This window comes from Bos taurus, chromosome 2 (assembly GCF_002263795.3).
Source record: "Bos taurus isolate L1 Dominette 01449 registration number 42190680 breed Hereford chromosome 2, ARS-UCD2.0, whole genome shotgun sequence".
Lineage (NCBI taxonomy): Eukaryota > Metazoa > Chordata > Mammalia > Artiodactyla > Bovidae > Bos > Bos taurus.
The window spans coordinates 129,888,464-130,173,857 of NC_037329.1; the positions used below are offsets into that span (position 1 = coordinate 129,888,464).

The 285,394-nt window shown below is 52.4% G+C and overlaps 2 protein-coding genes across 4 annotated transcripts; both read right to left on the reverse strand.

The window, feature by feature from the left end:
- Nucleotides 1-9,560: 9,560 nt before the first annotated feature.
- EPHB2 (EPH receptor B2) lies at nt 9,561-229,389 on the reverse strand. 3 transcript variants are annotated; one of them, XM_024975897.2, is made up of 16 exons: nt 229,223-229,389; nt 149,768-149,832; nt 145,694-146,378; nt 65,791-65,946; nt 64,183-64,518; nt 47,026-47,150; nt 37,059-37,221; nt 34,236-34,344; nt 33,153-33,217; nt 21,267-21,389; nt 20,468-20,715; nt 18,332-18,547; nt 16,823-16,972; nt 15,356-15,549; nt 13,396-13,551; nt 9,561-10,636 (listed from the first exon to the last, which is right to left on the reverse strand). In XM_024975897.2, exons 1-16 carry the CDS (start codon nt 229,281-229,283, stop codon nt 10,528-10,530), a joined length of 2,961 nt encoding a protein of 986 aa, XP_024831665.1. In that variant the 5' UTR covers nt 229,284-229,389; the 3' UTR covers nt 9,561-10,527. The 3 variants fall into 3 exon arrangements, with proteins under 3 accessions (XP_024831665.1, NP_001178427.1, XP_024831663.1); NM_001191498.2 differs by lacking the exon at nt 229,223-229,389 and adding an exon at nt 35,234-35,241 and having other exon boundaries at nt 34,236-34,328; nt 37,042-37,218; nt 149,768-149,846; XM_024975895.2 differs by having other exon boundaries at nt 10,193-10,636; nt 33,153-33,220.
- Nucleotides 229,390-278,051: 48,662 nt separating this feature from the next.
- Nucleotides 278,052-284,793, reverse strand: C1QB (complement C1q B chain). Its single transcript, NM_001046599.2, has 3 exons — nt 284,752-284,793; nt 279,991-280,182; nt 278,052-278,767 (listed from the first exon to the last, which is right to left on the reverse strand). Exons 2-3 carry the CDS (start codon nt 280,157-280,159, stop codon nt 278,193-278,195), a joined length of 744 nt encoding a protein of 247 aa, NP_001040064.1. The 5' UTR covers nt 280,160-280,182; nt 284,752-284,793; the 3' UTR covers nt 278,052-278,192.
- Between the last annotated feature and the right edge of the window lie 601 nt (nt 284,794-285,394).

The window sequence follows — 285,394 nt, forward strand, 5'->3', positions numbered from 1 at the left end:
TCAGACAGCATCACCGACTCAACCGACCTGAATTTGAGCAAACTCCGGGAGATAGCGGAGGACAGAGGAGCCTGGTGGGCTGCACTCTGTGAGGTCGCAAACAGTCAGGCGGTATTTGGTGACCGCCACCACCACCAGTCTTCTTTGTTTTACCCCGGCGGTTCGTGCCTCTTCATCTGCTTCTGCTGTCTGTCCCCCTGCCCCGCTGTCCTGTCGTCTCACTCTTGTCTCACCTGTGGACTCAAATGGAAGTGTCAGCCAGCATTTGTGAAGTATGCTTGGCAAGTTGGTTGGCACACACTAAATAGCGCACCCCTGGTAATGAGCATCTCTGATGGTGGTGGGCATTCGGGGATAAAATGTGGGTGGTGGTGCCAAGGGGTAGCAGTCTCCATCAGCTGCCTCCTCCCTGAGCCATTCCCAGTACACTTGAAAGCTACAGATAAACAGCAAGGTGGTTGGGTAATTACAGCCTCCAGAAAAATTTCCTAGTTCCTCATCTCAGCCAGATTGACTGCTCCTGGGTCCTTACTGTAGAGACATTCTTAGGTCAGCAGCCTGGACCTGAGACACAGTATTATCATTAAGTCAGGAGTAGGGAGTTGGGAGCTCAACATTCAGAAAACTAAGATCGTGGTATCTGGTCCCGCCACTTTATGGCAAATAGATGGGGAAACAATGAAAACAGTGACAGACTTTATTTTGGTGGGTTCCGAAATCACGGCAGATGGTGACTGTAGCCATGAAACTAAAAGATGCTTGCTCCTTGGAAGAAAAGCTATGACCAACCTAGATAGCATATTAAAAAGCAGAGACATTACTTTGCCAACAAAGGTCTGTCTAGTCAAAGCTACGGTTTTTCCAGTAGTCATGTATGGATGTGAGAATTGGACTATAAAGAAAGCTGAGCGCCGAAGAATTAATGCTTTTGAACTGTAGTGTTGGAGAAGACTCTTAAGAGTCCCTTGGGCAGCAACCAGTCCATCCTAAAGGAAATCAGTCCTGAATATTCATTGGAAGGACTGATGCTGAAGCTGAAACTCCAATAGTTTGGCCACTTGATGAAGAACTGACTCATTGGAAAAGACCCTGATGCTGGGAAAGATTGAAGGCAGGAGGAGAAGGGGATGACAACAGGATGAGATGGTTGGATGGCATCACTGACTCAATGGACATGAGTTTGAGTAAGCTCCAGGAGTTGGTGATAGACAGGGATGCCTGGCATGCTGCAGTCCATAGGGTCACAAAGATCGGGAACTGAGTGACTAAACTGAACTGAGGGAGTTGAGAAGGGGCACCTAGGTAAGGCAGCTGGTAAAGGGATAACCTTTGGTTCAGCTTCTCTGCCTCCTGCCCTGTCGCTGTGCTTCTGGGTCCGCACCCACTGGCCTGGACCTTCCCCAGGGTGGGGAGCAGAGGGCTCATCACCCCCCGCCTTCCAGCCCAGAATGCCAAGCTTGCTCTGGGGCTGTCTGACCTGTTACTAACCTCAGCCCCCAGGGGGCAGCGTGGCTCCATGGAGGGAAGGCCTGGCTCAGTCTTCAGTTCCTCCTCCTGGCCTCATCCCACGAGGTCTGGCACGGCTGCTCCCGGGGGCAGTAAGGGGAGGAACTACTTACTGAGCCTCTGCTGTGTGCCAGGCTCTCTGCCTGGGCACTCTGGCGCCTGGTAACTACTTAACCCTCACAAAGGTCTTGCAAGGTGGAGTCTGTTAGGCTCTCCCTGCCTGAATGTCATGCCATCGAGGAGACCTCCCCCCATCCAACCCTCTGATGTCTGTCCCCTCGTGTTTACAGCCCCGTTTCAGCCTCAGCCCTGCTCTCCCTCTAAACACCAGGTTGTTACCCAGATGCTGGTGAACTTCTCCAAGTGTGCTCCCAGGGACGCTGGTCCCATGAGATGCTCCTGCCGCAGTGGGAAACCCTGCAGATGATAACAGCTTCTTAGAGATTCGCCCCTGGGTCAGGACGATCCCCTGGAGCAGGAAATGGCAACCCACTCCAGTATTCTTGCCTGGAGAATCCCATGGACTGGGGAGCCTGGTGGGCTACAGTCCCTGGGATCGCAAAGAGTCAGACACGAGTGAGCACATGCACACACATTGTGCTTTTGGCACATTTAAGGCTCTACAATGTCCCCAAGTAAAGAGGTCTGATCAGCCTGCCCAAACCCAAATTTGCCTAGTGTATTTGACCATGGAGTCCTCCCCAAATACCCTGTTTTGAATGGACAAACATTCATCGAGAGCCTCCTGTGAGTCAGGCTCTGTCCTGGTTGCAGAGAACACAGCTCAGTGTGTGGCAGTTTTGGGCTCTACTTCCTCCCGGCAGAAGACTTAAGAGCTAACACTTGTGACTCTGAGTGCTTGACAGGCTTCGTTTCATCTTCACATCTACTCCAGGAGCTCGGTGTTACTGTCCCATCTTAAAGACATGAAAATGAGGCTCCAAGCAATGATGTGTCCTCTCCAAGGATGTATAGTTGACAAATGGCCGAGTTGGGACTTGAATCCTTAGGACTTCTCACAGCAGAGCTCAAACTCTTAAACATGAATGAGTGTTCTTAGAACACTTAGGAATTACTGCTCGAGTTCAACATCCAGGCCAAATCTGCCCCCCAGCCTCAACCCAATCCTAGCCCCAACCCTGACTCCATCCTTAGCCTTGGAAAACTCCTAGTCACGCTTCAGAACCCAGCTGAAGACCTCCCAGGACTCCTCTTTGTTCCCTGGGGGAACACTGGGGGGAAATACACTGCAAGTCCAAGTGATAATTTTTGCAATTCACATTTATTTTGGAAAAAAAAGGATCTGCTAAAAATACTCCTACAAAGGCATTGGAGAAACAGGGTCAGGGTTGCTCACGGACACAGCTGGTGAGATTTCCTCTGTCATGATGGGGTGGGGGAGCCGTTCAGGGAGCCAGGTCTGACCCACAACCATCAGAACCCCAGCTGCATCCCTCCCTGACTCCCCAGCATTGTTGGGAAAAACCCATGTCCTTGACCAGAAGAAACAGGTTGCGTGAGACCACACCAGACCCTAGGGGCCCCTGCTGGGAGCTCTGGCCTTTGTGGCCAGAGGTAAGAGTGAAACTCCAGGGGGGCAGTCCAAGGGCCCGTCCCCACCGCCTGTGGCTCAGACAGCAGTTCCAGGAGGTCAGGGTCGGCGGGGGCGTCCAAGTGCCCGCAGACAGGGTGCCCCTCAGGGATCTGGGTTTGATTGGCACAGGTTCTGACAGTGGACAGGGGCTGAGTGGGAACCACAGGCTGCAGCTTAGCATAGTGACTGCGAGGGCAGGCGCTGGGTCAGAGACCACTGGCCAACCTGGGAAGGCCACCATGCACGTCTCTTGAGTTCCCTAGTCTGTGGAGGGATTGGCCCCGTCTCACAGAGCTGCGCAAGGGTTAAGCAAGACATTGGGTATAAAAAGTGAAGCGCGGCACCCAGCACATTGTTGGCACTCAAGAAATAGCAGCGATGATGAGCGTTGGGGGCTGGGCACGGCCAACCAGGAATCGCTCTTTCCTGGGCTCCAAAGAGGCTGGCTGTGAGTGAGTGTCCCTGCCCATGCTTCTCCGGGCCAGCCTCAGGGGCTCAGCTTCGTGCCCCCTGCTCGCCCAAGTCCCTGTCCACCGAGGGGAAAGCAGCCAGACCGATGACTGGGCTCCAGAGACACCTCTTCCAGCTGGTCTCCCAGATTCCCTAGGCTTAGCGGTCTCAACTGGGACGTGAGGGGGCTGGGGCTGCGTGGCCATGGAAATTGCATCCTGAGTGTCCGAGGGAGGTCCCCTGACTCCGGGGTTTGCAGCAGGACCCGCCTTTCTGGTTGCCTGGGGTTAAGACTCTTGCTCTGAACAGGGAGGCGGCAAGCTTGGGGGGGATCCCTCAGTGCATCCTTGGCCAGCAGCTTCCTCTCTCGGGCTGGAGAGTGTCCACCCCAGAGGAGTCCCTCCCTGAACAGAGCGCCTGGGGCCCCTACCAGCCTCCTAACCTGAGCTCTCCAGCCCCCCAGCCCCTGGGCCCTGTGGCCTGCTTGGGGCTTTGCTGCAGCCTGGGGAAGTCAGCCCCCTCGCTGCCAGGAGGGCCAGGGGTGGGCAATTCTACCCCTCTACCAGGGAGAGAAACTCAGCATCCCAGTCAGAACGACTCAGGTTCGAAGGATGGTGGTGGTGCTCGTGTTGTTTTTAGCTGTCTCGCCACTCTGTCTGTCTGTCTGTCTTTGTGCTTTCTCACTGCCGGGACCCTCAGGGGTGGGGAGCAGGGATGGACAGTGGGGCTTGAAGATGCATGGTGGTGGAGTCTTAAAAACATGGAGTCCTTCTGTTGGAATCTTAGAATTTTGAGGTTCTGCAACCCTAGAATCTTGGCATCTTTTGCCCAGGGAACTCTTGCAGGGTCAGCAGGGCCCCCAGAGTGTATGTGGTCCTGGCTCTGACCTCCCACCTCCCTTGTGTCTCCTTCCCCTCCTCCAGCCGGGGGCGTTAGACCAGGAGTAGAGACAAGAACCTTCACTCCCTCATCTTCCTCCAGGGAAAGCCCTAGTCTGGGGAGCAAGGGCTGGTGGAGGGGAGTTATAGGAAGCCCCAGGTCCAGCTGGAAGCCCCACCCTGCATTTGCCTGGCCCACCTGGCCAGGTGTTGAGTGACCAGGCCTGGATCATAGCTTCCAGGTCTGTGCAGTCTGCATGGGGTGGCCCTGGGTGGGCTCCTGGGCCCCTCTGAAGTATTAAGTTCCTGCTGCTGCTTTGCTGTATCAGCTTTCCTGAAGCAGCCTTCATGCTGTGGGGCTAAACTCAGACAGACTCGGGGTCTGGGGCGGGGGTGGAGGGGTTGGGGGGGTGCGGTCTTTCTAATTTTCCTGAAAGCTTAGCTCAGAATACATTCCTGAGGACCAGCCCTGCCCCCACCTCAGGGGTCCTAATCCCTGTCTGAGTTTGGGCATCTTATCTGCTGATGTCCTGCTTTTTTCCTAATCCCTGTCTACGCCAGACCCTCTCTCTGTAGACATCAGGGCACAGTTCACCGTGAGGGAAGCGAAGAGAGGGTTTCCATGTCTGGACCAATCTCCCGGAGGAGCTTGTTAAAAACATAGGCTCCTGAGCCCAACCTTGGCTCTTGTGATTTAGAAGGTCAGGGAGGAGCAGGCAGACAGCCTGGCTGGACTCCTCTGGGAATCATCTCTGAGACTCTGGTTCCTCCCTTGTTGCTTGGGGGGGTGTGACACCCGTAGGGTCCCACCCACGGGCCTGGCCCAGGGGGAGCATTTAGCGATCAGTCGCTGTGGCGTCAGCCTCCTGAGGCTAGCCCCCTATGGGCTGTCCCCTGAGCCCTGCAGTGTCAGAACAAAGGCCGAGTCACTTCCTTTGGTTTCCCTGAAGGGGAGTGCAGCCAGCTTCGAGGGCACAGTTGGTGCTTTTTATGGCAGGAGCCATTTCATGGGACCCGGAGTCAAGGCTGGCGGGTGGAGGCGCGTGGGTGGCATGGCTCCCCTCGCCCGCCCCTGGGTTCCCCAGCATAACGCACTGTTGATAAAGGTGGGACCCCCACCCCCTCCCAACAGTGTGTCTGGGTCATCTCTCCCAGGGCCAGGGCGAGGGGGCGGGGTGCAGAGATGGGCTTCCTGAGCAGTTTGCATGCCACTTACCCAGCCCCCAACCCTGTCCACTTCCATCACTCCGCTCCATCCCCCCCAGGGGAATGCCCACCCACCTGCCTGCCTTCCAGTGCCCTTACCACCTCCTGCATACACTCAGCTCTGGCCGTGAGTGGCGGCTCTCTCAGTGGCTGCCCTGGAGGTGGTGTGGGCCTCTCAGCTGGATGCAGCTGAATTAAGAATCAGGTAGCACAGAATCCAACCCTGCTGTCCCAAGCAGCTGGAACGACTCTTTGGATTTTCTGCATCAGTGAACGAGGACGGGAAGGGAACCGGCGGGGCCTGGATTCTCTAGGAATAAATGAGGGCTTCTCCAGGGGGCTCTTTTCCCCCCGGGGGAGTGGAGGGGGAGCTGTGAAGCAGCCTGCTCCCATCTAATGGCTGAACCAACTCCTCCTTCTAGAACCTGATGCTCATGCTGCTACTCTTCTGCTCAAAAACCTGCTGTGGCTGGACTGTCCCACCTGTCCAAGCGGCCTCAACCTTCCCTAACCAGCCCTCCACCTTCCAGCACTGCTCTGGCCCATCCAGACATGACTCCTCACTGTTAACCAGTATGGCCTTTGCATCTTTGGGTACACTGCGCCTCCCACTTGGAGTGACCTTTCTCCGAACCTCTGTTACTGTCAAGACAGCCTCCTACACGAAGCCCTCCCTGACCACTCCAGCCCCTTTGACCTTTCCCTTCTCTTACCAACCAGCGTTCAGACCGCCAGGTGCTTCATGCTGTCTTAACTGAGCCTGGTGGGGTGGGTATTGGAAGCAGGTAGCCACAGCCTGGTCTGCCCCTTCCTGAGCAAGTTACTTCCTCTCTGTCAGCCCATTCTCTCCCAGTCCATCCCCATTTGTGGAAGGAAATAGCCCCTCCTCACAGGACTGGGGTGTGTAAAGTGTTTTGCACCCTTGGCACACCCAATCCAGGCCTCTTGTTTTACAAACGAGAGCCTGAGACTCAGGAGGGGAGCTGGCTTGCCCAGATCCGTGTCTTAATGACAGAGACAGAGCTGCCACTCAGGTGGCAGCGTGCATCTCTGCCAGCATCATGCCTCATCCTGACCTTCGAATGCATGTACATTATGTCCTCTGACAAGTCTTCCAGCCTTTGGTACCACTGGGGACTTCAGGGATGCAGGGGGGAGCCAGGCGCGGCTGAGGGCCCAGCACCGGAGTGGGCAGTGGTCTAGGGGGTGAGGATTCTGGAGATGAGCCCCTGATGTGAGAGGGCTGTCAAACTAGTGACTGCATACAAGAGGGTGGCACAGGGCTCCCTGAGAGGGACCGGCCAGAAACGATGGGGAAATTCACACTGATGCCATTTGGGCAGGAGGCACCCCGGGCTGCAGTAAATAGCCCCTGCCCCAAACCCTAAGTATCTCCCCGGGTGCTACCCCAGCCCCTCCTCTGGGGCCTTTGGGTCGAGCCCTGAGGCTGTCATCTCTTCTGATCGGTCTGTCCACATCTTAAACCAGTTTATCGATATTTGGAATATCATCCCCCAGGAGGAGACCTGCTGATCATCAACAGTAACTCATCTGGGGGTGGGGGACTTCCAGGGCAGTTAGGAGTCGGGGTGATGGCACGATTGCTCTATTATCCTGCCTGGCCCTGTGCAGATCTGCTGGTCACCCTCTTAGAGCAGCTGGTCCCCATTTCCATGGTGCCCCAGCCCCTGTTTACAAGGCAGCTTGCTTTCCTCACGTACCAACTGCATGCAGGACAGCCGGAAAGGCCTCTCCCACTGCTGGGCAGGTGGGGGCTGGCACTTGGGAGGCTGAGCCAGGCAAGGATTAGTAACCAGGCAGCGGGTGGCTCCGGGCGGTGTGTCTGGGTGAGCGGGCAGCATTGTGGAAGGCGCTTGGCAGCGTGGCCCACCCTCCCCACTGAGAAGCAAGCTAGAGGTGGTGGGCAAGCTGCCCCAGCCGCGGGGAGAGGTAAGCATCTGCCTGCACCCGGGACAGTCACGGAGGCGTCCGTCTGTTACCCTGAAGTGGGAACAGAGGGTCTGGGTAGCACCCTCGCTCTTGAGAAGCAGGCACATGGACCCGAGGACTCTGGCCCTGAAGGGTGGATGGGCAGATGAGCTGGCTAGCAGACATCAGCCTAGCGGCTTAGGACAGGAAGCCATCTGACAGGAAGCACTGAATGCCAGCCCCCTATGGGGCCCCCAGCAGCGGGGCTGGGGGTGGGGGTGGGGGCGGGCTGGGAAGACAGGAGTTAATCTAAAGAGCATCGGGGCAGCTCCCTCCAGAAGGTGACCTTGTGTTCTGGGACAGCTGCCACCCGTGCTGGGCATCTTTGGGGCACAGAGGGCAGCTGGCTGGGCCAAGGCTGGCCGGTTCGTGGGAAGCCAGCCAACACCTTCCCTGTGGCTCACTCTGCTGTTCCCCCTGGGGGTCTGTGCTCCCCTCTAAATCCCTTCCTTCCCCTTGCGTCTTGGGCTCTGAGAACAGGTGAGTGACAGACGACAGGCCAGTCCGTGTTGGATGCTTGCTCAACCCCAGGGGTGTTTGGTTGACCACCTGCGGCCTGAGTCTTTCTCAGCTGGTCAGTCTCCTAGACAAAGGGAATGGTCCTGAGATGCGGTGTCCCTGCTTTCCCCTCCCCAGCTGCCTCCTCGCACGGTCAGAATTCTGATTGTGAGTAGAAGCCCGTCTGCTCAGAGGCTGTCAGAGTTGACCAGCATAAGATGATAATAGGTGTGGCTTTGACTAGGGGTCCACGGGTCCTTCAGGACCCTCACGCTCTCATCACAGCTCACTCAATTCCCCGGGCCCCCTTCCTCTGGCCCAGAAATGCTGAGGGCACGGTGGTCAAACTCCCTGCTCCTGATGTATCCTGCAGTGGCTCACTGATTCATAGGACATCAGACTGCCAAGTTCTAGCCGCTTCCAACTCAACTTTCATCGCCTGTGCTTTTGACAAGCCAGAGAAGGCCAAGTGGGCCACTGGCGTCCTCATGCGTCTTCTCAGCCCCGGGCCTCCTTGAACCCGGAGGAAGGAACGGTCCCTTAGAAGAGCATCATGGGTCACTTGACGTGTCCCAAGGGTGCCAGGATCTCTCGTTGCTTACAGAAAACGGGTCATTTTCTAACTAAAGCCTTTATTTCCATTCAATCCACTAACCGATTGTTCCGCTCAGGTACCTGCATTTGCTCCCAGCAGAGAGTCTGTGGCCAGACCCCTTGACGGATGGGTTTTCTCCCGGCCAAGGCCCTCAGGCCTGGGCAAGGGTCCGGTGGAGGGTAGGGGGTGGGGGAGAGAATCACGGGTTGTCCCACCAGCGGAGGAGAGGAGCCTGGTCTGAGGGTGACCCGCTCGAGGGCTGGGGTATCACAGTGAACGATCCGGGTCCTGGCCTCTGGTGCAGCCCGACTGAGGCTTTCCAGAGACAAAAGTGGGTTCTGGCCTTCTGAGGGCACTCGGGAACCTCAGAGGGGCCGATTTACCTGCCAAGTACTGGACAGACTGGGCCAGAAGGAGCGCTGAGATGCGGGCAGAGACTTCTGACCCCGCGGCCGCCTCTCCCTTCCCAATCTCTTGCTCTCAGAGACAGTCCTGGGGTGGGATTGGTCCTCCACCTTGGCCCCCTACCCTCCGCCCAAACCTCAGTCTCTGAATAGCCCAGATGGCCCCTAGGCAGTTGGCTTTGGTGAGGCCTGTCAGCAGGTGGGAAACTCTCTGTGGGGTTGGGGAGGGGTGGGGAGGAGGGAAGGATGTCAATGAAAACCATATAAAAAATCCAGAAATGTGCATATAAAATCTCGCCCTTGGTGTATTGCCTAAGTCAGTAAGCAGAAAGCACCTTCTTCCTGGAGAAGGATCAAGTCCTCAAAAGGTAGGAAATGTCAAAGTGTCACTTCATTGTCATAAAAAAAAAAAAAAAAACAACCAACAAGTCCCGCCCCCACCCCCCCCCACCCAAACCAAATCCACCCCTGACCAAAAATACCCCCGAGTCCACGAATTGCTGTAAACAAACCCAGATGCAGGAGCAGTCCTTGGTGGCAGTCGTAGCTAGTCCTCCGGATGGGGGCTGGTGGGAGCGGGTTCCCCGCTGGGCCGGGGCCGCCGCGCCGCGCCCGTGATCTGGGCGTGGAGCTTCAGATCGAGGCGGCGGCGGGTGCTGTGCCCAGCCTCAGGAAGGCTGACCTTTCAGGTGTCCCCATGTTCTCCCTGACCCAGGGGGACAGAAGTCCCTTCGCAGCCCCGGGAGTTGACTGGGGAAACAAGTCTCTTTCATTGGAGTTACTAAAATATTCTCCAAAGACAGAAAAATTCTGAGCGCCCAGTAGCAGCGGGATTGGATGTTCCCAGGCTGGTTCCAGGGGTGGCTGCCTGTCCGCCTGTCCATCCGCTTGGCACGTGGCTGTTGAGCGAGACCTGGAAGAGCAGCGCTAGGGACAGGAGAGAAGGGCGGCCCCTGTCTCTCCCCTTCACATTTGTTTTCCTGAACGTGTTTCTTGGCGCCCGCCAGGTCACCTTCCCAGAGGGAGTTGGAGAGAAACTGCTTTTGATCTCCGATGGGACAAACTGCATGGATCTCCCAAGCCCTTTTTTTTTTTTTTTCTTTTTTTTTTCCTCCAAGAACGATGATCGCTTTCCTTATGAGAATCCTCTTTAAAAAATGTTCCTCGGTATTTCCCGCCCCCTCCCAGGATCTATTTTCTTTTGTTCCCATTCCCTTTTTTCCATCATCAGAGTTGCACATATTCTTGGTGACGTCTCCTGGCTGGAGCGCTGCTTGGTTCTTCCTGTCGCCGATGGCCTCCTGGCAGGTGGCTGCTGACCCTGCGGTGGACCGAGAACCGGGGGCCGGCTTGGGGGCGCGGAGGGGGCGGGGCCTGGAGGAAGCGGTGAGCCGAGGCAGGTGAACGTCAAACCTCCACCGACTGGATCTGGTTCATCTGTGCCCGCATCACCTGGATACTGTTGAGGATTTTTTTCTGGTGACCAGCCAGGGTGACCCCAACCCGGAGAATGTCCCTTTGGGGAGAGAAGCACATGTGTTAGGGACATGCGAGGGTGGAGGGACTCCATCCAGGTAGAACCACCTGGGCTATTTCAGGGGTTTCCCACTGGAGAGAGCAAGGGAAGGGGAAAGGGAGCGGGAGTGACTGAGTGTTAAGATGGGGGAGAGGGGGCTGGGAGTGGGGGCACCTAGGTGCCCGTGTCTCCTTTGCTGCGGGAGAGGAGAGGGGACCCTGCATGACCCTGCAAGAACCAAGTACCCATGTGTTCACTTTTTATCTCTGTTGATCTTCCTACCACACCCCAGTTCACAGAAGAGAAAACTGAGGCCAAGGGGAGTCCTGTCATTTGCTCAAAGTCACTCAGATGGTCAACACCAAAAGCAGATTGATTATATTCTTTGCAGCCAAAGATGCAGAAGCTCTATACAGTCAGCAAAAACAAGACTGGGAGATGACTGTGGCTCAGATCATGAACTCCTTATTGCCACATTCAGACTTAAATTGAAGAAAGTAGGGAAAACCACTAGACCATTCAGGTATGACCTAAATCAAATCCCTTATGATTTGGAAGTGGAAGTGAGAAATAGATTTAAGGGATTAGATCTGATAAACAGACAGCCTGAAGAACTTTGGATGGACGTTTGTGACATTGTACAGGAGGAAGTGATCAAGACTATCCCCAAGAAAAAGAAATGCAAAAAGGCAAAATGGTTGTCTGAGAAGCCTGTACAGACAGTTATGAAAAGAAGAGAAGCGAAAGGCAAAGGAGAAAAGGAAAGATATACCCATTTGAATGCAGGGTTCCAAAGAATAGCAAGGAGAGATAAGAAAGCCTTTCTCAGTGATCAATGCAAAGAAATAGAGGAAAATAATAGAATGGGAAAGACTAGATATCTCTTCAAGAAAATTAGAGATACCAAGGGAACTCTTCATGCAAAGATGGGCACAATAAAGGACAGAAATGGTAGGGACCTAACAGAAGCAGAAGATAGTAAGAAGAGGTGGCAAGAATACACAGAAGAACTGTACAAAAAAGATCTTCACGACCCAGATAATCACGATGGTGTGATCACTGACCTAGAGCCAGACATCCTGGAATGTGAAGTCAAGTGGGCCTTAGGAAGTATCACTATGAACAAAGCTAGTGGAGGTGATGGAATTCCAGTTGAGCTATTTCAAATCCGAAAAGATGATGCTGTGAAAGTGCTGCACTCAATATGCCAGCAAATTTGGAAAACTCAGCAGTGGCCACAGGACTGGAAAAGGTCAGTTTTCATTCCAATCCCAAAGGCAATGCCAAAGAATGCTGAAACTACCACACAACTTTACTCATCTCACACACTAGCAAAGTAATGCTCAAAATTCTCCAAGCCAGGCTTCAACAGTATGTGAACCATAAACTTCCAGATGTTCAAGCTGGATTTAGAAAAGGCAGAGGAAACCAAAGACCAAATTGCCAACATCCACTGCATCATCGAAAAAGCAAGAGAGTTCCAGAAAAAATCTGCTTTATTGACTATGCCAAAGCCTTTGACTGTGTGGATAACAATAAACTGTGGAAAATTCTGAAAGAGATGGGAATACCAGACCACCTGACCTGCCTCCTGAGAAATCTGTATGCAGGTCAAAAAGCAACAGAAGTAGACATGGAACAACAGACTGGTTCCAAATTGGGAAAGGAGTATGTCAAGGCTGTATATTGTCAACCTGCTTATTTAACATATGCAGAATACATCGTGAGAAACCCTGGGCTGGAAGAAGCACAAGCTAGAATCAAGATTGCCGGGAGAAATATCAATAACCTCAGATATGCAGATGATACCACCCTTATGGCAGAAAGTGAAGAAGAACTAAATAGCCTCTTGATGAAAGTGAAAGAGGAGAGTAAAAAAGTTGGCTTAAAGCTCAACATTCAGAAAACTAAGATCATGGCATCTGGTCCCATGACTTCATGGCAAATAGATGAGTAAACAATGGAAACAGTGACAGACTATTTTTTTGGGCTCCAAAATCACTGCTGATGGTGACTTCAGCCGTAAAATTAAAAGATGCTTGCTTCTTGGAAGAAAAGTTATGACCAACCTAGAAAGCTTATTAAAAAGCAGAGATATTACTTTGCCAACAAAGGTCCATCTAGTCAAGGCTATGGTTTTTCCAGTAGTCATGTATGGATGTCAGAGTTGGGCTATAAAGAAAGCTGAGTGCCGAAGAACTGATGCTTTTGAACTATGGTGTTGGAGAAGACTTTTGAGAGTCCCTTGGTCTGCAAGGAGATCCAACCAGTCCATCCTAAAGGAAATCAGTCCTGAATATTCATTGGAAGGACTGATGCTGAAGCTGAAACTCCAATATTTTGGCCATCTGAGAAGAACAGACTCATTGGAAAAGACTCAGATGCTGGGAAAGATTGAAGGCAGGAGGAAAAGGGGATGACAGAGGATGAGATGGTTGGATGGCATCACTGACTTGATGGATATGAGTCTGAGTAAACTCCAGGAGATGGTGATGGACAGGGAGGCCTGGTGTGCTGCAGTCCATGGGCTTGCAAAGAGTCAGACATGACTGAGCGACTGAACTGAATTGAAAAGCCAGTGGGTGGCAGGAGACCCGGGTGTTGATAAGAATGTGATTTCTGCATTGGCCATCTTGCTCTTTGGTCCCCCATATCCCTGCTGGGACACTGTCTATTCCTCACTCTCCAGAGCCCCCTGCTTGGCGGGATGGGTGGGGAGGGGGGCTCACGGCGGTGGGTGGAGGCGGCTGGGCACTTACTCCATCATCATCTGTGACACGACATCGAAGGAGGTGAAGCCGGCATTGGCGAAGCTCTCCTTGTACTGCCCCATCTTGATGGCCTCCAGCCACTCGTCCACCGTGTTAAAGCTGGTGTAGTCAGGGATCGTGCGGTCCAGCAATGGCAGGTTGATTCTAGGGGTGGGGTGGGTGACAGGTAGGGTCAGTGCACGTGCTGACCTGGTGTGAGGGTAGGCGTGGGCGTGGGCACAGGTGCAGGCTGCGTGTCCCTGCCCATGTGCATCCGTGTGTGTGAGCACAGTGTGTATGCATGTGACCACTTCTGTGCGAGAGCAGGCGTGAGTCTGAACCCACAGAAATGTGCACATGTGTATGTGTGAGTAGGTGAGAGTGAGTATGTATGCAGGTCTCAAAGCTGAGGCCATCTGGACAGTCTAGGGAAGCCTCTAGGGGACCGCTGAGAGGCTGGACCACAGCGGTGAGGCGGGGACATGTCTCCATGCTGCTGCTTTGGGGGAGGGGTTTCAGTTGGACTAATTGTGCTGATTTTATCTATCTATCATCTATTTCTGCCTGGTCTTAGTTGTGGCATGCCAACTCTTAGCTGTGACATGTGGGATCTAGTTCCCTGACCAGAGATCAAACCCAGACCCCCTGCATTTGGGAGTGCAGAGTCTTAGCCACTGGACTGCCAGGAAAGTCCCATCACTGTGCTGACTACTTGTCATTTCCTCTCCCAATGCCCTTCTCTGTCCTCCCCTACCCTGGCTATGCTACAGGAAGCCGATCTTGGGGACCACATCTCCAAAGTCCAGACACAGCTGGTGGGGCTGGTGGGAATGACTTCTGGGCAGGCAAGGTGTGAAGTGACCATCATGAGGCTAAAAGCTCAGAATGATTTTTATCCAGAGAATCAGGAGTGGCTGAGGCAGGGTTGTGGTGAGGAGGGATGGGCAGGGGCAAACACGGACATCTCCTGGCAGGTGAAGGACTTGGGCCCAGGGAGTCTCTGGACACAGCCAGCCCTGGACCCTGAAGACATCCAGCCAGACACCCCTCAGACAGCCCGTGTGGTCAAGGGTCCTGAAGAGTAAGGATGTGCAGGGCTGGGACTGGCCTGTGGAAGCTGCTCAGGGAGAGCGAGGGTTGGCTGCAGGTCTGATGCAGGGTGCTCTGGGACCACTGGGCAAAGGGAAGCACCCGGATCATTGAAGCTAACGCCTGTGCACCTGAGCCAGTCCCTGCTATGAGGATGGCAGCTCCAGTGTGGGGGCATGCGTGCCTGTGTGTTCTGTGGTATATGAGTACTTCTGAATGTGCGTGCTCAGTTATGTATGGTTGTGTGTATGTGTGAGAACTTGGGAATGAGTGTATCTATGTGTGTGAGATTGTGAGCATAAGCATGAGCATTTGTGCCCAAATGTGCATTCATGTATGTGTGTAGGACTGTGTGTGTGTGTGTGTGTGAGCATGGCTGTGTCGAGGAGGATGCAAATGCAAGTTAGAGGGTCCAGATTTAAGTGTGAAGTAGGAACCTGAGTGAGGAGTAAATCTATTCACCAAGATTCTGAGAACTGGGACTTCCCTGGTGGTCCAGTGGCTAGGACTCCAAACTCCTGATGCAGGGGGTCCCCTGGTTCCACCCCTGGTCAGGGAACAAGATCTCCCACATGCTACAACTAAAGATCTTGCGAGCCACATCCAAGATCCAGCACAGCCAAATAAATATTTTACAAAAAGATACCGATCATTTCTTTTAAACCTTGTCCTCTCTGAACACGTTTTAAAAGATGCTTTCTCTACCACCCATCTTGGGCTTCCTTCTCCTCCTCAGGATAGCCTGTGCCCTGCACCCTGCACGGCAAGGCAGGCAGCCTCCCAAAAAACCCTAGCACTGTCCTTCCCATCCCAATTCAGCTATCCAGGAGTGGGCGGGGCCAGGCGGCGCTGGGAAAAGGGGCGGGGCTGGGGGGCGTACCCGGAAGAGAGCGGCGCCATGGCTTTGAGGCTGTTGGGGTTGCGGATCATCTTGTCCAGCGTGTTGACGATCTGGCCGAACTTGGGCCGGTGGTTGCGGTCCTTCTGCCAGCAGTCCAGCATGAGCTGGTGCAGCGCGCTCGGGCAGTCCATGGGCGGTGGTAGCCGGTAGTCCTGTTCTATGGCGTTGATTACCTGGGGAGGGGCAGGGAGGGGTTGCGGGGGTGAGGTAAGAGCATCTGTTCTCTGGTCTTGCCCCCAGTGCGTTGCAGGACAGGCTTATTTGGTTGCCCCGGCAACCATCTCCACTTCCTGGAGGCAGCCCCAGTATGCGCCTCTCCTGGGTTCCCACCATCTCTGACTTCAGTCTGGCCTGGAAGCTGGGCGTCTGGCTCCCCTTCCACTCAGCACCCCAAGATACCCTCTGCCTCAGGGTCCACCAGGCCCACCCTCCTGTGAGCAACCCCCTTCGGCTGCTCTGTTAGGGGAAAGGAGCCCAAACACCTCTCCAAGCTGTCCTGCCCATAGGGCCAAATTTGTCTTCCCCAGCTTGACTGTGGATATCTTCCCTGATCAAGTATTTATTCCCTGTTCTGCATTGTTGCAAATCAGAATTCCTAGAGGGGGACTTTCAAACACCCCATTACTGAACCTCAGCAACCGTTCTGACCAACTTCCCACTGCTCTCCAACATGACCCCTCGTCATCCCACTTCTGGGCCTTGGCACAGGCTGTTCTTTCCACTGGAAGTCCTCACGTCTTCAAGTCTCACTACTCTTTGAGTCCCAGCTGTCCGTGTAGACCTCAAGGCTAATTGTGCCCATGTTTCCTTTCCTGAGCACCTGCAGGGTTTGATGCCTGCCTTCTTCACTTTACCACCTGACCATACATAGCACCTGATAACTCCATCTGGTTCTCTGAATGACTGTCCTGTCCCTCATATGGGTGGTGAACCCCTGAGGGGCAGACATGGTCGCTTAGGGTTGGCCACAGGTGGCTGCATCCTGAAGATTTGCTTATTTGTGGATGGGTGGGCCTTTTCTGGGCTTCCCAGGTGGCGCTAGCGGTAATGAACCTGCCTGCCAATATAAGAGACGCAGGTTTGATCCTTGGCTCGGGAAGATCCCCTGGAGAAGAGAATGGCAGCCCCTCTCCAGTATTCTTGCCTGGAGAATCCCACGGACAGAGGAGCTGGCTGGCTGCAGTCCACAGGTCGCAAAGAGCTGGACACGAATGAAGCGACTTAGCATGCATGCATGGGCCTTTTCTATTCCTGACCCCCCTGGAGAGTCCAGGGTCCTGTGCAGATGTTTGAATCAACCAACACTGTGCTGGGAGCTGCCCGGACCCAGGATCTCAGAGACCTCGGTCCTACCTGCTGAAAGTCGAGCAAAAGCCCAAGAGTTCTAGGTCTTCCCCGCCCGCCTGGCTGGCCAGAGAGGCCGCACCCACCTCCTTGCAGACTTACGTCTTGGTTGGTCATGTCCCAGTAGGGCCGTTCCCCGTAGGACATCACCTCCCACATGACGATGCCGTAGCTCCAGACGTCACTGGCCGAGGTGAACTTCCGGTACTGGATGGCCTCTGGGGCCGTCCAGCGGATGGGGATCTTCCCACCCTGGGGAGCAGAACGGGGACTGTCAGTGGATGGGAGGCTGAGCCGAATGGCCTCTGCTGGCGAAGCTCCCGACCCCCCGCCCCGTGCTGTACGGTCACAAAGTGCCTGACTGCTCCCCTAGATTCGCCCCGCTGGTCCGGGCCTACGGGCACGCGCCTGGGACCTTCTCTCTGCACGAAGCGCCTTTTCCCACCCTGCCATCTGGTAACCTCCTCCTCATCCTTGAAGTCCCTCTGCACACCTTTCCCTAAGTCCACAAAGGGTGGCTCATGCTCCTACTCCTATGACTGAGGTCATCAGGACGCACTCGTCTCCCGGAGAGCGGTACTCATCTCATTTGCCTGCTTGCCTGCCTCCACTTCCCTGGTGGCTCAGATGGTAAAGGATCCACCTGCAATGCTGGAGACCTGGGTTTGATCCTGGGTCAGGAAGATTCCCCTGGAGAAGGGGATGGCAACCCACTCCAGTATTCTTGCCTGGAGAATCCCACAGACAGAGGAGCCTGACGGGCTACAGTCCATGGGTTTGCAAAGAGGCAGACACGACTGAGCGACTAACACTTTCATTTCACTTTTTCACTGCTTCCACTTGAACTACCTCTGAGATCTTTGAGGGCAGGTACTATCTGATTCCTTTCTGTTTAAAATTCTTCAACAGGGCCTTCCCTGGTGGTCTAGTGGTTAAGAATTCATCTTTCCAATGCAGGGGACATGGGTTTGATCTCTGGCTGGGGAACTAGGATCCCACATGCCGTGAGGCAACGAAGCCCGTCAGCGGCAACTACTGAGCCCATGCTCTGGAGCTGCCGCTAGAGAAGCCACGATTGCGTGCCTCAGTGAAGACCCAGCACAGCCAAAATCAAAACAGCCACCCCCACCCTGCCCCGCCTCCCTGCAACTCTTCAACAACCCCAACAGCTTTCAGGAGACAGTCCTGAGCTTGGGCAACCAAGGGTCTCCGAGATGTGGCCCTGCCTACCTCTCCAGCATGGTTGCCCACCACTTTCCCCGACAGCCTGTGTGCCAGTCATACCCACCCGTGAGAATACAGCATCTGGCAAACTTTTACTGGCACTTGGCTTTCAGCTCAGCTATCAATTCCCTCTTAGCAAGCCTTCCTCTGCCTCCTAAGTCTGGTGTCTGACTCTTAGCCCCATTGCTCGGTAGTGCTCTGCACATCTGTGCCCACCAGCCTGTGAGCTCCAAGAGGGCAGAAGTCGGGGTTTATGTCTCTACTTCTCCAGGGCTCAGAACAGCGCTTGGCATGAGCAAGTGTCGGTGAGAACGTGTTGTGGGGAGAGACGGATGTCCGCCCTCTTTCCCGGCCCCACGGCTCCACTGTTCCCTGCCTCTGTCTTACCAGGGCGCTGGTGTACGTGGGATCTGAGGTATCGTCCTCCAGAAAGCGTGAGAGCCCGAAGTCAGACACCTTGCAGACCAGGTTGCTGTTGACAAGGATGTTGCGGGCGGCCAGGTCGCGGTGGACGTAGTTCATGTCGGCCAGGTACTTCATGCCAGCCGCGATGCCCCGCAGCATGCCCACCAGCTGGATGACTGTGAACTGCCCGTCATTTTGCTTTGGGAGAAGTGGAGGAAACACAGAGTGAATGGAAGAGTGTGCGTCAGATCTCTGGAGCATTCTCACAGTGGGACACCAGACTGGGCCCCTGTCGCCCTGCCCTGGGCTCCCTGTGGCTCAGGGGCCTTACAGAGGCCCAGGAGAGGCTGGTTTCAGGGTGGTGGAGAGAATATGGACTCTGGGGCTGGCTGGATTCTGGCTTTTTCCCTTGCTGGCTGTGCAACTTTGGACATGTGACCTAGCTCTCAGAAAGTCACTCAGTCATGTCCGACTCTTTGCAACCCCATGGACTATACAGTCCATGGAATTCTCCAGGCCAGAATACCAGGCCTTTCCCTTCTCCAGGGGCTCTTCCCAACCCACTGATCGAACCCAGGTCTCCTGCATTGCAAGTGGATTCTTTACCAGCTGAGCCACCAGGGAAGCCCAAGAATACTGGAGTGGGTAGTCTATCCCTTCTCCAGCAGATCTTTCCAACCTAGGAATTGAACTGGGGTCTCCTGCATTGCAGGCAGATTCTTTACCAGCTGAGCTACCAGGGAAGCCCCTGTTTCCTCAACTGTGTGTTAAATGGGAATAAGTCATGCCCACCTTCTAGGGTACTCAGTGTTCAACAAGAAGGTGCATGAAAGGCTCCTGGCACATACTAGGTGCTTAATAAATATTCGTTAAACAGCAAGTAGTTCAATGGCATACTTCTTTAAAGACATTTTTTTTTATTGCGTAATAACTGATTTACAATGCGGTGTTAGTTTGAGGTGTACACCAAAGTGAATCAGTTACACGTGTACCCACTCTTTTTTTAGACTCTTTTGCCATATAGGTCATTACAAAGTACTGAGTAGAATTCCCTGTGCTGTACAGTAGGTCCCTATTAGTTACCTTATAGGTGTGTGTGTGTATATATATATATGTTGTTGTTCATTGCTAAGTCCTTTCTGACTCTTTCTGATTCCATGGACTGCAGCATGCCAGGCCTCCCTGTCCCTCACTATCTTCCAGAGTTTACCCAAGTTCATGTGTATTGAGTCAGTGATGCCATCTAACAATCTCATCTTCTTGTGCCCTCTTCTCCTTTTGCCTTCAATCTTTCCCAGCATCTGACTCACTGGAGAAGACCTTGATGATGGGAAAGATTTTATTTATAGTAGTATGTATGTGTAATTCCAATCTTCCAGTTCATCCCTCCCCTTCTAATGGCATACTTCTGATTCCTAGTCAGTGCTCTTTGTCTAGCTGGTTGACTGTGACTTCTCGGGGCGCCTGGAAGCTTTCCCCTGTTGCCTTGTGCTCCAAACTCTCTCCCTGTATAGCTTTGGGGAAATCCAAACCTGGTGAAAACCCTGGACTAAGGGTCAGGAGACCTGGATCCAGTCCTGGCTCTCATCTCGAGCCTCCGGGTAACCTTGGGCACACTCTACTTCTCTGAGAGCCTCAGTTTTTCTCTCGGGCGTCATGAGAAGACTGGCTAAGTGCTTGGAGGGAAGAGATTTCAGGTTGTATGCCAACGCTGATCAACTGGCTGTGGTTTCCCTGATAGAGAAAGATTCTGAGATTGCTTCTGGGTATAGTGGGAGAGAGTCTGGGATTTATTAGCAATGCCTGTCATGAATTCAATCCCTCTATCCCTGGGTCAGGAAGGTTCCCTGGAGGAGGGCATGGCAACCCACTCCAGTATTCTTGCCTGGAGAATCCCATGGACAGAGGAGCCTGGACAGCCACAGTCCATAGCGTGGCAAGGAGTCAAGACACAACTGAAGTGACTTAGCACGCATGCACGCCGTGGATAAAGGAATAGAATGTGGCAGCGAGCAAGCCATTCTTGACCATGATCTTTCCAAGACCTTTCAGGCTTTGACAGCATAAAGCTATGCTCACCACTGCTCTTCCTGCCCCACCACTCTTGGCTTTCCCTACCCGGAGGAAGGAGTCCAGGGAGCCGTTTTCCATGAACTCAGTGATGATCATTACAGGTGTGCTCTTGGTGACCACGCCCTCCAGGTGGATGACGTTGGGATGGTCGAACTGGCCCATGATGGAGGCCTCGCTCAGAAAGTCCCGGCGCTGCTTCTCGGTATAGCCCGACTTGAGGGTCTTGATGGCCACGAAGATCTCTCTTTTGCCCGGCAGCTTCAGGTGGCCGCTGCATACCTCACCAAACTCCCCTGGGACAGGCACACGGAAGAGGCAGGATGTCACTCAGCAGGTGGAAGCGCCGCCTCCCTCTTCCCTTTCACCTCTGCCCCTGGGGCCAGTTAATCCTTGCAGACACAGAATCCCTTTAGAGAATGCAAGGGCCTCAAAGAGTCTCAGCCACCTTCAGGAGGAAGGGTAAACCCTTTGTGGCCAACCCGTGGTGTTTGGCTGGGCGTGGGGTGAGGAAGTAGGGGGACCTGGGGAGATGGAGCGAGGGACCTGGGATGAATGGCAGGAAGGACAAAGCATTAGACAGAGTCCAGAGTACCGGGTCCCAGAACTAGCTCAGTCTCTGATGTGAGCAAGCTCTTTCCCTGGGCCTGTTTCCTCAGGTGATGATGAGGTAGTTTTTCTGGACATCTTTGGGAGCCCTTGCACCTTGGATAATCTGAGTCTTCAGGCCTTGGAGGGTTCTCTGAGGCATTCTACCCTCCACCCTAGGAGTACACATTGGGGTGGTCCCCGCCCCCCCACACCCAAGGCTGAGGTCATGGTACTTGGGAGGGTACCAGTCACCTACCTGCTCCAATCACCTGCTCAATTTTGACACAGGAGATGTCAATTTCCTTGGCAAACTCCCGCACTGCCTCATTGGGGTCTTCGTAGGTGAAGGGGTCAATGTAGATCTTCATGCCTGGGGTCACTGGGAGAGAAGGTCAGGCTCAGTCACATGCACAGACTCAAGAGGTGGACAGATGGAAAAGTGTGAACCAGTCCTTCTGCAGAGGGAAGGACTCTCCCACAGGGCCCCAGGAAGAGCTGGGCAACCCCCTGCATTTTCACTTGACCTCTCTGGGTCTCAGTGAGCAGGTGGGCACTGAGCTAAGTAGGGGGTGAGGGGAACAGAAAGTCAGCAGGGATAGCAAATAGGTTCTAGTTTTTGTTCCAACTGTAATTGATCAATAAGGGCTTCCTCCAGCAGCTAAAAGACTGTGGGGATTGATTAACAACGTCTGTTCGAGCGTGGGCATGAAAGGATAGATAGGCTTGTCACGCTTGTGATAGAGAATCAGGGGGTGCAAAGTAAAGGAAGAGGAAGACAAGAAAGGAGCAGAGGGAACTGGAACAAAAATACAGAAAGAGCAGGCAACAGACCATGTTCTTGGTCTTTTGCTAAGGCGATCTCCCTGCTTTTCAAGGCCTAATTCAGGCCTGCTCTCTGCTCAGGAGACTTTTTGGCTGCCTCAGGCATCCCAGGCACTGGAGGGGCTGCCTCACAAGCATCTGAGTACCCACAGCTCCTAGGCCCACCTCCTGGGTCCCTCTGCTAGCCAGGTCTCAAACTTTTCTGGATCTCATATTCCTTGGTGATCAGCAGGAGGCTGGACACGGGGCATATGAATTTAATTCCTGATCTGATCTGGTTTTTTTTTTTTTGATGCAGAGAGGAAGATGGTAACTTGGATACTAAAGACCCAATTCTGACCTCAGCAGTGAGTCAGCAACGTGCTTTGAAGGAAGGGAAAGACGAGCCCTCCTTCCTCCTCCCAGATGACTAGTCTTCCACTTCCCAGACCATCTGGCTCTCACCCAGCTGGGGCCTTCCTCTGGGTCCCCAGCCCGCATTCTCCCCCTGCTCCAGGAGCTATGAGTTTGGGAGCAGCAGCTCTAGGAGTTGGGTGCTGGAGTCCCTGGACCGTAGCAAGGTTGGCTGGTTGGTGAGTGGGGCCACAACCCTGCTCAGCTCCGTGACCTTGGACTTGTTAGTTGACCACTCTCAGCCTCTAGTTCAGACATTCCCGTCATCTAAGAGCCGGAACCTCTAACACAGGGGTTGGCAAAGTGGCCCACTGCCTGTTTTGTAATAAAGTGTCATAAATAAAGTTTTATTGGCACACAGCCACACACATTCCTTTGTCTGTGACCGCTTTCCCGCTCCAGTGGCTGAGTTGATCAGTTACAACAGAGACCATAAGGCCTGCAAAGCCTAAAATATTTACTGTCTGACCCTTTACAGAAAAGCTTGCCAACCACTGCTCTAACACATTAGTTTTATTTTGTATTATTTATGTGGGTGTCTGCCTAGCCCTTTAGGTCAGAGTTTTCTTAATTTGGGTCTGTGAACCACTTGGCAGACCCAGGATGGGATGAGTGGGGCTCCTGAAATGGAATACATTATTATTGTCTTTCTGGATTAGAAAAACAATTTATGCTCTTTATAGTTTAAAATTATGGAAATAAATATGGTTGAAAATAAAAGTCCTCCAAAAATCTATCTCTGAATATAGAATTTTTTTCTGGATTTCCCTTATAATTTTATACACATACGTATGTATATTTGTGTTTCTCTGGGCATAGGATCCAAAACTTTTAGAGACTTAGAGGAGCCTCTGACCTCAAAAGAGGCTAAGAACCACCGTCTTGCAACTTTCCTGGTGGTCAAGTGGTTAAGAATCTGCCTTCCAACCCCTGATTGGGGAACTAAGATCCCACATACCATGGGGTAGCTAAGCCTGTGTGCTGCAACTGTAGAGCCCATGTGCCACAACGATAAACCCAGCACAACCTAAATAATAAAAAATAAAACTATAGTACTTAAGTGAGAGGATTTGAAAACCCCACCATGGTGGGAGCCTGGGAAGGGGGGATGGGTGCCCATTTTTTTCTCATCCCTCCCTCCCTGGCGCACTGCACACGCTTGATGCTCGGTGTCTGTAGACTGACAGAATCTGGATGATAGACGTGGAAGAATACCAACACCAGTTTCCACCTTCTGAGCCCTTTGTCTCTGTCCAGCACTGGGCCATGCTCTTTATGTGTATTCTCCCATCTCCTCCACCCAGCAGCTCCTAGAGGTTGTTGTTTAGCTGCTAAGTCCTGTCCAACTCTTCGAGACCCCAAGGACTTCAGCACGTCAGGCTTCCCTGTCCTTCACCATGTCCCTGAGTTTGCTAAACTCATGTCTATTGATTGAATGGGTGATTCCATCTGGTCCTCTGTCGCCCCCTTCTCCTCCTGCCCTCAGTCTTTCCCAGCATCAGGGGCTGGGTCTTGGCAATTTGCATCAGGTGACCAAAGTATTGGAGCTTCAGCTATAGCATCAGCCTTTCCAATGAATATTCAGGACTGATTTCCTTTAGGATTGACTGGTTTGATCTCCTTGCAGTCCAAGGGACTCTCAAGAGTCTTCTCCAACACCAGAATTTGAAAGGATCAATTCTTCTGCGCTCAGCCTTCTTTATGGTCCAACTCTCACATCAATAGAAATAGTCATTTATGATAGGAAATGACTATTGGAAAAACCATAGCTTTGACTAGACGGACCTTTGTTGGCAAAGTGATGTCTCTGCTTTTTAATATGCTGTCTACATTTGTCATAGATTTTCTTCCAAAGAGGAAGGATCTTTTAATTTCGTGGCTGAAGTCACTGTTTGCAGTGATTCTGGAGCCCAAGATAATAAAATCAGTCACTGATTCCACTTCCTCCCCGCCATCTATTTGTCATGAAGTGATGGGACTGGATGCCATGATCTTAGTTTTTTGAATGATATCATTATTCTCATTTCATATGAGAGAAAACTTTAGCTCAGAGGGGCTAAGTAATTTGTCCAAGGCCACACGGCTAGCAAATGGCACAGCCAGCATTTGAATCCAGGTCTGTCAGAATTGAGTCAAGGGCCACTGCTCTGAATCACCAAGCTCACTGCTTCCTGAAGGAAACCCACCCAGATCTGGTCCATGCTTCCTCCTCCTGGATTCATCTGTGATTCCTCCTCCCCTAAGTCAGCCCTCCCCAGAGCGGGGGCATCAGCTCCTGCAGAGAGGCTCTCTTTTTTCGCCCAGACTCAGCGTCTGGGCTGTGGCCCTTGGTGACTAACTTTTCACTTCCTTGCCAACAGAACTAGGGGAGATTCTTCCTCCTGGGCCAGCTGGGGAGGGAGGAGACGAATGGGTCAGTTCAGGGAGCTCAAAGCATGCTTGGATGCTGCCAACCAATCAGATGCTGTCTCTAAGCCTTGGACAGGAGTGCTAGTCAGGAGGGCTCCATCACTTACAGCAGGGGTCCCCAACCCCCTCGGGCCACTTGGACTGGTACCGGTTAGGAACCAGGCCACACAGTAGGAGGTGAGCGGCAAGCAAGTGAGCAAAGCTTCATCTGTATCTATAGCTGCTCTCTATCACTCTCCCCAGAGCAGGGAGGAGAAGGGGACGACAGAGGATGAGATGGTGGGATAGCATCACCGACTCGATGGACATGAGTTTGAGTAAGTTCTGGGTGGTAAGTTTGAGTAAGTTGGTGATGGACAAGGAGGGCTGGCATGCTGCAGTCCATGGGATCACAAAGAATCGGACACGACTGAGCGACTGAACTGATCACTCTCCCATCACCCCAAAATGGGACCGTCTAGTTGCAGGAAAACAAGCTCAGGGCTCCCACTCATTCTGCATTATAGTGAATTGTAGAATTATTTCATTACGTATCACAATGTAATAATAACAGAGGGCTTCCCTGGTGACTCAGATGGTAAAGAATCTGCCTGCAATTCAGGAGGCCTGAGTTTGATCCCCAGGTTGGGAAGATCCCCTGAAGGAGGGCAACCCACTCCAGTATTCTTGCCTAGAGAATTCCATGGACAGGGTTGCAAAGAGTTGGACATGACCGAGTGATTAACACGCACTAATAATCATAATAGAAATAAAAATCATAATAGAAATCACAGTAAATGTGATGCACTTGAATCTTCCCTCCACCCCTGCCACTGGTCTGTGGAAAAATTCTCTTCCACGAAACTGTCCTGGGGACCTCTGGCTTAAAGCAGGTCCTTGAAGGCGAGTGCCTCCATCTGGCCTCCCTGTAATGGCCTCCACTGACAGCTCCCTGCTACTTGCATAAGGAATTACTTACCCAGAGGCCCCAGACACGCCTCGCAGTTTCTGGCCTCTCTGCTTCTGTTCGTGTGGTTCCCTCCACCTGGAGCACCCTCTTCTACCTTTGTGTCCAGGTCGAATGCCACCTCCTCTGTGCAGCCTGCCTGGGTCCCTCCAGAGGGGACCAAGGCCTTCTCAGGCTGCCACTGCTCTGTCCCCACACCCACTCCCACAGATGTCTGTATGACTTTCCTACCTCGTGCCAGGGCTCCCGGATTCACAGGCCCACAGTCCCCACCACCCCTTTCTGGAACACTCTTCTGCCTGTGAAGGCTTTGCCCCTCTCTCCCCCAGGGGCACAGAGGCCATGTCTGTCTTGTTCTTGCTAAATCCCAGGGCCTGGCACATAGACGGTGCTCAATAAATGCTCACTGGAAGAACACTAGCCTTACTCATTGACATGCCCTTGTTTTCTCTCTCTACCTGTTTGGGGTCACAAATACCTTTGGGAATTTTATGAAAGCTATGAATTCTGCTTCCTGGCCAAGAATTCACATGTGTGTGCATGTGCCCATGGTCAGCATGCAATTTTGGAATGTTTATAGGCCCTGGAAGCTCTAGGAGTTATGAACTCTCAAGTTATGAGCCCTTGCTCTAAAATGTTTTCTCTAGAGTATATTTGAGGGTGGTATACAGTAGGTACTTTAATAAACACTTTTTGACTATATGGCTCTGAGTGCTGCAGTTCCTGCTTCGGTGACCTCTGGTTTCGCCTCACCATTGATAACATGATTGGCTCACAGTTTAGCATCGTTTCACCACAGAGCAGACCCTGTTCTAGGCGCTAATAGGTATCGACCCAATTAATCTTCCCTGACAATCTTTCTGGGTAAATACTACTATTAGACTGAGCCCTACAAAACTGTCAATATTTGACTCCTCCTGATCTACATGGAACAACAGACTGGTTCCAAATAGGAAAAGGAGTACGTCAAGGCTGTATATTGTCACCCTGCTTATTTAACTTATATGCAGAGTACATCAGGAGAAACGCTGGGCTGGAAGAAGCACAAGCTGGAATCAAGATTGCCGGGAGAAATATCAATAACCTCAGATATGCAGATGACACCACCCTTATGGCAGAAAGTGAAGAGGAACTAAAAACCCTCTTGATGAAAGTGGAGAGTGAAAAAGTTGGCTTAAAGCTCAACATTCAGAAAACAAAGATCATGGCATCCAGTCCCATCACTTCATGGCAAATAAATGGAGAAACAGTGGAAACAGTGTCAGACTTTATTTTTTTGGGCTCCAACATGACTGCAGATGGTGATTGCAGGGATGAAATTAAAAGACGCTTACTCCTTGGAAGGAAAGTTATGACTAACCTAGATAGCATATAAAAAGCAGAGACTTGACTTTGCCAACAAAGGTCCGTCTAGTCAAGGCTATGGTTTTTCCAGTGGTCATGTATGGATGTGAGAGTTGGACTATGAAGAAAGATGAGCACCGAAGAATTGATGCTTTTGAACTATGGTGTTGGAGAAGACTCTTGAGAGTCCCTTGGACTGCAAGGAGATCCAACCAGTCCATCCTAAAGGAGATCAGTCCTGGCTGTTCATTGGAAGGACTGATGCCGAAGCTGAAACTCCAATACTTTGGCCACCTCATGGGAAGAGTTGACTCATTGGAAAAGACCCTGATGCTGGGAGGGATTGGGGGCAGGCGGAGAAGGGGACGACAGAGGATGAGATGGCTGGATGGCATCACTGACTCGATGGACATGAGTTTGGGTAAACTCCGGGAGTTGGTGATGGACTGGGAGGCCTGGCGCACTGAGATTCATGCGGTCACAAAGAGTCAGACACGACTGAGTGACTGAACTGAACTGAACTGATCTACAAAAATGGCCATTTCATTTGGTTTCAACCTAACAGTCCCCCTCTTTTTTGATGAAGAAACTGGTATGAGAAAGGCTAAATGGGACTTCCCTGGTGGTCCAGTGGTTAAGAATCTGCCTGACAATGCAGGGGACACAGTTTCGATTCCTGGTCCGGGAAGGTCCCACCTGCTGCAGAGCAACTAAGCCCGTGTGCTGCAACTACTGGGCTTGTGCCCCGAGACAAGAGAAGTCACTGCAGTGAGAAGCCTGGGCACCACCACGAAGAGTAGCCCGCACTCACCAAAACTAGAGAAAGCCTGTGCACAGCAGTGAAGACCCAGTGCAGCCATAAATGAATGAATAAGGTGAAACAACTTGCCTAAGGGGACATGGGCATAGCTAGTTAGTGGCAGAAGTGTTGATTGAATCCAGGTTGTCTGCCTTGAAAGTCTACACTTACAACTGCCAAGCTACTGGTTTATTTTGGGTGCTTCCCCCCCTGTGTCTTGGGATAGAATGTGAGCTCCTTGTGGCCAGAGCTTTGCACAAGGAGGGACATTTGGCTCCCAGGAAGGACATTTTCTGAACTGCAGTTGGATGAGAACCTTGGCAGGCAAGAGTCTTCAGAAAATATTGGGCTACTGTTTGGATGATTTATGACTGTCAGGGTCACCAACAGGGTCACATGCCATCCTGAACCCATGTGGAAAATTCAAGATGAGGGAAGGAGGAACCAGGCATCCAGAGACCTGGATTTGCATTCCGGATCTGCCAGCAATAATGGTCACAAATAAGTTGCTTTATGAGTTTGAATTCAGGATCAATCACTGTATTGATCTGGCCGTGTGCCCTTGGGCAAGTTACTTTTTTCCATCTGCAAAATGGAGATAATAAACAAATCCCCTATCTCGTAAGGGGGTTGCAGAGATTAAATGAGAATCTTTTGAAAAGGTTTTGTTCAGTCTTTGGCAACCAGAAAGCACTGAATAATTGTTAATTGTTATCATGAGGAGTTGGTTATTATTAAATATTATTATTACAAAGCACTTCAACATCCATTAATTCATTTACTCCTCAAAACTCTGTGAAAGAAGCATCATTCCTGCTACTTCCCACATAAGGATGCCAAGGATCAGAGTGGTTTTTCCTGAGCTTCCAGTGACTTCCCCAAGGTCACACTGAGCTGACCGGTAGCAAAGTAGGGTTGAGAAACCTGGTGCATCCCTCTGGCTCCACGTCCAGGCACCATAGACGTCAGCACTCATTCAGCATTTGCTGGACAATGGAAAACACGAGCCCATGAGGGTGACCTTGGGTTGGTCACACACATAGCCAGGCCTCAGCTTCCTCCTCTGTTCCAGCGGTTGCTGGTGGATATGTGATCACGGGGCTGGCCGTGTTTTGAGAAAAAAACAAAACAACAAAATCCTGCTCAGATGCAGAGAGTAGGAGCATGAGCTTGAGAATGTGTTGATTTATGAACAACACGTTCTATTCTGGAGTCTATTTTTAAAATAAATCCCCGCTGTCACCTGTTTTCCTTGCTACCGACTTGCTGCTCTAAACAGTGATGCTCCTGAATGCTCCAGGTGATGGAGCATGTGAGCCTGTCTTACTCAGAAGGCTGTAGGGAGCACAGCGTGGCCAAGACTGTGTTTGTACCCCAGCGTTTGCCCCGCACAACTGTGGGACCTCTCTGTGCCCTGGTTTCCTCAAAGTGGGAAATGACCAGGGCTAAATGAGGAATACGTGTTGAGCATTAAAGTAGCTCTTGGCCCATAGAACACAATATGTTTAGCTATATCTACCATCATGATTTTATTACTTGGGGAACAGGCTGGGCCGATGGAATTTATGAGTTTTATTTTTAACATACAGGTGGATTTTCATTTCTGTGTAGTTAAATTTGTCCACTTCTGTCTTATGATCCTTTCATTGCTTTTGTGCTTAGAAAGTGCTTTTCCCTCCACGTATCAATTAAATAGTTACCTAAATTGTCTTCTGGAAATTTTAATGGTTTAATCATTTTTACAGTGATGTCTAAAAATGATTTTTAAGCTCGGCAAAGTTTACTTCAAATTAAGTCTTACCCAGAGGGGCCTCCCAGATGGCGCAGTGGTAAAGAATCTGCTACCAGTGCAGGAGACGGAAGAGACACAGGTTTGATCCCCAGGTCGGGAAGATCCCCTAGAGCAGGAAACGGCTATCCACTCCAAAATTCTTGCTTGGAAAATTCCATGGACAGAGGAGCCTGGTGGGCTACAGTTCATGGGGTTGCAGAGTTGGACACGACTGAGCAAAGCGTGTGTGCGCCTGCACACACACACACACACACACACACACACTCACACAGAGGCTTAATACCAAGAACTCCTTGACACTGCTCTTCATCGCACACTCCGTATCTAGTGCTGCAGAGAATCCATTGGTCTACTTTCAAAGTGTGTCAGAACCCACCGCCTTCCCACCACTTCCCTTGCTGCCACCCTGGTCCAGCCACCATCCTATCTTCCCTGGATTATCCCAACAGCCACCTCCCGGCCCCTGCTCCATCCCTGCCTGGCACCGCCCAGTCCATGTTCCACAGGGCAGTCAGAGAAGTCCTGTGAAAACTGTAACTCCGACCCTTCCAGAGGCGTCTCATTTCACTCAGAATAAAAACCAAGGCCCAGACTTCCCTGGTGGTCCAGTGACTAAGAATCCGCCTGCCACTGCAGGGGACATGAATTCGATCCCTGGCCCAGGAAGATTCCACACGCCCCGGGGCAAGTAAGCCCATGTGCCACAACTACTGAGCCGACCTGCTGCAACTCCTGAAGCCCTCGAGACCTAGAGCCCACACACCACAGCTGGGGAGTATCCCCCTCTCTTGGCAACTAAAGAAAGCCTGTGCACAGCAACAAAGACCCAGCACAGCATTCCCAAATTAACATTAAAAACACTGCTCTAACCCCTGCTTGGAGAATTCTGAGCATTACTTTGCTGGGGTGTGAGGTGAGTACAATTGTGCGGTAGTTTGAACATTCTCTGGCATTGCAAAATGAAGAAGCGAAGAAGAACTAAAGAGCCTCCTGATGAAAGTGAAAGAGGAGAGAGAAAAAGTCGGCTTAAAACTCAACATTCAGAAAACAAGATCATGGCATCTGGTCCCATCATTTCATGGCAAATAGATGGGGAAAAAATGGAAATGGTGAGAGACTTTACTTTTTTGGGCTCCAAAATCACTGCAGATGGTGACTGCAGCCATGAAATTAAAAGATGCTTGCTCCTTGGAAGAAAAGCTATGACCAACCTAGATAGCATATTAAAAGCAGACATTACTTTGTCAACAAAGGTCTGGCTAGTCAAGGCTATGGTTTTTCCAGTAGTCATGTATGGATGTGAGAGTTGGACTATAAAGAAAGCTGAGCAATGAAGAGACTTTTGAACTGTGGTGTTGGAGAAGACTCTTGAGAGTCCCTTGGACTGTAAGGAGATCCAACCAGTCCATCCTAAAGGAAATCAGTCCTGAATATTCATTGGAAGGACTGATGCTGAAGCTGAAACTCCACTACTTTGGCCACCTGATGTGAAGAACTGATTCACTGGAAAAGACTCAGACGCTTGGAAAGATTGAAGGCAGGAGGAGAAGGGGACGACAGAGGATGAGATGGTTGGATGGCATCACCAACTCGACGGAGCAAGCTCTGAGAGTTGGTGATGGACAGGGAAGCCTGGCGTGCTGCAGTCCATGGAACTGCAAAGGGTCGGACACAACTGAGCGACTGAAATGAAACTGAACCCCTGCAGCTCTGAATCACCCTTTCCTATCTTGCCTTTTTCCCACAGCACTTTCATCTTCTGATATACCATACACTTTGCTCATTTATTGCATGTATTTAAAAAATTTCCTAGGATTTTTTATTATATTCTTTTTAAAAATTGTGGTAAAATACGCGTAATATAAACTACACAATTTTAACCATTTCAAAACATGCAGTTCAGTATTATTAAGTACAGTCATACTGATGTACAACCAATCTTCAAAATTCTTTTAATCTTGCAGAAAATGTAAGCCCTATTTTCTAAAGTTTATCAATATTTTGCACTTATTTTTAAAATACCTGTCACTTTTTAAAAATTGAAGTATAGTTGATTTACCATGCTGTGCCAATCTCTGCTGTACAGCCAAGTGACTCAGTTATACACATATATACATTCTTTGCCTGGCGTGCTGCGATTCATGGGGTCGCAAAGAGTTGGACACGACTGAGCGACTGATCTGATCTGATCTGATACGTTCTTTTTTTATATTCTTTTCCACTATGGTGTATCACAGCATATTGAGTATGGTTCCCTGCCCGATCCATGCTGCTGCTGCTGCTGCTAAGTCGCTTCAGTCGTGTCCAACTCTGTGCGACCCCATAGACGGCAGCCCACCAGGCTCCCCCGTCCCTGGGATTCTCCAGGCAAGAACACTGGAGTGGGTTGCCATTTCCTTCTCCAATGCATGAAAGTGAAAAGTGAAAGGGAAGTCGCTCAGTCGTGTCCGACTCATTGCGACCCCATGGACTGCAGCCTACCAGGCTCCTCCATCCATGGGATTTTCCAGGCAAGAGTACTGGAGTGGGGTGCCATTGCCTTCTCCACCCGATCCATGAGGACCTTGTTTATCCATTCTAAATGTAATAGTTTTACTGTCCCTCCCACTAGAATGTAAGTTCCACCAGGGCAGGAATATGGGGTTTGTTTACTTGTGTGTCCCTAGCACCTGGAGCAGAGCCTGATGTACATAATGGGCCACAACAAATATGTGACAACTGAAGGGATGCGCGGATGACCCCCTCACTTGGGGACCATCTGAGAAGCTCTAGGGTACCCCACTGAGTACAGTTTGAGAGCCTATAGGGGACCCACTTGGAATTCCCATTTGCCAAGTGAGCCAAAGTGAGGATCCATATCTCCTCTCCCCCACACAGATTGTTGGTTCTGCCAAGATCAGACAGAGAGGAATCTACACTCTGTTGTTCTCTTTACTTGGTGCCCCCGGGAGGAGACATCTGCTCTGGGTGTGTCTGGCACATGTGCCCCCAGCCCTGGCCGAAGGTGGCATGGGACAGTGAAGGAAATGGGGGCATGGTGCAGGGGTTGGGAAGAGGCAGCCAAGGAGTCACTGAGCGGTACAAGAATGGGCCTCCCGGCTCCCTTCTCTCCCCTCCGTGGTCAGAGCCTGGGGTCCTCATCGTCTCACTCAGATCATGTACTGGGTTGGCCCAAAATTTCGTTTCCCATACCATCTTATGGAAAAACCCGAACGAACATTTTGGCATACCCGATATTTATTCTGCCAATCTGTCTGGTGCCTGCTGTGTGCTGGGCAGCCACCTGACACTGGGGAGGTGGTGGTGACTGTCAGACACGATTTCAGGTCCCCAAGTGCCCCCACTATAATGATGGAGGGACAGGGAGACGACCATCACCATGCAGCCAGGTGGGGGCGCTGTGCATCCAGGATAGAGTGGGGATAAAGGAAGGCTTCTCAGAGGGGTTTGTATATGATGAAGCCTGAGGGAGTGAGCTAGCCAGGGCAAGAGAGGGGAGAGTGCTCCAGGCAGAAGGAACAGCATGTTCATGTCTGACTGCAGCAAGGGAGGAGGAAGACAAAGGAGGCTGGAGAGGTTGCTGCGGAGCTGACAAGTGAAGGATCCCAGGGTGCCGGCCCCGCCGAGGTATACGTACTGTGGCCGCTGGTGTAGTGTTGCAGCTTATCTGTGTACTCCGAGTCAGCACGTTCAAACCCCCGTCTTCTGGAACAAGAGCAAAGGGCTGGAGCCACCTGGAGGCGCCCGGGGAGATGGGAGCCACAGCAGGTGATAGGCAGAGGGTGGGCAGGCCCTGGAAACCACCTCCTTGCCAGAGAATTCCCTGCCGGACCCTTGCCTAGCAGCCTCACCTTCCCTGGTTCCCTCTGCCCCAGCCCTTCCCACTTCTCCAACTTCAAGTCCAGGCTCACTGTTTCCCCTGTCCCCTCTCCAGCCAAGCCCCTTTCAAAGAGCAAAGGCATCTCCGGCTGTGGCCCCTGGTCCCAGAAACCCAGAGGCTTCTGTCCATCTGACCTTAAGACCTAGTCTATTCTAAAGTGGGAAGCTCTTGGGACTTCCCTGGTGGTCCAGTGGTTAGAACTCTGCCCTTCCACCTGCAGGGGGCACAAGTTCCATCCCTGGTTGGGGAAATAAGATCCTGCAGGCCGTGCAGTATGGCCAAAAATAACGTAGAAAGCTCTAAGGAAGAAGGGACAGTCTCTGCATTAAGTCCAGCAGAAGTCCAGGAGCCAGTCCCACTGCTTGCCTTCTCACGTGCTGTGCCAGTCCCTTGGATGCCAGACACCTGGCCCTGTCTGTGTCCCCTCTCTTTCCAGCTACCTCAGCCAGCTGAGCTCCTCAGCTTGCTTCTGGCCCTGTTCACGGAGGGGCTTTTGCTAGAGCAGAAAGTGGGGCGATCTGTATTCCCCTTCACTGTCCTCTGGCTTCCTGCATCATGCAGTCTTTCCTCCCCACTGTTCAGAGCTGTCCCTTTGCGCTGAAGTATTAGCGTCTCAGTAAGCCACCTCTGTGGAGCGCGGACTTGTCCAGGGCAACACCTGACCAAAGGGATGGACTGCCAACTGTGGCCGTTTAGGCGGTGGGAGGCCACTTGGGGGTCTCCGGGCCTCCCCGAGCCCCTCCTGCCCTCTCTGATCATAGACCCTGTTCAGGGATGGCAGAATGGATGGGCAGCCCTCTCGGAACCCAGGCCTGGTCCAGGCAGGGGGACACCACCCACCTGTTACACACAATGGCGATGACAACCACGGCGATGAGGAAGACCAGGCCGGCTGCCGAAGAGCCAATGATGAGTGGCAGCTTCTCCTGGATGCTTGTCTGGTACTCGGCTGGAGAGGAAGCACAGCGCACTGTTCTCAGCCTGGCTCGGGGGTCACAACCCCCTGCATCCCCACTGCCCTGGGTCTCCTGGGATCCCTAGACTCTCTGCCACTCCAGACAGAGCCTCAGGTGGAGAACTGGCTGTTACTCCCTCACAAGTAACCTCGGACAAATCCATGAACTGCTCTGGCACTCAGCTTCTCATCTATAAAATGGGCATAATAATGCCTACATCTCAATGTAGATATGAAAATCAATAAGGAGATCCAACCAGTCCATCCTAAAGGAAATCAGTCCTGAATATTCATTGGAAGGACTGATGCTGAAGCTGAAACTCCAATACTTTGGCCACTTGATGCGAAGAGCTCACTCACTGGAAAAGATCCTGATGCTGGGAAAGATTGAAGGTGGGAGAAGGGGACGACAGAGGATGAGATGGTTGGATGGCATCACCAACTCGATGGATATAAGTTTGAGCGAACTCCAGGAGTTGGTGATGGACAGGGAGGCCTGGCATGCTGCAGCCTATGGGGTTGCAGAGTCAGACACAACTGAGCGACTGAACTGAACTGAATAATAATAAGCTGACACATATACAGAGGCAGGTCAAAACACAGACTCTCAAGCCAAACTCCTTGGGTTTCAGTCCCAGTGGTGCTATTTACTGTCTGTGTGATCTCTGGTAAAGTGACTTATTTCTGTGGCTCAGTTTCCTCATTTGTAAAGTGGGGAGGATAATAGTTCCCATATAGGATTTTTGCGTAAAACACTTAGAGTGGGACTTCCCTGGTGGTCCAGTGGTTAACAATGTGCCTGCCAATGCAGGGGACATGGGTTTGATCCCTGGTGTGGGAAGATCCCACATGCCACGGGGCAGCTAAGCCCGTGCACCACCACTGCTGAGCCTGCACACTCTAGAGATGGTGCTCCGCAACTAGAGAAGCCGCTGCAGTGAGAAGCCCACACACAGCAATAAAGAGTAGCCATCAGCTCGCTGCAACTAGAGAAATCCCGAATGTACCAACAAAGACCCAGCCCCAAATAAATAAATACATTAAAAAAAAAGCCCACTTAGAGTAACTTGTAGCACATAGTAAGTACTCAGTACATATTAACTATTATTGTTTTTAAGTGTTTTAAGAGCCTACCATGGGTAGGTATGTACCTTGTGTGATTCTCAGAACAGTTCTATGCTGTACTACGTGTAATTATCCCATTTATCAGATCAGAAAACTGAGGCTCAGCAAAATCATGTCTTGCCTAAGTTTACACAGTTAGACAGTGGCCAGTGCCAACATTTGAACCCAGGTCTGTTCAACCCAAGGCCATGGGCTTAAGCGAGATAATGTGTAAAATGCACTCAGCATTGGTCCCGGCTCTTGGAAACCCCTCAGTGCATTGTCAATGGCATCAAGATCTTCATTATTTAACACTTTATTTTTATTACTCCTCATTGCCTCCCAGGCAGGAGCTTGCTGAAGTCAAGGACTAGGTCATTTCTGCATCCTTAGCACAAGCACATATTTGTTGAGTTAATAAGGATCTTGGGACAGTCCCCCAGTCCCCAGGTCAGCGACCTTCAACCAACATACAAGAGGACCTAGAGAGGTGAAAAACTCTGGCCATGAGGAAGGGGGATTGCACAGAGGAGCTGAGTACTAGAAGTGATGGTGGAGCCATAAGGGAGGACTTTTGTGGTAAGACAAGAATTCAGGGGTCCAGGAGGCCCCTGAAATGTTTAACTCGGCACAGGCTGAGGCCTATGTCCAGGGGTTGAAGCAGATGCTAAGGAGGGATGCTGCAGTCTGCTCATAAATATTCTGCTCTGGAGTTTGGCTGGTGGGGAAAAGACCCCCAGACTCACAGCAATGACAACTATGACCTTAACTCTATTTTGGTGAGCACTAACCATGTGAGGCCTAATGCCAACCCTGTGCTAGAACCTGTACATTTACCCTTTTCCTGACACTAGTTTCATGATGATGCTGATAATGAGTTAGCTCTTATCATCCCCATTTATAAATGGGAAAACTGAGGCTCAGAGAGGTCAGATGAGTCACTCAGGACCACACAGCTAGAGCTCAGTCAGCACTGTAACTTCCATCTGTCAGGCATTAGAGCCTGCATTCTTTAACTATGCGGCTTCTCAAAGATTACTGGAGCAGGAAGGGTGTTTAGAGACCATGTGGTCCCAGACTCGGAGACACAAAGCACATGGGCTGCAACTTCCCGCTCTCTTGCCCAAGGAAGACATTACTAATGCATCCCAGCACTTCTCCCTGTTGAGTGCAGATGTCGCTTCAGAATGCTTCTCAATCCGACTGCATGTCATTGGAGTGATGTATGGATAAGATATGTTTGCTCCCTCAGATGGAATATAACACTTTGATTTTTATAGATGAGAAGAAACTGGACCAGGGAATGGAAGTGGCTTGCTCAGAGTAGCTTTGCAAGTTGAGGCTGGGCTCCCAAGGGTCCTGGGAAAGGACATGATGGTCACAGAGGAGTCCATATCCTTTCGGGGCCACAGAAACAATGCCTGCATATGTGGCTGTGCAGTTGGTATACTGCATGAGGGTTCTCACCCAGGTTGGAGGGAGAATGACATCTAGAAGGGGGGAGGGAGCCTCTGCTAATTCGCACAAAGGCACTTTATAGACACGGCGGCCCTTGTTCTGTCTGTAGAGTCAAGGCCGTCCTCCTGCGCTCTGGCCCCGCTTACCTTCGGTCATGGTCTGGAAATACATCTTGCCACTGTAGCGCCCGTAGCCTGCCACGGTGCGTGCCCGCACCTGGAAGACATAGATGGCGCCGGCTTTGAGGCCCTGCACAGTGACCGTGTTGGTGGGGCTTTTTATGGCTGTGGCGTTGTACTCACTCAGCTCCTGCCGAGGAACAGAGGAAACAGTTAGTGAGGCTGTGCCCAGAGTCCACCACCTCCTCCTGCCACTTGGGGGCAGGTCTGGCTACTGGACAAATTCTGTGGTTCCATAGTCTTCGCTCCTTCCCTATAACAGAATGACATACCCACATCTTCGGCATATGGTTTGCAACACTTCCCCCAAAAGAAGGCAGAAGGTATTTCTTTGCCTCACAGATGGCGAGTTTGCTCCTGTGACTTGGTTTGGCTGCTGGAATATGCTAGAGGACGTAATGTAAGTAGAGGCTTTACAGGCACTTGTTGATTTGACTCGGTTTCCTGGACTTCTGCCATCTGTCATGGTGAGGCTTAACTTGGGTAACCGCTGCTTCCAGAAGGGGAAATGTGTGAAGAAATCCTTGACCTAACTCCTAGGCTGAAACAGCACCACCTCACTTGACCCAAAGACAAAAACTTATGAGCAGGAAAAACAGCCACTTCTCATAAGCCTCTGGGTTGTTGGAACTGTTTGTTCCGCAGCATCATACCAATAATAGCTGACTAATACACACAGACTGAGTGACCACTGTGTGCAGACCCTGAAGACGAGGCTGTGAGTTCTTAGAGACAGCAGGGAGAGGGTCCACCTTATTCACGTCTGCATCCCCCTCTTTGCCCCATGCCTCAATGGATTAAGTGGAAGGACCCCCATTCAGCCTCAGCATATTTGAGTAAGGCAAGAATTAAGACCCAGAAAGGGGAAATGATGCTCAAGGTCACATATATCAGTTGGTGGCTGCCTTAGGAGTTAAAACCAGGTTCCTGCATGGAACCACCTCACATACGCATGCCTTTGGATACCCAGGACCTGATGTTCCCTCCTTTGAGAGATGCAGAATGCCAATTCTGATCTGAGCACTGCCCAGGGTGACCCGAGGAGTCTGAGACTAGACAAAGACCTGGCTGGCGCACTGAGAATGGAGGAGTGCTTGAGTTGAGGCAGATGTTTACCAGCCTCCATGGTGCTTGTTCAGGTATCTGTCAGCTACCCAGAAAACCCTCCCCACATACCCTCTTTGCACTAGACCCTGAGTTGAGCACTAGGGGCCCCCAGTGGGTAAAACACAAGCCCTGGCCTCCTTGGGGAGCTCAGTTTAGTAAAACAAATGGTGTGGAGGTCTTAACACTTGGAGGATCATGAGCCTCTTTGAGAAACTAATGAAAAGCTATGAACCTTTATGTAGAAAAATGTGTGCCTGAGTGTACATGTCAGGCATGTATATGTCTGGGTACACAGAGCCCTTGAAAACTCTCATGCAACAAATTCAGTGTGGGCAATGTTATTATAGATAATAATTGTAACTACTATCCTATTATGTAATTATACAACTACACTGTAATTACAGCGTTATTATCGTATAGAGGTTAAAACAATAAACTGGAGCCAGACTTTCTGGGTTCAAATCCTGACTCTATGACTTTTGTGATCTTGGGCAAGTTTCTCAACTTCTCTCTGCCTCCTTTACTTCATCTGTACTATGGGGAGGATAATAATAATAGCTACCTCAAAGGATTGTTTAGAGAAAAAAATGAATTGATATGTATGAAAGGCTTACACGGGTGGGGTAAGCACAGTGAGCCCAAGGGCATATGACCTGGCCTGGATTGGGGATAGCAGATGAAGCCATGGAAAGTGTCTTGACGAGTGGAGGGAACTGAAATGGAATCTTAATACATACAAGTCACCCAGGCAAAGAAGGGGAGGGTGGTCCTGGAAAGGAGCAGTAGGTACAAAGGCAAGGAGGTACGAAAAAGCTTGGGATGTGGGGGCAGCAGCAGATAGGAAGTCTCTTTACCCGTGCCAGATTGCCTGCACCCCCCTCCAGGAAGCCTCCTTGATTTCCCAGCCAGATGTATCTCCCTCCTCTGAGCCCTGGAACACTTGCTATTGGTACCATAGGAGGGGGTTTCTGCCATGTTCCGTTGCCCTGGGCCCAGGCTTATGTCTCTCCCTCGACAGTAAGCTCCAGAGGGAAGGGGCTGTATTTTGTTCCCCTGGACCAGGCACAGGGGCCTGAATTCAGAGTCCTTCCCCAATTCTAGACTTTCCATGACTCGGCTTTTGCTGGTCTCTCCTGCCACATCCCCTGGGTCCTCTAGGCTCCAGACATATGTAGCTGCTTCCCCTTTCCCTGCTGGGGTTGCCAGATTTAGAAAAACAAAACAAAATAGAATGCTCAGCTAAATCTGGATTTCAGCTGAACAATGACTAATTTTTAGTAAAGCATGTCCTGTGCATTCTTTGAGGTATACTGAAACGTTAAAAGAAAATTCAAATGTAACCTGGTGTCCTGTATTTTATTTGCCAATCTGACCTTCCCTGGACACTCTGAGCCTTTGCAAGTGCTGTTGCCCATCTGAACTATGCTTTCCTCATTTGTCTGGCAGTTCTTTTACTTATCATTCAAGACTCAACACAGTTACTACCTTGGCTGGGGAAAGTGGAAGTGAAAGTCGCTCAGTCTTGTCTGACTCTTTGCTACCCCATGGACTGTGTCCACGGAATTCTCCAGGCCAGAATACTGGAGTAGGTAGCCTTTTCCTTCTCCAGGGGATCGTCCCAACCCAGAGATTGAACCCAGGTCTCCTGCATCGTGGGCAGATTCTTTACCAGCTGAGCCATAAGGGAAGCCCAAGAATACCGGAGTGGGTAGCCTATTTCTTCTCCAGGGGATCTTTCTGACGCAGGAATTGAACCGGGGTCTCCTGCATTGCAGGTGGATTCTTTACCAACTGAGCTATCAAGGAAACCTGGGAGCCCTCCCAAATGTCCCAGTCAGAGACTGCAGGTCCATTGTCTCCTCTCCTACCCATCGTTCTGATATAAACGTGTCTTCTCTAAAGCCTGTGGGATCTCTGGGGCAGAGAGCTTGTCTGGCTTATCTCTGGGACCCTTAGGCTGGGCACACAGTAGGTGCTCACTAACTACTGACATAATGAATGAATGAATATTAATTAAACTGTTAAGACTATTCATTTGTGAAATCTAGGGAGCAGTACCAGATTTGGCCAGTAGGTGCCGTTGTCCAACATGGGATGGGCTCAGGCTAGGAAAAGGGGCTTGGATTCTGCATACTAGGTGGGTCCCCCACTTAAGAGAGGCTAGAAGTTTTTGATTATATGAGGTAGATGGGAGGGAACTGCTAGAGGCACAGTTGCCTTGGGAAGCTGAGGCCCTAACCTGAGTGGATCCCTTCTCTAAAACCAGACACAGGACTGAGCAGGGGATTGGTATGTTTGTTAGTTGCTCATTTGTGTCTGACTCTTTGCAACTCCATGGACTGTAGCCCACTAGGCTCCTCTGTCCCTGGAATTTCACAGCAAGAATATTGGAGTGGGTTGCCATTCCCCCCTCCAGAGGATCTTCCCGACCTAGGGATCCATCCCGGGTCTCCTGCATTGCAGACAGATTCTTTACTGTCTGAGCCATGCAGGGGACTGGAAGTCATTTCAGATGCCAGTTCTTCCACTGCTTTGCATTATAATCTTGGGAAAAACCCTTCACTTCTCTGAACCCCTGTTTGCTATTCCGGAAAATGGAGCAATAAATGCCAATTTTTCAGGGTTGTTGTGAAGATAAAATTTGATCAGGCAGTGCTTGGCACACTGGAGATACTGTCTAGAGCCATCAATTTCCTCCCCTCTCCCCACTCTCTTTTCTCTCTCTCTTTGAAGTTCCATTATCTGAATAAAGATTAAGCAACGATGGATTATGGGAAGAAATTTAGTATGAAATTCACTAGCACGTAGTTTGAGGCCTTACACAGTGGACCAATGAGGCACGGGTACATTTATTAAGCCCTCCCAGTCTCAGCGTTCTCACCTCTAAAGTGGAATAACACCACCATATACTATACAGAGTGGCTGTGGAAGTTTAATAGGAAAAAATGGGCAAAGCTTTTAGCATAGACAAGCCTATGGTCTTTCCGGTAGTCATGTACGGATGCAAGAGTTAGATCATAAAGAATGCGGAGTGCCGAAGAATCGATGCTTTCTAACTGTGGTGCTGGAGAAGACTCTTGAGAGTCACTTGGACAGAAAGGAGATCAAAACAGTCAGTCTTAAAGGAAATCAACCCTGAATACTCATTGGAAGGACTGATGCTGAAGCTGAAGTTCCAATACTTTGCCCACCTGATGCAAAGAACCGACTCATTGGAAAAGACCCTGATTGCTGGCAAAGATTGAGGGCGGGAGGAGAAGAGGGTGACAGAGGATGAGACGGTTGGATGACATCACTGATTCAGCGGACATGAACTTGGGACAGAGAAGCCTGGCATGCTGTAGTCGACGGGGTCGGAAAGAGTTGGCCACAACTTGGCAACGGAACAACAACCACGAACACACGAAAGAGTGAACGGAGGCTGCCGCCATCATGGTTATCATCGACACGTTAAAGAATAAGCCTTCACCAATGTTCATTAAATGAATGAGTGCATGCAAAGGTGAGTGAGTGAACAAGCGTCTCCATGCCGCTACTGCTCCACGTGCACTCGGCAACAACCTGAGAGCATCCTGGCCTTTCATGCTTCACCCCCTCCTCCCCCCACCTTTGCTCGCTCTCTCTGGAATATCCTTCCCTTCCACTTCTGCCAAGTAGAAGTTTCTGTTGAATAAACACATAAATTGATGTGGCCTACCAGGGCCCATCCGCCTCACAAATGAGTCTTCTTGAGCTCTTGGGGGAGCCGAGGGGAGTGTGAACCTGTGTGCTTTGGGGCGGCTGCCAAAGGAGGCCACCTCCCCTGGGACGCCGGAGCCAATGGGAGCGGCCCGCCCCGGTCTGGCTAACGCCATTCGTCAGCGGCATCCAGAAGCCTTCCCGCGAAGCGGTTGTCAGCTCCGGGCTCCGGGCAGGCTGGGAAATCCCCGTGGAGCTGGGGAAAGGCCAAGCGAGAACCCGCTCCAACAGAGCCCTTTCTGAAGAAGGCCGGGGGGAGGGGGAAGGCTAGGGGGTGGGGCCCACACGGGACGGCAGGGCTCGGTTCGGACTTCCGTACTTGGGAGGAAGAAATCGATGGCAGGCACCAGGAGGACTCTGAAGTGCTGGTGAGAGCCGGCTTACCTAGAAATAAATCCCGAACCACCCCCGCCCCTCCCGCCCCCAGCAGCCTGGCCGCGCCTCCCCTAGTGGGGCTGATTCGAGAAGGCAGAGGTGGTGCGGGGATGTCACAGCCCTACCTGAGGGCTCAGGGGCAGAAACCCCTCTTGATTCTCCTTCTATCCCTCTGCTGGTGTCTCCTCTGAGACGTTCATCTACAACTTTTTCTTTCTCTCCTTAAACCCTGCCATTCTCCTGGATCCTAACCTTTCACTTCTTTGTGTCCTCTGCACACTTGGCTGCACACTTGTGTGTCCTTGACTACACCTCCCTACCCCTGGCAAAGAATTCTCCTGCCAATGCAGGAGACGCAAGAGATGCGGGTTCAACCCCTGGGTTGGGAAGATCCCTGGAGGAGGAAATGGCAACTAGCTTCAGTATTCTTGCCTGGAGAATCCCATGGACAGAGGAGCCTGGCAGGCTACAGTTCATGGAGTCGTAAAGGGTCAGACAAGACTGAGCAACCAAGCACATATACCCCTGGCAAGTACCGAACCTATACCTGCAAATCACAAACCCTGCATCTGTCCCCAGGAAAAGGCACCACCGTCCACCAGGAGTCCTCCTTCACGCTTCCCTGGTCCTCTGAGCTCCGAAACACTGGTTGAATTGGTCAGCTCCTCACATCTCTGCTGCCAGCCCTCCAACTCCACAGCACGCTCATCTCCCACTTGGTATCCCATGAGAGGCCTGTGCTGGGTCTACCTGTGTCCCTGGGACCCCCTTGCAGTCTATTCTCCATGTGGCAAGTTATAGGAATCTTTAAAGCAATATGAATCAGATCACATCATTCCAAAATCTCCTGATGGCTTCCTATCAGACTCTATCAAATTGAATCCAGACCCTAAAGGCCTGGAAGACCCACCACAACCCAACCCGCCTCCGTCCCCAAGCTCCTCCCCTCCTGATCTCTCCCTTGTTCCCGTGGCTCTTTCACTCTCTTCTTTGTTCCCTGAATGCAGCTAGCACATTCCTGCCCTCGGGCCTTTGCACAAGCTGTTCTTGCTGCCCAGAAAAACCCCACCCTCATCACTTGTCTGGTGAACTCCTAGCATTTTTCAAGGTTCTGCTCAACTGTCACTTAAATGAAGACTTCCTCTCATCCACGCCAGAATTTTGGGTATTTCCTTGGTGTCCCCCCGAAAACTTTGCTGGCTTTTCTATGGCTTGTATCACATCTTGTCTAATGGCTGTGTCTGGACCTGTCTTTCCCCCTGGACTGTGAAGTCTTCCATCTCCAGTCACATCCACAACTCAGTTAGAACTGGACACGGAACAACAGACTGGTTCTAAGTAGGAAAAGGAGTACATCAAGGCTGTATATTGTCACCCTGCTTATTTAACTTATATGCAGAGTACATCATGAGAAATGCTGGACTGGATGAAGCACAAGCTGGAATCAAGATTGCCGGAAGAAATATCAATAACAGATATGCAGATAACACCACCCTCATGGCAGAAAGTGAAGAGGAACTAAAGAGCCTCTTGATGAAAGTGAAAGAGGAGAGTGAAAAAGTTGGCTTAAAGCTCAACATTCAGAAAACTAAGATCATGGCATCTGGTGCCATCACTTCATGGCAAATAGATGGGGAAACAGTGGAAACAGCAGCTGACTTTATTTTTTTGGGCTCCAAAATCACTGCTGATGGTGACTGCAGCCATGAAATTAAAAGATGCTTGGAAGGAAACTTATGACCAACCGAGATAACATATTAAAAAGCAGAGACATTATTTTGCCAATAAAGGTCCATCTAGTCAAGGCTATGGTTTTTCCAGTAGTCATGTATGGATGTAGAGTTGGACTATAAAGAAAGCTGAGCACCGAAGAATTGATGCTTTTAAACTGTGGTGTTAGAGAAGACTCTTGAGAGTCCTTTGGACTGTGAGGAGATCCAACCAGTCAATCCTAAAGGAGATCAGTCCTGGGTGTTCATGGAAGGACTGATGCTGAAGCTGAAACTCCAATACTTTGGCCACCTGATACGAATGACTCACTGGAAAAGACCCTGATGCTGGGAAAGATTGAAGGCAGGCGGAGAAGGGGACGACAGAGGATGAGATGGTTGGATGGCATCACTGACTCAGTGGGCATGAGTTTGGGTAAACTCCAGGAGTTGGTGATGTACAGGGAGGCCTGGCATGCTGCGGTCCATGGGGGTGCAAAGAGTCGGACGTGACTGAGCCACTAAACTGAACTGAACTGTGAAGTCTTCAGGTCTCCAGGCAAGCTTAGTTACTCTGAGTGAACCCGGCATCCAGCTCAGGGCCCAGTCCAAGGCTGATGACAGTGAATGCTGAGTGAACCAACGTCTGTCTCCCCATTGGCAGAGCCAAGCTGCCTCTTTCTGCACCCAGGCCCTGGGAGGAGGGGCTGACAGCTGTACCTCAGGTCTGCCCCGCCCTCATCACTTGTGCCTAGAATTCTCCATCAGAGTCTGGTCCTATCCACCTCTTAACAGTCATCCTAGAACATCTCTGGGAGAAAACTGGGAGGCAGGAAGGCCAGGTGAATAGTAAGAGCAGAGCGTTAACTCCTTGCTCCGCCACTTAGTAGCTGGGTGCTCTTGGACAGGTCACACAACTCCTTGCCTCAGTTTTCCCTCCTGTCTAATGGGATGAATCGCACTGCTGCGAGGAGGAATGGGGTTACCAGAAGTGGTATGCTCAGCACATACTGAGTGCGCAGGGAAGGTGAGCGGGTGATAACTGCGGCGGCTGCGGGGCCTGCTGGTCCTGCCACCTCTGGCAGGGGCCGGGGGATGCCTGGGCAGCAGCAGAAAGTAGGGCAGAGCTGCCTCGGGTTCATACCTCCGTCAGCCTCCCCAGCCCCTCCCGTCTTGGTAGGAAATGGGTCGTAGGCAGGACCTGCACTGGGATTTCTCATTTCCGCTCCCGTCTTTGGGGACAAACACTTTCAGTTTCATTTAATCATAAAGCTTCTTAATTAGGTTTTTTTTTTTTTTTTTTTTAATTCTGGGCTGTTAAGCTATCCCTGCCAGAGGGTGTGGGAAGTCTGGCTTCTGTAAAGCCAGGGGCTTCCTGGGCCTGAGAGCAGTTGGTCCAGCCACCCTGGGAGCTGGGTGCCCAGCTCCTTTAAGCCTCTCCATGGTCCAGCGAGGGAGAAGCTGATTGCCTCCCGTCATCTGGGCTCAGGCCATCCAATAACACCTGGAGTGCCTACTGTGTGCCAGGCGGGGGACATGGCAGAGACAAGGCAAGGACTCCACCCTCCACCAAGACTGCAGGAAGGAATTCACTCACTTGTTCATTTGCCCAACAGTTATCAAGTGTCTCCTTGGAGGCAGCCCCAGGGCCCCGGGAGAATGCTGTGAACAGGACAGTTGTGGCCCCTGGTCTCTTGGAATGCAGTGCTGAGAGGAGGGGATGAGCAGGGTAATGATCACAAGCCAGCTGGGTGAGGCTGGACAGATGTTTGCTGAACCTCCGAGACTCACCAGAGTTCAGCTGAGCCAGGAGTTAACAGAGTGGAAAGGCTGGGCTCCAGCCCGGCTGGCTGGAACTGCCTCTATCTCTCTTCCTTTCAGTCAGGGAAAGCCTTTCCATCCTTTTCTGTTTCCCAGTGGGCTTACTCTTAACTAATGTACTTCCTATAGTCATTTACACCTTAGTCTGAATGAGGGCCCAGTGACCCCTTTCTCAGGCGCAGTCTCTGTGGCTCCCTGGGATGGCCTCAGGGGGCAGGTAAGAAAGCCATCAGTCAAGAGTTCCCTGGGCCTCTGATGTTCAGCTGCCCTCTCCCCCGCCGCCTCTGCACTGGGCGGCCTCCACATTCAGATGTGCTGAGCTCACCTGGTCTTATATAGCCCTTGCTCACCGAGAGGCAGGCAGGGCAGGAAAGGGAGGAAGGGAAAGCATACTCAGTACTCATCTCTGCTGAGGGCCAGACCGTGCTGGGCACCACACCTGCCTTTTCTCCTTCACCTGCACAGCGACCCCCCTACCCGAGAAAGGTGGTCTCATTTGTATCTGACACGAGAGGGGACTGAGGCTCAGAGAAAGATGCCTGCACAAGGTCACACACAGCTGCTTAGGGATGGAGCTGTGGTTTGAACCTACAGTTCCTCATTCCTTGTCCAGAGCTCTTTCTTCGACACCAGTGGCTTCCAACCCTGGGTCCCTGAGGGAGTCATGGGGGTCTGATTTAAAAGCTCAGAGAGAGATCCCTGTCCTCCTACAAAGGGCATGCAGGCAAACGCACACAGGTGTGTTAGCTGGAATGAGAGCCTCGTGGGCATGAGGCCCCATGCTCTCCCCCTGATGGAAGCTCTCTTGAGCAGTTCCAAACCTTTGCTTCAGAATGGATACATAACTAACTGAACTTCAGAAATGCAGCTTTTGGGAAAACCAGTTTTCAGAACATCAGGCCCTTCAGGGTCCAGATGAAAGGGGTCTCAGTGGGGAAAGGGCCGTGACCACTGCATTTAACTGATTGTGCCCTGATGCCCAAGACCAGAAAAGCAAGACTCAGAGAAGTCAAGGCACCCGCCTGAGGTCTCACAGCCGGGGAGGAGTGGAGCTGAGGCCAGGGCTCTTTCTGCTTCACCGGCCTGCCTCATCTGGCTGGATGGTAGAAGCCCAGAGAACAGCCTGGGGGAGGGGGGCCCTGCGTGAGGTGGGGGGTGGGGGCAGCACCCAGGAACACAGGTACCTTCTCATAGTACTGCAGCTCATAATCCAGGATGACGCCGTTGGGCTGGTCGGGCTGGGACCACGAGAGGGTGATGCTGTCCACGGTGCGGCTCACCTGGTGCATGATGGACACGGCCGAAGGAGCTGAAAGAGAGGTCAGAGGTCAGGGGTCGGGGCAGGCATGAGAAGGTACAGCTTCTGACCCAACCTCAAAGGTGCCCGGACAATAGACAGTTTTGGGACCAGAGAGGGAAAGGCATCCAGCCTAAGTCACACAGCCAATCTGTAGGAGATAACAGAGTACAGGGCCACAGGTGCTGCCCTCACGGGCACCTTTCGGTTACAGACGCCGGCAACTCCAGCCACACCTGTGGATGTTCAGCCACATCAGCTCAAGACAGAGGCGCTGGGCCCCTTCTCTGATCTGGCTCCAAGTGGGTTGGACTAAATGTCATTCATTCTCTCTCGAAGCTCACAGTCTATGGAGTCCCTAGACATGGTGATGGGGCTCCGGAACAGGGAAGCAGAGAAGGTGGGAGATTCACTCATTCCTTCAACAAATTTGCATCGAGTGCCTGCTGGGTGGCGGGATATATCGAGGAATAAAACTGACCGCCAAAAATAAATATATGAAAATAAATTCATTCACGTCAATGTATAGCAAAAACCACCACAGTATTGTAAAGTAATTAGCCTCCAATGAAAATAAATAAATTAATTTTAAAAATAAAAAAGTTAAAACCAACCAATCAATCAATTCATAGCTACTCTGGAAAAGTTTGGTGGTTCCTTAAAAAGCTAGACATAGAATTACCCTATGATCCAGCTATTCCAGTCTTAATCACATACCCCAAAGAACTGAAAGCAGCTATTCAAGCGAATATTTGTATATGAATGTTTACAGCAGTACTATTCACAACAGCCAAAAGGTGTGCTGTGCTCAGTCTATCAACAGATGAATGTCTATCAACAGAGGAATGAATAAACAGATTGTGGCGTTCACATAGAACAGAATATTACTTAGGCATAAACGAGAATGAAGCACTGTCATATGCTATGATGAAGGTGGACCTCAAATCTGTGCTAAGGGCGGATGCTGATTGTATGGAGTCGATAAGGTGACAGACACTAAGTAGATTGTGGTTGCCAAGGGTTGGTGAGGGGGCATGGGCAGTCTGGGTACGGGGTCTTCTTCTGGGGTGATGAGAATGTTTTGGCACCAGGTAGAGGTAATGGCACCCCACTCCAGCACTCTTGCCTGGAAAATCCCATGGACGGAGGAGCCTGTTAGGCTGCAATCCATGGGGTCGCTAAGAGTCGGACACGACTGAGCGACTTCACTTTCACTTTTCACTTTCATGCATTGGAGAGGAAATGGCAACCCACTCCAGTGTTCTTGCCTGGAGAATCCCAGGGATAGGGGAGCCTGGTGGGCTGCCATCTATGGGGTCGCACAGAGTCAGACACGATTGAAGTGACTTAGCAGCAGCAGCAGCAGCAGCAGAGGTGCTAAGCGCCCACATTGTGACTGTACTACGATGTCACTGAGCCATGCACATTAACATCTTAATTGCATGTTACGGGAACTTCACCCATCCCTCCCTGCAGCGCTGCTAGTGCCCTCATGGAGGGAACTTAGATCAAGGAGACAAGAAGTCACAGGAGGTTGTGTTCGGCGCTAGAAGGACCCTTAGAAATAATTTAGTCCCATTCCTTCATTTTACAGATGTGGAAACTGAGGTCTGGAGAGGGTTGTAAGCTGCCCTGGGGTCACAGTGAAGTCAAGCTCGCAGCCCTTTCCTTGATTCCTTCTCTCACAGAGCATGCCCCCCACCCGTGCTTGTCGCCTTCTTCTTAAATGGAACGAACCTGCACAGAGCGCCTACGTCGTGATGGCCATGGCCCTGGAGCCTTCACACGCGTGTGTCCTGAGCTGACTGTCGGCGAGGGGGCTGCATGAGCCCCACCGACAGGTGCAGCTCCCGAAGCTCAGAGCCACACAAGGCTTCCTGAGGTCACACAGCCCGTCTGTGGGGGAGCTGGGGTCTGAGCCCAGGCCTGCTGCTCCCAGAGCAGGGTTCATCCAGAAGTCCTGGCCTGGTTCTTCCCTATGGCGTGGCTGGAGTGGGGAGCCCCCTCGGCTCTCTGGGCCTGAGGTTTTCATGGTCTTGGGAGGGGCTGAGGTCTTGCCAGGGGTTGGGGAGCACCTCCTGTAGTCTCTCCTGGCTCCTGGGCAGGTCCACGTCAAGCGGATGCTGTCTCCACCATCTTGGCAATTCCTACAGGAGGCTGAGGCTGACTCTTCTCCCACCCAAATCCTGCTTTGCAGGGTGGCCACACCGAAGGAGCATAGACCAGGGAGGGGTAGGGGCTCCTGGAGGATGAGCATCACCTGTTTCCTGCCCTGTCTCTGCCCTTTTGTCCCCTGGGTGGAGGGAACAGTCTCTGAGTCAGAAGACTCAGGGCCTGCTCTCTGGCTGGCTGCTAACTGACTGCCCTATGAGCTGCAGGCTATTAACATCCCCAGTTTATAGATGGAGAAACTGAGGCTTGGAGCTATTCAGTGATCTGCTCATGCGTGGCTCATGCAGCCAGGCAGTGGAGGGCTGACTCTTGAAACTGGTGGCTCAGGCTCCTCACCAGCACAGCTCTGGTTACCATGAGATCAGCCTGGTTCCAACCAGGCTGGGGCAACCTTGGCAGGCGGCCCTCCTCTCTGGATCTGGTTCTTTCTCTGCAGCGTGGGCACAGCTGGAAGATCCCAGAGAGCTTGCAGCTCAAATGCTCCCTGCCTGTCCTTCCTGGTTGACCCTGGTCTTGGAGTTGCATCAGCCCAGGAGGGGCCAGCGTGGGCCTGAGCAGGTCCAGGCTTCCCTCCAGCACCTCAAGGAGCTGCGAAAAATGGGCCCGAGACATGCTAGAAGGGGCAGCACCACTCACAGGACTTGGACCCTGGTCCAGGTGTCCCTGTAGTCCTCTGTTCTTTCTGCATCCGCCCTACCCCCAAGGGAGGGCCATCTGTCCCTCCGCTCAGCTTCTTGTCCCGCCAGGGGGCAGCAGGCCTCTTGGGAAGATTAGAGACCTGGCTCCCTGCAAGGAGATCCAACCTGTCAATCCTAAAGGAAATCAGTCTTGAATATTCATTGGAAGGACTGGTGCTGAAGCTGAAACTCCAATACTTTGGCCACCTGATGTGAAGAGCTGACTCACTGGAAAAGACCCTGATGCTGGGAAAGATTGAAGGCGGGAGGAGAAGGGGACGACAGAGGATGAGATGGTTGGATGGCATTACGACTGGATGGACATGAGTTTGAGCAAGCTCCGGGAGTTGGTGATGGACAGGGAGGCCTGGCGTGCTGCAGTCCACGGGGTCGCAAAGAGTTGGACACGACTGAGCGACTGAACTGAACTCCCTACAGTTTCCTCCTTAGTCAAACAAGGAGACTCTGTCTTCCTTGTTCCTGCCTCACTAACCAGTGTTTATTAAGCACCTGGCAACCCACTCCAGTGTTCTTGCCTGGAGAATCCCAGGGACGGGGGAGACTGGTGGGCTGCTGTCTATGGGGTCGCACAGAGTCGGACACGACTGAAGTGACTTAGCAGCAGCAAGCTGGGCACTGTGTTAAGCCCTTGACATTCACGAACCCATTTAATCCTCACAGCTACCTGTGAAGCAGATCTCCTTCAGCCCATTTGAAAGTAAACTGAATTTGAAAGTAAAGTGAAAGTGAAGTTGCTCAGTTGTGTCCAACTCTTTGTGACCCCGTGGACTGCAGCCTAACCAGCTTCTCCGTCCATGGGATTTTCCAGGCAAGAATACTGGAGTGGGTTACCATTTCCTTCTCCAGGGGATCTTCCCGACCCAGGGATCGAACCCAAGTCTTCCGCATTGGAGGCAGATGCTTTAACCTCTGAGCCACCAGGGAATCACAGTAAAGTGACTTGCCTGAAGCTACATAGATAGTAAGCGGCCAGACAAAGCAACATACAGTCATGCTCCATGAAGTCACTTGAAGGGTTTTCAGGGCTGTGTGCATGTGTATAATCATAACAAGGATAAAGCCGCTGACCTAACTCTTTCTGAGAGCTCATTCTGTGCCACGCCCTATTCCAGGCACTCAACACCTATTAACACAGGCCTGGAAAATCCCATGGATGGAGGAGCCTGGTGCACTGCAGTCCCTGGGGTTGCAGAGTCAGACATGACTGAGCGATTTCACTTTCACTTTTCACTTTCATGCATTGGAGAAGGAAATGGCAACCCACTCCAGTGTTCTTGCCTGGAGAATCCCAGGGATGGCAGGGCCTGGTGGGCTGCCGTCTACGGGGTCGCAGAGTCGGACACGACTGAAGCAACTTAGCAGCAGCAGCAGCAGAGACTTCCCTGGTGGTCCAGTGGTCAAGACTCTGTGCTCCCAAGGTAGGGGACATGGATTCAATTCCTGGTTGGGGAACTAAAATCCCACATGACAAAACAAACAACTCCCTCCCACCCCCCAAAGAACCAGACACAAGTGTAACACAGAATTCTTACAACTGCCCCATGAGCTGGGGGCTATTAACATCCCTAGTTTACAGATGGAGAAACTGAGGCTTGGAACTTTTTGGTGACCTGCTCAAGGCTCATGCAGCCAGGCAGTGGAGGACTAGCCCTTGAACTAGCCTTCAGGCTCTTCACCAGTGGCCTCTGGTTACCATGAGATAGCTTGATTCCAAGCAAATGCTCAAGGGAAATTAACAAGGGAATTGATAGACCCCTGGGGAGGTGGGTGTGATCAGAGCTCTCAGTGTCTGGGTTTCCTCATCTGCAAAGTGAGCCTAATGGTTACATGTTTGGGGGCTGTTATGAGGAGGAATGAGTGGAAACACTTCAGGTGCTTAGCCTGGTGCCCGGCACATGGTCAGCGCTGTGAGTGTTTGGGGGGTGTCACTGGGCACTGGCCACTGAGCAGCTGACCTGCGTTTTGTTTGAGCCTCTCAATAACAGTGCGGGATGAGGGTTAATAGCTGCAATTTGCGGAAGAGGAAACTGAGGCAGGAGACGTGGGTTTGATCCCTGGGTTGGGAAGATTCCCTGGAGAAGGAAATGGCAACCCACTCCAGAATTCTTGCCTGGAGAATCCCATGGACAGAGGATCCTGGCAGGCTACAATCCATGGGGTTGCAAAGAGTCACACACAACTGAGTGCGTGTGTACACACACACACACAGGCTCAGAAAGGCACAATGACTTCAAGATCACACAGCTAGTGAGGAGCTGAGCTGTGTCTGGAGACTTGTTCCCAAGACTGCCCTCTCATTTGCCCAGGCCAGAGTCTTCTGGGGCCTGCAGGCTTGGAGAGTCCAGATGCAGTGGGACAAATAGTTTCAGGCCAGGCAGAGGGATGGGACTGCAGAGGCAGGTGGGGGCCAGACCTCCAGACTTAGGAGCGGCTTTATCCCCAAGGCACTGGGAAGCCATAGGACTGCAGCAGGGGGCAACACATACAAAAAGGCAGGCCCACAGCTAACGCCTGACACTGCCTTATTGACTCCACGCCAGGCACTTCGGCAAATGCTTTACATCAGTTAATTCATTCAACATTCACAGCAACCTGATGAGGCTGGTAGCTATCCCCATTTCACAGATGAGAAAGCAGAGGCACTGAGGTATGAGGTAAACTGGCCCAAAGTTACCAAGCCGTGGAGCTGGGATATGAACCCAGGCCCACGCACGTCCAACATCTCCTGCCCTCTCTGCTGGCTGTGGCCGAGGCAGGCTGACCACAGAGGTCTGGAGGCCAGGGGGTCTCAGTGGGCCTCTGAGGACAGCGTGGCCCACTGCCTACCTGGCTGCCCTGGCTCTGGGCGCTCAGCTGTTAGTGGAGGCAGGTCGCCCACGGCCAGGGGGGTCTGGGTTTGGTGGGCTTAGCTGGTAGGCTTGGGTTACAGGCAGCGAACCCGGGCTCTGATCCCATAAGCCCAGTCACCCTGGGTGTGGCAGGGAGGAGGCATTCGCCGGGAAGATGATCAAGGCGGGCCAGCGAGGGCTGGCCTTTCTCCTGGAATCTGGGGGGATTAACGGCGGAGAAAAGGGAACAGCTGGAAGATTCCCCGTCCCTCCTGGCTGCCCGCCGCCCACCCTGAGGTGTCAGGTTGCCCTGTGAGTCGCTCTTTAGGGAATTCTGGTATTTTCAATTACCAGCCGGGCACACCGGCAGGGGGGTCGGGTCAGGGGCACCCCGTGACCCCTGCAAGAAGATGGAGCCCCAGGGAGCAAGCACAAAAGAGGCTTGCGGGGTCGAGAGGGGATGGGGGAGGCCGGCCAGGCAGGGCCTTGCTCAGTGGGAGCAGGTGGTCAGGGGCCCCGCTGTCTCCAGCGAGCCCTGGGGGAAGCTTCCAGTCTCTTCCTCAGCCGAAACCTGGAGAAGGAGCCTTTCCTTCTGCGAGCCTCTTTCTCCCCCAGGGCATGAAGGAATACGAGGAGAGGGTTTCTGGGGTCTTCTGGGACTAGCGTCCTTTGACAGGCAGGAGGTCAGGAGGCCTGTGGGTCTGGCTACCGCAAGAGGGTGTGGGTTTGGGTCTCATTCAGCGCTGAGCTCTAAGGAAGGAGACCCCTACTTGGACTTTGCCCTTTCACCAGAAGACCCCATGAGCTTAGAGGGGCGGGGGAAGAGTCGCTGGCACTGGGGGGTCAGAGACGCCACCCCAAACCCCAGACTCTCAGACCCCACTGCCTCCCTGACATCTTCACACGCCCTCCGTGGATTCCACCGGGAATAAAACCCACGGGCTCCCAAGCGCCACCCACACTGGCTGCCTCTCTGTCCCTGATCACACTGAGGTCATTCTTGCCTCGGGGCCTTGGCCTCACAGTGTTTCTGCCCGGAAACCTCCTCCCCCAGCTCTTCCATGACCAGCGCCTCCTAGTCATTCAGGTCTCAGCTAAACCATCACCTTCTCAGAGCGGCCCTGCCTGACCATCAGCCCGGCCTCAGTCACCGACCAGGCCCATGCTCTTTTCTTTATAGCGTGAACACCGTCGTCTCTGCAGACAGGGGCCTTGTGGCTCTTTTTCAGTTTATCCCTAGCGCGTGGAACAGTATGTAGCTCAGAGCAGGCACTCGGTCGATACTTGGTGGAGGAAGAAAGGAAGGAAGAGGAGAGGAGGAAGGATGGGAGGCTGGCTCTCATTTTTTAGCCCTTCAGCAGCCTGGGTGAGTCCACTGACCTTGGGGTACAAGGTCAGCATCCAGGAGAAGGCAATATGGCTTGTGTGAGGTGTGCATGCTTAAGTGGCTCAGTTGTGTCTGACTCTTTGCGACCCTATGGACTGTATCCTGCCGGTTCCTCTGTCCATAGGATTCTCCAGGCAAGAATACTGGAGCGGGTTGCCATGCCGTCCTCCAGGGGATCTTCCCAACCCACGGATCGAATCTGCATCTCTTAGTCTCCTGCATTGGCAGGTGGGTTCTTTACCACTAGCGCCGCCCAGGAAGCCCTTTTCACATAATAGCTATTGTGTTTTGGAACCGGTAATCTGAGGAACATATTTTGGAGGGGAAAAAAAGTTGGTCCAGGAGATACTATTATTCTTTTTCTTAAAGCTGAGAAAAACCTCCTGTCTGGGGCGGCAGCTGGCAGTTCACCTGCTTGTTCACTCTTCCCTTGACTCACTGTCGATTTAGCTGTGTCCACCTGGTGCCACACGATCAGACAGAGCCCATCTTACAGATGAGGAAAGAGACTCAGATCAGTGTCTCCTGCCTGGTGTCTCCTCCTCGGCTCCCAAGCAGTGGGGCTGGGATCAGGACCCAGGTCTGTCTGACTTGGAAACCCAGGTTGTTTTTTCCTCCTGGTTGTCTGGCCCTCTCCACAAGTGTGATCTGAGCAGGCTGAGGTCCAGCTCTGGGCTTCATGTTGTGGAAATATCCAATGGTCCACCCCCTAGTGGGCTGCTCAAGCACCCTGATCTCATCTGAGGCCACTCAGTGGGAACCGGTCCCATGCCAGCATCTGGACTAGCAAGGTGGGAAGAGCCTGGACCTCGAATCAGGGGACCTAACTCAGCCTGCTGTGGGGACAGTGGCAAGGATGCTGGCAAGGTTAATAAAGATCTGTATCTAAAGTGTTTAGCATAGGACATGGCCCAGAGTAAAGGATCAGGGGACATCAGCCATGTGTCACTGTCTGGGCCGCTCAGACTCTCAAACAGCACTGTGAGTGGCTGAGTGCTTAGCAAAGGATCGTGAATGGTGGTGGCGATGCTGGAAGAGGGGAGAAGGAGCAAGAGCCAGGGTTCAGGTCCCATCGCTTATGCTCAGCTGACACTATTACTTCAGCTACCCCTTTCTCTGAGTCCCAGTATCTCACCTGTAAAATGGGTTGTGGCAGACAGTATCCACTGCCTACCAAATATCCATTCTTCCTTTCTCAAATTAACAGAATCCTGGTTCTTCACTGGGCACATTCTTCCTTAATAAACGCTTACACTTTCTCAAGCTTTTCGGCAGCTAGAAGTGGCCATGTAACAATGTGCTTGCCAATGAGCGATAAGCTAAAGTGTGGGACTTCTAGGGAGTCTCTCTAAAAAGAAGGGGCCCTACCCTTGTCACTTTTCTTCTTCCATCTTGCTGCCTGGCGTATGGATGTGAGAGCTGGAGCTCTTGCAGCCACTTTGGGCTATAAGGACAAGAACCTGTGTGCTGAGGAGTCTGAATCTCTAATGATTCCACCCAGTTGCCCTAACTCCTATTTTCTGACCTCCTTTACACATAAGAAAAATAAATCTCCATTTGGTCTAAGCTACTATGTAGACTGGTTGTATTAATTGTCTCTCTGTATCTACAACCTTTGTCCTAGAATTTGTATAATCCCCCTCTGGCTACGGCTTTGGGCTTGGCTGTGTGACTTGCTCTGGCCAGTGGAATTTAAGTAAATATGATATAAGCAGAGGCTTGAAAAAGCCCTCCCATGTATCTGATGGCCGTAAGAACAGACCCAGGCTGACCTGTTAGAGGCTGAGACATGTGGAGCAGACTTGTTGCCCCAGCGGTCCCCGCCAGGGCCATTTTTGACTAGCTTACAGTGCTCCACCCCAAACATGCAATAGAACCCTGACAAAATCCAAAGAGCTGCTGAGAGACCCGGAGTAGCTGGAGCACGAACATATGAAAGCTCCCCGCGGAGACCCATCCAGCCAGGGGACTCACGAGCTAGATAAGTGCTTCTTGCCTTTACAGTTGATTGTTAAACAGCCTTACTGTGGCAGCGGCTATCTGTTCTTTTTCTTGCTCTCATAGGCAACCAAACCAATCTTAGCCGAGAGTCTGGGCGGGCAAGGCCTCCCCCTGCAGAACGCTTGAGAGGATGAAAGAGGTTTATGCGTGCAGAGGGCTCGGCCCGGGGAGGGAAGTGCCCTCTCCCTCTCTCTTCCTTTCCCCAGGCATGGGCCTCGCTGGGGGTTCTCTTGTCCTGTCTCTTTCTGATCCTCTCCACCCCTAGAGAGAGAAGTAGGTGAGCACTTGCTCATGCCAGTTCTGGAGACCAGCCACTCTGTGCCCGCTCTGCAGGAGGGTGAAAGGATCAGAGGCGAACACGGCTGGTAGAAAGGGCTTCGGAAAGTTGAAAGTTTTTCCCTGAGAAAGCTGCGTGGAGTGATGTCACGGACAGAGGTTGTGACACCCGGCCAGGGGGTGGGAGACCAGCTCTGCCAAGGACCTGCTGCTCTATGGTCTTGGGCAGGCACTTAGGAAGCTCCCAGGGCCTCAGTTTTCCTCCCTATAAAAGGAGGTGTTTGCACTGGATGGATACTAATGTGTTTTTTAATTTGATCTGTTACCTCCTGGGTATGATAGGCATGACCTAATCCCAGAATCGGTGAATCCGTTATCTTACATGGCAAAAGACACTTTGCAGATGTGATTAAGGTTATGGCCCTTGAGATGGGAGATTATCCTGGATCATCCATGTAGACCCAGTCTAATCACTTGAGTCCTTAAAAGAGGAGGGAATCTTTCCCAGATGAGAGTCAGGCCAGAGAGTGAGAGTTTGAGGAAGACTTGACGCCCTGTTGCTGCTTCTGAGATGAGGCGGGGGTAGGGTGGGGTGGGGTGGGGTCTCTGAAAGGACCAGAGTGAGTCCCCTGGGAGCTAGGGAATCTCCTAGATGACAGTCAGCAAGGAAACAGAGATGTCTCTGCTACAAACACAGGGAGCTTCATTCTGCTAACACGCGAATGAGTGAAGCCACCAGCAAGCAACACAGTCCTGCGAACGCTTGAGTTTAGCCTGATGAGATTCCGGCTAGATTTCTGACCCATGGAACAGTAAGATAAGAACTACGTCTCTTTCTCCATTGCTAAGTTCGCGGCATCTTGTTGCAGCAGCAACAGGAACCTAACTCCTTCTGATTTCATTTGAAGCTGAGCTACCACGTACTGCGCCCAGGGCTTCCACCACATTATTACTAACCTAGCGCCCATTTCGGAAAGCTGGGATGATGAAAACATGCCCATTTGGAAGGCGAAGACTCTGAGGCTCGAGGAAGTAAGGGTCCCTAGACAGCCTGATCCCATAGCTTGGAAAGGGGGCGTGCTAGGTGAGGATGGAGTTTGTCAAGCCCAGCACTGATGCCTTTCCCGCCCCCCACCATGACTCCCTAGGACATGACAATGGGGAAATCTTCCTAATGGGTCATTCAGTATGGGTGGCCCCAAAGGCCGCGCTGGCTCGGCCAAGCTGTGGTGTGGCAGGTCCCGGCACACGGCTTGCCCCACCTCTGCAGAAGGTTTGGCTCCAGTTTCAACACTGAGCCTTGAGTATGCAGTGATGTCACTATTCAGGTTCTGCCAGTGACTTGAGTGGTGGGCAAGTCATTTAACTCTTACCTTTCCTTATCTGTAAGATAAAAGAATAACAGGATCCACTGAGGTTGGGGAGATTCATCATCCAGGGCTTAGTATCTGGCAAATAATAAACACTTGCCAGGTGTGACCCATTATGATTAGAGTGAATATAGGATGCTTTGTGTGTGTGTGGTTTTTTTTGGCCATGGGATCTCAGTTCCTTGACCAGGGATCAAACCCACGTCTCCTGCATTTTAAGTGTGGCGTCCCAACCACCGGGCAACCAGGGAAGTCCCAATCCCTGCTTTTTGAGTGCTGACCCTCCCAGGCAGCCTCTGAGGCACCTTGAGTGCCTGAGCTCACAGCACCCCACAGGAGAGGGTGGTGACGCCCAGGAGGAAGATGTGGTCGGATGCTGGCGAAGTGACTTGTCTGGGCCTATGGGCCGGTGAGCAGCTAGGCTCATTCAAAACCAGGTTTGTTTGGCTGATTGCAAAGCCCAGACCCTTCTCTTCACCCCCAGGGCCAGGCAGAGATGCAGCCTGTCGGGGCTTGCTTGGGGTGACAGTGAGTCCGCTGCAGCCTGGAGGGCCGCCCGGAGTACTGAGGTAGCCTAGAGACCAGCCCCACGTGGCTGCATGCACCTAGGTCTGTATGGCTGTCTCCGCCCTGTCATCTGGATCTCGGCTCACATGCCACCTCCTGGGAGAGGCTCTCCTCCCATCCTCTGACGCCCTCGCCAAGGCTCCCCCTCCCTCTCCCCCTCTTTCCCTGTATTGTCTTGTATTTTTGTGTTGAGAACCATGGACTCTGTACAGCCAGAGTGAACCCTGCATTCTCCTCTGTCCCAGCTGAGTGAGCCCAGGCACGTGTCTCACCCAATGCTGTTTCCTAAACCTTCAAGTGGGGATATGCAGCCAAGCCTAGTCTCCTACCTCTGGGCCCCCCACTCCCCACCAAGAGGACTTGTGAACACAGGCAGAAAGGTGTTCTGGAATGGCCGAGTGTGGTTCGAAGTCAGTGTGATCGCTTTATGAAGTCAGACGACAGCTCTGGCCCCCGTGAATGCCAAGGGAGTGCAAGCCAGGCCCAATCACTTGCCCCAAAGAAATACTTTTTCCTTTTAAGGCCATGAACTAGCTATTTATATATTGAATTTTAGGGTCTGATTAAAACCGAGCACTGAATGCATTTGTCTGGAAATCCAGTCTCCGGCCTTATTTTCCAGCATCATTGGAATTCTCCACGCCTCTCCTCACTCCACGCTTTTCTAGACCCCTTGGCTGCTCACCAAGCACACACTGTGGTGTGCCCCCATCTAGGTACCAGGAAAAGCATGGTGAGGGAAAGGAGACCCATAGTGTACTGCTGAGTGCCGACTGGGGAGACAGACAGGAACGGGACGATCACAGACACGAAGCTAAAATCCCAGCCACAGGAAGCTGAGGGCTGTGGTGCTGGGGGAATGTGCCCGAGTCAGGATGGTCAATGAGGATGAGCTAAGGTCAAAGGGAAGGGGGAAAGGGGCAAAGCACTCCAAGCAGTGGGAACAGCATGTGCAAAGATCCTGTGGCAGAGGAGCTTAGGCCCTCAGAGGAAGACAAAGTATTCCCCTCCAGTTTGCCTCCTGTACTTTTTGCTCCTGGGATACCTGCCTGAGTCCATCTCTGTCTGTTAGAAGCCTCTCCATTCTTCAACAAAAGGAAAAGTGTTAGCAGCTCAGTCATGTCCGACTCTGTGTGACCCCATGGACTGTAGCCCAGCAGACTCCTCCATCCATGGGATTCTCCAGGTGAGAATACTGGAATGGGTTCCAGGTGATCTTCCCAACCCAGGGACCGAACCTGGGTTTCTTGTATTGCAGGCAGATTCTTTACCCGTCTGAGCCACCAGGGAAGACCCCTCATTCTCCAAAGATAACCTCAAACGCCTCCTCTTTCAGGAAGCCTTTCATGGCATGCCTTTCTCCCATTACCTAGGAGGAAAGGATTTCTCCCTCACCCCCCAGATCCCTCCTTGCGTCCTCACTCATGCCATATTGTGCATAAGCTCTGTCCAGGTCTCATCTTCCCAACCACGGCAGAAATCTTCAATGGCAGGAGCCATGTCTTCTCCAGTGTAGACGTGGAGCCACACGGTTCTGGGTTCAAACCCTAGCTGAGGCCACTTAGTAGCGGGACTTTGCATAAATGGCTCCACTTCTCCGGGCCTCTGTTTCCTCCTCTGGCACAAGGGGAGGATGTGGTGAGGATGTGTGTGCTTGCACAGACCCCAGTTGGGTTTTGGATGCCTGAGAGAGAATGGGGCTTGTCACGGGGCCTGGAACAAAAAGGATGGGAAAAGAGTGGTTATGGCCCAGAGAGCCCCAGGGCTGCAGGGGCTCACGGGGCTTTGCTGTTGCTGTTCAGTTGCTGTCATGTAACTCTTTGCGACCCCATGGACTGCAGCACACCAGGCTTCCCTGTCCTTCACTGTCTCCCGGAGTTTGCTCAAACTCATGTCCATTGGCTTGGTGATGCCATCCAACCATCTCATCCTCTGTTACCCTCCTCTCCTCCTGCCCTCAATCTTCCGCAGCATCAGAGTCTTTTCTAAGGAATCAGTTCTTCACATCAGGTGGCCAAAGGATTGGAGTTTCAGCTTCAGCATCAGTCCTTCCAATGAATATTCAGGACTGATTTCCTTTAGGATGGACTAGTTGGATCTCTTTGCAGTCCAAGGGACTCTCAAGAGTCTTCTCCAACACCACAGTTCGAAAGCATCACTTCTTCGGCACTCAGCCTTCCTGATGGTCCAGCTCTCACATCCACAAATGACTACTGGAAAAACCATAGCTTTGACTATACAGAACTTAATCAGCAGGGGTTTGGATTCACTTAAACTTGACTCTCCCAAATCTGTCTAATGGTAAGAAACACCTGAGCCACTTGTGAAAAGTCCTGATTCCCAGGGCTTATTCCTGGGGTTTGATCCAGCAGGTCTGGGGTGGGGTCAGGGGACCTGTGTTCTGAAAAAGCTTTCATAGATTAAAAAATATTATTTATTTATTGGCTGAGCTGGGTCTTCGTTGCTGTGTGTGGGCTTTCTCCAGTTGTGACCGGTGGGGGCCACTCTTCATGCAGCGTTGGGGCTCTCACTGCACTGGCTTCTCTTGTGGAGCACGGGCCCTAGGGCACGCAGGTTCTGTGGCTCACAGGCCTAGCAGCTCCATGGCACGTGGGATCTTAGCTCCCGGACCAGGGATGGAACCTGTGTCCCCTGAATTGGCAGGCAGATTCTTAACCCTTGGACCCCCAGAGAAGTCCCTCTCATGGACTTTTGAGACACAGTTTGGTGGGGAAACGGAGGTCCAAAGGAGGAAGTGATTTTCCCGAGTGCGGTAGGTTAGACGGCCGATCTCAGCTCTGCCTCCCTTGTAACAGGGTCTCACACCCACGCTCTTTCCAAGGAGCCCTGCAGGCTGCGTTCACTGTGGACCACTGTGCCACAGGTGGTGGCATGCGTTTATGTGGCCTGATATCGCTGTGGCCACCATCACCACAAGAGAAACAAGCCCAGGGAGTTGCTAATCCAAGGAGAATGGGGACACAATTCAGCCACATTCTGGAGCTCTGCCCTGTTCAGAGGACTTGGTGCACATTAGATAAACCCTAGCTGATGCACAGACTAGTAAGTGAGGAAATAAATGTTATTATGGTAAAATTCTGGGTTTGGGGGTGGGTTTGTTATACAGCATTATCGCAGTAATAACTGACCAATATAGTAAAGTCACAAAGCAAAGGAATGACAAAACTGGGATTCAAACTCAGGTCCCCCTGCGACTAACCCAGGGCTTGTTACTGCTCCTGCCTTTCAATCCTGAGGGCTTCCCCAGCATCCTCCTCTCTGCCCTCATTTCCACTCTGCCCTGCCTCTATTCTCTGGGAATGTCCCACTCCAGACAGGAGGGGTCCACTCCAGCAGCCCTTGCTGCTAGCAAGCTGAGCCTTGTTAAGTAGGCAGGTTGACTCTTGGGGATCCTGAATGGTTGCAGGGGAGGCCTGCACACCTAGGGAAAGAACTCCAGGGACTCTGGGGAATTTCTAGCTTCTCCCAGTTGAAAAGAGTTCCCTTGTCTCCACCCTGCACTGGGAGCCTGGGCTTCCCTACCTCAAGGGCTTTGTCAAGCTGGAGAGACTCAGAACCAAGGCTTCATAATCTGCCATGTGTCTTTGCTGACAGCTGCTGGCATTGGAGGGGTTTCTCAGATTGCCCACCTTGAGTCAGCTCCATCCGGAACCCCATCCGAGGCGGGCTTAAATGCACCCACAAGCCTACAAGGGCTGCAGCATACGCTCATAAACGTGCCCTCTCGGCCCAGCAACACCACGAGCACTCACAAACAAGACCACGTGCCTTCTACGACACAAACACATGGATGGGCTGAGCCACCCTCAGGCATACGAACTCAAGCTCAGATGTGGCAGAAGCATGCATGCTCACACATGGACACTCATCAGACCCCCGCCATCCACCGTTCCTTGGAGGCGCCCTAGACGGTGCTGAGCCCTGGAGTCTGTTGCTGCTGCTGCTGCTAAGTCGCTTCAGTTGTGTCCGACTCTGTGCGACCCCATAGATGGCAGCCCACCAGGCTCCCCCGCCCCTGGGATTCTCCAGGCAAGAACACTGGAGTGGGTTGCCATTTCCTTCTCCAATGCATGAAAGTGAAAAGTGAAAAGGAAGTCACTCAGTCGTGTCTGACTCTTAGCGACCCCATGGACTACAGCCTACCAGGCTCCTCCATCCATGGGATTTTCCAGGCAAGAGTGCTGGAGTGGGGTGCCATTGCCTTCTCCGCTGGAGTCTGTTAGACCTAGTCAATTTCTGCCTCACATCCTGCCTAGCTTTGTGACTCAACTTTTCGGAGCACCATCTGTGAAATGGGGACACAGATGCCTCCTACTCCTGGAGGCCGGGGGGTGGGTGGCAGTGAGGTCACGTATGAAAACACCCCTCAACCAGGTGGAGCTGGCTGCTGCCTCTCCTTCCATGTGCTTGTGCATGCCCTTCCTCCTTCTCAAAATCCCATCTGTTTCCATCTCGCCCTTCAGAATTCTGTGAGTCTTTCAAACCGCAGGTCAAATTCTGCCCCCTCCTCGAAGGCTTCCTGGACCTCCATCTCTGGATGCCCAGCCCACTCCCTCTGGAGCCTGGTCTCCCTTTGCCCCACTTAGATGGGCCCCAGACCACACTCACAGAAGGGCCTTGCAAAGGCTGCTGAGTAAATTACTAAGGCGCACACTCAGAGGGCCAACCACGGTCTTCTAAAGGAACTGCAGGAACCATGAGACCCTGAAAAATCTCACGTGTCCCTTGGATGGGGATGAGACTGGGAAGTGTCTCCTGGACCTGGCCATGTGGAGATCCCAGGTGACCCTGAGGACAACGACCTTGGTGGAGAGGTGGGGCCGGAAGCTTGAGTGCCATGGAGTGAAGGGGGATGAGGGAAGGTGAGGGAAGGTGACGGGATGCATCCTTTGCATCTATTTTTTTGTTGTAAAGGAAACCAGGGCAGAAGATGGGGGTGGGCACATGGGGGTCACAGAGGGATCATTAAAGGTAAGCCTGGGGAGAAGAGTTTTGCTGGAATTAGACTGGAGGGGGCTGAAGGTTCAGAAAAAGCACCTGTGGAAACTGCTAGATGGCCACTGAAGTCTGTCTCCTCGCCTGCTGTTGTGATGGAGGGTTAAGTTAGGCTGGGAGAGATGATGTTTCCCGACCTCCTTTGCAGCTTGGGGAGGCCATGAGACCACATTCCTTCCAGTGGAACATGCACAGGAGTGGTAGGCGCCACTTCTGCCTACCTTGCTTAAAATATACTGCTGCCCTGGTCTTCTGTCTCTCCTGTTTGTACAGGTTAGAGAGCAGACAAACCCATGACTCAGCTTCGAACGGGCCGATGAGGAGCATGGAGGCTCGTGAGACAAGAGATAAGGAGGCCAGGTCCCTGAGTCTCCAGGTGGATCAGAGCTGCCCCGCTGACCTGGCCTGCTCACCCCTGGACTCTTACACGAAAGAGAAAGGTTCTTCTGTTGTTCTTGAAGCCACTGAACACCGGGCCCTTTTGTTATAGCAGCTTTACTTTCGGCTTCAAGAACACACGCTCAACAAATGCCAGCGATTATGATAAATGCCACTATAGCCGAGAGTTAACACTGACTCTCCCAGGTGGCTGGATCACACAAACAGCCTTGGAAAAGAGAAAAGCGCTCTGCAGATGTGAGGGAGTCTTTAACGACGGCTGGCAGGATACCTGTTTGGCACGGCATGGCACAGCGCCGCCCCGGGGAGCCTGCATCTGAAGCTGCTTACCTGCCTGGTTGGTGGTGATGTTCACGGAGGCAAACTGCGGTGAGAAGGGGCTCTGGTCCGTGACGCCGTTCACAGCCTGGATCTCGAAGGTGTACTGCGTGTGGGCCAGGAGGTCGCTGATGTAAATGCGAGGCTCGGTGAGGCCCAGCTGGCGGGGGGCGTACTGCACGTTGTCCCCGCATCGGGTGCAGGCGCCCCGGCCTGAGCCGCAGCTCTTGCAGATGATGTTGTAAACGAGGTCCTCGCGGCCTCCCGAGTCCCGGGGCGGGGTCCACTCGAGCATGAGTGAGGTCTCGTTGACGCTGGAGATCACGGCCTGGGGTGCGGAGGGGATCGCTGGGGACGGGGAGAGGTGTCTGTCAGTGGGGGTGGGGGTGCATTCCCCAAGAGACTGCTCTGTGCCCACTGCCCTGGCTCCAGCCTAGGCTTCCCCAAAGCTTTCCCCTAAATCCTTTCTCCTCTGCACCCAAGAGCCATGCTTCTAGCTTCTAATGCTCCATTCTACTGCACACATCTGCTCAAACCTTTCTCCCTGGACTCCACCCTCCTCGGTGTTCCTTACTAGGGACAGTCTTTTTGTGTTGGAATTATATCCACCCAATATCTATTTCCTGGAGAAGGAAATGGCAGCCCACTCCAATATTCTTGCCTGGAAAATCCCATAAACAGAGGAGCCTGGCAGGTTACAGTCCATGGGGTCGCAAAAGAGTCAGACACGACTGAGTGACCAAACAACAAATATCTATTTCTCCCTTTTTCCTTATAACAGGACCCACTTTTATTCAAGGTGGCTATATGTCCAACTAAAGACTCTATTTCATAGCTTCCTGGGATTAAGTGCTGGCCACTGATATACAGAAGTTGACACTTAGGACTTTTTCTTAAAAGGAGATGGCTATTGTAGGTCCCTTTATCCCTTCCCCTCTTTCCACGACTGAGAGTGTGTGTGATGGCTGGAGCTTCAGCAGCAATGTTGGGCCATGATGTGACCCCAAGGGTGGAAACCACATGCTGTGGCTGGAAGAGCACAAGAAAATGCTGGGTCTCGGGGAGCTTCATGGATTTACCACATTACCCAGGGGTTGCCTATTTTGGGTTTCCAAGAATAAATTCTTCGGGTTTAAGTTACAGGGGTCCGTTCTCTGCTTCTGGCAGCTGACTGCCTTTCCTGTCTTATACAGGGTTGTAACATGGCCCTCGCAGTCACCCTGTTCTTGGAGAACCTTGGCCTGTGATTCAGGCAACTGCGGCCAGAAAAGAACACCGGGAAGCCTTTTCTACCACAGACACCACCTGTGTTGGTTGTTCTTCTGCCAAGCTTTCCATTCTCTGTCCCTCTGTGAATCAAAACCTTGACTTCATCCTGCGTGTGACTTAGCAGAAGGGGGTAAGGAGCCAGATGCCAGCTCTGCGGTGTCTGCCTGTTGGCAGCACGACCACCCCAGGATGGTCCTTTCTAGCCAGTTTTCCATTTCCCCTCCCCCCAGGTACCTGGCTGCCCCTCAGTTAGGAGAGGTTACCGGGCTGGACAGCCACCCCACCCTCTGAGAGTTCCCGCAGGTGGACTCGGACTCGGCCGGGCGTCCCCCCCGGGGGCCCTGGACGTACTTGTGCAGGGCATGTCCACGGGGTCCAGGTCTGCTCTGTAGTAGCCGTTGCGGCAGACGCAGTTGGTGGCCCCTTCTGAAGTGGTCCGGCTGTTGATGGGGCAGTGGGTACAGGCCTCGTCCCCTTGGTTGGCCTTGAAGGTTCCAGATGGGCAACCTGGGGAGAAGAGAAGGAGAGTCACTGGGGGAACCAAACGAGAACTCAGGCCACAAACCACAGAAAGGCTGTGCAACGTCCCAGAGGGGCCACACAGTGGGGCGGATGGGGAGCCGCACCTCTGAAAGCTCTTGAGGATCTCCAGGCCCCAACATGGCAGTGCCAGCTGTGCCCAGAAGGTTCCCCTGAAGCTGAAGTTTGTCTCTGAAGCTGTCTATGAGTTCAGCTGGGGCCCCTAGCAACCATCCCTTCCTACTGCAGGTGGGCTGCCCCACAGCTTCTAGGACCAGTCCTGACTTAGTCTGAAGACTGTGAACGAAGCCTAGGGCAGTGCCCATGGTCCAGGCTTGTTGACTAATGGCTGGCTGGGCTCTGATTCTTGTACCTAGATTCCTGGGTTCTAGATGGTTGTGAGGATAAGATTGCAGTAGAAAAATCCTAGCCCAGCACAGGGCATGCAGAGAGGTGATGTGGGAGAACAGGAAAGAGGGCTGGCTTGGGAAACTAACTCAGGCTGAGTCTGAGTTCCGGTGTGGGCCTTTTTCTAGCTGTGTGGCCCAGCAAATAGTTTAACCATTCTGAGACTTGTTTTCTTTTTTAGTAAAATTATGAAATATGTATGCATGCTTGCTGCTGCTGCTAAGTCACTTCAGTCGTGTCCGACTCTGTGCGACCCCATAGATGGCAGCCCACAAGGCTCCCCCGTCCCTGGGATTCTCCAGGCAAGAACACTGGAGTGGGTTGCCATTTCCTTCTCCAAGTCATACCCAACTCTTTGTGACCCAATGGGCTGCAGCCCGTCAGGCCTATGAGATTTTCCTAGCAAGAATACTGGAGTGGTTTGCATTTCCTTCTCCAGGGGATCTTTCCAACCCAGGAATTGAACCCACGACTCCTGAATCTCCTGCAATGTACGTGGATTCTTTACCACTGAGCCACTGAGGAAGAAAAATTATGCCAAGGCCCATTTCTGAAGGCCACTGTGAGCGTTTGGCATAAATATGCGAGGCACATGGCCTGAGGCCTTGCACAGTATAGATGTCCAATGAATAGTAGCTGTTACAGCAGGTGTTTGATCCATTGAATAAAGAGGACACGCAGTACCAGAGACAGCCTGAAGAGGGCAGTGTTTGCACTTGGTGGGCATTCAACAAGCTGGATTTTCCATTGGGCTTTGGTATTCTTCCCTGCTCTGGGGGCATGATTAGGATCTGGATTCAGGGCCTAATGCTCAGAGCTTAGATTCTTCAAGAGGTGTCCACTCTTGTGTGTTCCTATGTGCGAACTCATCCCCCCACCCTCCTCCTGGCCCTGGACTGGAAATCAGGAGGTCTGGGGTCTAGGTCCTGCCCATTTCTTGGCTTCACTTCCTTCTGCATTCTGGGGTTCATAATCTCAGCTCTCCTATGGTGCCTCAGGTCGGGGGGGTAAGTGAGTGGTGGACCAGGAAGAGCTTTGCAAGGGGCAAGCTCTTCCTGGGGATGAAATGTGGCTGAACTGCCCACAGGCCAGGGGCTCTCACCTGGATTGCATTCCATGCCCATGTGCTGTGTGACCTTTCGCAAGTAACTCTCCCTCTCTGAGCATTAATTTCCTCATATGTTATAAATGGCTCACATAGATTTCCCTGAATCACTTTTTCCAGTCCAGTTTAAGTCTTAGCAATTGCCTTACTCCCAAACCCCTCAGAGATACTGCTCTCCTTAGTCTTACATCAGGGGTCCCCTAACCTCCATGCCATGGGCTGGGACCAGTCTGTGGCCTGTTAGGAAGTAGGCCGCACAGCAGGAGGCGAGCAGCGGGTGAGGGAGCAAAGCTTTGTATGTACAGCGGCTCCCCTTTGCTTGCATTACCACATGGGATTGCAAATGACTGGCTTTAAAAGTATGTTTGAGACAATTTCCACTCTCCACACATTCTGGATTGAAGTCAAGGTGGAATATCCTGAGATGGCCAAAAAAGCACTGACAAGCCTGCTTCCGTTTCCAACATCCTATCTATGTGAAGCAGGATTTTCTGCAGTGACCGCAACCAAACAAGACGATGCCCTAGACTGGACATCAGCAACACACTGAGGGTGTCACTGTCTCCCATCACCCCAGATGGAACCATCTAGTTGCAGGGAAAAAAGCTCAGGGCTCCCACTGATTCTGCATTACGGTGAGTTGTATAATTATTTCAGGGGCTTCCCTGGTGGTTCAGCAGTAAAGAATCTGCCTGCAATGCAGGAGATGAGGGTTCAATCCCTGGGTCAGGAAGATCCCCTGGAGGAGGGCATGGCAATCCACTCCAACATTCTTGCCTGGGAAATCCCATGGACAGGGGAGCCTGGCTTGCTACAGTCCATGGGGTCCAAGAGTCAAACACACACACATAATTATTTCATTATATATCAAAATGTATATGATAGAAATAAAGTGCACAATAAATGTAATGAAATTGAATCACCCCAAAACCATCACCCCCTCCTTCGGTCTGTGGAAAATTTGTCCTCCACAAAACTGGTCCCTGGTGCCAAAAACGTTGGGGATCACCACCTTATTCGACTTGAGTTTAGGGTGCTTTACTCCTCTGTCATAATTACTCATCAAGGGGAATCTCTTGGACTTGTTCTTGGCTCCCCCGGGACTGCAGCCACGTCTGATCCACGGCTCCTTCTCCTGTGCCTAGCACAGAGCCTGGCGCTGAGCAGCTGCTCCATAAACTCCCTGAAGCTGTCTGCTGAAGCGGAAAGGGCCTGGGCTTTGGGGATCATATAGGCTGAAAGGCAGGGAGGAACGGTGCTTACCGCGCAGGCTGCCGAGTGAACCCCGGCTCCGCCTGTGCCCGCCACCTGGCCTGGAGCCAGTTGCTTGTCTCCTTGTCTGTAAAATGGGGGCAATAGCATCTACCTCCTGCAGTTGTTGTGAGGATTACATGGGTCAGTTCAGGCAAAACTGCCTAACCAGTTCCTGGTATTAGTAAGCTGTGTCTGGTTCAAGTACCAACCTGCTGGGTGACCTCAGAGAGGTGGTTCAACCTCTCTGAGCTAGTTTTCTCCTTGGTAAGAGAGCGTCTACCTTGGAAAGTAGCCATGAAGGATTGCATGTGATGAACAGTGCCTGGCCCAGGGTCAGAGAGGCATTGCAGTTCCAATCTCAGGGAAGTCTCCGTGATGAAGCAAAGGGCGCTTCCCCTGGGGGTGCTGAAACACAGCACCCTCCCTATGCCTGGGGCCCTACTTTGCCTGCCTTTTGTGGGGGAGCTTCCAGAAGGTGGCATCCCCCCTAATCCTGAAGCCCTGGCTGGTGCCACCCTGACCAGGCCCTGCCAGGATCTCAGAGAAGAACCAGGTTCAGCCCAGTCCTTAAGGAGCTGCCAGACAAGGGAGAGACAGTACCTCGAAGCAACCAACCAGGCCACAGCGACACCAGCGAGGAAGGTGGCAGGAAGTGCCTCATCCATCATACAGAGGGGAAATCCAGGGCTCCGGAGCGTAAATATGAAACGCACAGCATTTATTGAGTACTTATTCAGTGCTGGCCCTGTTCAAAGGACTTAACCCATAGGAACTCATCCAAACCTCACCCAGCCCTACGTCAGAGATAGTATTTCCCGATGAGGGAAAGAAAGCATAGAGGTGAAGTAGTTTTCCGAGGCTTACGGGGGGCAGTGCTGGGATCTGATCTCGGGTGGTCTGCCTGCAGAGGTCACATCCCTAACCGCCACACTGTCCTGCCTGTAAGAGACTCGCACTGCACCAGTAGTCTACGCGTGCTGGGCAGGGGCTGGCAGCTTCTGCTCTGGGGGCCTGTCCAGGGCTCACTGCACTTTGCTGCGCTGGTCCTAGAGCTCCTGTCCACCCTCCCTCTCAGGCACCAACCTTCCCCTGCTGGGTGGATGAAGGGACAGCCTTGCCATCTTGGCCTCTCAGTACCGTCCCATCCAGACACGCGGGCTGCAGCCCTGGTTCTATCTGCTCTGCAGTAGAATGGGGACACGGGGATCCTGTGAGGGCCACCTGATAGAGGCCAAAGGTTTGGGTCCCAAGACTGGGATCCTCCTGGCTCCCTCCCAGGCAAGAGCCCGCCCAGCTTTAGCACACCTCTCCCATCTGCTGGTGGTTCTGTGGGCCTGGCCAGTGGGTGGCTGCCCACTCTCTGCTCCAGGCTGTGCCAGCCCCTCCATCTGGACCACCTTCCTGGCTGGCCTCCCCGCATCGCCATGTCCCAGGCCCCCTCTCTGACTCCCCAGTCTGCCTCCATCAGAAGGCTTACTGCCTGGCCACCCCTCAGCCCTCCTATGGAACATTCTCTACTTTCTGTATCTTTGGGCTTCATGAAAACCGCCCTTTGGTCTTGAGAAATGGCATTGCTCTCCACCTGGTCACCAGGAGCCCTGGGGGCCTCCTCCTCTCCCCCACCCCCTGCAGCCAATCAATGACTAGGTCTTTCCTCCTCAGCAGGGCCTGGCTCTGGCTCCCCTCAGCTGCCCCCACCCCTGCGGGGATCCGGAAAGCCCTCCTGCCCACTCCTTAGCCTCTCATGGCCATCTGGCCTCCTCCAGCCCACCCTCCAGAGCCAGCTCTCCAAAGCCGACTTTTTTTGCGTCCTTGGAAAATCCACAATGGCATGGCATAGACAATGGAATATTATTCAGCCAGAAAAAGGAATAAAGTATTGATACACGCTACAACATGGATGAACCTGGAAAGCATCGTGCTTGGTGAAAGAAGCCAGATACAAAGGCCACCAGTGCATGCTTCCATTTGTATGAAAATGGGTAGACAGGGCGCATCTAGAGAGACAGAGAGTAGCTGAGGGGTTGCCAGGGGCTGGGGAGAGCAGCAAATGGAGAGTGACTGCTAATGGCTATGGGGCTTCTTTCTGAGGTGATGAGCATGTTCTAAAGCCGACTGTGGTGAGGGTTACACAATTCTGCGAAAATATTAAAAAGAAAAAAGTCACTAACTCATACAATTTAAAGAGGTGAATTTTATGGTGATGTGAATAGGATCAAAATAAAATTCCTATGTAAGAAAAATCCATGATCGCTCCCTAAACTCCTCAGGGTGCCCGGGACCCCAGGGCTGGCACCTGCCCCCTCTCAGCACCCACCGGCCCAAGCCTGATGCTCCACGGTCAACCACGTGTGGCACCCCCCTCCCCCAGCCCGCCCCCATGTCTTGCCCCCTCCTGCCCTCATTACCTGGAACGCCCTCCCTTTGTCATCAGGCAAACTCTTACACCCCTTTAGGACAGCACACGTATCCCCCTTCCGGGATGTCTTCCCCAAGCCCCCCAAAAAGGGTTGAGGGGCCTATCTGAATTACTTACACATCTGTAAGTCCGCTGCAAACTCTCAGTGTGATGTTGGGCGCCTAGCGAGTGATGGATAGAGGGAGTGAGGGCCTGAGAGTATCTGCCCAGCTACTGTGCTTGACACTGGAGTCAACAGGTCCACAGAGGGGCAGACAGCACGTGGCTCTCTAGCAGCAGAGGCAGAGTCTGATCCCAGGTGTACTGTGTGATGGGGGTGTGGGGGGTTCTTAGCCCCCTACCAGCCACCTGTTCTCATACAGAGAAGGGGTTGGAGGCAGCCCCCAGTCCATGGTGCCCAGGGGCCCAGGGCCCACGCTGCTCCTAGCATCTCAGCTGGAAAGGCACCCTCCTGCCAACACCTGAGTCTCGGGTACAGAAGTGGGAAGAAAACAGAGACAGCTGAGGTCACAAGCGTGGGCGGCTGCACCCCGGACAGGTGTGGGTTCAGACAGGCCTCCTGCCCTCTCTGAGACTCGGTCTCCTCCCTGGAAAGGGAACTGACGCCTGTTTAGATGCAGCAAGAAGCCTCTGAATGTGTCTCTTGCTCCACCTCAGCCTCCCTGCCAATCATCCACAGTAGCTGGAGTGATCTCATGAGAAGGAATCAGAGCTCAAACTCACCAGGGGCGCCCCACGTGCTTAGAATGAATGTACGCACCTAGGCTGGAAGGGCGGGTCTGGGGCCTTCCTGCCCCTTCCTGATACTCTCCCCTTCGTCTCTATTTCCTTCACTGACCCCCATCACAATTTGCAATCATATTAGCAAATAGCTTATCAACTTGTGTGCCGTCTGTCCTTTGCCTGCATTTGGAAGTACCCGAAGAGGAAAAGAACCCGGTTGGTCTGGTGCTCCTTGGTTGCCTAGCAACTGGCAGAGTGGTGGGAACATAGTAGGTGCTCAACATACATTTCTTGAGGGAACAGATATGCCCCTTACAAGGTGTTGTGAGAATCACATGAGAAAGTGGGAGAGAAAAGACTTAGTAAATTCCAGGATGGGTACCCCGGTTATCGCGTCAATTTCACCAGAACTGCCTCAAGGCTCAGATCTCTCTCCACATCTCACTTTTCCCCATGGGTCCTCCCATGGGCCTGTCCACCAGGGAGACCAAGTCATCCCTGGTTTTCAGACCGGAAGTTTTGCATCCCAGAAATAGCCGCCGTCCCAGACAAGCCCTCCTGGATGCTTCCCAGCCCCATCTGTCTGTCACTTCTCTCTTTTGTTTGCTGTGCTCTGGATGCCCCGGGTGTGCACGCACTGGGCCCTGTACCTGCATGCCCTCCTGCCCCATCCTCCTATCCCGCTGGATCGGTGCGTCTGACATGTGTTCCTCCGGGAGGCCTGCCTTCCACTGTCTACAGCAGATGACTCAGACTCCACCGCAGCAGATCAGGTACAGGTTACACAGTGGTGTGCCGGTGAACAGCTATTTGGTGGTGGTGGAGGGAAGCCCTGATTTGTTGTGTTTGCCAACTGCTATGGTGAAAATGCCCCCATCGGGGCAAATTTCAAGCTACCAATCTGAGACAACTAAACACCGAGTTAGGAAGAAATGCCCCCAGTCAGCTCTCGTGAGCCAAGCCAGGAAAACCAGCCCATCCAACCTGTATGTCACCACCCACCGGCTGGTGAGCCCTGGTTCAGGTAGGGGCTGGGGCTCTAATCTCTACCTCTTGAGCACTTAATACAGGGTACGGTACATAGAAGGTGCTCAGTTAATTCAGTTTGCCAAATGAAGGCAGGTCTGTCTGTCTAACTGGACTGCTTAGGGGCTGTGGTTTTGATAGGTTAACACACATAAGGTGCTTAGGACATACAGCAAGTGCTATATAAACCTTAGCTGTTATTACTCATTCAGCATGTAGGGACAATAATAATCACCCTTTATTATGTGCTTTTGGGGTGACAAGTCCGGTGCAAGTGATTTACATGGGTTCTCTCACTGAATCCACGTAACCATTCATTGAAGTAGGTTATCATTATCACCCCCATTTTACAGATGATGAAACTGAGGCTTGGAGAGGGTAAGTGAACGTCACAAGGTCACACAGCTACTCAGTGGCAGAACTGAGGTTTGACTCTAGGTCTTTGTGGTTCCAGGTACTACCAGATACAGGAATTATCAAGTGGCGGAGTGTCAGGGCCGGAGACCATTTTTCAGGCCAACAGAGGGGACAGGTCTTGCTGGGGTCACTCAGCAAGGTAGAAAGGCATAGCCTGGGCCCCAAACCCAGGACCTGGAGCCAAAGTGGGCAGCCAGCACCTGCCTTCTGCAGACGCCCAGAGCCCTCAGCCAGGCAACCCGAGGCGGGGATGGCAGTCAGCCGGGAGGAGGAGAGAGGATTACGGGGAAACAGATTTTCTCCCCGCCTGCCCCCTGGGCTCCGGGGATAGGTGATAATTGACCGAGTGAGCCCTGAGTCAGGCTGAGGCAGGGCTCCATCTGGGCCTGGCACAGTGGGGCTGCTAATTGGCACAGAGTGATCCTCGAAGCCTCCCTGGCTGGCCCGTCGCTCGGCTCCCCCTTCTCCACCCAGAGACTCCGTATTAATCCCCGATCGACTCATGGGCAGGGGACTCAAATGCTGTCAGGTCCTGTGTGCCAGGCCTCAGGGGAAGCCGTGTCTCTATCTTTCCGGGGGTGTCCTGCAGACCAGGAGGCTCTGTGTTCTGAGTAGAGGCAGGCTTACCACAGTCTAACTCCCACTCCTAAGAAATGGATGGAATTGAACCAGGGCCTCAACCATGGAGCTGGCTGCTGGGGTGGAATCCCAGGCCTGCCTCTGGCTAACAGTGTAATTGTGGGTAAGTTCCCTAACTCTCTGTGCCTCAGTTTCCATGTTTATCTAATGCGGGGCTGGAATGGTGACACCGTCTTATATTTGCCGGGCAGATGACATGAGCTAAGGAAAAGAAGGCACTTGCCATAGCGCCTGCCTGGTTCCTATGAAGGGCTATACAAGCGTTTACTTTTATTATATACGTTCATTCTTGGCCTGCCACTTGCTATGTGATAAGACCTGGGGATACAGAGACAAAGAAGATGAAGTCTCTGCACTCAGGAGTGTGGGTCCAGTTGGGGAGATGGTGTGTTATGAATTTATTCAATAGGCACTTATTAAGCCCTTGTTATTTCATGGCTGGTGACTGCAGCTTGCTCCTTGGAAGAAAAGCTATGACCAACCTAGACAGCATGTTAAAAAGCAGAGACATTATTTTGCGACAAACGTCCATCTAGTCAAAGCTATGGTTTTTCCAGTAGTCATGTATGGCTGTGAGAGTTGGACTATAAAGAAAGCTGAGCGCTGAAGAATTGATGCTTTTGCACTGTGGTGTTGGAGAAGACTCTTGAGAGTCCTTTGGACTACAAGGAGATCCAACCAGTCCATTCTAAAGGAGATCAGTCCTGGGTATTCATTGGAAGGACTGATGCTGAAGCTGAAACTCCAACACTTTGGCCACCTGATGCGAAGAGTTGACTCATTAGAAAAGACCCTGATGCTGGGAAAGATTCAGGGCAGGAGCAGAAGGGGACAACAGAGGATGAGATGGTTGGATGGCATCACCAGCTCGATGAACATGAGTTTGAGCAAGCTCTGGGAGTTGGTGATGGATAGGGAGGCCTGGTGTGCTGCAGCCCATGGGCTCACAAAGAGTTGGACACGACTGAGCAACTGAACTGAACTGAAGCCCTTGTTTTGTACCAGGCACTGGGTCATGGAGACAAAAGGCCCAAGTCCTGCCTATGAGAGGCCACAACTGAGCAGAAGGCTGGCACATCTTCCTTTAACCAGGGCTAACTGCTGGCTGCTGTGGGCAGAGGGGCCCGGGAGTGGTGCTGGGCTCAGTAGTGCCTGGTTTGAAGGGCAGCTGGCCTACCTTCCTGCCTTGAGATCTCCAGGAAGTTCTGGGTTTGGGTAGTGGAAGGGAGTTTGGACCGAGAAAAGAGTCCCAGGCACAGAGGAGGGAGGGAGGGAGGGAGGCCAGGCCTCAGCTATGCTCCGGGCCCGTTGCTCTGTGAACCCAGGCCACTTCTGGCCTGCTTCAGTGTGGTTGGGACCATCGCTGTGGCCTCTTCCAGCCACGGGACTCTGGCTGTGGACACACTCAGGCACCCGACCCTGGGCTTACACTCTCCCTGAACTGTGAAAGAACTGATTTGTGTATTTTCAGGGGCTTATGCTGAGCGTATGTTGGGGCTGAGCTGGCGGTGTTCTTGTGGCTGAGTGGGTGGGGTTCTGGGGTCTCTCTCATGCAATGTGGCTTTAGCATTTTGCACGCTTTCCGTTTTGGCTGCTGAAGTTCAGCCAGTGGAGCCAGTGCCCCTGCACTGGGCTGGGCGGGGCGCTGATCCTCTGTGCCAGGGGCAAAGTCACATGGGACGGCAGGCAAGCTCCCAGGCTGGAAGGAGGAGCTTCCGATCTCTGTGTGTCTACAGGCACCACCTGGTGCTGGGCCAGGGGCTTCCGGAGCCTCTAACCTCATCCATCCTCATGGTGGCCCTGTGCGGCAGGAGGTGTTATCCCCATTTTAGAGATTAGGAAGCTGAGGCTCACAGGAAGGAAGTGTCTGTCCCAAAGTCACTCAGAGACATAGCAGCAGAGTCTGTACCCCCGGAGTCCACACTCTCACATGGCGTCCAAGACCCTCAGTGCTCCAATCTGATGAAGGGGGCCCCTTCTGGCCCTTCTAGCTCTTCCCCTCTCAAGGGTGGCAGGGCGGGGGGGAGGGCCCTGCCCTTCCAGGTTAAATCCAAGAAATGACTCAGGGTCAACCCCCTGCTGCGGTGGTTCCTACTGGGACCACCCAGGGGATGTCAGTCATCCCGCAACACCCCCGCCCCCCGCACCCCCATATGCCCAGGCTCCCCCTGCTTGCCCCTGCTGGGACCCTGGCTCTCTGGATCTCTGCCAACAGCTGGCAGGACTACAGAAGTCAGAAGGCAGCGGCGGGAGTTGTGTTAACAGCTTCCTCTCTGCCTGAGGGGGGAACCCAGGGTCTCCCCAGGCTAGCCTCCCACACAGCCATGTGCAGCGTCCTCTCCCAGCTTGAGACCCATCCGGGGCTCCCTTGTGCCTGTGGCAAGTGGTGCCCGCTTCAGCCTCCCCTGCACGGTCTATGCCGCCATCTTCAGCTCCCACGGCCTCCCAGCGGCGCCCTGGGCTCCACGCACAGGAGGCCGCTCCCCAGCGGGTGTGCTCGGGGTCACCTCTGCCTGATACATGGGTCCCAGCTCCAGCCTGGCTTAATTCCTCTTCATCCTTCACGTCTCGACTCCAGTTCTTTGTGGGTTCTTCTCCTGGAGTGCCACCCCCCACCAGGGCTGCGTTTGGGGCCTCTCTTCTGTGTTCCTGAACCACCAATCCCTCGCTATGGTCCCTGCACGATTACACGGGTGTGACCGTCTGCCTCCCTCCCAAGGCCTCAAGCCCAGTGGTGGCAGGAACTCACAGTGACCAGCAGCTCTCAGCCCCACGGTCTGGCTGAGAGGTGATGAACAGGTCTCAGCAAGTATTTGTTGATTGACCGACTGATGGAGGCTTAGAAAGGTGGAATCTTGCGCTTAAGGTCACTCAGCTTGTGCGTGGACTGGAGGTTTGGTTCTAAGGCCTCTGGGTCATGGTGGCCCCAGGGCTCATCTGGGGCCTGGGCAGTGGGCTCTCAAAGCACCCTACCTTTCTCCTTCTTGGCATTTGGGTGACATCCGTCTCTCTGCCTCCCCCAGGCTGTGGGCTCCCCCACGCCTTCCCTGTTCAGGGCCAGCCCTCCGTAACACCTCCCTGAATGACAGGCCCCAAGCGGGGGAAGGGGCGAGCTCACAGCCTCCTGGAGAAGGCAGACCCTGAACCCCGTGGCCGCAGAGGTGGATGAGAGCGTTTCAGTGCCAGCTCTCTGGCCCTGGGATCCTCTGTCAGGGGCCCCCAGCCCGGCTCTGGCCTGCCTCCTTTCATGCCATCCCCACGGTGGGGGCCCAAGAGCTCCCGCCCGCCCAGCAGGGAGCCCCATTCCTCCAATTTCCTCCCAATTAATCAAGCTCTGAACTTTTTAATTATCTGCCTGCAGGGTGACTCCCCACTCTGGTGAAGCAATTAAGGACATTTCCAAGTGTTGTGTGGCTGCCGGCAGGCAGCTTTGACCAGACCCTCATGGAGGAGGTGAGCAGAGGGAGGGGCTGGGGGAGGGAGGGGTGGATAGGAAACCCCTGGGGTCATGGGCTACTGGGAGGCTGTCCTGGGGTCCTGACCAGGGCTATTCCAGGGGTCTGCGGCTACATTATCCTGGAGTGTCACCCCCTACCACCGACACATTCATGCAATGGTCCTTTCTCTTCAGCTAGAATCTGGCTTCACAGATTCCCGACAGTTACCACGTGCCAGGCGCTGGGTTAAGGCGCTTGACAATTTTACTGTATCCCCACATTGACCCTGAGAGTAGGAAGTGTAATGATCAGAGGACGCAGAAGCTTAGACAACTCCAGAGATGCAGCCGGGATTTGAAGCCAGTTCTGAGTCCACAGCCGTCTCTTACAGAACAGCAAGCATGGCCTGTCAAAGCGCCCCAGAACAAGGCTGGCGGCAGGAGGTGCCAGCCAGCTTGAGAGCCGCTGAAGAACACGGGCTTTCCCTGGGCAGGGCGGCTGTGGGGAGGGGGCCCTGCAGGCAGAGTGGACAGGCTGTGCCAGGGCACAGAGGCCTGAGGCCACGGGGTGTGTGCATGCACGCGTGCAGCTACGCATAGGTCAGGGTCGCTGAGGCATGGAGTTCGAGTCTGGGAGGGTGGGAGGTAAGGCTGGAGAGGTGGCTGGGGTCTGGGTCACCGGAAGTCAGGAGGATCTTCAGCATCTTCTGTCCAAGCTCTTCGTTTTACGACTACAGAATACATGACCCAGACAGGCACAGTGACGTGCCTGAGCTCACATAGCAAGTTAGTGGCTGATGGAGCTGGGGAGGCAGCCAGGAGTCCTGATGCCCGGAATGGAAGGGATGAGAGAGGGGCAAAGGAGCTGCAGCTGTAGGCTCACGGTGGCTGCCTCCAGACCGGTCTCCTGGCCTTTGCCCTTGCCTCCTGCCCCCACCTCCCTACTTTCCGCTGGCTGCACGCGGCCCTCAACACGCCAGCCAGAGGGATCCTGCTGAATGGGAATCTGTGATGTGTCGCTTCTCTGCTCCAACTACTGCCTCACTTGGAATGAAAACCAATAGTCTACGAAGCCCCCTTTACCTCTCTGGTTACATTTGCCCCCTGGTATTTTATTTTTCTTGGTGCATTTGTGTCCTCTTTTACTTCTCTGAACACACTTCCGACAACCTTCCCTCTCGTCCACCCTGCTCCAGCCACACTAGTTTCCTGGCTGACCTGGAGTCTGTTGGGTTTCTTCTAGCCTCAGGGCCTTTGCATGCGCTGTCTCCCTTGCCTGGCTCAAGCCCTCGTTCAGCTACTCCTTCACTCCGCCCCTGAGCCTCACATCCCTCATCTATAATTGAGGTTAATGTTGTACTCCCTGCCTTCCTCCCCAGGCTAACATGGGATCCTGATGAGAAAATGGGGAACAAATAGAGCTCTCCAAAAGGCCCCCCTCCATCTCAAGGCTACCACTGCAACAGGGCTTGTAAAGATCTTCACTGGGTCCTTGAGAAAACAGTGCCTCTGACGAGCCGTGGGCTCCAGGCTCCCCCAGAGCTGAAGCTGGAGCAACACGGTGGAGCTCCCTAACCTGTAAGCCTCAGGACTCACAGATGCTGGAGAAGCGAGTGTTAAATAATAATCACGATGTGCCCCGGGGGGAAGCCGGATGTGTGGGGAGAGCTTGACACATCTGGCAGGGCAGGCCCGAGTCCCCCGGCACATCTGGCTGCTGTATTGACAGGTGGTGTGGCGGGTCACTGAGGAAGGGCCTGTCAGGTCCGGTCTGCGTATCACGAGGTGGGTGAGGGCCGGATGGAGCTGGGAGCATCTCCCAAGGGTCCGAGGGCCATCGCCCCCTGAGGGTCGCCGCTTCAGACCCCACTTCAGGCCATCCACTGGACTTTACAGTGTGCTCTGAGAGGCTGAATTAGGACCCAGAACCTGGGCCACCAGATTCCAAAATCCCTACCTCATCTTGTCTGCGCCAGCCGCCCCTGCTGGGGCTTGGGGAGCCTGGGAAAGCCCCCTCTCCTCTCCAGCTGGGCGGTGGGTGTTTTCGGGGTCACCTCATGGAGCACTTCCCCTTTTATGGGATCCAGAAACGTGGTCATCAGCTCCACCTGAGACAGCCCCCTTGGGCTCCTCCCCTCCTCCCACCTGCCCCAAGAAAGCCATGGTCATTAATAAAGGACACAATTAGCTGTCAGCACAGAACATGTCTGGAATTTTTTTACCTGCTCTGTGAGTTCGGTTAAGGCAACAAAGCCCCAGACCCCCACCCCCACCCCCGCCCCGGGGAAGCAGCTGCCATACACCTTTCAGGGGCCCCCCTTGCCCGGGCCCAGGGCAGGAGGGGGCCTATGACTTCTGCAGTGTGGGTTCCGCAGGTCTGGGCCTGCGCAGGGAGGTGTTTTCCAGGCCAGTGGAGAAAGTGACAGAGTAAGAGAGATTTCCTGGCAGAAGTTGTTTTTTTCAACCCAACAGGCAATACAATTCAATACAATTTCCTCCTCCTTCCTGTGCGGACTTAAGGGTCTTTTAGAGCTCGAAGGACTTGAGAGAAAGGAATTAGTTCAGCCTCTCATTTTATACCTCATTTTACAGGTGGGGAAACCGAGGCCCCGGGAGGGGAAGTGACCTTGTTCGTGGAAGAAACATCTATGTGCTGCTCTTTTGGGTTCTGTACGGATCCCTGAGGTCTTTGACCACAATCAGAACTTGCAGTCAGCATCTTTGAAGTCCGCAATGGTCGCTGTCCAGGCTCTGCTGAGTCTCGACTATGTGTTGGGGGGCGAGGGACAGTGGGGTCCGAGGAAAATGTGGTTCCTGCCCTTGCAGAGCTGAGGGTCCCGTGAGAGGGACAGAGGGAAAGGGACAGTGGATAAGCATGAATACTCTATACGCGATGGCCACAGAGGAGACAAGGGAGGCCGAGGCAGGGGACAGGGGTCACTTTGTGGTCAGGAGAGACTTCTCTGAAATACGGCATTTAAAAGGCAATCCCTTGGGGACAGGAATGACCGGGAACAGGATTTGCAACGATGGGACCAGTTCCGGGCCTCGGTTCCTCTCCGTGTAACAAAGCGGGACGTTACAGGCGCCTGCTACCCAGCTGCCTGGCCCCAGCTGACTCTGACCCTGGCAGGCACTTTCAGCCTGGGCACTTATGTCTAAGAATGCCACGAGGTCAGGATTTGTCACCCCTGTTCCACAGACGAGGAAAGGAGGGACTTCTGTGGTGGCCCAGCGGCTGAAGGCTCCATGTTCCCAGTGCAGGGGGCTCAGGTTCCATCCCTGGTCGGAGAAATAGATTGCACATGCCGCAACTCAGAGTTCGCATGTCACAGGTAAAGATCTCGGACGCTACAATGACGACTGTGGTTCCCGCGTGCTGTGAATAAGACCCAGCGCAGCACCCTGCCCCTGCCCCCCAAATAAATAAATTAAAAAAAAGACAAGAAAATGAGGCTCAGAACAACGAATTGCCTTCCTGGGACACCAAGTTCAGGAGCCTGGGCCTCCAACACCTGCCTCTCTCTGCCCTTCTGGGAGATTCCCAGAACTACTGCTCTCCCCCTCAGTAACCCTGAAGGCTGGTCTGCTCAAGCCCCGGTGGCCTGTGACTTGAATGCTAATGAAAACCGCACTCAAGAGGTCCTGGCATTTGGCGCCTCAAGGAAAAGGGATTAAGAAACACGAATAGGGAGAGCTGGGAGCTTGCCTGCTTCACCCCGAGGCTCCCGGGTTGGTGGGGGGGCCGGTGGTCTGCAATCGCTCTCCCTCCTAGGGGTACAGGAACCATTCCCCTTCTCCTGTCGGCTTCTGGGGAGCAGGAGTGAGCCTCAGCGAACCCAAGCCATAAATCAAATGTGCAAGATGTGGCTTGGCAGCTATCCCAGTGAAAAAGATCTGGGGGTTTGAGTTGACCACAAGCCAAAAGCTGCTGAAAAAGCCAATGTGGTCTTAGGCTGTAAGAGTAGCCGGAGACTGACAGCCCAGCATCGCACCCCGCCACCCCGCTGCTCAGGGAAGGTCAGTGTTGAGCTCCACGTTTTAAGTAGGGCCAAGGAGTGATAGCGGACAGGGTATCTCAGGCATCCAGCTGGCTGTCTATCTGCAGGCATTTCTGGATGGTGCTGGAGGGGCCCGGAGTAGGGTCCCAGGTTCAAACTCTCCCGGCAGCATTTTTCAGGCACACAGCAGAGCTCTGGAGCCTGACCTGCCCCGGAGCACGTCCTCGCCTGGATCTCTGAGAAGTATGAGTTCCCTCCTTAATCTCGCTCAGCTTCTGTCTCTATGTTCTAGTCCTCCTGGACACTGGGGATTTGAGATCACGTGTGTGGTCTCACCATGGCCTGCCCTTGGTTAAGGACAAGACTTCATTAAGAAAAAAACCAAACCAAACCCAGCATTCTAGATAAAGACTTTGTGCCCAGCCCTGTGTTCAGCACCAGGCATGGACTGGAATAAGCCAATCCCTGGCCTTACGATTGCTGTCTAGAATGGGAGAGTGAATACCATCAGTTAGGATATCAAAGCCGTTTTCCAGAGGAAGGGCCGTTTGAACTGGGTGTTACAGGATAAGTAGGAGTCTGTGAGGGCCAGAAGAGGTAAAGGATGAACAGTGTGTGCAAAGGCATGGAGGGGAGACGGGCAGGGGGCAGGGGTGGCTGGAACGTGAGCAGTGTGGGAGAAAGCGGGGGATACAAGGCAAGAAAGGTGACCCGGGGTTAAGTCACAATAGCCTTATGAGCTCAGTGATGGAGTCTGGGGTTTTATTCTCCAAGAGGAGAGAAGCCAGTGGGGGTCCTGTGCCAGAGCTCAAATGGTCGTCATGTGCCCTCTGTCCTTCCCTCCCAGCCGCTTGCCTGGGCTCTCACCTTCTTGCACTACAGCCCCCCTCCCCTTGCCTCAGCTGACCCACTCCCCTGTCTCAACTCTCACCCATCTCCTTTCTGTTTTCCCTAGTTCCCCAGCCTTTCCTCCTTTGTTGAAACCAGTTCCACCTCTTCCATCATTAAAAAAATGAACTGAGCGATTAACAACAACCATTAACACCATCTCTCATGCCCCCACCATGTGCCGGACTGATGGCTTCATGTAAATTATGGGGGCGGGGCTGTGCACCCCAGGGATTGGGGGCACAGGCTCTGGGGTCAGGGTCCGACTGGCCTTGAACCCTGGCTCTCCCACTGACTTTGGGCAGGTAACTTTTCTTTGGGCCTCTACATCCTCATCTGAAAAATGGGTCTATCAATAGGACTTAGCTTGTAGGGAAAATTCAGAGTCAATACCATAGTGTGTACATTCATCAGCAATTCCTACAGGAGTCCTAGAAAGGCAGGTGCTAGTGACATTCCTACTTAGAGAGGAGACAGTGAAGGTTTTGTGAGGATAAGTCACCTGCCCAGAGCCGGTATCAGAGCTAGGAGAGGAGCAGCGGAGTGCTACGTCTGAGGCCAAAGACGAGGTATTAACTATTCTATCCCAAGGCCTCACCTCTCCCAAGCTGGGGACTGGGCTGGGCCCAGGGACCTAAGTCTCAGTGGGCTCCCAGCCTGTGGGGAAGATGCCCAAGAATATAGCTGGTTTTCAAACAGAGTGACCAGTGTCAGCGGATGCATGGGGTAGAGGGAGGAAGTGCTGGGCCTGGAAGCCCAGAGAAGGGGACCTTAACATTGTTTGCTGGAGGTGTTAACACTTGAGCTATCTTAGGAGAGAAAGAAGGACAAGAGAAAAGAATGAAAGGAGGGGTGTGCTGGGCAGAGAGGGAAGAGCCCATGCCAGTGGGTGGAGATGTGAGACCTGCAGCTGGAAACCTGAGTCTCTGAATGTGGGGGTGCGGGGTACGAGGCCGGGCAGGCAGGCAGGGGTGGCCAGCACTGAGTCTCCCACCCGTGCCCCGTGGCACTGCCTACAGATCAAGCAGCTCTGCCTATAGCTTGACAGCCTGTGAACCCACAGAGAATCAGGAAGAAGCCTGCTCAGTCCCTGGACTGGAACACTCTTGGATCAAAAAATCCCCCACAGCTGAGCAGAGACCCGGGGATCCTAGCCTCCTCTGCAGGGCCCTCCAAGTCTAACAGATCCCAAACCTTCCCAAAGATAGATGGCTTCCTTAACAGTTTCTTTAGAAACACTCCTATCCCCAAAGCTTACAAAAATCCCACACCTTCTCAGTTTTAAAGGGTCGAAAGTTGAAAATTATGAGCCAACAGCAAGATCTGCAGAACAAGTGATCTTTGGCCAACAGCCGGGATACCTCATGACAAGTTGCCCAGATGCGGTCATTTAAGAGCGAACACCTCTAAGTGGCACTTCAACCTTCCTCTAAATGTCTCCTTTATTTGAACAGCGTGTTTATGGAGCCTGGAGCTGCTGCTCCCAGCTCGTGCTGAAACACAAGCTAGTTTTGTAAAAGAGAAAGAAACCAACAGAGAGACAGACATCAAAGCAAGGGATGATGACAACCCTGTAATCTCATAAACTCGCCTCTTATCTCAGTCCTTATAAAAACGGGGAGGCCTGGTTGTCACTAAAAGCAGCTCTGAAAGCTCATAAACTTGACAAGCACTTGGTTCTAGCACCCAGAGGGAAGGACTCTAATCCTTGAGAAGACTGAAGAGGAAGAATGGGGAGGCAGGGGAGAAGAAGGGGAGGGAAAGCCTACGCTGTCACCAAGTGAGGGCTGGAGAACGTAGCGTCCTGGCTTACTTCGTTTGACCTCAAGCCTCAACCCTGTTGGAGAGTCTCCTTGGTTACAAGACAGGCCGAAACCGCTATTTTAACATTTGTAATCTTCCAATAAATAACAGCTCACACTTAGAGCTTATTCTGGGCCAGGTACTATTTTAAGAGCCTTGTGTGGATTAATTTATATAATCTCAAATTATACTGTAATTATCCTCATTTACGGGGGATACGGGCAGAGGAGTAAGTCCCTGGTCAAACATCACGGATTCAGTGAGTGGCAGAGCAGGGATTCCAAGTGAGAGGGGAGCCATGTGCTTCTCCTCACTCGCTGCTCGCTCATCATTCAAGGGGTCAGGCTCCAGGCTGGGGGGGTGGTGCCTGGCTCATGTCTACCCCTCCTCTCCTCCCATTCCAACATCCCGATGAACTCCCGGCCCCGATTCACGGCCGAGGAAGGTATGGCCCAGAGTGGTGGAGTGCTCCAGCCAAGAGCACGAAGTGGGCACAGCTCGGGCCCACCCCTGCTGCCTGGCTACCAGACCTGGGCACCTGGCACCGAGGTTTGGACTCAGCCTCCGGGTCGGACCCACCTGTGAACTCCCAAAGGGCTGAGATCAGTCAGGATCCTGAGGACTGGAATTCAGTGGCCAGGGGCCACAGGCTTCATTTACTCTGCTGGGCTTGGAGCCCCTTCCTGAACCAGAGGGCTCTAAAGCCCTGCCTGGCTTTGTCTTCTCGGAGGGGCAAATAGAGTGCAGTGGTTAGCTCCCGAGCTTAACCCAGAGGCAACGCTTCTAGCTGAGTGGTCTCGGAGAAGTCACATAACCTCTCTGTGGTTAGTTTTGTCACCTGCAAAGTGGGTATAATAACGTACCTCTCTCCCTAGATTGCTGAGATGATGGTTAATACACTTAAAGTACTTAGAACATTGCCACACGCTCCACACAGTGTTTTGAACTGAGGTGCTGGAGGAGGCTCTTGAGAGACCCTTAGCAAGATAAACCACTCAATCCTAAAGGAGATCAGTCCTGAATATTTATTGGAAGGACTGATATTGAAGCTGAATCTCTAATACTTTGTCTACCTGATGTGAAGAGCTGACTCACTGGAAAAGACCCTGATGCTGGGAAAGATTGAAGGCAGGAGGAGAAGGGGGCGACAGAGGATGAGATGGTTGGATGGCATCACTGACTCAGTGGATGAGTTTCAGCAAACTCTGGGAGATGGTGAAGGACAGGGAAGCCTGGCGTGCTGCATTCCACGGGGTCGCAAAGAGTCGGACACGACTGAGGGACAAACAACAACACATGCAGTAAGTGTTCAACAAATATCATTACTGTGGTCTCCTCTCTCTGTGGGTGTGTCCTGAGCCCCGGACTTGCCAAACCAGACAGTCTCTGCCCACCCCTAACACCCCTTACATTATTACAGACTGCTCCCTGACCGGCCAGCCTCCCAGTCGCCCGAGCCTCCTGCCAGCCCTGTCCCTGGAGAGAAAGCAGCATTCTGAGTTCAAATCCCAGCCCCAGATCTTACTGGCTGAGGCCTTCAGGCCCAGGAAGATGACTCTCTGAGTCTCTGTTCTCTTGTCTGGAAAACAAGTGTAATAACCCCTGTTTTAATAACACAGAGGTCAGACTGGGGACTTAGACAGACCTGGGTCTCTGCTTCTAGCTCTCTGTATGACCTTAGGAAAGTTGCTTGAACCCCTGGGGCCTCAGTTTTCTCAGCTGTAAAATGGGAGCACTCTGCAGGGCTTATCCTGTGAGGACAAAATGAGGTTACAGCCGGATAGTGCCATGTGTCTGCAGGGGCTCATTACATGGCTGTTAGTATTACTCATTTCTTCTGGTAGAAATCATTCTTTCATCAGACATAAAGACTTACTATGTGCCAGGTACTGTTCTAGCTGCTGGGGACACAGCAGCAAAGACGACAAGCTAGGTCCCTACTTGTAGAGCTTAAAATCAAATGAGGAAGATGGCCAACAAACAGATATCAAACAAATACAAAGTGATGTCCTGGAGAGCACTGAGTTGGGGACCAACTCTAGCTGGGGTGGTCAGGGAGGGCTTCCCTGAGGAGGTGACATGTGAGCAGAGACCTGAAGGACGTGAAAGGAGCTGGAGGTGAGGAGAGCGCAGGGAAGGGGATTGCAGGCAGAGGAAGCGCACGTGCAAAGGCCCTTCTTCAGGAGGGACTAGGGAAGCCCTGCGTGTCTGAGGAGGGCAGAGGCCCTTGTGGTTGGAGAGGCATTAACGAGGGGGAAAGAGTGGGAGACCAAGCCTCAGGCCCGCAGGCACAGAAAGAAGCCGAGAAAGCCCTGGAGGGTGTTCTGCAGGGTGGTGAAACGGCCTGTGACTTGAACAGGCGGAGGTGACGGTGGATGGACAGGGCGGTGACAGGGAGGGTGGAGAGAGGAGGCTGGGATTTAATGAGGAGCTGGCAGCAGTTTCTTCTGCCCCCCGGGAGCGCCCCACGCGAACATGAGCGGGTGAGAGGGGAGTTTCCATGTTCTGTGAAGGAATAGCAGTGTCTCCTTCCGGGTATTACTGTTTCAGCAGCGCCTTCTCCCCAAGGACGCTCAATCAGCGAGCAGACTGCCCGTCGAGAGTCCGTAATTAGGCTTGTGGGACAGGTGCCCGGGGCTGGGGGGGCTGGCAGCGCCTCCTCTCTGGGCCGCGTGGAGCCTGTGGCCACGCTGTTTGTTGGCAGAAAGTTGAAAGGGAAGACAGCTGCTCCAGGCAGCTCCTGGCTCTGCTTTTAGGGTCCTCCGGTCGCCCTCCCCCAGCCTTGGGCATGGGGCTTCCCAAGCTACTCCAAAGCCCTTGAGGACCCCTGGCTCAGGGTCTCAGATCTTGCGCAGCTCCTAGCATCTGACCCTCTGCCCCTGGCTGCATCTTGTTCCCTCTGCACTCAGCTCATGGCGGAAGGGGTCAAGGATGCATCTTTGCCAGGCAGTCAAAATGTCACACTGTACCTGGGTGCCTCAATGCAGGATCGCTCCCGGAGACACTGGGCCTTCACCCCGGGAGGGCATCAAATGGGGGCACTTCAGGCACTGAGTTCAGGGAGGGGAGGTGGACTTTGGGGCTGACAGGGCACCGGGCTGCTCTTCATCTCCGATGGTCTCCTGCCGCTCTCATCTTCAAGACTGATCCACCTGTTCTCGAAACTAGACTGTAAATCACAACCTTCCAGGACAATCTGCTTCAGCCTGAGCGTGGTCACGGGTGCATCTCACAACAGCCGTGATGGGCTGTGATTATTGTACCCCTCGTGCTGATGCAGAAAGTGAGGCTCAGGGAGTGATGTGACCGCCCAGGGCCACACGGATGCCTGGGTCAAGGTCTCTACCTCCAACTTTGAGTTGAGCATGGCACCAGGCCCTCTCTGCCACCCAGGTTCCCTCCTGCTTTGCAAGGACAGAAATGACAGCAGAGGGCTCTGGTGAAGATCAGAGGGATAACCGACAAGGCTGTTAATGGGTAGTGACAGGCAGGAATGGACAGCAAAGCACATGATTTAGGTGAGCTCTGAAACTGACCATGACATCCAGCGAGGAATGACACAGTCACTCAGATGATTTAGGCACTGGCCCCTGTCATTTGTCTGCTAATGTCAGGATTAGAGCCTGGCACACTGATCTAAGATTCATTCATTCGTTTACTTACTCATGCATTCCCCAGACACTGATTGAGAACTTGCTATGTGGCAGGCACCTCGCCAGGACAGAGATGTGTCGGATACAGGGCCTTGGCAACTGTTCCCCAATTGTACAGCTCTGCCTTTTCCACTGGACTGGGAGCTTCTCAAGTGGTGAAGAGAGTGGTCTCGGGATTTCTGTGTATTAATTTGGATCCTATGATTTTACTAAATTCATTGATTAGCTCTAGTAACTTTCTGACAGCATTTTTAGGATTTTCTATGTATCGTATCGTGTCATCTGCAAACAGGGACAGTTTTGGTTCTTCTTTTCCAATTTGGGTTCATTTGAGAGTGGTCTTTAGAGACCACATCCTGGCCATGTGATCTCGGGCAACTCACTTCACCTCTCTGTAGCTCAGGTTCCCCAGATGACAAATGGGGATAATAACAACACCTATACCACCAAGTTTGGGCTTCCCAGGTGGCGCAGTGGTAAAGAACCCCCCTGCCAGTGTAGGAGACGCAAGATACACAGGTTCCATCCCTGGGGTCAGGAAGATCCCCTGGAGCAGGAAATGGCAACCTGCTCCCAGTATTCTTGCCTGGAAAATTCCATGGACAGAGGATCCTGGCGGGCTACAGTTCACGGACTTGCAAAGAGCTGGACACGACTGAGCAACTGAGCACACACAAACCATCGAGACCATGGGGGGGTGAATGAACAGCGCGGGTAAGTGCTTAGAAAGGTGTGTCTGCAGAGTTAATGCTTGGCTTTGTCCTTCCAAGTTCTTACGGATGTACAGGATTTCCCACGCAAGCTCTTACTGTCCTGATAGGAACTGTTCGGTTTTGTTTCTGACAATCATGTCCCAGCTTCCCTCCTCTTTTAAGCATCCTGGCAGACAGTATGCAAAATGCACTTGTCAGGAACTGTCTGTCAGGAGCGCCTTTACACTTGTGCTCAAACGGTCATCATTATGCCTTCAGTACATATTTTCTGAATGCCAGACACTGTTCTAGGACTTTCAGCTACATCATCTTACTTAATCCCTACAACATCCCGATGAGGTTGGCACTATTTCCCACTTTGCAAAGGAGAAAGCAGGCTTAGGGAGGCTGCACGGCTGACCATCCATCCATCCAAGATGCACTGAGTGTCCACTAGGAGCCAAGCAGGCACTGTGCCAGCGCTAGGCTTGAGTTCCAGCTACTAACAAAAGATACCCAGCCCTTACGCTCTCAGAGCTTCCGGTCTAGCCAGGGAAGACTGACCTGCATGAAGCAATGAGCAGCGCCATGAGGGTCCGAGTGAAGGAATACAGGGTGTGATGGGTGAGTTCAACAGGGGCCTGGCAGTGCGTGGAGTTGGAGGAAAGCAGCCTAGAAATTTCTCCTAAGCCACTCCTCCCAGGCTCCACCCTTGCCCCTTCTCAGCATTCATCAGGGTCAGTGCCTGCCCCGCCTAACCCGCGACACCTCTCATCATCTCACAAGTAGCAGACTGCCTTCATCCCCAGAGAAGCCCAGTGTGTCTGAACCCTTTCCTGCAGCTCACGTTCGTCACTTGCTTGGTGGCTGAGCGCTGACTGCAACAGACCCTCCTTTGGGAGGTCTTCTTCAGCTACCAACCCCATCTGTGAACACCAGCTTCCTCTCTTCGCCGAGTTCCCACAGGAGCCTGTTTATATTTCCAAATCCCTCCACAGCATCATTATTTTCCTTCTGACTTTTCCCCCACCAGACTGGGAGCTTATAAGCAGGCCTTATTCATCTTTGAATCTAGTACACAGCTGAGCAGAGGATGGTTACTCAACAAAAGCTGGTTTAAGGAATAAATGAAGAAGCAGAGTGGGTGAGAGAACCTGGTTCTGAGTGCCAGCCTCGCTAATTCTGGCCAAACAGCTTTGGATGAGCCCACGGCTAGGATTCAGGGTTGGTATGCAAATAGTTTCGTGTCACCCTCCAACTTCAATCAACTGGCTGGTAGCTGCCTGGAGCATTGTGTTGAGAAGGGTCCTGACATGGTATCAGGTTTAATGGAAAGAGTGCTGCGATTGATTTGCAATGCCCGCCCTGGATTCAAGAGCAGTGGTGACGGGGGGTCCTTATTTCTGATATCCTTGAAAGTCCTGGTTCTCTTTAAGGCTTTGTTTTTTTCCCACCTATACAACGAGGGGACCAGACTCACTTATATTTGACACTGTAGGATTCTGACTGAGCCCCACATTCGCTTCTAGAATGATTTTTCTTTAGGGACAGGAACCACATGCTGGCCTAGCCCAGGGCCTAGCGCACAGCAGATGCTCAGTAAACGCTGGTTGGATGAATAATCTTCCTTGGTTATCACGAGACTCTGTAGGGAGAACAGGACTTATCCTTCCAGTTCTATATGAGGAACTCAAGATTCGGGCCCAGAGACACACAAAGCCCATACTATGTCCGGATCTTCTGATCCCTAGGCCACAGGGCTCCTGCCCCAAGTCAGCGGCATGTCCCTTTCTCAATCAATGAAATAATGGTGCCAGTCAGCAGCCATATTGCAGTTGACTCCACGGAGGATTTTCACTTTCATTCTTGCACTTGAGTTTCTTAAGGACTCTGGGAAGAGGGGGTGACCACTGCCCTCATTCAGTAGACTGGGATAGTGATGCTCAGAGTAGGCCTGTGATTTGTTAGGTCACGCAGAGCTGGGATGCAAACCCAGGTCTCCTGGTTCCAACCCCGCCCCCCTCCCCACCCCCCAACTCTGGCCACCTGCCCCTGACTAACCAGCTCCTACATTCCACTGCACTCTCACTTTCTTCATGGCCACCTCTGCTTTTTCAGGAAAGATGAAAGAGCAGAGACATGAAGGGAATGTAACAGGAGCCATGCTCCCCTCTCCTAGGAGGCCAAGCCCCACCTTGGGCCACCTCATCAAGCGGGGGCCTGGAAGGGGAGAGATGGGGTCAGAAGACCTGAGCAGTGGGGCGCCAGAGAGACGCCAGGCCTCCCAGGTCTTCCCCATGACCCGAGCCTGGGCTCACACCAGCTGGGTAAACAGGCACCGGCCCCATCTAAGGGCGGGGGGCATTCCTGCCCCTCTCAGACTGCCTGTCTGTTGCTAAGGATTCTGGGAAGGAGGCAGGGAAAAGCTAAGGCGGGAAGCTGACCAGAAGCAGCCACACACTGGCCTGGCATTGTCCTTGGGATGACAGAGATGACCTGGAAACGGATGAGAAAATGGCTGGATCTGGTCTGGCATCCGCTCTCTTCCAAGACTCTCTCCTGCTCCATACAAGTTTGGTTTCATCTTAAACACTTTGCAGCTCCCAGTGTTTGACTTAGCCTCCTGTGACTCAACTTTTCCACCTGTAAAATGGACCTAGGGATCAACAATTCAGAACTAGAGGAACTCCCCCTCCTCCCCCATCTGTACCCTCTTTCCAGAGACCCTGTCCTTCTAGGAGGAGCAACTCCTATAGACCCATGACGTTATAAATATCACATCATCTCCACCCCACACCTCAGCCAACCAGAGCAGAGAAAGCAGATGCCTGCGTGTGCAGGGGAATCACACCAGTGAGCTTCTCGCCCCAACTGTGGAGATGGTCCCACATAGGAACTTGGGGATCCCAAAGGCCCCTCTGACAATGGGAAATCACCTCCTGTCTTCAGGCCTCCGTTGCTTCCTTCGTAAGACCTGGGAGATGATGATAATTAGCCTTTTCTGGCTGAGACATTTTTTTTTCCTTTAAATATTTATTTGTTAGGCTGTGCCAGGTCTTAGCTGCAGCATGCGGGATCTTAGTTCCTTGACCAGGGATCAAACCCAGCCCCCTGCAGTGGGAATGCAGAATCTTAACCACTGGACCCCAGGGAAGTCCCTGACTGGGACATCTTTTGAATGACTCCACACTTTCCACCTCTTTGCCTCTGCTTACCCAGTGTCCCCATCTCCTCACGTTCAAATCCAGCTTAGAGGTCCCCTTCTGTGTTATGCCTCCCCTGGTCTTGCCTCAACCCTCCAGATCGATAAGCCTCTCTTCCCACCTCCTATGCCCCTACAGACTTGGTCTGCCTCTCTGAGAATACAAAACACCTGGGACTGTTGGCTCCTCAAGGCAGGGTTCCTTTTTTTTTTAGGCTGTGCCATGCAGCATGGGGGATCTTAGTTCCCCAAGCAGGGATTAAACCCCTGCCTCCTGCCAGTGGGACCACGGTGTCTTAGCCAGTGGACTACCAGGGAAATCCAGGGCTCTGTCTTCTACTCAGCTGCCACAATGCCCAGCACAGGGCCCAGAGCATGGCAGGTGCCCAGCATGGGTTTGTTCACTTGGCAGAAGAAATGTGCATGAGGGCGGTCACACCCCTCCCTGGCCCTGGGTACAAGCTATAGAAGGTCAAGACGGGTATGCAGCTCTGAAACCCACTCATTTTCTTGGTGCTCAGAGAAGAGGAGAGACAAGATGTGAGCCTCGGGCAGAGAGGGCTCAGATTTCCAACTCTCCTGGAATCCAAAGCTGCAGGGCGGTGCATAAGGGCCACTAGAAGGTCAAGTTCAATTAACAGCTGGCTCTAAGACGTTAGCCAGTTGATCTCTGACCCAGCAGCGGCTACCACGTGCTCCTGTCTGCATGCATGATAAAAACTTCCAATGCACAATAGTCTAGGAACCAGGCAGCTACCTATCACAAAACCGAGATAGTGGTTCTCTTCCACGGTCTTTTCGAATAATGGGAAAATGAGAACAATTAAGGGACCTCGACTCCTTGTCTGGTTCATCTCTGCACCCCTGAGTGGCTGGTGCAGAACAGGACTTAGCTGAGCTGGAGGAATGAGACTGATCCCCCCATCCCCACCCCAGCGAATGGGCTGCACTCTCAGCACGCCTCCCCTAGGATACACACGCTCTGTGGAGTGTAGACGATCAGAAGGCTTCGGGGAAATCAAAAGCAGCTACTCAGGAAAGGCCGGGGCCCTGCTGCAGAGGCCGCTCTGTGGGGCTGCCGGGCCCCCGGGCTGGTGATTCATGTCTCGCTGGCCCAGGGTGGGAGCACGGGCCGAGTATGAGCTGAATTCATAAGACCTTCTCTGTTTTATCTCACAGATGTTTCTGGGATGGATGTGTCAAGGAAAAAAAAAAAAAAAGGCTGAAGTTGAAAAATTCCAACTCAGCACATGTCCTCCAGCCCTTGGAGACGTGACGAGGGATTAAAACGCCTTTTCTCCTCATTTACCCAACATCTCAGAAGAAAGCTAAATTGCATCCCCGTCAGAGCTGCTCTGGGCACCTGCTGGCTACGAAGACGACCTCCTCATTAGCCCGGCTCTCCTTTAGAAACAAACTCGCAAAAACCGCATTATGGGGACGTGTGTGAACGTGTGTGGTGTCACGGACCCCTTGCTGTGTCTCCAGACCTCTTCCCATATATCATGAAAGCTAACTTCTGAGTGCCTGCCACGTGCCAGGCTGCACAGCGAGCATCACCTCATTTTAGCCTCATAACCCACTGAGGTCTACGTTCTATGGTCCCATTTTCTAGATGATCTGCCTGCATGTGCGTGTCTAGTTGTGTGCACAAAATGTGCTCATATCCACGCGATAGCCTTTCTCTCTTCATCCAGATGAAACATATCTTTGTGTGTGGGGCTTTGTGTACACACGCACATATACGTATCCACACTTTCATCTATGTCCTTGTTTCACAACACAGACCACTAACTGAGCTCATTCTGCGTAAGATGCTTTATTTCAATGACTATTCTTTATGTCATCATTAATCCTGGCAAGGCCAATGGTAATATCTACACTGGAGTAGATAAACTATGGTCCAGGGGCCAAACTGGACCGGCCACCTGTTTTGGAGAATAAAGTTTTATTGGATCACACCCATGATCATTTGTGTCTGAACTGTCTGTGCCTGCTTTTATACTATGAATACAACGGCTGGGTTGAGCCGCATATTAATTCTCTGGCTCTTTACAGTCTGCTGACTGCTAATCTGCTTTTTTTCACACGAGGAAACTGAGACTCAGACAGGGTATCTGACTATCCAAGGTCACGCATCAGGTAAGGGTTTAGTTAGCCAGACACCTGGCCACCAGACCCTCTCCCGCGCCTTGGTGTCTTTGCGGATGTTAACTGCAGTTGTGCCTGTACACTTGGGATTCTCTGTCCCTACGCGCTTACACGCCTGGCAGAAGTTTTCTGTGTCTGTATGACCCTCTCTGTGTGCATAATCAGAGAAAAAAAATGTGCCGTTTTTATTTGTTGGGAATAGGGTTCTTATTAATTAGGCCATTCAAATATAGTAATTTGTGTCTACTTAGTCAATCAATTTCTGAGAAAGCTATCCTAAAATATCTCACTAAGAATGTGGATTCGAGAAGTCAGAGAAAGACAAATATCATACGATATCACTTACATGTGGAATCGAAACAAATGATACAGATGAACTTATTTACAAAAATGTAAAGACTCACAGACATACAAAGCAAACTTATGGTTACCAAAGAAGAAAAGAAGGGAGGGAGAAATTAGGAGTCTGGAATTGACAGACACATACTACGTATAGAAAATAAACAACGAGGACCTCATAAGTAGCACAGGGAGCCATAGTCAGTATCTTGTAATAACCTGTAGTATGGAAAAGAATCTGAAAAAGAATAGAGATTAGAACCGGATCACTTTGCTGTTCACCTGAAGCTAACAACACTGTAAACCAGCTCTCAGTTCAGTTCCGTTCAGTCGCTCAGTCGTGTCTGACTCTGCGACCCCATGAACCGCAGCACGCCAGGCCTCCCTGTCCGTCACCAACTCCCGGAGTTCACTCAGACTCACGTCCATCGAGTCAACTATACTTCAACTTAAAAAAAAAGAATGTGGATTTGACAATTTCTTTTTTGCAAGTCATTTTTTTTTTTTTTTTAAAGTGTTTTGAGATGATGGTGTAAGTGCCTGCAAGCTCAGGATTACTACATCTTCTGGGTGGATTATTCACTTTGTCATTAAATAATGACCTCCTTTGTCCCCAATAATGCTTCTTGCCTTAAAGTCTTTTTTCTCCCTGATATTTATCTCGCCACCCACTTTATTATAGAGAATATCTGATGATACATCGTTTTCCATCCTTTACTTAACCCTCGGTGCATCACTATCTCTTAGGTGTGTCTCTCATCAACAGAGCTGGACATTTTTCTCCCAGCTAAACTAAGAATCTCTGATTTTCAACAGTCGAGTTTAATCCATTTTCATGCACTGTGATTACTAAATATATCTGACCTTATCTACACTATCTTACATTATGCATTTTATTTATCATCCATGTACAATTTTTTTTTCTCCTTTCTTGCCTTCTGTGGAATTGGTTAAATTTTCTGTATGCCTTTTTATTTCCTCTACTGGCTCAGTAGTTATATATTCTAGACTTTTATGGCTACCCTTACATTTTAACTTTTATTTATTTTTATTTATTTATTTGGCATGCCGGGTCTTTACTGCAGCACGTGGGGTCTAGTTCCCTGGCCAGGGGTTGAACACGGACCCTCTGCATGGGGAGCTCAGAGTCTAAGCCACCGGACCACCAGGGAAGTCCTGACTCCTTAGATTTTTAATGTGCATATTTGTCTCAACCAAGTCAAAAGTTAACTGACATCCCCATCTACTTCCAAATGATCTTAGCATGTGTTTTTGTTTTTTTTCCCTCCAATCTTATCCTCCTATTTTCTATTGGAGTGGGTCGCCATTCCCTTCTCCAAGGGATCTTTCCGACCCAGGGATTGAACCTGGGTCTCTTTCACCACAGGCAGATTATTTAGCATCTGAGCCACCAGGGAAGCCCCATTTTTGTTCCGCCTATTATTTTAAAAATCACCCAAAGATTTTCCTTTCTTTCAAGCTATGTCTATGTCATCTCTAATATTTTTGTGTATTTCTGAAGGTGTAGGGAGAAGATGGCATCCATGTCAGCTTAGTCTACCATGTTCCAGAAAGTTCGCCCTCTGCCCACGCACATGTGTACTCATCAACCCACATGTGCACAACTGTGTACACGCCCACCTGTGTACTTGTGAGTCTGTGTCCACCTGCACATTCCTCTGTGTGGGAATAGCTGCAGTCATTACCAGAATGTTTATTATGCTCCTTCTCCTTCTATAGAGAGCACTGCTCAGGCCCTCAGAGTCTTAGGTGGGGGCACCTAGCGATTGTGACAAGAAGTCCAGAGGGCTGTAGGAAAACAGAGGAGTTGTGCTTACCCAGGCTACGTGGTCAAGGAAGGCTTCCTGGGGGAAGAGGCACTTAAGCTGAATTCTGACAGAGAAACAGACCAAAGGTAAGTGGCCTGGCTGGGGTGGCTCACTGTGATGATCACGATAAAGTTAGAATCTGTGTGATTCTAAGTCCCTTAATCTCTCTATGGTTTTTCCAGTAGTCATGTATGGATGTGAGAGTTGGACTATAAAGAAAGCTGAGTGCTGAAGAATTGATGTTTTGAATTGTGGTGTTGGAGAAGACTCTTGAGAGTCCCTTGGACTGCAAGGAGATCCAACCAGTCCATCCTAAAGGAGATCAGTCCTGGGTGTTCATTGGAAGGACTGATGTTGAAGCTGAAACTCCAATACTTTGGCCACCTGATGCAAAGAGTTGACTCATTGGAAAAGACCCTGATGCTGGGAAAGATTGAAGGCAGGAGGAGAAGGGGACGACAGAGGATGAGATGGTTGGATGGCATCACCGACTCAATGGACATGAGTTTGGGTAAACTCCGGGAGTTGGTGATGGACAGGGAGGCCTGGTGTGCTGTGGGTCATGGGGTCGCAAAGAGTCGGACACAACTGAGCGACTGAACTGAACTGAATCTCTCATAAGAATCCTCACATTTCTGGAAGAAGGAAGAAAATGGATGTGAATGTGCTTGGCAAGCTGCGAAGGGGTCAAGATTGTAAAACCATGGCAATGGTAACAGCCACCATTCCTGAACTCCTACTGTGTGTCAGGCAGAGTGTTGCTAGTCTGCCCAGCGACAGGAAGAGCTGGCATTGGTTTGCCCTTACTACAAGCAAGGAGGAATCAAGAGATTTGAGGGGTGATGTGACTTGTCCAAGGCCACGTGCAGAAGGGATAGGCACGGCGGCTTGGGGCTCTGGGTTCGGATGGCCTCTGCTGTGCTCCCCAGCCTGGATTCCCTTGTTCTTTCTTCCTGGCTCAGGATCCCTCTCCCTACTCCCTCCTCAAAGAGCCAGGGGCCTCGAAGGCCCTCCTGGACTGCAGGAAAGGAAACTGGCGCCATTGGCAGCTCCACTTGGAGCCTAGGGAAGCCCAATTCTTCCCCTCCCCAGTGCCCTTCCCTCGCGGGGCTCCCTCTGCCGGTTTATGTGGGGCAGAGAATCAGGTTAATGGAATCCTGGCTGCCTCTGGCTAGGAGGTGGCGGGGGGCGGGAAACGGGTGTAGCCCCCCTCTAGAACCCACTATGGACAGCCCTCTGTCTCCAGCCCAGCTTAACACAACCCTGCCTGAGCCCTTGAAGAGCCCCGGGGGAGGCAGCATTTCATACCTTTCTGAAGGAGGCCAGGTAAGCATGTCCCACCAATAGCTTCCACTGGGAAATGATTTCAGTGTTCATTCTGGGCCTTCCCTTTCACACATCTCAGGCAGCAGCTCTGGGTATCTATGCCAGCGTGGTGTGGCACAGGGGTAAGGCTCTGGGTTCAGAAAGTCCTGGATTCCTGCCCTGCTCTGTCTGATCACAGGCAAAACACTTCCGGAGCCTCAGTTTCTTCCTCTGTCAAAAGGAAATGATAATGGAGTTGTTTGGGCTTCCCAGGCATAGTTCAGCTGGTAAAGAATCTGCCTGCAATGCAGGAGACCCCAGTTCAATTCCTGAGTCAGGAAGATCTGCTGGAAAAGGGATAGGCTACCCACTCCAGTATTCTTGGGCTTCCCTTGTGGCTCAGCTGGTAAAGAACCCGCCTGCAATGTGGGAGACCTGGGTTTGATTCCTGGGTTGGGAAGATCCCCTGGAGAAAGGAAAGGCTAACCACTTCAGTATTCTGGCCTGGAGAATACAGTCCATGGGGTTGCAAAGAATTGGAAACAACTGAGCAACTTTGACTTTCGCTTTTCATGGAGTTGTTCATAAGGGTTGATGGGTTTAAATGAGATGATCCGTGCAAAGGGTCTAGCAGGTTGCCTGGCACATAGGGACTCAATAACTATTTCTTGTGCGTGTGCGTGCTAAGATGCTTCAGTCGTGTCCAACTCTTTGTGAGCCCATGGACTGTAGCCCACCAGACTCCTCCATCCATAGGGATTCTCCAGGCAAGAGTACTGGAGTGGGTTGCCATGCCTTCCTCCAGGGGATCTTTCCAACCCAGGGATTGAAACCACGTCTCTTATGTCTCCTGCATTGGCAGGCAGGTTCTTTACCACTAATGCCACCTGGGAAGCCCATTTCTTACACAAATGTTATTAGTCTAAAAAGTTACATAGTGTCTACATCTGAGTTTTTGTGCAAAAATCTTGCCACTGTGCTGGATGGGGTTGGCAAGGGGCAGTCACTCCCATCCCAGTTTTGGTTTGTACCCAGTGCTCACACAGCCTGCCGATACTCTGTCCTAGAGCCTGGGCACCTACCGCGTGCAGGACACACCAGGAGGAGCTTTACTGAAATTGTTTTGCTTAATATCCCTCACCATCTCTGCAGCTGCCCCTCACACTCAGCAGAACTGTGGCCCTGTTCCTCGATGGTGTGGTGAGGCTGCCGGCATGGACCTGCGGAGCCACAGTGAGTGCCTGACACGCTTACCTGCGAGCCCCTGGGTTTACAGTCTATCCTGTCATCCCAGGTTCAGACTCTGGGCTTCACTCTTTATAGTCCATACTGAGCTCACCTAGCTCCCCACCTCCAGGTTACCAAACGCCTGGCCATTCTACCTCTCAGATGTCTGCAGTCGTTTGAGGCTCAGTTTGCCTACCTATAAAATGGGTCAAAAGTGAAGTGAGTGAAGTCGCTCAGTCGTGTCCGACTCTTTGCGACCCCATGGACTGCAGCCTCCCAGGCTCCTCTGTCTATGGGATTTTCCAGGCAAGAGTACCAGAGTGGTTGCTGGTTGGACTAAATGCTTCTTGTTGATTCTAAGACTGTTTGCATAAAGGGAACAAAAATGAATCACAAGCCTACTGGGGACAGGCATCCACTCCCTCTCAGGAGCCCTGTCTTCAGTCCCATGTTACAGATGGGGAAACAGTCACTTGTTCCACTAACTCAAGTAATAGGAGGCCAGTCTAGGATTTGAGCGCAGGCCTTTTTGGCTCTTTTCCTGGTGTTCATGCCTCCTGCTCTGAGAAGATGACTACAGAGACTGCCAAGAACCAGAAGGAATTGCATGGTGCCCGTGTGGGTCCCACTCAGAGCCTGGGCATCTCCCGAGCCCCTGCCCTGAGAGCCTTGTCGGCTGCCAGCATCCCTGGATAAAAGGCTATGTGGCCAGCACCCGTCACACAGCCTTGGAATTCCCGCGAAAGCCCTTTCTCTGCTTTTGGAGCCCAGCCCAGGGTTGGCCCACCCGTCCTGGGAAGGAATTTGCAGTTTCTAGTTTCTAAAGAAGGCAAAGCAAATTGCAAGCTCCTCAGCCCCCCTTCCTACCAGGCAGACTCAAGCATCGTCATGGACTTGCCTGGCCATTTACCAATCCTGACCTCCCTAGCCTGGCTCCCAAAACCTCAGCCCACTTCTCCCGCCCCACATCCATCATCCAGCAGCTTTTGCACTGCCCGACGAGTGCTCCCTGATGGTTCCTGAACACATCGCACACGTGGCTGCCTCTGGGCCTTTGCTCTTTCTGCTTCCTCTGTCTGGAATGCCCTTCCCACCACCCCTGCTTTGCAAAAGTGTGCTTTATGCCACTTCACTTTTTAAAAAATTTACAAATTTATTTTTGGCCCCGTCACTTGGCATGTGAGATCTTAGTTCTCTGACCAGGGATTGAACCCGTGCCGCCTGCATTGGAAGCAATCGAGTCTTAACCACTGGACTGCCAGGGAAGTCCCCAAAGCCACTTTTTTTGAAAAACAAAGTACATTAGTACTGTTTTCGTTAAATGAAAAAGAACCTGGGGAGGATTTTCACTTTTATGATGAAGAAAATTGCATCTTGTCTTTCTGTCATTTCAGCTTATGAAAGATTTCATAGGAACACTCTGCTTTCAGAGAGCAGGGGAAAACCTGTATATCCCAATTCTGCCTCCCTCTAGGTCCCATCTCCTTCAACAAGGGCTCCATGATGCCCTCTCTCTGCTCTGGCCCCATATAAGCACTTTCTCTGTATCCACAAATAGCCCCGCGATTCCATTCCTTAGGGCAGAGGCCTTGTTTCAGGGCCCTGAATGGGGCCTGGTCCTCAGAAGGTGATCTGAAAGTAGCAACTGATGGAAGAGCTGGAGGGTGTTTGGTGAAAAGCAGCATGGTCATCCGCACAGACAAGCAGGTGAGGTCAGAGCTTTGGGGGAAGGCCTTTGGGAACCCTGCACCCCTGGCCCCTCACACCCAGGCTAGGAATCCGGGTGGGGCCTGCAGGGCTGACCCCAGGATGCCGCAGGCTTCCTGCCTACACACTGGAAGCTGATCCAGCAGGCCCTGAAGCCACAAGTTAACAAAAGGAGAAGCACTGGCCGTGGTTCTCGCCTCTGGGTTTGTGTTGAGGGTGGGGAGGGGCCAAGGACAGGCCCAAACAACTACTCCCTTTTTTCCTGCCAAGACGCCACGGCTGGAAATTCCCTGGTGGTCCAGTGGTGAGGATTCCGCACTCTCACTGCTGAGTCTATGGGTTCGATCTCTGGTTCAGGGAACTAAGATCCGGCAAGCCCCGCAGCACAGCCAAAACCGCAACAAAGAGACTCCAAGACCTGGGGTGGGGGGGGGCTTGCACGTGGCTTCTGCCGGTCCCCAGAGTTCCTTGTCCGTCTAGGAGGGGCTTACTTCATGGGCTGCTGGGAGGAGTAATGAATTAGTTGATGTCACATAATTTGCATAGGCTCTGGCAAAAATACATGTAAAGTGTTCTTCCAGCTCTCACATTCTCGGATTCTTGAGTGTGACATTATAACCCCTGAAGAAGATTGAAATATTCTACAGTTCTTGACTGTGCCATTCTGCTACTATGCTGCTGCTAAGTCACTTCAGTCGTGTCCGACTCTGTGCGACCCCATAGACAGCAGCCCACCAGGCTCCCCTGTCCCTGGGATTCTCCAGGCAAGAACACTGGAGTGGGTTGCCATTTCCTTCTCCAATGCATGAAAGTGAAAAGGGAAAGTGAAGTTGCTCACTCATGTCCAACTCTTCGCGACCCCACAGACTGCAGCCTAGCAGGCTCCTCTGTCCATGGGATTTTCTAGGCAAGAGTACTGGAGTGAGGTGCCATCGCCTTCTCCGATTCTGCTACTATAGCATTCTACAATTTCTGCTTTTAAGTCTACAAGTGTATATATTCTGTGCGTGTGTGTGTGTGTGTGTGCGTGTGTGTACTGCAACAGGCCACAGTTTCATGGTTATAACATTTAAAACTCCTGCTTGTAAAGCTAAAATTTTAATATTCTAAGGTTATAAAATTCTATAATTCTATGATTATTATGTTTTTATGCCTGCAACATTCTCCAACTCTTGCTTCCTAATCTTCTATGTGCTTATTCTTCTGGGTGCTACTATGATTACACGATTGCAACAGTCTATCATCCTATGATTACAACCTTTCTAGGCCTGAAACATTCTGAGATCCTTGCTTGACTGTGATGTTAACACTGCACAATACTGTGGCTGTAATAGGCGCTGTCTGACCTCATGACCTTCCCCAAATGCCAGCCCCTGGCTGCTGGTGGTTCTAGCAGGACACATGGTTCCTTCAGAAAGGCCTTCTGCCTTCTGTAGAGTCTGGACCCTCTGGCCTCATCCTGCCAGAGCAAAGCTTGGGTCAACTAAATGTTCATCCGTGCAGATGTAGAAGGGCCCAGGGGGGAGGGGGGAGGGAGGTGGTGGGGGCGGGGCTCCTGAGGCCTCCTAGATGCCTGTGCTGCGGCCTGGCCACAGCCGGTGGGAGGGCTGTGGAGCAGCCCAGGCTCTGTTGCTGCTACGTCCCGCTGGGATCCACAGAGAGGCATGTGCACCCTCTGATGAGCCCCCAGTCAGAACTAGTCAGGGGATGGTGGTGCAGTGGATAAGAACCTGCCTGCCAATGTAGGGGACACGGGTTGGATCCCTGGTCTGGGAAGATCCCACATCCTGTGGAGCAACTAAGCCCGTGCCCCACAGCTGCTGAGCCCGTGCTCTAGAGCCGGGGAGCCGCAACTACTGAAGTCCGCGCGTGCCTAGAGCCTGTGCTCCACAACAAGAAAAGCCGCCGCAAGGAGAAGCCCGCCCACCGCAACTAGAGAGACCCAGTGCAGCCGAAAATAATAAATATTTTTTAAAAGAAAAAAAGAAATAGTCAAACCACCATGCAGTCCCTCCAACTCCCCACAGAGCTGAGACCCGGGTGGTATCCCAGCTCCGGGCCATGGGCACAGATCTCTGTCTCCAATGGAACTGAACTGGAACCCACGCAGGAGGGCAGGGAAAGCAGAACAGGAGAGCTGTTGGCCCCTCTGCAACGTTTGCGTTTGCCTGGAAGTCAGCAAAAGCGGCCTCTTTTTCCTAATTCTGAGTGTGTGTGTGTGTGTGTGTGTGTGTGTATGTATGTGGGCATGTGGGTATCTCTACTCATGTCCCTGGTGTGTGGGTCTTTGTATGTGCGTGGATGCGGAAGCCTCGTGAGACAAGAGCCAGGAGTCTGGCCACCTTTCCGCAGGTCATGCCTGCAGTAGCTTGAGCCCAGGCCCAGCTGTTTCCTGGTGGGAGTGAGAGAGGAAAAAGGAGAGTCAGCAGTGCTCACACAGGCCTGACCCCTAAACTGAGAATTTTTCTAACTCTGAGCCCTGTCTCCCTGGACCACCCTGCCCCCAGCTGTGGGGGCGCAGGGGCTCTGGCGTAAGGTTCTAGCACTTCATCACCACCGTCACCAGCATTAGCTCATTTTACCAAGCACTTACTCTGTCCCAGGCACTTTACATGGAGTCCCTCATTTAAGTCCTCACAGAGCCCCCATTTTCCAGATGAGAAGAGTAAGACTTCCAGCGACGCAGCCCAAAGCCGTCAGCTGACTGGGGGTGGAGTTGCAGTTGAAACTCAGGCCTGATGGACAATAAGGGCGCCGCTATGACTACTGTGCTAGGGCCAGGCTGGCGTCCGCTGGCCCCTCTGCCAAGAATACAGCTCAGGGAGCGTGTCGGCCCCCCAGCTCAGGGGTGATGGGTAAGCCTCTTCTGTGGGCCCTCCACTGTGAGCCAGGCACTGAGTAGGAAGTAGGGGACGCATGCCAGCAATGCCAGTTCTTGGCTGACTATGGACCACTCAAGGCAAGAAGAAGACCCAGGGAGGCGCAGGTGCTTCGGGCGCTCCATGGTCCAGCAGACGTATTTGGCTGGGGAAATCAGGGAGGGCTCTCTGGAGGTGGCATGGTTGGACTGGGGCCTGGGCAACTGTGCAGGGTTGCTATGGAGAGGTGGACAGGTGCAGAGAAACGCGAGGCTTTTTCTCCTTTCAGAGGAGTTTTGTGCACCGGTGTGTGGGTGGAAGAGAAGGGGGAAGGCAGGAGCTCTGAATTCCACACTAATTTACTGAGAATTTCAGGAAAAACTGGTTTGGCTCTGCTGGACTAGAAAACAAAGATCAACTGAAGGTCAAAGGCAGGGGGAGGGGGCCTATGGGGCTTCCAGAGAGAGAATGCACCTCAGTTCACAAGCCCTCTCTGGGTTCAGACCAGTGTCGGGCCGTGGGGATGCGGAGATGAGCCAGAGACGGATCCTGCATTGGAAGGGTCTGCTGTCCTGGGGGAAGGTGGGTCTGACAGCATTTCTTGGAGCCCGACAAGGCTCGGGCCCTGAGGCGAGGGAAATGTTCTTCTGTGGATCTTTACGGACTTTCTCTCCAAACCTCAGATGCCAGGCTGAGAAATAAGGATGCTTCCCTTTGTGAAGCCAGGCGAAATTAGTGTTGCTTCAGAGATGGTAAAAAAAAAAAATCTTATTTTTTGTTTCTTTCTTTGGAATCAGCAGTAAAATCTAAACACAGAAATTGTAGATTCTCTTAGAATTCCTGGAGCCCTGAAAATACTACTGAGACCACACCTCCCTAAATCCTGGGGTTTGTAGACCCAGTTTGAGAAAGCGTGGGCTACAGCCTTGGAGCTGGGGTCACAGAGAAATTCCAAACATATTCATTAAGCCCAAGGCCACAGGGAGAGGGAGGTGCACCCTGCCTTTCCTAAAAAGCGCACACTTTACGTACATTAGCTCACTGCTTCTGGAAGTCTCACCGAGGCTGTCCAACTCTGCACGACTGTACTGCTTTGAGTAAGACAGCAGCCCCCCTCACAGCCCTTCCTGCGTCCTGTCTCCTCACTTCCCTTCTCTCATCTCTGAAAGTGGAAGTCGCTCAGTCCTGTCTGACTCTTTGCGACCCCATGCACTATAGTCCATGGAATTCTCCAGGCCAGAATACCAGAGTGGGTAGCCTTTCCCTTCTCCAGGGGATCTTCCCAACCCAGGAATTGAACTGAGGTCTCCTGCCTTGCAGGTGCATTCTTTACCAACTGAGCTATCAGGGAAGCACTCCTGTCTGCCAGTGCTCAGTCACCGGATCAGGCCACACTCCTGCTCTAAATCCTGCCATGGCTCCCCAGTGCCCTCAGGGTTAGAGTAAACTCCTGAGCTGGCATTCCCCCTCAGAGAGGGCCTTTTCACACCTCGAGCCTCAGTCCTCACCCCTGCCCTACGTTCCTAGCTCCCTGCACTCTTGGACCAGGGGTCCCCTCTTGGCTTCCAGGCTCTCCTCTCCCCAACTTCTGCCACTGGCCAGCTTCCCCTTGGAGGATCCTCAATTGTCTCACTATCTTGACAGCTGCTTCTCTGGCTCCTGCCATGGGGCAGGCATGTTGATTTGTTTCCCACCTGCAGCAGGACCTTGTAACCAAGTCAGCCGTATCCTCCCCGGTAGCACCTGCTTTGCCTTGCAAAATGTGGAGGCCTCACCTGGCCCCCAGGCCGGTCCAAGCGTCCAGTTCCCACTCAGACCTCCTGTTTCAGATTTGGGTTCTCTGTACCACCTGCACTTTAACTCTCCACTCCCGATCAGAGCAGGGGGTGGGCGGCGTGCTCAGAAAGCATCTTGTTCTCCCCTGTCTCTTCCACTCCTGGGTGGGAGTGGGGAAGACGCCCAGACTGGCCGAGAGATTTAGAGGCGCTCGCACAGCTGGAACTGGGACCTGGGTGTCCTGACTTCTGGCCCCGTGCTCTGCCCCCTTCAGCCCTCTCCACTGCAGACTCAGGGGTGGCTCTCACAGTGTTTACTCTGCCTTGACCATGAGGGGGCTGGGTGTGTGGACCCCCCTGAGCCCTGCATCCTTGGCGGGGGCAGGGGGCCATGTCTAGATGAGAGCCCCATTCCACCGGGGTTCAGGGAAAGCAAGTGCTTTCACTAAGGCCACACACCTAGAAAGTTCCAGAACACGAATCCTTCTGAACCCAGAGTCCATGTTCAGAAAGTGTGGTCAGTGGATGGGGCCTGTTTGAGTCCAAGGGGCAGTCACAGACTCTGCTCCTGATCTGTGCATGCTCCGGGAGCAACTGGTGGCTGAGAACACTCCCTTGAGATGGGGAGGAAAGCATCCTGTCCCCAAGTTTTCTGCCCCCCAGGGCCAGGGAGGAGCCATGCTGTTTGTCACCAGCTCTGCCCAATCTGGGGCTGCCTGGGAGTGCCCCTCAAGAACCGGGCATTGGCCAGCCCACCCTGCCCCGGCTGCAGGCGCCCTGGGACAGAATGCTCACAGGGCTGCCATCCTGGGCTAGAGCTGAAAATTAAATTAAAACCACGACAGGGACAGTTAATTAAAGCAGATTAGCGCGAGACTAATTAGGGACACTGACACTGGAACCATCGCACTCCAAGATGTTAATTAGCTGTTCATTAATGTCAGCTCCTGTTCAAGAGAGAAATATGAACAACTCTTCTCCGGGGCTTCATTCCGGAGCTGAGTAAACAGGGGTGGCTGACCAATGGCAGCCCCAGCCCCAACTCATCTCCCCTCCCACCCTCCCTCCCTCTGGCCCTGGTATCTGCCCACTCCCTTTGTCTCCCTCCTACATCAGTTTCTGAGCATTGGCCCTGCCAGCAAGACCCTGGACCCGTGGCAAGGAAGAGCTCAGCTGGAGCCCCTGCTCCACAGGCTTTGGAGGAAAGGTGGCTTATCTGCTCTGCAAGCCAGCCTTCTGCGCAGGAAACCCTCTGTCCCTGCCTCATCACTCTCTGGCCTGGGTTAGATGGAGGCCACTGTCCTTTCCTCTCTTCCTTCCTTCTATTCACCCGTCCACACTTCCGTCCACCCTTCGGTCCCTCTATCGACACACACTATAACTCCCATGTGCACAAACATACGCAAACATCATCCATCCATCCATGAGTTCATCCAGTCATCAGTCTGGCCATCCAACTGTCCATTGGTTCATCCATCCAAACATCTCAAAATCCCTTATGTCAAGTGAAAGTGTCAGTCACTCAGTTGTGTCTGACTCTTTGTGACCTCATGGACTATTGTCTTCTCCACGGGGGTCTTCCTGACCTAGGGATCAAACCTGGGTCTCTTGCATTGCAGGCAGATTCTTTACCATCTGAGCCACCAGGGAAGCCCATAATCCCTTATATGCACATATAAAAATCTGGTGTACAATTTCCATCCATCCATCCCTCCATTTGTCTATTCATCTACCCATCTACCCTCCCATCCGTCCGTCCACCTACACGTTCATTCACAAATCCATCTATGATCCATTGAGTCATGCGTTTTTCATTTCACCTATCTACTGATTCTTTATATAAAAACTCACCTGCTTATCCACCTCTTCCCAAACATCAATCTTTGCCTCTGTTGATCCATTCATTTAGTCATTCATCTGGACATTCATCCATCTGCTCACTCTATTCACCCATCCATCAACCAATCTTCCTATCTACTGATTCATCCATCTAGCCAATGAACCTACCAATGAACCTGCTGAGCCTTGACATTCACCAGCCACTCACCCATTCACTCACTCGCCATCATTCATTCTTAAAAACACCGATTCTTCCATCTACCTACCAAATTACACATCTGTCCATTCCCCTCATACCTATCCATAGAATACCTACTATGTGTCAGACACTGTGCTGGATACTAGGGTAGAGGAGAAATACAGAAATGAGGGACAGCTGAGTGGAATCTCTATTTATCCCCATTTTATGGATGAGAAAATCAGGATCAAAAAAGGTGAAGTTACTTGCCTAAGGTCATCCATCGAATTATTCATCCAACATTTCATTCAATTAACATTTATTGTATTGCCTGCTGATAACAAAGATACAGTGACAGACACAGTTTTTAACTATAAGAGCATCACAGTCTACAGCAGGGCTCCTCAAAAAAACCTGATGAAAGTTTTTACTGTTATTCCTCCAAAGGCACCTATGTACACAAAGAAAACACGTTGTGGACAATCTTAGTGGGTTTACAAACCTCCTTAAAGTTTATCCATCTATCTACATATTTAGGGGGCAGTTTAGAGTGATGCTAATGGAAGTAACTCTGATATCCCCTCATTTCTTAATAATAGTCCCTGATTTTTAGCTGGGCACATGGCCTGTTGGAATCAAGTCTACATTTCCTTCCAGTCCTGCAGATGGACTTTGCCCTGTGATTTAGTTCTGGCCAGTGAGGTGTTGCAGTGAGATGATGCAATGAGAGCTGCACCATAAAGAAGCCTGAACATTGAAGAATTAATGTTTTCAGACTGTGGTGCTGAAGGAGACTCTGGAGAATCCCTTGGAGATCAAACCAGACAATTGTAAAGGAAGTTAATCCTAAGTATTCATTGGACAGACTTGCTAAAGCTGAAGCTCCAATACTTTGGCCATCTGATGCAAAGAGGCAACTCATTGGAAAAAGATCCTGATGATGGGAAAGATTGAGGGCAAGAGGAGAAAGGGGAGTCAGAGGATACGATGGTTAGATAGCTTCACTGACTCAATGGACATGAATCTGAGCAAACTCCGGAAGGTAGTAGAGGACAGAGGAGCCTGGTGTGCTACAGTCCATGGGGTTGCAAAGAATGGGACATGGCTTGGTGACCAAATAACAGCAGTGAAAGTGAAAGTCACTCTTTGTAACCCCATAGACTATAGTCCATGGAATTTTCCAGGCCAGAATACTGGAGTGGGTAGCTTTTCCCTTCACGGATCTTCCCAACCCAGGGATTGAACCTAGGTCTCCCACATTGCAGGTAGATTCTTTACCAGCTGAGCCACAAGGGAAGCCCATGAATACTGGAGTTGGGGGCCTATCCCTTTTCCAGCAGATCTTCCCAACCCAGGGATCAAACCAGGGTCTCCTGCATTGCAGGTGGATTCTTTACCAACTGAGCTATGAGGGAAGCCCCAATAACAACAGTGGATACTAGCAAAAATGGTAGGTGCAATTTCTGGGAAGTGTCCTTAAAAGAAATGTGCATATCTGTCTTTATCATTTCCTTTTCCCAGTTGGCTGGAATGCAGATGTGATGGCTGGAGCTCTTGTAGCCAAACTAGATCATGAGGTCAAGACAGAAGGTGTCTAGGACCTTTGTGATCATGGAGCTACCATAACAGCCTTGAACTACTCTGGACTTCATTTAGTTGATAGAGGAATAAAGTCCTATCTTGTTTAAGTCATTTTTATTTGGTTTTCTGTCACTCTCAATTCAAACTGAAACAGTTGGTTAAACAGGCATGCCACGGATTAAAACATACCCGGTTTGTATCCTAGTTTTACCACTAATCTGGGTGATCTTATATAAGTCACTTGACCTCTGAGGTTCAGTTTCCCTACCTGTGAAATGGCTATAATAATATATACTTCTCAGTATAGTTCTAAGGAGGAAATGAAATACAGATGTAAAGCTATTGGCATAGCCTCTGTTTCATAATTAAGAGCTCAGTAAACAAGCCCTTGTTGCTGCCATTATTGATGCCGCTATTATTATCAGCTAATCCCTAGGAGTCCCATGAAAGCTGTAATTCCTGTAGTGCTATAGCTTCTAGGGGAATCACCGTCACTTTACATGTAACACTTTGAAAGGTACAAGTAAGAACAGGGAAACCCAGGCTTTGATGCCAGAAAGAGTTGGGTTCAAATCTCAATGTCACCATTTATCAGCTATGTGACTTTAGCCAAGTCTTGCCATATTTCTGAGCCTGTCTCGTCTCTCACCTTGCCTTTGACATGGTGAAACACATCACATGAGGGTTACTGTACGATTTCAATCTGGTAACCTTGGGAAGGACCTGGGATGGGGTGACTGCTAAGGAAATGGGAGCTGTGGCTGTGGCTTTAGGAAGTTTCTGCTGAATGAAGGATACATGAATGGTGTGGGTATGAGCAGCCCTGGCCTCAGTTCTTACAAGGAGTAAAATCATACCATCACTCATCTTTTGGCCTAACAAGCCTTGAGGGGTTAGTTAGGATACAAGGGAAAAAAAAAAAAAAAACACCACCAAAGCTCCATTTAAAAAAACCCAATCAATTTGCAACAATCCAAATAAAAGCCATTAGAGGTGGCTTCCCCACCAGAGACCCCCAGGGGCTTTTCCCCACCAGGATCCCAGGAAATTGATTGGCAATTACTGAGACTAATGGGGGCCGGAGAGGCCTGGTGATCTCCCCGTCACTCTCTGGGGAACAGTGATGACACCTCAAGATCTGTCAGGCTGAGTCGTCCTGGGGCGGTCGAGACCCCAGATCTGGCCAGAGACAGGGCAGCCAGCTGGGGTTGCGCCCCCTGGGGACCCTCACCCCTTTACTTATTTATAGCATCGCTTGACTCATAGTGAGTTAATGGCCCTACTGGGGCTGTGCAGATGGCGGGTCCCATGGGGGGAGGATGGGCAAGGGGCTGGGGTGGCTTCCAGGCCTGCCCTTCGACCTGGATCTGGAGTTGCATAAAGGAGGCCTCAGTCCTCACAGGAAGCCTGGGGGCAGACAGGGAGAGAAAATGTCACCGAGAGGCCCAGATAGCTTGCGAGAGGTGGTGGCTGGAGACGGACTTTCGAGACAGAATGAAAAGGCACGAAGATCGGCCGAGAGGGGTCCTCTGCTGGGTGTCCAAGCTGTGGAACTGTAGAGCTAAGCCGGCCCTTGAGAAGCCGTCTAGTTCAGACTTGCCTTTTTAGAGATCCTTGGCAGCTGAGGCACAGAGAGGAGCAGGTGCTGGGCTGAAGGCTCACGGTGCGGTCCTGGGGAGGCTGGGACTACATACTGGCAGGCTGCCCAGTGAGCTGGGAAGTGAGGTTACCTGGGACAGGAGGGCCTGGGGTGCGGGTGTGGGAATACTTGCCCTCACTATAGAGCCAACTCTGAGCCTGGAGATGGGGGCCCCTGTCTAGTGGGCAGGGAGACATGTAAATAGACAACAGGACTTCCCTGGTGGTCCAGTGGTTAAGAATCAGCCTTCCAAGGCAGGAGACACGGGTTCAATCCCTGGTCAGGGAACTAAGATCCCACGTGCCGCAGGGCAAATAAGTCTGCTCCGCACCTAGGGAAGCTTGCAAGCTTGCAAGAAAGACTCAGCACAGTTAAAAAAAAATAAAAAAAGATGATAACAGTTCAGAGGGGAAGCTGCTCTGACGGGGGTGTGGGCTCTCAGGGTGACCACCTCCCCATCCTGGCAAGTGGTGGCAATGAAGAATTCATGGAAGGAGGGCTGTCAAAACTGAGACCTGAAGGCCAGATGGGTGTGAAACAAAGGGGGAGGGGGAGGGTGAAGAGAAAAGGGGATTCTAGGCTAAGAGAATAATGTGTGCAGAGGCTTAGAGGTGGATCTAAGCGCATCCATCCAGCATGACTGGAAGAAGAGGGGTGTGCCTGCTTTGGAGGATGGGAAGGAGGAGAAGGTTTATCCTGTGTGCAATCAGGATGAGTCTCAGGCCGTCACAACATGACCAGATTCCGCTTTCAGAGCCGTGGTTCTGGAACTGCCAGAGGGGAACGGGTTGATGAGCAGGGCATGGCAGGGGGAAGCGAGGAGACTGCTGCATAAATTCAGGAGAAAGAAGGCCTGGATCAGGGCAGGGAGGTCGTGAGGACAGAAGGGGAAGTGACCACTCAGATATTAGAGAGGAAATGGACAGGGTTTGGTGTCTGACAGTCTGGAAGGGGTGAGGGTGTGGGAGGGCTTGGGGGTGGGCCTGAGGGAGGGGGGCTGTGGGGGACCGGCCAGGTGCACTGGGCTTCAGGGAAGAAACGGATGTGTGTGTGTGCAAGGATCCTGAGTGTGGATGGTCGTGTGGCCTGGAGACAAGTGAAAGAGAGGGGACAGACTGAGGCTCAGAGAGGTTTTTGCCCAACGTCACGCGGCTAGGAGGCAACACGCTGAATTTAACCCCAAGGCCCACACATTTCCTACCACCAGAGCTACCCTTTACGGAGAAGATCACAGAGCTGGGCCTACTTTGCAGCTCCACACCTCATGTCCTGAGCATCTGTCCCATCTCCTCGCTTAACCCCATCTGGGGCTGGGGCTTCTCTTGCTTCGCCTGTGATGTATGGAGCTGGCCAAACCTCGGGCTGGCCCATCCTTGGCTACGGACGTGCCATCTCTGGCCAATGGGCAGTGAGGCTGGGACCACTCCAGGCCAAGGCTTTAGGACTCTGAGAATTCAAGTCAGCCAGGGAGGTCTCCCCTGTCCAGAGTGACCACAGGGCACCTTAGACCTGCGTGCTCTGAGCTCTGGGTTGGGGCCTCCCCCAACCTATCAAGGAGCGCCCGCCTGGCAAAGAACATGCCAAGCATTGAAAATGTGGCTTAAGGCCCCAGAGCCTAGGGCACAGAGGGAGCTGGGAAGGAGGTCCCAAGTGGGCATTCCGAAAGGCAAAGAGCCTGTGGCTGTGAGTGCTCACAGAGTGTTCTGTACGACTAAAAAAGCCACAGAATATGCTTGCAAAAGCACGGGCTCTGAGTCAGGTAGGTGTGGATTCTGATCCTGGTGGGCTGCTTTCTAGCTCTGTGACCCTAGGTGAGTCACTAAACCTCTCTCCGCCACATTTCATCTACAAAATGGGGATATTATCAGAACCTGCCTTATAGGGTGGCTGGGAGGATCCAGTGAGTTCATACGCTGAAAATACTTAAACAGAGCCTGGCACATGGATGTTGCTTGGTGTGATGATATGACGACGGCGATGCCACAGGTGGCCACATCAAAACCCACCTCATTCTGGTCTGGCCCGGACTGACCCTACAGAGGGAGCAGGCCTGGTTATTTTTATTCTTGGCCCGTTTTCACCCTTGGGGGTTGGCTGTGGCTTTGAGCGAAGCCGCTGGTCCACTGCAGAATCGATCTTCCCGTCTCCCAGGAAAGCATGATGCATTTAGCACATCAGTTGGCTGCTGGTGGATCATCTCAGCTGGGAGCCAGCCTGCCCGACCGCAGCTCTGCAAGTGGGTCAGGGAGTTGCAGAAAAGTAAAACTTCTCAGAGGGGCCCCCAGGATGGCCTGGGGTTCCAGGGGGAGGAAGTCTTCATAAGGGCTCTCATCAGAGCCTTGGATCAAGATTAAGGTCCTGGGGGCTTCCCCGGGGGCTCAGTGAGAATCTGCTCAAGCAAGAATCTGCTTGCCGATGCAGGAGACATGGGTTCGATCCCTGATCGGGAAAGATCCTTCATGCCTTGGAGCAACTAAGTCCGCACTGAGCCTGTGCTTTAGAGCCCCAGGAGCTGCAACTACTGAGCCCTCCGGCCACAAGTGCCAAAGCCCTGGTACCCTACAGCCCGTGGCCACGACGAGAGACGCCACAGCAGCGAGAAGCCCTGGCGCCACGACTAGAGAAAAGCCCGCACGGCGACGAAGACCCGGCACGGCCAGAGACAAACAAACAAATGAAGTTGGGGTTAAGGTCCTGGTTTGGCCCCCAAACTCCCCAGGATGACCTTAGGCACATCACTCAGCCACCCTCAGCCCCATTACTTTCTATACCTTGTTCCCACGCATCATCTAATTTAACCCTCACAACAAGGAGGGAGTCAGGCAGAGCGTGACTTACCGTTCCCATTTTATGGGGGGGGAAACTGAGGTTCACAGGGCTCAGCCGCAAGCCTGCCCCAGGTCACACTGTGGGGCAGAGGCTTAGCCAAGCCTGGGGTCTGACTCCTCACCCCACGCCTAGTCCACACAGTGAGGAGTCACTGGGGCAGCAAGAATTGTCGGGAGTCTGTGGGGCATCACTGGGGTAGCAAGAGTTTTAGCCCAGGAGGTGACAGAGCCTGACTGTATCACTCTGGCCACTGACATGAAAAAGGCAGTGGGGACCAGAGAAGGAGCTGAGGGAGTCCAGGAAGGCTGTGATGTGCGTGTGTGTGTATGGACAGACATTCTGGGCAGAGCAAATAGCAAGCCTGAGATATAAGGTACAGATGGGCACGGACAGGGCAGTTGGGCCAACGATAAAGAAGAGAGAGGGAAAAGGCCACGGGTGCGGTGACGTGTGGAAAAGGCAAAGGCAGGACAGGTCTTTGACCAGAGAGAACCTTCCACAGGGGCCTGGGCAGGTCCGGGCACTCTGGTCAAACAAGGCCTTCCGCCCATGGCTGCTCCTCCAGGAGTGGACACGGCAGGACCGGGCCTCAGGCTCAGGGTGGTCTGGTCTAAGCAGGACTGGCAGGCCAATTACTGCACCCCTCACCCCAAGTCCATACCCAGAAGCGGTCAGGAAAGTGTTAACCAGCCCTGGAGTGGGGTGTTCTCTGACTTAATTCTGAGATGGGAGGGGGGACAATCCGGCCTGCAGAAGATGGCAGAAAAGGAGGCCCAGGGAGGTTAAGCAACTGGCTTCAGGTCACACAGCCTGTGAGTGGTAAAACTGAGATCCAAACTCTGTCCCCCTGCTGCCAACACCCACACACCTTCTGCTCCACAGAACAGCAGATGTCCTGATGGGCTTGGTGGCTCCCTAGGCCGAGTCCTTGGGGAGAAAGCTGGGAGCTCCCGTTGTCAGGAGCCCCGTGTCCAGTGCTCCCCGGAGCTCTCAGCATGCTTGTGCCCCAGACCCCAACACTGCCTTGGGGGACAGTCAGCTGGGATCTTGAACCTCTCTGGAAACCACGCACAACAGCCTTTGCAAATGCAACACGTTCTGGGAACCTTTAAAATAGTTTTTGGAGCTTCCAAACAGCTTCTAGGACTGACAAATTGCTTCCAAAATGTTCAAATGCCTTTGGAATCTTCGAGCAGCCCCTGAGACTTGGACCAAAACAGAGAGCCAAGGAAGGCCCAGGGCCAAGGTAGGGCTCAGGCCGCCTTCCCAGCCAGCAAGCCCGCCTCCGGATTCGGGCTGGCTGCGTCCAGACTTGGCCTGCAGCGGGGGCCCCGCCGCTCCCTGGGTCTGCCTGAGCACCCTCCTGGCAGCCCAGGAGCCCTGGGCTCAGAGGAGGTGGAGACCCGGCTCTGGCTGGCCCCTGCCTTGCTGGTGACCTTGGGCAAATCGCTTCTCTGTACATGGCCATGGACGTGGCAAATCACTTCTCTCCCGGGCCATGTACAGAATGGGACTTCCATGTGAGTTTTAGGGGGCTGTGGGTGTGCAGCCAGCCAATCCCTGGGATTCAAATCCAGCCCTCTCAGAGCTCGGCTTTAGCATGTCCAGATTCCAACGGGGGCGGGCTGGGCAAAAGCACTGCTTCGGTGTGGAGGGGCGGGCGGGGGAGCACACAGGAGGGTGGAGACAGGCGCTCCTGCCACAATGAAGCGGCCTCCACCACTTCACTTTCCGTGGGAGGTGGGTTTAAAGCCCTGCCCTCAACAAGCATCTCTTCAGGAAAAGCCTTCATGGCTGCCCACCCAGCCCCCCGCACCCAGCGTGGCACCCGCCCCCAGCACTGGGCAGCCTTCACGCGTGGCCACAGAGGCTGGCCGGTCTCAGCCACCCAGAGCCGTCTCCATGGTGACGGGCACAGAGCCGAGCCGGGCCTTTGAAGAACGCTCATAAAGGCGCAAACTTACCCCAGATGAGCCAGCGTGCATTTGTGAAGCAAAACATCTCAGGCCAGCCCCGTGCCTCATAAACTGCAGCTGCCAGTGGCCCCGGCTGGCCTGGAGAACACGGTTTCTGAGCCGCTACGCGTGGATCTCGGGCTTCCTCCCAGGATGCTGGGGCCCCTCCCAGGCCCACCCTCCCTTCCCTGGTAATTGTGGAGGCAGATGCCCCTGAGGCACAGTCAGCTTCTCGACTGTGTGACTTCGAGCAAGTGCATTCACCCCTCTGAGCCACAGTGTCCTCACTTGTAAAGTGGGCATGAGGAGGCTACCACGACAAGGAGACTGAGACGGGTAGAAAGGGCATAGCAAGGTGCGAAGTACAGCTGGTTCTCCTCCACATGCTCCCGGTCCCCGCCCTTCAGCATCACCCATGTGTGGGGGCATAGGGTCACCTCCCCCCTGGCAGCATCAGGGACCACTCCCCCCTGTTCCTACGGGATCCTCTATGGCCTTCTGCATTACAGCACTCAGCACAGTGATTTGCAAGAGTCTATTTACCTGTTTCCCAGATGGGGGCTTCCCCTGTGGCTCCGTGGGTAAAGAATTGGCCTGCAATGCAGGAGACACAGGAGATGTGGGTATGATCCCTGGTTGGGGAAGATCCCTGGGAATAGGAAATAGCGACCTGCTCCAGTATTCTTGCCTGGAGAATCCCAAAATAGAGGAGCCTGGTGAGCTATACAGTTCATGGGGTCCCAAAGAGTTGAACATGACTGAGTGACAAAGCACAGATAAGCTTGAGTAACTGACACTGTGCTCCACTATCGTTGCCGAGCCAAGTTCAAGGTCGGCATTCAACAGGTCCTCAGTAAATGAATAAGAACAAACAAACGTGGTGACGATCATTTCTGAACCTCCAGTCTAGGACTGTGGTCTGGGGAGCGCCTGGGGACATATTTTCGGGTCGGGGGTGGGGTAGAAGACTGGTAACTGACAGGAAGACCAGCCAGGGTGCCCTGAGTTCCACATGGAGGGCTGTGGATGGAAACTTCCATTCTCCCATCGAAGCTTCCATTTTGCAGGGGAGGAAATCAAGTTTCTGGGCGGTGAATCACTTGCTGGGGGGACACGGGCAGGGGCCAGTGATGTGGGCACACGCACTTCATCCGGGAGGATCTGGGTGTGCCCACCCATCTCCAAGGCCTGTGACGCCTGCTGCCGACCTTGCCTCCTGGCTGGCCCTCCCATCACTCCCCCTCCAGCATGCACCTCAAATGCAGCGTGGAGGTCACTTGTCTGGGGTGCAGGTCCCTCATGCCCTCACAAACAGCCAGACTGCACCCTGGAACAGGCATTGAGCTATCCCTCCGGCCCCGGCCTCTGATCTCTGATGCCCGACTTCACCCTATTTTTATTGCTCCCACCCCTGATGCGAAGAGCTGACTCATTGGAAAAGACCCTGATGCTGGGAAAGGTTGAGGGCAGGAGGAGAAGGGGGCAATAGAGACGAGATGGTTGGATGGCATCACCGACTCAATGGACAGGAGTCTGAGCAAGCTCTGGGAATTGTTGATGGACAGGGAAGCCTGGCGTGCTGCAGTCCATGGCGTCGCAAAGAGTCGGACACAACTGAGCGACTGAACAACAACAACCCCCAATGCCTCCTTTACATCTTCGTGTTAGGCTCCAAATGATCCGAAATGCCCCACCCAGAATGACCTACTTCAGCAGGCAGTGTCCCTGAAGACAAAAGACCCAGGGTTTGAATTCTGGCCCTGCCCCTTATGAGCTGTATGTCAGTAACTCTGACAAGTTACCGAACCTCTCTGAGCCTGGATTTCCTCTCCTGGAAAAGAGGACCTGCCTGACAGGTTGTTGTGAAGATGAGGCGGCCAGTTGATGAGTGTGGATGTGCTCTGTAAACAGAAAAGCACTGGGTAGTTGGTGGACTTTAATTAAAGAACTATAATGGATTATAGAATTGAACCATAACTTAAGTACGTAACATAATATGCCCAATTATAATGAATTACAAACAATCAATCAAAAGGGTACCAGATGTCAGCAGCTGAGTGCGGGCTTTCGGGTGATAGAAGGAAAACATATAATGCAGATTTCAGCACCTGAGCCCAGTGAGTGTGGTCTGCAGGCATTCGCTCATCCCTTTGCCCATCAAGTCTGTCCACCCACCAATCCGTCACTCCGGCCATTCTACCTACACTCACCAAACTCCTGCTGAGAGCAGGGCGCTTGCAAAGTCTCAGATGGGGTGAGCAGCACACCACTCCCACCCACAAAGGAGATCAATCCCAGCTTCTCTTCACGGAGCCCCAAGGATGCCTTCTTTAATCCTCATACCCACCCATTGTACAGGTGAGGATGCAGAGGCTCAGGGAGGCTGGGACCAAGATCCAGGAGCTTGGAAGACCTTTCTGACCTTGGTGCCACATCCCTCTCTTCCACTGACTGGCCCTGATGTCCCCTTCTGGCCTTACTGGCAACGTCATCTCATGTGTTTTATGATCACGTCACTCTCCACAGCCCCTGCTCCCAACTTCCTTCCTTCTGCAAGACCCCCTCCTTGCCCCCGTAGCTCAGCCGGGTGGGTCCGGCACCATTGAGTACCAACCCTGCATCTCCACCCCCACCCCGCCTCCTTGGCTTCCAAGAGCTCATAGTTTCCATCTCCGACCGTTCCTTATTAATTTTCCTACAAAATGTGTTCCATGATTTCACTGACATCACTACTGCTGCTACAAGTGGAAGCCTTGTGGAAAATCCCCAGGTGGGCCTGAGGGCCCCCCAGTGGCTCTGTGTGCCCACCTCACCCCCCCACCCCCTCACCCAGCAGGGCTGCAGCTCTATTACTCTCTGCAAGGCTATCTTCTCTCCCTGGCCAGGCAGGACACCAGGAGCAAGGCGGCACTGATGGTGCTTAAATTTGTCATTATTTCAAACTCCTCAATATCCAGAGAGGCAGATGCCACGCCTGCATTTTACAACCATGTCCAGGGGTGCAGAGAGGTGGACTGGCTTGTCCCAGGCCACACAGCTAAGCAAGGCTGGACCTGAGGTGTTAAGCCTGAGCCTGACCTGCAGGCTCACCCTCCTCGGGCTCCTGTACAGTGTTTCTGCCCTCCACTCTCAGTGCCCAGGATGGGTTATTTTCAGCCTCCATCTCGCCCAGGCCACCCACGAGGACAGACTGGCTTGGGGACTGGCATGCTGAGAGTGAAAGTGAGGGGGAAAGATGACCTTCTGGCCTGGACATCCCAAGGGTGATTGGGCTAACAGGGTCAAAACTGCCTTGCTCTGTGGTCCTGGTCATTAGGGTGCCAGGAGTCAGACCTGGGGCAAACGGAGAAGAAGAGTTCACAAGTGTTGGAGCCGAACTTGGCCCTTAGGGATCTCCTAGGCTGGCAGTGTTCAAGCACAGGGTGGCTGGGCCCTTCCTCAGACCAACAGTATCAGAAATGGGCTTAGAGGCCCAGGTGATTCTCATATACTCTTGGGGCTAAGAAGCATTCGTTATCCAAACGCCCTTCATTGTACAGATGAGAAAACAGAGGCTCAGAGAGGGCAGAGAACTCACCCAGCATCACACAGCAAGCGGGTTTCCAAGCTCCAGGCCAGGTCCTGTTGCTTCTGACTCCCCAGTTTAGACCCCGTCACTTGACCCCAGAGGCCGGGAATAGGGCATTTTCATAGAGGCCACTCGGGGGCTGTCAGTGGGCTGAGTGGGGTTGGGGAGGGGAACCTGGGGTTGCCAGAGCCCTTGCCCAAATACACACCCTCTTTGATGTGTCAGAATGTCTGAATGTCCCCCATGGAGCTTTCCCAGACTTGAGGTGGGATGACAGGGACCAAGCGACACGTCAGGGGAGCTTAGGTGACAAGGACCAAGAAGGGGCCTGAGTCGGGGTGGGATAGGAAGGCAGAGAGGTTGGGAGTTACACTTCCTGCCCTGACAGCTCTGCGGGTGAGGGTCTTCACGGGAAGTTCCCAGACTCCCTGCCTCCATCCCCATCCACTGGCAACTCCCACGGGACAGAGCTTCCTCGCCCATGTTCTCAGGGAACTCGGGGATACAGAGGTTAAAGGCCACTGAGATCTCTGATTTAGTTCCTTCTTAGACTTTTGGGGAGACTGAGTGCCAGGTAGAAGTGACTTGCCGCAGGTTACAGAGTGAGTTAGCAACTGCCTGACTTGGGGAGGTGGGAGAGGACAGGGAGGGAGATCTGTAAGTCTTGGAAGAGAGCAAGGAGGAGGTGGCTCCATGGACAAGCAACCAGCTTGGCCCCCCCTCTCCTACCCCTCCTTTTCATGCCACCATGAGACCATCATGAAGCCCAGGGAACAGGAGAAAGGGTCAGGGGAATGGGGAACCCCTGCCATGTGGTACTGGGTTGGGGGGTGCCCATAGGATGGCACTGGCAACCAGGCCCCCACTCCATCTCCTGTGCCTCTTCTCTTTGGCTGGTACCCAGGTCACTACTCAGTCAGTAAAGAATCTGCCTGAAATGAGAGAGACCTGGGTTGGATCCCTGGGTTGGGAAGATGCCCCAGAGGAGGACATGGAGACCCACTCCAGGATTCTTGCCTGGAGAATCCCCATGGACAGAGGAGCCCGGTCGGTTGCAGTCCATGGGGTCTCAAAGAGTCGAACATGACAGAGCGACTAAGCACGGTCACCACAAGAGCTGCCCGGTCCAACCTGCTCAGCCAGGCCTTCAAGGTCCTTTGTCATCTGTCCCAACCGTCTTCTCTGCTCTCTTTCCTCCCCTTTCTGCCCCACCTCAACGATCTCACCAAACACCAGACTGAACTCTGAACACTTCCCCAGCACACAAAGCACTGGGGTGGCCATGCTGAATTCTCCCCTCTGGAATGTGCTTTGGTTCATCTTTATCTGTCAGGCTCCTATTCAGCCTTCAAAGCCCCCAAACAAGGTTTGTTTCCTCCATGAAGCTCTACCCTATCATCAGAACTGACTCAGGTCAGCCAGATCTTCCTGGAATCTCGCTCTGTACCACACACACCTCCCACATGGCACTCCCAAAGGCAGGAAAGGGATCTCACATTCTCACTCTTCTCTATGCCTGGCACAGAGTTGGTACACAGCACACATTGGATCGACTCTTGCTTCTGGATCAACCTTGGTGCCTAATACAGGGCTACGTAGGTTCAAAGACCAGAAAAGAGACCTATTCTATGGCAAGAAGCAGAAGTTTGGAGTCAGACAGATCCTACCTCCCCTGTGTGACCTGGGAGATGTCCCCTAACCTTGCTGAGCCTCAGTCTCTTAATCTGTAAAATGGCAATAACCATGTCTATCTTGCAGAGAAAAGGTGAGGATTCAACATGGCAACCCAGGTAACGAAAAAAATGAATGACTATATATGTATATGTTATATATAAACATATTACTAGGTAATATACTAATAAGAATGAATAAAGACCCCAGTTCCCTGGAAACTTGTTCTCAGGCACTGATCCCTTGGAAAAACATCTTAGGAGGGTTTCCATCTGATCTGTAGACATCTCCGCACCCCGGCCTAAGCTCCACTTAATTGTCTTGCTCTGAGGGTGCCGAGTAAATACTCCAGGCCAGCTGGTGCCTGGAAACCGCCAATTGCCGGGGAGCAGCTCGTTAATTTTCCCCGACTCTGCACACAGACCCCGCAGCTTCTGCAACTCATCTTGGGAAATTGAGTGGAGCGGGTCAGGCCAGGGCCAGGGGTCGCAGGAAGTGGGGCTGGGGGTGCCAGGGGACTTGAAAGGGCCTGCAGAGGCACCACTGGGAAGCTGTCCAGGCTGGAGGAAGCTGGTCTGGAGCTGCCGAAAGGCAGATGGATCCCAGGCCTGGCCTGGCGCTGCCAGCTCTGACTAAGCTTTTGGGTCTCCACTGTGGGGGAGGAAGCCAGGGCCTCATAGAGAGGCTGGAGGCACACCAGCCCTGGGGGCAGCCAGCTCTGAGGGCCAAGAGGTCCCACGCTAGTGGAGGAGAGGCAGTGAGGCATAGCAACAGAGGGTGTGACTCTGGGGCGAGGCTCCCTGGATTTGGAGTCTGGCGTTGCAAAGTAGTAATGTGTGCTCTAGGGTGGCGCTGTCCTTTACTGAGCCCATCTTTGCATGAAATGTTCCCTGATATCTCTCATTTTCTTGAAGAGATCTCTAGTCTTTGCCATTCTATTGTTTTCCTCTGTTTCTTTGCACTGATCACTGAGGAAGGCTTTTTATCTCTCCTTGTTATTCTTTGGAACTCTGCATTCAGATGCTTATATCCTTCCTTTTCTCCTTTGCTTTTCGCTTCTCTTCTTTTCACAGTTATTTGTAAGGCCTCCTCAGACAGCCATTTTGCTTTTTTGCATTTCTTTTTCTTGAGGATGGTCTTGATCCCTGTCTCCTGTACAATGTCACGAACCTCCGTCCATAGTTCATCAGGCACTCTGTCTCTCAGATCTAGTCCCTTAAATCTATTTCTCACTTCCTTATAATTGTATAAGTAAAGTAATCTCACTTACTTATAATCGTAAGGGATTTGATTTAGGTCATACCTGAATGGTCTAGTGGTTTTCCCTACTTTCTTCAATTTAAGTCCGAATTTGGCAATAAGGAGTTCATGATCTAAGCCACAGTCAGCTCCCAGTCTTGTTTTAGAAAAGGCAGCGGAACCAGAGTTCAAATTGCCAACATCTGCTGGATCATCAAAAAAGCAAGAGAGTTCCAGAAAAACATCTATTTCTGCTTTATTGACTATGCCAAAGCCTTTGACTGTGTGGATCACAATCAACTGTGGAAAATTCTGAAAGAGATGGGAATACCAGACCAGCTGACCTGCCTCTTGAGAAATTTGTATGCAGGTCAGGAAGCAACAGTTAGAACTGGACATGGAACAACAGACTGGTTCCAAATAAGAAAAGGAGTACGTCCAGGCTGTATATTGTCACCCTACTTATTTAACTTATATGCGGAGTACATCATGAGAAATGCTGGGCTGGATGAAGCACAAACTGGAATCAAGATTGCCGGGAGAAATATCAATAACCTCAGATATGCAGATGACACCACCCTTATGGCAGAAAGCAAAGAACTAAAGAGCCTCTTGATGAAAGTGAAAGAGGAGAGTGAAAAAGTTGGCTTAAAGTTCAACATTCAGAAAACTAAGATCATGGCATCTGGTGCCATCACTTCATGGCAAATAGATGGGGAAACAGTGGAAACAGTGGCAGACTTTATTTTTCTGGGATCCAAAATCACTGCAGATGGTGAATGCAGCCATAAAATTAAAAGACACTTGCTCCTTGGAAGAAAATCTATGACCAATCGAGATCACATATTAAAAAGCAGAGACATTACTTTGGGGACAAAGGTCCATCTAGTCAAGGCTATGGTTTTTCCAGTGGTCATGTATGGATGTGAGAGTTGGACTATAAAAAAAACTGAGCGCCGAAGAATTGATGCTTTTGAACTGTGGTGTGGAGAAGACTCTTGAGAGTCCCTTGGACTGCAAGGAGATCCAACCAGTCCATCCTAAAGGAAATCAGTCCTGAATATTCATTGGAAGGACTGATGCTGAAGCTGAAACTCCAATACTTTGGTCACCTGATGTGACAAACTGACTCATTTGAAGACTCTGATGCTGGAAAGATTGAAGGCAGGAGGCGAAGGGGACAACAGAGGATGAGACGGTTGGCTGATCACCGACTCGACGAACATGAGTTTGAGCAAACTCCGGGAGTTGGTGACGGACAGGGAGACCTGGCGTGCTGCAGTCCATGGGGTTGCAGAGTCGGACACGACTGAGCGACTGAGCTGAACTGAGGATGGCGCTAGTAGTAAAGAACCCACCTGCCGCCAGCGCAGGAGACATGAGACTTGGGTTCCATCCCTGGGTTGGGAAGATCCCCTGGAGAAGGGAATGGCAACCCACTCCAGTCATCTTGCCTGGAGAATCCCATGGACAGAGGAGTCTGGTGGGCTAGAGTCCAAGGTGTCATGAAGAGTTGGGCACAACTGAAGCGACTTAGCACCCACATATGCTCTAGGGCTGGTTACTTAACTTCTTTGTGCCTTAACTTCCCCCCTCTGGAAAATGAGAAGAAAAATACCCATGTCATGGGTGCTGTGGGACTTAAGTACATATTAAGAGCTTAGAACAGTGCCTAGTATGTGGAAATCACTCAGTAAATGTTGAACTATTATTAGTATTGTACCTTCCTCCCCATTTGGAAATATCCTACTTGGAAATTCTCATCTGCAAATTGTGAGCCTGGACTTGACTCTGCAGTGATTTCACCACATACACCAGCCCCAAGGAGCCTGCCTGCGGCCCTTCTGGACTGAGCGGAAAGGTGTGGTGATAGATTGGTGATGTCTGTCCTGGACCTCAGGAGGGACAGTGGAGGCCAGCAAGTCTCTCACATGCCTCCACTGGGCCATTTCATTGACTCAGCAGATATTTATTAAGCTCCTGCCCAGGTCAGGACTCAGCAAGGTCCCAGGCTATAAAAGTGAGCAAAAACAGACATGATTTCCCCCTAGAGTCAAGAGTCCGGTGGGGAAGGCCTTCATGGGCTGGTTGCAGTACCGCATTCAGAGGTCAGGCTCCCTTCCCAACACTTGCTTGCCATGTGACCTTAGGCTGGTCACTCAGCCCGCCTGGGCCTCTGTCCCCTTATCCACGGTGGGCTTAGTGATCCCTTTTCTGCCGGAACCACTCACCTTTCTTAAAATTGGCTCTCTCTTAATGCCTGGACTTTGCCTACAGTGCTCTTGCCCACTGTCCTCTTTTGAAAAATATTTATTCATTTGGCTGGGCTGGGTCTCAGTTGCAGCACATGGGAGCTTCAAGCTTCGTCACAGCAGGCAAGACCTTTAGTTGGAGCACATGGAATCAAGTTTCCTGACCAAGGATCGAACCCAGGTCCCCTACACTGTTGGAAAAGTCTGCAAAGCCCTCTGCTATCACAGGGTGCTGCCGCTGTGCACGGGTCTGTTCATAGCAGCTCCCCTTCAACTGGGAGCTCTTGGAGGCCATGGCTGTGTCTACATTCTTTTCAGCACCCAGAGGGGGCCCAAGATTGCCTGGCACTTGGCATAGGCTCAGTCCCTGGGGGCCGAGGCAAGTGGAGAGCTAGACCAGATGACCGTTTGAAGTCTAAGAAGAGGCTGAGCTCCCAGTTTGCTGGGATCCAACCAGTATGCTCAGCTCAGAAGGCCTCGTCTTGATTACTGGTTCTGCGACTTTCTAATTGTGCTTTGCCAAGTTGCTGAGCCATTCTGAGCCTTGGCATGTCTGTCTACTATAATAGAATTACGCTGTGCAGTTAGAGTCTAGCCAGGGCCCCAGCATATAACAGGTGCTCAGTAAAACTCATTTCTCCCTTTTTCTTTCTTCTTAAGGGAGTACTCAGGGCCAGCCTCTGTGATCAGACACAGGTCAGACACAGAGTTCTGGGAGAAAACACATGGGTGGCTCAAATTCTAAGAAGCAGAGGAGGAGAAAGGAAGGTGTTAAGTCCCTCTTAGGTGCCCCAACTGGACTTGGCACCCACAGGCGATTCCTCGAAAAGCAAGACCCATGGCCCACGTGTGCCAGGCCACCCCAGGGTCCTTGGCTTTTCACGCTCCCCAGCCTCGCTGGGAAGCGCTCCCTTCCCTTTCTTGAGCGGAGGCGCCTGTCTCTTGGTGCTGCAGCCTCGGTGCTGATAATAAAGGCACCTCTGTGTGTCTCTAGGGAAGCGGGACTGGGGGCGGCGGCGGCAGAGGGGGGGCGCCCACAAAGCTCCCGCAGCTGTGTGTTTGCAAACAGGGGAGCTGAGCTGTGCAGAGGGGCTGAAAGCACTAATTGTCTTTAATTAAAGGAGGTTGGAGGCAGTGCAGGCTTTGACAAAAGAGATTTCCAGCCTGTTACAGCTTCAGCCTGCGCTGGGGCTGGGCCGCCCGGGCGCGCCCCCGGCTTTGTCCCTGTGGGGCCTGGCCCTGCGGAGGGCACAGCCAACACCTGCCTGCTGGGGGGCGGGGGCGGGGGCCACGCACATGCCGTAGAACTGTGCTGCGAGAGCTGGGGTCCTGGGGCCTGGGAAGATGTCTTCGTGGTGAAGGTCCTCTCTTGCTCATTCACCCACTCAGCAAGCATCGCTGAGCACTTGCTATGTGCCAGGCCAGTGCTCAGAACTGGAAGGACAGAGACTTAACGGTCCCTATGTTTCAAGAATTCCACGTTTGAAGAGGCTGCATGGTACAGTGACCGCAAGCATGGACTCTGGTACCAGCTGGCCTGGTCTTGAACCCTGGCTCTGCTGCTTATGAGCTGTAGGATCTGGAGCAAATTACCTTTCTGGGCCTCAGTGCTCCCATCTGTAAAACGGGGATGATAAAAATGGCACATATTTTAGAGGTTGTGTGAGGCTCACCAAGTTCGCCTCAAAGGTTTGCCCAGTGCATTTGACAAATATCGCCAGTCGTGACTCATTCCTTCATTTGTCCAACTCTGGACCCCAGCTGCAGCCCCAGAGGCACTCAAGACATGGAAGAACCCTGGTCTGAGGGGCTGGCTGGGTTCCAGTCCCAGCCTGGCCATTTTACCTGCCCTGCGGCTCCCCAGCCTCAGTTTCCCCACCTGCACAATGAGGGCTGGGCAGGATGGTGTGTGAGGGAGGGGCTCTGCCTTGCTTGCTCCAGTGTCCTGGGAATGGAGGCTCTTCTGAAGAGCAGGCCTTGCTGGGCTCCCGCTCTTGCTGCATACAAACGGGCTCAGCCTCCCGCGTCCAGCAGCAGCGGCTTCTTCGGCTTAGGCTGTTCTTTTGTCTTCTCTCCCCGGGCTCACCCTGCCAGCTCCACAGACACATCTGTAGCCCCGCTAGCAGCACACATGCACTGGCGATCTCTCTCCTTCTCACTCACACACACACACTCACACACCCATACACGCACCTGCCTTATGCTCACCCCCGCCCCCACCCCACCCCCACCCAGCAGAACCTCGGTCTCCATCCCCTCCCACGTTCGAAGGCTTGCTGACCCAGGGTCCAGGCTGGGTGGGAGGGGGATTGCAGTGAGCAGCCTCTGATCCCCTGCCGCCCAGCTGGCTGGGCTGGGTGGTCGCAGGGCGGTGGGGGGAGGGGGCAGAGGGCGCAGGCATCCTGGGGCCAGACTTCTCAGGCAGTGGGAGGGGAGGTCAGTTCCTGAAAGGGAGGGTCTGAGATGAGCCCCCCGAGGGGCGGGGCAGGTCTGGAATTTTCAGCATGGGGAGCACCCTGGGTGGGAGGTTGGGAGATGGTGACCCCACGCCCACTCTGAGGTTGCAGCCCCTTGTCTAAGCTTCTCAAGGGCCCTGATGAGGAAACCGAGGCTCAAAGAGAGGATGAGTGGGATTCAAGGACGCACAGTGGGGTCATGCCAACCCGGGGCACCACCGAAGTCTCTTGGAAATCAACAAGCCAGGCCCCCTGTGGCCAGCATTGGAGAGAGATGATGCGTGGATGATGCGAAGGTAGGTGGCTCACCCCAAGTCTGCAGGGTTCTAGCCTAGGTAAGAAGGTGAGGGGCCAACCAGGCGTGCTTGAGAATCCCTAGACTGATAGACAAACTCCAGGCTGGCCAGATCGTAGGCTGAATTCTAGCAACAGCTCCCACTGAGGCACGTGGCCCAGCATCACTCAGGATGAGACCTGTCTCTTCCCTGTGATTCCTGACCCCGGCCCCTCAAACTGACCTCCGGGACAAATAGCCTCTGATTATGGTTCTACCAGCTCCCCAGAGCCTGACGGGGGTGACTTCTCCTGCCACCTGCCTTCCACCGGGCCGTGAGTCCTCTGAGGGCAGAGCCTGTCTCTTCCAAGGCCACCTATGAGCTCCTGCTGTGTGTCAGGCAGGACATCCGAGCTTCACACAGCTCTTCCGGGGCAAGTCTCCTGTCCCCTTTCTACAGATGAGAAAACTGAGGCTCGGAGGCATGGAGAAAATCTGAACTGGGCTGTGTGAGTCTGCAGCCGTCTCCCCTCACCTCGCCAGGGTGGGGCTCAGGAGATACGTGTGCAGCAAATCAATGGCCAGGCCCGCTGACTCCCTGGGTTAGCAGGTGAGGAGACTGGCGGCCGCCCTGGGTATGTGTACCATGCCCCTTTCTGAGGCGGAAGGGAAGGGGGCTGCTTTTGGACCCCAGCTTGACCCCTGTGTCTGGGTTGAGGAGAAAGTCTTCACTCTCCAGTTCACAGCTCCCCCTGGGCCCCAGATGAGTCTAAGACGGGGTCCGGGGTAGCGGGGGCAGTGGGGGGTGGCAAGGGGTCTCCTTCAGGTCTGAGGTGATCTGAGGGGAATAGGTGAGGAAGGGCGAGACAAAGAGAAAGTGCCCAGTGGATGGACAGACAGACAGGTGGAGGATGAAGCCAAGACAATGGAGGATGAAGCCAAGACAATGGAGGATGAAGCCAAGACGGGGAAACCCGATTAAGGTAGAGAAACCAAGAGACAGAAGAAGAAAGCAAACACAGGAGGAGGATGGGAGGGGAAGACAAAAGGAAGGAGAGAAGGAGGCGAGGAAGGCAGGCGAGGAGGAGCAGTCAGGTTCAGAGGGAGGGGAGGGGCTGGAAGAGGCTGTGTGCCTGTGGGCAGGGCCATGGAGGCCTCCGCCTGGAACTGGGGAGATGGAGGGGTGGGGAGGTGTGGAGGTCCCTTGGCGGGGGCGTCGGCTGTACAAGAGTGTGTGAGTGGGTGAGAACGTATGAGTGGGTCTGGGTGACTGAGCATGTGTCTTTAGGTCCAGACAGGTGTGGGAAGCAGCCCAGGATGTCTTTTCTGGCTCTCTTGGGTCCACACACACACCTTCCCGTTTTGTATTCATGAGAACTGAGCTGAAAGATTAATCCATCATTAATACGGTCTTTGCTGGCAGGATGGGGACAAATGACACTGTTATTTTTTTTTAAGGTAAGGAATCGATTGATGATTGTTTTTCTCCATCCATCCATCCATCCGTCTACCACTCACCCGCTGAGCACCTTCTGTGTGCCAGGCATTGAGCTGGGACAGGAGAACCTAAAACATAAAGACGATAAACTCGTACCTGCACTGGCTGTGATAGCCCAGAGTCGGGGGAAAGGCCTGTGTGGGTCCTGAGTGTAGATGCTGGGGCCATATATTAACATGCTGAGTCTGGGCAGCCCCTTTGCCTCCCTGAACCATTTTCTCACTGGTTAAATCGGGTGGCACTTCTTGCTTCTCGGGCTGATGTGGGGTCCACAGAGGCGGTGTGTGGAAGGGGCCTGGTTCTCTAATGCGTGCTCTCCGGCCCTTTGCTGTCCCACCTCTGCGACAATTCTTCCTGAAGATGCTGAGCATCCAAACTGCCAACCCTTCCAGGCCCAGGAGGCGGTCACAGCTGTGCAGCCTGGCTGGGGCGCTGGGACAGGAGATGCGTCAGCCCTGCCCAGCCCAGGCAGCTGCGGAATGAGGACAGGGATGAGCGTGGGCAGGTGCCCCTCCCCGGGAAGCCCCACACCTGCCCTGCCTCTCATGCCTGGAATATTCGGGTGGGGGGCCTCCTCAAGCTATTTCAGCTTGTCCTCCAGGTCTCAGCTCAGGTGCCGCTTCCTCCAGGAAGTCCTCTGGGACTCCCAGCCTGAAGTGTGGTCCCATCTCCACCCACATTTCTCCTGTGGGTCCTCACGGTCCTGGGCTTCCCCTTTATACACCTACCACTGTGAGCTCCTGGAGGCAGAAGCCACCTCAGATCCAAATCTCCCTGGGTGCTTGGGCCCAGGACGGGCCCAGTGCACTGTGGGCTCCAGCCGTTTCTGGAGGGGCTGGGGCATTTGTTGGCCCGTGTTCTGCCTGCTGCTCCTGGGGCTGGGGGTGAGGCTGATGGTTTTCCCTGAGGGCTAGAAATCCACTTCTTCAGACACCAAATACCCCCTTGGGGAGGGGGCATGGGGGACTCTCCTGATTTAGGAGGTGGGGGAGGGGGTCAGGGTGATACTGGGATAGAAGCAGGGGGTGAGGGGAGACGAATCCTAGCTCTGCCTCAGACTGGCCTTCGGTCCTTGAGACCCTCATCTTCTTTGGCAGTAAACCAGAAGGATAACTTCTTGGCGGTGGGTGGAGAAGGGCAGGGTCTTGGCCTTAGGCTGGTGGCCATGCCAAGGAGTAGTTGCGGTGGGCAAGTCTTCAGACACCATTATGAAGTGGCCGCCCCTTTCCAATTTGGGGGGTTGCCTCTCCCAGCCATAAGTAAAGTGTTTTACGAATAAAGCTTCAAGATAATATCCCACCCTTGCAAGCACCTAAACCCCCGATGCCCCTCCTAGGTGGAAATTCAAGTGTCTCCCCTACAGCAGGCAGACCTGAGGCTGGCTGCCAGCTCTGCTTCGATCTAGCTCTGGAACCACATAACCCAAATGGGCTGGGCCGTCACTTCCCCAAGCATCCTGTCTATCGGCCAAGGTGGTGACCCACTCCACGCCAAGGCCACCCTGCCTCCTGCCCATTCCCCCCGCTTCTTCCCCATGCTGGGTTCCCCACAGAGCAGAGGGGGGATCCCCTACTCTCCCCTTGATGTGACATTCACCAGCAGCACTTCTGATCCCATCTGCGGAGAGGCCCCACCCCGGCCCGGGCCGCTAATCCCCACAAAGCCCCGCGCTGGGCCCGGCATGACAAGCAGGCCCCGCATCGCCCGCAAGCTCCGGCCGGGCGTGCTCGGAGGGGCCGAGGCGGGATTCAGCGTGGCTGTCACTCTCCCTGTCCGCTCCTCTAATTGGATTCCCAACACGCAGAGGTCAGCAGAAACGCTGGGGAGAGGAGAATCAAAGGGAAGGGGCGCCCGGGAGATAAAGAGAGGCATTCTTCCCGGGCCACAAAGACCGCAGCGCTAGGGATGGGAGGGGACCCCAGCGAGGGGGTGCCCAGCTGGAGGGAACCGGGACCCGGAGAGCCGGCAGGCAGGAGGCCGAGGCTGAAGGGCCTGCCTTCCTCCAGCCTGGGGCTTCCCCTCCTCTGTTCCTGGGGCGCCTCGGGCTTGGACACCCTCCAGCCCACGCTCTGGGGAACGGAGGTCCTTTGGGGCCTGATCTCTCTCTCCCGCCTGCTCTAGGAAGCGTTCTTAGCAGGCTCAAGAAGGCCCTGGAGTCAGCTGGATCTGGGTCCCAATACTGGCTTGCCTCCTGTGAGGTTTGGGCAGGCCCCTGCAGCTCTCTGGCCAGTTTCCTCCTCTGTGGAATGGGGGTAACAGAGGGCAGCGGGCAGGCCGGGATGAGGGGATGCCAGCTTAGAGCACAGTGGGGATGCATGGCGGGGGGGCGGCACACAGTTGCCCCTTCCTCCAGGAGGCACGACAGCTCCTCCGCCGGCCTGTCCACCACCGGCCCTCATGTACATGCAGCCTCTCTCCCCGAGAAGAAGGCAGAAGCGTTGTGTGAACAAAACACAGCCCGCAAATGTGAGAGAAATGCCGAGCCAGCCTGGGCAGGGGCCTTGCCATCAAGTCTGTACCACCGTTCAGGCCTCCTTGGCAGCTGAGAAACTGGAGGCTCCAGGAAGTGAGGGAATGCCCAAGACCACCGACTAGAAAACAGCAGAGCCTGGTGAGGAGCTGACCCCAGCCCAGCACCGTCACCGAAGCCCCGCCAGGGGCCCTCCTGCTTTCCCGTAAATCATAAGCAGATTCTGGGTGTATGTGCTGTGCACACAACCAGCGGGGGAGGCTGGCAGGCCGGGGACAGAGGCTTGCTGCAAAACGGGCCGATTTGCTTTAAGGGCGTTGGAACTGCTGAGTTTGGTTCATGAAAGAGACATGAAGAGGACCTCAAAGGGAATTTCTAAGAGACGGAAAATCAATGACCCTGACATTCTGGCCCCCAGAAAGTGTGTGTGTGTGTGTGTGTGTGTGTGTGTGTATCCCTCCCTGACACACACACTTCACTAGTGGGGTCCCTTGCACGCACAGAGACACACATGCACACAAATACCGATTTCCAAGCATGTGTACATGTGGTTTGATACAATATATGAACGAACATATACACTCAGGCTTGATTTCCTTGTGGTTGGATATTCACAAATATACACACATCTACTTGACTCAGGACACACACACCCATGCACAGGGATCCCCTCACACCATGATGGGTGCACACGCTCATTTTGTGGCACCTACGTTCCTCTGTGTGCACTGGTCCAAGTGAGCCAGCATGTGCATGAGTATGCTCCTCCTTGTACACACATGTACTGGGACAAGTCAGGCAGATACAGGAACACACAGGCACAAGGGCAGTAGTGACCAACAGTGGGCTCCAGGGTGAGCGTGTGGGCAAGGGCACGTACGGGCCCCGCCCCTGAAATGTACGCACATGCTCTTGTGTCCAGAGATGTTCCAATCGCACATGTGGAGGGATGTTGGGTCAGTGGGCACGCTTCTACACACAGACACAAACAGACTCCCATCAGGCCCCGTGCACACTCTGCCACGTCTACCAGGGCCAGTGCACACATACATGCAGCCATGTCAGGGATGCCCTGCACTGACCCAGCACACGCGTGCGTGTACACCTCTCCCAGGACTCTGGGGAGCTCCCACAGACAGACAGCTCTGACGGCAGGGTGTAGGGGGAAGGCAGCCCAGGGCTGCAGTTGCCAGGGATATGGATGTGGGGCCCCTGAGGCTGCCTGGTCTGTCCAGGCAGCTTAAAAAGGTCAGTGACCATTCTCGGGTCTTTAAAATGCTGTGAATCAGATGATGACACCTTTAAGGGATGAAGCCTGAGTCTGGTTCCCTGGAAGAAGCCAAGGTAACATGAGGCTCTGGGCCCAAAATTTGCCAGGGACATAGGGGACAGAGGCGGGAAATAGCTCCGACTGGCCCTCAAGTCCCACCCAGGCTTCTGATTTTGCTCGCCTGGACAGGGGTTAAGGGGCCTTACTTGCTGTGTGGCCTGGAGCAAGTAACTCACTCACTCTCTCTAAACCTCAGTTTCCTCATCTGCGAAAGGGGATGATGACAACCTTGAGCACTGAGATAAGTTAGTTCCAGGCTATGATCAGCACTGACCACATGGCACGTGCTGGGCGTGTGCCCGGTGCTTTACTCTGATAATAGCATTGCACCCTCACAACTCACCTGTAACATTCCATTCATTATTACATCCATTATTTAGATGAGAAGGTTGAGGTTTTTGGGAAGTGATCACATGCCCGGAATCATACAGCTCATAAATGTCAGAACCGGTATGAGAATCAAAGCAGCTGGCTCTTCCCCTTAACCTTCCTGCTTGAGGGCACCAGGGTGTGGCAGGTAACAGGGGGTCACTATTCTCAGGTCACAAATGGTCACAGCTGCCCTGCTGGCCTCTCAGGCGGCACTGTGAGGACCAGGAAGAACAGAATTAGAGGCTGTTGGTACATAAGAGTCGTTCTATAGGTGGCCACACTGAACCCCAGAGGTGGGAGGGGTGGGGGAGGTACTCTGCCAGGGTCCTAGGGTGAGTGGGTGGGGGGCACAGAGCCCATATTCGGACCCAGGCACCCTGAATCTGTGAGCTGCTCCTGCGCTGCTCAATCTGGCTAAAACCATCTGTGCCACAACCATGTATTAAGCGCCTGCTGTGTACTCAGGCTTGCTTGTAATTGAGAGGGGATTACCAGCAACCGCCAGCCCCCTGAATGATGTACACACGCTCTGTCCTCCAGGCACTCAGCCAGGGCACTGCCTGGTGCCCAACCCAAGAAACACCCCTCCCCAGATGGAGCAGGAGCGCCCCTCCCCTCTCCATCCTTTGCCTATCTTCTGAGCTCCCATAACTCCTCTGGGCCTCTTCTAAACCCAGGGAGGCTGGGACCGCAGGCCCCATTTAACAATGAGGAAACTGAGGCTCAGAAAAGACTTCCTCAAGAGAGACAGGCACTGGGGCTGGGGTCTGACACCTGAGGCTGGAGACTCAGCGGGCTGGGTGCCTCCTCTGGCTCTGTGTCTGTACAGACCCAGGCCCCTGGTGGGTTCCCGCAGGCTCCTGCTAAGAGATGGGTCCCCCAGCAGGCCCTGGTCAAGGACCACCGTGTGCGGAGTCTAAACACATAGGCCAGTGCAGGCAAGGGAGCAAGAACTGGAATTATGGTTGTTAATGGTGAAGACACAAGGAATACTGACAGATGCTTTCTGAGGCCCCCAGCTCCAAGAAGGATTTAAGATTTTTTCAGGAAATACTGCATCTCAAGAAAAAGGACCCTTAATCCAAGTCTAGAAACACCTGTCCCAACCCCAGATAGACCTGCTGGGCATCCTGGCCACTGTGGTTGCCCTGGAGAAAGAACCCCCAGCCTCTCCAAGGGCCTTTGTTAGCATCATCGCTCACATCAGGGTTGGGAGGGTACAGGGCGTGAGACTAGGGTGAGTGGGGCTCTGCAACTAACATTTATGGAGTAGCTTCTATGAGCTAGGTTTTCCCTGGTGGCTTAGATGACAAAGAATCTGCCTGCAACGCGGGAGACCTAGGTTTGATCCCTTGGTCGGGAAGATCCCCTGGAGAAGGGAACGGCCACCCACACCAGTATTCTTGCCTGGACAATTCCACGGACAGAGAAGCCTGGTGGGCTATAGTCCATGGGGTTGCAAAGAGTTGGACACACCTGAGCAACTAATGTACTTATACTTTCTATGAGTTAAACATCACTCTAGAAGCTGGAGACAGCAGTGGATAAAACAGAAACATCTGCCCTCCTGGAGTTTACATTCCAGCTGGGGAGACAAGTAGTCAAGAGATAAAGAAGTGAGCCTACAGCATGTCAGGTGGCAGTAAGGGTGATGTAGAGAAATAAAGAGGGAAGAGGGACAGGCTGTGTGCACACGTGTGTAAGTGCACATCTGTGCATGTGAACACATGGGCACCCTTTTGAAAACTAGGGCCATGGGGGACCTTGGTGAGAAGGTGAAGTTTGGGGAGAGACCTGAAGAAGATGAGAAGGCAATCAATGTAGACACCCAAGGAAAGAACATGCCAGGCAGATGAAACTGCCATGGAAGTGAGCGGGTCTGGAGTGAAGGAGGCAAGAAGAAGTGAGAATCTGTCTGGAGTGGCGAGGGACAGATCACAGAGGGCTCTATGGGCCCTTCTGGCTTTTGCTTTATGTCAGATGAGGGACTTCGGGGGTTCTGAGCAGAGGCAGGGCATGACCTATGTTTTAGAGGGACCTCTAGCTGCAGGGCAGGGAACAGACTAGGGGGCAGGGAGGAGGATGGGTGGAAATGTCCAGTTGGTAGTTGGGTATGTGAGTCTGGACATTAGAGAAGGGGTCCAGGCTAGAGATTGCACAGAGAGGGCCTGGATGAAATCAACTGGAGAGAGGGAGAGAGAAGAGGAGGAGACCAAGGACTCAGCACTGGGTCCTCTGGGGTAGAGAGGTGGGAGGTGAGCAGGAACTGGCCACAAAGCACCTGGCAAAGCAGGAAGGACACCAGGAGTCAGTGGTCTCTCTATCACATACCCCTGGGAACTGACCAACGGATTGGTGACATGGGTGTCACTCATGAGGGAGTTGGACCATAAAGAAGGCTCTATGCCGAAGAATTGATGCTTTTGAACTGTAGCGCTGGAGAAGACTCTTGAGAGTCCCTTGGACTGCAAGGAGATCCAACCAGTCCATTCTAAAGGAAATCAACCCTGAATATTCACTGGAAGGACTGATGCTGAAGCTGAAGCTCCAATACCTTGGCCACCTGATGCAAAGAGCCGACTCACTGGACAAGACCTTGATGCTGGGAAAGATTGAAGGTGGGAAGAGAAGGGGACGACAAAGGATGAGATGGTTGGATGGCATCACCAACTCAATAGACATAAGTTTGAACAAGCTTCAGGAGATAGTGAGGGACAGGGAAGCCTGGCGTGCTGCAGTCCATGGGGTCACAAAGAGTCAGACATGACTGAGCAAGTGAACAATAAGAACAACATGGCCTTGATTATGAGCAGTTTCAGTGGAACGACAGGGCAGGGGTCTGATACGAACGTGTTCATGAGAGCTCTCATGCAAGTCATCAGCAAGAGGCTGGGAGGGCCACACAGCCTGGGCATCAGAGTCAAACTGACCCAGTGACCCAGCTCTAGTCCCAGCCCTGACCCTTCCTAGCGGTGAGCCTCAGGCAGTGCACCTCACCTCGCTGAGCCTTAATGTCCTCAGCTCAACAACGGGGATAAGATCCCTCTTACACCCTAGGGCTGTCAAGAATCAAATGAGATAAAGATTGCAAAAATATTTCACTCACAATGAAATGCACAAATATTCCAGTGGGAAGACAGCAGGTTTTGGATTTCAGTGCTGGCTCCACCATTCATTAGCTGCGTGATCCTGAGCTGATTTATTTAACCTCTTTGAGTCTCCGCTTCATCCTCTATAAAATGAAAATAACAACCGTACCCAACTTCTGGGGACTGCAGGGATCCAGAATTCTACACCAAGCCTAAGGCAGAAGGCCTAGCACACAGTGGGCGCTCAACCAATGCACGTTCCCTGCCTCCCTGGGCTCTTGTCTCTGATATTTACAATCAGGGCCCAGTGGGAGGCATAGGGAGCGTGGGACTGGACCCTGAGTTTGATTGCCGGGTCTCTGGATAAGCCATTTTTTCTAATGTCTTGGGGCCTCCGTTTTTATAAGCGTGAAGCTGGTGAGCATTTGCTTGGCCCCTTTGTTTAGGAGGTGCCAAGCGGGCAACAGGCAAAGTTCATGTATTGTGTCTGGGTGCCAGTGACATGGGAGCCCTTGTGAGTTTGTGACCCTCTCCTGGGTCAGCGTGATCAGGAAATAAATCCTCGAGATGGAAACAACAGTATCATCCAACCTGCATGGATGGGGTTCCACGGAGAAAGACTGGGAAGGCCTGGTGAAGGAGCAAAGAGCCCGAGGGAGCAGAGAGGGTGGGAGTCTGAAGGCCTGTCCACCCCTCAGGGTGACCCTGGGGCCCCTTTATCTGTGTGGTTGTCAGGGGCCCACCACACCTTCCTCTTCACGTGAACCACGCGTCCTAGGGGCCGTGAGGAACTCTGCCAGGGTACCTCTCTTGTGGGGTGGAGACTAAGATCTCCTGTGGTTCCAGGGGTCCCTGGGGTCTTGTTCCTGCAGAGGTGGAGGTAAAGGGGGGGCCATCTAACAGGACATCACGGGACAACAAGGGGCTCCCATGAGAGCCTGGGCCAGGAGGCCGGAGCACTGGGCTCAAGTCCCGTCTCTGCCACCAAGGGCACTGTGACCCTGGGAAAGTCCGGTCCTCTCGTGGTTTCAGATTTTCTTGCCTCTAAAATGGCGCTAATAATCTTCGCCTTGCTTCTCTCATGTGGGCATCATTCAGATCAAAGTATCTCATAGGGTGAGACCAAATGCTACACAAAAGCAGCCTCTAATCTTTTTCTGGAATGAGGCAGAGTGTAAGTAAATAAATACTGTACATATGTAATACATTATAATTACAAATGGCATTCCCTCCCCACCCCCGACAAGCAATGGAAACAAACCAAAACAACAAACCTCATTTTGTACTGTGTGAAGAATTCTCATTCGGCCTGAGTTCTGATTTCAACTCGATAGCTGACAAGGTGAGTGAATCCGGGCAAGTCTCCCCACCCCAACCCTGTTCCCAAAGCCCTGGTAGAGATCAGATGCTGGTTTTGACGGGGGTGGTTTGTAAGTCTTGCCAGTAGGGAATTAACAATAGACCATCCTCCCGCCACATTCCCCTACCCAAGGAAGGCAGTCCAGGGTGTGGGAAGGGACTCAGTTCAAGCCTCTCACCTGCTGTGTGGCCTTGGGTAGCTCCCGTCCCCTCTCTGGACCTCAGTTCCCCTCTGAGGTCAAAGTTCATCCCTAGGCAGTAGGAATGAGGGGAGCAGGGAGAAGCGGCAGGGTGGGGGCTGAGGACAAAGAGCCCCAGGGAGGAGGTGCCCCAGCAGGGCGAGGGGTGGAGGCCAGAACGGGGCCTGTGGGGCCCGAGCCAGCTGCTGCACAGCCATGAAAATCTCTTAACCACACAGAATTGTTAACGGCTCTGAAATCCTGTTGTACCACAGGCTTAGAAAGGCTTAAACTGTTAAATGCATAAACTTCCTCAATAAACGGGCTCCTCTCGCCAGATCCCGAAGCCCAGCCAGATGAAAAGGCAGCCGCTGGAGGGAGGGGAACTTCCCCCAGCTGTTTATGGTCCTGCCGGAGTGTTCTGGGGCGGCCTGTGGCCAAAGCCGTCAACCTTGATGCCTTCAGGGTCCTGGGTCAGTCTGGGGCTGAGAGAGGGCAGTGCTGGGGCTCCAGGGTCAGATGACCTGGGTTCAAATCCGATCCCTCCCTGTGTCACCGTGGACAAGCTGCTTTACTTCTTTGAGCCTCAGTTTCCTCTTCTGTAAAACAGGGATGAGGATGCTAAACTGGTGACTGGGAGTCAGTGAGACCCTCCGTGGGGAGCTGCCTGGTCCACAGGAGGTCCTTGGATGTGCTGGGTCTTAGCTGCAACACTCGGGAGCTTCGCTGTTTGTTGCGGCATTGAGGATGTTTAGTTGCGGCGTGTGGGGTCTAGTTCCCGGACCAGAGATGGAACCCCGGGGACCCCTGCATTGGGAGTGCAGCGTCTTAGCCACTGGACCACCAGCGGAGTCCCTACCAAGCCTTTCTGACACCTCCAAGAAGCCGAGGATATCAGAAGTAGGAAGCACAAGAGTGCACACCTGCCTCGGCCACCTACGAGGGGGTGGGATGCTGGCCCTCGGTCTCAGTTTCCTAATCTGATGGAGAGATTCCAGAAGGTAAGAGGCAGGAAGGCAGCACGACCCAAGCACTTGGTTAATGCTGTGTGGGGGCTGGCAGTGGGGGCCCCTTCTCCCTGGCCAGCGGTTAACTGGGGCGGCTGCGCCCCTTTCGTGGCTCAGCATGAAGAGAGGAGGCCCATGGGGGGCTTCCCCATCCCTGAGCCTCTGCCCTGGGAGTGTGCTCCATCCTGCTAACACCTCTTGATGCAAAAGCAACTCGCCCTCCACGGCCCAGCCACGAGCTTCCCTCTTCCCCTTAGAAGCCCTTCAGCTGCCCTCTCTTTCCTATGAGGTCTTACAATCTCATGTGTGACCCCCCACCCCCACCCCCCAAGCTGGTTATCTGTCAAACTCTTTTGACTTCTGCCATCTCAGAGGCCCATGGATAATCAGGAAGGTGGGCAGGGCAGGGTACGTCCAGATATCCGCCCACTCCCGGGTAATCAGTTGTCCCAGCAAATTGGAGGACGCTGGGCTCCCAGTCTGCCTCTGCTACTTGCTGCTGGCCGTGTGGCCTTGGAAGCTTTGCTGAGCCTCTCTGGACCTCAGTCTCATTTGCAAATGGAGCTCATCATACCAACCGAAGATTCAGTGAGACAACAGAGCCCGGCATATAGCACAGAGCTGGGCCCCCCAGAGGCACCTTTCACCCTCAGCTCTGGCCCTCTCCAGTCCTCCGGACTCCTTTCAGCCTCTGCCTCGTTTAGCCCTCGGACAGAGCGAAACTAAAGTGCTGACGGCCCCTCTGCCTTCTCCCTTGGCCAAGAAGACTTCTCCTGTGCCCCCTGCCCCCCAGAAGGCTGAGGGTCAGTGGGAGACCAGGGTTAAAAATAAAAACATCAATATCATTTCTGACTATCTTTTTTCTGGACTAATTTCTGCCCCCAACTCCTCCCATTCTCCAAAGCCCTGGGAAAATGGCTCCTCCTCCAGGAAGCTCACCCCCCCGCCCCGCACCCCACCCCCACCCCGCCCAGTTGTCTCCTGACTTCCTCTGGAGTACCCCAAGGCTATAGTTACAAATGGAGCCATATCCCCTATACCAGACTGGAAACGTTAGGAGGGCAAGAAGGGCCTTCTTCGTGCCTGCAGTCCCTATACCTGATCCAGAGACTGGCACACAGCAGGTACCTGGGGAGTGTGATTTTACTAGTGTGTTAGCTTCTTGGTCCTCTATACAAAGACTCTCCAAGAAGCAAAAAAATAAAAAATCAGAAAATGGAGTTCAGTGAATGGATGATGGCTGGCTGGGTAGGTGGAGAAACAGGCAGATCAATGGAGAGATGGATGGAAAGTCGTGAATAAAAATGGACGCTTTGAGAGCATAGAGGAAAGGGGATGTGGGGAGAGGGAGGCACTTCCAATTTTTAAAAGCAAAGACTTGAATAGCCTGAGTGTATTGGCCAGGATTCCCATCCAATCCCCTTCCCCAAAGGCTGGTGTGTGTGGTCTCAGGCCTGGCCTGAGTCTGGGGTCGGGAGGGGTTATCTATGACCTTTCCCCCTCCCCAAGCTGGGTGTCTCCACCCTGCCCTTGAAGAGATGCTGCAGAACTTTCTGTCGGGGTAGGAGGGGGTCTGGGCTTTTCCTCCCACCCAGCATTCCAACACTCACACCCCTTTCCCAGCACAGGCCTCGCCAGCTGGACGCCTCCTCCTCTTCACCCTGAGACTGACCGCACCCCACCCCCACAGACTCACCAGACACAGCTGGGCCACTGGTCCAGCTTCTGTGGGAAGGGCTGGAGCTGAGAGCAGGGTGGGAAGGAGGCCACCCTGAGGGTGGCCCAGGCGCCAGCTCTGAGGGCCCAGAGAGGATCTCTGACCCCGGTCCCTCCCTACCTTGGCTGGGGAAGCACAGGATTCTAGAATTAAAACAGAAAATAAAGCCACAGGCAGAATATCCCATGCTGGTGAGTATGTGGGGAAACAGACACTCCTGAAGGCTGCTGCCAGGAGGGTAACTCAGCCCAGTGTTTCTGGAGGGCAATCTGGCAATGTGTGCCAAAAGCTCTAAAAAAAAGTACATACCCTTTGACCCCACAATTCTACACCAGGAGACATATCCTACACAAATACCTGGAGCAGTGCAGAAAGGCAGAGGGACCATGAAATTCATCTCAGCATTTACGATAGTGAAAAACTAAGCAATCTACATGTGGATCACCAGAGGACTGGTAAAAAAAATTATCATACAGATAGCCTATGGAATTCTAAGAGCCTTCCCACATGATCCAACATGACATTGAAAAACGCCCACAAAATACTAGTAAGTCAAAAAACCTCATGTATTCCCAAAAGGAATCTATTTTTTCTTTAAAAAAAAATCAATATGTGTAAATACACATAAATACACCTCGAAGGATCCACATCAGTCTGTTAACAGTGGTTACTCTCTGTGTTATTTTAATTTTCTCCTTTTGGCTTATCAGCTAAAGATTCTGCAAATAACCTGTATTGCTTTTGTGATAAGGAAAAGTTATTTTTTCCTCAAAATAAAAAAAAAGCTCATTGGGAGGAAAAAAAAAAAAAGCTCTCAGGCAAGTTTGTAAAAGTTCTTATTTTTCTGACACTTTTCTAGGTATTTTCTCATTTACTTTGCACAGCAGTCCATCTGTTTATTCTGTTTTGCAGATGAGAAAACAAAGATCAGGAGAGGGTCCATGGCTTGCCCAAGGTCACACAGCTAGCAAGAGGTAGGACTGGGGTTTGAAACCAGGTCTCCAAGACCAAGGTCAAGGACAGGCCATGGGTGGGAGAGAGAGCAGGGCCAGGGGCTGCCAAGCAGGGCAGGAGGAGGAGAAGGAGAGGCTGAGAGGGGAAGCCCAGGGCAGCTGGGAGCTGGGAAGTCTAAGCTGGAGCCAGCTGATCAACATGTGCGTGCAACCATCCCCACCCCACCCCCTCAATCCGCTGGCTCGCAGCCCCTCTCCCTGTCCAAGCTAAATATTAAAAATCCCATTACACCCTGAGAGCATCACAGAGATCACACTCACTGTGGAACTCTCTCCAGACCCCTTTGAGACGCATGTCTTCCACTGGGAGAGAGAGAAGGGCAGGGTCCCCAGTGGTTTCTGGGCTGGAGGGGGGGCGCCCACACATGGGCAGGGAGGGGCAAGTAGGAGTTTTATTAGGGAAGGAGAGGCCAAGATAAAACTTGGAGAAACTGAGGCCGGGACACGTTCCCAATCAACCCCATCAACATCTGGAAAGAGTCAGGCGAATGGACTCAGGGCTGGGGTGGAGCAGCTGCTGCAGAGGTTTAGGGGGGCAGATTCCTGGGCCACCCTCCTGCCCCCCGAACCCCGGCCCCAGCAGATCCGCTGGTGGCAGGCCCCAGTGGGGACTGTGCTACCTAGGGGGCTGGGGACCGGGGAAGCCGGAGAAGGCAGAGGTCTTCTGCAGACAGTCCCCGGAGTCTCCCACCCGCCATCGATATGGCCAGTGCAGGCTCAGATTAGGCACTCAGCGAACCGTGAATAGATGAATCAAGGAGAGAAAGCCATGTCCCAGCCCCATTCCCAGTAGGGCGCTGGACACTCACCAAACATGCCCTGTTCTGTCACACCATGGGCCTTTGTTCATGAGGCTTCTTGACCACGAGTTCCTTCCCTCCCTTCACCCATCCAAATCCTACTCACTCCTGAAGGCCTACTTCAAATGCCACCTCCTCCTCGAAGCCCTCCCAGATGTCCCATCAGAAAAGATGGCCTTCTTCCATCAAAGTACTTGGCCTGGACAGATCTCATTTCTGGAAGGACCATGCTCTGCCTTGTTCCTCTGAGTCTGAATCCTCTGCTCACCCAGGAGCCACTTGAGGCCAAACCCTGAGTCTCAGGCACTCTCTTCCAACTATCCCAGGTCAGCCCTAGTCAGCTCAAATGACACCTTGTCCAAGAAGCCTTCTCTGAATCACCTGGCTAAAGCAGATCCTCCTTTTAATCTCTACTGTTACACCTTATATCTTTCTTTTCACTCCTCACAGTTTGTAACGATTTACTTGTTTATTTACTTTATTTCCTCCATCTTCCTCTGCCCACCCACCTGGACCAACAACTCTGGGAGGGCAGTGAGTGTGCCCTCTTGTTCACTTTGATGCTCCCTAGGACTGGCATATGCCTGGCTCATAGAAGGTACTCGGTAAATACCTGTTAGAAGGCTACCTGCTGCACAGAAGGTACCCAGGACATGCTGATTGAGGGGTTAACTGGGCCCCTCCCCTGCTCTCCCCACTGTGCTAGGCACACAGTAGGCTCCAGAGCAAGTTGGTCTGATTGAATCAGTTTAGCCCATAGTTTCAGGAACCACTGAGTGCATTAGAATAGCCAGTCCACCATTATTCACCACAGCCCATCCCTGGGATCGCTGCCGCGCCCCAAGAGGACTCATCTACTCCTTCTCTGCCAAGTTTTCTCTAACTTGCATTTCTTTGAGAAAGCAAGAGATTATTTCCCCATCATATTATGCTTCAAACTTAACTGGATCTTTCCAAACCACACCCTCCCAGAGATTCTGCTAAGGTCCCCTCCCACGCTTTAGGGTGGATGCTCCCTGGGGTGGCGGTGGGGCTGGGCCTGTGGTCATTGCCTGGCCTTGAGTCCTGCTTGGTCTGGCCAAGGATGTGTTAACACATCGTGTGTCTGAGCTAAGAGTCCTGTTAAAGAAGCGTCAGGGCTGCTTGTTTAAAAAAAATGCCGATTCTTGGCGTCACCTCCGAGGCACAGAACCAGACCTGGGATGAAGTTTGCACCAGACCCAGGAATCTGCATTTTAAGAGACTTGTCAATGGTTCTGGAGGGAGGCAGAGAAAAGGTGGAGAATCCCTGAGCTGGAGATGGGCGAGCACTCTGCCGACCACTTGGATGGGAGCTGTAATTACCATTCCGACACGTCCCGGGCTGGTGGGGCCAGCGCCTCTGGGGCCTGGGCTGAAGCAGCCCCACATCTGGGTGGTTGCTCACAGGCCATGGCAGCAGCTGGTGTCCTTCTGGCTCCCTGAGCTCATTAATCACACCCTGACTGGCCTCCACTCACGTCCAGCAGCCGGCGGGGTAGGCTGGGCCTGGGCTGGGGGTTGAGGTAGGGGGAAGCCAGCCCTGGACACACCCTGCCCTCATATTACCTCGAGCCCCCACCACTTGCAAGAAGCAGCCCAGACTCTGATCCTGTGACAGGCAACCTCTGCCTTGGCCCCAGTGACCCTACCTCCTGGCATTCACACCCCCATGTAATTCCCTCCCCTGGAGCAAGGACTGAATCGGGTGACTCACTTTTAATGAAGAGAACTTGGGAGAAGTAATGAGACATCCCTTCTGAAAGCAAGAGGATCAAAAGATTGTGGCTTCTGTCGTGGGTACTCTCTCTTTCATACTCTGGGGAAGCCGCTGCACGTGGGAGAGGCCTGTGTGGGAGGGACTGGGACCAGCCAACAACCATGTGCAGGAACGTGGAAGCAGATCTTTCCCTGGTAAAACCTCCAGATGCAACCTCAGGAGAGACCCTGAGAGAGAGGCACCCATCCATCAAGCCACCCATGCCTGATTCCTGACCCTAAGAAACTGAGAGACAACACGTGCTTTCTGCTTTAAGCAGCTAAATGTGGGGGTAACTTGCTATGCAGCGATAACTAACATACCTCCTCATCTAGGCACCCCTCCAATCATGGTTCTTCTTACCTCCCTCCTTGTGCCCTGAGCCATAGCCACCCCAAACAACTGACCAGCCCCTCTAATGAGCCACACTGATTTATGTCGCCAGGGCCTTTGCTTATGCCAATCCAACCTCCAGAAGGTCGGGGCCACCTGGTCAATGCCTCCTTCTCCCAAGACTCAGCTCCAATGCCACCTCCTCTCAGAAGCCCTCGGATGCCCATCATGGCCTGGACTATTCCTATTAAAACAAATCTGACACAGTCTCACTCTTGATCATTTACAGCTGGTCCTCTCTGCTAGATCATGAGCTCCTAGAAGGCAAGGCCACAGTTGGATTCTTCCATCTTACCTGGTGCTCAGCACAAGGTCTGACACAGAGGAGGGGTGGGGAAGGTTGGAGGAGTGAGTAACTGGTGGACGGTGAGGACTGAATCTGTTCCCCACGGCCTGTCACCCCCACCATCTCCCAAGGTGGTGCGTTTTCACACTCAAGTACAGAAAACCAGATGCGTTGTCTTCCCCGAGAAATCAGCCTTTTCTCCCCGTTTCCCCATTTCCTTCCCCAGATCATCAAGGCTCTGTAAACTGGAATTTCTGGTTCCTCTGAGTCCTCTCCCTGCTCTCTTTCCAACTTGTCTCCACATCTCATCAGTTCACTGCCAAAACACCCTTCGACTATACTCCTCCTCTTCCCCAGCACTGGGGATGCCAGTCCAGGCGTCACCATCGCCTAAGATCACTGCAGCAGCTTCCCCAGAGGCCACTGCTCCTGTGTCTCACAGACCCACTTCTCCTCCCAGGGATCTTTAACATGCTTCCTCCAAGGGCTGGAGGGAGGTGTCCCGGAGATGGTGGATATGATAGAATTTAATAAGGGTGAGGATCACTGTAGCTTCCCCAGGCTCAATTTTAACTGACTTTCAAGGCTCCTGGGCTAGCATTTGGAACACTCCAGGATTCAATTCCAGCTGGGAAGGCAAGAGGAACTGGCGCAAGTAGGCTTCAAGTCTCCTATGCTGTCACCATCGACCACCACAGCTCACAGTGCAGAGAATCTGTGCCATGCTGGGCTTCATATGTAGCATCCCATTTAGTTAACATTTATTAGGTTTTTACTAGAAGTCATTATAAGTGGTCTACATGTTTTGAGGTCTTGAATCCTCACAACTATTCTATGAGAGAGGGTTTCACACTTGATTCAAGATATCCAGCTGGTAACTGGCAGGGCTGGGATTTGTACTCAGCTCTATCTACCTTTATAGGCTTCTCACCACCACGCAGTACCTTTTACAACTTCTTCCATTTGCAAAGCAGCTTTGTGACTCTTGGCTGTCATCAGATACCACCTGTACTATTGTTGACTTAACATTTTTCCTTAAATTAACTTAAAGGGCACAGTAGTTAAAAGGGTGGTTTGGAATCACACGACCTGGTAAGCCCCCAGGCCGCCTCTGCTTACTCCCTGTATGAACTCTCTGAGCTCTGACTTCTTCCTAAAAGATGGGTGGTTGTGAGGATTAAAAGAGTTCGACACGTAAAGTGCTCGGCACACAGTAAAGATAGCTCACAGTGGGGCTGTACTTTCCCATTTCTCTGGATTGGAAGTAATCACATTACTTGGCCACTGAAATGTGGACAGGCATGACATATGAGCCATTCTGGGGGGTGGGGGGCGCTTTAGAGCCTATATATAATCTGTCTTACTTGCTCCTTCCCTCTGCCTGGTGATCATAACATTCCAAAGAGCGGCTCCTCCATCTGCTTGGCTCCCAGAGGGAGGAATCCCAAGCTGACTCACGATGGACATGCAGCATTAAGTGGGAAATAAACATTTATTGTTTTGTTACTTCAGCATGGCTTGGCCTATACTGACTGATACCGCAAAAGCTCAATGAACGTGCTCTTATCAATATCATTTACTACGACTTACACATTTTCCCAAGCTGACTCGTGATGGACATGCAGCATTAAGTACAATATAAACTTTTACTGCTTTGTCACTGCGGCATGGCTTGGCCTATATTGACTGACACAATAAAAGTTGAATGCATATTATCTTATCGATGTTTTTTACTACGGCGTACACGTTTTCTTAAAAAGGAAACCACGTCACTTTTGTGAATGAAGAAACAAAGCACCACTTGCTATCATTAATATTCACATAGTAGTTAAAATGAGAAACATTTATCCTCATACCAACGAAAATCAGCGGGCACACCCCCTGCAGTGTCTGCACACACCACCATTCATGAAGCGGTATTCAAGGCCTCCCTCCAAGAAGCTGAACCGTGGCAATAGATTCGGAAACTCTGGCAGCAGAGGGCCTCCTGCTCAGCTCCAGGCCTCTGCCCTGACCAGCCTGCCCTCCTAGCTGCCAGGCTCAAGGCTGCAGCCAATACCAATGCCCCATGCGCTTGCAGGGGCACCTGTCCCACCGCGGCCCTTACCTCGGCAGACAGTGCCATTCTCCACGGCCTCGAAGCCCGCCTTGCACATGCAGCGCCCAATGGGCACCAGCCACTCGCCGTCCCCGTTGCAGTAGAGCTTGATGGGCACGTCCACCTCCTCTGCGTTGGCGATGCAGCTGCCCCGGGCGGCCACCAGCGACGTGCTCTCCGCCCCCGACAGCGTCTCCTGGAAGACGGCGCCATTCTGGATGATGCGGGGGCACTTCCGGTAGAAGACGCGCACGGCAATGAGGGACATGCAGCCGCCGTAGTCCTGGAAGGCCAGATAGAAGCCGCTGCGGGACACGGGCCCGAAACTCCGCACCTCGGTGTTGATCTTCATGACCCGGCCGCCCAGGTCCACCTGGGAGAAGCTCTCGTCGGCGGCAATGGTGTCCACCTTCACCCACGGGTTCTCCATCCAGGTGGGGAAGGTCTTGGTGGCCGAGTCGAAGTCGGCCTCGTAGTAATAGAGGTTGAAGGTCTCCTTGCAGGAGCCGGGCACGCTGGGGATGCTACTGCAGTCACGCACCGAGAACTTCATCTCTACGTGGATGCGATGGGCGCCCCGGCGCCGGATGAACTTGGTCCGTAGCCAGTTGTTCTGGCTCGACTCAAACACATTGCATACCTGGTACGTGCGGATGGTGTTCATGTTCTCATCGTAGCCACTCACCTCTTCCCACTGTGGGTGAAATGCCAGTCAGGTGGGGCAGCTAGGGGCTGAGCTCCAGGGAACATCCTAGGGTGGGGGGCACAGACTTTTCCTTAGGGGATCCTCCAGCCCTGAAGGCGGCAGGCAGAACACCTACCATCAGGGACCTCCTCATCTCACAGGGGGAGGCACAGACTCTACCTAAGGGATCTCCCAGTTTGATGATGGAGACACGATGCCTAGCATCAGAGAAGCCCCAGACTGAGCAGGAGACTTGGCTCTGGCCCTGAGGAATTCCCCGCTCTACGCAGGAGACGCGCCAATCTGACGGGACGGCACACGCGCTGCTCTTGATGGTATTCCCCTAATCCGCGCGGGAGGTGTGACCCTCACCCCCCAGGGGTAACTAATCTGGTAAAGAAGTCACGGCCCCCCTGCTGTTCCTGGGAAGCTCCCAACGGAAAGGAAACCAGGGAGAGGCTGAAAGCGCACGAGGTATGTGCTTGAGGAGCGACCAGTCTGCTGGAGGAGGCAGGGCTGTGTCTGCCTGGAGCGCCCTGTCTGACCAGGCAGACACAGCCCTTGCCCTTGGGGATCCTCAGCCCAACGGACGATAAGCCCTCACCCCCATAACAGAAACATGAGGCCTTTTCCCTGCGAGAGTAGTTAATACGGAGACTGGAGGGAGACCTCCCTGTCTTCCTGCCTGGGGTCATTGCTTTGGCACCTCACCAGGCCCCGGCCTGGGCGCTTACCCACCCAGCTGTGAGCTCCCCACTCCCACTGCTGGAGGGGGCTTGGTAGGGCCGAGGAAAGCTGAGAACAGAAGGGCAAAGGCCGTGTTCCATGCACAGATGCTCACTCGCAGGCTGAGCCTTTGTTCACCCTTTCACACCCCCTCGAGCACCTCTCTGTCCAGCCTTCTGGAACCTCCGGGAGCGGAGTCTCCCTCCGGCCGCTGTATCCAGGTTCACCAACTCTCCCTTGGGCCTTTGGGGACAGCCTGCTTAAATGAGTGCCAGGCACGCCCAAGCCCTCTTGGTCTGGTCTCCCCCAGTGGGTCTGAGAGCTTGCTGGAATCAGTTCCCTGATCCCTCCTTCTCCTGTGACCCTCTTTGGTGCTGGGCTGGCTTCACCTGGGGCAGGCCTACAAAAGGGCCCCAACAAGCAGGGTGAACCGTGCCGAGCCCAGGGTGGGTGCTGTAATAGCATCTCATTTCTTTGTCATGATTATCACATATGGGAAGCACAGTTATCCCCATTTTACAGATGAGCAAGTAGAGACCAGAGAAGTGCAGTCACACACCGGCACTGGACCCCAGGTCATACAGACCCAAACTCAGACCCATGCGCATGCTTGTCCACACTGCCTCGAAACTCAAGGACCCAGCAGTGGGCTTTGTTCCAGCTCTGCTAACTTGGTGTGTGACCTTAGGCAAGTCACTGCCCCGCTCTGGGCCTCTATTTCCCCAACTGCCAGAAGTGACTGTTGGGGGGAGAGTAAGCAGTTGGAGAGGTGTCACCCTTGCGTGGGTGCTCTTTGTCTTTCTGCCTCCCTCAGATTCTCTGGGCCCAGCCTGCGAGGGGCGGGGCGGGGCGGTGGCTGTGGCTGCTGTGAAGGGCGAGCATGTGTGAGCAAGGCCGAGCGGGCCCAGCCACTCCTTCAGTGGCGGCTCTGAAGCTCCCTACATTGCATTTAATTTTTTTTTTTGGTGGCACCATGTGACAAAGTCAGCCCCTTGTTACAATCACTGCTCTTCTTCAGAACTTAATTAGAGCACTTAATTAGAGCACTCTGCCTTTCTCCCCTCTCTCTAATTAACATGCGGAGGCCCTGCAGCCTAAACACCCCAAATAATTGCGTCCGGGGGCCCTGCAGCCCAGCCTGGCCTCATTACTGGCAGGGTGGGGCTGTGGGCCCAGCCGCCTTCGCAGATGGAAAATTGGTGACAAGAAAGAGCCACAGAAAGAGGCCTGACCCTGGGGCCCTGCCTATTGAGAGCACAGGCCTGAGGGGGGCAGCGGAGGATGCAGTTCCTTGGGGTAGCAGCTGAGTCCCCATGGAGGAGCTGGGATGGGGGAGCGGGGGCTGGGGGAGCCCCGAGCCCTCACCAGAGACCAGGGGGGTGAGGAGGGGCTGATATCAGAAAGGAAGGCGATGAGGATGATGCCGGCGACAGCTCCCATAGCCACTTGCCACTGGGAGCCCACTCTGCGTCAGGTGCCATGCTGGATACTTTGCAGAAAAACCTCACAACAATTCTATGAGGAAGACATGATCACCACCATTTGATACACGAGGAAGCTAAAAGCTCAGGCAGGTTAAGGAACTGGCCCCCCAGTCACACAGCTGGTAAGTGGCAGAATTGGAATGGCTTCCCCAGTGGCTCAGGTGGTTGAAGCAAGGTGGGAGACCTAGGTTCGATCCCTGGGTCGGGAAGATCCCCTGGAGGAAGGAAATGGCAACCCACTCCAGTACTCTTGCCTGGAAAATCCCATGGACAGAGGAGCCTGGTAGGCTACAGTCCATGGGGTTGCAAAGAGTCGGACATGACTGAGAGACTTTCTTTCTTCAGGGGTCTGACTCCACAGCCTATAGGTAACTGCTGGGCTGGTTGTTGTGAGAAGAAAGAGGAATCTCAAACTGCGCCGGATTCTTTTTTTTTTTTTGGCGGGGGTGGGGGTGGGGTGGGGGGAGGGGGTGGGTGGTGGCGTATGTGCCACATGCCATGTGGAATTTTAGCTCCTGGACCAGGGATCGAACCTGTGCCCTTGCAGTGGAAGCAGAGTCTTAACCATTGGACCACCAGGGAAGTCCCTGTGCCTGACTGTGTTCCTGGGAAGCTCATAGCCTACGTGGGCTCAGACCACAGGACCCAAGGAAGTGTGATGGTAGGAGCTCAGGAAGGTAGAATCTAGTGTGGTGGGAACCCAGAGGACTAGGTCACAGCCTTGGTTACAAACCTGAGCCCTCATCACTTACTAGCTGTAGGGTCCCAGGCAGGTGGCTATAGCTCTCTGAGCTTCAGTTTCCTCATCTGTAAAATGGAGGTGGTTCCTTCCCACAGGGCTGGAGATGATGTGTGTAAAGGTGCTTTGATACAGTATGACACCCAGAGCACACTCAGGAACTGACAATTCACTTTCCCTATCTGTAAAACAGGGGTTGTGAGTACCCACTTCTCAGCCTCACTCTTAAGAATTCTATAGCACAAGAGCTAAAAGCATCCAGCCTGTTGTCACGGTAACTGGTACTCTATCAATGGTAGGGGACCAGTAGGGTGGGGCAATGAGAGCCCAGGTCCTGGGACCTGAAGGAGGGAAAGGGGCTCGAATGGGGTGGGGTAGAGCATCCAGGCCCCGCAGCAGAACCGGAGGAATCCTGGAGACCAGGAAGGGTTTGAGGACCACTGACTTACCCCCGATGGAGGATGCACAATCCAGCCCAGCTCCGCCGTCGCTGTGGTTGAATCCATCAGCGTTTCTGTGGAGAGAGCAGAGTCACTCATGAGCTGCCTACAAAGCACGGTCAATCACCAAGAACGTCCCTCTTAAGGGCCGTCTGTACAGAGGAGCCACCTACTTCCTTGCTCCAAACAATCACTAGGTCTAACCCTGTAGACTACCCTCCCTTTAGGTCCTACCTCTCACTCCATGATCCCGCCCACTGCCACACTCCAGCCAATCATCTGAGTCTATTCCTTTAGACTCCACCCCTTAAACCCAACTCCAGCCCTTCTACACATGGTCATGCCCCACCCTCTCAGCCAGTCACATCCCTCCAATCTAGGTATTGCCTTCCTTTACTGGGGAAGGGTCTTAACCTGGGGTCTCCTGGATGGGCTTCAGAGAGTCCTCAAGAAATTTCAAATTTTTCCTTCAAAATGAGGGTCCTGTTTGCTTTTCTGCATGCATCAAATTCTCACCAACTGGAATGCTGGCCTTACAGAGGCCTCCCTTGGGCCCCAGCCAAGCTGTCTCAGTTATCCCAATTTTGCCATCTGCCCCACGCCTCCCATCAGGGATACCGTTCCCCTTTCTCCAGGAACTGGGAGTTCTCCATCGTGTCCTCATCCCTGGGCCCCCTCCCCCGGGGCTCAGCCAACTCTGTCCCAAGGACAGGGCCCTGGGGATGGAGGGGTGGCGGGGGTGAACACCGTGTCCAGTGGGGCCAGCCCATCACCTGCCCTCTGGGGTTCAGAAAACTCAGATCAGCTTCTGACCCAGCTGGGCCCTACTTGCTTCCCGTTATTCTAGCTGGAGGGGCGGAACCATCCAGTCAATGACAAAGAAGACCCACAGGGCCAGAAAGATCTCCATTCACCCCCTGATCGGGCTCAGGACCCCTCCCCTCTCCCCCCTTTCCTGCCACAGGGGATTCAAAATGCTTTTTGAACTGAACTGTGATGCAGTGAGTAGATTTAAATTGCTTGGGCATTCAATCCACAAATATATCCTGATGTACATTATGTACCCAAGCACTGTACCGGGTGCCCTGAGGGTGACTAGCAAAGCCCTTCTAAGGGAGCAGTTCACAGTCTGGTGGCAGAGATGGGGTGTGAATACAAAGAGTTGTCAGAGGGTAGGCGGAGAGACCTAGGGGATCACAGCTGGACCTTCCACACCCCCTAGGTGAGCAAATATGAGTGCAAGGCAATGCTTGCTGCTAAGCGCCCATCCTGCACCCAGGACAGACATCACTAATCAATGCCCACACTCTGTGAGTACACAGGGCTTCTTGCCACAGTGCTCCAGGAAACCACCACCCACCATCTGAGATCCTATCTCTGGTCTAATCTAACAGCCTCATTTTGGAAATAGGGCAACTGAGGCACAGAGAGGGGAAGAGGCTTCCGAAAGATCACCCAGGAGTTGGTGGCAGAGTGGGAGGTGAGGGTCTCCTGCCTCCTACCCTGTAAACTTCTAGACACTTCGTTTGATGACCTGGGTTGAATGAACTAGGGCAAGGAGAGTTGGGGCAGAGGGAAGTGTCCAGGTCGCTGTCAAGGTTGAAATGGGAGGAACAAGGTCTTGAACCAGGCAGGGGCGGTTCAGATGGGAGGGTGGGAAAGAAGGAAGTGTTGAGCCAGAGGTGACCCAGTCAGACCTGCAGGCTGACAAGAGAGGATGCGGCAGTGTCCCCATGACCGCCTGTGGCTCGAGTTTGCGGTCACTGTGTCCCTCTGCACTGGGGGCTGGCGGGTGGGGGGGGGACGGTGCCAGGGACGCTGGAGTCCAGTGCCAAGGGCGTCCTTTTGATGGCAAATTGGAGGGAAGTTCTATTGTGCTGCTTTGGAGCTTAAAAAAGGGTTCCTTTTCACACTCCGAATGCTACAGATTTTTCTTCCTGGAGAGAACAAGGGCTGAACTTTTAACCTGTTTTCTCTCATCGGCCTCAGCCAGAGACGCGCCAAGCCGGGCTCTCTGCCTGGGCCCGAGGAACAGCTGCTGGGAGCTGCGCGCAACAAGGGAGAGAGGAGACTGCGCTTGGGACCAGAGAGGGGTTGGTGGGGGAGGCAAACCCGCCAAGCAGGTGGCCCCACCCCTTGGCTGGATTCTTGGGCTGACCCAGAGGCCAAGCGCTAGAGGATTCCACAGCCCAGAGGAGGGACTGCGAACGGACGTCCTCCACGCCTGGGTGGAAACTCGGGCCCAGAGAGGTGCAGAGGACTGGCCAAAAGTCACACGCTAAAAGCTGGTCCTCAAGCTCTGGGCTCCCAGGGAGTTCAGGTTTGGGGCTCCACTGTTCCTCTCCTCTGCCTCCCACCACAACTGGAACCAGCAAGGGGAGGATCTCAGAAGGAAGTCAACGGGCTGTTTGGTCATAGACTGGAAGAGGATAAGAGGAGGGGCCAGCTTGCAGGTCCGCTGGGGAGGACGCAGAAGGCGGCCCCTACGCTCCTTTCTCACCAAGCCGGTCCTGGGCTCTGCCTGGAAGGCTGTTACCCCCCGGGAGCCATGGCAGGAGGGAACCCCCAGGGTGCTTTCCCCTTGGCCTTTGCCTTTCCATGTCCACATCACCCTCCACCCTCTGCAAAAAAGGCAGGTAAGCAGAGCAGATGGACTGGGACTGGGAGGTCAGACTTCAATTCTAATACCTTCTCTGCCACCTTGGACTTGCAACCTTTCTAAGCTTCAGTCTCCTCACCTACAGAAAGGCCATAATACCTTGTGGAGGAGAATAGGAGAGCTAAGTGAGATGGGAGGGTTCTTAGCTTGCAGCCCAGCCCAAGCAGATCATCAGTAAGTGGCGGCTATTCTTTTTTCAGATCCAACGTGGTGCGTTTTGGCTGACCCTGTGCTGGCGTACACACATCGTTTCCTTTGGGCTCATCAGGTGGCCCCTGCAAGTGAAGGCGAGTCCAAGCAGCTCCCCCCACACCCCAGACCACGCCTGCCAACATCTGATGGACATCAGCCTCTCATTCGAGGGCTGAGGCCTCCAGGGAGCCCCTCCTGGTCTGTCTGATGCCGCTTTCCTGGAATGCCCTGGTTTCCTCTTTGTTCCTCTTAACCAAGTACTGAAGTTCAAGCTCAGTTTTCCTGGGAACCTGGGTGGGTTCAGCAAGCCATGCCCTATTTCCATCACCAGCACTTCCCTCCTCCCCATAACACCCCAGACCTTGCCCCTCTGTTCTCAAAAATCTACAGAGGGAGAGAACTCATGTTCACTGAGACCAGAGACCCTGTCTATTAGGAGCCAGAAAACCTCACCAACATTCTCACAGTGATGCCAAGAGATAACTGATACTGTCCCATTTCACAGATGAGAAAACTGAGGTTTACAGAGGCTTAGGGACTTGCCCGGGGTCACACAACTCTTCCATTTACAAGCTGTGCTCCGGCTACACACACAGTTTGGTACTCTCTCTTGCACACTGATTCTCCTGATCTCCTCCCCTTCCACCCCATCTGTAATTTACTTACCCCAAGACCCAGCAGAGGGCTTTGCACTTAGTAGGTCTTCAGTCAAAGGCTACATTCCCCTTCCGTCCCCTAAAACTGTAAGCCTCGAACACGCCAGTGTTCTGCTCCTTCAGGACAACACCCATGACTTCGGCTGTTTCCACCTACAGCCTGTACTATTATATAATTACAAAATTTCTTCCGACTCTTTTTTTTTTCCTCAAGTGCATTTTAAAGAGGAAAAAGTTATCATTATTACAAATGGGAAACCAATATCACTTGCCATAAAAGGAAGGAAAACAAAAATAAGACTATTACCATTTAAAAAGTTTGCCTGCAAACTACCCAATATCATCTCACTCCCCACACTTTGGGGACCACTAGGCTCTACAAGCTGCCTCTCAATTGCTTGAAATGTGCTCTCCACTCCCCCGCCCCGCTCCCCCCCCAGCTGTGACAATGACAATCCCACGTGCAGGGGAAGCCAGTTTCACTGTACACAGATAATTAATCACCACATGATGAGACAAAACCACAACAGGAATGCGTGTGGGGGCTCGGTACGTGATGCCACTGGGTACACCAGGAGAGGAAGAAAACAAACAATCCAGGGATGGCTTCCTGGAGGAAGTGACACAGATAAAGGGCTTGAAGGATGAGTTAGGAGAGCATCGTGGAGGCTAAGTGGGAGAGCGCGCCAGGCAGAAGGGACAACAGAGGCACAGGCAGAGGCACAGGCACGAGGTGACGGCAGTGTGTCTCGCGTGTAGGCATGAGGGAGGGAGAGGCAGGGACTGACGGGGGCTGGGGGCCGAGCTGGAGAGCTGGAGCAGGGGCCGCCCAGCAAAGGCCAGCGACTGTCCGAGGCCCCTTGCTGGACCACACCCATCTGCCCACATCTTTCCCGGCTCCCCTGGTACCACCCACCCCCGCCCTGCCTACCACTGCCCTTTCACTCGCCTCTGGGCCCTCCCAACCTCCCAGTTAGTCCTGGAAATGTCCAGATGTCAATCCCTGGATGTTTGAAGTGACCATTAAAAAAAAAAAAAATCCCAGTGGAAAGATGGGGAAACTGAGAGTACGTGGACAAGGTTTTCAGCACCTAGCCACCAGCCCGGAGTGCCTTACTTGATGGGGAAAACAGGGTCCAGACCCTGGGAGTGGCTTTGGCCCTCGCCCCACTGCTCCCACACCGCCCCCCCTGCTTCCTGGAGACTGCACAGAAGAAAGCAATCAGGAGGCCCTGATCGCACAGGCTGGGGAGGCCCGAAGACCCCTCTGGCTATGTGTGAATGAGCGGTGCACATTTCAGAAATATTTGCGCTAAAAAGGAGACACACTGAAGTCGTTAGCGTTTGGGCCGACGGGAGAGTGGCTGTGCGGGGCCCTGTTTTTAGGCTGGAGTGGAGTGGGTCGCCCTCTGCTCCCCGACCCAGCCCTGGTCAGCTCCATCTGAGCCCTTCTTGGATCAGACTTCTCCAGGGCCACAGACACCGTCTGCGCTAGTGACAGCAGGTGAGAGTTCCAAAGACACGAGGAGAAGCATTTATTAAGTGCCTACTGTGTGCTAGGCGTTGAGTTGGGCGCTCTAAGCATGGACTCAGGCTCCTGGCAACCTGTGGGGTACATTAGCCCCACTTCACAGACGTGGCAGCTGACATCAGAGAGGCGAAGTGGCCTGCACAAGCACTCAGAGGCAGGGCTGGGGTTTGAACCACCATCTGTTTCATTCTTCATCTGTGTTATTTTCAGGAGACTGTAGCTATAGCCTTAAAACACACACACCCACACACACTCACACACTATGCTCTTTTTGTTTAAGGGCCTGTGTAAGGACAGGAGGGGATAAAAAGGGGAGGGCAGCAGGGGAGTGGTGCACAGACTGTCCAGGCTGGAACCTTGGCTCTGGCACTCCTTTAGTGAGTTACTGTAGGCAAACCTGTGCTCCTCTCTGGACCTCAGTTTCCCCATCTGTATAGTGGGTCATGTGAGAATTAAGTGGCATCACACAGGTGAGTCCCGTTGATCTGCAGTCTCCAAGGCAGTCCGCAGGGTCGCAAAGAGTTGGACACGACTGAGCGACTGAACTGAACTGAAGGCCCTCATTCTGGAAGAGCACTGTCTGCCTCCTTCACTGCTGTGACTTTAGCACTGAGAAATGATTCTGGTACACAGTAGATGTATTTGATTTTACACACGGCTGAGGTTTCTAAAGCCCATGTCTGATCATGTCTTAACTGAACCGAACGCCCTTCAGAACTCCCACTGCCAGCGAGGTCAAGTCCTAGCTCCTCCACAACCCATTTAAGGCCCCTGTCAGGCAGCCCAGCTTAATTACCTCCAGCCGTGACCAGCCTTCCTGAGTTTCCTTCTGCGTGCAGAAGGCGCTATGTTTCCTTGGGCCTTGGTGACTTGAATGTTCCCAATTTTTCTGCTTGGAATGTCCTTCCAGCTTTGGAGCCTGGCTAACTTCTCTTCCAAAACTTAACTCAAGGGGGCTTAAGTTTCTGGCAGCTGTCCCTGAATTCTCCCGGTCTGAGAAACAAGATCATGGTGATTCAACAAACATCTACGTGACTCTACCTCTTGTGTGTCAGGGCCTGTGCTGAACACTGGGGACGAAAAAACAGATCAAGTCCTTCCCTCAAGGAGCTTTCCAGACTAGTGCCCAAGATGTAAACTCTCTACAGAGAGAGGCAGAGTGAAGCAGCTGATATGGGCTGCGAACCCAGAAGCCCAGGGGAAGAAAGGATCACCCTTGACCAGGAAATCAGCAAAGGCGTCTCAGAGGAGGTAGCATTTGGGCTGGGAGGAGAGGGGAAGGGCATCCCAAGTAAAGGGCACGGCAGAATCAAAGGCTCAGAGGTGTGAAAGTGGAGTCTGGGCCACAGTAAAACCCGAGGGTCTCGGTGGTGGGCTCTGGGCTAAAGGCTTACCATTCGTTATCTCATTTCATCGTAACTATTTATAAAGTAGGTACTTTACTGAACCTCCCTTTACAGATGGGAAAGCTAAACTTAGGAGAGATTGGTCAAGGTTTTCATGGCCAGGCAGCGGTGGAGCTCCATCTGCCTCACGCCAAAGCCCATGTTCTTCACCACTGCATTGGGCTGGCATGTCTGTGCCGTGGGGTGGGAGCAAGATGCTTTGTGGATGAATCTGTCACCTCAGGATGGGGCCAGACCATAGGGCCTCAAGTATGGCACTCAGAAGTTTGGATCTTGTCCTGAGGATCCAAAACGGGGCAATAGAGGGTTCCTGAGGACGGTAGCGATATGGTCTATCTTAAGAACATGGACATGAGAACATGGTCTGTCCTCAAGATGGACAGATATCTTGCAGTGATTCCCTGGGATCTTTGCTCCAGATTGGCCAGCAGCCCTCAGCCCAGGCGACCAAACAGCCTGGCACGTGACCCGAGATGCAGATGCCACTCTGAACCCTTCCCAGCAGCTCTAGCTGCTCCCTGCTGGGGCTAATGGGGCTCAGGTGACTCGAACACAGGCCTATCTACCCTGCCACGGCCTGGTCAGATGCTAGCCACAGTCTGGAGGCCAGACCTGGGCTAGCCATTGCAGGGAGTCGGAGGATTCTTCCTCTGGTCCATGATAGGATTCCAAGAGGAGGCAATAGTCAGGATCAGGAGATAAAGTTCAAGGCCGTGGATAAGCTGGGTGATCTGGAAAAGTTCACTGTACCTCTCTGAGCCTTAGTCTCTTCATCTATAAAATGGGGATCATAATATTCTCACTCAATGTACCTCCCAGGGCTGCTGAGAGGCTCTAAGGAGGCACTGGGTGCAAAGGGTCTTTATCACATGCAAAGGCTGGGCCCTACGGAAGCAACAGCGAAAATCACTGACACTCATGGAGGACGCAATGTGGGCTTCAATGACATCATCCCACTGACGCTTCAGAGCAAGTAATGGAGAAGCCAAAGCTTGGGGAGATCAAGGACTCCCCGGAGGCCACATGGCCACTAAGAGGCAAGGCCAGATGGGAGTGTTCAGTCTGACCCCAGAAGGCACCAGGTCACGCTGATTCGCAAATGGGAGGGAAAAAAATCAGAGCGTTCAGGTACCACGCTCTTGGTGCCAGGCCTTGAGCCGTCACTCCACACATCCTGCAAGGCTGGCACATTACCCTCATTGTACAGATGAGGAACCTGGGTTCCGAAAGGCTCAGAGACCTGCCCAAAGCCACACAGCCCCACAGCAGCAATGCTGGATTTGAACTACAGCCCCAGGTTTCCTGTGGCCTCCTTCTCTGAAAACCAGGCGAGAAGCATCAGCTGAGGGCATCTTGGGGTCGCTGGTCCAAAGCAACCAAGTAGAAGGCGGCGATGCCAGCAGGGCAGCCCTGGGCTAGCTGCGGGCAGGCTGTGGATCTCACAGGCTGAAATGTGCCAAGAGGCAGTGTGATGTTTTTCCAGCTCGGCCCTCCCACACCCGCTCCGCCCTCAGGCTCACGGAAAGAGGACCCAGCTAATGTAAAATCCTTCTGCCCGCCAACTCTCCCAGCACACACCCCTCCTTGTCCTCCTGCCATCAGAGGCCCTCCTCTGCCTCGGTTGCCTGCCTGGAGCCTGTTCTTGTTTTCTCAGGCCCCGGGTGGAGGAGTCCCCGCGACGCTGGGCTCCTCTGCTCTGTCCTCCTGCCTGCCCGCCGCTGGCCTGGGCATCTGCCAGCGCCGGCCGCCCGGCTGAAATCCAATCCTCCGGGCCAGCCGGGGTGCTCACTAACAGCGGGCCGTATTGTGCGGCAGGGGCTTCGGGAGAGTTTGGATTCGCTGCTTGGGGACCCACTTAACCTCCGCAAAGGACAGGATGATGGATGGGGGTCTGGGAAGGGGTTGCTGGGGGTGGGGTGGGCGGTAAATGAACACCAGGGCTGCTGGGGAAGGGGAAGAAGGGAGGCAGGGATGGGAATCGCCCTGCACACAGAAGAGCCCTGTCAGTCTTCAGGACAACCCTGAGGGATGCCCGGTATTCTTGCTGGCCCCATTTTATAACAGAAGAAAAATGAAGATCTGAGAGGTGAGGCGACTTGGCCCAAGTCACACAGCAACTCGGAAAGTGAACTCGAGTCTACTGCCGTTGACGTTCCTGACACACCAGGCGGCCTCTCAAGCCAGCATTTGCCCACTGTTTTAAATTTTTAAAGCCCTTTTACTTAAATAAATCCACAGGCAATTCCTCCCTATTAAGTAGTTAATGAAAATATAGGGATGGCACTGCTCTATTTAAAATGGATAACCAACAAGGTCCTTCTGTATAGCACAGGGAACTCTGCTCAATGTTGGGTGGCAGCCTGGATGGGACAGGAGTCTGGGGGAGAATGGATACATGTAAATGTGTGGCTGAGGCCCTGTGCGGTCTGCCTGAAAGTATCACAACATAATCGGCTATACGCCAATATAAAGTACAAAGTTAAAAACATATATATAGTGATGGCAACTGGCATTACTGAGCGCCTACTATGTGCCAGGTCTGTGCTGAGCACTTTTTGGCTTTATCCGGCGAGACCCTGATAGTGACTGCTTAGTTGGGAACATTAATCACAACCTTTTTTTTTTTTTTCCCTTTTGGCTACACCATGAGGCATGCAGGATCTTAGTTCCTTGACTGGGGATCAAACCTGTGTCCCCTGAAGTGGAAGCACGGACTCTTAACCACTGGTCCACCAGGGAAGTACCCATCATAACCATTTTAAAGAAGAGGAAGCACACTCAGGAAGGTGGTTACTTCTGGGACCTGTCTCGGGCTGGCTAAGGGAAGCAGGAGCTCAGCCACCCCCACTGTTTACAGTCAGCACCCCTTCTGAGTGGTTGTTTAACATTTTTTCATCTCCCTTCAGCCCCCTGGACAGAGCTCCCACCCTGCAGTTCGGCACTCAAGGCGTTCCTTCTCCCTGCAACAATCCTCATCCTCTTAGCCTGCCTAGGACACTCATACGCATCCTCCAAGCTCCATTTCAAGGGATCTGCCTGGTGGGTCAGTGGTTAAGAATCCACTTAGCAATGCAAGGGGTGCAGTTTCCATCCCTGGTCGGAGAACTAGGATCTCACATGTTGCTGAGCAACTGAGCCCATGTGCTGCAACTACTGGAGCCCGAGCACCTCAACCAGAGGGTCTGTGCACAGCAACAAAAGACCCCACGTGACACAGTGAAGGTCTGCAGGCTGCGGCTAAGACCCAATGCAGCCAAAAAAAAAAGAGCCGTATCAAAAGTCACCCCCTCCTGGCAGCCTTTTCTCATGATCCTGGCACTGGGGCTTCTACAGTCCTGTGCGTCCCTCTCATTGTCACCCTGGTAACCCTGCCCGGAGACTTTTACTCATCAGCCCACCTGGGTTGTGAGTACCTTGTGGGCAGGACCAAGCCCGGATCACTGTCATAGCCCTCAGCTTCTGTTAAAGCCATGGAACCCGCACCTTGCCCCGACCTCCAGCCAACCCAGACATCAAATGCCCTTTCCCACTTATACCACCTGGGTGCCTGGACTTTTCCTCCAAGAAAGGCGGTTACTGTTATCAAAATGGACCCATATACTATATAATTCAGGCTTCCCTGAATTATACAATATTATGAAGTTCCCAGGTGGCACCCTGGAGAAGGAAATGGCAACCCACTCCAGTACTCTTGCCTGGAAAATTCCACGAACGGAGGAGCCTGGTAGGCTACAGTCCAGGGGATCACAAAGAGTTGGACATGACTGACTGACTTCACTTTCACCAGAGGTAAAGAACCAGCCTGCCAATGCAGAAGACATAAGAAAGGGTTCGATCCCTGATTGGGAAGATTTTCTGGAGAAGGAAAGGGCAACCCACTCCAGTATTCTTGCCTGGAGAATCTCAAGGACAGAGGAGCCTGGCAGGCTGCAGTCCATAGCACCACAGAGAGCTGGACATGACTGAAGTGACTTAGCATGAACTATATAATTCAAAGCACTTACTTAGTCCCACATCTGTGCTCCTTTGAAGCTCACAACACCCTATGAGGTAGAATTATTATTGTCCCCATTCATCCATCCACCCTCTCACTTATCCCATCCATCCATCTACCATTCCACTCCCCTATAACCCACCACCTATTCATCCACTCACCCACGTATCAAGCTTCCCACCTAAGTATCCAGTCATCAGGCATACATCGTCCCCATTAAACCAACTTTCTTTCCTTCTTTCAATTCTTCCTCCTTTTCTTCCTATAGATGGGAGAAAGGAGCTTCAGAGAGGTTAAACCACCTGCCCAACGTCACACAGCTAACAGGCAGCAGATCCAGGGGTTGAACTGGGGACACTGTGAGAACCACTCTGCTCTGCGGCCTCTCACTTCCTCTCATTTCAAACTGTCCTGTTGCACGCAGGTTTACTGTTGCAAGTCACCTCAAATCCTTCTGGATGTGTGCACAGTGTAAATTACAGATCAATAAGGCACAGGCCAGCGTCGGTCCAAGCTGGGGTCTGTCAGGTTGCAGTCAATTAGGAAGCCTGCTGCAAGACCTGCTGGGACTAGATCTATTTGCCTAATTGGCACCGGTTTCTTCCACTGAAGGACAATTAACTCAAATCCCAGGATCCAGAACACCCCTCTGCTTCTGGGCAAGATGTCAGACACTTAGTCACATGGAATTCTCCTGCTCATTCATTCACCCACTGACCCCACACACCCACTCATCCATCTCTTTCCAACCACCCAGTCTTCAAAATTATCCATAAACTATCCTGCCATCTACCCACCCACTCACCTCCCTACTTACCTATTTGCATGCTGATCTATTCACTTATTCATCCCTCTAACCCTAACCCTCACCCTTTGGCTGCATCCTGAGTTCTGCCCTGATGTCTCTGAGTCTGGTTCCCCTCTGCCTCCAGGCAGCCTGTTTCACTGGGGTCCCCTTTGGTCTGTAGACCTGGCTTCCCCCATCCTAACAGGCATGGATATGGCTGAGGCCTCTCCCACCCCCAAAGAGGAGCCAATGAATGAGGACTTGAACCCAGATGCAGTCTCGCCAACTGCGACCCCCTGTTGCACAGTCTGGAAGGAGGTGGTGGTGGTTTTGCCGTCGGTCATGTCCGACTCTTACAACCCCATGGACCGTAGCCTGCTAGGCTCCTCTGTTCATAGGATTCCCCAGGCAAGAAGACTGGTGTGGGCTGCCATTTCCTTCTCCAGGGGATCTTCCTGACCCAGGGATCGAACCCTGGTCTCCTGCATTCCAGGCAGATTCTTTACCGACTGAGCCACCAGGGAAGCTCAGTCTGGAAGGAGAGCCAGAGTGTAAAGAGAAAACCGCAGAGCAGAGGAGAGACCCCAACCCTGCCTGGGGAGTCGGTGGAGACTTCTCAGATGTGGGACATCTGGCCTGAACCCCAAGGTTCCGAGGGGGAGGCAAGCCAGTCTGGAAGGAAAGAAAGGGAGAACTGAGAGCAGGATAAGGGGGTGTTCCAGGCAGGAGGAACAATCTGGGCAAAGGCCAGGAGGCAAGGACGAGCACAGCTCCTGCAGGGAGCTGCTCGAGGAAAGAGGAAGTCTTGGGAGAAAGAGAACACAGACGCCACCAAGAGTCTTGAATGTTGGGCCTCTCGGCCCAGGCCAGCCTGAGGTCGTAGGCGCGTGGCCTGGTTCAGTTGTCACTGCATTCTCTGGTGTGACTGATCCGTTTTATAGGCATGGACATTGCAGCCAAGGGATCAGAGAGGTGCAGAGGGTGGCCCAGGTCACGCAGTTAAGCTGGTCAGAGGCAGAGCAATGATTTCACTCCAGGAGTGATGGCTCCAAAGCCCCCGCTCATTCTGAAAGCAGCTTCTGTCTCAAGAGGAGCTGTTTTTACAGAAAGTCTGCGTTCCCCTCAGTGCCAATACCCGCCTCCAGCTCTGCCTCTGTGGCCCTTGTGGTTCTGCCGTGTAGCAACAGAACCCCTGGGGCACCATCTCTGCTCAGCAAGAGTCCACCTGCTCCCTCCAACACCCTGGGCCCACTTGCCAACCACATCTGGCATCTCGGGCAGTTAAGCAGACGCAGCTCTGCTGGGGCATTTTCTCCTGTGCCCGTACTCCCCATCACCATCTCCAAGAGTGGAGCTTCCACATGTTCATCACCCTCATCATACCATTCATTCCCCACCATCCCCAACACCCTGAGGGGTGACCTCTGACAGGGAGCCAGGCGGGTCCAAGAGCTTTCCAGTACTGGGGCTCGTGACATGATGGCATGGAAGGTTCTTAACGGTGGACAGGCCTGATAAGGGATAGGACTTGAAACGAGGGGCCTTCGAATGGAGAAGACATGGAGGAAGAGGCTCTCTGAGTCAGGAAAGAGGTTATCCAGGAGGCGAGGGAACAGACCCCTGCCACCTGTATCTCCATCACCATGGAGACCATTTACTGAGCACGTACGCTACGCCAGGCACTGAGCCATGCAAGGGACATCCAGGAGCACATCTGAGCCTCCCCAAATCCTCCAAGGGGCATACAGTGTCTCCATTTTACAGATTAGTAAACTGAGGTTCAGTGAGGACAAGTCTGGAGAAGGAAACAGCAACCCACTCCAGTATTCTGGCCTGGAGGATCCCACGGACAGAGGAACCTGGCGGGCTACAGTCCACGGGGTCCCAAAAAGCTGGACATGGCTAAGTGCATGTGCGTGCGCGCGCACGCACGCGCGCACACACACACACACACACACACACACACACACACAAGAGGACAAGTTAGTGGGCCCAACTGCCCCTGAAAGTTGGTGGGGAAGGCAGGGTTTGTTTTCTGGGCTGCATGACCCCATCTCTTTCCACAATCCTGAGAAGGCTTTTGGGAGTCCACAGTCTCAGGTGAGGACTGAAGCAGGCGGTGGGGTCGGGAAGGAGTTGGGGTTGGGGTGGGGGGGCTTCCATGGCAGCATGGACGCAGGGAGCAGGCATGATCTGATCTGGAGGTGGGAGGTTGCCCCCAGGGAGGGGCAGGGGGCAGGGGACAAGGCTACAGACTTGAGCTCTTCCCACCACAGGCTGGGGGTCCTTTGCAGCCTGAGGATCTTCAGAAGGAGGGCACTTCCAGCTCCAGGAGGTGGGCTGTGACAGTCACATTGACTGCCAACGGGCTTTTCTCGGTTTCCGGTGCAGGGGAGGGCACAGGGGACGGCAGAGGAGACTTCTTGTCTGTGCGAGAGATCATTCCATCAAAGCACGGAAGGCTTCCAGCAGGGAGTCAGCCACAGTCCCGGGAGGGCAGATAACCTGTGGTTTTACAGGCCTCCAGGTGCTGACGGGCTAGACAGAGAAGCTTCTTCCATCTCCTACCCTGGGGGGTCGATCCAGACTGGCCTGACCTGGAAGGCCTTCTGTGGGCTGCCCTGGCCTCTGATGCTGACGGCACCTCCCTCCACCCCAGGCCAATCTGCTACTTATGAGTCCACACCCTCTTCACTCCACTGTCAAGCTTTTGCTCTTGGTTATACCCCCGCCGGGAACACTTTCTCTGAAAAGATGGGGCCATGGCAGGCAGGCAGAGCAGCAGAAGCGAAACCCAGGGCAGGAAAGAGTTCCGACAACATTCGACACCTCCTCGTGGCTCCTGCCCAAGCCTCTTCCTCTACACGGGATGCTCACCTTCCTCACCTGGAAAAGTCCTCTTTACCCTTAAACACTTAGCTCAGGGATCTCTCCTTCCAGGAAGCCTTCCCTGACCCACACCTCTCCACTTTCCCAGCTTGGGTTAGACGCCCCTTCTCTGAGCAACAATTCTGCAGAGTGTATCTGATGCCCTTTCCTAGCCTGGTGTTTGGATGGAGGCAGGAGTCCTGCCCTACTGGCTGCTGAGTGGAAGTGGTGGCCCCTGGTGTCCAGTGACCAGGAGGTCACAGCTCCCCTCTGGCATAAGCAGAAGCCATGTCAGATGACGAGCAGGTGGTCTGCGCTGAGACCACAAGCACAATAGGCCGGCCCTGCCTCAGAGCTGAGCCAAGGAGCAGCCTCCTCAAGTGGCTGGGCTGTGCCACTCAGCTGGGGCACCTAGGAGCTGGAGAAGACCACAGGGCCACTGGCCATGGGCAGGCCATCTCCTTGCCCTGACTGATCAGCCCTCAGTTACCCAGACCCACACTAGGGCTCCTCCTCCTGAGGAATTCCACGGTCATGTAGCTGCAGCCTGGGTTGGCCCCACAGAGCTGTGGATGCTGGGAGAAGGCTCGGGAATTCCTGCTCTAATTAGGATATTGGACCTGGAACCTCAAGCATCTTGCCACACTGGGATAGGATGCTTCTCTGATGGGGTTAAGGTGTGTGGTGGGTGGTCCTGTGCCCTCATGATGACGGGTGTTCCCCTTCCCCGCTGGCCCTGTTTCTCTCCTCCCCAGACCCACTCCAGGTCTGCAGCCTCGATGACCTCATCTGGAGAATGGGAGCACTGAGCAAGGCTTACACGCAGGTAGGGATGCAAAACTCTTGGCACAGTCCTGGCACAGTCAGCTTAGCCCAGGAGAAGTTAGTACCACAATTTGTATCACCCTTCACTACCCAGAAGCCAACGGGACTGAGGACAGCTCCCAGAGAAGCCTCTGGTGGGGTGGGGGGATAGGATTGGGCAGCTGCATTTAAACTGGGAAAATTAATAACCCTAATCCTGACCTCCAGCTGGGCACCTCCGACTGCCTGTGCCAGGCTCTGTGATAGTTCATTTTCACAGGCGATGCTATTTGGCCCCCATTTCACAGGCGAGGAAACTGAGGCTCCGAGAAGGGCAGTGACTTGCCTGGAGTCACCAGGGAGTTAGTGGCAGCACTGGGATTTCTCAGCATCATCGTCGAGGGCTTCCTGCTGCCTTCCATGGAAGCTCAGTAAGTCCCCCGTGCTGGGCTTGGCAGGGAGTGCTCACTTGGCCTTATTTAAAGTTGCAATTATCTGTCCCATTTCCCACTGGTTACAACTGAGCTCTCCAGGGATGAGGGAAGACCCTGACGGAAGAAGCCGGGAATGGGAAGTTTCCAGGGGATCCTCCCTGAGCCTGAAACTGAATGAGCACGGAGGACACGTGTCTCTTCCTTCCTGAGCCTCTCTCCCCTCTGCCCCTGCCCGGGGAGCTGCCCAGGCCAGCCTTGGGGTGGGGGGTGATGCTGAGAGGGGCTGTGCCACGGTGGGCGGGGGCTGCAAAAGGATCACACCATGGGCTGAGGCACAAAGATGAAGCCCAATATAAAGATGGGAAGACTGAGGCATCCTGGGGATTGGTCCAATATCCCACGGCAAGGCAGCAGTGTGTGGGGTCTTAGACACAGACCTAGAGAAGGGCCCCCAAAAGCTCATTGAGAGGGAGAATGATGGAACTGGTGAAGGGACCCAGTAGAGAGTAATCTGCTCACAGGTGTGGATCTGGGGTTTTCAGTGGGCTAGTGCCTCCTGAAGGCCTTGCGGGGGACAGAGGGCAACAGGCGAGAAGTCCCAGAAAAGGAGATCTGGGCTCTGGCTGTGCACCAGCCGCTCTGCAGTATGGGCAGAACTGGGGTCCAGATTGTCTGGCTCCCAGTACCCCACCTCCCACCCAGACACAGAATTACTCAGGCATAGTGCGCCTACTCTGCTGTCCCACACACAGTCCTCAACGCCCCTGCCCGCCTCCTCCGCTCTGATTTTAGCACATTCGCTCACGGAGCGCCTGCAGCCACGGTCCCTGCTGGGAAACCACAGACTGGCCAGGGTGACACCGAGCAAGCAGTTCCGGCAGCCACCACTGGAGCAGGGTGCAGACGCTGGCGGTGGGATGAGCTGGGTGGGACAGTGGGAGCCTGGTGGGTGGGGGGGCTGGTGGTGGAACCCAGGCGGGGTTGGGTCCAAATGCCAGGGAAGCAGCATAGGTGTATCCTGGGGAGCAGAGAGCATGGGCTCAGCAGTTACATCTTGACTTGAACCCCACGTCCTGACCCCAGGGACTCGGGGGTGGGGGACGCTTCCCCGGTCCATGAGCTGCAGAATGGGAAATCACATCAGCACCTGTCTTGCAGGTGGTGGTGATGGTTAACGAGGGCATGCCCAGAAAGCGCTCTGCTCAGGACCTGGGCTCAGCAAAACAGAGGGCTCAGTACAACACTGACTGTCCTTATAACTCAAATTCCTATACAAACTGGGCACAAAGCAGTCACTAAATAGGGTTCCCTGATGACTCAGATGGTAAAGAATCTGCCTTCAGTGCAGGAGACCTGGGTTCAATCCCGGGGTCAGGAAGATCCCCTGGAGAAGGGAATGACAACCCACTCCAGTATTCTTGCCTGGAGAATTCCACGGCCAGCGGAGCCTGGCGGGCTATAGTCCACAGGGTCACAAAGAGTTGGACATGGCTGAGTGACTAACACATTCAGTCAACATTATTATCAACATTAGCCAACATAGGCCCTTCTGGTCAAGGTTGAGGTAGATGCCAGTTTTTCCACCCATGGTAGACAGACCAATGACCCCAGAAAGTATCAACATCCTAATCCCTAGAACCTGGGAATGTTACATAGCAAAAGGGACTCTGCAAATGGGATTAAAGTAAGGATTTCTGAGATGGGGAGATTATCCTGGATTATCCAAGTGGGCCCAATGTAATCACGAGGATCCTTTTAAGAGAAGTAGGAGGGTCAGAGTACGAGAAGAGATGCAAGGATGGGAGCAGAAGTTGCAGTGATGCCCTCTGAAGACAGAGGGAGGGGCTCCAAGCCAAGGAATGCAGTCAGCTGGGGGAAGCTGGGAAAGGCAAGGAGACAGGTTCTCTCCTAGAGAGAGACAGGGCACCGCCCCCAACACACTGATGTCAGCCAGTGACACCCATTTCAGACATCCGACCTCCAGGACTGCAAGAAAACAATGCATTTGTGCTGTTTTAAGCCATGAAGTTTGTGGTTATTCATTACAGCAGCAAACAGAAACTGATACACCATCCTTAACAGAGAAAAAGTGATCACTCCCTGCACCCTAGCAATTACTCCACCCTCAAGCGTGCCTTGCGTGCGTGTGTGTCACACATGTGCTGGGCTTCCCCAGTGGCTCAGATGGTGAAGAATCTGCCTGCCATGCAGGAGACCCGGGTTCGATCCCTGGGTTGGGAAGATCCCCTGAAGAAGGGAAAGGCTACCCACTCCAGTATTCATGCCTGGAGAATTCCCATGGACAGAGGAGCCTGGAGAGCTACAGTCCATGGGGTCACAGAGTCAGACATGACTGAATGACGAACACACACACCCTCAAGAAGGCCACGTGCTCACTCCCTGCCACTGAGAAGAAGCCCCTGTGCTGAGAGAGGGGAGTGTTGGGGGTTTGGGGGGTTCAGGGCTGCAGTCGATGAGACCCCTCTCCTCCAGCATTTCTGATTCTGCTGACCAATGAGCTGGGAGAGGCTTGGGACTCGGGCAGGGCATGTAACTCGGCATTCATGGGTCCAGCAACAGGCTCTGTTCTGGATAGATAAGAGACCAGGTCGGGGTGGGCTACTCTTGGGGCCACCATCTATCTAGTGCTTACCATGTGCCAGGCACGGCCCAGGATCCAGTCTTCCCAAAGCAGGCGGACTATTATCAGCCCCATTTTGCTGATGGAAAAACCGAGGCTCAGAGCAAGTTGCCCAAAGCTATGCAGCATGGTGTAGTCTGGCTTCAGCTTGCACAGGCAGCTCTGGCCCCCTCTCAGTGCTCTGTCTGCCCCCAGGCTACTCAAATCTGACTGCCCTAGTGGGCACTAGACCTCTGCTGCAGGCTGGGCTGGGGGACCTGGTGTGACTCTCTGGGCCTTGGCGGGGAAGATCCAGCCCCCTTGTCTGCCTCACAGAGGTCTGCACAGTAGCCAAGGTTACAGGTGCCCTGGAGAGCGCTGGACCTCTCGGAGAAGGAAGAGCCCCTCTGGGAATCACGGAACCAGTGCTCCTGGACGGAGGCCAGGCCTTCCTTGTGGTGAGCAGCAGCAGCCAGTGCACAGCAAGCCCGCTACCATCCGCATGACCTCTCTCAGGCTTCCGACAGCTTGCCATCACATCCCATTTCCCAGAAAACAGTGAGAACAGCTGTCATCGTGGCCATTCATGGAGACCCCTCCATACTGAGTTAAGAGCTTGCTGGACTCTCATGCATCCCCGGGAGGAAACTCCTAAATCAGACTCATCTCCAACTAGCCACTGGGGTTCAGGAACCCAGGCACAGGCCACCCTCTGAGCCTGTTGAGACCCTCACTGAGCAGAGGAGGAGACGAGCCCTTAGAGATTCCTGGGTTTTGCTCAAGGGCTGGCAAGTCAGTGCAGGGGCAGTGGGGGGCAGGGTGAACCCAGGTCTCCAGGCCCCAGTGTCCGCCCTCCTCTTAGTCACATGGCGTCCCTTGGTGAGACCTCCTCGGGAGGCAGAGGCCTCAGCCCCCACCTGATGGCTCTAAATCCATCTTCTGCAGCCTCCAACAGGGCCCCAAGACCTCTGGACATGAGCAGGATGGGAGCCTGGACATCAGAACCGGGGGTCCCTGACAACCCTTGGAGTTATGGGTGATGCTGTCTGCACCCTGGCCCCTTCCCAGGAGACATTCGCCTCAGATGACTTCCCGGTGGCATCGCTGCCAGGCTGGGAGGTGGGAGGAGGCAGGCTGGGTGTCTCTGCCACAGCAGGCCTCAGAGCTCCGCTCGGAATCCCAATTGAGCTATTTTTAATGTGCTTCAATTTTCATTTTCTTTTATTGGAAAACACAGATGGTGACTTGCTGCCCCTCACACACACTGAGCGAGGCACCGACAGGGAGAGAGATGTGCAGTGAGCACGTGTACGCCTCTCCCGCGGTGGGGGAGCTGGCACGGCAGTCGAGCTTGGAGGCAGCTCTGAGCCTCAGTTTCCCCAGCTGTAAAATGGATCAGCTGCGGTTGCACCGCCCCCCCCACTCCACCCTGCAGAGTTTCTGCCAGCTCCACAGTCTATGAGGGTCCAGACCAGACCAGGGGACGTGGCTCCAACTGGACACTGGCAGAAAAGATGTCCCAGGTAAGGGGCACCACGGTCAGGGGGAGAAGCGTAGGAGAGGGAGGGAAGATCATCTTACTTAACGCATCCAGTCACACTTTAAGGTTTTTGCGCTCCCATTTTATAGATGAGGAAACTGAGGCTCAGCAGATCTCATGCCTGGCCCGAGAGTGCCGTAGCAGGGAAGGCGCAGGGCTGGGCCACTGACTAGGTCTGTGTAAGCGCACACAGTCTCTTTCTCACTCCTTTCCAAACTGCTCCTCTCCTGACGCTGTTATTTATTTTCCTCATCATAAATGCCATTATGCTTCTGCTCAGTCCCTTCAGTCGTGTCCTGACTCTTTGCAACCCCAGGGGCGGTAGCCCGCCAGGCACCTCTGTCCACAGGCAAGAATACTGGAGTGGTTTGCCATTTCCTCCTCCAGGGGGTCTTCCCGACCCAAGGACCAAACCCTCATCCCCCACATGCACCTCCTGCACCAGCAGATTCTTTACCACCGAGCCACCTGGGAAGCCCCTGTAAGAGCAATACACGCTCGTTAAAGACAATCTGGAAAATGTGGGAAAGTAGGAAGGAAAGTACCAAAGAATCGCCGTCCCCCACCTCCACCGTCCGCCACCCCTAACCCCTACATGATGACGACGACGCTAACGTTCTGGCTGGCGTGCTCTTTCAGCTCTTTGTTTTTTCCCTCATGTAATTTGTGATGCTTTTAATACCGCTTGGTGGTGGCATGGGGTAGCAGCTGGCTGTGCATCACAATGGACTCAAGCGCCTTTTAAAAACACCCATCCTGGCCTCCCTTCCCCCACAAGATGGGAAGAATCAGAGTCTTGGGAGGGGGCTGGCAAGTGGCAGCTGGGAATCTACATTTTCAGCAAGATTTCCAGGTGACATCGAGGCAGCCAGCCCGGATCAGCCCACAGACCTGTGCATGGGCAGACCCCGGGGACAGCTGGAGCCACCTGGCTTGACCACAGGCTGAGCTGTGTGGCCTGGGGTGAGTGAGTTTACCTCTCTGAGCATCAGTTTTCTCATTTGGAAAAATGGGATGCTCTTTTGCAGGGTTGTGAAGAGAACGTGGGCTTCCCTGATATCTCAGTTAGTAAAGAATCCGCCTGCAATGCAGGAGACCCTGGTTCGATTCCTGAGGCGGGAAGATCCGCTGGAGAAGGGATAGGCTACCCACTCCAGTATTCTTGGGCTTCCCTGGTGGTTCAGCTGGTAAAGAATCCGCCCGCAATGCGGGAGACCTGGGTTCGATCCCTGGGTTGGGAAGATCCCCTGGAGAAGGGAATGGCTACCCAGTGCCTGGCCTGGAGAATTCCAGGGACTGAATGAGAAAAAGGCCAAGTAGCACTTTACACTCACTTGAGACACGGCCACCCTCCCAAGGCTGTCATCATAACTGTCCCAAAGCCACTATCATAAGGATCCTAACGCCATGGATCCTAAGGTATGGTGGAGAGGGCCCCCAGAAGAGAGGAAGCGGGTTATAAAGGGGGAGGTGAGCACCACAGGCCCCTTGCTCAGCTGGCCTGGTCTCCATCGGCCTCACGTGCCCCAGTTCCAGCTGCCCTCTGAGACACGGGGCACGCGTGAACCACAGGCATCTGCTGGTCCCGACGGCCAGGGAGACGGGAGGCAGATTCTTGGGGGGGCTTTGGGAAGAGTGAGGAGCTGCCCCCTGAGGACAGGAAGGAGCCACCCGGGAAAAAAGACACAAGGGGTGGCAGGAGGGTCTTTGGGAAGCAAAACCGCAGTGGATGCTGATTAAGACCCTGACTCCCCAGGATAGGTTTCCACGAATAAGTCAGACCTTGTCACTCAAGAATCATGCATGGCCCCACCACCCACAGGCGAAGGTCCAACCGAGACTGGCGGTCATTCCCTCCAGTGCTTACTGTGACGGGCTTCCAGAATGCATCTCCTGCTCTTCCCTTGCTCACTCCCGCCTGCCCCTCCTAGTCCACACGCCAGCCCCTCTGGTTCTTAAAAACCAGCCCCCGTGGCCAGGCCCACAAGTGGTCTTGGTCCACAGCCTGCCCGCTCCCCTCCCCCCGCCCCTGCCGTTGTTGTTTAGTTGCTAAGTCGTGTCTGACTCTTTGCAGCCCCATGGACCGTAGCCCGCCAGGCTCCTCTGTCCATGGGATTTCTCAGGCGAGAATACTGGAGTGGGTTGCCATTTCCTTCTCCAGGGGATCTTCCCAACCCAGGGATGGAACTTGCATCTCCTGCGGTAAAGGTGAGTTCTTTACTCCTGGACCCAGCTGGGAAGCCCATCCTACCTGCCCCAATTCTGCTCAGCCTCCAGGGCCTGGCTCAAAGGTCACCTCCTGGGTTCCCTCAGCGCCCCTTTCTGTGTGTCCCTAGCCTTCACCGCCCCCCCACCCCCGGGATATGATTATTTCTGAGTGCCCCCACCACCAACCAACTGTGGGGTCTAGGAGGGCAGGGTTGGGTTAGATTATGCCCTGTCTGAATAAACCAAGCATGAAGGTCTTTAAGCCTCAGTCTTCCTACCTGTAAAATGGGGTAGTCGTGTTATCTGTCTCACCTGCCTCAGAGGTTTGGCATGTATAGCAAATTAGAGGATATGGCTGCATTTTGAGAATGACAAAGTGCACAGGCCTTGGGCTGCTGGGGAGACAGAGTTGCATGGGTGGGATTTGGGGCAGGCCTTGGAGGCCCCTTGCCCACACACAGCTGCATGCCTGCTGTCTGCTGGGCCCAGAATTACCTTTGTAGGCTGTGGGCTGCAGGAACCATCAGGCTAGCATGGCCATGGGGAGGGGACCCCTCCAGCACCAGCACCAGCTGCCGTCACCAAGGAAGGTGAGCTGATCGCCCCTTGTGAGAACAACACCCCTCACACCTCCCCTCAGAGTGTCACAGCACACAGCGCAGGGCTGGGGGCGCTGCTTTGAAGCCTCTGCCCAAAGACCCAGAGACACAGAAGGGCAACCCAGACAGAGCCGTGGAGGGTGTGGTCAGTGTGGCCACTGGCCACAGGGGCCAAGGTTCCTTGAAGATGAGAACACAGTGCTTCACAGTCTGCATGTCACTTTCTCCTTCATACAACAATCCTGCAACCTGAACCTTCCTCCATTCATCAGGCTTTCATTGAGCATGTGCTATACGAGGCCTCACGCCAGAGGAAGGAAATCCAGCCCCGGAGCAATGCAGCTAATGAGGGGCCTGTGAGGACAGGAAGAAGAAGGGGCAGTCAGACCACCGCCAAGTGCAGTAAAAGGTAACAGGTGTGGGGGGTGGGGGGATGTGGGGAGGGGGCACACAGAGGCACACAGCAAGCAGACCAGCGTCGGTGTCATCTCTAGGCGACGTAACTGGGGCTCAGTGAGGCCGAGGGTTTTGCTCAAGGCCTGAGGTGATCAGTGGCTGTGCTGAGTCCCTCAGGAGGCCTCGTGGCTGGTGAGGAAGTGAGCCAGGAAAAGAACTGGGGGTAACAGTGTCCCACAGAGAAGAAGGAGCAAGTGCAAAGGCCCTGCGGAGCAAGCATTCATTATCTGAGTCCATCTTCTGTTCTGCTCATTACCCGACCAGCAGATGGGTACCACGGTGCCTGCTTTGTGGATGTCCCAAGCTCCACTCGGGAGGCAGTGCCCATGCAAATGACTGCCAGCTGCCCCTGGAAACCCAGACCTAGGGGGGAGGGGTCCTGGATCCAAGGGCTTCCTGGTGCCCGTCTGAGGGGCTGCAGTCTCCCTGCCCTTGTCCAGGCGCCTGGGAAGCCCCCTCCTAGGAGGAATCACCTCCCCTGCATGTTGCTTCACACAATCCTCCCTGAACCCTCTGCCTTTTCAGGCCAGGGTCCTAGATATCTGGCAGGGTACTTTAAAATCTCTGGGGCCATCCCCCAGCTTTTGGGACCTCTACACCTAAAAAATAATAGCTTACACCTAATTGCTGGGAGAAATATCAATAACCTCAGATATGCAGATGACACCACCCTTATGGCAGAAAGTGAAGAGGAACTAAAGAACCTCTTGATGAAAGCGAAAGTGGAGAGTGAAAAAGTTGGCTTAAAGCTCAACATTCAGAAAACGAAGATCATGGCATCTGGTCCCATAACTTCATGGCAAATAGATGGGGAAACAGTGGAGACAGTGTCAGACTTTATTTTTTGGGGCTCCAAAATCACTGCAGATGGTAACTGCAGCCATGAAATTAAAAGACACTTACTCCTTGGAAGGAAAGTTATGACCAACCTAGGTAGCATATTAAAAAGCAGAGACATTACTTTGCCAACAAAGGTCCATCTAGTCAAGGCTATGGTTTTTCCTGTGGTCATGTATGGATGTGAGAGTTGGTCTGTGAAGAACGCTGAGCGCCGAAGAATTGATGCTTTTGAACTGTGGTGTTGGAGAAGACTCTTGAGAGTCCCTTGGACTGCAAGGAGATCCAACCAGTCCATCCTAAAGGAGATCAGTCCTGGGTATTCATTGGAAGGACTGATGCTGAAGCTGAAACTCCAATACTTTGGCCATCTCATGCGAAGAACTGACTCATTGGAAAAGACCCTGATGCTGGGAGGGATCGGGGGCAGGAGGAGAAGGGGATGACAGAGGATGAGATGGCTGGATGGCATCTCCGACTTGATGGACATGGGTTTGAGTAAACTCTGGGAGTTGGTGATGGACAGGGAGGCCTGGCGTGCTGCGATTCATGGGGTCGCAGAGTCGGACACGACCGAGTGACTGAACTGAACTGAATGAGCACAGTCTGATTTTGAATAACATTAGCATTCCCATTACACAGATGACAAAACTGAGGCTCAGCTCTCTTTTCCATCTAGTCAAATCTTATCAGACTTCAAGGTCTACTGCCTCTGGGAGACCCTTCTTAACAGAGCCAGCTCACCTCCATACTCCCAAGGACCTGTCCGCACGTGGGTCAGCACTGTCTCCCCGCTGAGGGTGGGGTCTCTAGCAGTAGGGGGGGCAGGGTTTTCAGCAGAGAATGACCTGAGCTCTGAGCACCCTCAGGCCCTGGCAATGAGCATGGAACACGCCACCCGCCACCCATGAGCACGGAGAAGCCCCTCCCTTTTCTCCCTGACTTCACTGCCCTCCCCGCCCCCCGCCATTACTCTGAATTTTAAAAACACAGTTTTTAAGTGGAAAAAAAAAATACATGCTTATTACAAGACAGTGAAACATCATATTTAGAGGAGTAGAAAGTGAAAAGTCGCCGCTCTTTCTCCAGAGGCAATCACAATTAGATATCATTTAGACATTTCGCTGTGCATAAAATGTATACGGAGAGACACAAATGCATATTTATGCCCCTGAAAGTCACAAACGGAATCATACTCAACATACTGTTTATAACCTACTCTTAATGTTTCATAGACATCTTCTGACCCTGGTACAGAAGATTCCGACTTCCTCCTGGCGGCTCGGGAATCTAGCTGGGCCAGCCTCCTCACGTCTAATAAGATTCTCATATGTGGTCCCTCTCTACTCACCCCCACCCCAGAGTGTCTGTGAGGGGAAACTGAGGCAGCAGGTGCCAGCGCGGGGCCTGGCCCAGGCCAGGGCAGGCTCTCGGTCACGGTGACAGAGCAGTGGGGTGGCAGAGGGGTCAAAGCACGTCGGAGGCTGGAGAGCATCCTCCAATCTCCCCTCCGGCCCGTCTCCTGTGCCGCCACCCCCGCCAGCTTCCCCCACACCTCATAAATCTGCAGGCAGCCGGGACGCCCTCCGGAGGCTCCCAGATAAAGCCAAAAACTGGCAAAGGGAAGGAGGGTTGAGTCTCTGGGGTGCAGTCAGCCTCTCTGGCCCCGGGCCCTGACCTGGCTGGGCCTTCTCCAGGGCCCCCGGGGTCAGTCTGACTAAGGGTCCCTTATGAGCATCTCAGGGACCTTTCCAGTCCTGCCGCCGGGCTGAGCTTCCTGCCTCCCTTCTGGACACTTCTGCCGCCCATCCATCCTGAAACCGCAGCCGCGCAGAGCCTTTCCGAACACCCCTTTTATCATGTCACTCCCTGCCTGTGGCCTGCTGGTGGCTCCTCAGCGCCCGTGGGAGAGAGTGCAAGCTGCTTCTCCCGGAATTCCTGAGCCAGCCCCGCTGCCTCATCCAGCCTGTCTCCCACCCCTACCCTGGAGCCCCCTGCTATGCTAGTTCAGCTCCTTTTACTGCAGGTCCCCACGTCCACACTTGGCCTGAGTCCATGTAGTGAATATCTGGGTACCTAGACAGATGTGGGTTGCACCCCCACAACGGTGTGACCCTAGGCACCTCACTTACGCTCTCTGCTCATCGGACAAAGAACTACCTTCCTAGAACGATCCTGGGGATTGTGGAGGGTGAACTGTGCAAATCGCAGGCACAGTGGTTGACCCTTCAGAAGGGCTAAACAAATGTTAGTCTCCTTCCTTTCTTCTCGTGCTTAATAACAATAATAATATCACCAAACACATGCAGTGCTATGCCAGGACAGTTAGCGTTTATGTGAATTCTAAACACTCCTATGAGATAGGTGTTGTATTACCCCCATTTTACAGATGAGGAAACTGAGGACCGGAGTAGGGAAGGAATTTTTCAAGGTCACATGACCATTTGGGAGCAGAAAGATAGATCTGAACCCCATGCATCCAGCTTTCCCAGGAAGCCTTCTTGAAGCCAGAGAGAAAGCTCTCCTCTTTGTCCTGTGTCATCTCTAAGGACAAGAAGTCAGAAGTCACCCTGAAGACGCTGGGCTGGGGTGGGGGTGGCAGTGAAGAGGAGGAGAGATCGCCAGGACAACGGGCCTTTCTGAGGCTCTGGTTCTTTCCACAGACCACAGTTTAGCTGACAGTAGCCTCCTGCCCATTTAGTTTTGGGGATCCCCTCTCCTGTACCTCCCGGGACTCCCTGGTGGCCCAGACGATAAAGAGTCTGCCTGCAGTGCTGGAGACCCAGGTTCGATCCCTCGGTCGGGAAGATTCCCTGGAGAAGGGAATGGCAACCCACGCCAGTACTCTTGCCTGGAAAATCCCATGGATGGAGGAGCCTGGCAGGCTATAGTCCATGAGGTCGCAAAGAGTCGTACACGACTGAGTGACTTCACTTCTTTCGTATCAGTCTGAAAATACTTCCTGGTGTTTGCTTTGAAGAAAACTCTTATATAAAAAAGTGAGTGAACATGAATTCAGGGAAGGCGGGTCAGGGCAGGGAAAGGGGAACCCAGCTTTCTAGCTCCGACGTGCCTTAGACAAGTCCCTTCTCCTCTGGGAGCTTGTTCGCTTGTGTGGCCAAGCCTGAGAGGTGTTCAGGGGATCTGAGGCTGCATCCTAGGACGTTATGCAGGGAGAACGTCTCCTCCTTGTCAGTTCCCTCCAATCCCCTGCTCCCTCAAAGAGACAGTCTCACCTGGGGGCTGCTGAGACGTCAACACCCCTGTGAAACACGCTGCTCTGTTTAAGCGAGAGTGGCGAGCGGGCCTCAGCTCGGGGCCGGTGCAGAGTTGCCTTGGAGGCTTTCACTCCTCACCTGCTCCTCTCCTCACCTGCCAGCCCTCCCGCTTCCACCCTGGTGTCTGCAGAGGCCTCACCCCCTTGCACACAGCAAAAAGGGATGGGCGAGAAAACACCTCCCCAGGAGCAACCTTGGCTGGTGAAGGGGCTGGCGAGGCTGAGGTCCGTCTCCACCATCCTACACTGGGTCCCCGTGAGACAGAGCCCCAGTGGCCCACAGCAGTGACAGCCCCAGTACTTGCTCCTGCATCCCCTTTGCCTGCTCCCCTGTGCCCCGCTGGCCCCGAACCCCATCTTAGGCTCCTCTCCCTTCTGCAGGAGCTGAGCTAAGAGAGCAAGTGTCAGGCTCAAGATGGACCGTAATCACCCCGTGCTGTTTCTATTGTATTTATAGTCACAGTTACCTTCTGTTTGTGTCAAGAGACATCAATGTTTTATTTATGGCAGGAAGATGGGCTTTCCTTCTTAATACATTCACTCTGGTAAGGAGAAAAGTGAATCATTTCAAGAAGAGTGAGACCACAAGTGGAGAACAGCAGAAATTGGGACTGACAAGTGGGAACCACAGGACAAAAGGCTTCTGAGCCCCTTAAAGCCCAAACATTCTGGTTTGGTTTAGGGACATTCCTGCTCTCCTTGTGGCTAGAAAGAGCTTCCTGGCTCTGCCATCTACCCCCTGGAGTGGGTGCCCCTAGAGGAGCCCACAGACGCCCTGGCAGGCAGAGCACTCAGGCCTGGGACTGGGGGGGTCTCTCCGTAGCCTGGAACCCCCCAGGGGGCCCTATGCCCACCTCAATTCGGGTCTTAGGCCCATGGAAGGATGAAGCCAGGCTTGGGGAGCAGCCGCTGAGGCCTTCCCCTCGGCCCCCAATCCCGGCACCCTCTGGGCCCAAGGTAGAGGTTTCGGGAAGGCCCCCCCTCCCCACATCTGGAGCTCATTACCCTGTGAAGCCGAAGAGGCTGAGGATATAAATGGGTCCAGCAAGGGTTTAGATAAATACAGGGATGATAGATCCGCGCCAGGTTATTGAGGGGAAGTGAAAGGATGTTCGGGGAAGATCCTTAACCTTGTCAAGCTCCCCGACAAAGCGTCCCCGGGGGGCCCGTCGACTCGGCAACCTCATCTCCCGTCTCCCCCCGCCCAACACGCAGCCCGAGTGCAGCCCCTCTCAAGACCCTGAGCTCGCGCCCGAGCTGGTCCGTCTGCCGGGGGGGTCTTCTCCGTCTCCCCCACACCCTGCACAGGAAAGTCTTCCCTGACTCTGACTGCCCCAGCTGGGCATGGCCCCCAGGCCTCCTCCACCAGGACGGAGGCTGACCGACTCACCGGGATGCCCACCGGAGCCACGGGACTCAGCCATGAGAGCCTGGGGGAGGGCCCGTGGTATGGTGACAACACGACACGGACAGGCGACTATGTCTCACGTGCCCCCACGGGCCGGGACGTGCGCCGCGCATCTCACACGCGTCGGCTCCTTGAATCCCCAGTGCAACCTGCAGAGGCAGGTCCTAGGACCATTCCCAGTTTATAGTCGAGGAACCTGACGGCTCAGAGACATGAAGCAACTTGCCCAGGGTCACCCAGCCAGGAGGCAGGGGAGCCAGGGTGCAAACCCAGGGCGACCCCACCTTGGAGCGCCTGCTCCGTCTTCCATACCCAGTAGCGGGCGAGAAAAGATTGTTGGCTGGAAGAAGGAATTGGAAATAAAACACGAGCCCAGATCCAGCTCCTCCAGGCCCCTCTCGGAGGCTCTCACTAGAAAGGGAATTTTATTTCCCTTCCGTGTCCTGTCTACACGGTAGGAGTGTCGTACTGTGATTTTCCTGTCTACACAAGGAACACAGCCAGTCATAAATAACATCTGGAGAGTGCCTCAGATGTTGCAAACGACATCCATCACATTTAAGTCTCACATTAACCCTCCATGGTAGGCTTCACTTGATAAATGAGGAAACTGAGGCTGAGAGAGGAGAAACCACCCAGCCAAGGCTACCGGAGCCAGCGTCCAAAGCCTGGGAGTGAGGCCATGGCCCACGGGGTGGAATTCCAGAGCAGTGCCAGGTTTTGGAAGAAGCTGGGCCCCTCACGTGGGATCTCAGTTTTCTCCTCTCTGTGATGGATGGTAACCCCAACTCATTCTCTTCAATGGACTCTTCTTCCTCCAGGACACAGAGGTGGCCCTGTGGCCTGGCGATTCCAAGGGCAGCTGAGCAGAGGTATCTGCGCCTGCCTTCCTGTGCAGCAGGCACATCTCCCCTCAGGCATCCTCAGCCAACATCTCCCTGGTCTCATTCATCCTCACTTTACATACGGGGACAGCAAAGCTCAGAGGGGCTGGCGGTCCTGCTGAAGGTGGGTCCATGGCAGAGCCAGGATTTGAGCCCAGGTAAGCTCATATCAGGCTTCCCAGGTGGCTCTGGTGGTGAAGAACCCGCCTGCCAATGCAGGAGACATAAGAGACTTGGGTTTGATCCCTGGGTCAGGAAGATCCCCTGGAGGAGGAAATGGCAGCCCACTCCAGTATTCTTGCCTGAAGAATCCCATGGACAGAGGAGCCTGGTGGGTTACTGTTCATAGGCTCACAGAGTCAGACATGACTGGAGTGACTTAGCACATGCACGCACAGCTCTTGTCTCTGCATGGTGGAGGTGTGGAACTTTCTAGAAAGTTATGAAGGTAATGAGCAGGCAGAAGACAGCTCCCCACCCAGGCTGTAACTAGACCTGAGAGAGAAGGTAAAGACTGTCACGGCAGTCAGCTCAGTCATGACCTAAATGCTTATGTGGGCTTGGGTCTCAGGGCTCCGGCCTCCCTGTGTCGGTAACAGCAGAGATAATGGGAATCCTGTTACAGCTCTGGATACCTCCAGTCAGGTGAGTACCCCTCAGACTCCAGCCATCCGGCACCCATCAGCCCTGACTGCAGGAAGGAGGCATGCCTGGGCTGTGGGTGACAACATAGCCCCACCTGCCCAGGCGGTTCACAGACTCACTTGCTGTGTGACGCTGGGCTGGTTCTGTCCTTCTCTGGGCTTCAGCTTCCCATCTGGCATGTAAACGGCCCTGACTTCACAGACTCACTTGCTGTGTGACGCCGGGCTGGTTCTGTCCTTCTCTGGGCTTCAGCGTCCCATCTGGCATGTAAACAGCCCTGACTTTTCACAGACTCACTTGCTGTGTGACGCCGGGCTGGTTCTGTCCTTCTCTGGGCTTCAGCGTCCCATCTGGCATGTAAACAGCCCTGACTTTTCACAGACTCACTTGCTGTGTGACGCCGGGCTGGTTCTGTCCTTCTCTGGGCTTCAGCGTCCCATCTGGCATGTAAACAGCCCTGACTTTTCACAGACTCACTTGCTGTGTGACGCCGGGCTGGTTCTGTCCTTCTCTGGGCTTCAGCTTCCCATCTGGCATGTAAACAGCCCTGACTTGACCAGAGTGCCTCAGACTTCACTTATTCCTGAACAATTTTTAGGACTTTGGCCATATGCACGTAACTACTTGAACTACTGATACCTTTTATTTTTAAATGGACTCACCTAGTTTTACTGAAATAAATTCATTAGTCAAGGAAAAATCAGGCTGCTACTGTGAAAGTGAAAAAGTGTTAATCACTCAGTCATGTCCGACTCTCTGCGACCCCACGAACTGTAGCCCGCCAGGCTCTGCTGTCCATGGAATTCTCCAGACAAGAAGACTGGAGTGGGTTGCCTTCTCCAGGGAACCTTCCTGACCCAGGGATTGAACCTGGGTCTCCCACATTGCAGGCAGATTCTCTATTGTCTGAGCTACCAGGGAAGTTGCACTGATTCCTCTACCAGGAAGAGTCTGGTGAAGTGTTTAAGAACTGGGGCTAAGGAGCCAGCTGCCTGGGTTCACAGTCTCTGCTCTGATCGTCGCTAACTGTGTGACCTCGGGCAGGTTACTTAACCTCTCTGTGCCTCAGCTCACTCATCAGTAAGACAAAGATAATAACCGTGCTGAGCTCATCACGTTATTATGAGGATGAAAGGAGTTCATGTCTGCAAAGCACTGACACTCTGTGAGGGCTGTCCATGTGTTTGTTAAACAAAAATACATAAACAAAGCAGGCACAGTGAAGTGAGATGGCGCCCCGGCATTCCAGCTCCCGGGTCGGGGCTGAGCCTGAGGCCCGCTTTTTCCTATTGAAAAGGGAGATTAGGGGCTGTCAGAGAGGTGTTAGAGACATGTTGGCAGGAACCAGAGACTTTCTCCGTGAGTAATCAGCAGGCGTGGAGGGGAAGGGAAGGGGAACTTTCTTACCGTATGATTCAGTGTTATTTAATGCCATTTCCGTGTTCCCCCCAGAGTCTGCCCTGTTGGACACCCTGGTGAGCACGGGACGAAGCACGTCCAAAGTCTGGCTCTGATGACCTGGAGCTCCAGGAAGAAATGGGGCTCTGAGGCCACGGAAGGGTCGGTCCTCCTCTCCCCTACCTGCTGAGAACCGTCCTCCCGCCGCCGCAGCCACCACCTGGCCTGGATTTGCTCTGTTGGCTCCAATTTAAACCATCCCACTCTGTTTCTTTGCACTGGGAGGTGGTACATGGTCAAGGTTAAGAGTAAGGATTCTGAACCTTACATTCCATTTCTGACCTGCCTCGGGCAAGTCACATCCCTGCTCTGTTCCATTTCTTCATCCGCCAAATAAGGAGAAAACTACCTAACGGGTGGGGGGCTGGTGAGCGTGTCAACGTGATAATGCAGCTTAAGGGTTTAACACACGCAGCTCTGGGCTTCCCTGGTGGCTCAGACGGTAAAGAATCTGCCTGCAATGCAGAAGACCCGGGTTCGATCCCTGGGTGGGGAAGATCCCCCAGAGAAAGAAATGGCAGCCCACTCCAGTATTCTTGCCTGGAGAATCCCATGGACAGAGGAGCCTGGCGGGCTACAGTCTACAGGGTCGCAGAGAGTCAGACACGACTGGGCAACTAACACTTACTCCTTACTTACAGCTCTGGGCACATAACAAGCACTTAACACAAGAGAGCTGTTGTTATACATAAGTTCAAACTTTGAGAAAAAAAAGTCCTTTGTCAAGCTGTGTGTCTTGATTACAGTAATTAGACCACTTCAAGCATTCTCTCCCCATCCCATCCTTCTGTTTGCTTTTCTTAGGGTTCCATGAGGGCAGGGACTCTGACTCTGGTCAGCACCCTCAGCCCCCTGTGCAGGGATGGAGCCCCACGGAGGTCTGGCTGAAAAAGTGTTCACTGAATGAATGAATGGAATAATGGCGCAGGTGGACCTAAGCACCCTGAGACGGGGAGGAGGTAGTGTCCTTTCCCCTCTCCATCTGGGGTCCCACCCCTTCAGCTTCCTCTTCCTTTCCTTCCAAGAGGAACCAGGAGGGACAACTTTCCTCAGTGGGAGTTGATGCCAGCCTGGATCTGTGATAACAGACAAACAAAAAACACTTTCTGTTGTTACCTGTGGAACTGAACCGAACACCCTGAATTCCTCTGTTAGCTACCAGGTCTCTGCTGGATGTTTATGACATGCCCAGCCCTGGGCTAGGCAGTGACAGGGAGGAAGATTCCGAAGGGAATACACACACCCCAGTCTCTGCCCTTCTTTCCTTTTTTTCCAGGGCACCAATAGATGCCAATATCCAGCAAAGTCAGGAGTACAAAGGAATGCATGAAGACAGGGGCTCACAGAGAAGAGGCTCGATAGTGTGTGTCACCTCCCCTGCTGGTTTTCCTAAAATCCCAAGTGCGTGCATACTAAGTCACTTCAGTCATGTCCAACTCTTTGCAACCCTATGGAGTGTAGCCCGCCTGACTCCTCTGTCCATGGGATTCTTATTGGAGTGGGTTGCTGTGCCCTCCTCATAAAATACCATATACTGTATTATTACTAGAAAGAATTACAGGGAAGTTTATCACTTTAAAAAATATGTGACATTTTAATTACATCTATGTAAAAGGCTGTTGTTGTTGTTTAGTTACTAAATCGTGATTGACTCTCTGTAACCCCATGGACTCTAGCCCACCAGGCTCCTCTGTCCATGGGATTCTCCAGGCAAGAATACTGGAGTGGGTTGCCATTCTCTTCTCCAGAGGTTCTTCCCGACCCAGGAATCAAACCCACAGTCTCCTGCATTGGCAGGCAGATTCTTTACTGCTGAGCCACCAGGGAAGCCCTATGTTAAAAGAACATCCAGAAAGCCCTTAGAGGTAAAGGAAGGAGAACTGTTCCATGAATCTGGGAAGAGATGAAGACCGTAATCAGTATATCACATTTGCTTTGAGCTTCCCAGCAGCCTAAGTGAGAAAAGAGGCAGCTTGAGATGGGAAGATCAAGGAAAATAAGAGCAAGAGGCAAAACTTACTGAACGCTTACTCTGAGCTGGGCATCAAGAGCTTTATGTGTGGAAACACGCTGAATGTTCATAGTAACCCAGAGAGATACATAAGATTGAAGTGAGTTGAAAATCGCTCAGTCGTGTCTGAATCTTTGCGACCCTATGGACTATATAGACCATGGGATTTTTCTAGGCCAGAATACTGGAGTGGGGTGCCTTTCCCTTCTTCAGGGGATCTTCCCAACCTGGGGATCAAACCCAGGTCTCTCGCACTGCAGGCGGATTCTTTACCAACTGAGCCACAGGGAAGCCCAAGAATACTAGAGTGGGAAGCCTATCCCTTCTCCAGTGGATCTTCCTGACCCAGAAATTGAACCAGGGTCTCCTGCATTGCAGGTGGATTCTTTACCAACTGAGCTATCAGTTCAGTTCAGTTGCTCAGTTGTGTCCGACTCTTTTCGACCCCATGGACTGCAGTACACCAGGCTTCCCTGTCCATCATCAACTCCTGGAGCTTACTCAAACTCATGTCCATCGAGTCAGTAATGCCATCCAACCATCTCATCCTCTGTTGTCCCCTTCTACTCCTGCCTTCAATCTTTCCCAACATCAGGGTCTTTTCAATGAGTCAGTTCTACTCATCAGGTGGCCAAAGTATTGGAGTTTCAGCTTCAACATCAGTCCTTCCAATGAACACTCAGGGCTGATCTCCTTTAGGATGGACTGGTTGGATCTGCTTGCAGTCCAAGGGACTCCCAAGAGTCTTCTCCAACACCACAGTTCAAAAGCATCAATTCTTTGGTGCTCAGCCATCTTCACAGTCCAACTCTCACATTCATACATGACTACTGGAAAAACCAAAGCTTTGACTGGACGGACTTTTGTTCGCAAAGTATCAGGCTATCAGGGAAGCCCTGATAAGATTATCTGCCTCCATTTTACAGATGAGGAAACTGAGGCAAGAAAGGATAAGTTGCTTGCTCAAGTGGCCAGAGAACCGCGAAGCCAGGACTTGAACTAGGTAATTTGGCTCCCGAGCCACACCAGTGCTTAGCCATCATGTCATTCTGCCGGGCCCTTTAGGTCTGCTTTCTCGCTGGCTTTGCACAACTCTGCCAGGTAGACTTCTTTTTAACATTTATCTTTCTGGCTGTGCCAGGTGTTAGTTATGGTATGCGGGGCCTTTAGTGGCTGCAGGTGGGATCTAGTTCCCTGATCAGGGATTGAACTCGGGCCCCTGCCTTGGGAGCGAGGAGTCTTAGCCACTGGACCACCAGGGAGGCCCCTCTACCAGGTGGTGTTATCACCTTCATCTCCCAGCCACATAACTGAGGCACACAGAGGTGGGGTGACTTTCCCAAAGTCACATAGCAGAGAGGGGACTGCCTAACCTCCCCGCGCCTCCCCTTGGCAGACAGGCTTGGCTCCACAGCACATGCCGCCGACGAGAGGAAACAAAGCATTCATTCCAGGGGACGAGACAGGCCACGCCCGAGCTCCCCGAAGGCAGTGGAATCCCGACGGCCCGCCTGCCCACTCTCCCGCGGCTGCCCCTGCTGGCAGAGGTCCCTGATGACTTGGGGTCTGGCAATGCCAGCTCACAGCCACATGCCACTCAGAGGTGTTTGCTCTGCTTCACTGGATGGGTGAGTCATCTCAGACCCCCACCCCTCCTCTGCTGGGCCCGTGTAAAGGTGTGGACAGATGGGACTGGGAGGACCCCAGGCCCCCCTCTTCGTGTCCTGCCAGGAAAACAGAGAGTTCCTGGAACAGCCTGATTGGTCCCGAGTCAACAGACCTTGACTGAGCCTGATCTCGGGCGAGTCACTTCATCAGCAGTGGGGCAATGTCAAGGACTAAATAATATAAGGCAATAAGAGCACCGAGTGCAGTGTCTGGCACATAAAACGTGCTTAATAAATGAGCTCTCAAAAATACAATTAACCTGGCCTGGGCCTGTCTGTAGGCCAGAGCTGCTCTGACCACGATGGACAGACGTGAGCCTGCCTTACTGGGGCTCCGGCCCAGGGACTGAGGTCATAGCAACAGGCCTCATCCGCCACTCCACCTGGGTTCCTGGTACGCAGCAGCTGGTGCAGAAACCCGAGCTGCAATCCCAGCCCTGCCTCTAACGGCTGTGTGAGCTGGGGCCAGCCAGTCTTCCTCTCCGAGCCTCAGTTTCCCCTTCTCTTAGAGGCTTGGATTAAAAAAGAGAGATAGAGATAGAGACTTGGACACAGGCTTGCCCCCTCCGCCCATGTGTCATTTCATCCTTTATGTCGTCTGCCTTGCCAACACCCCCTAGGAGGCAGGCAGGGCTGGCCCCTAATACCTTTTCGGAAATGAGGAAAGCGAGGCTGAGAAGGGAAGTCGACTCACACCTGGAGGCTGTTGTAGATCAGAAAGGCACAACAGGAAGTGTGTGGACACGGCCTCACACAGAGCTGGGTTTGGATCCCAGCTCCTCCACTCCCAGCTCGAAGTGCATGAAGAGAACGCTTAACACCTCCCTGACCTCCTTCGGCATCTTGAAATCGGGGAGTGAGTTCCTTGCAGGAGGCAGTCAGGATCGGGATCGTGGTCAGAGGGCCCAGCACAGAACACGGCCCACAGTGGGCGGTCAGTCAGATGGCTGTTTTTCTTCGCAAAGGGCCGATTTCACCGTCTCATCTTTCCACTGCAGAAAACTCTGGAAGGGAGTGTTTCCTGGGGCTCCAAGTATGAGGAGGTACCGGGTGGCCTCAGCCGCCCCTCGCCCTCCCTACCTCTCAGTTCCAGCCACTCCAGGTCCCTTCAGCCACCAGCTATCCACACTCCGGCTGGGTCTTTGCCCTGGCTGATCCCCTGCTTTGGTGCACCCTCCTTTTCCCTTTGAGCCAGGTCAGCTCCCAATTCATCTTTCAGGCCCCCCTGTGAGTCACTGCCTCTAGGAAGCCTTCCCTGGCCTCCCTACCAATCTGCTGGAGTCCATGGGGTGGTCCCATGTGTGTGAGGTTCTTTGACGACTGTCTGTTCTGCAACCAGCCTCCAGGTTCCTTGAGGGCAGACACCTTGCGTGGTCTTCCCATGGCTCCACTCTGGCCCCTGGCCCAGCCCTTAACAGGCACTTGGTCGTTTCAAGATTTTTGATAAGAGCAGAGTGGACGATCACAGGATTAGTGGTCTCCTTCTCCCAGCCTTGGTAGACTGCAGAGAAGTTTAAATTGATCCCGCTTTGTCACCACTTTCAGGCTGCTTGCTGGGGGTGGCGGGTGGGGGTGGGGGGCAGAAGGGGAGATATACTTTGGAAGATAAGCTAGAGATTGTCACAGAAACCAGATGAGTGCCAGCTAGACGCCCTGGTCACATCCATGGTACAGACACCAGGCTCCTCCTATGCTTATAGCTGCTGACCCAGCTGAGACCCAGCCTGGGGCCCTTCTGGACAATGTCAACACAGGCTCCCATTGCCCGCCAGGCCCTGCTCAGACCGAGGTTACTCATTACTTTCTCATAACCCCATAATGTGGGGAAGGTCACCCTCTTGTAGAGATGAAGGAAACTGAGGCTCCGAGAGGTGAAGTTGGTCACTCAAGGTCACACTGTTATAGACTGGAGACGGGGACTGCTTTGGATTCTTATTTATAGTATTTTTAGTTACTTATTTGGCTCCGCCAGGTCCTGTTGCAGCACTCGGAATCTTTGATTTTTGTTGAAGCATGTGGGGTTACTTTTAGTCGCAGCATGAGAGATTTTTAATTGCGGCACGTGGGGTCTAGTTTGCTGACCAGGGATCAAATCGGGGCCCTCTGCATTGGGAGCTTGGAGTCTTAGCCACTGGACTGCCAGGGAAGTCCCTGGATTTCTTCATTTTTTAACTGAAGTGTAATGTATACACAGCGAAAGTGCACAGAACCATCCATGTTCAGCCCAACGAGTTTCTCAACTGGATGGACCCAAGTAACTGCCACCCAGCAAGTTCCTCCTATCCCTTCCTCATTAATGACCCCCTTCACCACATGCAGTCACTGTTCTGACTTCCACCATCGTTGACGAGTTCTGCCTGGTTTTGAAGTTTTGGAAAGAGAACCTTTCCATACAGATTCTCTGGTGCCTGGCCACTTGCTCAGAGCCATGATTTTGAGATTCACTCATCATGCTTTGTGTTATCAGCAATTTGTGTGTGTGTTTTTTTTTTTTTTTTTTTAAGTTTTTGACTGCCTGGGTCTTTGCTGTGAAGTTTAGCCTCTCTAGTTGTGGTGCACGGGCTCCAGAGTAAGTGGGCTCGGAAGCTGGGGTGCACGGGCTTAACTACCCCACTGCAGGTGGGATCTTAGTTCCCTGACCAGGGATCAAACCGGTGTCCCCTGTATTGGAAGGCAGATTCTTAACCACTGGACCACCAGCGAAGTTCCTAGTTTGTGCGTTTTTTTTCTAACTGCAGTGTGGTATTCCATCGTGTGGCTTCACCACAATGTTTGTGCCTGGTCTTTGCTGACGGGCATTTGGGTCTTTTCCAGTTTGGCGCTATTTTGAGCAGAGCTTCTGTAAACATTCTGGTCTGGTACCTGCCTTGGTGAACATGTGTACTCATTTCATTTAAGTACATACTTAACTGGGAGTGGAACTGCTGGGCCATGGGATAGGCATATGTTTAGCTGTATTAGAAACTGCAAAATTGTTTTCCAAACGGGTTATATGACTGATTTTATTCACGTCACTGCTCTAATCTTTTCTTAGGGAAATCATGATGTGGGGTGATTTTAATATTTTGGATGGAGGCAATTTATTGTGTTAATAATGAAATGTGATTTGATTATTTTTAATATTACTGGGTGATTTCTATTAGAAAAAAATTCACAAATCAATTATAAACTCTTTGTCAGATCTCCTATGGGCAATCTGGGGGTTTAGATAAATGTGGCTCTGTTAACAGGTGACACAGACTCCAGGCTCCCAGTCCAGAAGCAGATATAATTACCATTTGTGGAGGTGTAGGAAGAGGCCTACTATGTGCCAGGTACTGTACTCAGAGCTTTTTTTTCCATCTCCTTTAATCCTCCCAAAGGTACTGTGAAGCAGTAACGACTATCCCATTTCAGAGGAAGGAAACTGAGGCTCAGAGAGGCAAAGGCCTCGGACTGGGTCTCACATAAGTAAGTGTATGTAGAGTGGCCTCCTGGTATTGGAGGTCAGCAGTCTATCAGGACAGAGAAATGGCCCCGGGCATTACTGAGCTGTGGGTTGATGTGATCATTAGTAACCAACACATCCCCAAGAGTACAGTGCCGAGCAAAAGGTCTGTGCTCCGTTGAGGCTTGTTGGCAACTGACTGGCCAAGAGAGTGTGCACGCGTGCATGCGTAGTTGCCTCAGTCGTGTCCGACTCTTTGTGACCCTGTGGACTGTAGCCCGCCAGGCTCCTCTGTCCATGGGATTCTCCAGGCAAGAATACTGGAGAGGGTTGCCATGCCCTCCTCCGGGGATCTTCCCGACCCAGGGATGAACCTGCGTCTCTTACGTCTCCTGCTTTGGCAGGTGAATTTTTTTTTTTTTTTTAACCACCAGAACCACCTGGGAAGCCTGGGCAAGTGCATATAACTATAGTCAAAGCAGGAAAGGAACAAGCTGCTCCCCAACCCCGTGGGGATTCTCCGATAGTTCAGTGGTTAGGACTACCGGATGGGGGTGTGGGTTTAATCCCTGGTTAGAGAACTAAAATCCCGCAAGCCATGTGGCATAGCCAGAAAAAAAAAAGACCCCCCGAGCAAACCTGGGTGTTGAACTTCTCTGCCCACCCTGGCTGCAGAAGCACTGTCTGACTCCAGCCTCGCTCTCAGGCACCCTCCTGGATCAGCCAGCAGTCTCGATGGCAGCCACCCTGTGACTTGCCCACACCAATAGCTGAGTTCTGCAAGCCCACTATGGTCCTTGAGCTCACGCGGGCTCAAGGAAGGTAGAGTGCCTGGACCCCAGGATGTGGGAAATAGATGGAGTTTTCTTGCTGAAAAGAAAACCAGGCTGTCAGAGCAAATACATCTTGCCTTCTCTCGGGCTTTTAGATTTCATTCTAAATCTCCCCCAAAAAGGACCAGACGGCCCACATAGTGGTGGCACCTGCTTGACAAGTATTCAGGCACCCTACTATGTGCCAGAAGTTACTCTAAATGTGAGGCACTGAACACCTAAGGGGTAACTTCGGTATCAGTGGGGGCAGGGGAAGGGAATCCCCTTATCTCCCAAGGAGAGACGAGCTGGCTTGGGATTTAGATAAGAGGGAGACTTGGGGTGGGAGGGTTGGTCATGGGACAGGGGGTAGCAAAGCCAGGTGTCTGGAGGGAGGGAACGCAGACGGCTCCAGGAACGAGGCTTTAAGGGGTTTTACTTAGAAGAAGGATAAAGCGGAGGGGACATCGAGGTGTCAGGTTAGGAAGACAAGTCCCAGCGGCCCCAGGGAGGAGAGAGGCGATGTCTCCTGAGGTGCCGCTGCAGGGAGGTCCTTGGGAGGTACTGGTGGGGAAGCGGGGGGGTGGGGCGGGGGTCTTCCAAGACAGAGCCAGTCCCCACTGTCCGCCTGTAGCCAGTCCCCACTGAGCCCCAGGGCAGCCTCCCCGCCCATGTGACCAGGCCACTGTGGCTGAGCAGGAGGCTGGGACTGCCCCCTTACCCCTGAAGGGGAGGCTGGGGCCTTGGAGCAGAGCCATTGAGGAGCAGAGCCAGTGCGGAGCAGTGGGGTGGACAAGGGGAAGGCTTGGCCACAGCAGGCCCTTGACCAGCACCAAGTTAAGAGCTTTGCAGGAACCAGGCTACTACGAGGTGGGGCTGCGGGGGGAGGCGAGCTCTGTCCTGGCCTTCATCTCACCGATGAGAATGAATGAGGCTATGGGAGCTGCAGGAACAGGCCAAGGCCCCACAGCAGTGAGGCTGGAGGAGCCAGCATAGAGACGCCTGCTCTTGACAGATGGCTTCTTGGACTAAGATGGGTGAGGTCTTGGGAAGAGAATGGAGGGGTGGGGAAGGCACTCCAGGCTGGGGAACGGCAGGAGCAAAGGCAGGCAGGCAGGTCAGGAAGAAGCAGCAGGGTGCATGCAAGCATGGGTGTGGAAGACACAGGCGGCAGTGACAACAGTGGGTCTCGGCACCGTGCCCCTCTGCCACACTGGCACTCATATACTGATTTTTTTTGAGAGGTCTTTGTTAAAAAGAATTTTATTTATTTATCATTTTTGGCTGCACTGGGTCTTCATTGCTAGATGCAGGCTTTCTCTAGTAGAAGTAAATGGGGAGGGGTGGGGGGGGCTAGTCTAGTTCCAGTGTGTGGGCTTCTCATCGTGATGGTTTATCTTGTTGCAGAGCATGGGCTCTGGAGGCTCCCGGGCTCCAGAGCACAGACTCGGTCGTTGTGGTGCCTGGCCTTAGTTACTCCATGGCACGTGGGATCCTCCTGGATCAGGGATCGAACCTGCATCTCCTGCACTGGCAGGTAGATTCTTTACCACTGAGCCACCGGGGAAGCCCGGGTTGGCATTTAGAAATGTCTAGTGGCAACTCTGATCGTTTTAATGACAATGGAGACTCACAGGCAAGCTTGCTCCTTGCTGACACCACAGGAGTGCCATCTGAAACCCAGGGCCGCAGGAACCCAGGGCCATGGATCCAGCCATCTGAGAAGCAGGGTGGCACAATGACCTTGGGGGAGGGGGATGCTGTTGGCACTCCACGGGCAGGAGACTGGAGTACTAGATATTCTGCAATGGGCAGGATGGTCCCACAAAAGGAAGAATTATCCTGAGCAAAGTATAGCAAGCAATCTTGTTTTAAAAAAATAAAGGCAGATTAGAGTTGGTTCCCAACCTTTGTGGCACCAGGAACCGGTTTCATGGAAGATAGTTTTCCACAGACTGGGGTGGGGAGCGGGGAGGTGATGGTTTCGGGATGATTCAAGTGTGTTACATTTATTGTGTACTTTATTTGTATTATTATTACATCAGCTCCACCTCAGATCATCAGGCATTAGGTCCTGGAGGCTGGGGACCCTTGGGTTAGACTAATCATGACACCCAGCCTGCAAAAGACCCATACATACTCCAGTGACCCTAGCTGAAGAGAATTCCAGAGGCCAAATGGTGGGACATCACCCAGATGGGAAGGACCTGGCTGCGCTGGTGCCACTGAAAGAGAGCTCAGGGTCATCGGGACCTCAAGCGCCAGGAAGCAGCAAGAGGCTCAGGCAGATCATCGGGGCCTGAAGCTTCAAAACCGGGGTTTATTTAGATAATCCCTCCCCAGGCCTCCCTGCCTCAGCGCCTGGTTTCTCTAAGGATTTATTTTGTGAAAATGTCTCTCTCAACAAGTAAGTTATCCTACCCTGAGCCGACGAGGGAATTCTTCCCTGCGATCAAAACCACAAACCCTGGGCAGCCCTTCTGCGGCCCGGCACAACTTTCTGCAGCGTCAGGTTATGAATCACTCGTCAAATCCGAGTCTGATTCCAGGCCAGGCTGGTGAAAGGGGGAGGGCGGCCCGAGTTCCACTCCCAGCTCCGGGCGCTGGGCTGCTGTGCCAGGTGGGCTCAGTCTAGTTTCTGCTGACTCTGACTCAAGGGTCATCTGCCCGTGGCATCAGAAATGCCCAGACTGGGTTAGGTCCGATCGACCGTGCCAGGCCCTCCACAGAGATGAACTGCTTGAGGCCTTGGGATAACCAGCTGAGCTAGGGGCTGGTCAGCCCACTTCAGAAATGAGGTGCAGGGAATGATGAGGTGGTAGAAAGGGAACCGTGGCAGCTAAGACAAGAAGCTCCAAAACCCCAAGCATGCCTCAATATGCCCAAGGCCCCTGAGCGTGCTGGCTCATTGCCCATGCCCCCGTGGCACCATCATCCCCAAACTGCCAGACTTCAGGAACTCTAAGCCACAGGTTCAGCCTTACTAGGACTGTGGGTGCACCTGAGCCATAGGGGTTCCTCCATCACAGCTTGAGAACCCTTCTCTTCCTCTCAGCCAACTGCAAGCGCCAACTCCAGTCTCATCTCTCCTAGAAACCTCTACAGCAGAGCCCTAGCACACAGTAGGCCCTCAACAGACATTTATTGAATGCCAGGAATGAATAAATGACCAAAACAACTAAAAACAGCATATGCGTTCCATAAATGGCTACTGAATGAATAAATGAACGGCTGTATGGGTGCAGAGTAGTCCTAGCACAGGAAAGCATAAGAAACTCATAAGTAGATTTGAATCTTGGTTCTGCCATTTTTATTAGCTGTGTAGTTTCAGGAAAATTCCTTAGCTTCTGGGAGCCTTGGTTTTCTCATGTGCAATATGGGATAATGGTCATACCTACCAAGAGGAGTTATTAGGAAGATGTGATGGGCTAAGGTACCAAGTGAGCTTGGCACAGCGCCTGGCACTTGGGCAGGCCCAGAGATGGAGACTTTCCTCTCATGGCCATGACTGTTATTTACAACTGATACTTGAGGGCTGGAGACCAAGAACATTTGAGGTTTCCTGGCTTTGGAAAGATGGTCAAGACAGACATGGACAGCGCCAGGCATATTGAAGAATAAGGAAAATGATCAAGGAAAGAGAAAGCAAAGCTCAAACCAAACTCCCAAGCGAATCAGTCATCCCCAAAGCTAGGCTGGGCCCCCACTAATCCTGCCAGCCCCGAAGTGGGCATTTCTCATCTCAGACGAGTTGGTGTTTTTCACCTATAAATGGTTTCATTAGGGCCTGCCTCAAGGGCATGAACTCAAAGATCGCTTCAAGGCGGGACGATAAAAGAGCCACCATGTTCTGGCCCGAGACCCAGCTCCCTTCTCTCTCCAAATTCAACCCAGTTTTAGAAGCATCAGAACAGCCTGTGCATTACGATCACTTCCTCCCACTTCCAAGGTCTTGAGAGGGTGTCACGCTGAGTTGTAAACGCCTCTAGGATAGCGGAAGAAGTTATTTTTATGGGCAGACAGTGCATTCATTCATTCGTTCATTCATTGAATATCAGTTTGAGAGCCTACTGGTAACAGATCCTGAGCTAGGCACTGACAGCCCAGCAATGAGTAAGAACAGAAAGTCCACATTCCAGTCTAGCGGAGGACACTGATGCGGACAAGATTAACCATACCTGATGTTCTGAAGTCATCTATAAAAGAACTATAGCTAATGGGGAATTCCCTGGTGGCCCAGTGGTTAGGACTCAACTCTTTCACTCCTGGGACCTGGGTTCAATCCCTAGTTGGGGAACTGAGACCCTGCGGCCCAATTTTTTTTTTTAAAGTGAAAGTGAAAGTCACTCAGTCGTGTCCGACTCTTTGTGACTCCATGGACTATAGAGTCCATGGAATTCTCCAGGCCAGAATCCTGGAGTGGGTACCCTTTCCCTTATCCAGGGGATCTTCCCAACCCAGGGATTGAACCCAGGTCTACCTGCCTTGCAGGCAGATTCTTTACCAGCTGAGCCACAAAGGAAGCCCAAGAATACTGGAGGGAGTAGCCTATCCCTTCTCCAGTAGATTTTCCCAACCCAGGAATCGAACCAGGGTCTCCTGCATTGCAGGCGGATTCTTTACCAATTGAGCTATGAGGGAAGCCCCCCCAAAAAAGAATTGTGGCTAAAGGGGTGAGGGAAATATACTAGGGGAAGCAAAATGTACTAGGGAGGGGATATTTGATTTGGGCCATGACGGATGATTAAGAGTTCACTAGACTCGGAATTCCGTCCAGTGGTTAAGACTCTACACTTCCACTGCAGGGGGCATAGGTTTGATCTCTGGTCAGGGAACTAAGATCCCACATGTATGAGGCTTAAAAAAAAAAAAAAAACGGGCTCACTAGATTGAAAAGTGAAAGAAGAGCATTCACTCCAGGGAGCAACTAGAGCCTGAACAAAAGTCTGGGCGCACAGGAGTTTATGACACATATGTAGGAAACCTAAAGCTTATGGATGAGAATGACAAGGACAGGCAGGGAGGTCAGCAGGGGGCCAGGGCCCCCAAGCAGCTGGGTTAGTAAACCAGGTGGAGGGGTTTGACTTTGATTTTTCAAATGACAAGGAGCCTACAGTCTGAGCAGGGGAGTAATATGATCTGACCTGCAGTCCTGAAGACTCAGTAGTGATGCTCTGTGAGGTCAGAGGTCACCGAGATGGTCCAGGAGAGGAAGGGGAAGGCTGAAAGGTCAGGAAGCAGTTGGAACGGCCAGGGAGAGAGGGAAGCACAGATGAGAAGGACTGTGCAGGCTCTGGCCAAGATGCCCTCTTCCCCCATCCACAAGGCAGCCAGGCCAGGAGACGGAAGCTTGGGATGACTGGCCCAGGATTCCTAGGCAGCCTATGGCTGGATTCACAGATACCCAGAGGCCTCTGGGGGGAGTCCCAAGTTCTCCGTTGTGTCTTCCCTTCGGAATCCACCCAGAGAGCCATTGCCAAGGTGGCAGCCAGGATTTCTGAGCCAACCAGCTTCCCCAACCTCCCCTTCCCACCCCCTAAGCCCTGGCTCTGCTGCAGGGTGGGGGTGGGGGGCAGGCTGGGCCCTGTGTCTCCATCAACGAAGTTCCATTATCCTCCAGGGCCGGGTGACCCCCTGCCGCCGCCCCGCAGTGTGCTGGGAAGAAAAGCTCCTCTCTGACAAGAAAGCCCCTTTCCAGGCTGGGCCCGGGGTCTGGGCAGCGCCTTTATGCACGGTGACCCTGCTGCAGTGTCAGCCGCACAAACACGTCGGCCTGCAGAGGCCACCCCCACCCTCAAAGGGCCTGGCGCTGACGCTGTGAAGGGGCCTCCTCCCAGGGCCTCTGGGAACCAGACCGCGGCCTGCAGGCCTCACTGAGGCTCCCAGGCCCCTTCCCACCCCCCGAGGAATCAGGTTCTGCCAGCATGGAGACCAAGGCGGGTCTGTGGGGTGGGGGGCAGCTCCATAGAGCCCTTGCTTGTACACTGGGAAGGGGCCCCAAGGAGCTCTTTGTCCAGCCTCCAGAATTATTTGGGAGGAAAGCTGAAGGGGAGAGGCTTTTGTGCCCCTGGGCCCAGCCCCTGGGGTCTCATTCCTCCCACTGCCCAAGCAAGAGGGGCCTCCTTGTCTCCAACCTCCCCCCAACCCCGCCACCTCTCATAAGTTTGTAAGCTCCTCACCCGACCCCCCTCCAGGTACAGTCTTGCCAAGAAGGAAACAGAGGCCTAACCCCTGGCCAGCCTCCTGCAGACCCACCAGGGCACACCTCCGGAGGCTGGGCAGTGTGTTCCCTGAAAAACACACACCCGGCTTATGGCAATAGTTGCTACGCCCAGTGATCGCTGTCCTTAGCAAACACTTCCTCTGTGCCCGGCACCGTGCAAGGTGCGTCTTCAGACAGTCTTATCATCCTCAAGCCACTGATGGCGAACTGAAGCTCAGAGAGGGAAAGCGGCCTATAGGTCACAGAGCGTGTGAACGGCGAAACCAGGGTTCAAACCCAAGTCCACCAGAGCTCAGGGCCCAGCAACCTCTTCACACCGCACGAGGCCGTTAGGGAAAGACAAACAGGTCTAGACGCGCTGCTCCAAGTTCAGCGACCTCATCAACCCCTGGCCCTCAGGGCCGACTCGCTGCCAAAGAACTCTGAGTGCCCGACGACAATTATGGGGCTGTCCCGGGTGGGAGAGGCAGTTTCGGGGAAGATAAACTCCCTATAATTTAAGCCAAATGAGTTTAGTTAAATTGCAGATTTTTCCAGTCCTACAACCAGGAGAGGGGCTCCCCACAAGGCCCACCGGTGGAAGGCCCGGGACGTGGAAGGAAAGCGACCAAGCAGGGGCTCCCGGGGCTAGAAGAGCTGGTCTCAGGGGTTCTCTTTGTTCTCGGGCCCTTTCCCAGAGGCAGAAACTCACCAGGGACTCTGAACTTCCTCAGAGTCCCAGGTTCTGGGTAACAGCCTCCGAAGGAGGCCGCAACACCATGCCCCCCAAGGCTGGAGATGCAAGAGCACAACCTTCAGATCGCTGCTGTGCTGCAGCCTTGGGGAGCGCTACCCTCTCTGGGCCTGTTTCACCACCTGGCAGGGAGGCAATGAGGACTCAGTGAAATAATGTATGTGAAGCATCACGTGCCTGCCACAGGGTAGCACGTCGTCACCACCATCATCGGCCCCCCAGAGCAAAACCATGGAAGCTTTGAATCTGTGCTGCTGCCGCTGCTGCTGCTAAGTCACGGTGTCCGACTCTGTGCGACCCCATCGACAGCAGCCCACCAGGCTCCTCCGTCCATGGGATTTCCCAGGCAAGAGTACTGGAGTGGTGTGCCATTGCCTTTTCCCTTGAATCTGAGAGCCCCTTGAAATTATATATGAAATTACACATGTGCATGTGTCTCCAGTGTTCTGGCAGGTGGGGAGTTCATCAGCTTTTGTCAGCTTCTCCAGGCTCTTCATGACCCCAAAGAAGAACCACAGCCAAAGAAAGCTGATGTTTCTCGAGCCCCATCTTGGGGTGTACACGTCTCTGGGCCTCGGTTTCTCCATCTGAAGACTGGGGACCCTGGCCCTGCCTGTCTCAGGAGGACAGTGTGAGGCTCAGGGGGGACTGTGGAGCTGAAGGGGTATGTGGCCGTTGGGGAGGGAAGGGCTATCTTACTCTGCCAAACGGGCAGCTGGGCCAGCTGCCTCCAGGCCCTTTCACCGAGGGACTTGGGAGAGACACCAGCCCCTTACCCCACCCTAGGCTGGCCTCTGAGTGCGGGGGGGGCCCAGGGCGGGGCCCTGTCTTTCCCAACTCGGGAGCTCCCAATGGGGGTGCCCTCTTGCTTGTAATTCTGGTTTTGGAGGCCAGGAGGCCAAGAGTCTATAGCGTCCTGGGTTCTTGGCTCTGTCCCCACCAAGTCCAGCCTGCCTGATATAGTAGCCTGGAGCATGGGCTTCAGACTCAGAAGGTGCTGGATTCAAACCCCAGTCCTGCCACTTCCTCACTGTGTGGCCCTGGGCAAGTTACTGAACCTCTCAGAGATGCTCTTATCTGGAAAACGGGGCTAACGGTCCTGCTTCACGGTGGCAGATTCAACAAGGTGACATTATCAGCAGAGTCAGGCTGCAAGTAGGCAAAGTACTAGGATGGGAACCTCCTTTGTCAAGTCAACCCCTTGTCAACATTTTTTGTGGGTCACATCATCCCTGTGCGACCCAATCCAGGTCCTCTGGCCTCTTTGGGGCTTGGTCTCCCAGTCTCAAAATGATGGGGCTGATTAGAAAGACAGCGGAGGAGGGAAACACACAGCGAAGAAGGACAGTGCTGGTTTAAACCTAAAGAAAAATCCACCTGGGCGAATCCGTTCACCACTCTGAGCCTCAGTTTCCTCCTCTGTATAATGGGCCTGATCCTTCATCTGCATTCAATTAACATCAACTGGGTTTGAATGTGGAATGTGCCAGGTCCAGGGCCAGATGCTGCTGCTAAAAACATGGAGCTGCCATAGTCCTACCTTCCAGTGGTGGATCATGGGGGCAGCCCCTCTTACAGGACTGCGGGAGGAGCAAGAGATAGTGCGGTGAACACGCCAGGTAACCTGCAAAGAGCTGCGGTGTCAGCTCTTGTCACAGGCCCCCAAAAGGCCTCCAGCTGCAAACCAGAAGATTTAGAGGTGGGGGGGGGGTCCCTTATTTACCTGTTACACAAAAATAAGAACTCTTTAGAAGAAGCACGAGAGACAGTTTTAAAAACTAGTTGTGTGTGTGTGTTGGGGGGGCGTGGACTGAAATGAGGTCATATGGAAATGGGCTATTTTTGTTTCAACACAGCATTTTAAAAATACTCTTAATTATATGAAGATGGGGGAAAGGTTTTCTCAGAAATTAAAGAGAACTCTTAGAGCTGCCCTCTGGCCACTCCCAGGCCCTCCTCCAAATCCTTCTGCCCTTCACTTCCAGGGGTCTGCTCACCACCCTCTCCACACCCCAGCACCTTTCCCAGGCCCCTGCAGCTCTTGGCTTGCACTCTTGGGAGGCAACTGGCCCACACATCTGAGTAAAAGGGAGCCAGAACTTGCTGAGTCCCACCCTCCAAGCCCTTTCCAAATGGCTTCTTCATTTATCCCTAAGCAACCCTGGGAGGCACAGATGGGGACACTCATCATCTCTGGAGCTCAGAGAGGCTGTGACCCCAGCCTGAGGTCACACAGCCTGGGAATGGTCTGTCCCGCCCGGGAGTCGAGTCCTTTCCTTTGGAGGGCACCGTCTCCTGGGGGCCACTGCTGCCTGGCTCTGTAGGGCCTGAGGCCGAGGGGCGAATCCTAGGGCAGCTGGAACCAAGGATCAGGCAAATTCTCCTTGGTGGGGAGTGGGTTGAGGGCACAGCCTGGACAAAAGGCATTCCTGGCTCAGCCTTACCTGCCTGTCCTCTACACTATGATGATCATTTCCTGAGCACTTACTACACATCACAACCTCAATAGGTGAAAAAGTGAAAGGAAGTGAAAGTGAAGCTGCACAGTTATGTCTGACTCTTTGAGACTCCATGGACTGCAGCCTGCCAGGCTCCTCTGTCCATGGGATTTTCCAGGCAACAATACTGGAGTGGGCTGCCATTTCCTTCTCCAGGGGATCTTCCCAACCCAGCGATCAAACCCGGGTCTCCCACATTGTAGGCAGATGCTTTTACTGTCTGAGCCACCAGGGAAGTCAATAGGTGAGGACTATTATTATACCCTATATTATATTATTATACCCTATATTATATTATACCCTAACCCTAACAGAAGCAGAAGATATTAAGAAGAGGTGGCAAGAATACACAGAAGAACTGTACAAAAAAGATCTTCACAACCCAGATAATCACGATGGTGTGATCACTGACCTAGAGCCAGACATCCTGGAATGTCAAGTCAAGTGGGCCTTAGGAAGCATCACTACAAACAAAGCTAGTGGAGGTGATAAAATTCCAGTTGAGCTATTCCAAATCCTGAAAGATGATGCTGTGAAAGTGCTGCACTCAATATGTCAGAAAATTTGGAAAACTCAGCAGTGGCCACAGGACTGGAAAAGGTCAGTTTTCATTCCAATCCCAAAGAAAGGCAATGCCAAAGAATGCTCAAACTACCGTACAATTGCACTCATCTCACACGCTAGTAAAGTAATGTTCAAAATTCTCCAAGCCAGGCTTCAGCAATATGTAAACTGTGAACTTCCTGATATTCAAGCTGGTTTTAGAAAAGGCAGAGGAACCAGAGATCAAATTGCCAACATCTGCTGGATCATGGAAAAAGCAAGAGAGTTCCAGAAAAACATCTATTTCTGCTTTATTGACTATGCCAAAGCCTTTGACTGTGTGGATCACAATCAACTGTGGAAAATTCTGAAAGAGATGGGAATACCAGACCACCTGACCTGCCTCTTGAGAAATTTGTATGCAGGTCAGGAAGCAACAGTTAGAACTGGACATGGAACAACAGACTGGTTCCAAATAGGAAAAGGAGTACATCAAGGCTATATATTGTCACCCTGCTTATTTAACTTATATGCAGAGTACATCATGAGAAACGCTGGACTAGAAGAAGCACAAGCTAGAATCAAGATTGCCGGGAGAAATATCAATAACCTCAGATATGCAGATGACACCACCCTTATGGCAGAAAGTGAAGAGGAACTAAAAAGCCTCTTGATGAAAGTGAAAGTGGAGAGTGAAAAAGTTGGCTTAAAGCTCAACATTCAGAAAACGAAGATCATGGCATCCGGTCCCACCACTTCATGGGAAATAGATGGGGAAACAGTGGAAACAGTGTCAGACTTTATTTTGGGGGGCTCCAAACTCACTGCAGATGGTGACTGCAGCCAAGAAATTAAAAGACACTTACTCCTTGGAAGGAAAGTTATGACCAACCTAGATAGCATATTCAAAAGCAGAGATATTACTTTGCCAGCAAAGGTCCATCTCGTGAAGGCTATGGTTTTTCCTGTGGTCATGTATGGATGTGAGAGTTGGACTGTGAAGAAGGCTGAGCGCCGAAGAATTGATGCTTTTGAACTGTGGTGTTGGAGAAGACTCTTGAGAGTCCCTTGGACTGCAAGGAGATCCAACCAGTCCATTCTGAAGGAGATCAGCCCTGGGATTTCTTTGGAAGGAATGATGCTAAAGCTGAAACTCCGGTATTTTGGCCACCTCATGCGAAGAGTTGACTCATTGGAAAAGACTCTGATGCTGGGAGGGATTGGGGGCAAGAGGAGAAGGGGACGACAGAGGATGAGATGGCTGGATGGCATCACTGACTCGATGGACGTGAGTCTGAGTGAACTCCGGGAGTTGGTGATGGACAGGGAGGCCTGGCGTGCTGCGATTCATGGGGTCGTGAAGAGTCGGACACGACTGAGCGACTGATCTGATCTGATCTGATTATTATACCCATTTTACAAATATGGAACTGGGGCTCCAGGGCGCTCACATCTAGTAAGAGCTGACCCCAGGACTTGAACCCAGCGAGTGTGTTTGCAGAGCCCCTTGGTCGACTGCCTCTGGTCACGTATTATGTAATCATCTTGGGCTCAATACATGTCTTTTGTTCAACCCAGTCTTCTTACTTTGACTCCGACCTTCTTGAGGATGGCACAAAGGCATTGTCCTCTCTGTATTGCTCTAAGGAACTCCACACACATCAGGAGCCTAATATATGTAGATCCAACCAGGAGGTTATGGTGGCCAGGGCAGAAGATGCTAGGTCTCATCGCCCCATTCTACAGATGGATGAACCATCACCTGAGGAGGGGAAGGGACTTGTGCAAAGTCAGCCAGAGGGTCCTGACCGAGACTGGACCTGGACCCAGGCCAGGCCCTTCCCCCTTCCTTCAAGCCACCCCCCCCAGAACAATCCAGCCTCAGTCGCCAACATGGCTGCCGGGATATGGAGTTGTCAATAAATTATTATTTTATGTTAGAAACAAAAAGACAGACGCTTCCACCTCACAAACACCAACAGAGCCTCCTGGGTGGTTGGAGGGGGTGAAGGGTCAGGGTGAGAAGGCGGGCATGGAGCTTCCTCACCCCTGCCTCTCCCCTCAAACCAGCAAAGCCAAGGCCATCTATCGACTGGTTTCCACTCCCACCATCCCAGCCCCAGCACCACCACCTGCCTGGGCGCTGCAGGGGTTCGGCCCCATCCCCTGTGTGGCCTGTGCCCCACAGTCTGTTCCCTTCATTGCAGCCAGAGTCACGCTTTCCAAAAACAGGTCAGATCCTGTCACCTCCTCAAATCCCTCCATGGCTTCCATGCTGCTTGAGGCTGAAGCCAAGTCCTGACCATGGTCCGCACCCCCCCACCACCCCCACACTTCATTTTTCTCCTATACGTCCTCAACACCTAACCTGCTCACTAGATATTGTGCCCGCTGGAAGGAAAGCTCCACAGGGCAGGGCAGTTTGCATGGCCCACTGGAACTCGTCCACAATCACAGGGCTGGTTAAGAGGCTTGGATGTCAAGGCACCAGGCTGCTGGCCTCCTGGACCATTCAAAGACCCCAGGGTACTACTCATCTGAGTGCCAGACAGAAGTGGGGGAAGGGTCAGCAACTTGATGTCCACCAGATAAGTGTATATTCATCCCCTCTTACTGAGTGGCCCCACCAAGCCACTTCCCGTCTCTGAGAATCAGAGCCTCATCCATCCGTCTAGAACAATCCCACTGGGCCTTCCTCCCAAGCGGCCGTGCAGATCCAGTGTAAGAGCTCCCAAAGGCAAGACCCGTGATGCTTGATTCACTCTGGAATCAAGCGAATGGAATCCAGCCCACCCCCACCCTGGGGCCTGCCTGGCCCTGTGCCAAGCCCCCGCAGACTTCAGTACCAGTCTATTCAATTAAAGGGAGATGACGGATGTCACAGCACTCTGCCAACTGTCACCCCAAAGAACAAACAGAAGCGTATCCTCCTTTCACTGATCCCGAGAACTGTTCATTCGTTCCGTCCTTCCCTTGTTCTTCCAATCAGTACACAGCTACGGAGCACCTACAGGGGACCAGGCTTTACAGCAGGCCCAGGAATCTAGTAATGAAACAACTGAATCATGGCTCCTGCTCTTAGGGCGAGTATAATCAAGTAGGAGAGAAAGAGAGAGACGATCAAAGAAACAACATTAATTTTACAATTATGACTTTGACAAATGCCGTCAAAGATCGGCCAGTGGAGCTGTTGAGAGCTCAGGGAAAAGTTCCCTGAAAGAGTGGAGGATGGGTGAGTTATCCAGGTGACGAGCAAAGGAATCAGTCCAGGGGAACCAGCCAGTGCAAAGGCCCTATGTTGGGAAGAAGTCTAGTGAGAATAAGGAATTGAAAGGCTGGAGTGGGTAGAACTGCTAGATCCACACGGGTGATGGAGATGAGTCAGAAAGACGGCAGTAGCCAACCTAAGCAGGTCCCCTGGCCTATGGGATGGGGGGATCTATCCTTAAAGCAATAGGAAGTCATGGACAGGTTTTAGAGAAATTGCATAATTAGATTCAAAATCCAGTCACAGGTGATGCTCACCTAAATGAGGTCCATGTGTTTCTCTGTCCCAGTGTGGCCAGGGGTAGTGGGCTGTTGGGCTCAAGTCTCCCAATTCGGAGATGCCAAGGCAAAAGGTCCTCTCCTCTCAGCATCTCATGCCCAGGTAAGAACGCTGACCATTCTCAGGACTGAACATTCCAATGGTGTCTAGGTGCTCGCTGGCTGAGGTCTACCCACTGGCTAAGGTCTGCCCAACAGCACAGTTGTCGAAGAGAATGAAAATCTGCCCAGAAATTCAGGAAACTCGGCACGGCTCCCCCTGTGATCCTAACTGGGAGGCATTACCCCGAGTGAGCAGATTATCAGGATGTGTAATTTCTGGAATAAACACAGCTGTGTTTGTTTCTCCGAGCAGTGCTCCAGACAGAGCGGCAGCCCGGCCCGCTGCATGCAGCTGGAGCCTCACACCTTGGGACGGACAGCCGCCAGGGGATGGGAGACACGCCCCTCCCTGCAGGCCTCCGGGTGATGCCATCCAGGCGGATCTGTCTGGCCACCACTTCGGGGCCCCTTGGGAAGCTAGTGCAAGAGACCACAGAGGCACTACAGTCCCAGGAGGGGGAGGGGGCATGGAGAAACCTCCAGGTCTTTTCCCTTTGGGATGAGGGGACTGGTCACGATCGATAGGACAATCTAGAGTTGTTTTCTGTGGGAGCATCCTCCTCAGTGCAGGCGGTCCATGTGCAAGACCCTGAGAAGGTCAGAGTCCAGATCCAGAGCTTCCAGACAGGAGAACGGATGTCCAGGGAAGGGGACTGGGGAGAACAGGGAGAGGGACACAGTACGGCAAACCTCTGCTTTGTGCCAGCTGTTGAAACAGGTCCCCGAAACACCACGGCATTCACTCAGCTCTGCAGCAGCTGCGCAGCCCTGCCGCCTGCAGAGCTTTAATCTCACTTCTGTCTCCCAGGAACCCAGTGACCATGGGCAAGTCACATAAGCCTCTTTCGTGCGCACTAAATCACTTCAGTTGTGTCCAACTCTTTGCGATGGACTGTAGTCCGATGCTGTAAAGAACAATACTGCATGCTGCTGCTGCTGCTGCTAAGTCGCTTCAGTCGTGTCTGACTCCTAGCGACCCCATGGACGGCAGCCCACCAGGCTCCTCTGTCCGTGGGATTTTCCAGGCAAGAGTACTGGAGTGGGGTGCCATTGCCTTCTCCGACAATACTGCATAGGAACTGGGAATGTTAGGTCCATGAATCAAGGTAAATTGGAAATGGTCAAACAGGAGATGGCAAGAGTGAACATTGACATTTTAGGAATCAGTGAACTAAAATGGACTGGAATGGGTGAATTTAACTCAGATGACCATTATATCTACTACTGTGGGCTGGAAGAAACACAAGCTGGAATCAAGATTGCCGGGAGAAATATCAATAACCTCAGATATGCAGATGACACCACCCTTATGGCAGAAAGTGAAGAGGAACTCAAAAGCCTCTTGATGAAAGCGAAAGTGGAGAGTGAAAAAGTTGGCTTAAAGCTCAACATTCAGAAAACGAAGATCATGGCATTTGGTCCCATCACTTCATGGCAAATAGGTGGGGAAACAGTGGAGACAGTTTCAGACTTTATTTTTCTGGACTCCAAAATCACTACAGATGGTGACTGCAGCCATGAAATTAAAAGACGCTTACTCCTGGAAGGAAAGTTACGACCAACCTAGATAGCATATTCAAAAGCAGAGATATTACTTTGCCAACAAAGGTTCATCTAGTCAAGGCTATGGTTTTTCCTGTGGTCATGTATGGATGTGAGAGTTGGACTGTGAAGAAGGCTGAGCACCGAAGAATTGATGCTTTTGAACTGTGGTGTTGGAGAAGACTCTTGAGGGTCCCTTGGACTGCAAGGAGATCCAACCAGTCCATTCTGAAGGAGATCAGCCCTGGGATTTCTTTGGAAGGAATGATGCTAAAGCTGAAACTCCGGTATTTTGGCCACCTCATGCGAAGAGTTGACTCATTGGAAAAGACCCTGATGCTGGGAGGGATTGGGGGCAGGAGGAGAAGGGGACTACAGAGGATGAGATGGCTGGATGGCATCACTGACTTGATGGACGTGAGTCTGAGTGAACTCTGGGAGTTGGTGATGAACAGGGAGGCCTGGCGTGCTGCAAAGAGTTGCAAAGAGGAAATGGCAACCCACTCCAGTGTTCTTGCCTGGAGAATCCCAGGGATGGCGGAACCTGGTGGGCTGCCGTCTATGGGGTCGCAAAGAGTTGGACATGACTGAGCGACTGATCTGATCTGATCTGATCTGTGGGCAGGAATCCCTTAGAAGAAATGGAGTAGCCATCATGGTCAACAAAAGAGTCTGAAATGCAGTACTTGGATGCAATCTCAAAAATGACAAAATGATCTCTGTTCATTTCCAAGGCAAACCATTCAATATCATACTAATCCAAGTCTATGCCCCAACCACTAATACTGAAGTTGAACAGTTCTACGATGACCTACAAGACCTTCTAGAACTAACACCAAAAAAAGATGTTGTTTTCATCATAGAGGACTGGGACGCAAAAGTTAGGAAGTCAAGAGATACCTGGAGTAACAGGCGAGTTTGGCCTTGGAGGACAAAATGAAGCAGGGCAAAGGCTAATAGAGTTTTGCCAAGAGAACACACTGGTCATTGCAAACAGCCTGGTCCAACAATGCAAGAGATGACTCTCCACATGGACATCACCAGATGGTCAACACCAAAACCAGACTGATTATCTTCTTTGCAGTCAAAGATAGAGAAGCTCTATAAAGTCAGCAAAAACAAGACCAGGAGCTGACTGTGACTCAGATCATGAACTCCTTATTGCAAAATTCAGACTTAAATTGAAGAAAGTAAGGAAAACCACTAGACCATTCATGTATGACCTAAATCAAATTCCTTATGATTATATAGTAGAAGTGACAAACAGATTCAAGGGATTAGACCTGATAGAGGGCCTGAAGAACTATGGATGGAGGTTCGTGACATTGTACAGGAGACAGGGATCAGGACCATCCCCAGGAAAAAGAAATGCAAAAGGACAAAATGGTTGTCTGAGGAGGCCTTACAAGTAGCTGAGAAAAGAAGAGAAACAAAAGGCAAAGGAGAAAAGGAAAGATATACCCATTTGAATGCAGAGTTCCAAAGAATAGCAAGGAGAAATAAGAAAGCCCTCCTCAGTGATCAGTGCAAAGAAATAGAGGAAAACCATATAATGGGAAAGACTAGAGATCTCTTCAACAAAATTAGAGATACCAAGGGAATATTTCAAGCAAAGATGGGCACAATAAAGGACAGAAAAGCTATGGAAGATATTAAGAAGAGGTGGCAAGAATACATAGAAGAACTATACAAAAAAGATCTTCATGACCCAGATAGTCACGATGGTATGATCACTAACCTAGAGCCAGACATCCTGAAATACGAAGTCAAGTGGGGCTTAGGAAGCATCACTACGAACAAAGCTAGTGGAGGTGATGGAATTCCAGCTGAGTTCTTTCAAATCCTAAAAGGTGATGCTGTGAAAGCGCTGCACTCAGTATGCCAGCAAATTTGGAAAACTCAGCAGCGGCCACAGGACTGGAAAAGGTCAGTTGTCATTCCAATCCCAAAGAAAGGCAATGCCAAAGAATGCTCAAACTACTGCACAATTGCACTCATCTCACATGCTAGCAAAGTAATGCTCAAAATTCTCCAAGCCAGGCTTCAACAGTATGTGAACCGAGAACTTCCAGATGTTCCTGCTGGATTTAGAAAAGGCAGAGGAACCAGAGATCAAATTGCCAACATCTGCTGGATCATTGAAAAGGCAAGAGAGTTCCAGAAAAACATCTCAGTTCAGATCAGTTCAGTTCAGTCACTCAGTCATGTCCGTCTCTTTGTGACCCCTATGGACTGTAGCACGCCAGGCCTCCTTGTCCATCACCAACCCCTGGAGTTTACTCAAACTCATGTCCATTGAGTCGGTGATGCCATCTGACCATCTCATCCTCTGTTGTCCCCTTCTCCTCCTGCCTTCAATCTTTCCCAGCATCAGAGTCTTTTTCAATGAGTCAGTTCTTCGCATCAGGTGGCCAAAGTATTGGAGTTTCAGCTTCAGCATCAGTCCTTCCAATGAATATTCAGGACTGATTTCCTTTAGGATGGACTGGTTGGATCTCCTTGCAGTCCAAGGGACTCTCAAATCTTCTCCAACACCACAGTTCAAAAGCATCAATTCTTAGGCGCTCAGTTTTCTTTATAGTCCTACTTCTGCTTTATTGACTACACCAAAGCCTTTGACTGTGTGGATCACAATAAACTATGGAAAATTCTTCAAGAGATGGGAATATCAGACCATCTTACTTGCCTCATGAGAAATCTGTATGCAGCTCAAGAAGCAACACTTAGAACCAGACATGGAACAATGGACTGGTTCCAAATTGGGAAAGGAGTATGTCAAGGCTCTATATTGTCACCCTGCTTATTTAACTTATATGCAGAGCACATCATGAGAAATGCTGGGCTGGATGAAGCACAAGCTGGAATCAAGATTGCTGGGGGAAATATCAATAACCTCAGATATGCAGATGACACCACCCTTATGGCAGAAAGTGAAGAGGAGCTAAAGAGCCTCTTGATGAAAGTGAAAGAAGAGAGTGAAAAAGTTGGCTTAAAACTCAACATTCAAAAAACTAAGATCATGGCATCCAGTTCCATCACTTCATGGCATATAGATGGGGAAACAATGGAAACAGTGACAGACTTCATATTTTGGGGCTCCAAAATCACTGCAGATGGCAACTGCAGCCATGAAAATAAAAGACGCTTGCTCCTTGGAAGCAAAGCTCTGACCAACCTAGACAGCATGTTGAAAAGCAGAGACATTACTTTGTCAACAAAGGTCCGTCTAGTCAAAGCTATGGTTTTTCCAGTAGTCATGTATGGATGTGAGAGCTGGACTATAAAGAAAGCTGAGTGCCTAAGAATTGATGCTTTTAAACTGTGGTGTTGGAGAAGACTCTTGAGAGTCCCTTGGACTGCAAGGAGATCCAACCAGTCCATCCTAAAGGAAATCAGTCCTGGGTGTTCATTGGAAGGACTGATGCTGAAGCTGAAACTCCAATACTTTGACCACCTGATGCGAAAAACTGACTCATTGGAAAAGACCCTGATGCTGGGAAAGATTGAAGACAGGAGGAAAAAGGGATGGCAGAGGATGAGATGATTGGATGGCATCACCAACTCGATGGACGTGAGTTTGAGTAAGCTCCAGGAGTTCGTGATGGACAGGGAAGCCTGGTGTGCTGCAGTCCATGGGGTCACACAGAGTCAGATGGAACTGAGCGACAGAACTGACCGACAGAACTGACCAACTATAGTCTCCGTCCATGGGATTCTCCAGGCAAGAATCCTGGCGTGGGTTGCCATGTCCTCCTCCAGGGGATCTTCCTGAGCCTGGGATGGAACGCACGTCTCTTCTGTCTCCTACAGTGGCAGTGTAGCGCCACTGGGAAGCCCCCATATAAGCTTCAGTTCCCCATCTGTAGAGTGGGGATAATCACACCCACTCCATGGGGTTGTTGTTAGGACTAAGCAGGATTTGACACGTAAAGGACTATGTGCCTGGTGCCCTGTAGGAAGCTCATATATGATGGCTAGTCCTCCATTCATTCATTCATTCATTCATTCCCAAGCACCACTATTTCCCAGGATGCATGGGGGGTACTTGCAAACAAGAGTCAAAGTCGCACAGGGAGCCTAGTCAGGCGCTCTGAGATGATTGGAGGGATGGGATGGGGGAGGGGACGGAGGCTCGAGAGGGAGGGGATGTATGTATAATTATGGCTGACTTTCATTTTATGGCAGAAACCAACACAACAACATTGTAACAAATTTTTAAAATTATTTGCGTAAAATTTAAAAAAAATCCTGCCTTCATGAAGCTTACATTCTTACAGGGAGGACAATGACTAAATGATGTTTTGTTTTTCTCGTTAATATTCCTGCCAGTTGACAGAAAGGAAAGCTGAAGGCTGGAATGGTTAAGTCATTTTTTAGATGTCCATTATTTATTTTTATCCCATGTTATTCTCAGAAGGGCTAGAGGCAGATGTTAAATAATTTATCCAAGTCTCTACGTCTAGAAAAGGGAACCACTGGCTTTAAAGGTCTTCTCTCCCTTGGAAAGACTTTTAGCGGCTACAGACCTAGTTCCTGGCCTTCAATGGGCCTACTGAGACCTCAGGCAAGGGTAGGCCCCTTCTGGGCCCCAGTTTCCCCACGTCTGGCTCTAGTATTTTGCATCCTGGGATGGCTCCTGGTGTGCTGCCTGGATTGTACAGGCTCTGTGGGATTGCTGAGCCCTCGCAAGGTGCCCACAATCCTTCCCTGGCACTGAGGGGTGAAGTGGGTGGGCTGGGACTGGCTCTCTGGAGAAGCTAGAGGGCTTCTGGAAGGGGAGCAGGGCCCAGGCAGACATGTTCCCTCTGCCATGAAGTGAAGTGAAAGTCACTCAGTCATGCCCGACTCTTTGTGACCCCATGGACTATACAGTCCATGGAATTCTCCAGGCCAGAATACTGGAGTGGGTAGCCTTTCCCTTCTCCAGGGGATCTTCCCAACCCAGGGATTGAACCCAAATCTCCCGCATTGCAGGCAGATTCTTTACCAGCCGAGCCGCAAGGGAACCCCAAGAATACTGGAGTGGGTAGCCTATCCCTTCTCCAGCGGATCTGTGACCCAGGAATTGAACCAGGGTCTCTTGCACTGCAGGCGGATTCTTTACCAACTGAGCTATCAGGGAAGCCCCTCACTCTGCCATGGGCCCCACCATTCTGGCCCCCTTCCCAGTGCGTTCCTTACGTCCTGGCCCCTCGCACAACCAGAGGAGCTGGCTGGACAAGATTCGCTTGCACCCAGGGTATGGTTTAATCCTCCGGGTCAGGCCCATGCAGCCCCTCCCTGCCCGCCTCTCCCGCACTCGATCATCCCCCGTCATCAGCTCCACGGCCCCTGAACCCGTCCCTGCTTTTGATTTCCTCCCATGGCTTCCTATTGCCTCCAGTATCAAGTTCGAACACCACAGCTTGTCACTCGAGGCCCTGCTTCCCTGGTTCAAACCTTCTCCCAGAGCTTCATCTCCCTTTTCTTTCTTTCATACATTTTCATTCACTGTGGTTTTTACAGGGCTTCCCAGGTGGCGCTAGTGGTAAAAAAAAAACCCACCTGTCAGTCAATGTGGGAGACATAAGAGACTCGAGTTTGACCCCTGGGGCGGGAAGATCCCCTGGAGGAGGGCATGGCAACCCACTCCAGTATTCTTGCCTGGAGAATCTCCAAGGACAGAGGAAGCCTGGCAGGCGGCAGTCCACAGCGTTGCAAGGAGTCGGACATGACCGAAACGACTTAGCATGCGCTTAGCACGTGGTTTCTACAAACCTGCCCTGCTCCAGCCTCTCGGCCTCTGCTCAAGCTGTCCCCTCTGCTAAGAATGTTCTCCATTCCATTGACTGTGTGTCACAAATCCTACTGGGCTAAACATGCCTTCCACCAACCCAGGCTGGAAGACATTTCCCCTTTGCAGTAAACAATATTCCATCTCACACCCTATATATCACATCACCGAACATCTCTGAACCTGCCTTTTTATCAGCAAAATCAGTGTTAATAACTATGATACAGGGTGTTGAGGGGAATAAATAAGAATGTGTCAGAAGAGCAGCCAGTATAGTACCTAGTACTCGACAGGGACTCAGTGGTGAGCAGTTGCTATGATGCTGCTGCTGCTAAGTTGCTTCAGTCGTGTCCGACTCTGTGCAACCCCATAGACGGCAGCCCACCAGGCTCCCCCATCCCTGGGATTCTCCAGGCAAGAACACTGGAGTGGGTTGCCATTTCCTTTTCCCGATGCTGATGACGGAAGAGAAAGAGGAGAAAGAGAAGGGAAGGTGAAGGGAAAGAAGAGATGGAAAAGAAGGAATAGGAAGGAGAAGTCACCGATCCCTCTGTTGGGATGTCACTCCTTGACATGAGAATGTCAGTTCTTCTTTTTTTTTTTTAAACATTTTTATTTATTGTATTGAGTCTTAGCTGCATCGTGTGAGATCTTTCACTGGGGCATACGGGATCTTAGTTCCTTGACCAAGGACTAAACCCGCGTCTTCCACACCGCAAAGTGGGCCCCCAACCACTGGACCACCAGGGAAGTGCCTGAGAATGTCAGTTCTGATTAATTCCTCTCTATGTCCCAGCATACTGGAGGCTTTCATAAATGACTACTGAATGAACAGATAGTATGAAAGGACGGATGGATGGGGAGAAGGAAAGAAGCTAGGACTGTGGGCGAGAAGAAAGGACGTACGGACAGATGAATGGAGACAGATAAGCCTGGAGGAGACTGAGCGTGCTCTCCCAGAAGTCTAGCAGCACAGCATCCCACTGGCAGCTGAGGTTTCTGGGAACAGATGCCAAATCTGTTCCCCTGGCTCCAAGCTCCTGTGCTCCTGGCCAGCATCAGGCTGCTCTCAAGGTTGAGCAAGTGGAAGCTCAGGGCAGCTGATGCCCCCGGGAGTTCCAACTCTTTCCCCACCTGTCACCAGCCTCTAAGAGCACCAGCCCCTGACAGCAGGAACACAGCTCCAAAAGTGTGAGCCAAGTCAATGGGAAAATGGGATTTATTTTACAGAAATTCACTTTGGGGGCCAACTTCTGTGGAACTCCCCAGTGCAGAAGCGTTGGCAAATCCACAGTCAAAGGCTCAGAAGGTTCCTCCAAACCTGGGGAGTGTGCAGTTTGCCAGCTCTTTTTTTAAGTCCCAAAAGTGGAGAAAAAGGAAATATCACAATCTAGATGCCAAAGAGAATCTGAGGGGGAGAAATGCATTCTGGGTTTTCAGGTTTGTTCATTCTTCCATTCATTTATCCAACCATCTAAAATGTGCAACAATTTTGCTATTATCCATCCGTCCATCCATCCCAACCCCTCCACCCATCCAACCATCTCTCCACCCATCCAATCCACTCAGTTGCCATAAAACCATCCTTTGCTCTCTTTCTCTCTCGATCCATCTATCAACGTGCCCATTTACTGACCCAACCATCCAATCCATGCAATTACCCACGCACTCATCCTCTATCCAACCAGCCATCAATCACTCAAGCTCCTATCCAACTGCTCAGCTATTTACCTCTCCAACTGTACTCTATTCAACCAGTATGACTGAGGATCTCCCAGGTAAACCAGACATGCTGATGCAGTACCCAGTACAGTCTAAAGTGAAGTCACTCAGTCATGTCCGACTCTTTGCAACCCTGTGGACTGTAGCCTACCAGGCTTCTCCGTCCATGGGATTCTCCAGGCAAGAGTACTGGAGTGGGTTGCCATTTCCTTCTCCAGGGGATCTTCCCGACCCAGGGATTGAACCTGGGTCTCCCACGTTGGAGGCAGACGCTTTAACCTCTGAGCCACCAGGGAAGCCCTGTACGGTCTAACCGAGGCGATATAAAAGAGGTATGTATCAAGGTGCCACTGAGAACACAGCGGTCACCGAGGGCAGTCCAACTCTACACGCAGACAGGGAAGGGGTCAGAGAGGTCAAAGCAGGCTTCAGGCAGGAGACACTCGAGCTTGGTCTTAAAGAGCAGCCAGAGAAAGAAGGTGAAAAGGGCATCCAGGCAAGGGGCAACAAATATGCTGGATTCTAGAAATCCCAAGGCCTGAGTCCTCATAATTACCTAGTTAACTTGGACCCTGGGCCAGTCCCCAATTTTTCCAAGTCCACATGCCTCTATAATAACGCCCTCTTGATTCCCAGAGAGAAAGGCATGTGTTCATCTACTGCTGGGAGCAAAGTTGCCATGTGCCGCCCTGGTGGCTACAATAAGGGCAGACCCGATGGGAGGAAAGCGGGTCCCTAAAGTTTTGTGCGGCAGGATCTGCTGTCAAGCAGACACAGGTGTAAATCCCAACCTCCCATTTTGCTCTAAGTTACTTAATTTTTGAGTCTTATTTATGGAGCCTTATTTATTTGGCTAGCTAGCTGGGCTGGGTCTTTGTTGCCTCGTGTGGGATCTCTGATGCTCGCTGTGGCATCTTTGCTGCACCGTGCAGGATCCTTATTTGCAGCACGAAAGCTCTTAGCTGTGGCATGTGGGATCTAGTTCCCTGACCAGAGATTGAACCTGGGCACCCTGCATTGGGAGTGCAGAGCCTCAGCCACTGGAAGACACCGCTAACAGTTTCCTCCTAGGCTACAGGGAGGACTGAATGAGGTAATGCAGGGGGATTCCCTGGTCAGCTGTAGGCAATACCAGCTATTCCTCCCAAGTGCTACCAATTTTCAAGTCCTACTGTGTGGCAGGCAAAGTGATCTAAGATGGTGGTTAAGAAAGTTGGCCTTAGACCTATACGTATCAATTCTCAGTCAACGTTAGTTCTTTGCCCATATCAGCAATTTATGTTCAAATGGTTCAGAAAAAAAAAATACACACATACAGGTACTGTCATACAAAAAGGGATACAAATATGGCAAAATGTTCACCAATGTTGAATCTAGGTAAAGGACGGGCTTCCCTGGTGGCTCAGTGGTAAAGAATTCGCCTGCCAATGCAGCAGATGTGGGTTCCGTCCCTGGGTCAGGATGATCCCTTGGAGTAGGAAATGGCAGCCCAAGACAGTATTCTTGCTTGGAAAATTCCAAGGACAGAGGAGCCTGGTGGGCTATAGCCCATGGGGCTGCAAAGAGTCAGACACGACTGAACACTGTTTTAATTATTGCTATTATTATCAATCATTGAACTGCTGAGAAACTGAGGCTGAGAGGTTGGTAAACACTTGCTTTTCAAAAACACCTGTTTTTGTTTTTAAATTTCTGAAACAACATGATGCAGTAGGTGATATTATCCTCAGTTTCCAGATAAGAAGCCAAGGCTGAGCAGGAAATGACCTACCCAAGGTGACACAGCTAGTGAGTGGAGGAGCCAGGATGTGGACAGCCTGACTATCTCCAGAGTCCAGGATCTTGCCCCAGCATCTCCTGACTCGCCTGTGTCCCTGGACCCAGGCCAAAAGGGGCCGGGCCTCATCGGAACCCATTCAACTCCAGCAGAGGCCATTCAGAAGGAGCCCTGTGCTTTGCTGGCGTGGGGCTGAGCTCCGGGGCGGCCCCGGAACACCCAGCATCAGGGCCTCCTTGGTATCTAGGGAGCGCGTCCGACTGTTCTCCTGAGAGCGGCAGGAGTTGCCATTTGAAGCTGTGGGGAGTGACAGCTGACACTGACGGGGACAGGCTCACGAAGACATCCCGCCCTGGGGCCCTGACTCGAACAGACTCCCTGGGCCACATGGCCTTTCGTGGGTTCCAGAAAGGCCCCGCAGGCTCTGGCCGGGGCTGTTCCCAGGCTCTGCCTCCCCGCGAGAGGCGGAGAAGCCCCCATTCAGGCGGGACGCATCCCACTGTGCGCTAAGCCGCTTTCTCCCCACTTACACGTTCAGATGCTTTTTGTCCTTCCGGCTTCCCATGGACTCAGGCCAAGTGACAAGTTGGTGCTGTGGACATATGTCGTCGCCATAATGGGAGTGCTGACCCCACGCTCTCTGCCTGCTGGGCCCAGGCAGCTTGCACCCCGCCCCGGTGCTTGGCGTGCCCGGTTCTCAGCCGCACAGGCCTCTTTCCAGCTCCCAAAGACACCACGCGCTCCGGGGCCTCCCCTTCGGATCTCTGCAGATGCTGTCCTGCTGTTTGCCCGGAATGCCTGCCTGCCTTGCCACTTCTCCGCCTGGCTGTTCCTCGACAAGCATCGTGGAAGTCGCCTTCTGTGAAACTTTCCTAACTCCAGTTTACCACGGAAGAAACTGAGGCTCAAAGAGGTAACTAAGTTAAAAGGGGCCGAGGCCTGGGATTTGCCTGGAGGTCCAGTGGTTAAGAATCCGCCTGCCACTGGAGGGGACGTGGGTTCAATCCCTGTTCCGGGAACTCAGATTCTACCTGCCATGGGGCAACAAAGCCCACGCACTCTAGAGCCTGTGGGCCGCAACTAAGGAAGCCCGCACGCCTAGAGTCCGTGATCCACCGCGAGAGAAGCCACCGCAAATCGAAGTGCAGCTAGAGAGAGCCCCACACTACAACAAAGACCCAGCATGGCCAAATATAATTAAATTTTTCTAAAAGGGCCAAGGTCAGGCTGTTTGTAAGTTTTAGAGCCAGAGGTTCTACTTCAAGAACACACACCTCCCATTGCATCAACTCTGCCCACGAAGAAGAAAACGGAAGGAAGACATGCTCTCTGCCTTTAAATAGCGTAGATGCCTGCCAGAAGGAGCTTCTGCTCCTGGATTGTCCTGGAAGGCAGGAAACAGAAGCCATGGAGGGAAGTTCCAGGAAGACTCTCCAGTTTAAGAGGCACTTCTGACAATGTCACTGCTTACCAGCGGTGTGTGTGTGTGTGTGTGTGTGTGTGTGTGTGTGTGCACGTGCGTGTGTGCATGCTGAGTCATATCTGACTCTTTGCAACCCTATGGGACTGTAGCCCGCCAGGCTCCTCTGTCCATGGGATTCTCCAGGCAAGAATCCTGGAGTGGGTTGCCATTTCTTCCTCCAGGGGATCTTCCCGACCCAGGGACCAGAACTGCGTCTTTCGCATCTCCTGCTTTGGCAGGCGGATTCTTTACCACTGCGCCACCGGGGAAGCCTGTGGCTCCCAGCTGTGTAGCCTTGGGTACGTCACTACAGCCCCCTGAACCTCAATTTCTTCATCAGTCAAATGGAGGTAACAATGCCCTTGCTATTTCTCTGTCCAAAACACCTCAACTAGAGCTTGAAACTGCCAGCTCCTGAGCCCAATTCAGCCAACAAATATGACTTAGATTGGCCAGGACTGTATTTTAGAGTTGAGCAAACATTTAACAACAAGTTTTTCCATAAATGTCAGAACTTTGCAAACCAGAAGTTCTGGCAAAACTGAGCCCCAATCCCCGCACAGCAAGATGGTCAAGAGTGGGTAGCACCTGCCTTCTTTATGTTATTATTATTATGTTTTTGGCTGTGCCATGTGGCACGCAGGGTCTTAGTTCCCTGACCAGGGATTGAACCAATGTCCATACAGTGGCAGTGTGGAATCCGAACCACTGGACCACCAGGGAAGTCCCACTTGCTTTCTTTAGACAAGATATGTACCCTCCTGGGCACACTGCTGTCTGTCAAATATCCATTAACAACCTGGCCAACTCAAGAGTCTAGGGTCTCTGGCCAGGACTCTTAGGATTTGGTCGGTTGTTAATTTATTTTACTATAACTCTGTTTAATAAGTTCAAGAAGGAAAAGACTGAATCTGCTCAGTAGAGACAAGGGAAAGGGAAAGGGAAGTTGCTCAGTCGTGCCCGACTCTTAGCGACCCCATGGACTGCAGCCTACCAGGCCCCTCTGTCTATGGGATTTTCCAGGCAAGAGTACTGGAGTTGGGTGCCATTGCCTTCTCTGTCAGTAGAGACAAGGGCTATATAAAAAAGACATAAATGGAAATTCTAGAAACAATACACTGGATGCTATAACAGCATATTAGACACTGTGGAAGAAGGCATAAGTAGAAAGGTGACCACCGGAACAAAACCATGAACCTTCCTAAATACCTAGCACATTTAAATAAACCAGAGTAAAGAATGCACATCTTGTAGAAAAAGAAGCGCAGCAAATAAAGTACACATCATCACACTGGGTCAGCCAAAAAGTTCGTCTGGCCAACCCCAAAAAATATCACAACAGAGTTGAGACCCAACACATCCATTACATCAATAAACATGAGCAGCATTAACTCACTTATTAAAAGACTAAGACTTAGGCGTTGAGTAACAAAACTAAAGCCCCAAATAATAATTCCGCTTCCCTTGTGCAAACAAGAGACATACCCAAACACATTTTTAGCTTTTTCTAAAAATAAAAGAGAGACTACGGTGTATCAGAAGGACTGTGTCTGTATTATCTGTGTAGGCTTGATTCCTATTCAGTCAGCAACCCCATTTTCTGCTTAACTGTTTGACAATAAAACTCGCTTATGTGTTGCTTATGGTCTTCAACACTTCACCACGTGCACATATCTCCCTGTGCCGACCTGTAGTCCCAACTCAGGTCTGACAGCAACTGGCCAACCAATGCCTTCAGACATTTCGGTTTTCTCCAGCGCTTCCCCGCTCTTATGGTGGCCCCCAGTCAGGGCGGGGGTGACAGACCAGTCACCTCATTACAGGTTCTTTTGTTTGTTTTTTCACTTTATAAAATGTTATTTAAGTAGAGTTGACTTATAGCATTGTGTCAAAGGATTTCTTTTTTTCTCTGGACTGCACAGCTTCTAGGATCTTAGTTTACATGTTCTTTTATAGTTGAATGAAGAACACAGATGCTCCTTGACATGGCCTTCTGAGGTGGTTAAATCATGATCCCCTATTTACTGATGAGAAAACTGAGGCCCAGAGGGGTGAAGTGACCTGCCCCAGGCCACAAGGGTTTCTTAGCCCCATCCTCCAAACTCATTCCTACCAGCCCAGGGCCTCCTTCTCACGCCTGATCCTGAATAGCTATGACTTGGGCTACCATGGCTCCCCTTGTGGCTCAGCTGGTAAAGAATCCACCTACAATGCGGAAGACCTGGATTCTACCCCTGGGTTGGGAAAAGTCCCCTGGAGAAGGGAAAGGCTACCCACTGCAGTATCAGTATCCCTAGGCCTGGAGAATTCCATGGATTGTGTAGTCCACGGAGTTGCAAAGAGCTGAACACAACTGAGCGACTTTCACTTTCACTTTATGGCTCAAACATCTATTCAGTGCATATCATGAGCCAGGCCTCGTGCTGGGCAGGGGACATGGTGAAGTGGAGGGTCGCTGTTCTCTCCGGGGCAGTGGACAGCACAGGAAGTCAGTGCAGCGGTGGGACAGGACGGAGAGCAGGCAGGGCAAGAGGTTTCTGGCTCCCTGTTACCCACACCCTGTGCGGGACTAGAAACTCCCTGGGGTGGACTGTCCCTCAGTGTGGTTACCGGCCTATACCTGCTGTCACTAAACAGAAAGCCGCCTCCCATTAAGGGGCTGAGGGACTTCCCTGGTGGGTCCAGTGGTTAAGGATCTGCCTTCAAATGCAAGGGATGCAGGTTCGATTGCTGCTCGGGGAATTAAGATCCCACATGCCACCAGGCAACTAAGTCCACACACCGCAAACAGACGGCACATCACAACTAGAGAACCTGCATGCCGTCAACTAGAGAGCCTGCACGTTACAGCCAAAGGACGTGTGCATCGCAACTAGAGAGTGTGTGCACCTTAACTAGGGAGCCCGGACACCACAGCTAGAGAAAAGCTCACACACCGCAACAAAGACCAGTGAGGCCAAAAAAAAAAGAGGGAGGGAGGGGGTTGCTGAAGCTACGTTTGGACCACAGGTCGGCCCGGAACACGAGATGTGTGTACACGGTGAAGTGGGTGTTTGGGGGCCGAGCATCACCTCCAAAGACACGCTGAGGACCAGGGGCAACACACAGGCGAATGCTGTGTATTAGACCGTTCGCAGCACACGGTGCTTCCTTTGAAAGACTGAACAGAAAACTGAGCCCAGCGTATATCCCCCCAGTCTCTGAACTGGATGAGGAGGCCTGGGATGCATCTGAGATGGCTCTGTGACTTGCTCCGACTGCAGGGGTGATGTTTTGTGACATCACAGTCCAGGCCTCAAGGAGTCTTCCGGTTTCCTCTTTACCCTCTTGGGAGCTAGCCGCTGTGGAAAGCTCGGTCTAGACTAGTGACGGGTGAGCAATCTTGAACGGGGAGGGGGCGAGGCAGGGGGGCCTTCCCACCCTCCCTACCAGGGCCTCAGAGATGCAGGAGAGGCCACGGGAGACCTTCCAGCACAGCCCAGCTGAGTGCAAGCTCAAGAGTGATCCAAGCTGACACCACATGGAGCAGAATAAATGCCCAGCTGCACCCGGCCACTCCACTGAATCAGGAAGAATAATACATCACTGTTGTATTGAGACAGTACGTTTTGGGGTGGCTTATTAGGCAGCAATGGATAACTGATACACGTCCTGGGGGCAGAGCCCTGGCCTCTGTCTAGCTCTCCCCCCCTTGCCTGGAGCCTGCCACCGGGCATGCAATCCCAGAGCTGGAAGGAGCCTCCGAAACCACTGAGCCCTACCCCCTCATTTGAGAGAAGAGGTAGCCAAAGCCTGGGAAGGAGAAGCAATTTACTCCTGATCGCAAGAGAGACTAGAGGCTAAACACCACCACCACCAACAGGAGATGCGGGGCGGATCTAGAAGGCAAACTTGAACCCTGCAGGACCCAGGCAAGTAACACAAATGTGTGACGCAAGCCGATGGAGAGCTCCCCGCCCCCCCAGCCCACGTTCACGTGCTCGTCTGAAGAGGCAGTCACTATTTGGCTCCAGCCAACTGTGGCCATGTGGGAATGTGGGCCTAGAGAAGCCAGATTGTCTGACTTCTTACAAAGCCAGAAACAGGATTTCTCTGTAAACTCTCCTGATTTTTAAATGTTGGCTAGGAATTCAAATTGAATTGAGGATCTCTGAGCCATTGAGACCCGCCTTGGGCTTCACGCATGGTCTGGCCACTGCCCTCCAACAAGTCGCCTTATTCCCCCAGGTCTCAGTTTCCTCATCTCTAAAATGGGCCCCATGGTTCCTGCCCACTCATAGGGTTGCTGTGAAAACCCAATGAGCTAATGGGTTTAGAAACACCAGCTACAAATGGCCCTGTGACTGTTCCACAGCCTCTGTTCTCTGTGGAGGCACCCCTCACAATGTAATGAGTTAACACCCGATTTGTCTAAGTTAGAACAACATTATTCTGACCATTATGACAGCGATTGCTTTTTTATGGCAGGTTTGTGAGTTCCAGAACCCTCCCACTTGCATTATCTCAGGATGTTGATGGAGTCAGAGGCTGGATGGCTGCCTTGGAGACCCTCGTCAGAGCCAAGCCTTTTCTCTGAGCTGAGAGGTACATTCCAGAGGCTGCTGGAAGGCGGTGGTGCAGAGCAGGAGCTTCAACGTCCTCCAGACCTGGGTTCGAATCCCTGCCTCCTGCTCCCTCCTTGGGCTAGTTGCTTTCTGAGTTTCAGTTTCCACATCTGTAAAATGGGCACAATAATAACACCACCAGGGCAGCTGTTGAGGTGGTTGTGTGAGATGACGTATATGGGGTTGGCCAAAAAGTGCATTTGGGTTTTTCCATAACCTGTTAATGGAAAACCCAAACAAACTTTTTGGCCAACCCAATACAATGTCTTTAAGCAGAGCATCTGGCTATTTTTATTATCATGTATGGACGTTGGTGTGAATTCCCTGGTAGTTCAAGGTAGTAAAGAATCTGCCTGCAATGCAGATTCTTGCAATGCAGGTTCAATCCCTGGGTTGGGAAGATCCCCTGGAGAAGGGAATGGCAACCCACCCCAATATTCTTGGCCTGGAGAATGCTATGGACAGAGGAGCCTGGCGGGCTACAGTTCATGGGTTGCAAAGAGTTGGACACGACTGAGCAACTAACATTTTCACTTTTTCATGGAAGTTGGTGGCTGGGAGGCCAAGGGTCAAGAATGAAGTCGCAGCGATAGAAGATCCTGTCCCTTTCCTGGGGTTAAGGGAGGCTGACTTGGAGGGGGGATGGGCTCTTGTGCAAAACCTGCATGGGAAGCAAAGAGGCAGGCTGGAGGGAGCTCTCAACTACTCAGCAAGAGTCAGATAGAACTCAACTCTGTATCTTTGGCTTTTTCCTGGGGTGAAGTGAAGAGGGATGGGGGGAGAGCTGCAGACAGAGTCCTCGAGTAAAACGGCACCCACATCCCCCTACTCTGAATGCAGTTTCCCACTGGTTTTGAGAAATAACAGCCACAGTTAATATTACTGTGCACTCATCACATGCAAGATACACATTCAGTTACAAATGCAGATTCATCTTTCATGGACTAACCCATTCATGCATCATAGCCACCTCAGGAACTAATAACCAGGACATGGAAGCAACCTAGATGTCCATCGGCAGACAAATGGACAAGAAAGCTGTGGTACATATACACAATGGAGTATTACTCAGCCATTAAAAAGAATACATTTGAATCAGTTCTAATGAGGTGGATGAAACTGGAGCCTATTATACAGCGTGAAGTAGGCCAGAAAGAAAAACACCAATACAGTATACTAACGCATATATATGGAATTTAGAAAGATGGTAATGATAACCCTGTATGTGAGACAGCAAAAGAGACACAGATGTATAGAACAGTCTTTTGGATTCCGTGGGAGAGGGCGAGGGTGGGATGATTTGGGAGAATGGCATTGAAACATGTATAATTTCATATATGAAATGAGTCACCAGTCCAGGTTCCATGCATGATACAGGATGCTCAGGGCTGGTGCACTGGGATGATCCAGAGGGATGGGATGGGGAGGGAGGTGGGAGGGGGGTTCAGGATGTACACCCGTGGCAGATTCATGTTGATGTATGGCAAAACCAACACAATATTATAAAGTAATTAGCCTCCAATTAAAATAAATAAATTTATACTAAACAAAAAAAAAAAAAAGAAAACACATATTCTCTGAGAGCTCACCTAAATTCAACTAGAGGGGACAAGTGGACTCCAGAAGTCCCAACATCAAATCCTTCACTACTTGAGAAGGGAGGGGGCTTGGGCAGATAACCTAAGCTCCAGTGAAATGGGGACAAAAAGATCTACCTCACAGGGCAGTCATGAGGACTGAATGATATATCTGTATGTGAAACACATGGAGCTTGGTAGGCATTTATTTAATAAATAGAAAGTGGCCTTAAAAAAAAAAAAAGAAGTGAGGGAAGCAGGGCTCAGAGAGGTTAAATAACCGACCAGAGGACACACAGGCAGCCTGACTCCAGACATCCTTGTGACCCCTAGGCTCTGCTGTTTACGGAACAAGACAGTGGTCAGGGTTTGGCCAAAGGGCTCTGGGATTTCAAAGACAGGAGCAAGTAGTCTGGCGGGGAACAAGGGTGTGGACATTTCACAGTCCTGACAACGGATAAACACCGGCAGGGCCGCAGACCAGGCTGCTCTGCTGGCCGCTGTATACGGGACCTCATTTAACCCTCACTACGAGCCTCCGACAGGCAGTATCCCCAGTTTACGGATCAGCAAACTGAGGCTCAGACAGCACACCGCTTGCTCAAGGGCACAGAGCAGACAAGGTCTCTTCCCTGAGGATACCCCTATCCTGAGGGGGCTTCGGCAGGGCTCCAGATAGCTCCAGGAAGCTCACTGAGCACGGCCCAGGCTAAGGTGGTCTAAGCAAGCCCCTCGCTGCAGGTGATACAGAGGCACTTGGGAGACAGGTGTCTCCTCTCCACCATCCGGAAGGCACCTGCTTTAAAAGGCCCTAAAACCCTAAAATGCTTTCAAGGCAGCCTTATCAGACAGTTGATCCCAATCAGGAAGCTTCCAGGTGCTGTCAGATCAATGGCCCACCCCATCCCTGAGAGGTGTGCAAACATTCTGCCCTGCCCTGCCCTGCCCTCCCCCTACCAAGTCTCCTTCCGTTCACCAGCAGGCCGGCGGCCTGGGCTGGTGGGCACTAACTCAGACTGACTTCACTTCGTTTTGGCCTTTTCCAGTTTCCTGCTGAGGTTTCTCTTCCTCTTTCCCAGGAGTCCCCACCTGCCCAACGGAAAGACCTGGGAAGAGAGTTAAAAGTTACTGATCCCTGGGCTCCAGCTGGATCTATCAAATCTCCAGCAAAGTCAGGCAAGCAGGCCAGGCCACAGGATGGGATGGGGCTTTGGTCAGAGGTGCAGACCGGGTCTGCCACTGCCTGGAGGCTCTCCTGGTCTCACCCCTCCACCCTCAGAGGGAGCAGGGCACCCCCTCCCTTGTCCAGCCCAGGCCTCCTGTCACCGGCCAGTTCTATCCTCAGCCCCTTCCTTTATGGATCCCTCTGCCTGCAGGGGTCCAACCTCCACCCTAAGCTCATAGGTAAGCTCTGGGCAGGCCAAGCTGACCAGCTGTGACCCTCGGCCTTGCGGAGTCCCCGGCAAGCTGCCCAGACAACCTGCCCCCACCCTGGCTTTGGGGTTGATGCAGAACCTTGATGAAGTGGAGGCGGCCAAAGGCATTAGGAAGGACAACCCCCGCCCCCTGGGAGGGTCTGGGGCCATGGCAGGGCAGAGGGAGCTGGCAGTGGGGTCTCAGGACCAACCAAGGATTCAAACCCCCTCACTGGGAGCCTGGGTATGGGCCTGTGTTTTCACAACTGTTTTGAGAATCTTCTGAAAGCTAAGACCCCGCTTCCTAGGAAAATCTATGGTCACAGCCAACATTCTATTATAATTTCAGGGTGATCCCAGGGTCCCATAACTAAGGCCTGTGGACCCCAGTTGAGAGCCCCTCTTCCAATTCCCTGCCATGGTAAGAAGCAAGTATTTTCCCCCGACAGAGCCCTGAAGAAAGAGGCAGAGATGGGGCTCTGGGCCTGCTCACACTTGGGGGGTCGCCATCCCAAGGCGGGAGCAGTTGGGAGTCTGTGTGCTGGGTTGGGGGAGACACTGAAGTTTGGTTTGTGGACTGAACAGTCTAAATGCCAGAAAGAGGGGAAGTGAATTAGGACACAGCTATCACCGATCACAGGCATTCACTCCAAGGACAAGGACTTTGGAGGGGCTGAGAACAACCTCTACACAGACAAGTACCTGACACTTCTTTTTTTTTTTGACTCTATTTTATATTGGGGTACAGCCGATGAATAATGTTGTCATACTTTCAGGTGGACAGCAAAGGGACTCAGCCATACACATACATGTATCCATTCTCCCCCAAACTCCCCTCCCATCCAGGCTGTGACGTAACATCGAACAGAGCTCCCTGTAGGTCCTCGTCGGTCGGTTATCTGTTTTAAACAAAGCAGCGTGTACATGTCCATCCCAAACTCCCTAACCATCCCTTCCCCTCTTCCTCCCCTGTCGTGTGCCTGACACTTTGTGTGAGTGTCCCCAGGAACCCCTCAGGAAATGGGAGTCCAGCTCCTTGCCCAGGGCACACACAGTGTGCAGGGCTGGGGGGTTTGGACCCAGGTCTGATTGCCCAGAAAGGCCGTGCCTTTTCTCTGCCCCACAGGGTCCTGGAAGTTGGCCACCCTTGTTTCCCACTGAAGTTGGAATCCTTTCTCCCCACCCAGCACCTGACATGAAGAGGGTGCCTGGCGAGTCTTTTAAAACATATGGATGGATGGAGGAATAAATGAATAAGTCAACTTGCTTTTGAATTCTACAGCATTCGGGCTTTAAATCTAAGCCCTGATTTCCTGGCTAAGACGAATACATGAAAGCAGCCTCCTTTAAAAATGAGGAGCAGGAGAAATAAACATAAAAGGAAAACCAATTCTAAATTAATCCCACTGAAGGTCGCTGGATCTTAGATAGGTAATGCCCGAGAGGTGGGCCCAGCAGAGGGCTGGGCTGGGGGTGGGACAGTACAAGACGTGCATGGGGGGAAGGGGCGGGCAGTCTCCCTCGACCCCGTAAGGAGCGGACTTGCTTGGCACAGAGCTGCCGCCGGTCCATTTGAATCCTCAGCTCTGGCTGAACTGATCTCGTTATTATCCCCACACATCTTCCTGCATTCTGTATCTCTGCTCACATCTGCCCTCTGCTTCTCCCTCTGGGAAGATTTCCTTCATCTCCCCGGCCAGAGGGACTCCCTCCTTCGTCTCTGTATCATTCTCCCGACACTTACTGTATAGCACAATATAATGTATTCATTTGTTTGTTCACTCCACACTCATTCATTCATTCAGCGTTCCTTAGTTCCTTTCAGTTCAGGGCACCGGGTGACTGGGTTCAGTTCAGGGCACCCGGCTGCCGCAGCAAACAGGGAAAACAAAAACCTCAGGACTTCCCTGGCAGACCAGAGGTTAGGACTTCACGCTTCCACTGTGGGGGCCATGGGTTTGATCCCCGGTGGGGGAGACAAAGATCCCGTAGGCTGTCTAGTGTAGCCAAAAAATAATTAAAATTTTTAAATTAAAAAAAAATAAATTTAGAAAAACCCTCTCATCTCTTGGAGTTTACGGTCTAGTGGGCAAGACGGACACTAAACAAGGAAAGCAACAAGTCTTTGATACCATTTCAGATGGCAGTGGGTATTCTGAAGTACGACAAAACAGGAGGGATAGAACGTGTCTGAACTGAGTCTGTGTTAGAGGAGGTAATCAGGGAAGGCCTCTGGGAGCAGCATTTGAACAGAGATCTTTTTACTACTATTGGGCTTCCCTGGTGGCTCAGATGGTAAAGCATCTGCCTGCAATGCGGGAGACCTGGGTTTGATCTCTGGATTGGGAAGATCCCCTGGAGAAGGAAATGGCAACCCACTCTTGCCTGGAAAATTCCATGGACAGAGGAGCCTGGTGGGCTACAGCCCATGGGGTCGCAAAGAGTTGGACATGACTGAGAGACCTCACTTTCTTTTTATTACCACCATGGACACAAAACTGAGCTCCCTCAGGGAGCTCACAGCCTAGCCGAGAACAGACAAGCTGGCCTTTTCTTTACTGTACAGGACAGGTTGTAGCCCATCTGAAGATTCCCACACACTGGAAGCCAGTGATCTTTCCACAAACAAATCTGGCCAAGTCCCCTGTGGCTCAAGAAACTTCAGTGGCTCCCCAGTGCCCTAAGCATCAAGCCCAAACTTCTCAGCCTAATCCCCCCTTGCTGCTGTTAACATCCGTCTCCCTCAGATACACCCAAGAATCACACTCCAATCATCGTGTCTCCAGGTCTTTACACACGCTGTTCCTTCTTCCAGGCCAAGACTTTGCCTCCTCTCGGTCCCAAACTCAACCTCCTTAGCTTTTTGGGAACACAGTTCATTAATATGACAGGTGGCTGAGAAAGTTTCGAGGCAGGGAGAACAGGAAGTAAGAAAATGAGGCAAAGAATAAAGCTATAAATGACAAAGTAACTGGCTTCCATCCTACATGGCTGCTGCTCCCGCAGGTGGCGCACGACTGCCTCCTGGCAGGACCCGGGACACACTTATCACATAGTACCTTGCCAACGGCTTCCCTGTCAGTTTGTCCCGTCTCCCTGCCCGCCCCAGGGCCCAGCACCACACCAGCTAGAAAACACGCTCCATAAATATTTGGAAACCAAAAGAATGAATGTACAGGGACTTCACTGGCAGTCCAGTGGTTAAGACTTTGCCTTCCAATGCAAGTGGTGCCAGTTCGATCCCTGGGAGCAGAGCTGAGATCCCACGTGCCTTATGGCCAGAAAACCAAAAGATACAGTGGAAGCAATACCGCAACCAATTCAATAAAGACTTCACAAGTGGCCTATATTAAAAAATCTTCAGGAAAAAAAAAAGAACAAATGTGCAGAGGAGATGGATTTTCGCTAGACTTCAACTTTTGGATTCCACCTAGTGGCTGGTCCAGACCTCCCTGGTGGCTCAGCTGGTAAAGAATCCGCCTGCAATGTGGGAGACCTGGGTTCGATCCCTGGGTTGGGAAGACCCCCTGGAGGAGGGAAAGGATACCCACTCCAATATTCTGGCCTGGAGAATTCCATGGACTATACAATCGGGCACGACTGAGCGACTTTCACTAGCAGCTGGTCCACCAATGATCTCTTCTCCTGTTGGACACAACCCCGTGGGCACTACCATCCCCTCAAAGCATCCAGATGCTCCAGACTTAGGTTTCTTTTTGGGAGGGGTCTCACGGTTTGGGGAGATACTAAGCTTGCCATCCTAACCTAGCCCCCATGCTGTGTGCTAAGTCGCTTCAGTCGTGTTTGACTCTTTGCGACCCTAAGAACCATAGCCCACCAGGCTCCTCTGTCTGTGGGATTCTCCGGGCAAGAATACTGGAGTGGGTTGCCATTTCCTTCTCCAGGGGATCTTCCCCCACCCAGGGATCAAACCCGCATCTCTTACGTCTCCTGAATTGGCAGGCGGGTTCTTTACCACTAGTGCCGCCCTCCCCACCCCCAGAAACTACACACATCCTGTCTCCTCCCTCAAAGGCTGGGAATTTTCTAGACCTTAACGCTCAGGACAGCATGGTTACTACTGGGTAGGAAGAGGGGGATGGGCCAGGAGTGGCGGCTGCACATCTCTGGGTACCAGGAGACCCAAGGGCTGCTCCCTCATCACCCCAGGCTTCAGGTCTGCTTCCACAGTCTGTCCTGCTCCCGGGAGGCTCCTGTCTCTTCAGGGTTGTGTCACGAGCAGCACTGCCCATCTTCCATCCCCCAGAGGCCACGCAGATCTTCAAGGTGACTTCTTCCCATCCATTATCTGGTCTGAATCTCACAGACATGCCTGTGAGACAGGCAGGACCAGCATGATTACCCTCACTTGGCAGATGAGAACACTGAGGCTCAGGGAAGGCAAGGAGGGTGCATGTGAATCTTAGGAGGCTAGGTCGAACATTCTGGACTCAGGGAAACTGAGCTCCCTGTAGGGCAGGGAGCTGGTCTAGTGGTCCCCGAGTAAGTGAGAAGCCAGGCCTCTGACCTCCACCTCACACCATCTCCCCCTCCGTTAGGCCAGCTCCTTCTTAACGCCTAATGGACTAGACTCCAGAGTATGCAGGGAGAAAGGAAGAGCCTGAAGCAAGGTTCGGGATGCCCACTGCAGCCCGCCTCCCAGTCTGCCCCCAGGTGGCAGCCCACGCCGCCACGCCCTCCTGGGACGTCAGCAGCTGATCAGCCCTGTGTCCAGGGCCCAGGGTCCGCTCTGGCCAGAGCCCACCAGATTCTGACCGCCCCCCGCCAGGGCCAGGCCTGGATAGACGTGGCCCTTCCATCTACCCCCCCTACCCCGGTAATTAAAAACACACCCAGGGCCTTTTCCAACGCGAGAGGGGCCAATTTTCTTCCCCTCCAGCACCGCTGACTACAACCCAAAGAGCAATATTTATGCCAAGCTCCCCATAATACTGTAAACATCCCAATGTATAGCGGGCCAATGCATGAGTCATTTCCCCAAAGCCAGAGCTAATAAGTGGTACCTCAGCCCTATTCCAGGGAGCTCCCGCCAGCAGCCAGGTCTCAGGGCTGCCCTGCACACCCAGGGCTCGTGGCACCCTGGTGCCCCAGGGGCCCCACGCTGGGAAACCTCAGGCAGCCGTCAAACCCTCCGGGAGCCTTGGGACAGCTGCTTCCGTGCCAGAAACTATGGCTGCCATCCAGGGACACCCCCTCCACCCCCTGAACTGTGGTCACTAAAGCACTCATTACTGAGACAGAAACTAAAGTTATCGCATGGGATCCCCCATCCATCCTTTCCCAGAGTCTGCAGGCTCCATGCCTGGTTCCATCGGGTTATTTTTGGGTTTGGTTTTTTGGGGTTTTTTGAGCTGCAAGAGGGAAAGGGGCTTCGCATCACCCCCAAATGGCCCAAGATGAGGGTACCCCTCGGGCCTAAGGTGGCAGAATCCTGGAGAAGGTAGCCTGTTTAGGGACGGGAAGACCCACCAAAATGAACAGAGCACAAGCTTCCCAGACTCCAGACCCCCATTCTATTTTTATCACCCAAGGGCCAAGGCGCGAAGCACTGGCTTTTCTGGGCCTTGGTTTGCCTTTCCAGTAAAAGGAAGTTAAAGACTCTAACCCATCTGGATTCCCTGGAAGGCTTATTTTGGGGAATCCAACAAAATTGCGGGTGGGAAAGCACTTCGTAAAGCTTCAAGCACCTTGTCAACTGTGCCGCACGTTGTAAACCACAGTACTTTGCATATAGTGCAAAGTACTTCATGAACTGTAAAGCGGGTTGAAAACTGTAAAGTGCAGTACACATGAGAACCATTATTCACGTTCATTTCTTGCCCCACAGGCTTGGCCATTTCTGGGGGACACACCCAGACCCCACTAACTTTCCCTCCAGAGCAAGCTGGTTCGGGAGACTGGGCAGCCGCCCTGTTTCCTTGGGGGTCGGGTGGGACCGACACACGAGGCCATGGGGGAGAGGGCCCAGCGACCCTGGCCAAGGCCAACACATGGCAAGAGCATCTGGTCCGGCCCTGGCGGCAGCTGGAGAGTTCCCGGGGCTCTAGCAGCCACGCTGAGCTCTGCCGCCAGCGGGGCGGTGGCCGGCAGGGGTGCCCGGAGACCCCGCGCGGCCCAGAGATGCCCACGGACCCATCCCCCCCGCAGTCCTCCAGAGGAGGGGACCCCATTGTACGCCGCGGGCGACGGGCAGGCACCGGCGCGGGGTGCTGCCGCGCTCACTTCCACTCTGCCAGTCCCCCCTCTTCGGGGCTCCGACCCCATCCCGGGGCCGCGAACCGGGAACCCCCACCCCGGACCAGTCGCGGTGCCTGCCTCCCTCCGCTCCCTGCCAAACTTTCCAGCCCCGACTGCTCTCCGGGCCTCCCCAGCCCCCGGCCGGCGCCCCTCCACCCGGTGCCGAGCAAGGCCAGGCCGGCGCGCAGTGGGGTGCCCGGGCCGGGGGCGGCGAGCGTGCGTGGGCAGCCCCTCGGCCCTGGGCGGCGCTCGCCGGGCTGGCTACAAAGCCTCGGCAAGATGGTCCCTTTGCCTCCTCCTGGCACAGTCAATCAGCGCCCGCCGCTCCCGGGCGCCCGCGGGGCCCGCGCCTCCCGGCGCGGCCGGACACACCTACCCGCGGCCACCTGCGCCCGGCGCGAGCCCCGGGGCAAACTTTGCGGGGCCGCGGGGCGGAGGTGGGCGCCGGCGGCCGCCAGTGCCCGGCCGCTCCCCGCCCCCATCGCCCGGCCGCCCGCCCGCCCGCTCACCTTCCACGGCGGCGAGCAGCGGCAACAGCAGCAGCGCGGCCCCCAGCCTCCGCAGAGCCATGGCTGCGCTTCCCGGGGCCTCGGGCCGCGGCGCCGCGGGGCCCGGGCGGCCCGGGCGGGAGCGCGCGCCCCGGGCTCGGGGGGCCGGGGGGGAGCGGCGAGGCGCGGCGCACACACAGCCGCCGCCACCGCGCAGCCAGCAGAATGAGCCATCCAGCCCGGGCAGAACGGGGACCCGGGCTCCGCCAGCGCTGGGCGCGGCCCACCTGAGCCGCGAGCGCGGGGGGAGCCCAGCCGGGCCGCGGGCCCCCGCGCGCGCCCCGGCAGCCCCACCGGCCCGCGCGCGCGCCCGGAGCCCCCAGCCCCTGGCGTCCGCGGGGGTCACCCGGGGGCCGCGCGCGCGCCGGAGCGCAGAGACGCCCCGCGCCCCGGCCACCGAGACCCCGGGCTCCCCCCGCGCAGCAGTGGTCTCTCCCGGCGCTGTGGCTCCTCCAGATAAAGCAGCGATTTCAGCCCAAATGTTTCTGAATTTTTATTGAATGCTGCAAAGCCGGAGAGCGTCTGGCGCGGCTGACAGGGGCAGGGAGAGGGGACCCGGGGAGGGGTGGGGGGAGAGGGCGAGGGAAGGGGCTGCTCAAAGCGGGGCGGGCCCTACCTGTCAGGGCCGGGAGGGCCACCCCCTCGCCTCAGCCCTGCAACCCGGGTCCCTGCAGCTCCGAAAGGGACCGAACTGCAATGAATGAGAGAGAGAGGAAAAAAAAAAAAAAAAGAGGTGGGGGGGTGTGTGGAGATGGGAACAAAACAGGCGGCTTTCCCAGGCGCTGGGGCTGGGCTGGGGCCTCCGCCTGGGAGAGCGGGCCTTGGCGCTGACGCTGGGCCCTGGGGTGGGTGGGGTGTGGGGGTCACTCTGGCACGGGGGGGCCGGGCGCTGGCAGGCAGACCCCAGACCTACTCTTCCTGCCTGGTTCTGAGCAAGCCCGCGAGCCCCTCCCTGGATACCCTTCTGTCTATATACACTGAATTTCTCCCTCTCTGTTCATCTTGTTCCCAGGGCAGTTCAGGGGTGGTGCAGAGGGCGGGTATCTGGGCAGACCACCCCACCCCTTCGTGGGATGGACCTGTGCGTGCCACCGTGGTTTTGTGCTGTGGTGTGTCCCTTCAGGGAGGGCACAACCCCCGGTTCCATCCCTGCTCTGACAGCCTTCATCACCATTAAGGGCTTTGCTGAGGCTGGATGGTTGGTGAGCTGCAGGGGGGTGGCAGGAATCACCCAGTCGGGGCCTCTGGCCTTTGGGAGCCACACTGCTGAAAAACCAGACTTCACCAGGAGCTCCCTGCCCCGTGGAGTGGGTGTAAGGGCCCTGTGAGGCCCACAGGGTTTCAGTCCAACTGAAGGCACCCAGACCTCTCCAAACCCTTTGTCCCACGCACTGTCAGCATGTCCCAGCAATCCCCCTCTTCAGATGCACCCTACAGCTCATACCAAGAAAAGGACACCAGACACTCAGAGACCCCATTGACAGTTTGGAAAAGTGGGGTCATCTTCAGAGGCTTCCAGGGTCCAACTGAAGTGGGCCTCATCCTGAAAGTTCCCCAGGAGAAAGGAGGCCAGAAGGGCTGGCGGAGACTGCCTGGGAAGGCGACGAAGCCGATGGGAGCAGAGAGAGGAAATGAGGTGGGGGGTTGCTCCTGGGAGGCTTCAGACTCCTTGGCCAGGGTCAAAATCCACTGGGGTGTGGCTGGCTTTTATTTTTAGTTCCTGCTTCTCAGCTTTGCAGGGGACCCAGGGTTTGAGAGAGCCTGAGCTTGGCCCATCCTGGGGCAAGACTCCCTCTCCTGGGCAAGAGGCTCCAAGCTGCTCTCCTCGCCAGGGTCAGCATCCAGGTGCCTGTGTGCTAAGCTTCAGTCTTCCCGACTCTCTGTGACCCTATGGACCGTAGCCTGCTGGGTTCCTCTGTCCGTGGGATTCTCTAGGCAAGAATACTAGAACAGGTTGCCATGCCTTCCTCCAGGGGATCTTCCTGACCCAGGGATGAAGCACGTCTCTCTTAAGTCTCCTGCATTGGCAGGTGAGTTCTTTACCACGAGCGCTACCTGGGAAGCCTTATCTCTTCCCCAAATCAAGAAATATTTTGTGAGCACCTACTATGCGCTGGTTAGATAGCATCACCAACTCAGTGGACATAAATTTGAGCATACTCCAGGAGATAGTGAAGGACAGGGAAGCCTGGTGTGCTGCAGTCCGTGGGGTCGCAAAGAGTCGGACACAGACTTAGTGACTGAACAACAACGAAAGCTATGTGCTAAGGGGGATTCAGCACTTCTGGCCTGTTTCTAGCCTCTGGGACCCTTGCCCCATCTTCCCACCCCAGTGGTACCTCCTTCTCTGATGCCAAATAGAAACAGCAGTGGTATTTATTAAGAACCTGGTACCAGAGTTGGAGACAGCTGAGCATGTGATGAGCACACCAGGCCCTGGACTAAGCTCTGCTTATGCAGTGTTCACCATCATCTTTCAACGCGATGAGGTAGGTGCTCACCTTTTCAGGTGATGAAATTGGAGACCAGACGATTTGATCAAGGTCACAAAGCAAGTCAGGGTTTAAATTCAACCCAGGCCCTTCTAACCCCAACACTGATTGCCCCTTGTGCCTTTCATGGACACGAAGAATTCAGGGAGTCATCTGTCAACTTCCCACCTCCTCTTTTTGCAGAAGAGAAAACTGAGTCTGAAAGATGGAAGTGACTCCCTCAATCCTGTATAATTAAATAGATACCAGTCCAGGGCCTTTAACTGACTGCAGGGAAATAGTGATAATAATAAAATAAAGCCCCATTCTCTCTCATCTCCTCCCTACACATTATCTTACTCCCTGTTTGGGACCCCATAGGGTGGCTGGGTTTTGCAGTCTGGCCAGGCCCCTCCTCACTGGTCTCTGTGGCAACTGCCTTCAGCTGTGCCTTTGTCCCAGCTATGCACTCCACCTGGTTGCCCTCTCCACCCTAATGGCTTGGATTTGCCCCCGCCCCGTGCCCCCCACCAGGAGCTTTAATTGACATTGGCCTCACCCCCCTCAGACTGTTTGCACCTGTTATCTGTTTCCTGAAAGATGGGCAGCCCCTCGCAGCCAGCCGAGTACTGGTGTCTCAGCTTGTTTGTTTCTGATCTGCATTTTGTCCCTACCACCCCTTCAGACTGGGAGCTGCCTGCAGGCAGTGCCCGGACTCTGAACAACAAGCACTCAGGGCAGGAGGCCCCAGAGAACCTCTGACCCAGTCCCCTCCTCAGCAGAGGAAGAGGCGGCTTTGAGCCTCATTTGTCTAATGACAACAGCTACTCGCATTTGCAATCACGCTTTAACAGTTTACAAAGCAGCATTCACACCCATCAACTCGACTGATGCTAATTCAACCAGCCCATCCTGCCAGCCAGCCTGGCAGCAGTGGGAACTCCATTTTTCAGAAGGGGAAACCGGGGCTCAGAGAGGGCGAAAAAAGTACTTGTCCAAGGGCATATGGCAAATTCGGGGTGCAGCTAGAACTAGGCTTCAGTGATGTGATCTGTGCATGTCACTTACAGTCAAATTTGATTAATAAACATTCATTGGGCCCTTCCTACATGCCAGTTACTGGGGAGGCAGGGTACCCAACTGCAGATCTGCCCGACAAGACCCTGCTCTTCTAGAACCTCCATTCTGCTGTGTAAGACCTATGCATGGACAAGATAATTATGATGAATGCTAGGAAGGGGGTACCAAAGGTAATGGGACAGTGAGTGACCGAGAGGAGGGGACTATGCTAACCAGGGGGATCAGACAAGGCCTGTCTGAAAGCTGGATGATGGGAGTCCTGCCTGCAAAAGTGCGGAGGAAGGGTTCCAGGTGGAAGGGTCTGCAAATGCAAAGGCTCTGGGGTGGGAATATACAAGGTACCTTCTAGGAAGCAATGGGAGTGTGGAGGGGATGACGTGGTGGGGGAGGAAAATAATTGCATTTTAACCGCAGTGGGCAGCCATCAAGGGTTGTGCGTAGAGAATGCACTGAGGTAGAGGAAGAAGTATGAGCCCGGTTCAGCAGGGCCTGGGGGCAGCCCGGGTGCCAATCCATGCCACCATCCTCCTGGTCTAGAGGGCTCCCCGGCCCCTATACCCTAGACTGAGACTCCAGGGTGTGTCCCAGCCCTCCCCTAACTCTGTGTGAGCTTGGGCAGGGCACTCTACCGGGCCCCACTTGGCACCAATGAAAATGAGGGCACTGGCCACGGGGGTTTCTCTGAGGCCACTTTCAGCCCTGACTCCCTTGATGTTGTGGGTTTAGTGGGGACAGCAGGACCTGTGTCCTCATCTCAGCCATGCCCAGGGATGCCACTGCGCTCTGGGTCTGCTCAGCCTTCCCTGAGTCCTTCCAACTGGAAAAGCCTTCAGGCAGGGCTTCTGGAAGGAAAGTGCTATGCTGAGGGACAGCCTGGAGAGACCTTAGAGGTCATCTCTCAGTGTTTCTAGGTCTCCAACTCCCATCCTACGCCCTTTGCCTGCTCAAGTGCAGGGCTGATGAGCGCATGTGGCCGCTTACAATTCAGACCTCACCTGCAGCCATTGCCAGGCCCGGGAGAGACTTGTAGCCGACTTGCCTCAAGTTCTAGTTCTTGAGCTAGTTTGCTGTGTGACCTCAGCAGGATCCTTTCCCTCTCCGGGCCTGAAATGGACGTTACAGATCTATGCTTATGAAGCTCAGCACTGTCCAGTAGAATACAATACAAGACCGTTATGTAATTTAAAAATTTTCCATCAGCCACATTAAAAAAATAAAAAAACAGGTGAAATGAATTTTAATATACTTATTTAACCCAATATATCCAAAATATTATCATTTCAACATGTAATTAATGAACTATTTTACCTTTTTTTCTGTACTAGGTCTTTGAAGTTTGGTGTGTATTTTATATGTCTTCATTTCTCAGTTTGCACCAGCCACATTTGGAATGCTCAATAACCACATGTAGCAAGTGGCAATTGGCTGCTATATTGAATAGCATGGATTCAGACATTGACATCAATAATTACCCAACGAAGTGAAAAGCGTCCTTTTATAAAGACAGTTCATTCCTTCCAGGGACACAGAGAAGGAAGTCAGTACCTCTTCCTAGATATGGAAGAAAAGCTTCCTGGTGGAGGTGACAGTTAAAAGACAAAAAAAAATCTTATTGATGGGTAAAATCTTCCTTACCTCCCGTAAGAAAAAATTTTCTACCTCATGATAAAAGTAGCACACACTCACTGGTAAAAAATAAAGTATACATAGAAGAGTTAAGAAGGGAAACAAAAACCAACCCATAATTTCCCCAGCCTGAGAGACATTGTTAATGTTCCTACCCATTTCCTCTCAGGCATTTTCCCCAGCACAAGCATTTTGCATGCAACTATAATCTTACTGTATGCAGAGTGCTATCTCCTTTTTTTTCTTTTTTTCCCCACCTAGCACTGTGGAGCTAACATGTCTCTGGGTTGTTCAAAACCCTCATGCAACAGTACTGCCATTGGCTGTGTACTCTTCCGGGGGAAACAAAGTGTTAATTGCTCAGTGGTGGCCGCTCTTTGCCACCCCATGAACGGTAGCCCACCAGGATTCTCCAGGCCAGAATACTGGAGTGGGTTGCCATTTCCTTCTCCAGGGGATCTTCCCCACCCAGGGATCGAACCCAGGTCTCCTGCATTGCAAGCAGATTCTTTCCCGGCTGAGCCACTAGGAAAGCGGGCATTCCAGGGGAGGACTGGCCCTGAAACCTTTGTGCCTTCCCGCCTCGCCTAAGGGTGCCTGCAAGCCCAGCTCTGCTTTGAATGCCCCGCGGAGCATAGCGGGGGTGGGGATTGGGGCGGGGAACAACCAGGAAGCCCAGGTGCCCTGAAAGCCACGTTGTGCCTCTTTCCTCACTGCCAGTCCCTGGGCTTTTGTGACTTGGAGAAGCCTGGGCTGGGCCGTGGCTCCGTGTCGCCAGTCTCCCCACTGCCACCTGGCGGTCCAGGAAGGGGATGCACCCTCCAGGAGCACAGCACCGCCCAGGGAGCCAATGGCAGGAGGTGCTGGGCTCTGGGGTTTCCACTTTTGACTGCTGTGTCTCTGCGTCACTCTGTGACCAGCCTTCCACAGTGCAGGACATCTGAGTGTTTATTCTGGAGAGGGATTTCCTGCCTGCTTTCATTCGGAAGGGCTGAAGCTTTGAGAGAAAGACTGCCCAGGTTCAAATCCAGCTCTACCTCTTATGAGCCCTGTGGCCTTGGGATGCCAGTCCACTTTTCTGTGTCTCGGTTTCCTCATTTGTAACATGGGATGATAATAGAGTGTGTCTCATCGAGTTGGAAAGTTGAAATGAGATTGTATGTGAAATGCTTGGCTCTGAGGCTGGGCCACAGTAAATGCTGGATGTTTTTAACTCCTTGATGTCAGATGGAAACTAAAAGCAAAGTATAGAGGGTGGATCTTCTTTAGTTTCATTCCCTTTCTCTAGATCTCTGCTTCTAACCTTCCAACCAACCTCTGGAAGGTTTTCCTGAAACTTAAAATCTCCGGTTGAGCCAATTTCCTGCTCAAAAGTCTTCAGGGGTTCCCAGCTGCTCCCTTGCAGTAAATATTAATACGGATGCCCTAGCCTGGCATTTAAGACCCTCAAGAACAGGGTCCAACTCACCTTCCCAGTCTTGTCTTCCATTGTTTACTTCTAGGTCCCCTCTGCTCCAGCCAAACTGTTTTCCTCAAGACTTTAGGTGCTGTGCTGTGCTCAATGGCGTCTACCTCTTTGTGACCTCATGGTCTATAGCCCAGCAGGCTCCTCTATCCATGGAATTTTCCAGGCAAGAATACTGGAGTGGGTTACCGTTTCCTACTCCAAGGGATCTTCCCAACCCAGGGGTTGAACCCACATCTCTTGCATCTCCTGCAGGCTCTTTACCACTGAGCCAACTGGGAAGCCCGAGACTCTAGGAGCTCCCTCCAATTTCCCACCTCTGCATTCTTCTCATACTCAGCTTCACTATGGACCACATTCTCCCCACCTTCCAAAGACCTCATCACATACCACCTCCTCCAGCAATCCTGCTATAGACCTAGCCCTCTTTCTAAAGCTCCCCAGCATGCTAATGGCATATGTGTCAATTGCCTTCATCTTGGATTCTTGTAAAGAGCCTCATGGGATGGAGAGAGTCTGGGCTTTGGGGCTAAGGGAGGTATGTGTTCATATCCTGTGTGCTCTTGAGCAGGGAGCATACTCAACCACTTGGAGCCTCAGTTGTTGTTGGGTTTCTTTTTTTTTTTTTTTCCGTATAAACAGTCCTAATCCTTACAGGTTTGTTGTAAGTGTGGAAGGACAGGACACACACAAAACGCTTGCCACCTGACAGGAAGCCCCTCTGGGGCAGACTGCATCCTGTCCCCCTTGGAGTCCCAGAGGGCCTGGCATGTGGGTACTGTAAAAGTGCTTTGCTTTAGTGAATCGAGACTTCTCTCCCATCAGCAGGGAGAAATGTCTTGGTATTGGAAACACACGGTAAAAGGCTACTCAGTGTCTGTGAACCATGGGAATTACCACCCAGAACCAGAGTCACTTCTTCCTGGGAGCTGGGAGGGCTTGGATAATCCCTCTCCTAGCTGAGGGTCCTAGAAGGTTTGGGGGCAGCCTCTGTCTTGCAGTGGGCAGCCTGTTTCCACAGCCTGTTCACACCCACGATTGCTTTGATCCTTCTAAGACTCTAGTGAGCCTAGCGGCCCTCTCCATATTATTGTGGTGGAAACAGCACCCAAGAGGGGAAGGGACTTTGCTAACTTTGTCACGTAACAGTCTCACGAATGTGGGGCTGGGTGTCAGGGGTCCTGACCCCCAGATAAAGGCCCTTCTGAGACTATAGATATGACGCGGCATTGGATTTAGGAGAACCGAGTTCAAATCCCAATGCCGCCGTTGACGTTCTGCCAGGCTTTGAGCGGCTGTGTCACTTCCTGACTCTCAGTCTCCTTGTGGCAGGGGGCCCTGTTGGGAGCTGAAAGGAGCCGGGAGATAGGAGTTGCTTCTGTAAACTGTGGAGTGTTATGTCCAGGTAAAAGGTTGTTAAGTTGACTCTGGAGCCTGATAGACGAGGCTTTGATCTCTGCGCCATACCGGGAGTACACAGGGTTTTTATGGCTGCTCACCTGCCTGGCCGTTTCCCAACTTGCCTCTCTCCCGGAGTTTGAAAGAGCTGTTTTGATAGGTGCCTGGCAACAGGGGTGCAGCAGGGTGGGGTTGATGGGCTGGTAAGCTGGGTGTGGAGGCACTAAAGGCCCAGGAGAACTGCCTCCTTCCAAAGAAGCTTAAAGTGGGATGGACACTGGGGTTGGGGAAACCCACGGAAAGATAAGGCATTCCTTAAGGACCCTTGTCCATGAAAAGAAAAAGTCATAGAACCAAGTAAAGCTGAGCACTCTGGGATAAGAGTGAAGGCCCATTAGGACAAATAGTGAAGCCCTACCAAAACCGGTTCATGTTTACATAGGACCAGGCCCAAGGAGGTATTTCGGAGGCATTGAGCAAATGGGTGGATGGGTGGATGAAGAGGAAGGAAGATGAAGACAAGCAGACAGGCTTCCAGGTGGTGGTGACATATGAGCTGTGATAACTCTCTGGATTACAAGACATGGACTCAGGAGTTTTTGGAAGGACGCACCTGGCAATCAAAAAACGGGAAGCTCTACTCTATTATCAGGCCTTAACGGAGCCCAGCAAAGCCTCAGGAGGCCTGAACATGATCTGTGATTATTCAGAATCTAAGGCATCTCTTATGGCAGAAAGTGAAGAACCAAAGAGCCTCTTGATGAAAGTGAAAGAAAAGAGTGAAAAAGTTGGCTTAAAGCTCAACATTCAGAAAATTAAGATCATGGCATCCGGTCCCATCACTTCATGGCAAATAGATGGGGAAACAGTGGAAACAGTGGCTGACTTTATTTTTCTGGGCTCCAAAATCACTATGGATGGTGACTGCAGCCATGAAATTAAAAGACCCTTGCTCCTTGGAAGGAAAGTTATGACCAACCTAGACAGCATATTCAAAAGCAGAGACATTACTTTGCCAACAAAAGTCCATCTAGTCAAGGCTATGGTTTTTCCAGTAGTCATATATGGCTGTGAGAGTTGGGCTATAAAGAAAGCTGAGTGCTGAAGAATTGATGCTTTTAAACTGTGGTGTTGGAGAAGACTCTTGAGAGTCCCTTGGACTGCAAGGAGATCCAACCAATCCATCCTAAAGGAGATCAGTTCTGGGTGTTCATTGGAGGGACTGATGTTGAAGCTGAAACTCCAATACTTCGGCCACCTGATGCAGAGAGCTGACTCATTTGAAAAGACCCTGATGCTGGGGAAGATTGAGGGCAGGAGGAAAAGGGGACGGCGGAGAATGAGATGGTTGGATGGCATCACCAACACAATGGACATGGGTCTGGGTGGACTCCAGGAGTTGGTGATGGACAGGGAAGCCTGGCGTGCTGCGGTTCATGGGGTCGCAAAGAGTTGGACACAACTGAGCGACTGAACTGAACTGAAGGCATCTCTAACCATTGAGATAATGATAGTAATAACATTGGCTGCCAGGGGCTGTGCTGAACATTTCATGAATGTTGTCTCATTCAGCCCTGGAGATATTCTCTCAGGATGCTCGTAATGAGGCTTCCGTGCCCTTTCTTCTCTCTGCAGGTTGCTCTGCTCTGCACGTGCACCTTGATGGCTGTAGTGTGCCTCTTTGGGGGGGGGACTGGGATTGGTCCAGCAGCATCTCAGTCTGGGATGGGTACAGCGCTCATACCACCCCATGGGCGCTTGGTCAGGCCAAAATCCTCTGCTCTTGGGTCTCATGGGAGAGGAAGCAGCTCTGTCCAGGGTCTCGGGGCGGCGGTGGGGGTGGGGGTTGGGGCAGTGTCGGGACGAGAACTCAGGTCTCCTGGCACTTTTCTGTCTCTGTGCCTGGATGGGAACAGCTATCTGGGGTCCAGGAGAGGTTCTGAGAAGAGGGAAGGAGGAGAGGTTGGCGGTAGTGGGCTCAAACTTTCCAGTCTTCTCTTGGACAGACTGTTCCTGAGAAGAGGATTTCAATACGACGTGCCTCAGTACAAGTGTTCGCTGTTGGTGACGACCGGGACCCTAGAACTTTTAAATTTGGAAGAAGCTGACAGCAGCTTCTGCACCCCTCTCCTTTTATAAATGAAGAAACCAAGTCTCAGAGAAGGAAAGTGACTAACTCAAGGTCAGCCAGCCAGTTAGTGGGCGACAGCAGTTAGGTATTCCCTGGGCTATAGAGCCGACTTGGCAACTGGCCTCAGACTTCCAACCACGGAGCTGGGACACAGGGCTCAAGGGGAGTCCAAGGAGACCCGGCAGGTGGTTTTCATCTTTCTTGGACCATCTCGAAGGCTGTGCGGAGCTCAGCACTGTAACTGCCTGAGATGGCATTGGAAAGCAGCCAGCTTGTCAATTCTACCCATTAACTAATAGTCTATTATTTTCCTCTGGGATTAATTTTTAAATGCAAATGGCATGTTTTATCACACAATTGAACACTTAACATCCACCGATGGCTGATCTCTGATCGGGGGCCAGGCCTTCCTTCCCCCAGTGGCTCAGGGGGCTTAGGCAGGCCCAGGGGAACGCAGGAATGAGGGGACACAAGAGAGTGGGTTCACACCTCTTGTCGCTCAGTTCCAGTTCCTCACCATACCCATGATCTATTTGCGAGGGGCAAGCAGGATGGATGGCGTGGGGGAATGTGGCTGAAAATCAGGAGCCAGTTTTCCTCGCCCAAGACATTTTCCTCCACTTAATTAATATCACAAAGGGAAGCTGGGTCTGCATTGGCTTGTGGGGATTATGCAAATGAAGCTAAGGAAGGGGAGATTTCTGAGCTCCCTGGTTGTTCTGGCCTCCGGTAAAGTCCTGTCAAGAAAACACCCCCCAAGGCCATGGCTGGGACTAGGGCCATGGGGGAGGCATTTGGAGGCACCCTGACTTATTAGACCCTAGACAGCATATTAAAAAGCAGAGACATTACTTTGCCAACAAAGGTCTGTCTAGTCAAGGCTATGGTTTTTCCAGTGGTCATGTATGGATGTGAGAGTTGGACTGTGAAGAAAGCTGAGCACTGAAGAATTGATGCTTTTGAACTGTGGTGTTGGAGAAGACTCTTGAGAGTCCCTTGGACTGCAAGGAGATCCAACCAGTCCATCCTAAAGGAAATCAGTCCTAAATATTCACTGGAAGGACTGATGCTGAAGGTGAAGCTCCAATACTTTGGCCACCTGATGTGAATAACTGACTCATTTGAAAAGACCCTGATGCTGGGAAAGATTGAAGGCAGGAGGAGAAGGGGACGACAGAGGATGAGATGGTTGGATGGCATCACCAACTCGATGGATGTGAGTTTGAGTAAGCTCCAGGAGTTGGTGATGGACAGGGAAGCCTGGCATGCTGCAGTCCATGGGGTCACAAGGAGTCTGACATGACTGAGCAATAGAACTGAACTGAACTGACTTGTCAGTGCCCAGCTGGGGGCCAGAACTTCTAGAAGGAGTCGGAAGGTAGGTTTTCCTACCTGAGAGGATCTTGGACTGGTCTCCATATGGGAACTGAGCCATAGAAAGAAAATGTAAGTGAAAGTCGTTCAATCATGTCTGACTCTTTGTGACCCCATGGACTGTATAGTCCATGGAATTCTCCAGGCCAGAATACTGGAGTGGGTAGCCTTTCCCTTCTCCAGGTTGAGATCTTCCCAACCCAGGGATAGAACCCAGGTCTCCCGCATTGCGGGTGGATTCTTTACCAGCTGAGCCACAAGGGAAGCCCGAGCCATAGAACCCAGAGCTTAGGTTTTTCCTTTTTTTTTTTTTGGGTGTACCACATGGCAGGCAGAACACCCCCGATCAGGGATCGAATCCACATGCCTGCAATGGAAGGCAAATTCTTAACCACTGGACCACCAGGGAAGTCCAAGCTTAGTTCTTCTTCTCCAAGGAGACAGAGGCATGGGAGAAAGGCTGAGGCCTTTGGAGTCAGAACTGAGTTCAAATCCCTGCTCTGTTGCTTGCTGGCTGTGTGACCCTGGGTGAGTTGTTTCACCCCTAAGCCTCAGTCTCCTCATCTGTGAAATGGGGCCACAGAGAGCACCCTCTTGGAGCTGATGTAAGGACTGAATGAGATAAAGTCCACTAACTACCTGGAAGGCTTGATACTGCCAATGCTGCCTCCTCTTCCACCTGCTTCATGTGGGATGACTATCACAATAGTTCATGTAACATAATAGTATCAGTAATAAAATAATACTATAACATCAAACTATATGTATGCACACACACACGCACACTTGTGTATATATAGCAGTGAAAAATAAGGTAACTGACACTTGAAGAGAACCTGCAAGAGCTGAGGACTGTTCCGAGCTCTTTATACCCATCAGTTCATTTAAGGTTCACCACAACCCTACGAGGTAAGGAGCAATACCCATTTTATGGATGAGGAAACTGAGGTAAGTTAAGAAACTTACTGAAGGTCACACAGCTGTGAGTGGTCAAGCCAGGATGACAAGCTGGTTCCTGAGTGTGGGGCTGTGCCATCTCCTCCCCCTCCTCTGTGGAGGGAGAAGGATGGTAGGTACCTTGGGGCCAGGAGACCTGGGGGCCAGACCTGACTTTCCCTGAGAGTGTAGGGGCTGGGCATTCTGATCTGGGCTCCCTGGGAGAGTGTGTGTCAGAAGGGACGCTGCCTCTGAGCATAGCCCGGCTGGTCAGGGGCCTTGTTACCAGCTGTATAGCTGCCTCTGGAGGGCCCTGACATTCATCAGGCTTGATCTGCTCATTTTACAGTTGAGAAACTGAGGCCAGAGAGGGAATTGCACCCACCCAAGATTGCCGAGAGAGTTATCAGCAGGTCTCCTCTCTCCCAGCCCAGAGCTTTCTTACCCCCTTGCCCCCACTCACCAAAGGGGGAATTTCTAAACGACCAACTGCCTCACAGGCTGAAATGTTTGCTGAGCCTGAGTCATGAGCTCTGAGCTCAGCCCTGGAGGGAGGGGGCTGACTCGAAAGCTGAACAGCCTTCGTATTTGTCTGACCACAGAGTGAGGCCCAGTCAGAGGGAAGCTCTGGGTCAGATGTGGGGGAAAGGGTTGGGGGCAAGGGCAGAGAATAAGCAGACCCTGGTCTCTGACTTTCAGGAACTCACAGTCTGGTGCAGAAGTCAGACCTGTGACAGTGACTGCCACCACCACTGCAAGCGGCCTGCATCAGGAGTTCACCCCGCAGTATTCATTATGCCAAAGGCTTGTACCCCATCTCTTTATGAATCTTCACAGTCGTCACAGCACTGGCTGCTGTAATAATAATAATAACGTAGAAGATAATGATCTAGTAATATAGTAATTCTACATATAGAAAATGGTCGTGTCACCTATATAATGATGTTACGTACAGAGAATCACAGACATTTTACAGATAAGGACATTGAGGCTCAGGAAGGCTAAATGACTTGCCCGAGGTCATGCTGCACTGCAGCAGGTGAAGGGGGAGTGTTCATCCCAGCTCTGCCGGCCCCCGAGTCTGTGCTCTCCTACTGCTCTGCTCAGTGCGCTAGCCACTAGCCACACGTGGCCGCCAAGCACTTGAAATCTGCCCTGTGGGAACTGAGATGTGCCCTAAATGTGAAACTCACACTGGATTTCAAAGGCCTAGTAAGAAAAGAAAAAGAATACAAATTATTAATATTTTAATTGGCTATCTGTCAAAATAATAGTTAGGATATATTGGGTTAAATAAAATATTTTGTTAGAATTAATGTATCTATTTATTTTTGCTTTTTCTTTAATGTAGCTGCCAGAGAATTTAAGATTACACACATGACTTGTATTATCTCTCTATTGGACCTGCTGCTCTAAATCATTGCTGTCCGATAGGACCTTCTGCAGTGATGCAAGTGTTCCATCCTGCTTGGTCCAACTGGGTAGCCACTAAGTCCGACGTGGCGATGGAGAACTTGAAATATGGCTATTGTGACTGAGAAAGTGAATTTTTAATTTGACTTAATTTATATTTGAATTTACGTACCTGGACCACATATTTAAAAAGCAGAGACATTACTTTGCCAACAAAGGTCCATCTAGTCAAAGCTATGGTTTTTCCAGTAGTCATGTATGGATGCGAGAGTTGGACCATAGAGAAGTCTGAGTGCTGAGGAACTGATGCTTTTGAACTGTGGTGTTGGAGAAGACTCTTGAGAGTCCCTTGGACAGCAAAGAGATCCAGCCAGTCAATCTTAAAGGAAATCAGTCGTGAATATTCATTGGAAGGACTGATGCTGAAGCTGAAACTCCAATAGTTTGGCCACCTGATGTGAAGAACCAACTCATTAAAAAAGACCCTGATGCTGGGAAAGATTGAAGGTAGGAGGAGAAGCAGACGACAGAGGATGAGATGGTTGGATGGCATCATCGACTCAATGGACATGAGTTTGAGCAAGTTCCAAGAGATGGTAAAGAACAGGGAAGCCTGGTGTGCTGCAGTCCATGGGGCTGCAAAGCATCAGACAGGACTGAGCGACTGAACAGCAACCATATATGGCTAGTGGCTAGCACAGCTCCAGACAATTATGCTTTTCTGCCCCATGAAGACAATTAGGCCCCACGGGGTGTCACAGGCATTCTGATAGCTGTGTTGATACTAGGTATCAGGGGCACAAAAAGGACTTCGGTGGGTACTAGTGTCTGGAAACAAAGACTCAGAGAGGTTTAGAGATCACCCAGTGGCACACAGCTTGGAGGTGGTAGAGACTTAGTTTGGCCACAGGAGAAAGTCTCCAAGCCCCAGACTTGTCCTCAAAATTTGCTGCCTCCTTGGCTGGGGCACTGTCACCTAGGAACCACTCCAAGGCTAACACTGGCTGCACCACCCCACCCCCAAGCCCATCCAGTCCCCGTCACCCTGCCAGAAAGCCCCAGCCATGGTCACTTGCATCAGTCCCACCCCCAAGCCCATCCAGTCCCCGTCACCCTGCCGGAAAGCCCCAGCCATGGTCACTTGCACCAGTCTGTCCTCTGGTACTGTCCACACTGCCCAGCCTCTCTCTGTCACCCCTCCCCTGCCCCCATGCCCAGCACTTCGCGCTTGAAGGCCCGCCATACCTCATCGCGTCCCGTGTCTCCTGCGTGCTCGCCGGACCCCTCCCATCCTGTCCCACCCTTTCTTCCTGGAAGAGTTGCCGCCCTTGGCCATGGTCTGCTAGATTTCTATGGCTTCTCAGATTTCCCGGTACTGCTAAATGCAGAGCTTGAACTCCCATCTTGTGTGGAAGCAATATGAGAGGTAGCCAGGCTGGTTGCTGTCCTGCCAGTGGGCAGGCTTCCAGCCCTGCTCTGCCGCCAGCATCTGCTTGACTCTAGGTAAGTCACTTCTCTCTGAGCCTGTTTCCTTACCTGCAAGATGGGAATAATGACACCACAGGGTTCTTATGAACATTAAATGCAGCAAAGAATGCAAAGAACCCTGCTAACCGTCAAACAAAGAACAAACATGGGAAATAATCATGGCGCTCACGATGAACGCTTACTTACCAGATCCTCTGTTCAGCAGGTTCATGCTGTCTGAAAATATGTCTCTAAATTCTAAGCTCCTCCTACCTTCAGGAGGTGGAGACGAATTCCCTCCTCTTGAAGGTGGTCTGGGCTTAGTGACTTGCTTCTAACTAATACAATAAAGGAGAAGTGATGATGCATGTCTTTGGAGACTTGGCCGTAAAGAAAGCACTGTGGCTTTCTCCTCTTGCTTGGATCACTCACTCTGCGGAGAGTTAGCTGGCATGTGTTGAGGACACTCAAGTACATGTCGGGACGCCCAGGTGATAAGGAGCAAAGGCCTCCTGCAAGTAGCCAGCAAGGGACTGAGGCTGCTGCCAACAGCTACATGGAGGAGCCAGCAGGGAAGCAGATTCTCCAGCCCCAGTCAAACCTTCGGACAAATGCAGCCCCTGCCAACATTCTGACTGCAGGCTGGCGAGACACCCTGAGCCAGAACCACCCAGCAATGCCAGTGACCCACAGAACCTGGGAGGTAATAAGTGCTTGTTATTTTAAGCCATGAAGTTTGGTGGATAATTTGTCACACAGTAATAGATAGCTAAAACACACGCATAATCTCATTTAACTCTCATAACTTTAGGATGTAGGTATTGTTATCATCCCCACTTACGGAGGAAAGAACCAAGGCTCAGCTAGGAGATGACACTTGCCTAAGGCCACTCAGTAAGGATGCAGCGGACTCAAGCAAGACCCCAGTCCCAGTCCATTTGAATTAAAAGCTGGCCAGTGTGGAACCATGTGCCAGACATCTCCTAGAGGTGATCCAGTGACTGGATACAGGTCTTTCTGGCTCCCCTAGGAGCGGGTACACTCCCAAGAACAGGGATTATAAATTACATAGCTTGGCCGAATCCACACACCTAGCAATCAGTAGGTGCTCATTTTACAAGATTAATTTATATGTATGTATTTATTTATTCGGCCGTGCTGGGTCTGGGTTGTATCACACAAGATCTTTGATCCTCGTTGCGGCTTGTGGGATCTCTAGTCAAGGCACTTGAACTCTCAGTTGCAGCACGTGGGATCTAGTTCCCCCACCAGGGGGTCACACCTGTGGCCCCTGCACTGGGAGCTTGCAGTCTCAGCCGGGAGATCACCAGGGAAGTCCCCGTAGGTGCTCATTAACTGCATGTTTGAATGGGAGAGACAAAGCATTTGGATTACTTGTGGCCCTGGGCGGATCCCTTGGCCAAATCCATCCAATCATTTGTGGGGTATAGGGCGAGATACAAATGGAGCTCTGCATACTATATATCTAAATATTTTAAAGTTTTCAATCAAGCTAATCAATAGTAAGTGAATTATGGCAACTATACGTTCATTATAACAAAATACAAAATATGTCTAAAGCGATGGTTTTTACATGAGTGCAAGTCAGCCAAGCATTAACGATGACTACACATGCCTCACTTGTCTCTTGATGGGCCGATGATGTTTGAGTGAGCGATAAAGACAGACATGTTCATAAGTTATTACACATTCATTCTGTCAAATTTGTTTTCCCTGCCTTTATTTCGGCAAAAATCCATAATTGTGTTGTGATAATCAAGGTTTTCTTATAATTTCTGTTCTGTTTCTAGTCATGTGAAATTAGACAACCTTTCTCAAGTCATTGTGTTTCTCAGATAGTTTCTAATCAATTTTAATTGGCGAACACTTGCTCTGTTGAGGATGTAGGAAGAAATTGTCAATACCTCTCTAAAAGCAATATTTAGATTCGGAAATGAGCTGTGAGTTTCACGTAGCAAGCTTAAATGCGGTAATGGGATTGCATATGATAAATTATGATTATTGTGGAAAATATTACAAACTCTCTTAAGTTCTTCACATAAATCATATCACGTATGTCTTGAATTTTGCTGTCTCTTAAAGCAATATCTAAATCTAACGCTCAGGTAAGTGATCAGTGTCACTCTCTAAGCTTGTTACATCTGGACCTACATGTATACCAGCTTAAGAATAATACGGATTATTTGATATTGCAAAATGTTCCCCAGCTGCCCTGTGTGACTCTTTTGGATTATATGCGCTTTTTTTGAGTACCTCTGGAGGCACAGACTGGAACATGAAAAGAGGCAAGGGAATGGACGCTGGGTACCACTGGGAATTTACTGGTTTTGTGCTAAGAGGAAGGATCTAACAAGTCAACTGATTTGTCTTTTCTCTTAACAAAGAGCAACAGCTTTTCTTTCATTAAAAAAAAAATTATTTATTTACTTGGCTGCACTGGGTCTTAGCTGTGGCACGTGGGATCTTCAGCCTTCGTTGTAGCTCCTGGAATCTTCACCGTGGCATGTGGGCTCTTAGCTGCAGCGTGTGGGATCTAGTCCCTGACCAGGGATTGGACGTGGGCCCCTGTATTGGGAGCCTCAGCCACTGGACCACCAGGGAGGTTCCTAAGCAAAGGCTTTTCCTGCACTGCTCAAAGCCTCCCTGTCCTCCAAAGCAGGGCGCATCAGCAATGTCAGCACCCATGCATTCCACACGCATCGGCAGCATTTGGAGGCAGTCAAGTTTTGTGTTGAGGACACAGTAAAGGATGAACAGCATTTCCCTTCCTTCCTTGGAGCCTGAACAGCGTCAGGGCCCAAACGGTCACGGGAGTGTGCTATGACGGTTGACGGAGGCTCCAGGTTTCCTCAATAAATCGCTTGCGTTGTGACACGCAGGCCTCCAGATGACTCATGTGTGGCCTGGTGGACTTGGCTGGTGCACGAGTTGTGCAGAAACGGAGGGTGTGGCCAAACTCCCATCCCTATCCAGCATTGCTGCTGCATCCGATCGCATGTTCATTTTTGGAGTCATTCATCTTTTTGTAATTATTTTATAAGATGTTCTAAGACAAATACAGCATGTTCCTCTCATTTCCTGCACTTTTAGCACTGCTGCTTTGTGGAGCATCAACTGCCACTTCAAAATAGAACCTTATGTATTGGCATCTATAGCCCTGCAAGTTAGGAGACTTTATTTATTGTGGTAAAAAAAATCATAACAGAAAATTTACCATCTTAACCGTTTTTAAATGAACAGTTCAGTAGTGTAAAGTATATTCACAGGGTTGTGAAACAAATCTCTTGTAGATTTTCATCTCGCAAAATGGTAACTCTGTGTCCTTTAAACAACTCCCCATCCCCCTCTCCCCTCATCCCCCCAGGTCATTTTTTTTTTTTTTAATGTGGACCATTTTTAAAGTCCTTGTTGAAAGTGTTACAATACTGTTTCTGTATTTGTTTTGATCTTTTGGCCATGAGGTGTGTGGGATCTTATTCCCTAACCCCAGATCAAACATGCATCCTTTTCATTGAAAGATAAAGTCTTAACCGCTGGACTACCAGGGAAGTTCCTACTTTCTGTTTGTATGAATTAGATAGCTTGCTAGTAATAATTTATGTTTACTGTCTTTTATAAAAGGTTCAGTCTGCGATGGATTGGAAATGGACTGGAAGTTATAAAAGCCAAACGGTCCTCTGCAATAGATAGTTTGAGAGCAGTAGCTCAGTTGTCTCTAAAGGCATGTCTTGCTTTTTATGGATTCAGTTGATTATTTTACTATCTCACTTCATCTTACATTTTTCTGTATAGATTTCATAAATACAGTTTTTATTGGCTTTCATGGTCAGGTAAAGAAAGTAGAGGAAGGGTAGGAACAAATATCTGTAGTTGAATATATGTAGTTGAACTTGGTCCTAAAGGCATTTCTGATTTGCTTTGCCGGACCTCCACTTCCTTGAGGATAGAAAGGGAGGATGAAGCAGCCATGCTCTGGAGGCTCTGCAGCCGCATTGCCCTGGAATGCTCTGGTTGTTGCAATTCTCCATGTTGGGACTGGCCGTCCAGCTGGTCAGCTGCCCTCTGTCCCCACCCCGGCCCTGCTCCAAGTCCCGTTTCACACCCTGAGGACATTTTGTCTCCGCTGACCCCGGGTTTCCTGCCTCTGCAGTCACAGAAGGGTCTTCTCATGGATGACATCCTCGGGCAACTTCCATTTCTCATGTCCTGGCCAAAGGGTCACAGCATTTCCACATCTAACCCCGTCCCTCTTTGGTCGACTGTCACTCTTGTCTTCCATGATTCACACCAGGGCTGAGGGGAACGAGTTCACGTTAATGGGGACATGACCAGGGAGGGGCCCCGTATTCTAGAATTCCAGAGCTGAAAGGAACTGGGTTCTATTTTATAAGTAATACATGCTGCTGCTGCTGCTGCTGCCAAGTCACTTCATTTGTGTCCGACTCTGTGCAACCCTATAGACGGCAGCCCGCCAGGCTCCCCTGTCCCTGCGATTCTCCAGGCAAGAACACTGGAGTGGATTGCCATTTCCTTCTCCAATGCATGAAAGTGAAAAGATAAAGTGAAGTCGCTCAGTCGTGTCCGACTCTCAGCAACCTCACTGCAAAACAGCTCTAAAAGGATGTAAGCTTTTGAATCACCCTTAATCCCAGCACCCAATAATAACCATCTTTAACATTTAGTGAATATTTTCTTGTTTTTTAACATACATTTTAAAGCAACAACACTAATAAGAATATGCTACCTATTGTTTATCATCTGCTTAAATTCTGAAAGAGATGGAAATACCAGACCACCTGACCTGCCTCTTGAGAAACTATATGCAGGTCAGGAAGCAACAGTTAGAACTGGACATGGAACAACAGACTGGTTCCAAATAGGAAAAGGAGTACATCAAGGCTGTATATTATCACCCTGCTTATTTAACTTATATGCAGAGTACATCATGAGAAACGCTGGACTGGAAGAAACACAAGCTGGAATCAAGATTGCCGGGAGAAATATCAATAACCTCAGATATGCAGATGACACCACCCTTATGGCAGAAAGTGAAGAGGAACTCAAAAGCCTCTTGATGAAAGTGAAAGAGGAGAGTGAAAAAGTTGGCTTAAAGCTCAACATTCAGAAAACGAAGATCATGGCATCCGGTCCCATCACTTCATGGGAAATAGATGGGGAAACAGTGGAAACAGTGTCAGACTTTATTTTGGGGGGCTCCAAACTCACTGCAGATGGTGACTGCAGCCATGAAATTAAAAGACGCTTACTCCTTGGAAGGAAAGTTATGACCAACCTAGATAGCATATTCAAAGCAGAGACATTACTTTGCCAACAAAGGTCCATCTAGTCAAGGCTATGGTTTTTCCTGTGGTCATGTATGGATGTGAGAGTTGGACTGTGAAGAAGGCTGAGCACTGAAGAATTGATGCTTTTGAACTATGGTGTTGGAGAAGACTCTTGAGAGTCCCTTGGACTGCAAGGAGATCCAACCAGTCCATTCTGAAGGAGATCAGCCCTGGAATTTCTTTGGAAGGAATGATGCTAAAGCTGAAACTCCAGTACTTTGGCCACCTCATTCGAAGAGTCGATTCATTGGAAAAGACTCTGATGCTGGGAGGGATTGGGGGCAGGAGGAGAAGGGGATGACAGAGGATGAGATGGCTGGATGGCATCACTGACTCGATGGACGTGAGTCTGAGTGAACTCCGGGAGTTGGTGATGGACAGGGAGGCCTGGCGTGCTGCGATTCATGGGGTCTCGAAGAGTCAGACATGACTGAGCGACTGAACTGAACTGAACTTCCCTAGTCAGTATTTTTCTGCATCATAGATGCACTGTGTATCATCGGTTTGAGTGGTTACAGAATTATTCCATTGTGTATATCTTTGGTAATTGCCAGTGTCCTTTGACACCTATCTTTGCCTGTCTCTCTCTTTCTCTCATTATTATAAACAATGAACAGCATTCAATGTTTTCATTGTTTCCTTACAATAAAATCCTAGAAGTGGAGTTTTCTAGGCCAAAGGGTACGCACATCATATTTAAAAGACTTTGTCTGTAGGATTTGACGGTACTGACTAACAGTGCCTCAAAAGTATCAAGATTGCTCATTTCAGTTCATGCCTGCTGACACTGGGTATTATTGCTTTTTATTTTGTTGTTTTAATTTGTGTTTCTTTGTAAGATGTTGGACGTGTTTTCCTTACTGATCAGTTACAGTGAAACACATTTTGGAGCTAGTCTATCCAGCCCTTTACTTTCACAGCTATGAAAACAGGGGAAGAGCTTCTTCCACAAGCGTAAGCAAGTAGTTGATGTCCAGGTGAGGACGTTTCCCATGATTCTGGGGCCCCTTGAATTGACAGAGGGAGATTCGGGGTTAGGAATGGAGATTAGAAGATGATCCCCCTGTTCACAACAAGTAAGTCCTCCCATCCAAACCTCAGTCTTCTCACCTTTAATTGAGGAGCTTGAATGAGTCAATTGCTCAGATCTTCATCAGCTCTAAGATTAAGGTTACCTGCTATCTCCAAGTTCCTTCCTATTTCTAACAATTATAATGAAAATCTTACATGTGCATAGCCCCTTATGGTTTACAAAACATTTCTGTGAAATAGAGGGGAGGTCTTGTCTTTAACACCATCTCATGCATGTATGCGTGCTAAGTCGCTTCAGTCATGTCCAACTCTTTGCCACCCTATGGATTGTAGCCCACTAGGGTCCTCTCTCCATGGGATCTGCAGGCAAGAATACTGGAGTGGGTGGCCATGCCCTACTCCAGGGGATCTTCCTGACCCAGGGATCTAACCTGCGTCTCCTGCATTGCAGGTCTCCCCTTAGCCACCTTTGGAAATGCCTTCTGACAAGACAGCCACCTTTAAACTTGTCCTACGTAGGGATTCTGAACTCACCAATAATATCTATCCATCTGCCACAGGCTTTTCACTTAGCTGCACAATTCACTAAGCATCTACCAAGTGCCAGGCTCTGTGCCAGGTGTGGGGTGTACAGAGATGAGGGAGAAGCTTGCAGTCTGGTAAGGGAGATACACCAAGGGAAACCTGAAAGGAGCTCTGAAAGGGGGCAGCATGAGAGTGGTGGGAGCACAGAGGAGACTACAGGCATCAGGGCAGGCTTCCTGGAGGAAGTGAGACCTGACTCTGATCCTGAAGAGACAATAGATTAAGGAGGAAAAAGAGGGTATTTGGGGCAGGGGGAATAGCATGGGCAGAGATCTGGAGACAAAAGAGGGAACACAACCTCAGGGAACTTTGAACAAGCAACACAGTTTGGATTCAGTCCAGCAGACTGAGAAGACTTAAAAAGTATTTATTATTTCATTTCAAAGTAATGGTAATAAACTCATCACATGTTAAGATAAATAATACATTTTTTATGAAAGATAACTGTATTTTCCAAAATAGAAACATTTAGTGGGCAGAGTGTCACTGTTTTACATTTTTGCAGAATTCTTTTTCTTTGTCTTGTGATGTCTTTGTTTTTTCAAAAAATTTTATTTGTTTTATTTCTTGGCAGTGCTGGATCTTCGTTGCTTCGTGTGGGCTTTCTCCGGTTGCAGCAAGCCAGGGTTATTCTTCACTGTGGTGCTTGGGCTTCTCACTGTGGTGCTTCTCCTGTTGTGGAGAACAGGCTCTAGGCACTTGGTCTTTTGCATCACACAGGCTCACAGGCCCTAGAGCATGGGCTCAGGAGATGTGGCGCATAGGGCTCTTTGCTCCGTGGCATAGGGAATCTTCCCGGGCCAGGAATCGAACCCGTGTCCTCTGCAGTGGCAGGCAGATTCTTATCCAGTGTGCCACCAGAGAAGTCCACAGATCTCTTTCAGTTCAGTTCCATTCAGTTGCTCAGTCGTGTCCGACTCTTTACGACCCCATGGACTGCAGCACGCCAGGCCTCCCTGTCCATCACCAACTCCCGGAATTCAGTCAAACTCACATCCATCGAGTTGGTGATGCCATCCAACCATCTCATCCTCTGTCTTCCCCTTCTCCCCCCACCTTCAATCTTTCCCAGCATCAGGGTCTTTTCCAATGACTCAATGCTTCACATCACATGGCCAAATTGTTGGAGTGTCAGCTTCAACATCAGTCCCTCCAGTGAATATTCAGGACTGATTTCCTTTAGGATGGACTGGTTTGATCTCCTTGCAGTCCAAGGGACTCTCAGGAGTCTTCTCCAACACCACAGTTCAAAAGCATCAATTCTTTGGCTCTCAGCTTTCTTTATAGTCTAGCTCTCACATCCATACATGACTACTGGAAAAACCATAGCTTTGACTAGACGGACCTTTGTTGGCAAAGTAAGGTCTCTGCTTTTACTCATTATGACTGGCTTATTTTCATGAAAAAAATGTCAACCTCGCCAACTCCCTGAAAGGGGCTCCCTAGAGCCCTCGGTGAGGAGGGTGAATTGGCTGAGTGGGTCCTGGAGGCCGGGTTTTGAGCTGCTGTGGGGCCTGAAGGGGAGGGGCAAGCTCCAGGGGTGTTGGTGGGGCTGAGAGGCGGGGCCAGGGGCGTGGTTTTGGCTGCAGGGCTATGATGCAGGCTCCGGCTCCAGCTCCAGCCCCAGCTCAGGTGCCTGAGTGCCCAGCCCAGGCTCTGGTGGAGGAGAGTTTGGGGAGGAGATGGTAAATCGCGTCTGGAACTACTTGAGTGTGAAATGTCTGTGGACCCTACGTGCAGCACCCAGAGACTGGCTCCTGGGCTGCGGAGGGGATGACTTGGTCAGGGAGGGAGACTATCACTGCGCACCGGGCTGCTAGGACCCGGGAAGGTCCCCGAGGTGGGAGCACTGACCCCCGCGCCCCACTGCTGTGAGACCAACAGGGAGCCGGGAAGGGGTGTGTGGCCTGCAGGCTGTGCACTAGCCGGCAGGAGCCAACTGATGGGGGTGGGAGTCTGTCTCCTCCCAGCCTTGCTGAGCAAACAGTGTAATCCAAGCCAGCTCCAGGGAGGAGCAGCCAAGGAGAGGCTTAGCCCAGAGGGGAACTGGGGACATGGGAGGAGCGGGTGGCTGGACGCCCAGGAGCTGGGTGGGAGTTCTAGGGAGGTGCACAAGATGCCCAGATGGGGGGCGATGGGGGGAGATTCAGGGGAGCAGCGCGTTCAGGGCTTCAGTAAGAAAGGCACCCGAAGATGCTCTGCTGTGTTTCGACAATCTGGACAGCCTGCCAGGTAGAGGCAGGGTCTAGGCCAGAGGACTGAAATGTGGGCCCTTGCACATCAAGCCACAGACCCGACCTCAGTCCTGCGCTCTGATACCGTTCTGGGAGTTCTCTTATGTCTGATCTGGGTTGCAAGAACACCAGTCCCAGGCAGCTCTGGTCCTTTCACAGGCAACCGGGTGGGTGAGCACTGCGCATGTGCTAGCAGCACCCTGGCAGGGCTGGATCCAGGCCCTCCAACTACGCCGTCAGTCACCGGTCTCTTCCCTCTGTTTTCCTCCTCAAGCACTTGATCCCCAAGTCCTCTGCCCACGTGTTGGCAAAATGGCTTCCTGGATAGCAAGCCCAGTAGAAAGATGGCTCCTTTACCGGGATAAGCACCCACGCAATTCCTGGGTAGATTCTCATTGGCCTGACATGGGTCACACACGCATTTTTGAACCAATCACTGCTGCCATAAGGAGAATGGCTTATGTTGATTGGTCAGGCCTGGGATGTGTACCCACAGCTTAGAGTGGGAGGTGGGATGGATGAACCCCTCTCAAATTGCCCAGATAGTGTGAGGAACCCGGGGGTCCCCAAAGGAAAAGCACGGGGCTGCTGCCAGAGGAAGGGGCTGGACCTTACAGAGGTGAGAGCCCTTTCCCTCAGTGTGGACACCCCTGGAGTTAAGAGCCTTCCTCCTATAGAAGTAATGAGTGCCAAGCCCCCTTACATGTAGTACAATGTTGGGGTCCCCACATTAGCCCTTGGGGATCAGCTGGACTTGGCTCCTTACCCCCTGTGTGACCTCCCGTGAGTTATTTTTTCTTCCCTGAGCCTCAGTTTCCTCCTCTGTAAAATGGGATGAATCATTAAGAGGAGAGGGCACAGAGAAGGGGTCACATGAGGACAGAGGTAGATTGGACTGATGCAGTCTTGAACCAAGAAATGCCAGGTGCCACCAAGAGCTGGAAGAGACAAGAAAGGATTCTTACCTAGAGTCTTCAGAAGACTCAGCGTCCTGCCACACTTTGATTTCAGACTTCTGGCCTCCAGAACTCTGAGATGATAAATTTCTGTTGTCTAAAGTCACCCAGTTTGTGGCAGTTTGTTGCCGCAGCCCTGGGAGACTAATACACATCTGAAATGATTTTATTTATTTATGTGTTTATTCTCCATCCTTCCCCCCAAGGGATCAGTTCCATGAGACCACGCACTGTCTATTTTTGTCACTGCTGTGCCCCTAGCATTTGGAACAATATCTGTTGCATAGCAGACGCTCATGAAATATTTGGTCAAATCAAAGAATGGGTAATTGCTGAACACTTCAACCAGCACTTTCAAAGCACCTTGTCTCAGACTGGCCCTAATATGCTGTTCTAGCCAGGCCCTTCCACCCCCACTTCCCAGACTTTTGGCTTTTGACAAATTGCTCCGGGGACAGGCCATGTCCTCATTCCCTTCTAATCCACAGAGACTCACGTGCACACGTACTATTCCTACGTGGGCAGCACATCACAGTGATGATGAGCTTGGAGGTGTGGAGAGCCCAGACATGGTTTAACATCTGGCCCTGGCTTGCCCTTGGCATCACTTAGGCCCCTTACCTCTCAGTTTTCTCCTCTGGAAAATGGGTATAGGAGTCTCATCCTTTCAGTGCCTGGCACACAGTAAGTGCTCAATGAGTAGCAGCTGTAGTCAACTCTCCTGGGACATCCTGTCTTTTCCCACAGGGCTGGCCTGAGTCCCTTCCTCCTGCAGGAAGCCCTCCCAGACCACCTCTGTGCTGGCCCGAGCTCTCCCCAGCTCAGACTCTCTGAATGGCTCCCTTGCTGCTCGGCGCCATCTGCCTGGGATCATTAATTCTCTTTTTGTGCATACGTGGCCCGTCTCCCTGGCTGCCTCAGCCGTTGGCCATGTTTTAATGAGGATTTCTCTTTGTGAATAAAGAAGCAGGCCTTTGATCTCCCTTCTGGAATCGGTTGTCTTTGATAATCTGCACCAAGTAACCGCTGAGAGCCAGGCCAGAATTCAAGCCAGCGCATTGCTGCCTCTCGCTGTCGGACCCTTGGCAGGTGGTCTCCCTTCTCCCAGCCTCAGTTTCCCCAAAAAAGGGCCCTTGCAGAGCAAACATTCTGTTGTATGTAAATGAGGTAATCCACAGATTCAGCCACATGACCCCCTAGCCCCGGTTTCTTTAGTAACGTCCCTTTCTTAAATTTCAACTACAAATCCATGGTTTATGTTCCACCCACTGATGAAGAAAAACAAGGCCTAGAGAAGAAAAGTCACATGCCCAGCACCCTTAGCCAGTTACGGGACAGAGGAGGGATTTGAACCCAGGTTGTCTGACTCCTGGTCACCTCAAGGCCAAAAGTTAACTAGGAATGAACTCTGTGGTCATCTGATGACCCCTTGGGGTGAATCCGAAGAGGGATCCACAGGCCCACCCTGCTCTGCAGGGGGCAGTCTGAGAGCTCTGGGCAGGGGTTGACCAGAGGGCTGAGATGGGGGTCGCTGGGGGGCTCAAGGCTGGGGAGGTTTGTGCGGGGAGGGGTGGGAGAGACAAAATTTGGAGGAAGGACCATTTTCAAAGGTGAGTAAAGTTCTTATGAAGCTCCTCAAGTCACTCCGTGATTCGGTTCTTGGGGACGGGAACGTGCGTGGGGCCATGTCCATCCTGTGCCCTGGCCGTGCGCACAGAGAGGGACAGAGGCTCCCGGGGGGACAGGGATCACCTGGACCCGGTGACAGAGCTGGACCTGGCCCGGATGATGAGCTGGCCCTGACCATCACCCCGTGCCACAGAGCGGGGAGACTGTCAACGGGGAAGCCCCCAGGAGAGCCCCTGGTGCATGGAGAGGGACGCACAGAGGGGAAAGTGTGTCAAGGGCTGGGGTGGGGCCAGGGAGACCAATGCAGACAGAGATAGTATGAGCATGAGAAAGAGACACTCAGAGAGAAAAAGAGACTGAGAAACAGAGAGTGAGTGGAGAAAAGCAGGAGGGCGTAGGAGGCTGGAGGAGAGAGAGGAGAAGACCGTGGGCTCACTCACCTCTTCTGAGAGGAGTCCAGCTGCTTCCGGATCCTGGGGACTAGAAGGGGTGGAGGGCTCACTCAGGCCGCCTGGCACTCCGCGTGGCTCCTTGGTGGGCAGGGCAGGGAGGGAGGCTGGTGGGAATTCAGGGCCAGATCCCCTCGAGGGAGGAGAGAGGGTGTCTGGGGCCTGGGCTACGATCAGTGGCTGGGTGATCTTCAGGGAGGTCCCAGCCTCCTTCTTGAGCCTCAGTTTAGGCACCTGTAAGGTGGTCAGAGTTGGCCTGTGTGTGTGTGTGTGTGTGTGTGTGTGTAGGAGATAGCATCTGCTTTCTGATATTCTGAATTCCACTGCACCCAGGCTCTGGGCCTCACATGGGGGATGGGGGACAGGGGCAGCTGGTTTGTAGTTCCCCTCCCTGGAAGGGGTTCAACCTAGGCCCCAGCCGCTGCCTCCCTCCCCCTGGCCCCTGCCCCTTCCTCACTCTGCCAGACAAACCCCAACCATGGAAAAAATGAGTGTTTGGGGCCAGCCGTTCATAGACGAAAACTCACCGTTACCTCCTCTTCCTGTTCTGGGGTCCATTCTGCTCTGGGCTATCTAATACCATAATCGGCCACCTACTATGTGCCAGGCCTGAGCTCGAGTTTTAATTGATTATCTTATCAAACCCTCAGAATTACCTTCTTCACAGATGCCCATTTAAAGAGGAGGAAAGGAAGACTCCAAGGGTAACGTGGCCAGCCCACGTCAGGTTGTAAGGAGCCTGAGGTTAGAAGCCAGAAGTTGGCAGAGCCAGGCCTGCTGAGTCTAAAGACCCACTCTTCCCCAGCAGCACCCCAACTCTGGACTACAGGACGAGCAGTCAGAGAGGTGAATTTGGGTCCCCATTCAGCTATTATCCTTCAGCCAGTCACCTCTTCACTCGGAACCTCAGCTTCTTTATACGTAAACTGGGACAAATGTTATCTGTCTACACTTTGAAATGGGTTCCCCGATGGCTCAGCAGTAAAGAATCTACCTGCCTTGCAGGACATGCAAGAGACGTGTCTTCAATCCCTGGGTTGGGAAAGTCCCCTGGAGGAGGAAATGGCAACCTACTCCAGTATTCTTGTCTAGAAAATTTCATGGACGGAGGAACCTGGTGGGCTACAGTCCAAAGTGTTGCAAAGAGTTGGACACGATTGAAGCAAGTTAGCATGTAAACATGACCTTGACATTCTAAACGACTGTAACAGGACTTCCTTGGTGGTCCAGAATCCGCCTTGCAATGCAGGGGATGCAGGTTCGATTCCTGGTTGGGGAACTAGGATCCCACATGCCATGGATTGACTGGGCCAGCCTGCTGCACCTGGAGAGTCTGTAGACCTCAAAGAAACATCCTACATGATGGAACAAAGATCCCACATGCTGCAACCAAGATCTGATGCAGCCAAATAAATAAATATTTGAAAATAAATTTAAAAATGACTATGACTTAATCAACTGAGTGCTTGCAACAACCCTATGAGGTAGTTAATCTTATGCCCATCTTCCTGATGAAGATCTTGAGGCTCATAGATGCTGATTTGTCCAAGGTCGCACATAGAAAGTTATGAGGGTTGGGACCAGAAAGCAGAGTGGAGCTAGGACTTTAACTGGTCTGTGATGGTTAAGTTAAAATGAAAGTTGCTCAGTCGTGCTCAAGTCTTTGAGACCCCATGGACTATAGCCTGTCAGGTTTCTCTGTCCATGGAGTTCTCCAGGCAAGAAGAGTGGAGTGGGTAGCCGTTCCTTTCTCCAGGGGATCTTCCCAACCCGGGGATCGAACCTGGGTCTCTCGCACTGAAGGCAGATTCTTTACCACCTGAGCGACCAGGGACGCTCTACCTGTCCTGTGGCCTTGGGTAAATCACCTTCTGCTTCCGGGCCGCAGTTTCCTCATGTGTCCAAGGGCTGCAGTAAGAAATAGAGATGGTCGTAGAGCCCTGGCACAGAGAGGCTCGGCAAACTTCAGAGCCACCTGGGTGAATAAGTTTAGATTCAGCCCAGAGCTGAGATCCCAGCTCTGCCATGAAGCAGCTGGGTGACTTAGCCTAGCTGAGCCCACTCAGAAAATGGGGTGCTGCAAGGAAAAGATAAGGGATGCATGTAAAGGGGTCCACTGAGGGCCTGGAGCTGGAGAAAGGACCCTGGAGAGGACCCAGTCCCTCCCCCGCCCATCTCTTATCCCAGCCAGGCGCAGGGGTGTGGGAAGGGAAGGCGCGGGGCAGGAGGGGATTAGCCCAGGGTCCCCCTCCTGGGGCGGCACTTTTAACTGTGTTCTCCCCCTGGGATCAGCCTTGCCCCCTCCCAGGCCCCGGGCCAGGCCTGTGTTTGCCGTGGGGATCTGGGCTGGCCTGGCCGGGCTTTCATTCCCCGGCAGCTTTTGCTTGCTTTCTGCGGCGGGACAGGCGCCGGCTCTGCCGGCTCCCCGGGAGCAGATGGATCCCAGTGGGAAAGCGCGCAGCGGGTCCTAAGAGGATTGGCGCCTTTCTTCCCACCCTTTGTGCTGCTCCCCATGGCGGCCGCACTGGACCACAAAGGCCGCTTGTTTGGCCGCCTCTAGGGGTGCAGCAGGGGTCGCCACGGCGCCCTTGGAGACGTCGGCACCCCCGTGTGAGCAGGAGGGCTGGGAGCACCCAGGCTCCAAGCAGGGCAGGAAGTCCTGAGCTACAGGCTGCACCCCAGGGGCTCACTGGGGAGATGCCTCAGGCAGTCTGTGAGGGGGCCAGGCCCAGATTTTGATGGCCAACCAGGCTTTGCTTCCAGGACTCCCATCGCCTGGCAAAACTCCCTGTGGTCTTGAAAATGTGGCATCCCTTTCTTGCTTGCTTATTCCAAGAGACTGTGTGGACCAGGAGGACCCGAGAAAAGGAAGGCTGAGGCCAAGAGAAACTGGCGAGATGTAGCCAACCGAAGCCTGGAGACCCAGGAATAACCTCATCTGAGGCCAGGCTCCAAGTGAGAGGTGGTAGCTGGGCAGAGAAAAGGACAGGAATGATCTTGCCAGTGAGTTTACTTAAAAAGACAATCGTCGGGGCTTCCCTGGTGGTCCAGTGGCTAAGATTCCATGTTGCCAGTGCAGCGGGCCCAGGTTCCATCCCAGGTCAGGAACCAGATCCCACACGCTGCAGCTAAGAATTTGGATGCCGCAGTGAAATATCCCGTGTGCCACAACGCAGACCAGGTGCAACCAAATAAAGACATTAGTTAACCAGTTAAAAAAAATGTTGATTGAGTGCCTCCTCTCTGGTGGGTGCTGAGCAGACAGAAATAAGCTGAGATTCTGCTCTGAGGGTTCTTGGGGGACAGATTTGTACGTAACAAGCTCTAGACCTGGGCTTCTCAGTTTGGGCACTACTGACGTGTTGCTATTGTCGTTCAGTTGCCCAGTTGTAGTTGACTCTTTGCAGCCCCAGGGACTGCAGCACGCCAGGCTGTCCTTCACTGTATCCCGCAGTTTGCTCAAGCTCATGTCCACTGAGTCAGTGATGCCACCCAACCATCTCACCCTCTGCTGCCCCCTTCTCCTTTTGTCTTCAGTCTTTCCCAGCATCAGGGTCTTTTCCAATGAGTCGGCTATTTGCATCAGGTGGCCAAAGTATTGGAGCTTCGGCATCAGTCCTTCCAAGGAATATTCAGGGTTGATTTTCTTTAGGATTGACTGGTGTGATTCCCTTGCTGTCCAAGGGACTCTCAAAACTGACATGTTGGGACATATAATTCCTTGGTTTAACCATTTCCTTGGCCTATCCCTGCACTAGCACCCCCTCCCCACTGCTATGACAAATAAAAATGTCTCCAGACATTGCCAAAAGTCCTCCAGGGGCAAAATCACCTTGGATGAGAACCACTGGTCCAGACTACAATCCCACTCGTCCGTTTATTCCTTCTTTCAACACGTGTTTTGAGATCTGAGTGTGTGCTGGACGCTGCTCTAGGGCCTGGGGTTTCAGCCCTAGAGTTCTAGGTGTTGCGTTCAGGCCCATAGCAATGGCCTGCTGGAGGACGGAGTGAAATATTTCATGCAGGGCTGAAATGGGGTGCCAGGGTGACCCAAGGCTCTTGGAGGAGGTGGCATTTAGCCAGGCCTGAAAGGATGAATAGAAGGGGCTGGAACAGAGAAGGAGGAGAGGAGGACCTCGGAAGAGGACCTTGCAGGCTGACTAGGACAGAGTAGCCATCCTGCATGTGTTCTGCAGAGGTTCATAGAGGACCTGCTGTGTTGGGGCATCTTCTAGGGATACTGATGGACTGCAAGAGACCCCGTCCAGCATGCAAAGGGTTCAGGGCATCCAAAGAAGTTTCTCCACCCTGTCTGGAGGCTGCAGAGGCATCAGGAAGGGCTGCTCAGAGAAGGAGAGACAGCAGCCAAATCTTGAGTCTTAGCAGGCGGGAGCTAGGCAGACAGGGTGGGGGAGGGTAGGAGTGGGGGTCAGGTGGGGAGGAGATGGGGGATGAGGAAAAGCTCCTGCCTGGGCCGTGGAGCATGAGAGCGCCTGAGGCTTTGGGGGCACTGCTAGGGCACTGCTAGGGCAAGAGTACCCCATTCTGATGGTGGTGGGGGGAGGAAGACGAGGCTCAAGCAAGAGGCGGCGGAGAAAGGCTCAGTTATAAAGAGCTGGACTTTACCTGCAGGTGCTGGGGAGCCAGAGAGGGCATGTGAGCAGGGGTGACTTGTTTTAGAAAAGTCGCTGTGGCCGCACTGAGGAGACTGGGCGCTCAGGGAGCAGAATGAGAAGCAGGGGGACAGTTGGAGAGGAGCAGGGGTGAGATCAAGGTGGCAGGAGGCTGGAGTAGGGGGAACACGGTTGCCATGGACACTTAGGAGGTAAAACATGAGGATACGGGCTTGAACGCAGGGCTGAGGGAGCTGGAGGCAGCATCAGGACAGATTATGGGGGTCTAAGCAGTGCAGCCCTGAAACGAATCAGCAGATAAAAGACCAAGCGGAGAAAGATAGGCCTGTGTATCTCAGGATGCAAATTACTTTTGAAACTTTGCTCTCATGCATCATCTTTAAACATTAATAACCGACATTTTTTTAAGAGCTTAATGCCGCGCCAGGCACTGTTCTAAGCACTTCGTGTGCATTAACTCGTTAAGCCCTCGAAACAGCCTTATGAGGGAGATAATTTTTACCATCTTCATTTTGCTGAGAAAGAACCGAGGTACAGAGAGAGTAAGTAACTTGCCGGAGGATATACAGCAAGCAAGTGGCCGAGCCAGGATTTGCATTCAGGCAGTCTAGTTCTCCCAGAGTCTGTGCTGCTGCTGCTAAGTCGCTTCAGTCGTGTCCGACTCTGTGCAACCCCATAGACAGCAGCCCATTAGGCTCCTCTGTCCCTAAGATTCTCCAGGCAAGAATAGTGGAGTGGGTTGCCATTTCCTTCTCCAATGCATGAAAGTAAAAAGTGAATGTGAAGTCGCTCAGTCGTGTCTGACTCTTGGCGACCCCACGGACTGCCGCCTACCAGGCTCCTCCGTCCATGGATTTTCCAGGCAAGAGTACTGGAGTGGGGTGCCATTGCCTTCTCTGAGAGTCAGTGTTATCTACTGCCAAAATGTAGAGTTAGTTTAAAGTCTGCTGAACTTCAGCTATTGATAAATCCCTGTAACCTTCCCTAGTGGCTCAGATAGTAATGAGTCTGCCTGCAATGCAAGGGACCTGGGATCCATCCCTAGGGCAGGAAGGTCCCCTGGAGAAGGAAATGGCAACCCACTCCAGTATTCTTGCCTGGGGAAATCCCATGGACAGAGGAGCCTGGCGGTCTACAGTCCATGGGGTTCCAAAGAGTTGGACACGACTGAGTAACTAACACTTTCATTTTCTGTAACCTTAATATAAAAGTAAAAAAAAAGAGAGAGATTACATTTAATAGATTGTGGTTAGAAGGATGTGAACTGGAAAAGCACCTGGGCTCTCCGTGTTGCCACCTGGCGGCAGTGTGCCCACAGGGGGAGCCGTGACAGAGGCCACACCCGGTTTGTTTGGGTGCTGAATTTATGAACCCCCAGGCCAGGGTGATGTGTGCTTGCTAAAATAGGCCTTACTAATTATGAGACTATGTCCTCTGTTAGACAGGAAGGAGTGAGGCAAGGCTCCCAAAGTCCAGCCTGCAGGCTCTGTCCTTGAGGACTGTGACTGTGGGTGCTTGGGAGGGGGCTTGCCAGACCCCATCCCCACAGCTTCTCCAGTTCCCTAGACGACCAGCATTCAGCATTTGTGAAACAGCTGGTGGGAGACAGGGGTGGGGTGAGATGCTCTGCAAACAGGGGCTGTACCAATGACCCCGACCTTCTAATCCCAGGGCTTAACTGACTTCATTAACTCCAGGGGGCTCCTGAAAGAGCCCCATATCATTCTCTGTCAAACCCATCTTCATGAAAGTCCCAGTCCTGAGAGCTGTGCAGGAAAGCCTCCCTCCTTGGAGGTGGCGGCCCTGGGGTGTGCACCCTCGGCAGGCGGGTGACAGGGCAGGCCGTCCCCACCCCCCTGTCCGCCCGAAGGGCAGTGAGGGAGAAATCTGGGTGAAAGCAGAGCATGCTGGGTAGCCTGGCCAGGAGCTGAGCAGTCCAGCCTCCCGCCCCCCACTGCAGTTGCCATGACAACCGAGTGGTTGGGGGGAAGGAGGCGAGGAGAGACCACTTGCCCCTCAAACAATGGGAACCTATTCCAGGTCACCCTTGGCCTTGTCCTGAGGGCCTTGGGGAAGTCAGGAATTCTAAATTCTTCATAGCCTGCAGGCTCGGGGTTTGGGGGAGCAGTCCCGTGGCTCAGGTCAGGTCTGGGGAACCCAGAATGACGCGGGGGGTGGTCACAGATGGGTTCCCTTTTTCTGGAAAACCCAGCCCTCTTTCCTGGGCTCTCTGACACCCACTGTAGGCTAATGTCAGATGAAGTTTGGTTCACATTCTGAGTGCCTCCTCCTCCCTACGCCCACCCTCCACTGAAGAACTTGACCTTGTAGTGGGAGGTAAGCAGCGGGCGTGGGGAGGAGGCGGCAGTCGCTTTGGGGACAGGCCAAATATTTTATGAGTAATTTAATATCTGGAGCACGAACCACTGAGCAGAGAACGCGTCAGCTGCCCGGAGCAAGGAGCAGGTCTGGTCCTCATAATGCACGGGAGAGGATGGGAGACTGACAGGGACAGCCCGGGGCCTCAGGGAAGTTAACCCATTAAGGGCCCGGGAGCGAACTAGGAGGGCACGGGGCGGGCTTCCGCTCTGGGTGTGCCCGCCGTGGACGGCTGTGGGCTGAGCGCTTGAGCTCGGATGCGAGAGTGTGCCCTGTAGAAGACGCACTGGCTTTGAGACCCAGGGACCTGAGCTTGACTCCTGCTAAGTCAGGTCACACTGGACCAGTGACTCCATCTGTCTGAGCCTTAGTTTCTTCGTCTGTAAAATGAGGATGATCATTGATGGAACCTACATCACAGGTGACAAGAAAGACAAGAATTCAGCGTGGTACATGGGACACCGCAGGTGCTCAATAAAGAGACCTTTCCCCTCAACTCCGATGCCCCGTGAAGCTCACAACAGCTCTCTGGAGCTCCCAAGCCTCCTTTCAGGGGGTGTCCCCACGACCTACCTGACTAGGTCATGGGACACGGACTAAGACAGCGAGGCCCTTGAGCTGCTCTCTTGAAGGTCAATGATGAAAAGTCATTTAATGAGCACCTGGTGTGTTTCCAGGCTCTCTGCTAGCTTCTGACTCCCTGACTCCCTCTTCTCTGGCCCCAGAGTGGAGCCTGGAGGGCGTTTGTCACATCCCACACCGCCATGGGTGTGTCTTCCTTCAGACACCGGCTTTTGGACCCCCTTGGGGTTTCTGGGAAGGAGTCCTGTCCCGCCTGATGGCCTAGCAGGGGTGCCCGCAGGCCCTAGACTCAGATTTGGGTCAGATTCCCAGTTCAGCCACTTTGTGGGGAGCTCTTCATCACTCTGGGCCTTTATTTCCTCATCTGCAAAACATTAATCAAAAAGCTTCCTCGTAAAGAGGCTGTTAGCAATGAATGGGAGCTCATGCGGTGCAGAAGTTAGCAGAGAGCCCGGTACACACTAGGTGCTCATTAAATGATTCTTCATCATTGATACTTCAAGAGAACAGCTCAAGGGCCACGCTAGCATAGTCCATGTCCCAGCTCTGTCTTAGCCAACTTACGTAACCTCCCTGTACCTCAGTTTCCATATCCATGAAATGGGTTTAATAATAGTACCTGCCTCATGGGACTCATACACGTTAAGATATAGAAAGTGCTTGGAGTGGAGCCTGGAATAAAGGAGGAGCACAGCCAATGCCAGCTGCTATCCTTCTCTTCTTCTGAGGTTAAGGAGCAGTCAGTGAGTCTCCATTTCCCTCCCCTCACCCTGCCATTCCTGGGTCTGGCATGCGGGTCCCATCTTTGTTTGGTGTTTGGGGCTGCAGCCTGGTGAACTCGCTTCCCGCTCTGGGTTTTTCCTTCAGCCTGGCTGGGGCACTCCAAGAGCATCCAGGGACTTCTCCCCCCACACACCTCTGCCCTTTGGTTAATCATTAAACCACCCCTCTCCCACAACCCCGTCCCAACCACTCTGTCACTCCCTGGAAGAGATTTCGAGGTCCCCGAGCCGAGATGACCCAGAGATTCCCCAGGTCCAACCCTTCTCATGTTACAGATGGGTAAACTGAGGCTCAGGAGGGAAAGCCAGGGACGTCCCTGGTGGTTCATTGATTAAGAATCCGCCTTCCAATGCAGCGGAAGCAGATTTGATCCCTGGTTGGGAACTAAGATCCCACAAGCCTTGGGGCAAGTAGGTCTCGAGTTGCAACAAAGACTCAGTGTAGCCACACAATAAAAGTGAGAGGGAGACTTAAAAAAAAAAAAAAGGAGGAGGAGGGAGACCACACACAAATGGCTGCTCAGGCCAGAACTTGAACCCAGGTCTCTAGCTCCCTGTCCGGGGCTCTTGCTCTGCACCGACTTGATTTTGGAAGTGCCTGGCCATAACTGGTGCTCAGTCCAGAGAGGGGCTGGGCCTGAAATCCAGGCCTCAGGAGCATCTAGAATCTCGTAGGTCTATGCCTTGACCAGCAGGGCTAGCAAGGACCTGGGCAGCAGGCTTGTGTCTCGTGACAGCGCTCTGGAAGGTAGGGCCTGGCCAGGCCCGGGATCACCCCACCACCTCTTATAGTCCCAAAGAGTGGAGTCACTTAGCTGAGGTCACAGTGAGTCAATGACTCTGGAACCAGCACACCCTCATCCTACTCTGCCCGTATTAACTCTTTAATGTCCTTTCACTAAGAATTTCAAAGTCTTACCGCTTGAATCCAACTCACAGGACATTCTTTGAGCATCTCTGCAGACAAAGTGTGCGGCTGCATTCCCCATCGTCTATGCTGGGTACCATACAAGCTTTATCCTTTTCTTCTTAATAGCCCTCAGCGCACAGATTATGGGTTTTGGTTTTTTTTTTTTAACAAGTGAGAAAAAAGGCTCAAAGGGCCTAGGTGACTCCAGGTCACACAATTACTGGCCTGGTTGGGAAGCAGACTGTCTCCCTCGCCACCCCTGGCAGACCCTGTACTGGTTTCCAGCCCCGAGAAACAGGAGGAATGAAGACATGTTTTTCAGATCTCCTTCTCCGGAAACCAGCTGGGGCGGTCCCGGTGAGGCTGACATTTATGTCCTGCCTTTAATCACATTAGCTGACGTGTTCCAAACAAGGTCTGCACACGACTTTTTAACGAGGGCCCAGCTGTCTCTCCCAAGGAAACCTGTGCCTATGGGGAAGGCTGCCCAGAGAGGTGTGAACTCAGGAACCAGAGCCTGTAGCCCGCCCACGCGCCCGCTGCAAACCCAGGCTGCGGGCAGATACGGACGTTTCTCCTAGGATGGGCTCAGGACTCTTCTGTGTGCAAAGCTTGTCTGCCTCTTACAGGTTCTCCGAACCCCACAACAGCCAATAATCTCATTTTTCAGATGAGGATGCTCATGGTTGTGGATCTACTGTGTATAGGTGTGGCAAGCGGTTCTTGATAAAAACCACTCTTTCTTCAAAAGATTTTTTTTTTTCTTGTGTGGCAGAAGTTTTATTACAGTGAAAAGGGGCAGAGAAAGCTTCTGACAAAGACATCAGAAGGGGGATGGAGAGTGCCCCCCTCTTTTCTAAAAAGATTTTTTAATGTTGACTCTTTTTAAAGGCTTTATTGAATTTGTTACAAGATTGCCTCTGTTTTATGTTTTGGCTTTTTGGCCAGGAGGCGTGTGGGATCTTTCCGACCGGGGAATGAACCAGCACCCCTTTCTGCGTTGGAAGGTGGAGTTTTAACCACTGGACTGCCAAGGAATTTCCCCCAAATCACTCTTGGTGGTGTGCATACTGCACACCAGGTGGGCATTTTACATGCACTAGCTCATCTAGCACGCGCACCGATACTAGCTGATACAGCTCCGTCTTGCACCAAGGAAACAAAAGCTCAGGTGGAGCTGACTTCCTCGCCCCAAGGTCACCCGGCCAGAATGTGGCAAAGCCAGACGGGGACCAAGGGGGGCTCTTGTGAGAAGCCAACGAGGGAAGGCTCGTAAAGCGTCGGGCACGGTGCTCCGTAGACTGTGCCCCTTCTGCCCTCTTTCGCCGTCAGCTTGTTTGCATTCTCCCTGCTCCCCCAGATGCTGTAAGAGCTTGTAGGGACAAATACGTGGCAAGATGGCCCAGGTGAGGAGAATCTGGAAAAGACAACGGGAAAGTGGGGTGGGGAGGCAGGAAGATGTGCAATGGAAGCGAGGACGGAGGCTTCCAAGAAAACATGTTCCATCAGACGTGCCCACTCGCTGCTGGTGCATCGCGTGGGAGCCACTAGGGGCTCAGCTCTCTTTGCGTCATTGAGGAATAAGCCCCGGTCTCATTACCTCTGAGTGAGGGTGATAAGCCCACATCGGGGTTGGGGAGGCGGGTAGCCCATTAAATGGGCCAGTGTCTGTGTGACATTCATGATCTCAGCTACGTTTCTCCCACCTTCCTGTCTGTTTCCCTTGGACATGCCAGGTCTTCCCAAGGAAATGGTCCCATGGGCTTAGGAAACACGATCGCATTCCCTTTCATTCTGGGCAGGACCTGATTCTGATATTCCTCCTACCTTGCCTTTCTCCCTTCCATTCAACAGCTATTTACTGACCTAGTATTATGGGCATCTGTCTCCAAACCCTGTACTCTCTGGAGTAAGAAAGATTTACCGATTAATTTGTTCACAAACACACATTTGCTTTCATTCCTTCATCTGATAAGCACGAGTCTCCCGGGCTCTCTGACCCATGACACGTCTGTTTCTAGCCTCCTTTGTTCCCTTAGGGGAGAAGGCAATGGCACCCCACTCCAGTACTCTTGCCTGGAAAATCCCAAGGATGGCTTAGGGCCCTGGCTGTGGTCTGTACAGGTGAGGATACTGGATAAGTGAGGTGTGACGGGGGGTCTGTACACTTGCATCCTCCCTTATCAGTGACCTGGTAATAAATTTTCTTTCTTTCCCTATGGGGAACACAAGCCCTCCTAGATTCCTGATCAGTACACTTGGGGAGGGCCTGAGATCTCTGTCGCAAGGTGAGGCTAATGCGGCTGATCTGGTGCAAATCCTTCCTTCTGTGGGGAAGTCTGAGGCTCAGAGAGGGGTAGCGCTTTGTCTGAGGTCACACAGTGAGTCGGATTCTGAGGTTGGCGGGGAGTTAGGAGCTCTTGACTTCTCACCCAGGGTGCTTCCTGCTCTGCCAGGTCCCCTCACTGTGGGTGTCCCTGCTTGGGTGGGCCCTACTGGACTTCTTGAACAAACATCCTTTTCTCTTGCATCTGGCCAACAGGGTTGTCTATGAGAATCCCTCCTGGCTACGTGCAAAAATAAATGCAGCTCTCAGCCTGCTCTGAGAGGAGGGCGTGTATTTGTGTGTGTGTGTTGGGTCGTGGGGGCGGGGGGGGGGGGGCGGTAAAGGAAGGGCACCTGGTGCCCGTTGTCAGCAGGAGACCAGAAAGGCGGGCATGTGGAGATGGGAGCTGGGCCCACAGTGCTCAGAGCCAAGGGGTGCTCGGCGTCAGGGAGATGGACCCTCCGTTCTTTGCCCTTGCCTGTGTCTGCCCGTGAACTCGCTCAGCATCACCATCAGAACATCTTCACTTTACCATGACGGCAACAATAACAGCAAGAGATTCATCACCGAGCGCTCGCCAGCTCCCAGCTCCTGTACTAACTGCCACTGGTGGTCAAGAGACTTGCAGTTCACAGCGGATCAACAGACTGAACCGGGGCCCCTAACCCTGTTGCTTAAAGGGTGGTCCCTAGTCCAGCAGCATCAACTTCCCCAGGGATCTTGTTAGAAAAGCAGACTCTCAGGTGCCACCCCAGGCCTGCTGCGCTTGAAGACACATTTTATCAAGACTTGGGGTGGGGTTTGAACATGCGAGAGTTTAAGCGGTCTTGCAGCATCACAGCACCCCAGTTCCAATGACAACTCACCAGCAGTAACTATAGCCAATACCTGTGGAGAACTTTGTGTGTGTCGGGGGCTCTGTCCATAGGATCCCATTTAGCCCCCATTAGCTTTCGAGGGTGTCTACAATCATCACCCTCATGGTACAGATTGAGGAAACAGTAACAGGTACAGATTGAGTAGCAGCAACGGTAGCAGTAAATTTAGTGATCAGCCTGAGAACACACAGCCTGTGCGTGGCAGGGTGGGAACCGAATACAGCTGCTCTGTCTTCCGATTGGTGAGCTCACTGTGTTTCTCATCTTGTGTAGGTCCCAGCAGACAAGAAGCTTGTCTTCCCTTCTTCCCTCAACTCCATACAGCTCATGGACTCTTGTGGGAGGAGGCTGGGCTGCTACTGGTCACGGCTTTCATGTCCACCAGCTCAGCCTTCTCACTGGAGGCAGAGGGTCCCCTGCATGGGAATCACCTGGGGTGTTTGAGGAAAGTGTGCATTCCTGGGCCTTCCGGTCATACGGAATCAGAAGCTCTAGGAGGGGGAGCTAGACACCAGCACATTTCCAGGGGATTTCATCACCCATGGCAGTTAGACATCCGGTGCCTTTCGTTGCTCAGGGTGGGAACTGCAATGTCCATTTTACAGTCAAAGACAACAAGGCCCAGAGAGTTTTTCTGTCAATGTCCCCAGGTTGGCACCTAGCAGGAACCTAACCTGATGGAATGTGGACTGGCTTGGGAATCAGGCAGCTCTGCGTCCAAGTTCCTGCTCTTCTCTTTCCAAGCCTAGAGCCACAGTTGGGTCTAAAGCAGAATGGCAAGTCCAGCCCAGAGATTGGCTTGCTAGCTAAGAATGGTTTTTATATTTCTAAATGGTTGAAAAAAAATCAGAAGAAAAATATTTTGTGACGTGAATATTACATAAAATTCGAATCCCAGTGTCCCTAATGACTGATTGGAACAGAGTCATGCTCACTTGTTTTTATCTTGTCTGTGGGCTGTTTTCATGCTACGGAGCAGAGTTGAGAAGTACAGTAGAGATTGTATAGCCCCCAAGCCTAAAGTAATCCCTATTGGGTTCTTTACAGAAAAGGTTTGGCAGCCTCTAGTGCATAGCAGCGGAGAAGGCGATGGCACCCAACTCCAGTACTCTTGCCTGGAGAATCCCAGGGACGGGGAAGTCTGGTGGGCTGCTGTCTATGGGGTTGCACAGAGTCGGACACGACTGAAGCGACTTAGCAGCAGCAGCAGCAGCAGCAGTGCATAGCAGTGATTCTCAGACTTCAGCTGCATCATAATCACCTGGAAGGCTTATTTAAAAACACAGAATGCAGGGCCTATCCCCAGACTTCCTGATTCACTCAATCTGGGATGGGGACTGAGAATCTGTATTTCTAACAAGCTCCCAGCTGATGCTGATGCTGGAACCACGCTTTAAGGACCCTGGTTTAGAGGAACTTGGGTCTTCAAAGCTGACCCTCAGCCCCCCTCCAGAAGCTCACAGCCCGCCCAGGGAGTGGGATGCGCTTGGGGAGAAGAGAGGGAGAAGGCAGGAGCTTCAGGTCCCATCTCAGCCGCCCGCCAGCTCCTATTCCAAGCTGTCCTTCTCCTGGTGTCTGCTCCCCCCTGGTGGCAGCAAGCCTGGAGCTGGCCTGGCTTGTTCAGCCTTGACAGCCCATCCTTCCATTTGGAAACACATTTCAGAGATTTCAAAGTTTACATATCCTTTCCCCAGGGAGTCCGCTTCTAGGAATTTAATTCAAGAGAAGAATCACGGATGCATACCAGGATGCACGCTGCATCATTTGTCTGTAAGGGGGTAACACAGAAGAACAGGGAAGTCACTTGACATGCTCGCACAGCTGGTACAAATGTTCAGGCAGGATTTGATCTTAAGTCTGTCTGACTCAAGAGCCAGTGGCCTCAGCTGCCACCCCGCACAGCCCCGCCTGGGTCTCTTGCCAGCTCCGGGGAGCAGTGACTCTGCAGCCAAACGGCCCTGTGTTGAGTCCTGGTTGTGTTACTCACTAGTGTGTTATGTCAGGCAAGCCACGCCTCTGCTCCACGCCTCCAAGACCCCCTCTGTAAAATGGGGACATGATTGTAAAATTTACCAAGCATCAGGCACTCTGTGAGCTGTTATTATTATTGCTTATCAAGCCCTCGCCTTCCTTCTTTACTTTTACCCTTCTTTCCCTTCCTTAAGTGGCTCAAAGCTTTTGGGTCCCTGGGAGGGACTGGGGTGGACATGGAGAAGCAAGGATAGGGCACCGAGGTGCCTACCGGGTGGCAGACCTGGTAGGGCCACCTACGCCATGCTGGGAACTGCCCTGCCCACCCTGCAGTCTGGGCAGGAGGGCACAGAGTGTTAACACATGGTTCCCTGGGTTCCATGGAACGCATGGTTCCCTGGATCCACGTCCAAAATCTTCTGTGTGGCATGGGCAAAAAACATCCCCTCCGTGAGCCTCAACATTCTTATCTATAGAATGGGAACAATTAAATTAGGAGAGTGGTTCTTTAAGTGTGGTCCTCAGGCAGTAGCAGCAGCAGCATGTGGGAACTCTCAGGAAACGCCAGTTCTAAGAAGCCCTCCCCGTGATTGTGATGCCTGCTGATGTTTGAGAACCATAGGATTAGAAGATTTGCTCCTTAGGCTTGTTGTAACTAGTGCAGGAGAGAATATTTGCTGGGGGTTTAGGTCAATAATCGTGAACTATTATTATTTCTGAAAAATATTTATTATTTGCCTGTGCCAGCTCTTAGTTGTGAAATGTAGGACCTAGTGTCCTGACCAGGGATTGAACCCGGGACCCCTGAATTGGGAATGTGGAATCTTAGCCATTGGACGCCCAGGGATGTCCCCTGAACCACTATTATAGGTCTGCTCCTTCTTGGCCTCAGCTGATTGGGCAAGGAGTGTCCTTGTTCCAAGCTAGGTCAATCAGATTATCCCCTCTCCTGGGAGCTGGGGATTGGGGATGTTAGTCTCTGTATTACTTCCTCCAGGGGTACAGGCTGACTTGGCAGTCAAGGCTGTGGTTGGGGGCATGCATTTCTCTCCATTTGCCTTAACAGTTAAGAGGACCAGTCTGCAGAGAGAGGCTCAGATCCACGAGCTCTCAGAGGAAACCCCGGTCAGGCTCCCATGTCACCGAGACTGGGCTGTCCCACCTGCTCCTGGCTCCCGTAGGGGAATCTGGCCTCTCCTGATAAGCCCATCCTTTCCTACTTATTGTTTCTAGGAGGTTTCTTGGAAGCCTGGAAACTAAAAGGACTCTGGCATGTTGAGGGTTATGAGTCAGGGTCAAAGTGACTACATGAAGGTCAGGGCGCACAGGCCCAAGGAGATCACTTCCCTTCCTTCCCCTGCCCAACCGTTAGCCCATCCAGGAGATCTGAGTTTCAACCCCATCCCCCCCTGAGAAGGGGCACAAGGGAAGAGGCAGGTCTGGACAGTGAGGGAATAGGCGAAGTCCCGAGACCCATCTAGGGTCACCTCTAGAATTCCCCATTATTCTTGGTTTTGGTTCCTGTTTGATGAAACCTCAGCTGTTTCCCTGGAGAGCTGAAGAAGTGAACCCTCCCCAGGGGGTGGGAGAGAGCAATAACGAAGGTGAAGGGATTGGATATATTCATGCTTATGTAAAGCAAGGGATGTTTGATTGCAGTGGGCATGGCTGAACACGTAGTGAGAGTCCCGGGTTTCTGGCGGGTCTGGAATCTGGGTAGGGAGGCCCAGAGGGGCACTGTTCAGAGTGCTGTTGTTGCACAGAAGCTGGTGGAGGAAATGCGCCAGGGTCAGGGTTTATGGGTTAGAAGTCAGAGGAGTGCGGGTCTTGCAGGAGAGGCAGCCGGCCTGAGGCAGCACCAGAGACAAGCTCCGCTGTTACCTTGGCCATGGCTGACTTTGCCTGGATCCTTGTGGCCGGTTGGGGGGCCCCAAACGTGCGTGGCCAGCAGCCAGATCTGCCCCTGGGGTGAAGTGTGGCCACGGGCAGACAGACCCAATGGTAGAAGCTCGAGAACATGGAGCCTGGGTTCTGATGTGTTCAGGTGAGAGGCTGGGAGACTGCAGAGGGTAATTCCAACAGGACAGGGTATCGAGACCTTCTAGAACTAAAAACACCTAAAAAAGATGTCCTTTTCCCTTCTTCCCTCAACCCCATATGGCTCATGGATCATTGTGGGAGGAGGCTGGGCTGCTACTGGTCACGGCTTTCATGTCCACCAGCTCAGCCTTCTCAGTGGAGGCAGAGAGCCCCCTGCACGGGAATCACCTGGGGTGTTTGAGGAAAGTGTGGATTCCTGGGCCTCCAGGTCATACGGAATCAGAAGCCCTAGGAGGGGGAGCCAGCACATTTCCAGGGGATTTCATCACCCATGGCAGTTAGAGACTCAGTGCCTTTGGTCGCTCAGGGTGGGACCCGCAATGTCCATTTTACAAAGACGGCGAGGCCCAGAGAGTTTTTCTGTCAATGTCCCCAGGTTGGAACCTAGCAGGAACCTAACCTGATGGAATGTGGATTGGCTTGAGAATCAGGCAGCCCTGTGTCCAAGTTCCTGCTCTTCTCTTTCCAAGCCTAGAGCCACAGTTGGGTCTAAAGCAGAATGGCAAATCCAGCCCAGAGATGGTGTGGCTTGCTAGCTAAGAATGGTTTTTACATTTCTAAATGGTTGAAAAAAAATCAGAAGAAAAATATTTTGTGACATGAATATTATGTAAAATTCGAATCCCAGTGTCCCTAATGACTGATTGGAACAGAGTAATGCTCACTTGTTTTTATCTTGTCTGTGGGCTGTTTTCACGCTACGGAGCAGAGTTGAGAAGTACAGTAGAGATTGTATAGCCCCCAAGCCTAAAGTAATCCCTATGGGGTTCTTTACAGAAAAGGAACGCAGAAGAATGAAGTCAAGAAACACCTGGAATAACAGGCAAATTTGGCCTTGGAGTACAGGATGAAGCAGGGCAAAGGCTAATAGAGTTTTGCCAAGAAAATGCACTGGTCATACCAAACACCCTTTTCCAACAACACAAGAGAAGACTCTCCACATGGACATCACCAGATGGTCAACACCGAAATCAGATTGATTGTATTCTTTGCAGCCAAAGATGGAGAAGCTCTATACAGTCAGCAAAAACAAGACCGGGAGCTGACTGTGGCTCAGATCATGAACTCCTTTTTGCCAAATTCAGACTTAAATTGAAGAAAGTAGGGAAAACCACTAGACCATTCAGGTATGACCTAAATCAAATCCCTTACAATTATACAGTGGAAGTGACAAATAGATTCAAGGGATTAGATCTGATAGACAGAGTGCCTGATGAACTATGGACAGAGGTTCATGACATTGTACGGGAGACAGGGATCAAGACCATCCCAAAGAAACAGAAATGCAAAAAAGCAAAATGGCTGTCTGAAGAGGCCTTACAAATAGCTGTGAAAAGAAGAAAAGCGAAAAGCAAAGGAGAAGAGGGAAGATATAAGCATCTGAATGCAGAGTTCCAAAGAATAGCAAGGAGAGATAAGAAAGCCTTCCGCAGTGATCAGTGCAAAGAAATAGAGGAAAACAATAGAATGGGAAAGACTAGAGATCTCTTCAAGAAAATTAGAGATACCAAGGGAACATTTCATGTAAATATAGGCACAATAAAGGACAGAAATGGTATGGATCTAACAGAAGCAGAAGATATTAAGAAGAAATGGCAAGAATACACAGAAGAACTGTACAAAAATTTTTCATGACCCAGATAATCACAATGGTATGATTACTAACATAGAGCCAGACATCCTGGAATGTGAAGTCAAGTGGGCCTTAGGAAGCATCTCTACAAATGAAACTAGTGGAGGTGATGGAATTCCAGCTGAGCTATTTCAAAAGCTGAAAGATGATGCTGTGAAAGTGCTGCACTCAATACGCCAGCAAATTTGGAAAACTCAGCAGTGGCCACAGGACTGGAAAAGGTCAGTTTTCATTCCAATCCCAAAGAAAGGCAATGCCAAAGAATGCTCAAACTACCACACAACTGCACTCATCTCACATGCTAGTAAAGTAATGCTCAAAATTCTCCAAGCCAGGCTTCAACAGTATGGGTACTGTAAACTTCCAGGTGTTCAAGCTGGTTTTAGAAAAGGCAGAGGAACCAGAGATCAAATTGCCAACATCCATTGAATTATCAAAAAAGCAAGAGAGTTCCAGAAAATCATCTATTTCTGCTTTATTGACTATGCCAAAGCCTTTGACTGTGTGGATCACAATAAACTGTGGGAAATTCTTCAAGAGATGGGAATACCAGACCACCTGACCTGCCTCTTTAGAAATCTGTATGCAGGTCAGGAAGCAACAGTTAGAACTGGACATGGAACAACAGACTGGTTCCAAATAGGAAAAGGAGTCTGTCAAAGCTATATATTGTCACCCTGCTTATTTAACTTATATGCAGAGTACATCATGAGAAATGCTGGGCTGGAAGAAGCACAATCTGGAATCAGGATTGCCAGGAGAAATATCAATAACCTCAGATATGCAGATGACACCACCCTTATGGCAGAAAGCGAAGAAGAACTGAACAGCCTGTTGATGAAAGTGAAAGAGGAGAGTGAAAAAGTTGGCTTGAAGCTCAACATTCAGAAAACTAAGATCATGGCATCCAGTTTCATCACTTCATGGGAAATAGATGGGGAAACAGTGGAAACAGTGACAGACTTTATTTTTTTGAGCTCCAAAATCACTGCAGATGGTGAGTGCAGCCATGAAATTAAAAGACACTCTTTGGAAGAAAAGCTCTGACCAACCCAGACAGCATATTAAAAAGCAGAGACATTACTTTGCCAACAAAGGTCCATCTACTCAAAGCTATGGTTTTTCCAGTAGTCATGTATGGATGTGAGAAAGGCATGTGTGAAAGAAAGCTGAGCACTGAAGAATTGATGCTTTTGAACTGTGGTGTTGGAGAAGACTCTTGAGAGTCCCTTGGACTGCAAGGAGATCCAACCAGTCCATCCTAAAGGAAATCAGTCCTAAATATTCACTGGAAGGACTGATGCTGAAGCTGAAACTCCAATACTTTGGCCACCTGATATGAAGAACTGAGTCATTGGAAAAGACCCTGATGCTGGGAAAGATTGAAGGCAGGAGGAGAAGGGGATGACAGAGGATGAGATGGTTGGATGGCATCACCAACTCAATGGACATGAGTTTGAGCAAGCTCCGGGAGCTGGTAATAGACAGGGAGGCCTAGCATGCTGCAGTCCATGGGGTTGTAAAGAGTCAGACAGGACTGAGCGACTGAACCGAGCTGAACTGAACTGAACTGAAGTGCCTTAAATCCCTCCTACCTCTGGACAGGATTGGTTGAGAATCTCGGTGGGTGGGGCTTATATGAGGGGCTGTAGAGAGCAGGTGCAGGGCTGGGAGGGGTTCAGCGATGAGCAGGGTAAGGGGCTCACAGCTTAGCCTGGGAGACGGGGTGAGCAGGAGTAAAGGCTAGATGAAGGCAGTGTGTGCTCAGAACTGAACAACTGAAAACTGGGGTTAGAGAGGTCCGACAAGTAGGGGCTGTGAGAGCTGAAATGCTCCACTTTTAGGGAGAAGCTGTGACTTGAATGAGGTTTAAAAGGATGGTTAGATAGGTAGAGTGAAAGGGGAATGTAAGGTCATTGAGGCAGGAGAGCTTGCATCTTGCCTAGAGGACAGAAAGGGCCCAGCTGGTCTGGAGTGAAGGTCTTCTTTGTCCAGGAGAGGTGAGATTGGGACTAGAAGGTCAATTCATAGACAGGCTTGAATGCCAGGCTCGTGGGCAGGCATTATGTCCAGTTGGCAGTGGGGAGCCATTGAATGTTACTGAGCAGAGGAGCCATTGAATTTTATGTGTTCTAACTGGATGGCTGAGCCTGAGTCAGGCTGGGAAGATATTGGGAAGGAGAGCATGTGAGGAGAATCAAAAGGGGAGGGATTGTGATTCCAAGGTCAGTTAAGACTACAGAAAGGCTCTTTGACTCTTTGGGTGGAGGTATGTAACGTTACATGCAGAAAACCCATTTAGGGGCCTAGATATCTTGTCTTGAAAGAGGTCTCAGGTCATCAGTGGACAGACCTGCCTCCCAGCTCCTCTGGGGTTGAGAGCAATTCCTTCACCCCTACAAATCCTGTTTTCTCCTCTGTGAATCGGGCATGATCTAGCCTGTCTTCAAGGATGAGTGTGGGGATTAACAAGAGAAGGAAGAAAGGATCTAGTCCAGTGTTTGGAGCACAGTAGGTGCTCAGCAGATGGTGTTCCCTCCCCATCTCCCATTGTGAGGCTGGCACAGAGCTGGACACAAAGCCTGGCCCTCCAGTCACCACCAATTAGACAGAGTTTCTGCTCTCAGAAAGGGAAGTTCAGGCTTCCCTGATAGCTCAGTTGGTAAAGAATCTGCCTGCAATGCTGGAGACCCTAGTTTGATCCCTGGGTTGGGAAGATCCCCTGGAGAAGGGAAAGGTTACCCACTCCAGTATTCTGGCCTGGAGAACTCCATGGACTGTATGGTCCATGGGGTCACAGAGTCTGACACGACTGAGCGACTTCCACTCACTCTGCTTTCAGAGGTCATTTATTATTCAATCATTTAGGGTCATTTCAGAGGTCATTTGTTGTTCCGTCATTCAACCAGCATTCAAGCAACATTTCCAAGCACCTACTATGTGCTACTTGTGGGGACACAGAGTTGAATTAGACCACTGTCCCTTGGCCTTGGAAACTTTATTAACTCATCCATTCAGCAACACCCGTGGAGCCCTACTGTGTGCTTTGGCCGGGATATGGGGGTTGGTGTTGGGGAGAAAGAGAGCTTGGCTGGTGGGAGCAGGGGTGAATCGGCCCCACAGGTCACGCTTCTGTGTCAGGGAAGAGCATGAACCCGGAGAAGATACTGTTGGCGCCTTCGATGCCCACCAGAGCATTCTTTTCGGTGGCCTGCAGGAAGACGGTCTCATCCTTCTCTAGCTTGAGCACGATGCTGCCTGTGGTGACCTGGAAGGTGTTCTGGACGTAGTCGCAGAAGGTGACCACCTTCTGGGGCTCCGCCCGGCCCCGCATGAGGTCCACGCACAGCTGCCCTCGGGAGCTGGCATGGTAGGTGAAGAAGTAGAGCCCGGGCACCTTGCACGTGAACTTGCTGCTCCGAGCCTGGTAGTTTTCGTTGGCGTTGGTGATAACGTGGTCGAAGCGGATGGGCTGGCCCTGTCTCTGGTGGTGGTTGATGGTGCGTGAGGCTGAGAAGGCGATTTTCTGCGTGGCCTTGTAGTCTCCCGATTCACCCTTGGGGCCTCGGACTCCGGGAGGCCCTGGGACACCCTTGGGCCCAATGGGGCCCTTGGGGCCGACTTTTCCAGGCATCCCAGGAAACCCTGGGTCCCCCTTCTCGCCATTCTCGTTGAGGTGGCTAACGAGCCCTGGAAGCCCTGGAAAAGCAGAGATGAGAGAAATGAGGGGGCCAGAGATGGCTGGGGACTGGAAGGAGCTGGGCTGGGATGCACGGAGCCTGACTGGGTAGCCTCAGACAGGCCCCTGCTTCCCTCTGGGCCTCTGCGTCCCGTCTGTGAACACGAGGACGGGCAGGCCTGCAAGCCTCCTTCCAGAAAGCCCAGCTTTCCACGTCTGGGATGTGCTTGGTGGTAATGGGGACCGAGGGTCATCGGGGTGGGGAGTGGTGTCTTGCTGAACCCGGAAGTGGGCATTTGAACCCTTCTCACCCCACCACTCCAAACCCCTCCTTGGTTTGGCACAAGATATAAAGCCTTCTCTTCCGGGAGAGTGGCAGTCTGGTTACTGTGAACGTGGGCTCAGGGGCCAGGCAGGTGAGTTTCTCACATCACCTTTGCCATTCTTAGTCGTGTCCCCTTGACTGACTCACGTTCCCCAAGGCTCAGCTTCCTCATCTGGAAAATGGGGATGATGATATTTTGTGGGCTCGTGAGGATTCAAGGAAATTGTGCGATGAGAGCAGTTGGCTGTGGTTAAATGGACGTGTGAACTACATCTCACGGGGGGTTTGAGGGGCAGGCAGCTTCGTTTAAACCCACTGACAACTCTGCAAAGGAGCACTGACCTCATTTTACAGGTGAGGAAAGAGCAGTTCAGAGGGCTGAAGCCGCCGACCCTGGAGGGACCCCAGGACTCTGTGGTCACAGTGGATTTAGTGGTAAGACAGCCAAGGTTTGGCCTCAGCCTCAACATTGACTGGGCTTCCCCAGTGGCTCAGACAGTAAAAAAAGTCTGCCTGCAGTGCGGGAGACCAGGGTTCAGTCCCTGGGTGGGAAAGATCCCCTGGAGAAGGAAATGGTAACCCACTCCAGTATTCTTGCCTGGAAAATTCCATAGACAGAGGAGCCTGGCGGGCTACAGTCCATAGGATTGCAAAGAGTCAGGACACGACTGAGAGACTAACACTTCACTTTCAACATTTACTGGGCTCCCTCGGGCAAGTCAGTAGCCTTTCTGGACATCAGTTTTCCCACCTGTAAAGTGGGGATCAGAATCCCTTCCTTGCAAGGTTATTGTGAAGGGCTCAGCAAGCTGATGGCTTTGCAAGTGTTTTGCGCTCTCTAAGGAGGGCCGCTGACTTGGGAGGTGGGTGACAGGGCCTTGGGGAGTGACCCTCGTGCGTTCCTAGCATCCACAGTACCTTTCTCTCCCTTTGTCCCTGGAGTCCCAGGCTTGCCATCGGAGCCTGGTTTCCCGGGAATGCCCGGGATGCCAGGGATGGACGGCCTGATGCAGTTGCTCTGGGCCCAGGAGACACGGAGCAGATTCAGGAGCAGCAGCACCAACACGCTGCCCCGAGGGGTCTTCATCACGGCCCTGTCTCAGCTGTTCCCTGTCGGGGGACAAGACAATGTGATTGGTCATGGCCACAGCCTGTTCATTCATTCCTTCACTTGTTCCTGTGTTCCCTGAGTGTCTTATCCACCAGACCCTGGACCCTGTTCTGGGTGCTGGGGATACCGTGATGAACAAGACAGATATGGTCCCTGCCTTCATGGAGCTGATGGTATGGGGGACTAGACACAGGTCACATGCAAGTCAATGGAACTGGTCATATGCTGTGGGGAGCGCTCTGACTGAAATGAAATGAAAGGGGGCCCCGAGGGCTGGTTTTGTGAGGGGCGTTCTCCTGCCAGAAAAGTTTTCTAGACAAGGGAGGCATCTCTGAGTAGTGATGTTTAGGTGGAGACCCAAAGGATCAGACAGGGCTGGGGGGAAAAGACAGGAGGCAAAGGCCCAGAGGCCACACAGTGTCTGGAGTGTTGAGAACCGGCAGGGAGGTCAGGGTCTTGATTGCTGTGGTTTGACATTTTGGTCCAAGGGTTCTCAGTCATTAGAGCTTCTGAATTTGGGCTGCCTGTGCTTCTTCCACAGTTATATCCTCAGAGCAGCCCTGCACAGAAGAACCAATGTTTCTACACTGAAGAGGAGACTGAGGTTCAGAGAGGTCAAGTCACTTGCTCAGGGTCACACAGGAAGGACTGCAGCCAGGACTTGAACCCAGGCCTATGTGGCACTGAAGCCAGTGGCCTTGCCAGCATAGCAGGCCACCTCTTCTGGTAGAATATTCTCAGGTCCCTCCAAAGGCTCTGGGCCCTGGTGAGAATCCTGGGGAATGAGACAGAAACCCTGGGGCATCTTGAGCTTGTCAGCATGGCCAATGCCCATGCATCACTTCTCAGGACAGAAGGGACCTTAAAACTCATCTAGTCCAACCCTTGGCTTCTTCCTTTTTAAAAATTGAGTTGATATTCTCATAACACAGATTTAACCTTTTAAAGTGAGCATTTCAGTGGTGTTTAGCACATTCACAGTATTGTATAACCCTCTCCTCTGTCTAGTTCCAAACTATTTCCATCAATTCAGTAACCCTCAAATAACATTCTGTACTCACTAGTCAGTTACCTCCAAATCCCCCTCCCTGCTTTGGTCCCTGGCAACCCACTTCTCTGCTTTCTGACTCTATGGATTTACCTATTCCGGATATTTCATAGAAGTAGAATTGTATATACTGTGTAACCTTTTGTGTCTGACATTTCATTTAGCATAATGTTTCTGAGGTTCATCTGCATTGTAGCATGGATCAGTACCTCGTTCCTTCTTAATGGCTAAATAATATTCCATTGTATGGACATATTACATCTTGTTAATCCATTTATTATTGATGGGCATTTGGGAAGTTTCCACCTTTTGCTTATTGTGAATAGCACTGCTGTGAGCATTCACGTACAAGGATTTGTCTGAATACTTATTTTTAATTCTTGGGTATATACTTAGTGGGATTACTAGGTCTTATGGTAATCCTGGGTTTAACTTCTTGAGGAACCCTCAGCTTACTGTTAAGTCTCCTCAACAACATCTCTGCCCAGGCCTCTTCCCATCCAGCGTTTGTACCATCTCAGTGATGGGAAGCTCATTACCTTCCGAGGCAGCCCGTTCCACCTTTGCCCATATCCAATTTCTCCCCATCTTTCAAGGCTCCTGTCCAAGCCTTTCTCTTCCAGGAAGACTTCCCTCATTACCGCTCAGCCCACAAAAGCTGGGCAGTCTCCTGCACTTAGAGAGGCGAGCAGAGTGGTCCCAGCCCATCTCCCAGGATAACCATGGGGACCCAGGCAAGGCCATGGCTGGGAAAGAGTCACGGGGTTTGGGGGCTCTAGTTCAGACCCATAGCTGCTGTTGTCTGATCCTCACAGCACTCTGGAGAGGTGGGTTGTGATTATTTTCCCATCTTGCAGACGAGGACACTGAGATGCAAACATTAGGAAACAACCCTTCCTAAATCGCCCAGTGAGTTGGTTAATGGCAGGGCTGTGGTCAGGCTGTGGTCTCCTTTGCCCTGCAGTGCCTGTGCTAACACAGAATTTGGCACCTGGAGGCCTTCCTGAGACCATAATAACCTGCTGATTTGGGCTTGTGTGCTCAGAAAATCAGCCCCAGCCCCCTCGGTCTGGTCCTGATCAGTTCATGGTTCAGACTCCTGAGTGAGGCCGGAAGCTGTGCTGGGTACCAGGCAAAGAGGAATGCAAAGATGGATGTGACCAGGGCCATGAGTGACCAGCTTGGGCTCTGTCATGCTCCTGAGAGAGGCTGACATTCTATTTATCTTGCCTGAGGTTTTACAAACGACAGTTTGACAACCTTAATAACCAATGCATTGGGCACTTAGCAGGTGCCAGGCTCTATGCCAAATGCTTTACCGGTCGTTCTTTCATTTAATTTGCTCCTTACAGCAGCCCCCTGAGAAAGCACCCTGCTGTTTCATTTCACAGATGAAGAAACTGGGCAGTGGAGAGACTGGGAACCTTGATCGAGGTCACACAGCCATACTCGGCTGGGATTCAAACCCACTTCTGCTAGGTCTAAACCCCATGGGGTGTTACATTAAGAGGCCTCTGCGTGCACGCTCAGTTGCTTCAGTCGTGTCCGACTCTTTGCGACCCTGTGGACCATAGCCCACCAGGCTCCTCTGTCCATGGGATTCTCCAGGCAGGAATACTGGAGTGGGCTGCCATACCCTCCTCCAGGGGATCCTCCCGACCCAGGGATGGAACCCGCATCTCCTGTGGCTCTTGCATTGTAGGCAGATTCTTTACTGCTCAGCCACGGGGGAAGCCCAGAGGCCTCTCTACCTGGGGGTTAAAACCCAGGCTTTGGAGCCAAACGGCATGATACAAGGAGCTGCAGCACGGCCTATGCTTAGCGCAGTGCTGGAGGCGGGGCCAGTGCCCATTGATGGCTGTTATTATCATTACTATTATTGCTGCTGTTGTTGGGAGTGTCACCAAAGGTGAGAGGCCTGGAGGGTCACAAGGAGAGGAACACTGCTCCCAAGAGAGTCCAAACCAGGCTTCTGCTCCTTCTTAGCTACGGGCCTTAGGCAAGTGGCTTCTCTCTGGCCAGTTTCTCCTTCTGTAAAATGGGGATAATCCTGACCTCTGCCTGATCTCTGCTGTGCTTTCTCATCAGACTGCGAGGAAATAAGAGAAGGCCGGTGTCAGAGAAATTGCTGGGTGGGCAGAGGGGGTCCTGGGTCCTGATTTCACCTCTGCCTCTGACATACCCTGAACCAGGCAGTGTCCTAAGCAGTGACTGATGGGGTTGGTGGGAGGACAGATGAGTTGGGCTCACAATAGCCTGGCGTATTGGAGATGCGTAATGAATATTAGCTATTTTTAAATTATCACCATCATCCGGGAATCCCCAAGTTTCAGGACACCGCAGAGGATGCTTGGAAAACTAAAGGAAGAATTTGGTCCCTTTGGGAGGCGGGGCTCAGGGAGGGGGTCTCCCAGGTGAAGGCAGCGCAGGAGTGGGGGAGCTCTGGCTGGCTGCTAGGGTGGTGGGGTGGGGTAGGGGTTGACGATGAGACTCGGGTCTCTTGGGGAAGCTGGAGGTGGGGTGGGGGAGTGGGGCGATCTGGGTTCTGGCCTATTTCAGGGGCCACTGAATCTTAGACTTGGGCCAAGACTTAGCCCTCAGCAGATCTGACCACCCTCTGCCTTCAGCATCAATCACCACCATCAGCCTCACTCCTCACATCTTTCCTGGCATCATCCATCTTCCCCAGCTCTAACAGCCCCTTTCGCCCTGACTTGGAGTCAGGCCAGTTTGACCTTGAACTCCCCCTCCACTGCTACCTTGCCGCATGACTTCAGGCAAGCACCTTAACCTCCCTGAGCCTTTGGCAAAGTTTATTTCCGCCTGACAGGGCTGCCAGAGGATTACATGAGACGGAGCCTAGAAGGAGCTCTGTCTCTAGCACGGTGCCTGACCCACCTCTAACCTGCACAAGCATAACTGAGTTGTGTCAACGCTAACTAATAACTCATCACAACTCCACCTGCCATCATCCCACCTCGTCCTTGAAAGAGGCTAGCGGAGCTTTCTCACCAGACTGCAAGGAAATAGAAGGCAGGTGTCAGAGAAAGGCTGAGTGGGTGGAGGGGATTCTGGGTTCTGGTTTCACCTCTGCCTCTGACATACCCTGAGCCAGGCAGTGCGCTAAGCAGAGGCTGAGCTGGTCTCCTTTAGGGCTCACAGCACCCCTGAAAAGTTCTGTTTTCCCCCGAGAGGATCCAGGCTGAGAGAGTTATGTCACTTGGTCCAGATCGCCAGCTCCTGAGAGGCAGAAGCGGGGCTCAGCTCCAGCATCGGTGACCCTAGAGCCTTTACTCTGATGTCTCCCCATTACCCAGGGCCCCCGGTAGCAGCAGACTCTCGAGCTGACCCCCCAGAGGAATTGATTCCTGAGGTCTGGGATGGGGTGCAGGAACCCTCAGAGTCCAACCCTCCCAGTGGCTCAGAGACAGAGGATGTGGGGCCCTCTACTCAGGAAGCGCCACCCTCTGGCATACTGGTCCTGTCAGCCGGTCCCCCTATTGCTAAGCCCCGTCCTCACCTGGGAGCCTGTGTCCTCTGAGGCCGCTGGGCTGGGCAGAGTGGGACTGGGTGCCGGGAGCCTCCTGCTCTCTGTCCAAAGCGGAAGTTCCATGCCCCAGAGAAGAGAGGGGCCTGCCCCTGACGGCACCCTCCGCGGGCCCGGCAGGCCAGCCTCCTTCCCCGTTGACCCCACTCTCACGCTTTCTGCTGTCCTCAGGCACTTTCAGGTCCCATTTCTGCAATCGGGAGGGGTTTACTGTAAATAGGATGGGTGGGGGGCTAGTTTGGTTTCGCCAGCTCAGCAGCTGTTGTGGGGAGTAGGGTGTTCCAGGGGAATGTCCACAGTGGTGGCAGAGAGCGCCTGCCAAGGGCCCTGACCTCATGAACTTCTGCAGGAACTGCGGTGTTCCTCCACGAAGTGGAGATGTGGCCCGCCTGCTGCCCGAGGGCTGGGTTTGCAGTCAGAAACCCTGATTCAGATTCTGGCTCTGCCACTTAGCAGCTAAACATCTGTGCTTGTTTAGTTGCTCAGTCCTGTCTGACTCTTTGCAACCGTATGGACTGTAGCCCACCAGGCTCCTCTGTTCATGCGATTCTCCAGGCAAGAATACCGGAGTGGGTTGCCATTTCCTTCTCCAGGAGATCTTCCCGACCCAGGGACT

Bases quoted from the DNA above. Each gene is read 5' to 3' on its own strand.
- EPHB2 (XM_024975895.2), bottom strand. From the start codon at position 229,283: ATGGCTCTGCGGAGGCTGGGGGCCGCGCTGCTGCTGTTGCCGCTGCTC. The intron at 146,379-149,767 runs GTAAGTCAGTGG...TTTCACCCACAG, and splicing joins TTGTGCATCCTCCATCGGGG to TGGGAAGAGGTGAGTGGCTA. The intron at 21,390-33,152 runs GTACGTATACCT...CTTCTCTCCCAG, and splicing joins ACACTACACCAGCGGCCACA to TGACCCCAGGCATGAAGATC.
- C1QB (NM_001046599.2), bottom strand. From the start codon at position 280,159: ATGAAGACCCCTCGGGGCAGCGTGTTGGTGCTGCTGCTCCTGAATCTG. The intron at 278,768-279,990 runs GTACTGTGGATG...CTGCTTTTCCAG, and splicing joins AGGGACAAAGGGAGAGAAAG to GGCTTCCAGGGCTCGTTAGC.